Raw genomic sequence first — 288,358 nt, forward strand, 5'->3', positions numbered from 1 at the left:
TATTTTCCATAGTAATTATTGTCAGATGAAAGATCAGATTGAAATGATGCACGGTCCAGAAAACTGGTGTTTCAAGAAAAGAATTTTAGTCAAAGCTTTGCAAGGGAATTGAAGTGGATGAAAAGTGTGTGTCAGAATCCCTTAGATAACTGTGAGGAAGTTTCCAACAAATGGATATTCTGGCTAGATGGCAGGTTATAGCTTAATAGAGTTATGCATTTCAGAGGCAGAGAGGGACCACTGTGTTCCTTTTGCTTATGACTTCCTGCATAACATAACTGCAAACTTTGGAATCAATCTCATGTGTAGGAAGTTAGGAAAGGTAGGTAAGTGACCAGCATGGTTCAACCAGGATCCTCTGGTCAAACTGAAGAGCAAGAAAATGCACAGGCAGTAGAAGAAGGGACAGGTAACCTGGAAGGAGTATATGGATGCTTCTAGGCTGTGTAGGGATGGGGTCAGGAAGGCCAAAGCCCAACAGGAACTGGACTTGGCAAGGGGAGCAAAAAATAAGAAGAGCTTCTATAGACATATCAACTGGAAGAGGAAAGACCAGGAAGGCATACCCTCCTCTCTAGTGTGCAACACAGACAGGCTAGTAACAGTGGACAAGGAGAAGACAGGTATTTAACAGTTTTTTTCCCCCTCAGTCTTCACTGGCAACTGCTCTATGCGCAGCCCTTGACAAATGGTTTGGAAGGTGGGAACTGAGGGAGCAACGTCCATCCTGCTGTAAGCGACAATCAGGATCATGACCACCAGAGGAACGTGAATGTCTGTAAATCTATGGATCCCCAGTGAGATGCATTCCAGAGTCCTGAAGAAATTGGCTGATGTAGTCACCAAGACTACATCATAAAAAAAATCATGGCAGCCAGGGGAAGTCCCTGATGACTGGAAAAAAGACAGTGTCAAGAAGGTTAAAAAGGATGACCCGGGTAACCATTGATCCGTCAGTCTCACCTCTGTGCTGGGAAAGATCCTGAAAGCTATGCACCTTTACAGCCTTAAACTTTCACACTTCTGACTACAGACATACTGACAGAATAGAAAGATAAAAAAGATGCACACATGAACACTATCCAGTATTTTCCAGAGTTGAAAGAAGAAAGTATAATGCAAGGAATGGTCCACATGCTCTGTTTTTGGCATGCTTAAATAATGTCCTTATTACACACATTTTTTCCATGGAATTTGTCTTTCTAAGACTCTGGCAATATAGAAAAAGAAGGAAAAAAAATATAGGTATTTTTAATTAACTTCTGTACTGAATTTCTAAATAAAGTGATAAACCAGTTCATTGTTTACTGTTATTTCCCTTTCCTTACTCTTCAATATCCAGGCTTTCATTGCAAAGCTTGTGAGAGCCCACATGTAAAAGCAATTCCACCTTAATAAACATCTATGCCTGGTATTATTAAAGGCAGGACTTTTTTTTTTTTTTTTTTTTTTTTTTTTAAGAAAATCATACAGTCTTAAAACAAAGCAATGAAGAAACCAGTACATTTCTAATGCATTACTTTGAGCCATTGTTAAATGCCTTGTTAAATGAAAGATACATACTTTGTCAAGTTGACACTGTTCATTTCAAATGTCTCCTTATTAGACAGTATCACCTGCCGGTAATGGGAATTTAGATTAAATGCCTTATTTACTGAAAAAATGAACCTTGTGCCGTGAGAAATCTTTGTTCTCTCCGTATACTTAAAGACAGCAGCTGAGTCACAGTCATTTGACTACACAATATAGCATTTCTAGTATGTTAACATTGCACACTGTTGTATCTGATAACTTAATTGGCAGTGTTCAATTCCTTGAGATAAATTTTTTCTTTCATTTCAATTTTCCCTCATAGGAAAGTTCTTTTTTGCCTCCTGTACAGACTTCTACTAAGGAAAAATGGTAAAGATAGTTTATTACTGCATCACTGTACCTTGTTTTTCAGTGTCAGCTGACACTGAAAATTGACTTTTGCCAAGAACATTATGAGTGATATTTCTCTTCCAGTCTGCAAGCAAGGTCTTCCTACCTTGGCTATATGCTATAAGAATATGGTTAAGACAAGTGGGTTAAAATATTTATTCTGCATTTGTTTTGTCTGGAAAATACCTAATGCAATCAGAAAATAAAACCTGCCGGTGATAAGCCCTTACCTGGCAAGTCTAGTCCTCAGCATGTCTTTGGGGAAGGAAGGCAATTAAGAGAGAGGGATTTGAATGATTTGAATCTCAGAATACCCAAGGAAAAGCTTTCAAAAAGGTGTATGAGAAACTGAAGGTCCACACTTGAATTACAAGCTAAGAATGTAGTGTATAGCCCAGGATAGTTTAATTCCTTTGTTGTAAGGGAAGACCCAGTCATAGAATAGCTCAGGTTGAAAAAGACCTTAATGATCATCAAGCCCTACCACAACCTAACCATACTATCCTAACTCTAACAACCTTCCACTAAATCACATCCGTGAGCACCACATCCAAACGGTTTTTAAACACATCCAGAGATGGTGACTCAACCATGTCTCTGGGGAGCCTATTCCAGTGTTTTACCACCCTTTCTGTAAAGAAGTTTTTCCTGATATCCAACCTGAACCTCCCTTGGTGCAACTTGAGGCCATTTCCCTTCATCCTGCCACCTGTTACCAGTGAGAAGAGACCAGCCCCACTCTAGCTGTAAGCGCCTTAAATATATTGGAAGAGAGCAATAAGGTCCCCCCTCAGCCTCCTCTTCCCCACAGTATACAGCCAGTTCCTTCAGTCTTTACTCACAGGGCATATTCTATAAGCCCTTCACCAGCTTTGTTGCCCTTCTTTGGAGCTGCTACAGCACCTCAATATCCTTTCTATACTGAGGTGTCCAAAAGTAAATACAATACTTGAGGTGGGGCTTCACTATCACCAAGTGCAGAGGCAGGATTACTTCCCTCATCCTGCTCACCACACCATTCCTGATATTCCAGTCATATAAATGCTGTAAAGAAGCTCCTTATGGGAAGAAGTAGTAAATATTGACATGCATCTGAATGTCCCTGTTTGTGGATGCCCAGAAACTAGAAATTAACAAGTCCAAACTCACACTGCATGCAGGTCTCCCTACAGGAAAGCCCTTGTTTATGTAAATACCCAATTCTGACAATTTGCAAGCAGCTGCTAACCACAAGAGTTTTAAGTGCCACAGTGCTATTTTGATTACTAATCTCTGCTTTGTCCCTGCCTCTCTGTGGATGTGCTGTAAATTATTACAATTTGTTGTGATGGACAGCTTTAGAATAGCATCCATTAACACTGCTATAGATTAGAGACCCTCCTAATGTCTATTAATAACCCTTGCAGGTGATGGCAATGATGGAGGGGAGGGACACTATCATTTATCCACTGTGACTGGAAATTAAACGAGCTGAGTTCTGAATAGTTACTCCTTTTCCCCCCCACTCCTTTTTTCCTCTTTTCTGGATGTAATGTTGAGATGTGGAGTAAGACTGTCATGCTAAAATGACTATGATAGAGTCCTGCAATGTTTTGCAATACTAATTTTTTTTTTTTTTTTTTTTAAACATAGCACTTTGCAGGCATGGAGTTTCATATGTGCTCAAAGCAGATCTTTAGTACTTTCTTTCAAATGCTGAAAAAGGGCAAGTTAGCATTTTAAAAGGTAGCAAGAGGCTTATTATGCAGTGGGTGGCAACTGGGCAAATGGCAGAAGAAACAGCCTCTGTGACCCTGCTGACCCCTGTAAGCTGCAGAAATCAATGGAATAATCAAACCAATTAAGGGATACCAAGGAGTTTAGGGAGGCTGAGAATGGAACTAAGGAATGCAGTCATTGATTTGTTGTCACAAAGCAATTCCAAATAATAGATTTATAATTCTATCGTTCGCCACATGGTTCTTTCTCTTCTATAAACCAACTAAATGGAAGTCCCTCTTCTGATGCAGGTGTCTTATGTAGTTATCCCTGAGAAAGGTGCTTTTGTCCTCCTTGCTATTTAAAATACCAAAGATTCATTGAGACAAAAAATGAATGAGTGAAAATTGTTTATGGCTCAGTAGGTGAAAGCATAATTCCATAATTCTCACTGCATCTGTGGGATGGAGGAGATGTAAATGAGAAAAAAAAAAAAAAGAAACAACACCTGAAAGTGCTCTTCCTGTTATACTAACATTAAATACCTTAGGCAGTAGTCTGTTGAAAGATGTTCCAGTCCTGAACACACAAAGGTGAGCAGCAGACCCTGGCTCTAGCATCAACATGATGTCACCTTCCTTCAGCTACCCTGGCCTACTGTCCTATCACAGGGCTCATTCTCTTACACATATCCAAAGGTGTTTCCACTCTGAACCAGAGATAGTAGTCTGCAGCAAAGCAGGTGCAACATTTTCAGGACAACAGTACAAGGCCAAATACTTGCCAAGGGTACGGGTCTAACATCTACTGCAGGCACACAGGTATGGGGCTGTCCCCTTCTCAGCATGCTCAAACAGGCCTAGCTGCATTCACACAGCAGAATTTTACTCTCCTAAATGATGCTGTTACATAGATACACTCTTGACACATCTTGTGTCAAGATCTTGTCTACCTTGGTTTCATGGGTATTATAAGAGTAACACATTTTCTGTCAGGGTGACCCAGACGTTACACAACACAGCTGCATTTCATCTTAGTTCGCTTTAAAAACATGTCTAGGTTTAGGAGAAGCAGCCAAATTCCATGCCTTAACATGGAGTTTCATAAAAAACTGTCTGAGCTGCTGGTGAAGATCCTGAAGTCTCTCAAAAACACATAAAAATTCTGTCTCAATGGTCTAGGAAATGTTTAGAATTAATTTGTGTATGAGCAACGGGAAGTTCTGAAGATGGTTTGGTTTAGTTAATCTTGGCCAACACTTTAACAATAAGGCACAATTACAAATTACTAGAAGCAGTCATTATACTTCGGTGTTGTTCTCTTTAGCAGAGGAACAGCTACTTTAGAACAGATATAGCTGACAACTGGAAGAGGAGCAAGCACCCGAGCATGGAGCACTATACCACTTAGACGTTCAGTCAGCTGAGATACATTTCTCTCCTGCTCTGTGTGATTTATTTAACTGTGCGACTTCCCAGAAGTCAGACATAAAATTCCAAAGCATTTTTTCTTGACAAAATTCTTCTTAAGTAATTTATTTACCATTTACTAAAATACAACCATTCATTGTTCCATTTGTTGAACACAGTGAAACTGCACAGCTGATAGTAAGGCAGAAGCTAAGTGGCAGTGTCATTACATTGAATTTGGGAAGCAATTTGTTCGCATGGAAGACCTTCATTGTTCAATTCTGACTGTGACATCAGGCTAAAGAGACTCGACAGGGAGGCTCTGAGCTTTGTATTTTGCAAAGTTCCTGTTCAGAATATGCTAGCACAACAAAAGAGCTAACATGGATGCCACATATTAGACAGATCCACAGAGCCCTCTTGCAGCAGTTAGCATCATCCTGTTTGTAAAAAGACAAATAGATTTGGTCTTTCATGACACACAAGTGAACTAACGAAAGTAAAATATCCCATATTCTCTAAAGATATGGAAAACATTAAAGATGCCTCTTGAAAGTAAATACCTTGAAACATGGGGTTATGTCTTGTTAAAACAGTTCAGGGTTACAACTTCATTCAGTGATACTATATAAAAATCTATAAGCACAGCATATTCCCAGGAATGAACTATTTACAACTTCCTACTAGATACTAATAATAGTATGCATTTTCTTCCAATTAAAATGGTAACAGCTGTTAATTTAAAACTATCTTGACAGAAGATGGGGTTCCATATTAGTTAATAATATTTTCCATTTGCCTTTCACCCATTTATATGCCACCACTTAGAGCTGATGGAGCATGACACTGCCAGATGTGCTCACAGAACAGCAAGGAGGACACAACACCAGCAATAGCTGTGCATCCACTCACTGGCTGCACTACATGTCCAGGATGGAGAGGAAGAAGGAGAGCAGCTGTTTGCTGCCCAGCAGAGTCTTATGTTGTAAAGCCTTAGGCATAGCATCCTGCTCATTGGGAGGGCCTTTGTCAGGAGTTGCTCCCTCAGGTGTACTGTGAACTTTTAAAGGCACAGCTTCTTAATTGACAAAAAGATTTCAATCTTTATTTACACGTATTATTAGAATAATTGTCCTGGGTGAGATTATTAAATTTCACACAGCACAGTACAAGATTTTTGAGAGAGCAGAAGACAGACACTTCCCCTTTCCTCTCCCAAAAAATGGCTATATGATTGGCAAACCTGTTAAATAAGACTGAGGGTTTTTTTTAAAACCAGAAGGTGACATACAGTTGACTCACTCGTTGTGTTTACTTCTTCTTGAGTATGAAATTGGCATCTGCTTTACATTAGAGATACATTTTGACACTGTGCCCACACCTGTGTCTCAAAGCATGGCAGCAGCACCTGAATACTATTTTCTTGATTTTGCACATTGCTTTGTTGTGTGCATCCAGCCAGGTGGATGCCTGCTGGCAAATAAGCTAGGAAACAGAGAAAGGCAATAACAGACATTGCTACTTCAAAACAGTTTAGGATCACTCACAAAAAACAGAGATCACAACCTGGTAATAAAGAAAGAATTGCTTACCCCCCTTGCAGGTATCAGAACTCACCAAACACTCCAAAGGAAAGGCTCTCCAAGAAAAGAACCATCTCTTGTGGTGGCCAGTCCTTAAATGAGGTTAGGGAGCCTGGCTCCATCCCTTCCGGTCACACCAGTGAATTCCTTCCACCTGTGCTCCCAGGGCTGCTACCTCCCTTCACCAGGTGCTCAATCACTGGTCCAGGCCATGACTCAACAGTTCCCATACGCTATCATCACCTGCAGAGCTGTGCATCACGTCTGCGTGCAGTGCCTTTGGGAAGGAACTAACTTCTCAAAGTAATTAGAACTGAGTGATTTCTGAGGTGCCTTCTAGCCTAAGCCATTCTATGACTCTAAGCTTTCTCCTTTCTCCCCAAAAGCCTCTCGTGTTGCATGTGGCACAGGCCATGCAGAGGAGTGGATGCGGCACCTCACCGAGGCAGCTCCCAGCAGTGCAGCACTAGCTGGCTGCTGCAGGGATATAGAGGTGAGCAGCGGAAGCTTGGCAAACTGAACACATGTGAAACCAGGCTTTTTTTTTTACATAGGGAAAGCAACAAGCCATGGGAACAAATTGTTACAGATGAAGTATCCTTGCTGCCACCACCTGAAAGTGTAAACAAAAATTGGGTTTATTTTGAAGTCTCCGCCCTGCTTCCTCCACCTATCGTGAGTGTTATGACTGGGTAGTGCAGTTATAATGATGTGGGGATCTTTGTCCTTTGCAATAGCCACAGTCACACACAGGGAAGCGCAGCAGCCTCTTGTGGCCCTTACAGAATACTTATCTGTCAACACCATGACACCAGTGTGGGTACACAGGGCTGCCACTTGTTCATCCAGCACCATTTTTCCTGACTTGTGCAAATAACCACATCTGTGGCATTAGGAAGAGCAGCAAAGCAGTGGCACAGGTGGGGGCAAAGCAACAGTACTGGGTCCAGACATCCACAGTGCCCACAGCAGGGGGTGAAGCACCTGAGCTGTGCCCACAGGAGCTGCTTGGCTTCACCCGAAGGCGAGTCAGTTTGCATGCACTCACAGTATGTGATAAGTGGTGACGGTTTGCTTAAATAGTGCTGATTAGAACCACAGTGATGATATGGATATGTGCCTGCTAACATGGCATAAAATGGTCTTGTCAAGGAGAACTTTTGCTTATTATAGTGATCTGCTCTGAGTCCTTAAGAGAAGGAAACCTCACACTTTGAAGTTCCTGGGCCAATAATGTAACACCTCAATATGGAGTTGGGACTAATCAGTCTTGACAAGGTAGCAGGATCTAAATATTAAGAAGTGCGACACATGTAATTTTGGATCTCAAGGACATATGGTTTAAGTCACATGTACAAAGAAAAGTATTTACATCAGAAAAAGTAGATGAAACATATGGAGCATCATTTCTAACCCAAGAGCAAACAGTCCCTATTAGCAGTTCTTGTCTTCTCTCTACCAAGATTAATATTAGACTTCATTTATTTTCCAAGTGACATTATTATTCAGTAAATAGAATATGAATCCAAGAAACAAAAATGGTTCAGTTCCTGGCAAACTTTTTTCTCATCGTGCTCAGTAATCACAATTATAATGATTTTATTCATAGTCACGTTAAATTTTTCCCTATGGTAAAATTAGAGGCAATGAGAAATGAATGATCTGTTCCCTAAATGTGAAACTAAAAGCAATACATCTTGCTCCAACATTAAACAACCGTATTTATGCTTCAGATAGCCAATGACTGAATCAAAAATGACTATTCTGATGAACCCTGGCATTCAGCTCTTCCTTTTCTTCTTGTTTAATAGCAGAACAAAATGTCAGTGTAATAAATTAAAACATCAAGGTCTATATCTACGAAGACCCCAGAATGTCAGAAGGATTGCTACTAAATTGCTATATACAAAGTCATCAATGTCATCTGAGAGGTCAGGATCCAAGAATCAAATATGACACTGAACAGACAGATATGTGTCCTGTTTTATTCTAAACAGGGCCATCATCTTTTTATATTTCTACCAGAACAAGGGGGACAAGATTTAAGACTATGATGAACTTGTGCTTAATCAGACACACAAGTGGAAGCACTTGGAGCTTGAGGTTAGCGAGAAAATTGTAAACAGACAAACCGAAAGCTAACTGCTGGTTCACTATTGCCTGGTGAAAGGTCTAGTGGGCAGTACCAGGTCATGGTTGGATTCGATGATCTTTAAGGTCTTTCCAACCTGAGTGATTCTGTGATTCTATGAATCTATGATTCTATGATCTCTTGATAAATTTTTGACACTTTGACTCAAACCTGGAAAACTGGAGCTAAGATAGGCTGCAGTGACTCAGATAAAAATCCTGCAACCTTGGAAGATGTGTGACTGATGTGCTGAGAGATGAGTGAGTGATGCATTTGTAAAATTGCAGCAATTGTTTTATATTTCCTTGGCATTAGTTGAGGGTCATTCTTCTGGGTTTATACCTGTCAGCTACAGCAGAGTGAGGAAATTTCAGGGAAGAAAACCTAATAAATCTGCTAAGCTTTTATGAATGTTAAGGGCTCTGTAATGACAGTGACAGCATTTACCTGAGGAATCTGAATTATTCTGGAGAAATGTTCACATGGAATTTATGGTTATTATGGTCAGCAACTCACCAAACCTAAAACATGTAAGATTGCACTTGAATAATATCTATTGCTTTAATCAGTGCTATGCCGTGTTCAAGGCTAAGCTCATGGAGAAGGAATGCCCCATCAGTATTATGAAATGAACATTAGTTATTTCCTTATAATTAATGTGTACGCAGCAAGAGCATGTGTAACACTACATGGGTTCCTGTAGTACAGTTATAAAGGAAGGAGTCTACTGTAACCTGTGCAACCTACTGTAGGGAACCTGCTTTGGCAGGGGGGTTGGACTCGATGATCTCTGGAGGTCCCTTCCAACCCCTACAATTCTGTGATTCTGTGATTACAATTCTGTGATTCTGTGATACTGGAGACCAAAGCAGTATAGCTAGACGTGCTACACTGTGTTTGCCTCACCAATACTACACCTACTATAATATGTTGAATTTTCCACAAGTTTTGTCAGTGAAGTCCTTTCTGGGATCTTCTTTTGTAAGATTGGGAAAACTGATGGTGATTCCCTGGAGTGGTGTGAGACAGGCAGAATCACTGAGATGGCACAGAGATTCTCACCCCACACTTGTGTCAGTGCCTGCACTTGACAAAAACAGCTCCTACAATGTAGATCTGAGAAACCTGATCTTGATTCAGTTGCTCTGAAATGTGTGAGGCTAGGAAAACACGCTTAGCCTATAGCAGCTGAAATGCCTTAGGTAGGCCACAGGAAATCAGAGACCAAAACCATCAAAACCTACTGGATTCTGAACAGTACTGAAAAAGTAATCATTTGGTTACTCATTACTCTGTTGCCTGAAAATAAACATAAGCAAATAGTGACATCTATTTCTTTTTTCATTTGTCTGTTTTGTTTTCAGCTGATGAAACTTCAGGAATCCATGTCTGTCTAGTTTATGCTGAATTATTTACTTTTTATTTCCAGTGGCTGAAGGAATGTGAGCAATATTGAAGCCACATTCCCAAAAATAGAGGAGTTAGTCTTCTACTTCAACAAATAACACTGGAGAAGCAGCATGTTTAAAAGAAATAAAAGGGCTTAACTTATTTTCATGCTTATATATGCATATGCATGTGGAGAATGTCTAAGAGTTTATATATACCTGGCATGACTGCAGAACACCAGATATTTGAATGGAAAAATATGTCCTCTTTCCATGCCATGAATTTACCTCTTGAACTATGAGTGGAAGAACATTAAGATTTACAGAGTTATTATAACTGACAGCTTAAATTTCATAGGGATATGCATTTTAATTGATAACCATAAAGACAGTGCAGTAAAGGTTATCTTACAACTATATTTGGAAATCGTTTTCATAACATCGCTTAATTCCTCTAGAAGTTATCTCTAACAAAAGAAACTCTTTGCTGAGACTATTAAATAGGCTTTAACTGAAAGTGACCCTATTTTGTCTTTCTGTGTCCTTATCTTTCATGTGATCCAGCAAGAATGGGAACTCAATTACTCCCCAGAGGTCCTTTTATATCATACAACTTGGGTGAATTTTCTATTCCCAGATTGACTAGCCCAAGCATATTGCCCTTGCTAGGACAAACTGAAACCCCTGCTCAAACAAAAGGGGGTGTGTAATGGTATCCTCCAGCAGTTGACTACAAAGAATTTTAACATAACATAATGCTGATATTTTTTCCCCTGGTTTTGGAAAACTGAGATTTTGTGGCAGAGGTACATTGACAGTGAAAAAAAACCAAAACAATATTGTACTGTCACTTATTACAAATGAGAGAGACTCATTTTCAACAAGAAAATGGAAGAAAAATAATGTGGTTTTTGTCTTGCAAGACTGGCTCTCGTCTCTGCCCATGCCACAGGCAAGAGCCAGCCTCCATCCATCAGTAGAGCAGTTTGCCTCCTTGCACACAACTCCAGGCACCTACAGTCTGAATGATGGCATTGCGAGAAACAGCAATATTTATAACATCTTCCTAGGCTGTGGAAGAGCATCAGCATTTCAGGCAAACATAACATCCTAGAAAGCTATTTGATTGGCAGCTTGCGCGTCGCTTTCTGCATTTACACTCCTCACTTATTAAAAGATGTCAGCTGTCCATAGGCAACATAGGCAACTTTAGTTTTTCACCTCATATCTTCTGAATGGTTTTCCATCCCACCAATGTTCTGTCAAAATGATTTATTCATGTGGGGCATCAGCAGCCAGACTGCATTGTTGGACCTTTTTCTCCTCTATTCTAAGGAGGACGGGAGGTTTGTACTACTTTCTGACACTATATTTTTTAATTTTTCAGTATGACAGTTACTGCATTCATTAACTATCATATCAAATTGCTAACAAAGAACAAATGAGTGTGAAGAAATGTATCTGTACCATGCATGAAAGGAAAAATGTTTGAATTGCTTTCAGAAAGCAGAAGATGCAAAATGAGAACAAAGAGCTAGTGGACTTCAGATGAAATATATTGTGGGCTTGAAGGAAATCAGTTGAGATTGTGTTTTCCATGGTGTACAGTAAAGCTGTGTAACTCTCTGCTGCAGAGTTGCTGTGGCTTCTAAGTGCTCACATAGGATCAAGGAGACAAATTATTGGAAGAAGAGTCTGTTGAGAGGTATTAGTTATGAAGTTATTGTTTCTAGCTCAATAAGTGTATGAAGTACAAAATCTTGGAGGCTAGAAAAACATATTGAGCAACAAATACACTTGTCTGCATTTTTTAATAATATTTCAATACAGATATAAGGAAAGAATTGAAAAAGTGATGAACTGACAAATCTCTTAAGTGCAGCAATGGATCTCATGGTGTTTGGTATCATACTAGTGTCTATCTGGGCAATATATATATCTCTATACACTTCCATATGTTTTGCCCAACTGCAGTAGGCTTGAATATTTTGACTTAGACTGAGAAAAAAAAAACAAAAAACAGGAGCTTTCTGTGGAGAAAGCTGGAAAAGGTGTGTAATATGAGATCATAGAATCATTAAGGTTGGAAAAGACGACTTAGATCACCTATTCCAACCCCAACCCACCCCCTCCATGCACATCAGCCGCATTCCTCAGTGCCACATCCACACATTTCTTGAACACCTCCAGGGACAGTAACTCCACCACTTCCACGGGCAGCCTGTGCCAATGTATCACCACTCTTTCTGAGAAGGAATTTTTCCTGATTGTGCTCACGTTGATTTACCAGATAGGATACATAAAATTTTTTGCTCATCTAAGATTGCCAAATTAAATGATTGATGGCCTTTATGCTACTATTTGCAGAATGTATGCTGGGACTTGGTTGTCCTTCTGTTATTTCTTAGGATTGGTTCAGATTAATCAGAAAGCTCCTGAAACCTTTACATTGCATTAAAGAGATCATGCAAGTTCATCAGCACCTTTAGTCCAAGTTTTCCAACTGCATAACAAGTATATATCCTTCCACTTTCTCCTCCGGGAACTGCACTTTCACTGAGCTCAGCACATGGAGGCTGAAAAGTTCAGCAAAGTAGAGATGAGTTAAGGGAAGAAAGAGAAGAAATAAAACTCAAGATCTGCTAAGTGACAATTTTAGGAGCAATAACCTTCCTTTGTTCAGCAGTTAGAGTGGCAACCCTGGTGAAAATACATCTGACTGTAAAGATGAACTTCCACACTGCAAAATCTATTGTACAGAAAGAAAGAAGGTGCTACGCTAAGCTGTCTGGGGTAAATATATGTGTTTTAGATAAGAGTAAGAAACAGGAGTTTTCCCAGGGCTGCTATTTTTACCATTCATTTGGCACTACACACTGTGTGATATATTTAGTGCATATCTCATATCACAAACATAGTGGTTCGAAAACCCTACAGAAATCATACTAAACCCCAAAGTGCTTTTCCTTTAAATAAATTTCTTCCTCTCCAAGTCATTTTCTCTTTTGCTTTAAAGGTTTGTGTTTGAATACAGCTTTCTACTTCAGAAACCAGGCAGTGAGAAAACTGCACTTCTGTGAAATCCTAATCAAGATTTAGAAGAGCTTGTTGCTATGGCAATAACTGTGTCATTGCATGTTCAATGACTTGTGCAGACTTAAAGCCCAGGCTAAAGAAAAATCCCTCTGGTCTGAGTAAAATATATCAACAGAGCAAATCGATGGAGTAAATTGCATCAGTGATACATTAATCATGAAATTTTAGTCTTTATTAATAATGCTTTTGTTGGCTCTTGTACCTGCAGGCACAGTGATCACCTTCCCCCAGGCAGGGAACTGCAGCAGGGAAAGGTATTGCTTGCACCTCAGTGCCCAAAGCAAGCTTCATGTTTTGCTGTGTGTGCTTGATTGGGGTGGTTGTATCTGTTCTCACTTAGCAGTGCTGACACCATGAGTCCGGAAAGCATGACTCAGCTCTGCAAAAATTATGGATTTTCAGAGACAGAAGACAGCCTGCCTTCTGGAGTGTGTGTGCATGCAGGTTCTGCAGATAGTGATGCCAGTTCCGGTGTGTCCCCACAAACTCTCAACCCCACAGAAATCCTATGGCAGTTCATTCTGCATCCCAAATTAATCCAGACACACTGTCCAAGTATCACTTCTTTCCCATTGAAGGTAAAGGTGCTGCAGCCTACATCATCAGCCAGCCTGTCCAACAAGCACCCCAAAACCAGTTTTGTCCTTTCAACTTAGCCACATCCCAACTGTTTTCTTCATTTTGGCCATCTAATATTAACTGAATACCTAATTCACTTGAACTGAGGCAAAATAATCACACTACTGCAAGAATTGTCTATAATGTCAATATCATCTATTTCCAACCCCCCTGCTATAGGCAGGGACACCTCCCTCTAGACCAGGTTGCACAAAGCCCCATCCAGTCTAGCCTTGAATGCCTCCAGGGAGGATTCAAGCATCCACAGCCTCTCTGGGCAACCTGTTCCAGTGTCTCACCACCCCCACAGTAAAGAATTTATTCCTAATATCAGTCTAAATCTACCCTCTTCCAGTTTGAAGCCATTTCTCCTTGTTCTGTCGCTATGTGTCTTTATAAAATGTTCCTCTCCAGTTTTCCTGTAGTTTCCCTTTAGGTACTGGAAGGCCACTGTAAGGTTTCCTTAGAGCTTTCTCTTCTCCAGGCTGAAGAGTCCCAACTCTCTCAGCCTGTCCTTGTAGGGAAGGTGCTCCAGCCCTCTGATCATATTCGGGGCCTTCCTCTGTACCTACTCCAACAGGTCAATGTCGTTCTTGTGTTGTTTTATAATTTTGGGTTATCGGTATTCCACATCATAACATTATGTAGTGCACTGGGAGTTAAAGAGTTAATGCTCCAGTTCCAGGTAACTGTCCCAGAAGAGAAGTAGCACTACATACCTCAGAGGGCTTTGCATTCAGAGGGAGATAAAATCCCTGGCAAAGTCACAGGACCAGGCTCTCCTCCCTGCTGCTCGACCCAACTGCACATCTTGCCTCAGCTTTAGAGTAAGGCCTTCAGTTTTCGGACACTCTCATTTTATTTGATTTATTAGCTCCAAATCGAATTATACCGTATTATATTGTATTATAGTGTGTTATCTTGCATTCCGATATCTTATTTAGTAAATTGATTTGTTTCTCCTCACATCATTGATTGCTGCTATTAATTTTTGGGGCTCATGTCTCTACCCTTTTTCCCTTACCCCCTATTGCAGAGGCGCAGACCTGCGGGTCCCTCCACTCCACTAGTCACAGAACCGGGCCAAATCAGCCCATAAACCATTGGCAGGGGGCCCCAGAAGTGGATGCAGTACTCCAGGTGGGATCACAAGAGCAGAGTAGAGGGGCAGAATGACCTCCTTCTAACCTGCTGGTCTCACTTCTCTTGATACAGTTGGTCTTCTGGGCTACAAGCACAGGTGAGCAGATGTTCATCCTTTCTGGGGGTGTTCAGAAATATATGGAGATTGTGGTTATGCCAGTAACTAAATTCTTCACAGAGATAGCTTTATAGAACTTTGACATGCTTGTTTGACATGGCTTGTGTTCATTTATGGGTCAACTGCGGGGACAACATGCAAATCTTGGTTTTCTGGTTACCCTGTACCTTGATGTCTGGTTTTAGATCTGCATAATCCTCTGGTTGCTCCAAAGACTTCCTGCAAAGCCATGTCTCTCTAATTTTGGAGCAGTACGTGGCACTTGATGCACATCCTGGAAAATCCCATACTATACAGGATGCTTAAGTCCAGTGTCAGCAGGTGGATCTTGAGAGTCTTTGGCCTGCATACTATGAATGCACAGTTTAACACCAAGCTTATCCAGCTTGTAAGCCATCTCACGCCGACACTGAAACTGCAGTGAAACTACTTTTAAATAGGAACAAAATTGTCAGGTATCTCAACTGCAGTTCTGTGCCTTTTAATTTAACCTGCTGTGGCCTCAGGAGAAAAAAGAAAGAAACAGGAGAGTTAAGTCCAGTGTTGGTAGAAGGACATGCTCTAAAAGCCTGATCATCCAGATGGAACAGATAAATCTGTTACTCTTTCTCTAAATATCAACACTGCATAATTAGCAGCTGCTAAAATAATGGAAGCCAATTGGAGAAAAACATGGTATGTTCTACATTCATTTATTAAATACCTTATGTTTCCAAACAGAGCTTTCTATATTTGCTGCAAAACTACATAGCTTCTACACAACTGAGCAAAGATGACAGCTCTGAAATGAGCTATTACTATTTCCATCAGGAAGATATGGGGAACTAGTCTATGTCTTTGAGGCAAAAATATATATTCATCAAATGGAAAACCTTTAAAAGCAGCACTATCTAAGATATCAGCATCCCGTCTCCCTTGGAGACAGCTAAACCCCACATTTATCTAAATTATCTTGGTAATATGACAGAGTGATTGCTCACTAATGGTCAGTAACAGTTTTCTTTGTCATTTTCCTAGTCATTACCTCCTCAGAATGAACTCCAGAATAAACTGCTGATGCATCGTGACTGGAATACAAAGCATGCTGTTACAACGGAGACAATTTCTATTAAACTCAAAACCTGTACATTGGACTTCTGACATTTTCATTTATGAAAAATAATACCCCTTTATTACAAACCATGATAAACTTTGATACATTTTATGCTTAAAAATGAAGGAAGGCAATATTTATTCTGCACAGATGTCTTCTGCATTTTTCCTTTTCTCCCCACTACTACTATACAAGAGCTGTGCTCACTCTGTTCAAAGAAGACTACTTTTGTACACAGTGCATTTCATGGCCCATTCAGCTGCATGTTTTAATTTGGATGTTTAAACCTATTTGCCCTTTTTTCAGGAGCTAGAGAGAGTCACTGATTACACAGTCAGCCTGAATCGCATTTTCCCTGCTGTGCCTGAGAAAAGCCCTCACAGAGGGCTCACACATGGCAGCTGATTATTGACGCCTTTTGGTTCTCTTAAAAAGCGGAGATTTTCAGTACTGACTTCCACTGTCTTTATTTCTAATTAAAAGGGACTGAAATTCATGTAGAGAGGGAGGAAATGAAAAACTCCAACAAAAGTAGCAAAGGAAACGATGTGTTTATGGTGACAAACTGCCTAAGAAACATCAGCCTAAGAAATAAGGTTTAATTAATCTGGTGCCCATAGATGGAGGATGGTATCTTCACCAGGGTCACATCAGACTGATGCAAACTTCTCACCTATGAGGACAGGCTGAGAGAACTGGGGCCCAGATTTAGATTGGACATAAATAAAAAAGTTGGTTTTGTTTGTTTGTTTTATTTGTTTGATTTTTACTATCAGACACTGGCACAGGTTGCCTAGAGAGACGGATGTACAGGTGTCCCTTGTTCATTGCAGGGGAGTTGAATTTTTAAGGCCTCTCCCAACTCAAACAATTCTGTGATTCTAGGGGAGGAACACAGCATAACTCCAAAGAAAGAGGGGCCTGCCTGGAAAGGCTGATATTTCTAAGTCATCAGAACATAAGGACTGGAAGAATTAGATCAAATTTATGTTTTTCTTAAGGCAGGCCATCAAAACATGTATTTTCACCTGGCCAAGGTTTTGGCTTGCTTGTAGCATCGGATGGATGCAGAAAGTTTGTTGACAGCAGCTTTCAGGCAGAACTTTCCAAGTCATACATCTATATTCTTCCTTTTTTTTTTTTTTTTTTTTTTTTTAGTAAGGAGACAAAAAGACATGAAGTGGAATTTTGACCACGATTAAACTTTTTGATTCCAAATTGCATTATACTTATTACTTTCCCTGAAACACAGTGTTAAAGATTTGCATATTTATGTACATGGAAAAAGTAGACCTCCTTGGCAGGAAATGCATTTACCTGAGAAGACAATGGAGGATTGGCACAGAAATGAAACATTTTTTCCTGCCAAAATGTTGGTGCATCATGGCTTGTCATGTCCTTGAGGGCTAAGAAACAAAACAGTGCATCTGTTCCACACACTGAGTGGTGCAGGAGGTGAGGGCTGGTAAATCCTTCCAGACCATGTGGCCCGTGGGCTCGGGGAGTTAAGCCTTCAGTATTTATAGTAAGAATCCCCACTACATCCATGCTTTAGTATGGATTTCATTGTTATCTATTATTTTGAAAATACATTAATTTCTAAATTTACTAGAAGCAGAGCAAGAAACCTACCAAGAATATGAGAGTGCAAGACCCAACAGGCCAAGCCAGATGAAAGCTCAGAGCAGCTCATTATCGCAGTCCCAGTGCCCAGCATTGTATGGGTATCTACATTTGGCATCTGGTGGCAGCAATTGAATACCAGAGTTAAATTATGCATCTTGTGTCAAATTGCTTCATTCTTTCAGACTTGCTTGAAACGTCATTTAATGCCCTTTATTGCTGCATGGTGAGAAACTATCTTTAATTTTTCACTTTCTCTTTACTTTTCTATAATAGAGTGTATTTTCTCTCTCCCAAGTCAAGATTTTAAATCTGATATTATATGGAATGTATTCCCTTAGACAAGGTTTGAATATTAAATGACTGATTTGCAAATCAAGCAACTTAATGAAATGTTTTAAAGTAAAGCTAATGTGCCTAAGAAGAATAATTATTTGAAGGTGGAGATCAGTTTAGATAACACAGAAATGAGTCAAATTATTTTCACCATTTAGTTTTGCTCTTGAAACAAATTCAAACACTCAAAGATCTGAAAATATATAAATTGCTATAAACAAGCAGTGCAAATCTCAGCAGGAACCACCTAAACAAGTGTGAGAGAGGTGAGAGAAGGCACGAAGGGACGAGAAGTTTAAGTAGCATAGAAAATTCTCTCCCCAAAATAATTTGAATGCAATAAGAAGTTAAGCTATTCTATAACTTATTTCCAACTACAATTATTTTTCTCCATGTTGCCAGTCAATTCTCTTGACAAAGACCCCAGTCCTTCTAATGGCTTGAATCTTGTTCTTGCACAAACTGAAAATCTGCACTTAAATGTAACAGTGTTAGGATGAGATATAAGAAAACTTTGCTAAATCTATTGAATAGAATACTGTCAATGGCTAATTAATAAGGAAAATCATGTAATTCTCCAAATTGAACGAGTCTCTCTGCCCTTTATCATCTCAGAACATAGCAGAACTTATCATTGTGATAGTTCATCACAGCGTGCAATGGACAGATATTTGACACTGAAGGAGAGTTTAATCTGTGCTGGAGCAATCTCAGACCCAAGCTTCATAGAATCATAAAATCATAGAATCAGGTAGGAAAAGACCCATAAGATCATTCATCAAGTCTTACCAGGGCTGTCCCATGGTAAAAGAAACAGTAATATCGCAAAGGGACTGTTCTGTCCCAATACAACAGAGGAAGAGAAAGTTAGTAAAAAACACTGTGGGCCATATCACAGTGGGCAAGAAAAAACAGGGAACTGAGGCCACAAATGGCAAGGTAGGAGTGAGCAGAAGTGTGGATCTTCGGCACAGTGCAAGTAAGAAGGAGCATGGAGGGTGATGGGAGTCATCCAGTGAATGGATTTGTGGTCAGAAGACCACTGAATATATAAATCTGTTGCTTAATGTATTGGGAATACACCCAGGTATTATAGGATTTTTTTGCACTGGGATTCACTGGAGCCAAGTTGATATCACAGTTAATGCTCGTGACCGAAAATGTCAAAGATGTTTTTCTAAACTAAGGGAAGAACCATCCAGACCATATAGACTTACAGGGAGGAGGGCAAGGAAGGATTAAAGCACTTGAATTCTCCCATTAGCTCTGCTTCATGTACCATATCCCAGGGTAGTGGCAGAGTAATGCTACAAAGCATTTCCATCCCCCCAGCAGCTTCCTCCACCCTGGGCATGCCTGTGGTTTGGGAGCAGGCTGCACAAGGGACTTGAACTCAGGAGCCAGAGGCTGGGCCACCCCGGAATGTCGCCTCTACAAGTGTTCACCACCAATCACATCCTGGGTGCATCTTGTACCAGGCTGGCCCCTGGAGTGGACAAAGGATATCTTAATTTTCAGTGTCACACATAGGGGTGTATTTGCATGGAAAATAAATTTTGATATATTTGGAAGCAAGTGAGAGGCCTTTTTTTGACCTTAAATGACATGAACAATTCTCTAATCCTCTCAGAAGCAACCTTGTCACACTGCACTGACAATTCAGGGGAACTCCAAATCAGGGGGCATATGATTAGCATTAAATCGAAAAGCATTTTAATCCTGCTTCAGGATTAAAAGGGTGCTGTGAAGCAAAGTAGTGCTCCTGTCTGCCTCTGAATGAAATGTTTCATTCAGTAAAAGCAGGAAGTTATAGGGAAGAAATGCTTGCACATTGGATTGGAGAAAAGTGTGGTTTCCAGCTTTTATGCATCTATCTGTTGACTTCAGGAAGGTTGCTCCAGATCCTCATCAGCATTGCTGTAAGCAGAATCTGGTCTGCAACACTCAGACCTCACTCAGTTATGGCTTATCTGCAGCTCCCTAATAGAGAGGCTTACAAATAAGTGGCTCAGCTCAGTAAAAGCCATTTTATAAGCTGCCTGCTAGAATACAAAGCTTCCTTCTTTGATTAAAAGGTACTAGATTTACAAGAAGACAGCAGTCGTAGCCTCCTGTCAGCTAATGAGAGCACACTGTTTAATTAGTGTAGAGAAGCAAATGGGAAAATATAGTTTGAGTCAAAAGTACTTGGATACAGCTGAAACGTGATTTCAGATATTTTTAAATAACTCACCACATCCTGGACCTAGAGACACAAAGTGAGCCTCCTCTTTCTCTTGAACCAGCATAAGTGCTCTGAAGGTGACTATTTTTTAAGTCAGGACTAAGGGATCATGAGGCAATGAAGCTTCTAGGTTATGTGACGCAGAAAAGTGGCTGAAGTTCCTAAATCCAGGCCAAAGACTGAAAATTCACTGAGGTATTACTGTCCTCCTGCTACTTTTTCATTATTTTATCTGTTTAATTGGGTCTTGAACCAAGACTGGACAGGCATTTTCCTTTACAATCCATCTGCACAATATCTCTAATGCACTTAATGATAAGAAATGAAATCCAGAGTATTGTGCTAAGACACATGTTATACATTTATTCTCCCATCCAAATTCCATAGTTTGTTACAAATTTCCATCTAGTTGGTAGTATGCTTATGAAAGATGATAATTCAACATCTTACAGTGGAAGAGGAAGAAAAATCAAAGGGAAACGTGAAGCTTCAGCATCTTTATTACAAGATAATTATTATTTTCAAGACATTTCACTAACACATTACTTGCTATGGTTTCTTGCATTTAAGAATAAACATCTTCACCAGCGCATGATGCAAATGTGCTGCATGAGGAACCCAATGCTATGGTAACTGAACAGTATGCCTGCATGAGCTGCATTGATGTGAGGGGAGTGAAGCATTGGCTTTTCTCCCATCAAGTGCCATGGGAAGAACCTCCATGATTTCCAGGGCCATGTGAAATTGCTCCCTTTTCTGTTATATCAATTCAGGATAGCCTTTCTCCAGATAATTTCTCTTCAGGGTAAAATATTAAAATGCTGTACAAACTCTATATGTTGCATTGTCTTCTTTGAAAGGACATCTTCTTTTGTTCAAGGTTAAGTGCCCAGATTGCTACTTCTGCTTCAATTATATCTTAGCTTTCCTTTAATTCCTATTATTATTAAGTCCTATTATCTTGCTTTGCAAATAGTCCATAAACGGTAAGGCACTAAACACACATGCCAAAGATTGAATCTGAAAAACACACACATGCTGGCCTGTGTTTACCAAATGTGGATTTCTGACTGATTTCAAATTCCATACTGGGTGTATAAGGGCAGGCAGCAACTTCTGAAAGTTAAGTTTCAGTCATCACTACTTATTTCTGCAAATGAAAGCAGCTGACTTCTTGTGTGGAAGTGCTGGTGGGATCAGGGGCCACTGGTGACTGAGAACAGATATCTCCAGAACAGACTCCAAATCCTTAAGGAGATTGCCTGACTTGAACTTTAAATCTCTTCATTTATTTCTCAAGCTGCAGGTGCTTTCAGATCGTGGGACACTTTTACTGAAAACAAAAAAACCAACAAAGTTGCTAGTTTTAAATTAATTGCAAATTCAACGTCACAGCTAATAGTGCTTAATGTCATAACTCAATGGATCATAGCAGAGATAGGAAGGATCTCACACAGCATACGTGTGAGGTAGGCTTAGCCTCTGCTTAAGAATGTAGGTTGGTCACTGAGTCCCCAAAATTTTAGAGGAGACTTTGTCAACTTTGTGACTTCTGCATCCCCATCCCACTGCACCACCTGCTCGGGGATGTCTGAGGGACCACAGGGCTGCGTCCTGCCCCATGCAGAGGGGATCACCACTTCCAGGTGACCTCCTGTAGGGAAGGTGAAGCTCTTCTCTGTGCTGATGTGGCCTCACAGCTAGCAGTGTGTGCAGCTTTGGGCATGGCACTATGTGGAAGATGTAAAGCTATTAAAGAGCAACGAAAGGAGGGCTGTGAAGATGGCGAAAGGTCTGAAGGCCAGGATGTGTGAGGAGCAGCTGAGGTGCCTGGCTGTGCTCAGCCCAGAGCAGAGGAGCTGAGGGGAGGCCTGATGGCGGCTGCAGCTCCTCACAGGGAGCGGAGGGCAGCGCTGAGCTCTGCTGTGTGTGACAGCGACAGGGCTGAGGGAACGGCATGGAGCTGTGTGAGGGGAGGGCAGCTGGGCTCAGGGAATGGTTCTGCACCACAGGGCGGTGGGCACGGAACGGGCTGCACAGGGCTGTGGGCACGGCCCTGAGTGCTGGAGTTCGAGGAGCATTTGGACACCACTCTCAGGCATTGGGTTTGGGTGGTACTGTGTGGAGTCAGGGGTTGGAACTGATAATCCTTGTGGGTTCCTTTCAACCTGGGATGTTCTATGATCCTGTGAACTCTATCTCCCTCATCTTATAAAAGCAGTAAGCCCACCAGAACAAGGTGGTGAGGTGGCTTTTCTTTTGCTTGTGGTCCCTGCATGGGGACCTGTAGCCATCTGGCCCAAGGGGGAGGATGTCTGAGTCCATCCCGCTGCCTGAGGCAGTCACCTGAGACCTGGTCTGTGCTCTGTTTTTGCTCTACTTTCATTCACAGTCCCACTGCAGCCTAGGAAGCTGGAGGCAGAGGCTCAACAGTGGCGAGCAGGAGATAAAGTACAAATTTAATAATTGTTTTGACACACCTTGTTAAAAAAAGACACAAACAAATGTACAGCTTAATGATTTTAAAATAACTGAAGAGCAGGCCATCTTTTGCCAGATGACGTAATCATTGTGGTGTTCATTTTTACCTGTTAAATTACAATGTCAAATGAAAACCGCAAATAAAACTACTGCCTTTCTGAAACTAAAGTTATAAATATTGAATAGATGTACTTCAGTGAAAATCAAGCACATAAAAACATCTCTAGCATAATATTATAGACAGTTAAGAAATTGAATTAACTTTTTCTTTCAGAGAAGTTCTATAAAGAAAAGTAATCCCTTTTCTGTTTGCAGACTGATACTTGCAAGGTTCTGACTAGGCCTCCGTGCAACGTCAGTGCTAGATTGTCAAGGCAGCATTTTCCTCAGACATGAAACATGGCTCAAGTGCAAGGGTTTACACAATAAATCAACAACACAGCAAGTAACAGCATGGAAATACATTATAAAAATGGGAAGCTTCTCACGTAACTTCCCTTGAATCCTTTTGGTTTTGTTACAGATTAAAATTTCAGCTCAAAGACTCTCTCTGGTGGGACTTTTCATTTATTAAAACTGAGCAAATACAAGGAGTATAGCAAGAAGTATGCCTGTGTAAAGATAAGCATATTCTTGGGCATCTTAAAGATTTTTTGTAATACTTTTTCAGCACTCAAAACCCTCAAGTGACTGATGGATTTTCTTAAGAATAGCCAGCATGAATTAAAGAACAAGCAGTGCTCTGCTGCAAGGATTTTAATCTGTAGGAATGCTCAGCATGACAGGAGGACAGTCAGCTGTTTTCCCAGAATGTTTTCTTCAAGACAGAAAAATTAATTCCAGAGTGACTGTAATGTTCCTAACAACGTCATTAGCCTGAAGATCTCACTGTATAAAGCAGGACAGCTCATCTCTCCTCTCTGATCCCCAGTAGTGGGAATACAAGAAAAACTTTTCAGAGCAGAGGCTGTGGAGCAAGATAAACAGCATGAGAACCAAGGATGCCTCTAGAAGAAGAAAGAACGTCTCACAGCTCTGATTGAATAAGCGCCTGTGTGAACGCTTGAAGAGCGTTTTGTAGAACGCTCTGTAGACATGTAAAGGTGGATGGAAAAGTTGTAGGGGTGGATGGGAAAGCTAGAAAAAAAAAAACTTGTGAAAGTATATAACTGATGTGAGAACGTGTAATAAACAATTTGGATCATTCACATCTGAGTCCATGCATCAGACACCGCACCAGTGTCATCCACCAATCCACCACAGAGCATATTTCTGGTTATGCAAGAAAATGTCTGCCACTTAAAAATATAAATGGTCAGTGAGGTAAAGCAGAATTGCATGGTGGTATTGTCCCCCAATGTAGATGGTTAACTTTAGCTGTACAGAGAGTAGCTGAATTATTTAAATGAATTAATTCCTCAGAAATTCCCCATGAAAAGCTTGTGCTTTTACAACATCGATGAATAACTTTCTTAAAAGATCTCCAAAAAAATTAAAGCCAAGCTAAGAGGGTATCGTGTGGTTCAAAACTGATCAAGCACTTCAGTTAAGAGACATGGTCTTCAAAAAACTCTTTTCAAACCCATAAAATCATTCAGAATTAATTAAGAAGAATAATTGAAAATTGAACCATGCAGAATGGGAAAAGGTCATGTCAAAAAAATAAACAACATGAACATGACACTGAATAAGATAGTAAGAGATGTTGTAGACTAACAACTAAGAAGTCTCATAAGGAAAACAGCCTTGGTGTTTGAGTGCTTGAGAGAGTACTGCAGAGGAGCATGTCCTCTTCATGGAAGTTTGTGCCAGCCCTCTCCTGCTGCCATGAGAGGAAGAAATACCACAGGGCTGAATGGTTGTTGAGAAAGGGATGGAACAGGCCATAGGAGACCTCTGCTGCTTTACGGACTTGTGCATTGAACATCTTTTGTTATTTCAGTCATGTCGATTAAGTAACTTTTCCTGCTAGAGGTACTTGGGATTTTCACCCCTTCCTATGTTTATGACCAGGTGTTTCCCCTGGTGTTCAGGACTCCCTTTGCTCTTCCCTCCCTCCCCTTCGTCTCTCTGGCAGAGCTCAGGCAGCCATCCATCCCTCTCCTGCTCAGAGCAGGCATTGTGGAGAGGAGCACAGCACTACAAAAATTCTCTTCGGAAAGGAGCAGCTGAGAGCAAGTTCCCATCATTTGATTGTGTGTCTGATGTACTGATCTGAAAATGAACCCTTGCAGCCTGTGGGATGTGACAGCCCAATTACAGCCCCCCTCCTTGCTCCTGCCTGCTGCATCCTCACACATAAGTAGTGCACAGCCTCAGAGGCTGCCTGCACTGAGCAGACCAGGCAGTAAACCCTGCCTATGCTCCAGCATGTGAAATGAGCAGATGCTGAAAAATGGAGATAGATCTTTGTGTAGCATGTAATGGTTCAGTGCAAATAGTGGTCTAGACAACAGCTTAAGACAAATCAGAACCTGTACTAAGGCTCATCATGCTCCAATAACTGCTGCAATCTACATGGAAACGCTTGCGCTGAACAAAGAAAACCTGTGCTCCTGAGGGAAAATATACTTAAGAGTAAATTCTTATTAAGTGATAATTATCTGTTGATGAAAGGTTAAGCCAGTTGGCAACTGAAGGGTACATGCTAGGGAAAGAACACCATAATGTTTTCTGATAGATCCAGAGCTTACGCTGTCATTGTTCAGGGTAAGCAGCAGAAAATACTGCAGTTTTGCTCTTTCCCTATTAAGCACATTCACTTTTTAATTTGTTGTTAAGAGCACGACCCTAGTCCTAAAGAGGAAATGAAAAGCAGGTTTCTCAGAGAATAAAGACAATGAAACAAAAAAAGAGAAAGAAACCAACAAGAGAAGAGCATCACATAGGCACAGATAGCTCTCAGAGACACCCTGGAAAGAAGGGTATTCATAGCTCACTGTAGCTTCATGCCTGACAGAAGACAATTTGAACGCAATGCATTTTGACCATTTCACTCCCAAAAACAGAGCATGCACTGCATCTGTTTGGAGGTGAGATGAAAGGCTAAAATCACTGCATGCTGGCTTCTGCTGTTAGCTAGTGCCTCTTCACGTGCTCACAGAGACAGACCTGCGGATCTCCCAGCCCTCATCCCTCACTCGGCTTTCCAGCCATCAGCAAGAGGCAGTGGGAAGGAAACGGCTTCCAGAGAGTGAGTGAGTACAGTGATTTCAGCAGGAAAGGTTGAACAATTGTCAGTGGGAAGGAAATGAATTGGGATCTAAATCTAACTAACTAAGCAACCTAGGTTACTGGCACTGTAAATTGGGTTAAAATTAAGTCCTACAAAGGAAATCAATGGGAAGCGATAAGAAAGGAAGTCAAAATGACAGCAGAATGAATTGGAACCCTCTGAGAGCTGCCTCAGGAGAATACGTCGGAAGGAGAATAGGAAATTGTCAGACAATCCAAATCCAAATGATAAGGGAAAAAAGCAAAGAGAAATTGGAAGGGGTTTGAGAGAAAGTCAAAGAAATTATTTATTTGAGACAGGTATGTCAGCTTGCAAAACAGAACATGAGGGAAAAAAATAAAAGGAAGAGACAATTCTAATGTCTAAAAGCACGTGAAATGAAGTGTCTGAGAATAATTTTTATGCCACGCATTTGTTTACATGGAATTAGGCTACTATTGACACACAGATGTTGCATTTCAGAAAAGAAAAAGAAAAAAAAAATAGTTTCCCCTTTTCTCTTTTCCAGGCAGGAGGCAGCAGGCTGTCTGGGGAGGGCTCTGCCTCCCTCGGCCACCCCGTGGTGCCACTGGATGTCAGTGTTGGTTCATGAAAGGCAAAATCTTGCTGGCAGCTCTCTGACAGATGATGCTTAGTAAATAAACACCTACATATTTATATCCCCTTCCGCACAACGATAGAAATTACAGAAAAACTGGGCAAACCCCTGCCTCCCACTGGCATTTTGATGAATATTTTGCAGTCATTGCATTTCTGGGCCCTATTGAGGCATCTGTTCCATAAAAGACTGCTTTCTGCAATGGCAGATGTACAGTGGGGGGCAGAGCTGCAATAATGCCTTTGATTATATTATTTGCTTCTATTTGCATCACATCCTGAAAAATACTGCGAGTAACTGAGGGCAGCGGTGCTCATAAGCAGTGTGGTCAGCTGTAGTCCATCTGCAGCCACTGCAGAGCCCATGTGGAATCACATGGAGGTGTCTGCACTAGCAATGATAGAGTGTGCAGAGATTACTCCTCAGGCAGGCACCTCCTGTACTAAAAAATGCTGAGAATCCTCTGGTCCCATTTCTTACAAATTATCACACATCATTCTCTTTAAAGTCAGTGGAGAAGAACAGGCAATTCCTGGAAGGAAATTCATCCCTTAAAGACAACCTGTAGCACATAGGTAGGTTAAGTCTTATAGGTGGCAGTTTTTCCCCAATGATTCTGCAGGACCCCTTGGTGATCAGCTGAAGGGCAGAACGTCAGATGAGAAGAATGCCACTTCTTGATCCTTATGCAGGTACCTCTGCAGTTGGTCTTCTTGGAAGCAGCATATAGATCTTTCCTATGCAAACCTCTCTCTATTCTTAGATGTCTTTGAGCCAGATTTCTCCATACTTCCCCAGTACTGAATGCATCAGAAAAGGCAGGTGATGCCCACCACCAGCTGCCCATGTTAGCTTCTGCTAACAGCCTCCAGACAGTGGATGGTGAGAGAGCACAATAGTTCCCATTGAAAATGGACCAGGGGCTGATCTGATGAACATGGCATTCCCATGTCCAGCAAGGTTTTCACCACTACTCAATTACCAGCGCTGCAGCACACGTGACTAATATTTCCTGTTGGTGGCAGTTACATAAAATCCAGCTGCAGCATTATCCCCAAAGGCTTACCTCATGTACTGAGGACAAAGGAGATGTTCTCACTTACAACACAGCATGTAATATAATGCTCAGAAAGCGGTCCTCTATTTACATGAAGGTAGGCTGATTTTGTTAGCTGTCCCCAGTCTGTGACCTGTATTTATTTCTAGCAATGCTTTTCTTTTTATTTAAACAAAACAACAACAACAAATACTAGCCACTGGTATGTTTATTCATGGCTCCCACACTCTGCTTGCACAGTCACTAATTTGCTTCAGCACCCAGTATTAGTGGCCTAACCTCCTAACCTAACACAAATGGTCTGTGCAATGAGGCAGCAGCTGCAAACTTCTGTAGAAGCACAGTGTCAGATCCATCACTTCTTAGGTAGTAAAGCAATGCTGAACAGCATAAATAGGAAGAGGCAATTCAGATTGTTGTCTGAGTCACTTCATGGAAGAGAACTACAAGAAAAGATGAATTTTGAGAATTAAAACCTCTAGGTGAAATAATGCTAGTTGTACAGAATGAATATAAACACTTTTCAGCTCCTGCTGTTTTCAACAGTGCTATTTTCATTTTCTATCCATAAATAAAGGATTGTAGAAGGTCTGGTATGGGACAGCCATCATTTAACATGGCACAGATAAGCATACAAAGTTAGTTTCAAGGAGTCAGAACTCAAAGCCATTTCCAAACTTAAGGTTTACAGTTCCCTCCCAACCTGCCCTGTTCATGGGCATTTCCAAATGGCTAGAGACCATTGTGCTGCCTGCTGGCGTGCCTGACTGGCACAGCTGTGTGTACAAAGTCAACCAAAGTGCAGAACAGTCAGCGAGATGCTGCCAGGTGTGGGGCAGGACAGAATTACAGACCTCTACCTCTGTGCTGCAGTGGTTGCACCTGGACCTCAGCAAAGTCACTCACTTGTGGGACTGCTCCGAGCAGCAGGCAAGGCTAAAAATGTCTGCTTCTTCATATATAAGCCTTTATAAGCATTTTTTCCCCCTGAAATTTGCTCCCTTTATTCACATTACCCAAACTGCGACTGGTGATTTACAGAAGGTAGGTATAGGTATATATCCATATATATCTATCTGTAGATTTAGATGGGCATGTTCATGGAAAATTTTGCGCGTATTCATCCTGGGCTACTTCACAGCACACGTCTCACTGGGGCTGAGGAGAATGCACCAAGCTTATGCTCATGGCCTGGGTACCCAGGGATCACCACAACAGGGAGGTGAAAAACATTTTTATTCATGCTGCACGGCACATCAAGGCTTGGAGAGCAGCACAGCCTGCCCGGTGCCACGTGTTGGGAGCTATCTGTGGAGGCAGCGGCACCCTGATAACAGCATCACTGTGCAGCATCCCTTCTGACAGCTTTCTGCATTTGCTCTTATCTCCACAATTTAAACATATGCAAATTGAACTCGACTGGTAGCCACTAAATAGGTGTTTCTTGACAAGAATATCTGCTCTCTGGGGTCTCCACCTCTCTTGCGTTTGCAAACTGCATGAGATGCTGTGTAAGTCATCCTCCAAAATGTGCTGACACTGATATGAATATCAGGAAGAAAGTTCCCAGCCTTCCCCGCTTTTTCTATTTAATCTTTTTTTTCATGATTTCAGGCTTTAGCTTTTACATTTCTAAAGCAATTAATTTTTTGGCCGCCATGTAGGATCAACAGGTGTGGGATGACTGGCAGGGCCCTGATACACACCATCTGGTTGCTGCTGATAAGGTAATCCTGCATCCGAGGGGCAATGTTGGCAGTGAGCTGAGGCAGCGCCTCATCTATTTGCAGGGAAGAGAGGCCCTGCAGCAAGCATTGCTATTCCAGGGGAACAAGTGGGCACAGGCAGTGCTTTTGCAGGCACAGTGAGATGATTCTGTTCATGACTACTCCCCTTGCAAGCAATGACGCAGCAGGCACAGTTGTACCCCTTCTCAGATAATGAAAGAAAAAAAAGCTTTTTGTGCATAACTTGCCTCCCAAATTAAACCCTGGTGGCCAAAGCCGCCACCAAGCCTTATGCAGAGCTCTGAGCTTGAAGTTGTAGACACCCCACATGTGGCCCCCCAGCAGGCAGGGCCTGTGGTCACAGTGGCCACGACACCAGCCAGGCTGAGCAGGTCAGAAGGAGGAAGCCACTGCCATGCACTGCGTTGCCCCCACTGGTGGGCACAGGAGCAATGCTGGCTGGCAGGACACTGCTGGCACAGTGGTTGTGACTGTTCACATCACAGTTCTAATGTGTGTCTACCCGCCGCAGTTATTTCCCCGACACGTGCATGTTGTGAGCTGCAGCATGACTGGAGGGCATCCTGCAGCACCTCTCACACCAAGGGTGCTGGAGAGTAGGCAGCATTCTTCCAGAAATAATTTTGTGTGTGCGCGTGGCATAGAGAATGAAGCTTTCTCTCTTTTATACTTCGAGCAGCTGCTGGTGCAAGAGACAGCACCATCTGCTGGTGAGATAAACAAAGGAATTCCAGCGAAGAAAAGTGAAGGTTATCAGGTAAAAAAAAAAACAAAAACCTGACTGTACACAGCTGATTCTCCTCTCAGAGAGAACTTCGTGCCTGGTGTCCCCACTCTAAGGTCCCGAAGGACGTCTGGGCACAGAGACGAGGCTTCAAGTCCTCATTTAAGATGCAGGTGCCCCTGCCAACGCTTCTATAACTGAGTGCTTGGAGACACAAAGTGGCTCTTCCTCCATTTGTCTGCCTTCACCTCTGTGCCCCACTGTCTTCAGCCCCTACACTGTCTGCTGCCACTGAACCTGTGCTCACTCTCGGCACACAGCTAGTGCAGCCCTGTTTGCAACAAGACAGGCATGTAAGCAAGGAAGGAATAAGCATCATAACGACATAAACAAGTGTATGTGAGTACCACACATGTGGCTTTTAAACAAGCACCGGGCAAGCAGGTGATGGGAGAGATGTGCATGCTCTCATCCCATCACAGACTGAAGGGATATGGCCATCATTCCAGTTTCTTCTATAGCTGGGTAACTTCACTGTCATTAATAAATGAAAACAGAGGATCCCTGGAAGCAAGATTCACATAAAAGCTCTGCTTCAGGCCTTACAGCTGTGCCACATGGTGCTATAGGGTAGTTTGTCAAAATGAATAATGAAACAAAGAAGGAAAACCCTAAATAGTGATTAACGAAGGGCAGTCCATATCTTTACCACTGCTTTCAATTCAGACTTTAATAATTTAAACTTCACTACTCATCCTCCCGATTTTGGCAACTGCTTGTCGCAGCCTACACACTACCTCCAAGCTAGCAGCATGGCTTATCTTCACAATTAAGCACTCAGTATAGCAACAAATTTTCAATTTGATGTGAATCACTCAGCTGCTAAATCAAACAGTGTTTCACTAAACAAACCAGTTTCCTCCTTACCTCCTATGATGATAATAATGACTTGGGAAACTGCCTTGAGATTTCTTTGGTATAATTTGCTGGTGTTTTCTGACACACTCATTCTCATAAATATAATCAGTTCTGTGCTGGAAATGGGGTACAGCAGTACACAAACAGGTGATGATAGTTACCTTAGAAACATAGACAACCCACCTCAAAGTCAGTCACTGAAAAAACAAAATAACTTCCTAAGAGTACAGTGCAATGTAAAGCTACAACTGAGTCGGCTTCAAGCATCACAAGTGCCTGTGTATACAGAATCACAATACAGACAGATGTTTTTAGAAATAACCCATTGTCTTCAGCTTATTGTAGTCAAGATGGTGTTTGGTGACAAAAGGGTGCCTAGGAATTTCATCTCCGCATTCAAGAATTTAGTACAGGGAAGAACAGTGCTGAGATAAAAGCTGGAGAGTGCAGTTCTAGGGAAAGCTGGGTTCCTAAAACACGCATTGTTATTTCACACAGCTGACCTTTCACAGATGATGGATTTGGAATCTTGAACACAGGCAGTTCCTTACACTGATAGCACTGTCACGTTGTGTTCACAAGTCATTTAAGTTTGTAGCAAAAATAAGTATGTAGTGCCTCTTTGGATGTATAGCTTTTTAATGCTTTCTTCTCTGCTCTAGAAACTCTGGTCTAGAAGAGCTCTGCCAAGCCCAGCAGTGGGCACGGCTCTTTCTCAGATGTAGGTGAGAACACACAGGAACACTCTTACTTCCAAGTCACAGCTACAGAACGAGAAATCAGCCCCGGCAGAGGTTAAATTAGCAGTCCTCAGCCATTTTCACTCTCTCTGGCTGAACAGGTCCAGTCAGAAAACAAGTCACTTTCTTCCCCAATCCTACCTCTGGTGCACTTCATTATCCCTTGGCATGAGCTCTTTTCCTCTCCTATAGAGAACCTAAGACTCACAAGCAGCTTCTCATGCCCACATAGCAGTTGGCATCACGCGAGTTCTGCGACTTTTGCACATCACAAAAGGAACACGGCAATTTGAAAAACAGGGCCCAGAAGTCATACAAGAGTCAAGATGCCATAGTCACAATGGCCTCCTGAACTCAGGTAACACATGAATTTAATAATTGTATTTAATTAGTTTAATTAGATTTTTCATTGTCCAACATCATTTTGTTTCAATTTTGAAATCACTTTGATTTGAGCAATGATTTCCAAGAGTAAAAATCTCACTTCACCAAAGAAGTAAGTTGAAATGAACAAGAGAGTATTTAGCATTAGGTATGGGCCATTGCCTGCCTGAATGAACAGATGAACCCAAGTAAATAGGTAGGAGAGAGCCACTTACTAACACAATTTCACATTTTCAATCAATGCAGCTAGGGTGGAACAAAATGAAGTCGCTCAATTTTGACAGTAGTGCCAAGAGAAATAGGCTTTATGCTCTGCGTTCTCTTTAATAATTGCCTTTGTCCAGCTCAGGAACTACATGCAGTATAGTGAATGCTTTTACCTGCAAGTAGAGCTGCTGATCTGTAAAAAATAATTATCATCATAATCAAATTCCAGCAAGGAAAAAACAATGGTTAAATAACTTTATGGTTTTTTTTTTTCCCCTCATAGAAAGGAGACAGGTTTCAGAATAGATTGTATTTGCCAAAGAAGAGGCAACTATTTTAAAGAGAACACAAATGGATTACGAACCTCTCTTGTTTTGATTGTGTACATCTATGAAGTCTGGTTTTGTAAACCTTCACTTGTACAACTGACTTCACCTGCATCCCTCTGGCAGCAGAGGCTTTCCCACCCAAGTTCTTTATGGTTTGCCAGCACAAAGCTGGAAACAAAGCTGCTTCCAGACTATCTCATTAACAAGCTTAAGTTAGAACCAACCTGTTCCCTTTACAATGAATGCAAGATGGGTACTTTAAATTTTATATCTATAGATTGTTTCTGTGCCACATTTTCATAAAAGCAGTCTCTTCTGAAAGCTGAAATGATCTCATACTCCACAACTCCAACATCTGGAAGACACGCAGTGCATTCACAAAGCTCATGGAAAAGATAGGTCACGCAGCTCAGGGTATGTTCATGCCATTGTGCTGCCATAAGGAAACAGCTCCAGGCATTTCAAAGAGAACGGAGAGCTACAGTTCCCTCCAACCTCTTGAGGGGGAGCTAAACAGTATTAACAGTAGATTTCATACAACTCTCTTCAAAATTAGTTCAAAATTAGTTCAGAAGCTGTAGGTGGTGGGGTCTCCTCTTTACTGGGAGCTCCATACATTTAAAAGTTTGAGTTCCCATGCCAATACTGCTGCACAGCACAGCCTGTATGTGTGAGGAGCACACACTGTTCCAGAAGCCACAAGGGATGGAGCAGGATGTTCAGGCACTCATTGAAAGCACTCCTGAGAGCCAAGAAAACTCTCTGCCTTTGCTTGCATCCCACTGCTGGTATTCACTTACCATAAATTCCCACCAGGATAATTTCAGGGGCATACAGACCTCCCTGCACAGATATGGCTGTAAGTAAATAGCAGGCCTAATGCAAGTTAAGTCTTCAAAGTATTCCTCTGATGTTTCTTAGCAGAATAGTGGGTCAGACCTTCCAGCTAAAGCATTCATGGAGGTTGACTTTTATTACAGTGTAATACAGCAACACACCACGCTCACCCAGCCTACTGCATGTACAGTGAGGGGGGGGATTTTCCACTGTTACCAATTAGAGATGCAGAAGGCGAAGGTGGGAGCTCCACTTGTTTGCCCACGTGCCTCAAAACACACTTAAGTGGCATTTTGAACGTTAGAAATCCATTCAGCTGACACACCAACAACATACGTATCAGATAGAATGATGGCAGCAGGGCTTCTCTATACACCACTGACCAGAAGGAAGTTTCCAGAAGTGAGAGGCTGTTACAGATGGTGCTACAGCTGGAAAGATTATTGTGGTGAAAATGGGAAAAGAAACAAACAGGGAAGGAATGCTCACCTGCATCTGAAGATCTAGGTTTGCAGCAAAGACTCCCCAAAGAAGGGATCTCCAGAAAGAGATCCTTCCTCAGAGCAGTCACCCCTTGAATGACAGGGGTGCAGGAGGGGTGGAGCCTGAACTGCCTTCACCTGTGCTCCCACAGCTGACTCAGTCCTTACCTCAGGTGATCAATCAGTGGTTCAGGCTATGACTCAATAGTTCCCATACAGAGGACAAGCTGGTCTGCCATTGCAAAGTACCTGGCTTCAGCAATCAGCCTCTGGGAAGCTCCTATGGGAGCTGCTAGGTCACCGCAGATCAAATCCCCAAATTCTCTAAACAAAAGCTGGTATTTCACCACAGGTGTCTGTACCAAATATGTATTAAATGAACAGGTAGTTAGGATAAGTGATTCATAGTGAAGTGTCTGAGAGCAGTCAGGTTGATGAGCAGAGGTTGATGAGGACACACGTTCAGGGCACTGGAAATGGTATGGTAGCTTAAAATGAAAAATTTTCAAACTGCTTTGCAGGGTTTAAGTTCTTATCCGTGTAGAACAGCATTTTTTCTCAGTCTGAAAAGGTATGACAGCATGTGGTTTCTTATGTGGTATCCTGCCTTTACACCATCAACTCTCAGAAGTTTTTCAGGTTTCTTTTAATCTTTTGTGTTCCTCTAAAATCTCAGTTACTGGGAATAACAGGCAAACTCAACAGTTTTGTTTATGCTTCATTTAACAAAATCTTGCCCAAAAATAATTTTGAAAATTATCAAGTGCAACATTTAGCGCTATTTTTTCATAGTCTTAGAAAATTAATTCCTTATTTTCCACTTATTGACTTTCTAAACATCATTTTGATGCTTCAGAAAGGTCTCAAATGCTCAGATGCTGACTTCTGTGCCAAGTACAAGCTTCATACACTGGGTGGCACACACAGCCCTTTGCAAGCACTCTGCCTGGCTAGCTTGTTCTGAACATTTGGGATACCGTTAACAACTTTAATCACCCTGCAGTTAATTAGCCAAAAGTTCTGCTCATTTCAAAGACCTTCTTTAAATCTATTCAGTACCCAGATGTAGCAAGTAAACTTGAGAGTACCCACAAGCACACCAGTAACTGTCAGTTTTTGTTCTTATCGAGAGCAAAAGGAAATCTCCTGTAAGTCAGGACAGCCAGAAGCTGGGAGGAAATAGACCACCTACTATAAACTTGTAGTTAATTAACTATAACGATCAAATGGGATTAGTTAATATAAGCAATAAGCAATACTGTAAAAAATAGCAATGTAGCAAGTACAGCACTGATTCAGAGGTCAGGCAGACTCAAGCAGGTTGACCTGTATGTAGATCAAAACCAGAGCAAGCTAAGATACGCTGGCATGATTTTATTTCTCCTTTTCAAACCACAACATTTTCTCAATATGCTGATTTTGACCCCCACTTTGTTTAGGAGGCTTGAAAGATGCAGAGCTGCAGGGCAGTTTTGATCTCATCCCTGAGGGACAAAGTATTTTGGCACTCTCTAGACTGCTGTGAAATGGATGTGATGTGATGTGCTGTAGCTGTACCTCTGTGCTAGCCAGACACAATTTATCAGCAATTTCATGTGCTCAGGAATCCAAACACATACCTATAATCTGACATGTCTGCTGTGATTTATCTTCAGCCAAAGAGCAAACAGGTAAACAATATCAGGATACTGAAAGGGCAGCCAGCAAGGGCGGCATTTATGCACCTAGATGGCATAATACAGGAAGAAAACAAAAGAACACCACAAATCTGTATTTTAGAGCTGTAAGGGACTTATGCTCACAGCTGGCACATTTTTAGATCTTGAATTGCTTGTATTAAATACTCATGGGAATAAGCAAATTGGTGCTTACAGCATATAGTTTACACTGTCACCATGCCACATGTCCTAGAACATTTAATCACCTGCTTTTCACTTGTACAGAGATGCATCATTTTTAGAAGCAAACGTTTAAGGTGAAGTATTTGTGTTTTAGGCACTGCAGGGAAATGCAAAGCTGTCAACACAAAAATCTAACTAGGCTGACTCCATCTTGCTGCTAGCAAAGAAAATATTTCAGAGATTAAATGGAATTTTCTATCTCTGGGACTTATTTTAAAAGATGTAGCAACTAGCACAAGTACAGTATACTTTGAGTTCCAAATACATCATCCCTCAGGGCTCCCTCTCAGTCCCACTAGCCCCGTGCAGCTTTTCTGAACACAGCCTTGTTTGTTGAGCACTCGGTGCCAGTGTATTTTGCAGCTGGGATCGCTTGCACTCAGCTGGCAACAGTGATCTGGCCACACTGGCATCTCTTCAAACGGGCAATGTGCCTTGGTCTCCTTTTTCAGTGCAGTACTTCAGTGAAGAAACAAATTGCAGTTTTGCCACGTGAGTGCAGGAGCATGGCCAAAGCCAGCAAAGAACTCAAGCCATTTTTTTCTGACCATTGTGCACCAACTGAAAGTAGGTTAGCATGAACTGCAAAGCACTCATGTGATATACTATGATATCTCAGTGACAGGTGAGACCACACGTATCCTTTGCAATGGAGAAAGCAGTTGATGTTGTCCTCAGTGCAGAAATAAACTGCATTTATTGATTTTTGGTTTGAAGGAAAATAAGGGAGCATTATAGCTGAAAAGCAGTTTCTCCATCCTTTAGAAGGGCAGTCAGACAGGCTGTTCTCGTATTCTCTCCTAAATTCAAATGCAGTTCTAGTTTAGTTGGATGTCAGTGGTTTGGTTGGCCACATGGGACTTTGGTGGTTTGGGACTCAGTGTGACATTAATACAGATACCCGGATATACGTGAGCACACTATGCAAGCAGCATGATAGGTGATAGAGTCAAGTTGTCAGTGAAGTGTAGAGTGGGACTGAAGCCATCAGCCAGCTGGTTCCTCTGGTAGCATGAGCTGCATTGCTCTCAGGCTCCTCAGGCCGTACTGCCCACAGCCATGTGTATCGTTTGTGTCTGTGGTTGTGGGACAGTCAGGTACCTCTGCCCTCACCCAGCATGGTACCGCTGAAGTCAATGGAGCCCAGAGATGAGTGCATCCACACTTCTCAGGCCTGAATACCAGCCCGGACCTCTCTCCCTCTTGGAAGCATCACAGGGTCTGGCTGTCACCACGGCACTCTGGGCCATCACTGCTAATCACCTCTTTCACACTTCAAGTACAGTCAGTGAGGACTTCAGTCATTGCATTAGATGAACATAGACTTCCTGCTTGGAGGAGATGGCATGTGAGCCCAAATGCAGTGATCTTTGTACAGTGTATGTGTACATAATAAGCTGAGTGGCTTTCACACTTAACTAAGCAAGCCTTCTGCTGAAAAGAAGTTCAATGGAATTGTTTCAAGCACCCAACACAGAAAATGCTTCCTAAGCAGAAATTAATTAATTTTCAGACCTGTAATGAACTTTGCCATCTACAGTGGAGCTTTCCCAGAGAGTCACCTCCCTGCATCCTGGCTTTTATAGAATATTATATTTTGTGAGGAGCTCTCAAAAGCAAAGTAATTACCATAATTTTCTGTTTCCCTGATGTTTGTTTAGCTCTTTTGTCAGAAACCAACTGGCAGTAAAATGGCCTGGGCTCAATTTCTAAGTATTCCAAAAGAAAACACTTGATTGACACCAGCTCTAGCCTCCATCTGGTAGTCTGGGAAACCTGCAGTACACTATCTGTGAGCTCCTGACAGAGCACGGCTGCTCACTTGCCAGCAAAGGGCTCTGCTGGGAGCACAGCTGGACTGGAAGTGTGTTTGCTGAGCTACAATCCACTGCGTGCTCCTCACCACTGGGGCACCACACATGCCACACATTGCCAACAGCATGGATGTAGTTAAGATGGCCAAATACCTATCATGCTTTTAGAGGGACGTACAATACAAGCATTGTTTCCAAAAGGCCCTTATGAGCTGCTCCTGATGGCAGACAGCTTCAAGTACGTATGACATTATAGCAGAGCTGTCTGTCTGGAGCTTTCAGGACAATTTATACTTACTGTCACACTAGGCTAAATGTCTCCTAGCTAGTTTGCTTTATTATTGTTTCAGAAAAGTTGCCTGTACTTCTGAAGAAACAATGTTGGGTTAGCCATGTTGGCTTTTTTAGGATCCCAAACCCATGACCATATGTTCTGTTTTTTTACCACTCTGGAACCTTCAAAACAGTCAGTGTAGAAATATGTGATCTGGCTAACTTCAGCTTCCACACTAAATTTTCAGAGCAAGCAGAAAGTCTAGTGATACTGTCATCAGCTGAGTGCTGGTTTTGGACGAGGCAGTGGCCGATGGAGAATTCTCACTGTGTGCTACAGAAAACCACAGGAGTACAACTTTAGAATGGAAAAGACCACTTTGATAATTCTTGCTGGATGATGGCAGTGGAAATATGAATGATCATCCATAAATAGGCACTGTGGCCATCAGAAATGTATTTTCTGTGTGATCAGTTTGGGCTGGGATGGAGTTAATTTTCTTTGTCACATCTCGTATAGTGCTGTGTTTTGGATCTGTGTCCAAAACTGTGTTGATAACACACCAATATTTCAGCTATTGCTGAGCAGGCCTTGCACAGCAACAAGGCCTTTTTGCTTCTCACACTGCCCCACCATCGAGGAGCTGGGAGGGGACGCAGCCAGGGCAGCTGACCCAACTGGCTGAAAGGATATCCCTTAGTGTATGCCATGCTCAGCTATAAAAGCTGCGGGAAAGGGTAAGTTAGTGTTCGGAATGCTGGCCTTTCATTCCCCAAGGAACGGCTTACACATGATGAAGTTCTCCCTTCCTGGAAATGGCTGAAACTCTATCTACCTGCTGATGAGAATTAATGAATGAATTCCTTGTTTTGCTTTGTTTGTATATGCAGAATTTGCTTTACATGTTAGACTGTATTTCAACTGGTGGATTTTCTCACTTTTACTCTAAATGAGTTTATGAGCTCAATCAATGCATACCGACTTTGCAGAGAGTTCTCTTTTCCTGGGTTTTCTGCAGTAGGCACACAGCAGGAGGGATGCAGTGCAAGCATTGCAGCATGTGGGTTAGTCAGAGAGCGGTGTGGGGAAGGCTGGAGGGGAAAGTGTGGGGTGAGGAGAAAAAAGCCAGGGGAGGTGGGACATGGCACTGCCAGTACTGCCCATGTCGACAGCGTAACTGCCTCTACTGAATGAGCAGCATGAACCACAACGGAGATTATTGCTCTCTTTCACAGAATAATTCAAAATGAAGCAGCGCTGAAGGTGGTTTCTTTTCCCAACAGACACTTCCAGAGAAATCTTTTTAATTTAACTTCTGTTTTCCTTAGCTGTAAACAAACATTTCTGAATCAACAGTGGAGCAGCTTCTCAGTTTATACTCTCTCTTTTTTGACTCACAGCAAAGTCTGCCTCCACTAATCTGCTACCTCTGTGTTTTCCCAAAGAGAGCCACATTAGCCCTGTTAGTGCCAGAAGTTTGCTGCCAACACTTAGATGTCCCCTAGCACTTGGATCACAATAGCAACCCTCATTGCAGAGAGGAGCCTTCAGGAGGGCACAGAGCTTGTGTCTTCCTTAGCGTGTGCTTTAGCTTAGCACTCAGGACAGCTTTCAACAGAAAGGGTGAATTCTGGTCTAAGTTACTCCACTGGGGAACTGGAGTTGTTTTACCAGTAAAATCAGATTTTTGTCATGTAGACTTTAAAAACTGAATAGAACAAAGTCAGTAAAGAATAGTCCTGTACTGCTGCCATTAGTAATGTGGTAACCTCTGTTTGGAAACATTTAGACAAAACTAGCAAATATTCTAGACACATACATACTTTAAGATGTCACCTCATCTAAACTCAGTGGATAAAGACAGGACTTGTCACACGCAGTCATGTCACCTGAGGCAGGTATTTGTGGACAGAAAGACAGTTAACTCCTCACTGCAGATGTTTGGTGTTTTGAGGACCAGCATTAAGGGAGGTGCCACTCAGCTTTCCAATGAGACTCACTCTCTCCTCTCAAACTTTCTTTGCTCACCCACTCATGAGGAATACATTCTCCTCTGAGAAAAGAAATCAGAGTGTGCAATGCAGAGTGTGCAATCTGAATTTTAATTCCTTGGAGAAGCTTTGGGGACAGAAGGGTGTGTGGTAGGTTCACGCATTATGAACTCCATCATTTAAATGGCTTCATTTCCAGCAGCAGGAGACAAAGCTAATGCTCCCCAGGGGAGAAGAAAGGCAGCAGATGTAGTACACAGCTCATTGACATCACTTTATGAGGGTAAAGTCCACCTGTAATGACAGAAGAGTGTATGAGGCAAAAGCTGTTATGACAAAACCATATCAGATGTGGCCAGATTTCACCTTCTAAATTAGAATTTGCTGCTATTGTCTTTGCTTGGCCATTGAAACAGGAAGGGGAAGAAAACGAACATATGGGGGGATGTAATTTTCTTCCAATCCAGATCAGAGACGACTCAAATTTTAAATGAAAACTAAACGTAATTTTTCATTTTCATTTTAAAATAATCTAAATATAGAAGATGTCTCATTACAGAGAGAATGTGTCAGCCTGCAGAGGCAATGGCAGATGCCAGCAGGAGAGCAGTCTCAAACAATGCCCAGCCACCTGTAGAAGATGGAGATAAAAACCCTCTGGCACCTCAGAAGAGCTCTGCCAGAGGTACGTGTGTTCCCCTCATCGAGAAAAACCTCCGCAGCCCGTGCCATCACTGGTAATGTGCTCCTGATCACTGGGACCTGCACTCCTTCCCCACAACGCCACATGAGGCTCTGCCAATGCAGCAGAGAGAGGAGACCTGCACCGGGCAGCCCACCTGGCATTTGCTATCTGGCACATGCTTCCGGAGCACAGGGTGCTTTAGTCATTTCTCACCCTGTGGATCGATGAGGCTGGCTTTAAGGAAACAACTCACAACTCACAGACGTTGCAGGTGCTTGCTCTGGCACATAGCTGCCACTGTCGTGACCTGGGTTTTAGTAGTCATTGAAATCTGTTTTCTCTCAAGTGTTGTTTGGTGTCAGACTTTGTAAGGGTGAAATATCTAGGTAAGAATTTTTTCAGTTTATTCTCACCATGGCCTCTTACTAAACTTCTCAGCTGAATGCCTCTCCAGCAAATCCTTATTTAAACTCATTTTAAAATGTTGTGATCTGCCTTGGCCACATCTTTGAACGCTGGGAACAAAGCAGAGAAACTGCTGAGATCAAGAGCTGTGCTGAGGTTTCCATTCCTATGCTGCAGGTGTGGGTTGTTTATTCCAGCCTCCTGCCACCACCCATTCCACATCTGGGGTCCCTTCCTGACGAAGTGAGCTGCTCAAATACAAGTTTTTGTACACAGCTCTGAAGCTTTAACTGAGTTGCACATAATGTGGGCATTTGTTACACTGCATGACCTTGGGATGTATGTTGATGCTTTTAGATTTCTTTTCATAAATGTCTCCTTGAATAAATACCACACAGCCTTTATTCCAACCACATGCAAGATTTATTCCCGCCTTTTTCTGAGAGCAGTGAGCAGATGCACTCTGTAAGAGGAAAGGGAGGGCAAGATTTAATATGCGTCCTCTTCTGTATATTGAAATCAAATCTAGAAAGCAGTCTATATTTTATTTATCACTGTGTTATCTTCTTTCTAAATTTTATGTGCATGAGAAATGTAAATTCCTTATTTCCTTTGGTATCTTCCTTTCTTTCTATAAGCTAGTGTCTCCTTCACATCATGTTTTATGCCATGAAGCATAACTTGGAGGGGAATTTCCTACAGGGTTAGCTCTTGAACTCTTTATTTTGGGCTCCAGCGCACACTGTGGTAATGGGTTCCACTGTTGTTTTGGCCTTCTTTTTAATTGTAACAAAAAAAGAAAGTCTTCATTTTCCTTGTCATTTTTGTATGGACTTTGCAGGATGAGCCCCAGCTACGCTAAGAAAAGACTTGGATGATCTTGGAGGTCTTTTCCAACCTTGATGATTCTATGACATTTTCTCATTAATTTAGGGCTTACTGTACATTTATAAATTGCATTTTGTACCCTGATTGTCTTCCATCCCTGCTGCACACACAGTCTGTGAATTCTCTGTATTTGAGTTCCAAGTCAGTTACCTGACTTACAAAAAGCACAGGACAAAGGAAGGAAAAGGAAAAGCAAGAATGTCACACCTGAAATATATCAGCTCATAATGACTTTGATGACATGTTTTCATGAGTCATTATCAGCTGATGTATTCCAGGTGTGATGTCCTCACTTTTTCTTTTCCTTCCTTTATTCTGCTCAGATGCTGGTTGTTTTTGCATCTTACCTTGTTGGTGAAGATGATTACTCGGCAGTAGGAAATGTGGTGGTTGTTAGCTTCTACTTGAGACATGTAAAAATCTTTATGTTCCTCTCACTGCCCACAAGCAATAGGATTTCTTGTCTGTTTGCAGGTGTTATCCTGTACATCAAACTTTTTTTTTTGCTAGTATTTACTTGCAGGGACAAGGGCAGAAGCTGTAAATGCTCTGTTTTTTTCCTATGCGATGGACTCTCATAGAAAAGCAGTGCTGGTGTTTATACTTGTGTATTCACTCACCTTGCACCTCTCTCCTATATTATTTTGCAGCCATCACATAAATATAGGCAATTTTTTCCTCCACAGCCATTCACATACTTTTCTTTATGTTGCAATGGGCTTAGAAACCACTTGGGGGAACTTTTTACATTGCAGTTAATTATAGATAAAGGAATTTTGCTGTCGCAAATACCTGCTGATCTGACTAAGCTGCTTTTTTGAACACTGAACACTGTAGAAATCTAGCTGATTTCATTGGGAAATGTCGAGTATTTAGCACTTGAAAATAAAGAACTCTTTAAATTCTCCACTCTAGTTAGAAGATTTGGGATAGTTTGGATTTAAGTTCCTTCAGGAGCATCAAATTGGCATTGAAAGACTTTTATTTTAAAAAGTTTTAACTGTTTACTGATCTCCAAAAGCTGGGGAAATGTTATTTAGCTGCTAAGTAGGATTTTGTAGAGCCATAAGATGACAGTTGTGAACATTTAGATTTTTGCCATGCTAGAAATGGCCCCACAGATATCTGTAGAAATCCAGTAGGACATTTTCCCCTTAGAACTCTTTCATTTAATATACCGTTTGTGCTCTCACAACAGGGTGGGTGGAAATAGCAGCGAGCACCAGGAGCTCACTGCACAGAGCTGCAGGGCCGAGCGGTGGTGGCAGAGGCACAGGAGCAGCACCAGGTGGAGCTCGGCTGCTCTTTTTACCTTGGAAACCTTCCTGTAAAACTCAGCCTCTCTGTGTAAGACCATACATTTTACAAAACACAGTTCTGCGGGAACGTCCTTTGAATTTAATCTTAAATGCCAAACAGTGTTACAATGCTCCACCAACCAGGCCGTATTCCCAAGGTTGAGCTTGCTTCCACCCAACTCTGCCGACCCTGGGCTCAGCCCGGCTGCCAGGCACTCAGCCTATTCCCTCGACCCTGATCCAGTCATGGCATTGCCCTCTAGGTGCTCTCTCCTCTCACTTCCATGCTCCTGCAGCAAGCAGTCTTCCACCCTGAGCTAAAGGTACTGGCATCACAGTATTTCCACACTGTGATTCTTCACACAACACCAAGACATTAATCCAGTGTGCTTCTAAAGGCTCTAAGAAATGAAACACCATCCATTTATGCCCCATTTATGTTTCTTATGTCTCAAACTGCATCTAACCTTTTGCTCTCTACAACAATCTGAAAGGAGTTTGTAGCGAGGTGGACTTCATCCCCTTCTCTCAGGCAATAGTGATAGGATGAGAGGTAATGGCCTTACGTTGCTCCAGAGGAGGTTCAGATTGGATATTAGGAAAAATTTTGCTCAGAAAGAGTGGTGAAACACTGGCAAAGGCTGCCCAGGAAGGTTGTTGAATCATTGTCCCTGGAGGTGTTCAAGAAAAGGGTAGAGGTGGCACTGAGTAACGTGGTCTAGAGATATCACAGGCATGGGCTGATAACTGGACTAGACGGTCTCAGTGTCTTTTCCAACCTTAAAGATTTTATGGTTCTATTATTCTGACTCCAGGAGTAGTTTAACTTAAAAGAACTATCTTTTAAAAACTTCAAAATACCTTTATCTGCAGCAAATAGTTGAAATATCCATTTGTATTCCAGTGAAATCAGTGAAGCTGACATCTATGGCTGAGTGTCAGCCTGCATGGGGCTAGCTGCCTTCCCAAGTTGGATAGCGAGTGGGACTGGGCACAAATCCTGCTCCAAGTCCACCTGCTCCTGCTTGGGCAAGAGCATTTTAGAGAAGCGGAATGAAGCCAGCAGTAAAGCAAAGCAAGGAGCGAACAGGGAGATTCCCAAGACAACAAGTGGTAAACATGAGACCTGCAAGAAAGTTTACTCTTCTAGATGACAAGCAGAGCGCTTAGTAGTCCAAGATATGCATATAAACAGTTATTTGTAAGGCTGCTCAGGGTTGTTGTTATTATTGGATTGTGGCTGTTGTCTTTTGGTTTATTTTGTTTGTTTTATTTTGTTTTAATAAACACAATTTTGGGTTCATTGAATATACCTCAGAGTCTCAAAGCAGAGCTTGTGAGCTTATGCAGCTCCCCTCAGATCAATATCAACACTGGGTCTTGCAGGAGTTTGTACTATAAATGATTGGCTTTGACAATTCAGCTCCATTTCCTGGGGATTTCTCCCCAAGAACAGCAATAGGTTGGAATCCCCCTGGTCTGACTTCACATTGCTAAGTAAGAATGGGAGATCAGAGGCCACTGGAGCCCTACTTTGCCCAGCATCAGCACTTCAGAAGAACTGGCAAGCAAACCCTCAGCTTCTGGCTGGGACATCTTGGGAACTTGGGGATTTATCGTCCTTTAAATGTTTGAGTTGTAGCAAACATCATATGTATTATGACAAAGTTTTAAATAGAGATTGAAATGATCATTTTTTTTCGTCTTGTTGTGGGAGTATGCGTTTTCCTTGCCTCCCGGTCTAGAGGCGTAGGGTTGCCTGGTTACTCTGACTCAGAAGCTCTGTGAGGTGTCTCTTGATGAAGGAGCAGATACAATTTGGCAATTAGAGAAGCTTGATTTGTCATCTAAATGTAGAAATCCTTAGGAAAATATAACCATTTGAAGAGCAGTTGTACAGAAACAGCAGTGAGAAACCCTTAGAACATGCCCATACTGAGCATTACTGTTTCATTTATTCAAGATGCAGGAAGGTCATTAATAATTTATGCAATAATAGGGTGTTTGTTTCAGTGTTCAATTAATAGAATCCTGTTCATAGCATATATGAATTGCAAATGTGATCAGAAAAAACATTTCTGTTGAAGAATTTCCCCACAGACAAGTACTATAAAAAGGCTCCATTCAGCTGGCAGCCTCTTCATCTCAGGCTGCAGCTAAAGGACCATCATGTGAGGACCAACCATTGCAGCAAGCTAAGAAACATCTTACATGCCCGAGTGTGTGTGCACATACTTATTTGCACATGTTTTTTATCTGTGCACATGTGTAAATGTGTGCAGATGTTCTCATGACCATACACTTGTGCTGATACGGGAGATCTGTGATGGTAGAGATGGTATCATTTTGCAAAATATTTCATTTAGAACTGAAGCCATGTTGTTTTGACACTTGTTTCATAGACATCCTATCATTGTTTGCGTGCTGATGAAAAATGCAAACAGTCTGAGAGCATGGATGGGCATTTAATCTTCAGGAAAGTGGGGGATGTTTGTGGAAAAGTGTGATCTGTGGACAGATTAAGCTTAGAGGTTCAGGGAGCAGAAAGGCTCTGCCAGAGCAAACTCTGAAAGGTCAACATTTGATTTAATGAACTTAACCTTCAAGAAAACAAACCTTTTTCAGGTTGGATATTCCCTTAGGCTCACTTGATTCAGCTAGAAATAAATGCAGAGCAAACAAGATGAAAAAGTCTCATTTTGTAGATTTTGCCTTGTTTTTATTAAATGCAACCAACTCATTTTGTATAGCCTAGGATTTAATGTGGCTACCCAGTATAGTACCTAGTTGGCATAAGGTAAACACATGGGATTTTGATAGTTCCTTTATAGTCACAGTATTCTGCTGCTGTGCCATACATCACCAAGGACTGAATGATCACCTAGAAGGTGTGCACCAGCTGTGCTTCACAGACTCACTCTGGATACTGTCCGTTTGAAATGGGCAATTGCCTTATGCACTTCCATGCAGCTGGGATTTCCCACTTCTTACAGCCTGGGTTTTCAACTCTTGAAATGCAGTGGCTTTAAGTAGGAAGCAGTAAACTATATGTGTTTCTCCTTTTGTTATTAAAAAGCATAGCTCAGGAAAAATATATCACTCAGCCTTCTTTCTGGTAGTATATAACCATCATTTTAAATGTGAGACCGTGAAACTAGAAAGTAGTCATTATATCCAGCATTTTTTTGACAGTATTTCAGCAAAGAAAAATTCTGCCTCTCTGATCCCTCAAGATTTTATTCCTTTTTTTTTTTTTTTTTTTTAACCAGAATTGGATGTACAGTTTATGAAACAAATAATCAGAATAAATAAGAGTTCTCAGCACTGCACAAGGTGAGCCTAATGGGCACATCAGGAATGATACGTCGTTTACTATGGGAAAAGTACATTGAGTTAATTTGCAGCAAATTAGCCCCCTACCCCTAAATGTCCATCAGAATATGAGGAATCAAGAAAACTTCAGGAAGACTCCATACAGCAACACTGACATAGAATCAGAAAAGGCTTTCATATTCAAACCAGAATGCAATAAATCAGCAGAAAGAACAAGACAACACAGTGTGGAGGAGCCTACTTTCCCTGGCTCCGAGGGACAAATGGGTGGACAGACACCTTCCAAACCAAGCTGGTAAATACAGCCATGGCTCTTGGGAGGAACAGTCTGGTGGCAGGCTGCAAAGTTTGTTTCTGTGCTTTCAAATTATTTTTAGTACAATGGAAAGTATTCCCATATTGCTCTTCCTTGCCTAATGAATGATCAAAATTTTCCAGGTCTTTGGATGGAAAAGTGCTGGGTCCAACGTCATTGGCTATGCTCACATGGTGCATTTGTGGCCTCCCAGTGAAGTGGCTTTACTGCAGGCTCAGAGCAAGAATAAATACGTCAGTAAGAGACAGCTGTACGACGTACACAGCCAGGTAGTAAACTACTTGGTTCTGGTCTCACACTCAGCACTCTTTTTCTGCAGACTAATCTATGTCCCAGCACTCTTGTGGCTTCCTATTGAGACCTAGATCAGTTTACCCCTGATTAGTCTCTTCATCACATATCTGGTGCGTAAAACTAATGATATTCTTGGCAAATGAGAAGAATTACAAACAGAAGTGAAGACGGAGATAATCAAGGAGATGGAAGCTTCTAATGGAAAAATGGAGCCTCCCATGGAGAATTCTGCTTAAAATATCTTCCTTTACTAATTGACACAGCCACTGGTGTTGGAGATGCTGTTGTTTTTCACATAACTTTAATAGAGTTTGAGGAACACTTAAACTAGATATTGAATTTGAAATGCTCTTTTATTTTTAAATTTATTTTAAATGGTGTTTTATTTTAAAAGTAGTGTTGGAAAAATAGCAGTTTAGAGACTCTAGAATTTCAGTAACCAACACCAGAAATACCCCAGCTGCATAGGAAAGGACAGGGACAGTAGAGTTTCATATCTTTCAATGGCCTGGACACTCACCCAGGTTATGCTGACTCCTCTGTGAAATAGTGAAGGTTGCCCAGACTCTTATTCCCCAAACACCAGTGCCACTGGAAGAGGAGAAGGAGGCAGGAATTTTCTCACCTGCCTAGTGAGGGCTTTCCAAAATCTGCAGGGGGGCAGGAATGGATATATATGAAGGTTTCTAAGACTGTAACAAAGCACAGGTTTTCGGGTGTTCCAAGCTCCTCTGAAGGATTGAGCACACCCTGCAGTGGATTTTGTTGCGCCTGAAGCTGTGAATGCAGTGACAGCATTCAAACAGAACACCTAGGGACCCCAAGGAACCTTGCTGACAAAAAGCAGGCTGTGTGTATGTGCTTCTGCACATAGGAGTTAGCTGCTCCTCTGCCATGGAAGTATCCTCCTCAGTTATTTTGATATGGCTGCTCCTTCTTTCAGGTCATGCAAAACCCAAGCTTGAACTACTTTTTGATGTTTCATCCTTTGATTTTCATGTTTACATGATCCTCTTTGCAGCTATTTAATTCATATAAACTTGTATAAATGAAAGCTGACTTTCTACCTAATGCAGTTCTTGCATTTAAATAAGGAAACCACAGATGTACATTTCTATCAAACAGCTGTTTCAAATGTTTTTCTAAATTGTAATTTAAGGGCTGTTGAGGGAGAAGGAGAGGGAAGAAATTTGTTTCTGGTTCAACCACAGAGGTGCAAACCATAAGTGAGGCTTACCCTTCATCTTTCTCCCTATCAAAAAATGGTCCTTAGGTGCACCTTAACGCCAGTTTTCCAATTCTGCTGTTGAATTGCTAGCTGTTCTCTAGGACAGACAGAAGTGATGCCATGTAAAGGTCTGGCCTAGCAGGATGTAGCAGCAGTACCTACAGGACAATTTTTTAAAGCTCTTCTGAAAGCAACGTATCAAAGGACAAAAGCTGAGCTGCAGAAGACACTGACCATGCCAGAACAATGGCTCAGGCACCCTGATGTGCTGACATACCTTTCCCTCAGTAAGAACTTCTTTAAATCCTAACATACACCTGGGCAATCAAAGAGATGATAACTCGCCTTAGTTCACCAACATTGCCAATATCTTCAGGCTGCAGTCACTCAACCGAGGTTTTTAAATTAAACTTGAGAAGAAACACGTGAGCAAGCAGTGATGCTCTCCATGGAACAGGCTTTTTATTTTCCAGCTCTCCTTAGTCCTCCCCTAATGGCGACATACTGTGTGTCAGCTCCGAGAACAGATGTCTTGGAGGAGCTCTGCCAGGAGGAAGGAAGTTGGATCGCTGTCGCTAGCAGGGCAGAGCTGAGGTTTCTAAATTATTTTCTCTATGTATTCCCTTATGTGGAAAAAGGATCAGATTTCTTTTAGGTTTAAATTCAGGCTGAATGTGTAAGTTGTCTTGTAACTTCAACGGTTTAGTTATCTTTAGGCTGCTGCTCTATATGATGAATCTTAACAGCTTTTAATAAGGTCTTAGAAACATACTAAATTGCTAGCAACAGTGAAGACTACAGCAGCAATAGCTTAGGCACCTGTAACATGTGCGTACAGACGGCAGAAGAGTGTTGTGCATTTGAAACCTCTACTGTGAATGGAAATGTTAACACCACCAAATCATTCCCTTACTTTGGGAAAAATGCTGGGACAGAAGAAGATTGGATTAGCATTGCCTGTCGGAGTAGAATGGAGTAGATTGACTTCTTTTCCTGTGAAAGAATTTCTAGAGCAGAGCATCTGGGTGTTTCATAGTCTCTTGTCTAAAGGTCTGCTTGCAAAGAGAAGTAGTTCACTCCATAATGACTCACTTTAGCAGATGTAACACAGAAAACCTCCCTGATAGCACTTCATTCTGAGTCACAGTTCTCCAGTGTAGCATTCATTCAATGTACAGGGCCTGACTGTCATCTTACATGATCAAATAAAGCCTGGAGAACTGCAGGAAGAAGAACTGCAGGTGAAGGTATATCCTAATGGATACATCTAATGGATAGCTACTTGTGTAATGGAATACATCAGCAGAACAATAAAGTTAACATGCAGCTCTATTATCCTTCTTTTTGAGCTTTTGTTTGTATTTTTAAAACAACTGCTTCATATGTCAACATCTTTGGGTATCTTCTAGAAGAAAAATCAATGATGGCTGGGTGGGGTGGTGTAAGTGTGCCCATGTGTGCATCCAAATGTATTATATTTGTAGTTATAGAGATATATGTATACACATAAACAATTTTTCCATCTCAGCTACTTTGGCTGGACATTCATGAAAGCATGGTATAAGTCAGAGCTTAAAGACCTGTGGCAGGAGATGAAGCCGAGTGCTGCTGGCCAGGACCGTCTGTGCTCACAGAGGTGTCCTGGCTGCAGCCAGTGCAGTCTCTGTGGGGCAGGAGAGCAGGACCCTGGGAGCGGCCTGGGAGACTGCAGGCAGGCTGTGAAACAACTGGAGGCACAAGGCAGAGCTATGAACAAAGACTTCACTCTCATTATGATGGCTGACCTGTTGAATTAGCACAAGTTTGAGACTCTCCCAAACCTCACTTAGTTAACTGTCTCAAGATCTATTGAGCGTTTAAAGCTTATTCCAGATAAGAAGATTAAAATGGATAATAGTAATTATGGAATATTAGAAATGAAAAGTATATGCCTGGAAGTTATACAACTGAGTTATACTTTAGACAACCGCAAGGTCAATGTCAATGTTTGAATTACTCATCTTCACTCCCTTTATATTCAAGAGAAATTAGTATTTTGAGGTGCAATTCAAGGGGTTTACCAGGAGATTGAATGCATCCCAGGCTCTATCAGATGTATTGACTTCATCTCTGCTTATAAAGGGAACCCAAGGAGAGTTAGCAGATAGAGATATTGGCTCTCAGTCACATGCATACTACTTTGAGTAGCTTTCTAAAGAAAGTTCCTGTTACTTTCCAGGTTCTCTCGATTCTCTCTCATCCTTCCCACACATCTTTCACAGCAGAGTTCTCTCTCTTCTTTCCCTCTTTTTTTCTACCCCCAACAATCAGCAACACCAGAGAACTGGGGCTCTTCTTGGTTCCCAGATAGACATTTGGCCAGAGCATGGTATGAAGAGTGGTGAACCATTGTGATCTTTACCCTACTGCAAGTTCCGCAGAACAGAACTGTTTTGCCTGAGGTCAGCTCCTCAATCAGGAAGTGAGCCCCAAAGGCCCTGTGCTAGATTTCTGAAAAAGAGGAGAGGAGGCTGGACAGCAAAGAACAACCCAACGCTGTGGAGTTGTGTTGAGCTTGGGAAATGCTGTGTCATTACTGTACTCATGGATGAGGGAACAGGAAAAGGAACAGTTCTTAAGCTTTTAAGCAGGGATATCCTTCACACTGATTTTGGAACTAAGAAATCTTTTGAAAGGTCAGCCTCACATGCACTTATGTCTTAGCATGCATTTGATGGGCTAATGATGCCATCAAGGGGAAGTGGAGTCATGGTGCTCAACTACATAGACTTACAGATGCAAAAATTTGCCACGCTGATGACGGCTACGGACTGCAGGACAGAATACAACTTGCACATACAGAGAAATGTAGGGGTATTCATTTCTCAAAGAAAGGGTATGGTATTTAGCTGAGTGGTGCGAAGATTGGCTTCAGCAGCAGGCAGGCCGGCTATGTATCTCGGGAGGTGTGATCACACTGCATATATCACACCTGTGCTATGGCATATAACAGTTTTTGAGGAAGAGAAAGAACTTAAATGGCTAAGTAGACATGCTGATTTAGCTCAGTGATAAGTGACATTTTGGGGGCAGAAAGAAGGGGTGGTTAGATTTCCGAGTGGGCTGGAGTGAGATGTACCATTGCTCCCTACCACTGACGTGGCAACTCATAGCTGTGCCTCATGGCTGCACAGCCATTGTTCTGCTCTCTGTCCCTGCTTTCATGGAGTATCTTGCAAGCCTCACTTCATATAAAATAGGACCTGCAGCAGCATTAGCATTACAATCAATGCATTTTGTGGATATCCATTTTCACTGTCATACAGACTTCAGAACTTGGCAAATTGCAGACTCCAAATACATCACATCCACATTTAACAGTTTCCAGTGCTGGAATAATTCTGTGCTACCCAGCACGTAATGCCTATGATTAACAGACTAATAGTCACTTCACTGTACATGTGTATTTTACCTGATAGTGATACTACACTGCCACACTTAATTTCTGTAATTTAAGGTATTCTTTCAATATTTAAAAACTGTATCAGTTTCAAATGAAATTACAATCCATATATTAATTTAGTCACTTTAAGCTTCAAGTCCCTTTATACAACATTTTTTCAATTACATTCTCACTCAATATATGGAGCACTTACTCATAAAATAGAATGAGTTAGTCAGATGTAGGGTTTTCAAGGTCACTATATTGTTAATAAAACTTGTTAACTGACACAGTCATTACTCATAAAGCTGAGTAAATGTAGTGATTAAGCCACTCATAGTTCCTCACTCCTCACATCCTGCCTTCTAAAGAAGGAATTTTTATTTTGGGGCCTAATTTAAACCTACTTAAGTCAGTGCAAAAACTCCCTGTGGCTTCCTTGGACTTTGTATGAAAGTGCCAATAAAAACCAGAACGACTCTCACGAAAGGAGCAGACAACAAGTTGGTCGCTTGGCCAGACTCTGAAGTATCAGCTCCTGGAACAGTTCACAGCTGTAATGCTCACCTCCTCTCAGAGGAACAGATGGAGCTTGACCGAGCTCGAGGTGGAACTGTAATTACATTTTAGTCCTTCAGATACCTCTGCTGTAGGAAGCATGGAATTTTCCCTGCAGCAGAAAGCAGGATTGAGATCATTCACACTTGTTGGTGGGCTGGTCATCTCCCAGTGGTGAGCTGTCATTCATTTGCTGGGTGCAAGGGACAAAATGAGAGTCTGCATGCAACTATATGAACTGTGCAATAAGTATGATCACAGAGCAAATGAGAGGTAATACAACTTATTGAAATCGCTGCTCGCCTTGCATCTTGCAGGAGAGCAGAACAGATCTGCTTCCTTTAAATGTTGAGGAGTACATTATCTGTGTATGCACTACCACTCTGTACTGAATAGCAATGAACACTAAGTATAAAAGTGAAGTCTGGCCGATGTCTGCTATGCTCCCCTCAGACAGTCACCCATGCTGTAAGATGAGGTATTGGAACAATTCTTGCCAGATGAAAAGATGTGAGGCTGGAAAGACAACGAAGGCACAGTCAGTGCCAATATATACAATCATGGATGAATCACATCCTATGTGGGATACCGCATCTCACCTAGTATGAGACATCTTTGATACTTCCAAAGCTGAACTAGTTATCTTCATCTTCCTTTATGATCCATGAAAAGATGGCAACTTCAGGGGCCTTTTAGATGACCTACCATAGGTATCATCTTTAGTGTGAAACAACCAACACCTTCCATTCTAACAACTAGCTGGAACAAATCCCCATTGGCCAAAGAGAAGATTCACTTATACATAGACTTCCACATGTGAGATTTATAGCACCCAAAGAACCTCCAGGTGGTGCCAGGAAGCAGCAGGAGACCAAGCTGGCAGCACATGTTGCCCCAGCACAGCCCAAATCCCTCCTGGTTCCGAAGCTCTGCAACGTGCCCTCACAGGGAGCAGAGTCTCCCACAGAGACTCAGAGCTCAGGAGTCCTCTACCACAAGATTGTGCACTGCAACCTCACTTAGAAGCAAGGGGCTGTGTGGAGGAGGTGTCCCATTAAAGAGAAAACCTGCTAAAGGAAAACATCCATGGGGTCAGACAAGGTGGCTGCAGGCCCTGGAGCAGAGTGGTTAAATACACTGGAAAGCAGTGGGGAGGGAGGGAGGGACAGCTCAGCCAGAAAGCTGATCTGGTTGGGATCAGCCAGCATAGAGGAGAAGACTTGGTCATCAGAGAGGGCTGGAGAAAACCAAGTGTGTGAACAACCTCAGGCTGTCACACAGTGGTGGGGGAAACAGCAGCACAGCAAAGGGACTCCTCCTGCTGCTGGTCATAATTAGGGAGCATTTAATTCAAAACCCAAAATGCTTGAAGGATAAAAGGTCCTGAAGGTACAACAGAATGGCAGCAGAGGCAGTAGCCTTGAGCATAACGCATTTATTAGCACCACAGCCCCTGCTCCAGCCAGCTGCCCACCAGAACAGCTGTCTCTACAGCCAAGACTGATTCAGCATGGTTTTAAGGAAAGCCAAAGTTTCAGGAGATGGACCAGAAAGAAGCAGCAGTCAGCACACGGAGGTAGAATGCTACTGGCAAGGCAGATACAAAACCAGATCCGTTAAGAATTTGCATTTTATGTAAACAAGCGTGGAGTCTTCTTACATGATGATAGAGGTTATTAGTTGTTATAAAATAGTCGGAATATACACGGCCTTTAGTCAATAAAATTCTTTTGATCTCTATAAATTATTTTGATCTCTTATCTCCTGAATCCATAGAAAAATGCTGAAAAAACCCTGCCTGGAAATAGCCTTAACAAATCTTACACAATATCTTCATTGGCAAACACAGCTAGAAAAGTGACAGATACAGATTTTGTGTGTCAGAGATGCGTTCATATACTCACATGATCATCACCATGCTTTCTCTTTTGCTTTTGTCTCCTTCTGTTCCCACAATCCCAGACTGGAAAGGCTGAAAAGCAAACAAACAACCAAAAAAACCCAACCAAAAACCAAACCAAACAAAAACCAAAAGCAAACAAACAAACAACCCCAGCACTTCTTTATGTACGCACATTTTTGTACACAACCTCAATCCATGTAATAGTATTGGCACTCTTGCCTTCTGGTGCTCACCCCCACAGAGGGGGTGAGGCACATGGGGAGGTCTGGTCAAGCTGCACATGGAGTCTGGAGCAAAATGTGTGTCAGTGGGGAGGAGAGAACTCAGAGCAGAAATCAGGGTCAGGAACAGTGAATGTTTGGGGTGAGGAGGTGGTCTTGGACAACTGAAATGACTTTGAAACTGCAACCATAGGAAAAGCATCAGCGTTTAACAGACAGACGTGCAGGACTTGTGCAGGAAGCAGAGGAAAACTGTAACCCAAAGCTTCCATGTGCACAACAAAGCGTGGAGAAACCAACAGCCATAGAGAAGGAAACCACTGGCAGTATGTGGGAGCTGGGGGTAAATGGCACGTTTGGAAACACCAACATGCCCAGCGCTTCTACATCTGTTTTGCTTCCCACGTCCTACTCTGGAGCAACAGATAAAGCTGAAAAATCCCACTAGAGGTGAACAGCTCAAATTAGCAGAGCAACAGCCGGACACCAAGCATATGAATGTAATTCTAAAGCCCAGGGCACACCTGTGCTGGGAGGTGTCTGGGGCTGTGATAGTGGCTAAATGAGCTCGTTTTGATCCTCTTTGTAAGAGAGGGGGAAGAAGGAAACTCTGGAAGGAGATCAACAGAGAACGCTCAAAGGGAGGATCAGAAGTACTTGAGTTCTTCAGGATCTGCGCTGACTGCACAAACATTGTGGTGGTGACATTAAATATAAATTAACAGGGTCTTCACAGCAGATGTTATCTCCACATTTGCCACAAATTCACTTTCTTCTGAGCACGCCCAGCCCTGTTTACGAAGCCCAGCTGTAGTAGTTAAGGCCGCAAAGAACAGACTTTGATATTATTTCTTTGAACGTACCTGGCTCTGCAGAATGCTGGAATTAAACAGATACACCAAACTGTACCAGATGTACCAGAGACACAAACAGCCAAGACATCCCTGTGACATTTGGATAGTACTTGGAGGAGGAAGGAGGATTTTTAATTCGCTCTTTGTGTGTACATGGCAATGCTGCTGTGGTGCCTGCGATCTGTGGAGGTGTGCATGGGAGCTTCCAGAGGACTTCTAATACTGGTGATAAAGCCCAGTAAGTATTCATCTCCCACGTTTGAACAGCTCAGAGACTACAAAAACTTTAATGCAGGAAAAGGTCAGCTTCTGATTTGTTTGGTTTTCTCTGTTTCACTAAGAACTGCAGATTATAAAGTGACAGTGCCAAGAGGAAATTTCACATAGTACAGAACTGCTGACATTCACCAAGCTTCCATAACCTGCAAACTGATCACCACCTACATTTTTGTCTTTTGTAAATCATTTGGTTGATATTGATATTGATTGCCATTAGGCACTACATAAATTCATTGCAGCACAAAAGGTGAGGAGCAGCACCGTGCCTGTGTTGGCTAGTGCCATCACCAGTATTTGAAGATGATAAGATTTTGGTTTTGTCCTCCTCCCTATCATCTCTCAGAAGCAGTCACGTCATCCCTATGCTGATAATGGAAAATTAAGGCATGGGGAGCCTGGAAGCCAGTGCCTGTGTAAGGAGGAGCCCTTCCCTGGGTGGCTTACCAAGTACTACTCCAGGAGCTCAATGTCTCTGGGTTGTGAGGAGATATTTTGCCAACAAGGCTCTGAGCTGCATGGTGGTCTGTGATGTGAAAATAAAATGGGGTGCTTGGAGAAGGTTGGAAGAGTGCTGCTGTCAGTGCAGGACTTCAGCTTGGGAAAATAACTGAGGAATCAAAGGGAGCTGAGCAGCCAGGAGCAAAACCTGAAAAGAGCTTTAGTTTGCAGCACAATGCTTCTGGCCTCCAGATGAAAAGAAAGCTAAAGCAAGCATAAGCCACGGTGACATTTCTAATGAAAAGTCAAAGCTTTTGTACTACCTGCAAGGTGGCAAAGAGCTGAAGGCAGCCAACCGGTCCCCTGCTGGGCAGACAGACATGAATGGTGCATAGCAGCTCTCAGGGCAAGGAAAGAACATTTCTTTGTTCCTGAGCAGTTTTGTACCCTGAGGATTGCTGACATTGTGCTTCAGTTTCCTTGATGCAAATGTGAGCCAGATCCTGACATAACACAGCTCAGTGCATTTAATGGACTTGTTAAATGAGTCTGTGGTATATTCATCCAAGTCCTGCTGACAAGGCACCTATGGTGTCAAACATGCAACCTCCCCTCCTTTCAGTTCTCATTCCTGGTAGTCCTTAATGCATTCATTCTGGATTCAGCTCACATGTGGTCCCATGAGATGTTCAGAACAGTTTCCCATGCCATGAGTGCACCCAGCTGAGCAGCAGAGCCTGTTTCTGCAGGAGGCTGCACAGGGGCAGGGCCTCGTGCTGACTTTGTGGGTCTCTTTTGCTGTAAGTCTGTAAATTTTGGGCCATTTTGAACAATAAACAAACAAACAAATGTCAGGACAGACTCTTTGTCCTCATGCTGCAGAGAGCAGCAGCCAGGAAAGGCAGCAGCAGCACCACTTGCTGACGGCTGTGTCCTCAGAGGTTTATAAAGTGATTAGGGAGTGATTGCTCATATGCAAACCTTACAGTCCATTTCATTTTGCAAGTAGAATTGTGTTGATTTGTTTGTAGTGGAAAAATGAATCACACCACAGTTCTTCTTCTGTATAAATCAACACGTAGATAAACAGGTTATTTATGTGCACTATGAACAGCGGCTATAAGCATTTAAATGAGCCATATATTCATGTTGGTACACTTGTACATACAATATGTATATCTGTATTATACAGAAGATCATAAATGCATATTTCAAAAATATATGGCTATTTTGGGTACAATGTACTCCTTCCCATACTTTGGGAAAAATGAAAAACTAGGCCCACCCCCTATATTCAGAACCATAAAAAGCAGCAATCTGATGTCAAATGTTCAGTGCCTGATTTGTTTGCATGCTTTCAGCAACTAAAAGAGCTAACATATAAGGAAATGAGTAAAGAAAAGTCACCTGCATGGATGGAAAGGTAAAGTTCAATTTTCCAAGTTTTAAAGAACAAGAAGATTGAATACCACAACACAATGAAGGCCTCAGCAAGGGAAACAACCAATTATTACCCAATATCTTTTATTAAATTCACAGCATGCTAAAGCTCATTTTCGAGTTGGTTAAATTAGCTCTTTTAGAACTGGAAAAAATTGCTCTGACCTATAAAAAAATACTATTTTACTTATTAAAAAAAAGAAAAAGGAAGTGTTCAGCTTGAAATTACAGCTCTGCAGATTTGCTCAAAAGCAACAGCCATGAGCATAGAATTTAAGGAAAGAAGCTGCTTACTTTCAGAAGACCTCAGGGATGCAGGGATCTCCAGCAGGGTAGCCTTGCATCCACTGCGAACCCTTGAAGGAGGTCAGGGAAGGCATGGAGCCAGGATCCACCCCTTCTGGTCACTCAGGAGCACTGCATGCACCTCAGCTCCCTGGGCTTGGCCCTTCCTCCCTGCCAGGTGCTCAGTCACTGGTCCAAGCTGTGACTGAGTGTTTCCAACACACTGCCACCTTGCCCTACTGTGAAGAACCCATCTCAGCCTTCTTGATACCCTCCTCAGGGCACTGGCATTGTGCTGGGGGAACCCCCGCCAAACAATCCCATCTGCTCCAGGAAGGGTGGAGACAGCCTTAGTTACCTAGAGTCAAATCCATTTTACAATGAAAGCACAGAAGTCATAGAAAACACAGCTATAAATGACACTTTTCATCAAATTTCAACCAGAATACATGCAAGTACCTGGACTTTCTCATTCCTTCCCACACTGTGCATGTGTGTGTGCATACTCTGTACTGGTCTTATGAGGCCATCTGTCACTAATCCATTTCTGAAGAGTTCCCGAGCCACAACACTTTGGTCATTCTTCACAGAATTACAGAATGTTTGAGGTCCGAAGTTCAGACAGAATCCCATGTTCCAGTTTGTGCCCACTGCCTCGCGTCCTGGCACTGGGCACCACTGTGCTCTTTGCACCTCCCTTCAGGGATTTACACACATTGGTGAGATCCCCTTCAAGCCTCCTTCTGTTCATGCTGAACAGTCCCAACTCTCATCTTCTCCTCACAGGAGATCAGCTTGATGGCCACACTGCACTCTCTCCACTAAGTCCATTTCTCTCTTGTACTCACTTTTAGAAGCCGAGAAGTGTGAGAAGTGGAGCTCAGAAGACCTCTGTTGGTTATGCCATGCTGTGTCTGCAAGACCCCCAGCTTTGGGACGAGCACCATCAAGTGGTTCAGAGGAAAACTTCCAGGCTTCATTTTCCTGATAGATGGAATTCTTACTTGTAAAGGACTTGTGCACAGCTCGTTCACTGAACACACATAATTCCCTTCCTCTCCTCTCCCACTCATGGCCCCAACACTCCTGGATTTCATGACTTAGGACAGTTACAGAAACAGCAATGGTTCAACCCTAGGAAGCAATGAGAAAGTGCCAAAAACTACAAGAACTCCTACATGAATAATGGGACATTAATTAAAAAAGGTCTGATAACTAAAAATAAATTAAGCCTAACTATCTACATTTACACAAAAATAAGAACATATAAAGGGTGTTCTAAAATAAAGGCTCACTTAGCCTCATATCCAGTAGTAGATGATCACGGAAAGAAACCAGGGTGACTACACAATCTTCAACAACCTGCACATTAAGAGTTTTTATCCTGTTTTCAAGCATCTTGATGGATTTCTCTTCCAGGGCCTGCCTAATGCTGTTTGAACTCCTGGTATCCACAGCAACTTGTTAAAATTAGCTTCACAATTACAGCGTATGTGGAGAAAGACTTCATTTGTTTTAAATTGCTGCATGAAGGTCACCACGGGTGTTTTGTAATTCCTGGATGATGAAAACCAGCAAATAGCAGTTTCCTAATCACCTTCAGACCACTTGTAATTGTATGTAGGTCTCATCGCTACCTCAGTCACTCTCCCTTCCACATTAAACAAGCTGCAGTTGGTCTGTTCTGCAGTCACTGTTCACACTGCAGCCGTTCTCTGTCTCTGAACATCTTTACCTTTCTATCTGTTTACATACATATATACACATTAGATGAGGAATCCACGCATGCACACATACAGTACAGGTGGCCTACAGACTTCTACAATGACATCAAGAAATACCATCTATTTCCTAATCTTTTGTGCTCTAGTTGCTATTACTTTCAAGAGAACATAGTGTAGATCCTACAGTTCTCCTCTAAATTGCAGCGACTGAGAAAAGAGAGCTGTTGGCCATGCAATTTCCTTAGCCTGAAATCCTGAACACAGTACATGGTCTAAAGGTTGATGTCAAGGAAACGTGTGGAAACTCCTGAAAATGCTAATGCTGTGATCAGACCATAGATGCTGTAAAGCTCACTTCCAGTTCATGATGCTTTATTAGTTTAGTTTGGATCAGTAATGACTTCAGAAAATTCACAACCCAAAAGGCTGTAGACAGATTTCATATAAATGTGCTTTATTGCAGAGAAGTTACATTATTTACATGCTGCAACACATTACAACATAAATCTATCAAGTATTTCATGGTGGATGCTGTTGGTAGCCAGATAACATTGTTATAAGAATCACGTTATAAAGTGAAGAGACTTACAGCTTTATGTACTCTACAACTTGGAGTAGCTAAAATGTTGAAAGTCAAAAGGCAGTGTTTTCTCAGGCCTGCCTGTTGTCATATGCATGCAAAAGCCTAAGGAGAGCAAATATAAAAGTATTGTCTGGTTTCAGGCCTATGATGCCACCAAAGCTGATGATAGGCGTGTACTGATTTTTATTTTGAAGCATATAATCTTGCATAAATTATACAAGTCTAATAAGGTTGGTATAAATTTATTTATAAACCATGGCTTAGAAATAAAGGAGAAATGCAGCTTGCACATGCATTTAAAAGGACAACCTAGCAAATGTTTGTGACCTTAGTGTTTATTATCTTTTCTCTTAACAGATCTGCTAGAAAACATCTTAATTCTAGAGTCACACTTCTCTTGGCTGAGTAATGACAATGAAACTCCAGAAAAAGACAACTAAGCAATCTAGCCAATATATGCTGGTGGAGAAAAATCTATGAAATACAGAACATTATTTATGTCTAACTTAGTATGTCTTCATTAAGCAATGTTTCTAGCAGCATCATAGTGAAATATAGTAGTCGAGTGAAGTTTGGCCCCTCTTTCTTAAGTGCAAAGAAATCTAAAGTAGCAATTGAATCTGTAGCCCAGATATCAGTTGCTAAAGCTTTGTTGCTTTCTGAAGGAAAGTTCTCCAATTGTACCAGTCAGGATGTATGACTACAACAAGCCTAAAGAACCATAACAGCCATTTTTTAAGAAGTGAAGGAAGGGGTCAGGATGAAAGAAAACCAAACCAAACCAGAATACACAAGCCAGTGCTTTCCCTGGTCAACCAGCCTTTGTTCTGCTGCGGCCAGTGCAGCTGGGCTGAGTTAACCCAACTAAGGAGTGCACTTTGCTTCTGTACTTCCAGTGAGCTTGTCTTCAAAAAGAAAGGAAAAACAAAATGAACAAGGAATCATAGACAGAGTGGTGGCTCAGACACAGCCATACATGAAGGGCTCAGTGCTGCAAGGGACAGCGGTGCCACACGGCTGGGGCAGGTGCCCTATGGATGCTGCACCACGCTCCAAGCAGCAGCCTCCTTGAGGTGAAGGAGGGAGGACAACTGCAGGCACCAGAACTGGCACCTGCTGACCGTCTGTCTCAAAGAGGCAGTGAGGATGTACAAAAGTCTCCTTTCATGACCCTCTTACAGATGTCCACTTCTAATCTCAACGCCTGGCTTCAGCAAAGCACTGCCTTCTGTTTGGAAGGACAATTTGCCGTAAACTGTTCTCCTTCCCCAATCACCTCCTGGTCATTCTGCACGATCTTCTTCCACTCTCAAGTATTGTCACCATGCTCAACAAGTTTGAAGATGTGCATCTATCTGGGGAGCATTAGCGTGCACCTGCAGGACTCCCTGAAAGCGTTCCCAGGATGGATTTCTTCCCACGCAGGGAAGTGTACAGGGAACTGTTCCAGCTGATCAAATCCCACTGAAGTTGTTCTGTGAATGCCTGGATGGGGAAGGGGGAAGTTGGGCATGTAGATTCTGAATTCAATCCTTTTACAAAATAAGTAGCAAGCTGGATTTGGGCTGCACATGGAACACCACTGGCACTGTGTGGGCAAAACATGTGCACAGATGGCCAAATCAGAGTCCTGGCAAGAAGACGTGTGTTGAAGGCAGAGGCCAGATCTAGGCCGTAACTGCACCCTAGAAAAGAGGGTTGGGAGAGGCAGGACTGCCCAGGGGGCACGTCCCCATGGTGGAACAAAGCACCATCCCACCTTGCCAGGCTGGTTGTGGCAGTTTGGCCACCATAACCTGGAGCTCACAAGCTCTGAGTCTTGACAGAATTTATGAGTGAGGCCAATGTGTTCAGACAGCACCGAGACCTGAGCTGACTCGTCTCCAGCTGGCTCAGCATCTGCATTTTCCAGGTTTGGGCTCAGCAGAGGCAGTAGGAAGATCTGTCCTAGCTGTTAGTGTAGACATGCCCATATTCTTCTGTCTTTTTCAAAGGACAAAAAATGTCCTCTTCATGCCTAGCTCATCTAAGTCCCTCCAATCATCACATTTTATCTTAAGCCACTTTTTCTATGATGCCACAAAAATCAGTTTATACTACATACGTGTATGTGCATGTGTGTATTAGATATGACAAGTTAAATATATATTAAACATATATAAATATCTATTTTATATATATTATATATATATATTAAACAACCATTCTATTCAATCATCCTCATTCATCTTCCAGCGAATCCCATCACTTCTCTCAGATTGCACAAGTTCTTTAGGACTGAACTGTCTTTATTTTGGAGTACTCCTTGTACAGCCAATTCCACTGAACAGCACTTCACTGGTACTAAATTTAGATGGGTGAGGGTGGAACCTAATTTTTATTATTAGCGGTACACAGATTCTCCGTGATACCTCTTAGGCCCTGGTGCTGTACCATGAGTGTTTTTGCACCAAGACTCATAGTTGTAAATGGGCCATAACTGAATTAAGCCAAATGCAGGACGACGGCTTTAGCCATTACTGAAAATGAGCGCTATATTAAAACAGTAACTGTTTCCATACATGTATGTGTAAATTAAAACAAAAGCATTTGGAGAGTGGGAGAGAGATGCTCATCATTTTTATTCCTACTATCTCTTGCCACTGCCAATATAGGGAAGAGTAATATTTCGGACTTCTCTCCTGACTTGTGTATCTCCAAAGGCCAGTTTCTGGAGGTTTGCCAACAGAGATGGACAGTAAACTGTTGTTGTTAGCTAGCTGATAAATTTCCCAGAGTTGTCCAGTTTTAGTAAATCAGGTCATCATTTCTGGGGTATATTCGCTGTCATTCTTGCCTGTCTCATGTAGTAGGATATGCCCAGTATGAAATACTGAACAACATCACCCTCACGGATGTTTAGAGTTGGTATTCTGGTTTCTTAAACTATATTTTCCAATTTGTAACAAACAACAGATAAGTTGTCCTAAGACTTACCAGAATATGCAGCTAAGACGACTGGATTTCCACTATTAGCAAAGTCTATGAGCATTAATAGGGAAGTGCATAACAAGTAACTTGCTGTGTATAAAACCCCTGAATAATACAGTATCAAACTATAAATTTAAATAACAGAGAGTAAAACAAAAAGTTCACTATATAAATCACAGGAAAAAAAAAAAATTCCCAAACCCCAACGGAATTTCCCAATGAGAGTTACTGGCTTCCACAGCCAGTGAACAATTACTGTAATTCTATATATAAACAAAAAGTCTATAGCAGGTATTTTAAGTTGCAATAAGAAAAAAGTATCGCAGATTGCATAAATGTGTTGTGTCACATAATATCAAAGGTATTTGCAAAAATTATACAATCTGGAATGCTTTAATATGAGACACAACAATGTACTTAAACACACAGTAATAAGAAAATGAGAGCAACCATTATATAAAATGTGTTTTTGGGATGCATTGAGTTAGCAGTGCTATTGAGATTAAATACGCAAAGTGAAAAGTCGTCATTTTGAGAGCTGCTCACTGATACTCCTTTCTGCCATCAGGACATTTTCTACGCCCTACTTCTGTTGGATCCTTAAAGTCCCAAGGGCAAGTTAAAGCCAGCTGTGACATTCAGAATTAATTCTGTTAAGATTTACAGTGTGCGTTTGTTACCAACTTTTGGGGTTTTGTTTATTTTTCTTTTAAAGGAGAAGTGATTTCAGAAAGGCAAGTTTCTTTCAATGACACAGTAAAATCCTTGGAGCAGGGACCACATTCTGGGCACTGCTAATCACATTGTTGGCACTCAACAAATAAATAATAACAATAATAATAATAATTTGTTTTGCTTAATTCCTACTTGTTGTGCTGATTCCTTTTAAGTGATGCTCCTTAGGAATTTTCAGATCCTTTTGGCCTAAGTTCCTTTTGTCTTTCCTGTTGTCTTTCTTCTCAGTGTTGCTACTTTCCTCAGTCCAAAAGCCTCTTATTTTCGAGGTGTTGCTGTTTTATTTGCACTTATAGCAGAGGTGTTTGATAAAGCTACACTTCTTTCTGCATTTGGTAAATCTGGTGTGTCAAACTCCCAAGGGCAGACTTCAGCTCGAGATGCTAAAGGTTGCTGCGAGTAACCACTTGGCTTACGGGAGTCAGAAATCACATTTCCCTCAGATGAGGCAATTTTCTTTTGTTCCACCAATTTATTGACGTTTTCTGCTGCTTTCTGGGGCAGCTCCTCGTGCTCCCCCCCACAAACATTTGGTGCATATCTGTTAACGTTCTCGCGATTCAGCCCAGGGGAGCCCTGAGATTTGGAACTCAACTGTTTTTTATCACTTTCAAAAATGTGCTGCTCTTGCACCTCCCGAGTGCCCGCCTCCAACTTCTGTGGGCTCTGCTGATTCGACTGTTGACAGCCCTCAGGCATCTTCTGCTTATGATGAGATTTCCCCTTTGGCTGGGAAGGGTGATTTTTCTCCGCTTCTGAGGAAGCAATTGACACATGTTTTTGAATCTTAGAGTCAGAAGGCACAGGACCAGGAGTTTGGTCATATATCTCCCAAGGACAAACTTCTCCTATGTCGAAAGTGTCCTTGTGCAGAGTCTTACCTGGGCCTGTGTCTGGATTTGCAGGTGTTTGACTAACCCTTTGCTGCTTCATAATGCCAGACTTATGGGTTTTCTTTGTCTCCTCAGACTGAGTAGAGTTCTTCCGGTGAGAATCCTTGTGCTCCCCTTTATCGGTGGCCGAGTGCTTTTTGCTGCCTTCCTTCCCTTTCTGCTGAGATTTCTGAGATTTAGCGCTTTCTTCTAGACTTTGTGTTTTACCCGTAAGTCCCAGAGTCTTTTCCTTGGCACTAGCAATAACACTGAGGGATTTCTGTAACACAGATGTTCTTGGATGCAGAGGCTTCTTATCTGCACTTAAGTTATGCGCACTTAGTGATTTGCACACCAAAGGGACCGATTCAGTGGACACAGCTTCACCTTTTTCAGTCTTTTTGGTTAAACTGTTACCAGTGAAGGAATCCAGAATTGAATTCTCAGCAGCTGTAACTTCTGTGCTTTCTGCAGTTACGCTATTAGACTCTCCTGTTTGATCCCTGACGTGATCGTAAGTGCTGTGGGACTTCTTTAATGAGAAGACTCTGTTTTTCAAGGTCTCTTCTTTTGGCTTTGCAGAACTTGTGGAATCTTGTGGGGGTTTTTTCAGCGTAGCCGTGCTTTTCACAGCATTGTGCTCCATCAGGTCCTTCTCGTCCCTGGAGCACTGCCTAGTGACTGTCTCTGGGATTTCTGTAATGCGCCTCATTATCGAGCGCCCCAAGCCCTTTTTAGAGCACCTTTTTTTCTGGAGATGCGGGTTATTAGCAATCATCTTTTTCCTTTTATAGATTTCAAGCTGGGCATACAGTTTCTTCAACTCATCCTGTAAAGCAAAGTAAATAGCAAAAATAGTATGAACAGAACAAAGCCAAACAACCACCCCTAAAAATGACATTAATCTTATCCCACTTTCCTTACTAATTCTTGAATATGCCATTTCTCCAGTTTTTTTCCACCTTAAGACTAAGTTCAGCCCTAGTGCACAAACCAGTTACCCTCCATGGCTGCATATCAGACACCATGCACAACCAATACACATTCATACAATACTGTGGTGTTAGTTTTCCTATTGACTCTTCCTGCTATTCTGTGTTCTGGAACTGTAAGTCAGACAAGTTCCAGGCAGAAATGTCCTTTTATCACATAAGAAGGCAATAGCACAGCTTTCTATTTCTTATGTTTATCAAAATGATATGTTATGTATCTATGTACAAACAACTAATCACAGTGACACCAAATGCTGCTTGTGCTCCAAAGAAACTACGTAAACTGATTAATGGCTTTTGCTGTGGAAGTTTCTTCCTCCTCAGCCTCCAGTATGACTTTTACTACAACTATTTTTTCCTTACGCTGGTCAATTCTTTCCAAGATATTTCACATGACCAGAATCCACAGTCACTGAGAGACTTAACTGACTTGTTTCATTTGGTATCTGCAAAAAAAAATCAAACTGATTCAGAATTTACCAATGTGAAAGAAATGCTTTTGAAAATAGAATCATAGAATCATAGAATCACAAGGTTGGAAAGGACATACAAGATCACCTAGTCCAAAATAAATGATATTTAGTTATATATACCCGAATATCTTCAGGATCCAAACTATGCTCGCTCCATGCTGAATTGATACTGCTGTTCAGATAGGATCCAGATCGGCCCATATCAAGTTCATCTTCATAAGCTTCTGTAGCTATATCATCTCTTGGGTTATTGCTTGAATGTGAAAACTGCAGTAAGCATTCAGAACAAAGATGTTGCCATTAGTGCACAACAGAAGTTTACAATAGTTTTCATTATACAGTTGATCACAATGGATTTAGTACGATTTTCTAAACTCAGTACCTATAGGCATCACTGGTGTAACTACTGTCCTGGAGAAAATCAGTACTGCATGGAAGAACTCATATTAATGGTGGATTAACCACTAAGGGTTCTGAAATCTGCATTAGAAAAGTCCTTTGTACTTATTCTGCCACTTATTTGTGCCTTTTTACACTGCATTCACTTTAAGCTTATATGACAAATTTACGGGAATACTCTTTCAGTACTGCCAACTAGGCTGCTATAACCATACAACTACATTCCATATTCCATGCAGTCAGATAATCCTGCAGAAAGTAATTCTCCCATTTCGGATCCCGATCCTGAATATGAATAGACAGAGTGGCAAAAAAAAAAAATGTTATTAAGAACTGGAAAGAGAGGTTGTGTGAGCTATTTTTTTATTCATATGGATTCATTCATCTGTGATTCTATTGCCCATGTAGTTATCTCGCCTCAGGACTTTATGAATTGAACAGAACCTTGTGAATCTTCTCTTCATTCCCTGAATTCTTTGGGGTACTGGAAGGAAAGCCTGTACAGTGTTACACGGATAATGAACTAAAAATGGAAACCCTGATCCTTAGTTATGAGTCAGTTTCAGAAAGGTTAACAAATTTTCTAGGCTAGTCTGGAAAGGCATCTCTGAACACATGTAATGATGGATAAAATGGATAAAAAATAGAAAATAAAACTATTACTACAGACTAGTAGAGTCATTAAAAAAATAGGGCTGTGCAGTATTCAGGCCAGATCAGTGCGTCCTCTGGTTATGCATGTTTAATATATCTATTTTTGAGAGTTTGTCAGCAAATCAGGAAAGGACAGAAACATTAACTTGAACTTTCTAGCATTATTCCTTTTCTGCAACTTTCACCTTCACTGTTACCTTTGATTCTTGACTTTCTGATTAATGTTACAAGTCATTTCAAGAGCCATTATAAAGCCACTTGTTTTGCTGGAGTACTGTACAAGAAGAAAGCTATATTCAAATCCTACAGACTCGTGCAAGAAGCAGGTGGAGCTGACTGGCATTTTATCATTCCATTCTGAAAGCTGTGCAGTGGTGCCCAAAGCTCATTCTGTTCTCTTCCTTGCATCCTGTCATTTGCATCTTCTTGTGTCCTGCGCACATTCATCTTCTCACCCTGCTGCTGGCACTGTAGCATGGACAGTTTCTTCATGGTATGCAGGACTGGTATGTCCCCATGCTGCAGCCATGGGAAGGAGCCTGCAGTGGGGCAGGAGGGCTGGGGGAGCTGCTGCCTGCGGGGACCCGTGTGGAGCAGTGCCTGAAGGGTGGCTCCATGGTACAGAGCTGTGTTGGAGCAGTGCCTGGAGAGCTGAAGCCAGTGGGGAGCCCATGTGGGACCAGTTCAGGAAGGATGGCATCTTGTGGGAGGGACCCCATGTGGGGCAGGGGCAGAGTGAGGGCAGAGTGACCATGAAGGAGTGGCAAGACCAAGTGTTATAGACTAATTACAGCCCCCTTTCCCTGATCCTCTGTGCTGATCCTGGGGAAGAAACAGAGGATGGATGGAGGGCAGATGTATTTAGTTTACTTTCAGTTTCTCATCGCTCTGCACTAGTAATAAGTTAATCTTTCTATGCTGTCTATTTTACCCATGATGACAATTTGTGAATGATTTCCCTGTCCTTATCTCAAGCCTTGAGCACTTTATCATCCTATTTTCTCCCCTTTTTCCTTTGAGGAGGGGAAGTGACAGAGCTGTGTGATGGAGCTCATCTGCCCATTAGGGTGAAATAATCACACAGTGACAATTGCTGGGTTTAGGTCCCAGTCACTCCATCTCATAGCCTGTTTAACCTCATCATCCCACTTTTATTTAATGGTCCATGCTAGTCTTTCTAGGCCTTCACACAAACTCAGGTAACACTGCCAGTGGCCCAGTCGAGCAAATACTTGAAGTAGGGATCACTAGGCAAGATCTTTTCCTTCCTGCATGAATCAAATCCATTTATGTGTTTTGTTTAAATTGAAAATAAAAGTCCTTTGAATCTATGGAATTTTAAAAATCGGAAGAAAGAATCTTTCAAAATGTGTAAGAGTTTATAAAAGAAAAAAAATCAGATACACTTCTAGGCATTAGACAAATTTTACATCTTCCTTTTCTACCAGTTGCTTGCTAATTTTATACAGAATTGCTTCTGCATGACAAACTTATCTTCCTGGTCTTGACAAAAAAAGAACACAATACCTTAGGGATCAGTAGTAGCCCAACAGTGACTGTCACAGTCAAGTGCGTGTGTGCAAAGAACAGCATCAGCATCCAGTCAGACTGAAGTCTTGAAGCAAGAATGAATCTGAAAAAAGAATTGCATTGCAATTCACTGTCTTTTCTCCAGTGCATTCTATTAAACATTTTGAATGTTCCTTAGGTTTCTTTTCACTGAAAGACCAAGCACAACTGGTTTTGTTTTGCAGTGACTTCATACAGACTAAACTATTCACATGCTATTCACAGACTATTCTATTCACATGCTTTACCTATGTACCACAGATTCAAAACAATTCAGGAAAAAAACACACAGAAACAACAACACAAGCCAAAACAAAGTATAAAAGTAACAACAGGTCTTAAAGGACATTGCTTATTCCAGTGTTCTCACTCTACATAGCTGGAGTTTTTTCAGATAGTGTAAATAGCCTTTGGCATGAACTGAGTTACGGCAGTTTGCATAAAGGATGTGAACTGCTGGTTTTAGGTTAAGTAAGAACACGTACTATGATACTTTGCAGTGCACTTTGTAAATAGAGGATGTCCAGAGATTGCAGCTACAGGGTGCGGCTGATAAGCCAACAAAAAGAGAACAGCACTGACCTGCATTTCAGTGGGGAACAAAGAAATGGTGTTGATTTCAGGACCGCTTATGGTCCAAGAGCCCTGCAAACACTAGGAAATGGCTGGCTGAACTTTAAAAACGAAGCAGTTCCTGCTGAGCTTTCTAAAAGAGTAGAGCAAGCACTGCAGTTAGAGCAGCTTGGCTTTTCTGCTTTAGTGACTCCCAAAGATATAAAAGGTAAGCAGTACAATGGATGAATGGATCTATCACTGGCTTGTAATCTGCAAGTTTGTATAAATCATTCACATCAAAATGAGATTTGCAGCTTACCCAAGATCACAGATGCACATTTTGCAGAAGCTTTTGTTAACAGAAACAGTCTGGCATGAAACATAGGCTGTAGCAAAAAGCTACTGATAGTGCCATGATGGATGCAGGGCATCATCTGAAATACAGTCAAACTTCACAGGTAATTAAGAGAGTGCTGTAGGCCCTTGAGAGAGCAGAACTTGCAAGGCCAGCAGTCCTGATGTAACTGTATTGACAACAGTCTATAAAGCTTTGCTTACCTTGGTTATGATATCAGAAATACCAGATTTGAATACAAATGTAGCAAAATTGGGACCAACAGTAGTGAGAAAGTAACAAAAGAGTGGGTTATTTATGAGGGAGAAGACAAGGACAGAAAAGGGCTAAGGCAGATGGGTTAAGAAGTATCACAGAAAATCAGAAAGAAGAGGCAGTAAGATGTGCTAGTGGCATGTAAGCAAGTTGTTACTAACAGAGCTCTGTACCTGATCATTGCGGAGACAGAGTTTCTATTTAAATGAAATTTTTCCATCAAAATTTTTCTCAATCATACAAGAGAAAGTGCAGAAAAGTAATACTATGCTGATCAGAAGGTAATGAAGAACCCTCTGTTTCTGGAATGGGAATCACATTAAAGAACAACCATGAACAATTCAAGGTTGTATTTGGTGCTCACGTTAATCTTCTGTGAGCTTCAGGAATTTTCAGGCTGGATGGCTGCAACATAATAGTGGGTGTACTTCAAGAATCCAGTGCTATCGACTTCATGACAATTCAGATATACCATATAAATCATATGATGATTTCATCAAATATAAAAACATCTTACACTGCAGCTCCTTCAGTTACATGTAGAACTTGGCAGAGAAAACAGAAGCAAGAAAAAGTGCATGTAAAGAAAAGTGAACTTGAGACCGGGTTAAGACTTGTGCGTATGGATATGTACATCATCTCAGGAGGGACTCTATTTTCAGTGCATTTTGTTCGTTCCTATCTACAAAAAATGCATGGTGTTTCTTCAGCAAATCAGCATGTGGCAGAAAGGAAAGCAATACTAAATGTACATTTTTTTAAAAAAAGAAGGAAGAACAAAATCAGCAGACCCTAGGGTGAAGGAACAGATAATGGGGAAGATCAAGTCCTTCAGTGCCTTCTTCGCTGAACTGCATTACGTTTGTTCTAAAAGAAGGCGTAGACAGAAGAAATCTCTTCAGAATTCTTTGCTTCGTTAAGATCAGGCAGTGTAGGAACATTTCAAAACAATGAAAAAAGTTTGTAAATCTGCTACTGAAAACAAGCAAACCACTGCCCTGATTAGAAATGCCAGCAGGACCAGGCCTGTGTAAGAGAGAGGAGTCTCTCCTTTTCTCATATTCCTAGCGCCTTCCAAGAAAAATCCTCAGGGTTGGATGATTACTTCCATCCTACTGTTAAAAGAAACTTGCACCCCACAAAATACTTCTCCTAATGCACTGAGCTGTATCTTCTACCATGAATCAAAGTATGGTTTAAGAACATTAATTACTGGGGGAAAATTTTGACTGAAAGGCTACCATACGAGCTGTAGATGATTCAAAAGTACCATATTAGTAGCAAGCAATTAAAAAGTACTCTAACTGTGTAACTGAGTTTTACGCCTACCCTATCAGGAATGACAAGAAAAACATTTCAACCAAATACAAATTTTTAAAACAATTTTTCATATGTTTGTGTTAGGGAGTAAACAAGGAGATTTTGAATGTCCATGGATGGCAAGATATGGGGTTAGGAGAAGATTAAGGAAAGAAAAAGTTGCAAGCCTGAGAATGGCAGTGAACTTTACAACCATGGCAGGGAAAGAGTGCACCCAGCAGGAACAGAGATGAAAGATTTCTTTTCTTTCTTTTGCTGGTCTTTACTCAGAGAAAAATGCTGCAACACAGAAGAAAACATAAAGAAGGCACAGAGAAATGTGAGCTCCAATACAGACCTAGAAAGTGAGAGGCGTATTTGAAGATTGTCAGTGGAGTGGTGTAAAAAAATAAATCAGAGTAGATAAGGTCTGTCAGGAGGCAAAGATAAGTGCAAGAATGTAACAAGAAAGTCATAAGAATCTCCTGGTGCATGAGCTGAAATTCATGCTGTCTTGCTATTCCAAATTCCTTAGTAGGAGGTGCTCTGACGGAAAGGCAGATAATTTTCATACACTCTGGCAATGACCCTTATTTGCTTGTTTTAAAATATTTAAAATATGATTTAAAATACAAAAAGATTTAAAATATGAAACATTGAGCTCATTATAAGCTTTCAAAGAAATACATGCCTTATATTACTGTTACAGCATAACAATTTTTAAGTCAGCATATAAAGCACTATGCCTCATGCACAAACCAGTGCAATTATCTCAACATACAGCTGCACTTTGCCAATCTGTTACACACCAGGACACATTCATATAAACCAACATTCTTACCTGCTGCTTTTCTAGGGATACAAACCAGTGAGTGGTGTGTAAGTGATACAAGACTGACAATATTTCTCGTACCTCTAGTTTATCACATGTACTGAACTTTGTTCAAAGGACACATTAGCTAGCAATATGGAAAAAAAAACCACCCCTAAATATATTATTAACAACCTGATCAGATACATTCTTGAATTCTATGGGAACAGTTTTAAGTTTAGTAATTAATTAATATATTAATATATATTAATAAATATTTATGAGACTTTTCCTTAAGTATCCTACTCCATTTACCCATTTTATGTTGCACGATATGAAACCTGAAAGATAAATAGCTAATTACTAGATCCACATATCACTTGCCTAATTGTATGGAATATAGCAGAGATAATGAGCTCATTGTGAACTGCAACAGCCATATAACGCGGCTCATGAAATGCTGATGGGACTGTCCGCACTGCATAGCAGAGATAAACACCCCACAAGAGGAATAAAAATTCAGCTGTGAGAAGAACAAGAAGAAATAATTTGCAATTAGTTTTATAGATGAAAAAGGAAGGAAATCTGAAGTACTACAGTATCTTCTGCACGTGTGAGTATCTATACAAAGACAGTATAGACATATAAATGTATATATCTACACACATAGGCGTTCAAACTCTTTCAGATACTGTTACTGTACATCTGGTTTTAATTTTAAACACCACTTTTTCTCCATATCAGGAATCTTTGCACTTGTAGTGCAAAGATTTTCAATATAGAAACTATTAAGGCAATATCAAATAATTTCTTCCTTGAGACAATGTCTAATAATTGCTTGCTCATTTTTCAAATTGGTACTACAGAAGCTTGACATTACTTAAAATAACAAATATGATTACTTGTAGCTTTGGTTTTTGTTGGAGAGGCAGCTACTGGTGCTGCTAAAGACTTCAAGTCTTTAAGTCAACATTTTCATTTCAAAGGTTTGTAACTCAGATAAAACAATCTATTTCGGGTTTAAAAATTTCCACTGTTCATGACAGTTAATTTTGCTGGTGCCCATAATATTATGAGTCACTTCTGAGGGCCTCACATAATTATAACAAATGACGTGTCTCTCTCTGTTAGAAGAAAAATGAATAAAGGAAGAAAAGGCCAGCATCAGCTTAGACTATGTTGTTAGATCTAAGTCATCTGCATCCACCAGTCCTGTGGCGGCAGGTTCCTGTAGACGCTCTGCTGTGATATCATTTTGCTTTTGACACAACTGAAATCACGTCACAGCCACCTTGAAAAGCCTCCCCTTGAAGGACAAAAACACGTAGCAGGAATACAGCTGGCACCTTTGTGCCGTGCCTTGCACTCTGGGCTGACGTGGCTGTAAGTGGTTTAGCCTGAGCAGTAAGGTGAGGTTCTGTAAGAGATCCCTGCAATTCCTGGGCCAGCATCAGAAATTGAGTGTAATCCCACTGTTACTCACACACTGTTCTTGGCTTGTTGAACTTTTGTAACTAATCCACTAACCGCTGTGTTCTGTGCAAGGGTTAGGACTAAAGTCATCTATGCTCAGCCAGTGGTCTTCTTGCTGCCTATGAGCTGCCAGCCAGCTTTGCAGTGCAAGGCATCACATCCTAACATGGCAAGATGCCATGCTTCTCCATAGAATTGAAAGCACTCTGATGACTACCCTGAATAGCTGGATCTCAGACATCTGGGTAGGTGAGTTGAACCCTGCCTCAGCCTCTCATCTCTGAATTGAATCCAGTCAGCTGTCTGCACTAAAGGAAAATTCCACGTTCAGCTTTTTGTTGGTTTCTGAAATTCTGTACTTTGTCACCTTGCCTTAAATTACTACTTGTTATATATATAGAAATAAATTAAAAATATAGCAAGATGCAATGTAATGGGCAATCAGTCATTTATCATACTTCTTTTTGTAAATACATGTTATTGTACTGTAACAGAACAGGTGATTGGTGACTGGCCTGTATGGGAGCGATCAGCCAATCGTTATTGGTTTTGGTTTCAAATCTTCTAATATCTTCTATAGATAGAAGCCATGCTATCACTGAATTCCATGTATTATTCTAGTTCATTAAAAACACCTACACTGGAATTCCCTATCAAGCCATCTTGCACCTTAAATCTTCTCTGAACAAGCTGAATATGGATTTTGCTTCAATAAGACATCAGGTTCCTTTACAAATATTATCAGTTTCGTTTTCTCTAAGTACACTTATCTTGCTTATGCAGCGTCATGGCACTGAAATGTATTGCTCTTCAAAGTAATGAAATGTATTGCTGTAATTGCTCTGTATTGATTTAAGAAGAAACTGAAAAGGAGAAAATGCATTCACAGAATGCTAAAGCCAAATTACTGTATTTTACTGTCCTATATTCAATAGAAACCCTTATTTCAGATGGCATTCCCCAGAACATTCCACATGGTCTGTTTCCTCTCATTTTGCCTTTTATTCAAAGTGTACCACAGTATAAATAAATAAGGGAATAAAGAAATTATCAGTAGAGCTGCACAGTTAATGTAAAAAACTAATTATGAAATAACAGGCATATATTCCCAAAGAACATGGCTCATTTTTCTCCCTCTTCTACAACCAAAGCGAGAAGGTCTCTTACTGGTAGAAATGATCAGTTACCAGTGCTAACAGAAGTTGAAAGTTGGAAAATGTTGGGCTTTTAATGGCATGAAAATACATGTAGAAAACTATATGTGCTGAAAGTATTCACAAAGTAAGAAGTCTGGGTCAAATTTTGCTTATTTTTACTATTAAAACAAGATCTGATGTAACTCTGAAGATTTACGAGAATATATATATATATTTATCCAGACTGAAAAAGAATTTCAAGATAACAGAAATGAAAGTGAATAAGTTGCATACAAATAGTAAAGAGAATTACAATGAACTTCAGAAAGTAGGAATGAATGATCCTTGGATCTGATTAATTCTGCAGATTTCATAGTTTTCAGTTTCATGATCATACACAGAGTCCCTAAGACAAGAGGAGGGTATTTCAAAGCAATAATATACTGGAGTACAATAGCAGTTTGCATTGTTTAATGAATAATGCTTTTATAAAAGCTTTATAGTTAGAGCAGAGTGGGCATTCTTGTATGTAGAAAATAATTAGTGAGACATTTGGTATGTAACACAAATGGGAAATAGCTTTAAAAACACAAGGTAAAACAACAGAGTTCCTATGGTTGCCAAAATCAACACAACAATAATTTTGTTAGTGATAACAAGCAAAACATATTAATTGAAAAACAATTTATTATCAAAACCACTAATTACACAGCTTAAATGTATCATGTAAAAGTTGAGCTTGAGGGGGAAAATTGTATTCACATAATTAGATACATACTGCTAGAGCATTTTGTAATGAAAATCTGAAGATACAAAAATTTGCTCTATTATTTTCCTTCATAGTCTCTCTGATCTCTCAACATAAAACAAGCCAGTATAATTATATACTTGTTATAGATGACACAGCTAAGGTAGCTAACTTTAAGTTGATAGCTGGATAGATAGATGGATAGTGAAACATGTAAGAGCAAGACTCCTAAGCATAATTTACCTCTGAGGTCTTTGTCTAGTTTTGCTCTTTGCACATTAGTGACTGTCTTGCACACAATCTCTATAATGAACAAAATCTGGTTTGCTCAATAATATTTCACTCCGAGCCTGGTGTTGGAAGAGTAACTTGAAAAGTAAAGGGCTGTATTATGATAATGCAAACCTGTCAAGACCAAATTCAAAGTCCAAAATACATAATCTTAGTCCTTCAAATATGATTCATCATAAGGCTTAAAAATTACTTATTACTTTTTACTTATTAAGCACAAGAAGTGTCTTCTTTTCCGCTTCTGGAAAATGATGGGAATTCCTACTTGAGTGACCTGCCTGACAGGAAATGTGAAGTAAAAAAAATATTTAAAAACTTGCAGTAGCTATTTTATAACTGTCCAAACCAGGCATTCAGATGGATGCAAATCTCTGACTGACAAACGACTAAGAAAAGAAATGACTGCTTTAGAGACACAGAAGGTGAAATGTAAACACAATGTGGCCTCAATATGCCATGTGCATAAGTTAATTAATCTTTAAATATGTAACCTGCCTGGTTATATATATATTTTAGTGTTTAAAAATATGATCATTCCTTTTGTCTGTAATGCCCATGGTGTTAGAAAACGGAACATTTTGGAACACTTAGCTTCATTAGCCACCACACTGGACTAGCCTATACTCTATTACAACTAGGGGCAGTCCATGCCTGTCCTCTTGGGATCTACCTGGGCCACTGGTCATACTCTGCACCTTCTGAGAATGAGCGACAGTGATATATCCACAGTATGTGATACATATCTGCTGTGTAGAGAAAGATACACTCAGATTGGTCTTCTTGACTCAAACTTCCTGAAGATCTGAGATAGCATATTTGCTAGGATTTGCTAAACAAGCAGTTATCTGTACTGTCAACTATTCTTTCATATTTAAAACCAGTACAAGGCACATCTGTGTCCAGAGATAGCCATGGAATCATAGGATTACAGAACACTGGAAGGGACATTAAAGATCATCCAGTTCCAACCTTCCTGCATAGGCAGGGACACCTTCCACCACACAATGCTGCCCAGGCCCCCATCCAACCTGACCTTGAACACCAGGCATCCACAAGTGTCTGGGCAGACTGTTCCAGAGCCTCTGTGACATTTCTGAGCCTTGAACTTTCAGGCCTCACTTAGACGATGCAGAACCTGCTGCTGACTCACACCTGCCTGCCCAGCCCCAACATGAGTGAGTTCCAGCATCCATGTCCTTGCTCACTGCTCACTGAAGCCAGTACTTCAGCTGACTGCATGGAGCGGTGGAATGAGCAAAAATCATACAAGGAAACATGGAAAATCAAGAAATGTGAAACTCAATTTTTGAGGCCTTAGGAAAGTCCTTCATCCTTACTTTTAGAGCTTTGGCATCTCTAAAGCTTGAACAGCACAAAAATTAAAACACCACGTATCCAGTTTTAAATTGCTTTCCTGTGTGTTATAATCTTCACTTAACTATACCATTTCCTGGGAGACCAGACTCATTTAATGCATGTGACAGAGCAATTGCAGAGATAAATCAAGGTTGATTAATAAAGAAAGCCGTATAATTTATTGCAAACAACATTTTAGATGCTTAGTGAATAAGGCAAAAGACTGCAGGAGGAAAAAATGGTCTTGAGCACATGCAAGAGAACTGGATTCTAACTTCGTGCCTCAGATCTCCTCTACAAATGCAAAAGTCGAGCCATGTTTCACAGACACAATCTCAGAAAATGTTCTTGCTAGTTGGAGACCAATCTAGAATTTTTTTTTGTTGCAGTTTGTAGCAGAACTGAGCACACGGCTGTATTCCTGGCCAGTGAGACAATATATAACACATTTTACATAGATATGACGAGTTCTGTGACTGAGCCAAAAGCATTGCAAAATGGACACCCAAATTAGACTGACCATGTAATCCTAATCTACTGTGCCTCAGCACTAGCTGTGCAAAGTAGGGACAATGCCACCTTGTCACTTCAATACGGCAGTGGAAATAAATATAACCATATTTGTGAACAGCTTAGATCCTGAACTATGAGTTTGCTTCTTGCCATGGCCTAGAAGGGAAACTGAGTTATTTTAGGTTGATATTCAACTCTCCCATCGTGCCAGAAATGACCTCCTCTTGGTGCCTCTTCAGGAGAACATGGCTGTGGGCAGCGGGAGGGAGCTCTCCTGCGCTGGCAGCCACATCACATGCTAACTGCTGCTCAAATGTTACCTGCAAAAAGAAGACAGCCTTCATGGTTTGAAACCAATTTTCATGACTCTGTATGATGTTCCATATCCAACCATGTTGGTTTTGCTCAAGAAGCAGTACCACAGGACAAGAAATACTTCGCATGCTTTCATCATGTGTTTAAGAAGGGAGAACCTTTTACAAGTTTGACTTTAACTAAGTGCATTTGGCATTCTGAACTTTGCACTACTCACAAAGCAATATTGTTCCACAGCTAGAACATTTTTTTCCCTCACATTCTGAATACAAACCATAATTCTCAGTACAGTAATGGACTGCTCTATGGCTCTTCCATCCACTTCCTCACTCAGCTTTCAGGAGCTGCATACACCACTCTTAAACAGAAAAAAAAATAAACATGTCCTGCTCTTTCACAGCCAGCCAGTGTGTTCTCCTTCTGTCTCCACTGCATTCAATCACCCAGCTGGAGAGATGTGCCATGTCACAGTAGATTTTTTCTTACGCTGAATGGGTTGTTCTATATTTCAGCAAATTGCAGTTGCATATATGGGTTTTCAGTGCTGAATTATTCCTAGCAAATTATAAATTAGCAGAGATTTATCTTTATCTCTGATTATATCTCAGAATTATTTTAATGTGCCAAGCACAGCAATAAAGACTTACGTGTGGAAAAAGAACTAATGGTGCCAAATCCTGACATATCTTCACTACCAGAATTCACATGCTTTGTGGCTGTGCGTGGCTGAAAGAAGAGTAGGGGTCCATAGGCTGCTGTAGCACAGCAGGCTCCATCCCCTGAGCTGCCATGACTGCCTTGAAAGCCCACTTGGGCAAGTGCCAGGCACATGCTGACCCCACAGCCTGTGAATCACATGGTTTGAGGAAAATGAGAGATGCTTTTTGCTGGCAATGGAGACATGTCCACTGACTTGAGCATGACCTGTCCTTCTGTAAGAGTCTCTCTGCATGAAATGTATGACTGACAGCCTCCGGGATCTCCCCTCATTTCTGCACTTTCCCCATCTCTTAATCTTTATTTTCTTCATTCCTTCATATTATTGCTTCTTCTATAGAAGATGTGCTGACCTTGCTCATTCCTTCCCTTGCTATTAAAGCCAGTTGACCTGTGCCCCATCACCCTCTTTTGAGTGGAAGAGGAATAGCAAGCTGAGTGTGGGACTGCTTCTCTCACATCTTAAAGAGGATGCAAGCATATGCCAACAGTATACAAAACAGTTGAAGGACAGGAAAGATTTGAAGCTGTACAAAAAATGGATTCTGCTGCCAACAAGAGGAAGTCAGCATCTCTCAGCCTCTCCCGACCTCCTCCTCCCACAGATGGCTTGCAGAAGAATCTGAATACAAAATTTACTGATGCACAAACATGTGGTTGAGACAACCTGTTACTGATTTCCTTAGGAGAAGGTTTGTACAAAAGGTTATTGGCTTTCACTTGTGATGAGGCAGGTATAAAGAACAGTGAAGCAACTGCAAGAGGCAATGCAACTTGAACTGCTCAAACCAAGGTTTCCAACTACTTCTGAGAAAGAGAAACTGAACAATGTTGACTGCTCATTGTAAAAGAAGAAAGAAAAACAGAACACACTACTTTTGGGGGAAAAAAAAATCTCCATCACCCCTAAGCATGCTTTATTTTAAATTAAACTGACAGAAGCAGTTAATCTGAGATGAATGAATTGCCCCATTTCATTTAGTCTCATAGAGGAGCCATCACTTGTCTTTGGTGCTCTTCCCTACACTTTAAGATTTACTGTGTCTTAGAGATGGGGAACTTAGATTGCACACAGAATTGGTGATGCAGACTGTGAAAGAGGTGTACATGGCAGGAAGAGCAGTGATTAACAATCAGAAAAAAAGCCAGTCTTGTTGTGAAAGCTGAGGAAGGCTTGTTTGTAAAACCGGATCCACTTCTTATTTCTGCTCGAAACACTTTTGACAGTCCTGGTTGTATCACTTAGAGTAAACTTTTCACAAGCAATCACTATTTTCACATGAAAACTGAAGCCAGATTTCGTCGGTGTTGAATTCTAACAATTACCTTCTGGCTGGGCTTTCTACATGGAGAAGGCTATAAACACTGCTCAAAAGAATTAGTTCCCAGATGTCTCAAGAGATGGCTTTTGTTGACAATTTTTGGCACTGATCTTTGTACATTCATACTAAGGAGAACGTGGCTTAAGAATGCCCATTTGGAAATTAACAATTCTTCTTTCACGGAATACTCTGAACAAAGTACCCCAAATATGGCATAGGGACACATCAAATGGGTGTAACAAAAAGAAATAATAACCACTCATTCATGGAATGCAGCTGAGGGCCTGTACAAAACTTAATAAGGGGTCTCTGTGAGGCTGTGTCACAATGCCCTGACTCAGAACTTTAAGGGAACCCTTAATTCCCAATCTGTCAGAGCCGTCCTGGCAATTCATATCCTCTTCAGATGCGAAGATTATATAGGTTAAATATTAGCAAATGAACATTGGGAGGAAACCCTTTTGGGAATGCAGACTAATAATATTCTTCACAGTATTCTTCTTTGTTCCTTTTCCTGGCTGAGGGCATTCAGTAATTATGACAGAGTTGTGTGTTTGTAATTCCCTTGATATCCAGAACCCCAAACCTGAACTCCCAATTAGTGCAGCTGAGCCAGAGGAGCACAGCTCCTGCCAGCTGGGAATCACACTTGTGCTGGGAAAAACACCTAGCTGCATTTGTTTAAAACCTGCCTTTAACTTCTAGTTTAAGTAAAATGCCAGAACACAGACACAGGGTACACATGGTGATTTTTAAAAACAAGAGCTTAAATGCTATCCACATTGGGTAAAACCCTGGCCCTAACAACAGGATCCTCCATGCACCAAGATTTCACATCTGCTTTTTACTGGTGTTTGCACATGCATGTTTACCTCTCTGCCTATCTTTCTCTCCTGCCAGGGGTTCTGCACATTAAACTTCTTATTTTTTCTTTTAGTGGGAAGTTTTTTTTTGAGTAGTGTGCTCACATCTCTTTCACTTAGATGATTCTTCCGACCATGTAAAGAATAATAGTTTGATTTGAGACACCACAAGCAAGTTTTTCAGCTATTTTTTTCTAATTTGAAATCAGAAATCAGGCTGTGGTAAGTAGAGCTACAGGATTTATTCAAGCCATAACAGAAAGGATGAGCCTTTCAAGGCCCTCAGGACTTTTTCTAAAATCTCAGGTTCTGATCCATGCCATGGCTTGCTTAGGAGACAGATGCCACAACTCCGACAGCGGTGCACAAACACAAAGGAAATTAAAGAATCTAGGAAAGTGCCAATTAAAATACCCACAAGTATCCAACGTCAAGGAAAATACATACTAACTTACATTACACTACACTGATAAGCATTTATTGAAGGCTAATTTCTTCATCAGCATATCACAGAGTAAAAAGGCAGTGTTAAAAATGGTGACAACCTTTATGTCTAAGTCCCTACTTCTCTTGCAGAGCACCCTCTCAAACCTAATGAAAATGTAACTATAAAACATTCACTGCAATAAAAGTCTCTGGAGATAGAGCCTAAGTAGAATGATTAGTATGGAAAATGCTTCATAAATCCTAACTCCAGTAATCTCTGATAGCATAAAGGCTTCATCTCATTATGACTTTCTAACAGAGCCTTGTTAATTCTCAATTCGCTAATCTGTGACCTTGAAAATTCCCTCCCTACGCTGCAGTGAGACATTGCCAGCAGAGTGAAAAACAGTGAGGCACTGGAGCACTGGCTACAGGTGACAGAATATATTACAAAATATTCACTAGCTTTCTATAAAGTCCTGTGCCTGGCTAAATCAAATGAAATAACAACTCTTTCACAAATTATCATCCTGCATTTTCATTTTGCCACGTTAAATCAAATATCATAATCTATCACATAATTTGCAGCACAAAATCTTTCAGAAGGCAAGTTAACTGCAAGAATGAAAGGGATTCTGCATTATGTGTATTTCTCCTGACAGCTCTTTGATATCAATTATCTGGTTTTGGAACTAAGTCCTCCTGGCTGTAAGCTTTTCAGACTCTCTTAACAATAAACACCTTCAAGTGCACATAGATAGATAAATATACACACAGGTTAGTACAGGCTTGCAGCTGTACAAATCCTGGTATCACTCACAGAATCACAGAATGGCCAGGGTTGGAAGGGACCTCAAGGATCATGAATCTCCAACCCCCTGCCACATGCAGGGCCACCAACCTCCCCCTTTAATACCAGACCAGGCTGCCCAGGGCCCCATCCAACGTGGCCTTGAACACCTCCAGGGACGGGGCATCCACAACCTCCCTGAGCAGCCTGTTCCAGCACCTCACCACTCTCTCTGTGAAGAATTTCCCCCTGACATTCCCCCTAAATCTTCCCTCCCTCAACTTAAAACCATTTCCCCTTGTCCTGCTGTTATCTACCCTTTCAAAGTTGATTCCCCTTCTGTTTCTAGGCTCCCTTTAGGTATTGAAAGGCTGCAATGAGGTCACCCCGCAGCCTTCTTTTCTCCAGCCTGAACAAGCCCAGCTCCCTCAGCCTGTCTTCGTAGGGGAGGTGCTCCAGCCCTTTGATCATCTCTGTGGCTCTCCTCTGGACCCTCTCCAACAGCTCCCCGTCTTTCTTGTGCTGGGGGCTCCAGACCTGGACGCAGTGCTCCAGATGGGGCCTCACAAGAGCAGAGTAGAGGGGGACAATCACCTCCCTGTCCCTGCTGGCCACCCCTCTTCTGATGGAGCCCAGGATACCATTTGCTTTCTGACCACAAGGGCACACTGCTGGCTCACGTTAAGTTTTTCATCTATCAAGACCCGCAGGTCCTTCTCTGCAGGGCTGCTCTCAAGGACTGCTCCTTCCAGTCTGTATGGATGCCTGGGATTCCTCTGGCCCATGTGCAAAACCACTCATGACTCCATAGTTTACTGAAGACTTGCACAAAAGTTTACAAGGTAGTTTGAATGCAAAGGCAAAAGGCCAGAACAAACAAAATTACAACCAATTGTATTTAGGCTTGTGAGTCAGCTTTGTCTCTACTATGCTTAAGTGCATCTTGAAAAGGAAAAAAAAAACAACATTAAAAACTCCTCTAGATGTAAATTTGTCATAAAAAACAATCTTCGCTTTTTCCAACACGTCATTTAGTATCAAAAGGGTCATATTTAGCCATTAAAATCTGAGCTGTTATTCAGTTCACTGCCACAGTTGTAAGATGAACGGAATAAACACATTTGTTTGCCATTATGCAACGACTACTGGCATCAAAGTTTTAATAATCCTATCCTGTATTACCAACTGTGAAACGCAGTAAAATTTTCATCCAAAATGGATCAGTGAAGATGACATCACATTCCGCACTCAATTCTCATTTGTTATTAATTTTACATCATCTCTGGTGATATTACTGTTGTATTATGATAAAACAGAGTTCTGTTTTCTTAGTACACCCTTCCAAAAGGACCCAGATACAACACATTTCAAGTAGTACTTGTTTATACTTCTGTGTTGTTTGTTTACCCATGAGAATATCCACAAATGAGGAACATTGTACCTGAGAGATCTTACACGAAGGAGGGAAGAGCAGAGCACAGCACAGGGACTAGAGGGGACCAAGTAGCTTAGAGCTGTGGAAAGTTCTTGGTGAAGCTGGAAGCACTGGTTTGTCCTTTAAAATGTTATGTTACAGTGCATTGGCATTCTGTACACCACTCTCAGAGAAAATACTCCAAATACCACTGGCTGTTTCTACCCATCTTGCCTTCACTCCCATGTGAAGTGCAGCCCGTTACCTTGCCTTTATTTTCAGGAGCAGGTCTCTGTCAACAGCATGTCCATGGGGAAGGAGGGAAAGGGCAGAAAGCTAAGTACTTAGTTAAAATTTCAAACGTTTATGTATTTGAGAGTGCGGATGGCACACCTGTGCTGTACTGGAACCAAGGGCTCTAGGTGCAGATGCACTGAAGTTGTCCAGTGATTGGGATGAAGAACCTTTCACCATATAACTGCACCCTGGCATAGGGAACTCGCTGTGTGTTATAAAATGAAGGAAACAAAAATGTGTTATTTTTTTCCTCGGTATGACAGAACTGAACTCTGCAGCATGGCATTTTTTAGCTCCTGCCTATCCCAAGCACTGACAGAATATCTAGAAAATGTGTGAAGTTGAAAAGTTTGGTATACATTTCTTATTCCCATTGCTTTCGTATTAAAGTATGTGCAATTTTCTATGAAAGAGTGTTCTTGCAAGTTCTCTCCCTCCTCATACAACAGATCTATCCAGTTCTGTGGGGCAGAAATGCAAAGCCCACCATAGTTATTCCTACCATAATTTCTCACTGTACTAGTTAGATACATTCATCAATAAGAAAAAAAAAAACATTTCTGGAGAACCAATCACCTTGTTACTGTCATCTTAGTTACAAACCTTTGAAAGTCATAAAATTCTCAGTATATTTTAGTTGTTTTACTTCTCAGCCCATTTAAAAACATATAAACCAACATTTCATTCTCTTACATGTTTTTCTAATGATGTTATGCAGCCTGATAAAGCTCTAAGATATTCTAAAAGGAAAAGAAATATAAAGAAAAAGCAACTAAGCCTTATTTTAAACATTAGAAGAAAGACTAGAAAATGAACATACCAACAGCCATCATGTAATCCCAGCGGTCCATGAGGCACATATTGAAGATCAGGTGGTCAGATGTTTGCCCTTGGCCAATTAGAGGAATGTTTCTCTCCAAATTTTGGGTTATTGCAGAAGTCCAGCCAACAAGAAACCAAAACACTACCAGGAGAATTACAGCCAGCATCCTCATCACTCGCCCACCTGTCATATATGGAATACGCTGAGCGGTTCTGGACAGGAATACCTTCAAAACCCTAAAAAATTTGGACAGGGTAGAATTAAAAAGAGCACTAACCATGTTGTAGGAATTACATTTTCACTTTATTTCACTGTTAGGCTATTTAAAAAAAAAATAAAAATCAACATTCCTTCCCTTGACAGCATGCACAAGAGTAAAATCTGAAACATTATTACTTTCATATTCATCTTATTTAAATGGAGCTGATTGCTGCCCAGAGAGTGCTACACAGCACTAATAGGAAACACGAGCTATACTTATGGTAGGGACACGTATTGACATGCTGTGTTGTCAGGCTGTTTTGTACCTTTCAGCTCCCAGTGGAAGACTTGTGACTTCAGAAAAGAGAAGGTCACATCCACAAAACAGCAACCATGTGTGCAAGATTTTATTTCCTTACAATGCTGTCTGTCAGCTCAACTCCAGTCAGGCTGTTCCCCCATTGGATATTCTTCCCATAGAGCTTGCTGATTCTGAGGCAACAGTCTGCTCCTTGTAGAAGTAATCATAAAAGGTACTTTCAAGATGAAGGGTTAGACTTTCTCAATTATTTTGTACTCAAAACCACTGTAGCTCTGGATTCCGAAGCATGAGCATAGGCACTGAATATTCATATGGGACTAATTATCACTGAGGAACTTGATTTTTTTTAAGATAATTGAGTTTATAAAAGCCCATGCCAGATCTCCAACATTTACAGCGTACCAAGCACCTAAACCACCTCCCAAGTCATCTCATGGACAGGCCAGGAAAAAAAAGGAAAAAAAAAAATCACACTCTGGACTAATATTTATGTCTCAAAGGAGGCAAAAGCAAGTGGCATTACCTCTCAAACAAATAATAGTGTAGAACCTTTTAAGGCAAAAGCGCAAAATCTTTTCCCTATCCATAAAAATGATTCATCCTTTGACTACAAACACAGCCTTCACACTGTGCGTTGGGTGAAGTCAGACAGCTGAATGTGTTCAACATTATTCAGCTGTTTCCCTCCCAACAGTCACTCCATAGGGAGTCACAGTTTTTGATCTTTCCGTGTTTGATAGATGTTCTCCTCTCCCTTTACAGATGCTAAGTGCTTTATGTCTGAAGCAGCTTCCCAAAGCCTTCAGGAAGGATAGGCAGGAAATTCCACAGATGCAAGGCAGACAATTTCTCTCTTCCTTCATCAGCTACAGCACTTTTGTTCCAGGCAGTGTCAGTAAATCCTCCTTTTTTAGAGCACCAGAGCTTAATATGAACAAAGGCTTTCCTCCACATTGTAAACACTGACCAATACTCAGCTTCTTGGAAGGAGAAATGCAGACTCTTTTTGAAATGAAATCAGTCAAGAACTTTTTACAGCTAGAGTTTGCCATTTGACTAAAAGGGCTCCACCAGAATCTGAGGTCCAGAGCAGTAATTCCCTCATCTTCCCATGGTGATTTTAACCCAAATGCACACTGCTCCCCTTTCACCACAAGCAGGTGCACAGCTTCAGTCTCCTCTGTGCATTAATGACCATGTATCACCGATGTGTATCAGGGCAGAGACATGTCCCCAGGAGCTCCTATCGGGGGCAGGCTGTGCTTGAGCATCATTTTCCTTCCTGTACCTCTGACTCAGACACCATCTGAGTTCACCATAAAAACTACTCTGCAGCAATATGAGACCAAACTGCCTAGGAAACGTATTGTCTGATGATGTGTTCTCCAACAATACAATACTTAAATCCGCCCCCCCCCCCCCCCCCCCCCCCCTTTTTTTTTTTTTGGACTACTCTATGTCCATAAGTTGGGTTGAAAAAGCCATTGAGCAGATGAGAGAGACTTCTCGTAAGGAGGTAAGACATGGAGTTTATAGGCTATATTCGTATTACAGAATCACAGAATGGCCAGGGTTGGAAGGGACCTCAAGGATCATGAATCTCCAACCCCCTGCCACATGCAGGGCCACAAACCTCCCCCTTTAATACTAGACCAGGCTGCCAGGGCCCCATCCAGTCTGGCCTTGAACACCTCCAGGGACGGGGCATCCACAACCTCTCTGGGCAGCCTGTGCCAGCACCTCACCGCTCTCTCTGTAAAGAATTTCCCCAACATCCAACCTAAATCTTCCCTCCCTCAACTTAGAATCATAGAATCATAGAATCACCAAGGTTGGAAAAGACCTAAAAGATCATCCAGTCCAACCGTTCACCTATTCCCAATACTTAAAACTTAAACCATTAACTTAAACCATAATTAAACTTAAACCATTAACAAAACTTAAACCATACTTAAACTTAAAACCATTTCCCCTTGGCCTGCAATTGTCAACCCTTTCAAAGAGTTGACTCCCCTCCTCTTTGTAGGCTCCCTTTAGGTACTGAAAGGCTGCAAACCACAGCCTTCTTTTCTCCAGCCTGAACAAGCCCAGCTCCCTCAGCCTGTCTTTGTAAGGTGCTCCAGTCCCCAGATCATCTTCTCCTCTGGACCCTCTCCAACAGCTCCCTGTCTTTCTTGTACGTGGGCTCCACACCTGGACACAGTACTCCAGATGGGGTCTCACAAGAGCAGAGTAGAGGGGGACAATCACCTCCATGCCCCTGCTGGCCACTCCTCTTCTGATGGAGCCCAGGATACCATTTGCTTTCCGAGCCGCAAGGGCACACTGCTGGCTCATGTTAAGTTTTTCATCCATCAGGACCCGCAGGTCCTTCTCTGCAGGGCTGCTCTCAAGGACTGCTCCTTCCAGTCTGTATGGATGCCTGGGATTCCTCTGGCCCAAGTGCAAAACTCTGCACTTTGCCATATTGAAGCCCATCAGGTTCACCTGGGCCCACCTTTCTAGCCTGTGGAGGTCCCTCTGAATGGTATCCCTTCCTTCTACTGTGTCAACCGCACCACTCAGCTTGGTGTTGTCAGCAAACTTGCTGAGGGTGCACTCAATTCCATCATCGATGTCATTGATAAAGATGTTAAAGAGCACCAGTCCCAAGACAGACCCCTGGGGGATGCCACTTGATACGGCCTCCACCTGGAGATAGAACCATTGATGACCACCTTCTGTCTGCGGCCCTTCAACCGTTTTCTTATCTATCGAGTGGTCCACCCATCAAATCCACATCCCTCCAATTTGGAGATAAGGATGTGGTGGGGGACCATGTCAAAGGCCATGCTCAATCCAGGTAAATGAGATCAGTCGCCTTTCCCTTGTCCACCAATGCTGTCACTCCATCATAGAAGGCCACCAGGTTGGTCAAGCATGACCTCCCCCTGGTGAAGTCGTGCTGGCTGTCTCAGATCATACGCCCATTCCTCATGTGATCAAGCATGTTATCCAGGAGGATCTGTTCCATGCTCTTCCCAGGCACAGAGGTGAGACTCAACGGCCTGTAGTTCCCGGGGTCCTCCTTGCTCCCTTTCTTGTAAATGGGAGTGATGCGACCCTCTCTCCAGTCATCCGGGACCTCACCTGACAGCCACGACATTTCAAATATGATGGAGAGCGGCTCGGCAACCTCAGCCAGCTCCTTCAGAACCTGGGATGCACGCCATCCGGCCCCATAGAATTATACACATTCAGACTCATGAGGCGATCTCAGACCTGCTCTGTCCTCACAGTGGGGGGGGATTTACCACCCCAGTCTCCACCTAGAGGTTTGGGGGTGCGGGGGCTCAGGGACATGAGAAGTACTAGAATATAAATAGATATTTATAAATATATATATAAATATAAAAATATAAATAAAATATATATTTTTAAAAAAATTAAAAACTACTTTAAAAATTAACTACGCTCTGATTTGTCCCTGGCACTGATGCAGGCAGAAAACAGCCCACATCCTTACCATTACCCCTCAGCTCAGGGTGACTGCACGCAGTCTGCCCACTGCAGCAGCCTGTACCAGCTCCTGAATCACACTAGAAAACCAAGCTGGTTTAGCAGGGCCATGGGCAGGCCAGGTACCGCTGGAACAATTCAGCAGGACAGATGATGGAGTTACAGCACCCAGGTAACATTCTCCTATGCTACTTAATTTATGAATATAAATGCATTCTGGGATTCAAACTTTGGAACAAATTAATGTTTAAATACAAACATCAAGTAAAGGAATACCAGCTGAAAAAAAACTCCTTTTCCTGTCCTGTCTGCCCCCAAAATGCCAAGTAGTGAGAAGCTTAGAGAACTGTTTGAGAGGTACAGCCTCTGATCTAAGGCAAAAGAGGAAACCCAGCTAAAAACATTCAGCATATGCAGTGCACTTTTATGCACTGTTCTTGGATAATCCAACCACCATTTTCAGTGAAACATTTCCAGCTCTTTTTACAGGCATATCAGACACCGTAATGTGCTCTACCTGCTTTGTTGGAAGACACTATAAGCTGCCTTCAAGCAAAGATCTGATCTACAGACAGCATTAAAGCTGGTTTGTAATAGCTATCCTTTTAACAGAGTAAACAAAGGACTCATAAGAATGAGTGAAACATCCAGAGACCACAAAGCAGATAACTCCCAACTTCGCTGCCTTCACCACCAAGTCTGAGGAAATAAGCTATTTGGCCTAAAGGTCTGTTGTATTTTTTTTTTTTTTTTTTTTTTTTTTGCCCCAGATCCACATAGATAGACAAGGTGAGGACTTGGTTGCAAACTTGGTTGGAGAGCTGAAAGCGCAGGGCAGCCCAGCAGACAGAAGAAATACTGATGTGAAGTGGAGGTGAGGAGTCTGCTGCTGTCAAGGCTGTCAAGGCTGGGATTATCAGTCTGGGAACTGCAAGCAAAGCCATGGCTGCTGCTGTACAAGTTGTATCTTTAAATGAAACTCATAATCTTAGAAAATAAGTAAGATCATACTAAATTTTCATGTAGTAATTTCAATAATCTGCCCTGGGAACAGGAAGCATGGCTCCCAAACTATTAGCTGCATATGCAGTAGGCACAACAGGTGAAGGATCCAGCTTTGACAGCAATGACCTGGCATGGGTTGTTTGCTTTTTATTTCTAGCATCTGTCATTTTGTGGCTTTACTGAGTCATCCTGTCAAACTGTTCTGTTCCACACTGATGATTTTTATTGTGATATGAAAGCTACATCAGAAAGATAAGGGGTCAAGAGCTCTTATGAATTATATTGACTTCCTATAGGGGAAGGATTAAGTCTTATCTGCTTTTTCAGGAGTAACAGTGAACATGAGATTAGTTACTTAGAACTGGTATACCAATGTGATTCTACTGAAAGCAGTGAAGAGGTACCTATGGCCCACATACAGTATCTTGCAAAAAGAGAGCTCACATCTCACATTTGACACATATGCACACACACATATACTGAGTGCAGACTTTATGCACCAGGAAAGATGCCTAAAGACCCAAGTTAGATGCATTCATACCACCAGTTACTGCCTCTAGGCTCTAAAGAATGAAATCCAACTGATAGAAATGAGCAGCTTTCTACACCATACCTTGGCTGAAAGTCTCCAAATCACTCACTGACTGCTTCCCATGTGATTCCATAAAACTTTATAACAAAATAGGCCTGAAGTCCAGCACAGAATAAGATGAATAAAATTCACTCAATGAAATCAGAATAATTTTTTTGCTTTACTGAATCTGATCATTTACAATCTCAGCAAACCTAGGTTAAGACCTGCATCATATACATCACAGCCTGGCCAGTAAAAGGTACAACAATTAGGAAACGAAGTTTGGTAATTCCTTGAACGCATGAATACTTCACAGAGTTCCCATCCTATATAGTTAATAAATATTTGAGGATATCCTGATGGTACACTAACAAATGACTGAGCAGTAGCTTTGGGTACTGAATGACTGGGAAACAGTGATATTCTAACAAATTATATTTACTTTCAAAATTGCCATTTTGAAGGTATAGTTTCATTCATACTTTCTGCAGAGTTTTGAAGTTTTTTTTTCTTCTTCTTCTATTACAGGAAGATAACGTAGTATAAAAATACCTCGGATGTATGGCTAGAAATCTAGGCTGTGAAGATGAGTTAAAATCTATTTTATTTTGGTATATGTTAAAAGTTAGCTATCATTCATAAGCAAAGACACGTGGGTCAAGACAATGATAGTTCAGTACTTTCCTAGATTAAATTTTACCTGTATTGCACCATGCCTTCAAAAATATGAATACTCATACTGCATGAAGGAAGACTGGGCAAAATGCATTATATGACACTGAAATGTTGTAAAGGTAGTTCTCCAGTGCTTTGATGAAAGCCCTAGCTCTGCATCAACGTGTAAGGAACAAAGTGGGCTGTTCTAATTTCCAACAGTTTGACCAAAATGAGGAGGTTCAGAAATTTGGGAGGGAACTCATGAATAGCTCAAGGGAAGGCTCGGGTTATTAGAAGGCAAAAATAATCCAAGAGTTTCTCACTACAATCAGAACCACTCACTCATTCCCATGAGTAGCACTGGCCTCTCAGTATCATGCATTTTCAATAGCATGGAAAGATTCTAAAAAACACAACTTGCTTTAATAAAAATATATTGACTTGAAGTAGATTCTTTCTGTCTATCTGTGGGCAAGTCTGGAATGAGCAATCTGAATGATCTGTTGTTTCTTTAAATGTAGCTTAGATTCTATCATTTTTCATGCCATACACGTACTTTGTTTTCTTCTTTTATCTCCCACCTGAGAAAAGCTCAATCTCCTAGTGGAATACAGATCAAAGGGCTTTCTGTGTGCAGCTGATCCAAAGGACAGGAGCTAAAGTCCTTTGGCAAATCAGCTTGGCCTCGCCTTTCCCCTGAGCCTGTCCACTCCACAGCTCATTGCCTAGCTGCATGCATCCGTTCTGTTTGGCTGCCAGTCATCGAGCCTGTGCGTGTGTGTTGCTTTTTGAAGGGTTTTTGTTCACATCACCATACTCTCCAGATGGGTCTCATCAGATGTGACAATTCCTCAACTGGATTTACCCATCCTGGCAGTGTGCCAATGGATGCTCCAACTAGAGAGGAGCTGGGAAGCAAGAAGGCTCAGCTGGGGCCTTGCCATGTCACATAACTAGGCCTTGGTGATGCAGACCAAGTCTCTTTCTTTATGAAATCCTCATCTGCTTTGTGCTAATTATCTCTTCTAATAAATTTACTGCACTAATGCCTTCTTGAATCCTGCTGAGATTAGTAGAACTATGGAGTGCCAGTAAAGCACCTGGCGTATGGGCCAAGCCTGGCCTGTGCAGAGCTCCTGTGATGGTCACGTCACTGTGATGGTGACCAGGCTTGGTGCCTTGCAAAGTGCCTTCAGTCTGACCGCAGACACAGGCCTGTGTCTGACATAGCTGCCTCCCGTCTGCCAGCTATTATGCCAGCTGTTACTTTTGGGCACTAAAGTCAGTAGCTCACAAACACAGAATCTGGTGGGAGATTCCTAAATTTCTGAAATTCCCGTGGCGCTAGGATAGGCATAATGCTACCTTTTCTTAAATCCATAATGAAATGGTTAACATAACCATTTCAATACTACGCTAAATAATTACATCCCTCTCTTGCTAAAAATGAGGTCAGCTCCTCCAATGCTTTTCTCCACAAGCAAACCAATCTTGCTGAGCTCTTCATTCAAATTGGAGGTGATCTGGTGACAGAAATCTGAATTCATTGATTGTTAAAGCTCCTGCAGCTAGACTTCAGTCTGAAGATTGTAAATTCTTCAGGCTATACAAGCTCTGGATAAACTAATTTGCTGCTTAAAAAATCATCAGGTGATTACTAACTTTCAGTAAATCTTAAAGCCATTCAGTACCTTACCCCTATCAAAGACTTTCAGAATAGGCCACACAGAAGATCAAGGTTACTATTTTTCAGGAAGCTTACAGTGTGAAAACAGATTTAAGCACTGCCTGTAGGCAATCCTCTCCTACAACAGGTCAAAACATTTTCAGGACTTTAATTACAAAGTTTGCTTCACAGAGTGCTGTGGAGTTAAACTTACAAAGCCAGCTCCCCTCCTGGTCTGCCCCACAACGTTTCCTTTAATAAGGGCTGATGAGTTAAAGCAGTGGGGAGGACAAATCCTCCAGTGCTGCTCCACAAAGGCATTCTCCCCTGCTGAAAACATTCACAGACAATTGTAGCAATCTTTCTGAATGTCAGAGCCGTTTTCTAGTGATCAACAGTAAGATAGCTGGTCAAAACCTTATGCCAAAGCTTCTCAAAATGGCGCACTACCAATAGCAAAGTCTTGCTATGGATAAAATCCAAATCCAGACCAAAGTTAATTTGAGGAAGGTTATATACCTTGATCCATAAAGATCTTTCCTTTCTATTTTACTATTTCACTGGCAAGCACTGTACTTCTGATCCGAGAACGGTAAGCTGAATTTAGAAAACACAGTACCTTTCCCACATTTTGAAGGTGGCCACAAAACCAAAATATCTCCTTCCTTTTAAGCTAAATACAGTAGATATACTTTTTCCAGTCTTATTTAACTAGTTGCCTTGGTTGTTTTTTTTTCCATTAAAGAAAAAAAATCAGTCACCTTGGCTGGTTAAAGTTTTCCTTTTGCCTTTTTGCAAAAGATTCCTGTAGAAAAGGTGCATGCAGCTCAGGGCTGGAGCTGACAGTGGGTCTAACCGTATTGCTGGAGGAGATTCAAGAGAAATATTTTTTAAAATAAACTCATTCTGTAAGGTGAAAAGCTGGCAATAGCAAACCCAGGATCAAGTTTGCTTTGCCTGGCTTTATCATGAAGTATATTACCTTCAAAAAAAGTGCAGAGAAAAGAGAGAGACCAGGAGAAGAGCTGCATCTGTGGAGTGCCCACTAAAGCACCGTGCGCAGCATAATTTGGCACTGAATTTGAAAGCACTTGTTTCCCTTTCTGCTATGAAATGATGTTAATAGGCACCACTTAAAGATGACAATCCATTATTGAAGATGCAGGAAGCAAACATCAGGAACTGAAAGGACAGGAACTTCTCCCATCTTTATACACATCACCATTTTCATGTCCTGTTATCTTTTGGAATTTGTTTTTTCCTTTCACGTTCCTTTTCTTTAAATGTTTTAGGGCTAGAAGCTTCTGTTGACTGGCCAAGCAAGCCATTTCAACATTGGATGGCCAGGAGTACATCTACCTTTATACAGCCAAATAAAGCCATAAAACTATACACTTTTTTTTCTTACCATGTCATGCTCCCAGTCTTATTGCTCCATGGCAGATTGCACACAGCCATATTTTCCAAAGATGAAGAGTTACTTATTTCCAGCTAATGTTAATGAGGTTGACATGAGTAGAACTTCCAAGATTCATGCTTTTCCCACAAATTAGTACCGTTAACATCTGGAAAAATCTCTTTTTCTACTAGCCTACATAAGTTCTGTGGAGTTCTATGTTGGCACTCAGTTAAGTAATCATGAACAAGAACGATCCAAGAAAGCATTTCTTTTCAACCACAGTGAGAACACTGTGAGTGAGGAATGACAACACAATAAAAGGCCCACTCTTTGTTGTCTCTGCAGTCATTTACAGGCATTCATAACCACAGCAGACAGCCAGTTTCAAATTAAAGAATTTGTCCCAATATATTTTATTGTACTCCTTTACAAGTAAGAATGAGCAATCATATCCACTGGACACAATTTCCCTCTCAAATTCACATAGCGGGATTATTATACGATGTATTGGTGACAGGGATTAATCCAATGTGATACAGAAATGGCTGAGGAGGGTGTTGGTCAAAAACTGCCAAAAGAAACATAACTGTAATATTCAACTAAAATATTTGTTGAGAGTTTTGTGCTCACTTTAGTAAAATCAATGTTAACCACTTTATAATATGACTGACAGGCAGTGCTGTTTTATATTAACTGTGTTGAAAATGAAGCTGTTTATCAGCACTGTGTTCTCCTTCCACTTATGGAGAAAGTATTAACTTTATCTTGTGATCCATGCATGCAGGTATCATGGCCAACACCTTCATGTGTATTTGAAAGGAAAGTTTATTCTTCATCTTGTCTGTGAAAGATAAGATTCAAAACCACACTCACAACGGATTAAATCAGGAACTTGTCACAGGATACAGCAGTGTCACCACCAGTGGAAACTGAGACCATAACCAACGCTAATTTCTTTGGATAAAATTTCCACATTATAAATTATATTGTTACTAAAAACAGTTTCTGCAAGTAGATTACATTGTAGGGAATGAAAATGCTGGAAACGTTACAAAAGCCCATCAGGTCTCTGCTCAAGTCGATCAATTCAGAGAATGCCAAAATAGCTGAGGTATAAAAGGAGAGATTTAGAAATTACCTAATCCAGCCAATAAATCAATCTCATGACCAAAGAAGCATCAACTATAGCAGGTTACTGAGGACTTTGTACAGCTGGGTTTGGAGTTACTTGCATATGCTAAGTATCTACAGCAAGGAGAGGAAGAGCCCAGCTGTTGGCATAGAGGAGTAGTGATTTTATGTACAATAAAAAGCACAACATGCGAGTTAAATGTCAAGCACTCCCAGAGCAGCTTCAAATGCTATTCTCAGGATCAGAGGAGACACTTAAGATCTAGGAAAAACACCAGATATAGATCTGCTTCAATATAAAGGTGTAGATATTCGGCATTAAGGGCTGAAGTACCTGCAGCTCTTCCCTTCATCTGGCAGTCTTCTTATTTTATATTTGTAAGTCTTCCAGTCTCAAGAGCAGCAATGAAACACGGTCCCAAGCCTTAATCATTTCAAAACTCCTATCTTTTCTTCTAAATGTAGATGATTTAGGGGGCAAACAGACATTAGTTGGTAGCCAAGCTGCTTGTCACACATACTCCCTGCCATACCTACCAACTTATTTTTGTTCCCCTCTTAGCATTCACTAAGAACATGAGAAAAAAGGAAATTCCACAGTAAAGACAAACAGACTGAAATAGAATTGTTTAGACCTAACCTCATTCACACTCCAGTATTTGAAAACCTCCTCCTGGTGGAAGAACAGTAACACAGTGACTACATAAGAAAATGAACAACAGCATGATTGCAGCTTTTCAGCAGAAAGAAAACAAAAAGTCCAAAGTAAAAAACAGAAGAATGACAAGAATGCACTTCTATTTTAGTAGTACTAAAATAGAGGAACAAATTACTAAAAAAACACCCAACAAATAAAAAGTCCCAGCTATATAAAATATATATCTGATAAACTGTTGAAGAAGGATAGATTCTTCAGCTCTGACTAGTCTCAGATTGGCTTGTGCAAGCATCAGTACAAAGCAGTGCAGAGTATCCCAGTAATTTTCTGCATGCTATTTTTGTTTGAACCCAGCATGCTACTGTCTGCCACTGCTGTGATTTGCGACCAGTTACATTGACACTCTTCAGGAGATAAGACTGCTACGTTTGTTCTTCTTCCAGTGTTTCATACAAAATACGACAATTAAAAGTAAATTCAAAGAATTTCTGGAATCGCTGTGTCATGTCAGCATTATCTGAATTTTTTTTTTTTCCTCCATAGATTTCTATGTTCTTCTCCCAGGTAAATACTCACTGGACTATGCTTACTCTCAACTCTATGTAAGCATGGGTAGCAATCAGAAAAAGAATGCTAATTGGGTTAATCACAAGCACTTCTAAGGAAGCTACAGTTTCTTGGAAACTAATTTCTGAATGTCTGTCTGAATTTAACATTTACAGAAACAATGAAATATTTTTAATACCTTGAGAAATACATGCTGTGCGCTACCTCCCGCACTCAAGAAACTCAATTCTTGCCTCCCTTGCACTGAATGATACCATACCTGTAGGAATTGCCTCAGCAGCCAGGGTTGTTGGTTGTTTCCTGAAGTAAACAGCATTAACAATGTCCTTAAAAATGCCTGCCAATGACCTTAATGAGAGCTTATGGGTCAGGATCTGCAGGACCACCAATGTGGGTAACACTGTGGTGGGTATCTGCTACAGACTTTCATGATTAGGAGGAAGTAGATGAGGCCTCATCAGACTACTGATGGAAGCCTTTTGCTTCTGTGCCCTGGTCGTCACGGGATCTTCAGTAACCTGCTGGAAGCGCTACACGTTAGGGCACAGCTAATGCAACATATCCCTGGAACACAGTGATGATAACTTCTTACAAGTGATAGAGGAGCTATGGAAGGGAGCCACTCTGCTGGACATCATACGTACAAAGAACTGCTGGGACCACGAAGATCAAAGACAAATTTTGCTGAAAAGATCATGGGTGGCAAAGTTCAGGATCGTGAGAAGGGAACAAAACGTCAAGCTCCTCCAAGATCAGGGACATATCCATGTATGGGAAAAAAAAAAAAATCAAGCAAAGGTGGCAAAAAGGCTATGAAGATAAACAAGAAGCTCCTGACTAAGCTTGGGAAAAGAAAGCGTACAGGAAGCAGAAGGTCACCCACGCGACCCAAGAGAAATAAAAAGATACTGTTTGATCATGGAACAATGGGATTAGGGAAAGCCAAAATACATCTGGGGTTGAGTCTGGCAAGGCACATGATGGGCAACAAGAAAGACTTGTGAAGACTTAGCAGCAGCAAAAAGAGAACCAGGGAAAAATGTAGGCTTGCTGCTAAATGGGACAGGGATCTGGCTGTAAACAATATATAAAGGATGAAATATTCAACATCTTTGTGTCAGCAGCAGGACTTGCTTTGAGGAATCCTAGGTGCCAAAGACCAGTGGAAAAGCCCATAGAAAATAAGATTTAACGTCAACAGAGAAGAATCAGGTTAGGGAACATTTAAATGATTTGGATATACACGATACATGACAGAGTCATGGGAACATGCAAGGGATTTGACAGGATGTCACCACTGTCATTGCAAGGCCATTCTCTTTAAAGGTGGTGGTGACTGGGGGAGATACCTAAGTACTGGAGAAAGTAAATGCCAGTCCATCCTCCAAGAAAAGCGAGGAGGAACCTGGGAAGATCTCCTGTTCTATGATTCTGTAACTTTTGGGTAGAAATGTGTAAATAGGTTGAAGAAACTCAGTACTCCATAATATTTCTTAGTAACATTTCTGCAACAAGCTTTTTATTTAGACATTAAGATTCAATATGTTTTAACGTGAAGGAGGGAAGATTTAGATTGGATGTTAGGGGGAAGTTCTTTACTAGGAGAGTGGTTAGGCCCTGGAACGGGCTGCCCAGGGAGGTTGTGGATGCCCCGTCCTTGGACGTGTTCAAGGCCAGGTTGGATGGGGTCCTGGGCAACCTGATCTGAATGTGTATGTTTGGTGGCCCTGCCAGGCAGGGGGGTTGGAACTACATGATCCTTGGGGTCCCTTCCAACCCGGGTGATTCTGTGATTCTGTGTAACGTGATTCTGTGTAACGTGTTCACATTAGAAGCACTTTTGTATAACTTATTCTATGAACTTCAGAGCTTTGACTGAATCACAAATCATTATCACAAATTCTGCTCTTGGGCCAGTTAAAGTATAACTTTTCACTTCTGTTTTCAAAATTTGTTTCTGGGACAACACTGTCAATCAATCAAATAAAGAGGGTAATGCAATACTCACATTCCCCTTCAAGGAATGTATATGTATAAAACAATGCAACATACAAATTCAATAAATATGAATTAAAAAATATTTTCATTATTCATCATTCTAAAACAATGTTAAAATTTGAATTTAAAAAGTCACCTGCAAGAAAAATTAACACTCATCTTCTATGCTTCCTCTTAGATGGCACAGAAAGAACTAGCACCATGACAAGCTGGATGCTGTAAAGAGTTGCTTTGTATTTACCATAAGATAATGGAAAAAAAGGGACAAAAGCAGAAATTATCATAAACTACTAAATCCTGACAGGCACAGGGAGATGGCCTGGAGGCTGATTCTCTTGTGTGCTGCAGCACAGCATTCCGTTTTTCCTGTTCATTACCTTAACCTGTCTATTGACTTCCACAGCACTATGGAAGTGAGCCAAAGGTGATGCTTAAGGTTTGGGTTAGAAATTACTTGGAGACATTCTTCCTTGTACTGACTTGCTTTTGATGAAAATATTCTCTCCTACAACTTCTCTCTGCTGTTGCTTTCACTGAGAAATGAGACTGGTCCCTAGCTAGTAGATCTTTCATATGTATACCAAAATACAAATTTCAGATTGTAGTTTAAAGCACTCTGCTTAGTGAATGTTTGCTAGCACTCTTTTAATACTGAAAACAAAGAATTAAAACGTTCAGAGTATTTCACTCAAAAGGGAGACAACAAGTTTTCTGATATTCAGATAGCATGGAAACGAATTTCAATTAGACGTTAAAGCGCTCCAATTTGCAAGGACCATTGAAAAGCCATTTAACAGTATCTGCTGTGAATCACTAACACGGAGGCTGCATTGCAACAGACCATTTAAATCACGGTCAAAGGCCGAGTAGCCAAAGGTTCCAAGCTAATGCAGAAAAGCCAAAATAACACGGTTATTTTAAGATAAACTGAATTAAAATTATTATTCTGTTCTGAAGGAGCATTGTGCAAGACAGAGGACAGCTAATCTGCATTAAAAAAAAAAAAATCAGGAAGACAGACAAGTTGAATTCCTACCAAATAGGTAAAACACACTGAGATTTTCACATGAAATCAAACGTAAAAATATGATCCTTGCAGTCCTAAGTAATCATTGTACAGCAATGAGACCTTACTGACAAGAAAACAAGTAAAAAATACAACAAGCTCTAATCTCAGTAAAACCTGTGAAGATGAAGCAAGCAGGAAGAGTCGCAGCATTCAGGTCACATATACATGAAACAAGCATTGGTAGCCATGCTGCCTTTTGTTTTCTTTTTAAAGAAAAGTTATTTAAATAGAAATATCAAATGCTCCTAATAAATGCCACAGCAATGTCTTTGTTTCACAGCCAAGTAACTCAAGAAATGAACAGGGAAAAATAAAGAAGAATTGATAAGATGCTTTCTTACTAATAGTCAGACACTGATCCAAAGTCAGACTTGGATCCACAACAGTGGAAAAAGAGCTAATCACAAAAGAAACAGATCTGGACTTCTGAATACAGCAAACAGCTTAAATGTTCTTCATACTGTATGAATAAGATAACACAAATGAGCACAGTCTGAGCAGAGAGACAAAAGAGAACAGAAAACATTTTTCTAAAAATAGTCTTGGGATACATAATTCAGTTTCTGTATTTTGTCTGACAAGTCTTGCAAATGACATTGATGGTTGTGACTTTGCATGGTAATGCAGATGCATGATGACAGACCTGAAGTTTTCCAGGGCAGGGCATGATGCCAGTTCTTCCTATATCCAACTGTGCTCAAGCTGCATCCAGCCTGCAACAAGCTAGGAAACAGCTAAGCCCAAGTGCTTCTTGCTTTCTGAGAAGGCAGGTACAAAATCTGTCTCCCTAATTTTGATTTTCAGTACCTTTCAGGTCACCCAGTTATACTATGCACAACAATCCAATACTCATTTTACATTTCTGGGACCCAACCATAGGGTATGCATTTGAGATCTGGAATAAATACTAGTGTTTGAGTTTGAAGGATGATGGAGAAGGCTCCAGGGAGATCTGATAGTGACATTCTGGGCAAGGTGTAAGTGAGTACCAGAATGCCAGGTAAAAGAAGTAGCGAGCCCAAGAACAAAGTTCAATGAACAGTATAAACAGACGGTGGCCATCACTGCATTTCCCCCAGTGCAAATGACAAAAGGATAAGAAAAGACTGACACAGAATGGCGAACAAGGATTCTGCGCCTCATCTCTTGTCCACATCAGTGATATGGATGTGAATGCAAATCTCAATGAAGAATGCAATAAACTGTGTTTTTCCACAGGGCTTCTGGCCCTGAGGGATTAGAATGAAAAATGTCAGAACCAGTCACCAAGAAAAGGTGAAACATCTTACTAAGTGGGGACTCTGCTCAGGGACACTGAGGCACACACTTGCTGCTCAGATAATCTCTCTAGAAAGATTTGCTGCCTGCAGGAGACCCACTTTCAAGGCATCATGAAGAGACTAGCAGCTATGTTAAAGCCAGAGGACTACTAGACCATGCATGTTGATGCTGGATGGGATGCAACCAACCAAGAGGGGTAAGAATATAGTGGGCAACTGGATTTGATGGAGCAAGGGAATGTTCTGCTGAGAAATAGAGAAGAGCCAAGGAACACTGTCAGTTTAGGAAGGAGCAGGGGAAATCCTCAGATTCATCCCAGAAGAATTTGGGAGGGCTCCTCCAAAAAGGTCATGCTCATCCTTCCAAAGACAGTAAACTCAGTTTTTTAGGTTAGATGTTAGACAGAAATTCTTTATTCAGAGGGTGGTGAGGCACTGGCACAGGCTGCCCAAAAAAAGCCGTGGATGCCCAAGGTGTGGAGGTGCTCAAGGCCAGGTTGGATGGGGCCTTGGGCAGCCTGATCTAGAGGTTGGCAACCTTGCCTGTGGCAGGGGCTTGGAACTAGATGATCTCTAATGTCCCTTCTGACCTAAGCCATTCTATGATTCTATGGTAAATTGAATGGAGCACCGGTCAGTGTTTCTGAGGAAGGCCACTGGCAGTTTCTTTACAAAAGAGCGAGTCGCAAATAAAAGAAAGTTTTACAAAATAACATCCTTACAAACTCCTAAATTTTAATATATTCAAACGGTAACATGCTCAATGTCTCATTTTTATAGGTGTAATAGGATTTTATTCATCAGAGGGCGATATGAGTCAATCGTCACCAGAAGCCATGAATTGCTATTTCTAAAGAGAGCTTGACAGCACCTAGAAGGTTCTCAGAGTAATATATAAGCATTTTTCTCAAATAGAAATGCGTGATTTGCAAACCAAATAAAAGCTTGGAAGAGATTTGGTCACTGTAGCCATATTCTCCGAAGCATTTGAAAAAGTACAGAGAAGCAAAGTCCAGAGCTGGATTATGTTAATCCGATTTAAAAGAAAAAGGTCTGTCCACTCTAAGATAAAAGGCAGACTTATTGCTGAGGAAAGATCCTGCACAAAGTAATTAAGGTTGTTACTAAGAGATACGGGGACAGTATAACTCCAGCCCTTTTATCAATTTTGAGGCTCTCAGCACTACATGGAGTCTTGCAAATAAGAGAGTGATTTCTGAGGTACAAGAGAAATAGGTCAGAAGGAATATAGTGGTTATTTAGAGAGTAGCAGAAACCATGAGAGCTAGGAAACACGTGGTTTAATAAAAAATATTAAATATAAAGTTCAATACACAATTTCATAAGGGAAGTATGAACAGTGGCATGAAAAAGAAGTTTAAAAAAAAAAAGAAAAAGCAGCTTGTCACATAGGCCAAAGCTACAAAGACAAGTCAGGCAGAAAAAAACCAGATCACCTGCAAAAAAAGTGGATGTACATTTGTTTGCAGCAAATAAAAAAAATTAAAAAAAATTAAAAATTAAAAAAAAGGAACTGTTAGATATTCAGCCTTATTTCAGTGAGGCAAGTAATTCCACATTTACACATATCAACTTGCTTTTTTAACAGCCCTGGTAAAGTACCATGTGCCTTTAGACACTGGTTCTTATTTGAAGCTGTGTATTTATGCAGTTTGAACTGAAGAATGATTCCAGACACGATGCCAATTTGCATTATTCACAACTGAACAGTAGAAAATGATGCTAAAGTAATGCTGAAAATCACATCAGAAAAGACTCCAAGCAACAGGGCAGCACCAATGAATCCCTGACTGCCAACATCCAATGTTTTTGCAGAATAAAACACTGAAAACAAACACACCTGTAATATTGAAAACTGATGCTAGAGAGTCCTAGCAGATATATAAAATGATAGTTAAGGAAAATCAAAAAGCCTAGAAAGATGTGTGGTTGCATGACTGGCTGGCACTTAGTAACAGCTCTGCAAAAAGATGCTGGGAGGCAAAGTCTGCAGAAAGCAGGGCTTCCCCACCAGCAGCTCTGCATTCACATGAAGCTGTAACCTCCCAGAGGCACCTCTAGAAGGAACAGGAGGCATCTCCCTGAAACGTCAGTAAGGGGGAGAGAGGATCTTTTGCTCAAGACCTCATAAAAATAAGACGCTGCTATTGCAGAGGATCAGAACATGGCTCAACAGAACTACTGCACCACTATCAGAACACAACAGTACTGATGGCCAGGGAGACACCCAGAGCCACTGAGTAACACACCACTACTAACTTGACTTCACTCCCACTTTAGAATTAGGCACTCAAAAGTCTGCACTGATTATTGACAGCTAGTACTTTTAGATTTGGCTAGAAACATAGACTGCAGCTTGAACCATGTAGAAGTAATTGCAAATACACAGGCTCACACTGTGCACATAAGGGGTAGAACTCAAGTCAAGAAAATACAAAACACAGCTGACTGATGTTGTGGCATTAAGACACGTAAAACAGGATAGTGCACAGCACCATAATAACCTGCAATAGTAAGAATATTATTTTCTAATACAAATATTTTGTGTTAACTTTTAATTTTAAATACTATGGATTAGGTCTGAAAGCAATAGCTTATGCTTGAAACTGAACTAATAAATAATGAAGCTCTTCAGAATCTACTGTTTATTCCTGAACTTACAGAATCATAGAATCCTAAAATGGTTTGGGTTGAAAGGAACCTTAAAGATGATGGGCAGGAATACTTCATCAGATCAGGCTGCTCATGGCTCTATCCAACCTGGCTTTGAACAACACCAGGGATGGGGCATTCACAGCTTCTGTGGGCTGCCAAAGCAGCGCTGTCTTGATCTTCCCAGTTCAGATCATGGATCTTATTCACAGAATCTGAGGTTCTTAGACAACCCTGTCTCTCTCTCAGAGAAGTATATATGTAAATAACTCATATATAATAAATCTGTGGTAACTCAACAATGTGCAAACTACTGCAATGCTGATAAGCCTCACCCTGTACAGTCATATATCACAGAGCTTAAGTTAAGATAGCTATCTAAATTACCATCCAGTAGTTGAGTAGCCATTAATTTCAGTTACTTGCTTAATCATCCTCTACTGCAAAGAGAAACAGGTTAATTTAAGTCACTTCTATTCTTGTGGCTTGGCAATTAGGTCATTCTCAGTCAGCTGCCATGGCATACCTCCACAGATCCAGTCATTACATCCAAGAAGGGTAGCACAGTGTTTTATGTCACCAATGGTTTCTTACTACCGGTCAAGTAAAGACTCATTTTTTCAAGAGCTTACTAGCTATTTTTGGCCTTCATAATAAGCCAGAAAAAGCAAATCATACTTCAGGATATTTAGTCCAGACACCAGTTTTCCCAGTATTAAATATCTGCATTAAGGTGTAATCAGGACTAATTTCAAAGGAGCTGATATATCTCATTAAACAGTACCACTGTAAATATATCCTTTCAGTTTACAAGTGTGCTTAATTTTGAAACTGATCCACAATAATATGGATGGTATAATTCATATTGTGTGTTTAAAAAAAAAAAAAAAAAGGCCAATATGGAACTAAAGCTAAATTATAAAGCTTGATACATTGTATTGCACAGATATTTATATTTTTCTATACAAAGTCCAATAATTTGTAGTCATACTTAAGTATACCTTCCATCTATCTACTGCATACCTCCCTACTGTAAAATGAATTCTCTAGTGGTAATCTTTGAAACTAAAATTCGTGATGTTAATTAGTCCCTAAGCATAATTTCTTTTGAGTGCATTCAAATGCATCTCTTTGACTTAGCCCAAGACAATGAAAATTACTTTTGTTATAGTTGGTGTTACAGGTGGAAGGATTACCGTGGTGAAAGCAAACAGGGAAGGAATGCTCACCTGTATCCAGAGATCTAGGTTTGCAAGAAAGACTCCACAAGGAAGCCTCCCCAGGAGCAGTCACCCCTTACATGGGGTGTAGGTCACACAGCTGAATCGCCTTCACCTTTGCTCCCATGGCAGTCCATTCCTCAGGTGATCAATCAGTGGTTCAGGCCGTGACTCAACAGTTCCCATACAACTTTTCATTACTATCCCTTCTCAAACAAAATCTACCATTTCATCAAGCCTTGTGTTATCCACAAATTTTATGAGTAATCATTTTGTGTTTGGTTCTTCATTGCTACTGAAAATGCTGAATAGTATCAGGCTTACTTCTTGATAAGATATGAGCCCACTAGAAGCACTCCCATGCAGTCATGATTTTTCACTGATGATCAATGTCTGTTATCTGAAAATCTCTCCTTCTACTTAGCTGTGATCAGCCCATGTGTAGAGTGTGAGTCACACACTTAACTCCCTCTTCACAATCCTCCACAAATAGCCTGTAATTCAGGCATGCAGCGTAATGCCTGGCTTCTCTTTTATGCCATAATCCTACCCAGCAGACAGCTGGGCAGCATCTACCTTCTTTTACTGACAAATTCTGTCTATCTCACAGAAATTAAAAAACAGCCTGTAGAACTAATTCACATGTATCACAAATGTAGAAGCCCACCTGGAACAAGGAGGTTGCTGTATTACACATCAGCACAAAGTTTTGCCACCTGATGGGATTCTGTACTTAGCTGCATTTCAGCCTCATCTTTGAAGCCCTCCTGATAACATGGGATTTGCAAAACCTGACATTTCTCCTATTATCCACTATGGTGCTGTTGTATGCACCATTATGAGATCTAAAAGGTCTCCTGATACTTGTGGATCACTGCAGAGGGCCTTACCACCCACTGTTTTTCTTCTAAAAAGGACAGCAATATAATTTTAATATTACAAAACTGGATACTTTCTTCACTTTCTCTTGGAACTTTCCTAGTCAAACGGTCTACTGAGATAAAGCAGAATGTGAGCTACACTAAAGCAATTTAAAAAAAGCAGACCAGGGAACAACACAGCTGTATTTACAATATATTTATATAAATTAAATATTAATAAGAATATGTTGAAATATTTTTAAGATTACAGTACTCTATTAAATTATATATTTTAGAATTATAGAAGACCCCGAGTTGGAAAGTACCCACTAGCATCACTGAGTCCAACCCGTGGCTCCAGCTAGGACTGCCAGAATCCAAACGCAACGTCCAATAGCGGTGCACAAACATGAACTCCGGCACTCAGGGCCGTGCCCACAGCCCTGTGCAGCCCGTTCCATGCCTGAACACCCTCTGGTGCAGAACCATGGGCTGAGCACAGCCAGGCACCTCAGCTGCTCCTCACACATCTTGTCCTCCAGACCCTTCACCATCTCCTTTGGATGCTCTCTAATAGTTTTATGTCCTTATATTGCTGGGCCAGACTGCACCCAGTGCTGGAGCTGAGGCCGCACAGAGCAGAGCAGACAGCCCCTCCCTCACCCCCTGGCAGTGCTGGGCCTGGTGCACCCCAGGGCACGGTTGGCCCTTTGGCTGCCAGGGCACACTGCTGGCTCACATTCAACTTACTCTAAGCCAGAGCCCCCAAGATCCCTTTAGTGGTCTGCTCCCCAGACTAATATGCGCCAGTCTGAACATACAGACAGCCCCATTGCATGTACAGAATCTGGCACTTGTTCTTCTTAACTGTCATGCACTTGGTGATTGCTCACTAATTTGTAAAGATCTCTGTGCAAGTCCTCTCTACTCCCAAGGGATTCTACAGCTCCCGATTTAGCATCACACGTGAACTAACATAATTTACCTTCAAATCCCTTATCAAAGTCATTGATGAAAACATTAAAGAGAACTGGCACTAACATGGAGCCCTGCAGAACCTCACTAGTGACTAGCTGTCAGCCTGATGTAATCCTATTTACTAAAACTCTTTGAGACCAACTCGTCAGCCAGTCATTCACACAATAAATTCTGGTTTTGTCCTGCTGTATGCTGAACATTTTTGTCCAAAAGGAGATTGTGAGAAACAGTAACAAAATCTTTCTGAAATCCCAAAAGACTCAACATCAATTGGTTTCCCTTGTTGAATTTCCCTTGGGTATCTTTGTCATAAAAAGAGATCAAGTCAATTAAACAAGACTTTCCCCTTGCAAACTCACATTGGCTGTGACTGCACTGCCTTTCAGTTATTTTTCACAGCATCATAGAATGGCTTATGTTGAAAGGGACCTTAAAGATCATCCACTTCAACCTTCTGCCATGGGCAGGGCTGCCAACCACTAGATCAGGCTGCCCAGGATCCCAGTACCGATTTTTTTTTTTCAATGTCTCCCAGAATAATTTTCTCCATACTTTCACTTGGCACTGAAATTAGACTGACAGGCCTGCAATCACTTCTCTCTTGGGACATTTGTCAGCTTCTACTTGAATGGGACCTCTCCAGATTCTCAAGACTGTTGAAAAATAACAGAGAGTGGTAACATCAGCCAGCTCTCTGAGCACCCTGGGATGAATCCCTTTGAGTGCCATAGACTTATATATATCCAGCTGGAGATGCAAATTTTGATTCGGAGCACAAAATTTTGGGTTGGCTGGGAGTTTAATGTTACCACAGTGCCAGCTGTCAAACTGAATGTTCTGGTGGTCCCAGAGCCTATAATCAGTGCTGAAAACAAAGGCAAAGAAGGCATTAAACATCTCTGCTTTTTTGGCATCCCTACTGGTGAAGTGACCAGCATCATCAAGTAATGGACTCCTGTGTCACCTCTCAGACTCCCAAGTACAGGAATGATTTTGCACTGTGGAATGACCTCAGGGCTGGGAAGAAGCTCAGGCACACGACTGTTCAGGGCAGGCTGCAGGCACAATGCTAAGCAAAGAAGGCTGAGGAGGGATAAAAAGAAACAGAGGTGCCCCCTCCTCATGCTGCAGGGAAGTAATGAGGGATCACACAATTGTAGAAACACCAAGGTTGGAAAAGACCCCCAGGGTCATCCAGTCCAACTGTCCACCTATCACCAATATTGCTCCACTAAATCATGACCCTAAGTACAACCTTTCTTGAATGTCTCCAGGGATGGTGACTAAACCACCTCCCTAGACAGCCCATTCAAGCACCTGACAACTCTTTCAGTGAAAAATTTTTTCCTCATATCCAACCTGAACCTCCCAAGGCACAACCTGAAGCCATTCCATCCAGTCCTACAACTAAATGTGATGGGAAAAGCCGCAGCTCCTGGTACCCAGCAGTTGCTATGGATGGCAGTTGTTGGCGCAGGACGGTGCTGCCTCTTGTTGAATGTTTTGCTTCAACATAATGTTTGTTAGTCCCACTTCTGTGCTGAGCTCCATCAAGATTAATTGTGCTCTGAGCATCCTCATAACAGCTATGATACATTTTATTCTTTTATATATATGATAGTAGATACTGTATTCAGAAATATGAAACAGAACCATTATGCTATCTAGTTAAGGCTAGTTATTGCTTTAGAATGGCAAGGATACAAAAAGAACTAAATAGGATTTTAATAATGCAGATTTTATGGGGAAAAAAAAGCTACAATAAAATGGAGTATGACCATTATTCAATCTAGAAGCGCTACCAAAATGAGAATTGCATTTTGAATGTGCATCATACAAGAAAATTACATGGAATTACTTAACTCTTAAGCTCTGTTTTTATTTATACCATAAAATAATAAACTAGTAAAAGTTTGCAGAAGGCAACAGAAATGAATTATGCTCAGGAAATGAATGAATTAGATTAAGACACAATAATAAGAAAACAGATTTTTCCCTGACCAGCCTAATTAGTGAAACTTAGTTTCTTATGAACTGCATGCATATAGATCTTTTGCAGCACGTCCAATTCCCTTTCTTTCTTCCTAGACTGCGTCTCATAGCCTTTCATTTGCTCTGCCTCTGCCTCTGCCTTTCATTCGCTCTGCCTCTGCCTTTAAAGGCCCCTCTTCTCTCCTGCTTTCCCTAACAGCCAAGCAAGAGGCAGAGCACATGAGCTGCCAGCCAGCATGGGGCACACCACCACAGGTATCTGCTGATCCTGTGCCTTTCACCTTTCTGCCCTGTGGGATTGTTCACAACTCTGTTTTCTGCTCCAACAACATTTTTCACGAAGCTTTGTAGGACTTCATGCATATAAAATCTGCTTCTCTGATCTCTTTGGCTGAATTTGGCCAGTTTCAAAATGAACTGAAAGATAAAGCAAATCTCTTTTCCCTTTGCACCTGATGCAGCAGTTGGTGAGATGCTGCTTAGAAGTTGTCTGCATCACACACACCAACTGACAAACTCATTCTAGCAACACCACTTTTTTTTCTTTTTTTTTTTTTCTCAGACAGATGTCTTCCACAGGACTAGAACTATCTCTTCTCATAAAAAAGAAATATCAGTGACATGAGCTACAAATAATGCAAGTGGCATAAGAGTCCATACACACAGAATCATAGAATTATAGAATGGATTGGGCTAGAAGACGCTTTTAAGATCATCTAGTTCCAGTTCCCCTACTATATGCTGGGACATTTCCCACTAGAACAGGCTGTTCAAAGCCCCATCCAGCCTGGCATTGAACACTTCCACAGAAAGGGCATCCACAGCCTCTCTGAAACAGGGCAACCTGTTCCAGTGTCTCACCACCCTCACAGTGAAGAATTTCTTCCTAATGTCTAGCCTAAATCTACCCTCTTCCAGTTTAAAACCATTTCCCCTTGTCCTGTCGCTACATGCCCTTATAAAAAGTCCCTGCTCAGATTTCCCATAGGACCCCTCAGGTACTGGAAGGCTACCATAAAGTTCCCCAGCACCTACCTCTTTTCCAGGCTGAAGAGCCCCAGCTCTCTCAGCCTGTCCCTGTCAGGGAAGTGCTCCAGCCCTCTAATCATCTTTGTGGCTCTTCTCTGGACCTGCTCCAATGGCTTGATGTCCTTGTGTTGGGAGCCCCAGAAATGCGTGCAGTACTCAAGGTGGGGTCTGATGAAAGCAGAGTAGAGGGGCAGAATGACCTCCCTTGACCTGCTGGTCACACTTCTCTTCATGCAGACCAGGACACAGTTGGTCTTCTGGGCTGCAACTGCACACTGTTGGCTCATGTTGAGTCTTTCATCAACTAACATCCCCAAATTCTTCTCTTTGAGGCTGCTCTTAAGCCATTCTCTGCCCAGCCTATATTTATGCTGGGAATTGCCCCAGTCCAGGTGCAGGACCTTGCACTTGGCCTTGTTGAACTTCATGAGGGCGGCATGGGCCCATCTCTCAAGCCTGTCCAGGTCCTACTGGATGGCATCCTTTCTCTCTAGCATGTCAGCTGCACCACTCACCCTGGTGTCACCTGCACACTTGCTGAGGATGCACTCAATTCCACTGTCCATGTTGCCTACAAGGATGCTAAACAGCACTGGTCCCTGAGGAATGCTACTGGTCTCCACTTGTACACTGAGCCATTGACCACAACTCTCTGAGTGTGATCATCCAGCCAATTCCTTATCCATTTTTCTCCAGTTTGGTGACCAGGATGTCATGTATGCATGCCAGTCTCAAGTGCTTCACACAAGTCCAGGTAGATGATGTCAGTTGGTCTTCCTTTACACATATTTTTCATGCTCTGCTTTATTTCTTTTTTAAATACAGGTGGGTAGGTATGTATGACAACAAACTGTATGCAGAAATAATACTGGAAGAAGACAAAAATGTTTGGTGTCATAGATATAATTTTTTTATTATTATTAAGCCAAATACATGATAAATACAAAAACTACCTGATGCCTTTCCTTTTTCCCCTAGTCTCCTTTTTAACTAAAATCAGGAGGAAGGTAATGAAGCTAACAATGAGGTGATAGTAGGGCAGGAAGGCTCTTTTTTAATCCTGATAGATTCAGCAGTGCTGCTGTCTGTGGCATTCAAAGCAGCACCATAATTTGTGATAACCTGTGCATAAACAAATTAAACAGGCAGAAGAGGGAGCTATGTCTGCAATAGAGCTGAAGCAGCATAGAGCTCCAGCAGCCGACAGCAAAAGGTTTATGTCTAGCAGTCCTTCTGCCAAGCACTGGCAAATTTTGGAAGCTTCTTGAGTTAATTTCTTTTGGAAGAGAAATTGGTAGTACAAAACAGGTATCTTTGCAGTGCACAATGGTTATTTTCAAGTCCTGTTGCCCTTTTTCCTGAAGAGAGAATGATAACAAGAAGTGCTCATGCAACTTTGTTCATCCAAGGCTTCAGACCAAGTGTCTCTCCCCTCTCCAGAAAAATGCCTCCATCTGCCTCCCTCCAGGGATCTGCACAATTTGTGTGCCAGCCTCCGCACTCAGTGTCTCCCTGCAAGAGTGACTGATGGCGGCTTCCTGTCTGAACACACAACCCCTCGCTTCTGCTGCTGGTGACAGTGAATGAGATCAGGCACATCAGGCCTTCAAAGAGGATGCATGGAAGGTGTAGAAATATGGAGTTTTGTTTGCTTTATTAGCAGTTAAGGTTAATAAGGAGACTGAGATTACATCTTTACTATGTAACTGCACAAAACTAACAAGAGTACTTGCCTGTTTTAATCCAAACTCAATTCCTATAAAAAACCATCTCAGCCAAGACAGGAGTATTTCAAAGTTTATGAGTCTTGTGGGGTAAAATCTAACCCAGGCTGCAGCCTGACCATTTTTGGGAGGATGAAACAGAAAATCACTCATTTGCTGACAGTTCCACAAATCACTCAGAAAGAGAGGCAAATGAATTCTTCTTCCAGGGACTGACGGAGATTTATAGCAAGTTTCAGAGCAAAGTACCATGGAATATATCCTGTAACACACACTCATGGTAATCACAGGAAGTTTGTTCCAGGATGATTGGTCTTTAAAGAGGAGTTCACAGTGACGTGTGGCTTGGATTTCTTGGGTGATGCTGTAATTTATTTCATGGGAATATAATAAAGGAGGATAGCTGTTTACTATATTTGGATTTACAAAATGCAGAGGTGTATAAATATAACAAAGACCAAGCTTCTCAGTTGCTCACATACACTTTTCCAGCGAAGAGAAATACAAGATGTTAGAATGGTTACAGCAGGTCCCTACAGCACAACTAGCTCTACAAATCAGTTAAACCACCCTTCTGCTCCCCTGCAAACAAGCCTACACATTCCAGCTGCCACAGTACCTTCTGTACCTTTCTGCACTATATTCCTAACAACCACTCCTAGATGGGATCAGTATCATCTAGAGGGGGAGGTGATCCTCCCCCTCTACTCTGCCCTGGTAAGACCTCATCTGGAGTACTGCATCCAGTTCTGGGCTCCCCAGTACAAAAAAGACAGGGATCTCTTGGAAAGAGTCCAGCGGAGGGCCACGAAGATGGTGAAGGGCCTGGAGCATCTCTCCTATGAGGAAAGGCTGAGTGAACTGGGTCTGTTCAGCCTTGAGAAAAGGAGACTGAGAGGGGACCTGATCCAGGTCTATAAATATCTAAGGTGTGGGGGGCAGAATGGCGAGGCCGGACTCTTTTCAGTGGTGAGTGGAGACAGGACAAGGGGAAACGGCTGGAAACTGCAGCATAGGAAGTTCTGCACAAATATGCGCAAGAACTTCTTTACAGTGAGGTGACGGAGCACTGGAACAGGCTGCCCAGGGAGGTGGTGGAGTCTCCTTCTCTGGAGATGTTCAAGACCTGCCTGGATGCCTACCTGTGCGACCTGCTGTAGGGAACCTGCTTTGGCAGGGGGGTTGGACTCGATGATCTCTGGAGGTCCCTTCCAACCCCTACAATTCTGTGATTCTGTGACCTGTATATTCCTTCCCTCACCTCACTGCAAGAGGATGCTACAACATGTCATCTTCCTCCTTTTCTTTCCTGTTCTCACAGTCAATGCACATCTCCTCCCGAGTGCTTCAGAAGAAGTAAACTGACAGCTTTTTCGGCTTCTCTGCTAACATGAGCTTCCCCTTCTGTAAGACACTGAACCATTGACACCTGACATGCAGTGCTGCCCACCACCCACACTCTTGTCTATCCATCCATTCATGCCTTCAAAGGTCTGTAGGAGGTGTCACCACTCGCACAGATGGGTTGGAAGACATCTTAGCACAGCATTTTAATCAATTACGGAATTGTATCACAGAGTCAACATCTTCTTATATATATGAAATGGAGGCTGCCCTGAACTGGAGATTCCATTCCTAGCCTTGAAACTGATAGCCTAAAGGATGTACAGTCTGTAACCAATCATTTCCCTGAAATGTCCGTAAGCTGTCATATGTGTGTACACATGAACATCACATATGTGCATGCATGTCTGTCTGTATTTACCTACAGTTTTCTTCCATTCTTATGCTTTAAACCAGAATTAAGGGTTCTGTATTAACTCTGAAACCAAAATGGTTGAAGCTTATATATTAAAAATATAGAGACGGGAACTATAAAATGCAGGGCTTGAGAAGGGACAAGGAGAGTCTTCAGTCAGAGAAATATACTGAAAGATGCAAAATCAGCAGGTCTTTTAAACCCAAATGGTTAAACTTGAAACATCATTACTTCTTGAAAGAATGTTGAGGAAAGTACTGAGACTTCTGTACACTGCTCTACAGTTAGCTTTCTTAAGTTAAGCTCATTTCCTTACCTCCAGCCTCCCACCTCCATAAACATCAGCTCATTATTTTAGAAATGTACAGTGAACAAGAAGGAGGCAATTTGAGATGAGGTGCTTTAGAAATTGACTGTGATGGCTGTTTAAAGAATAAATCAGTACATGACTCCTGTCTTCTTTTTCTATTCCTTAAGCATCTGCTGTTGGATATTTTTCTGATTTTTCCTTGATGTCTGAACCTAATAAAACCTCAAAGCTCTCCTCAGCAAGAAGGGAGCAAAAGGAAAAGAAAGCCACAAAGAGAGCAAGAGTTTCAAGTGCCTCCTACCTGGCTTTCGATAACCTTCACGCTCCATTGCTATTCAAAGCACCTCATTTGTTGAGAAATACAGCTTTAGACTTTCTAGTTATTACTAATAACTGCATTTACACACCATTGATATTTCCATTAAATTCAGAAAAATCATCAGTTCATTACTAGCATCCAATTCTTCCCCCAGGCAAGACACAGGCTACAGACACAGGAGGGAATCAGGGCCTGTCATGAGTATCTGTGGTGTCTGTAATTAGCCATTTTCCAGCCCTGCAATGACTGGATTAAACTAGATCTGCCAAAAATTTCTACTAAATTTCTACTACTATCATATTCCTCTTAATTAGCATAATTCTTGCAAATATATACAATAAAACATTTTTCGAACATGACTCGGTCTTTTGCAAGGCACACTCCCTGACTGAAACATTTAGTACTAAAAAAACCCACCAGACAGTATCATGAATGTAGGAAAAGAATGATCATGAATCCTCAGTGGAAAACAAAGATAAATTCATAGAGAAAGTAATTCTAGATTAATAAAATGAAATATTTATTTCATTTATTTCACTTCATTTATATGCATTTAATGTAGAAATATAGAATAAATCTGAGACAAATGATCTTGGAAGGTCATCCAGTGATAAAAGCAGGGTTGACACTGAATTTAAAGCTGGTTACTCAGCACTTCATCAAGCTGGGCCCTAAAATTTCCGAGTATCAAGATTCGCAACCTCACTGGCACAAGCTCCACTGCTTAATTACCTTGATGGTGAAAAAAGCTTTCCTGACATAAAGTTGACCATGATGACAATTCATACATGACATAGAATCCATTTATAATTGTCTTTTCTTATCCCAACATACATCATTGCAAAGAGCACAGTTCCATCTTCTCAGTAAGCAACTTGTAGGTGCTAAATAGCTGCTTTTAGATTCTTTCAAAGTTTTCTCCTCTCCTTCAGCTTCTCCTTGCTCCAAGTCCTGATCATCCTGGCCACCCTTCACTAAACTCATTTGAGTTCAATGATGCCTTGGAAGAGTCCAAAACTAAAAACAGTGTTGTGGAGATGGTCTAAGGCATGCCAAGCAAAGGAGAAAATCAGTTTCCTCAACCTACTGGCTGGGCTCCTCTCATAGAGCCGTTAGTCTTCATTGTATTGCATTGATCAAGGATGATCTTGGGCTTACTCAATCTTTGTCTTGTTTGCTGAGCCTATTATCACAGGTGTCACCTAACACTAAAAAGCTGAATGAGTAAACCAGAAGTGCAAGATTTTCTGCTGAGTTTTCCAACCTATTCTCACTTCATACGAGCTGAAGACCAACTCCTCTGTCAAGACACTGCTTCTTCACACCATACACACAATCTGTTAGGGTAGCAGAACTGTGATAATAATGGGAGTCCTTCATCCTTCATAGTCTTATGCTGTTTCTTGTATATGTGAACTACCGATAATGAGTCAACCAAACAAAATCACCAGTTCTGTCATATCTTTACTATAGTGTTCTAATTGTTAATCTTTTTGCATAAAAAATTGTTCATCATATGAATTTCAATGAGACAATGAGGCCAGACATAGATATAGCCAGAGTTTAACAGCCAAAGTGAATACTTGTAACCAAACACAAACGTAAGAAGCTCTACTTCAATGGGAAAGTGGGTTTCTCCACCTAAAATGTGACAAACCAATTGTGCAACGTGAACTAGATATTTTCAGTTCTCATTCATTTTATAAGCGTAATATTGAACCTTCCTTATCTAACATGCCTACTCTAATGAAACTAATGCAAAAAGAGAAGCAAGCTTACTTCATCCAAGGTGTTTAAGTATCAACATAAGCATATTGCATTTCTCTTCTATAAAAAATAGTTACAAAAATATTTACAGAATATTTCAGTAGTTTTTTTCCACTGAAGCTGAAAGAGAGAAAAGCATTAGGATTTTGTCCAGAAAAGCTTCTCTTTCTAAAGGGACTGCAAAAATGGAATTTGAAGATAAGTCTCTGAATCTTAATTTCTGAATTGCATTTGAATGCATTGCCAACCCAGTGGAAACTCCCCCAGCATATCCCAGAATTTCCCACGCATTTTTTCTGGCAGGCACTTGATGCTCATGAGCATGCAGCCTGTCTGCTGTGATTGCCTGAAGAGAGCAGCTCTTGACTTGTAAGCCATAAGAAATCAGAGTATATACATACACCATAATGTATTTCACTCAGCATCACTCACTTAGGAACATCAAATATCTCTGCGAACACTTTATATGGAAAGTTAGACACTTTACTTCATCCTACACTCAAGCAGAATATATTCACCTTTGAAAAGTGGTTCTTGCGCAATTTTACAGCTGATGTATACATTCTTCATCAAATCCTGCAGCTCCAGCTCAACACTTCTGAGAAACCCCCTCACTGTGCAACCATCACTTTCTGCATTTATAGTTCTCTACTGCGATTAGTAGTTTATCATTTCAGCAGAAATAACGTGGAGATACATACAGTAGTTTTAAAAATCAGAAACGGCGCTTGTTTACGATATTATTTGCATCTCTTCCATCTAAGTACCCATACAGATTGCACATATTCCCATAGAGATGGAAATTAATAATATGTGAAATACCTGTGCAGCTTGAGCGTCACAGTTCCATAAACTGTAGCAAAGCCCAGAAGACGAACCCATCTTAGGAGAACACAGCGAAATACACTTGGCTCAAAATACAAAATGACAACCTATAGAACAGAAAGATAGAGAGAGCTTCAATACTACTTTAAAGCAAAAGAGAAAAAAAAAAGGAAAAAAAAGTTCGATAAAATGCAGAATAGTTGCAAAACAGGACAGCAGACATATTTCAGTTTGTACTGCTGTATATTTAGATTTTCTAGTAAAGTGACAAGATGATCACACCAACCAGCTGGCACAGTTCTAGGCACCAGCTCCTTTTGAAGAGAGCTGGCAAAAATCCTGTGACAGACTGTGAAGTGACAACACTTTCAAATGCAGTTCCACTGACTTTTCTTAACCGAGTGAAAACAAGTAACTAGAGGTGGTAAGAGAACAGAGAAGGACATTTTCCTTGAGCTATTCCAATAATAGGCAGCTGGGCTAATTCTGGGTTGATGGACTCTATTTACTAGGTTACACTTCAAAGTTCCTCCTTCTAATAAACCAAGCAAAAAGTGAGCTGCTCATTTTTCTTTCTCAATCACTCAAATAAAAAATGATTGCTGCTCTCTGTCCCAAACTCCAGTATCTCAATATCATACTTGACTTTTTTCCCATTCTTCTCTATATGTTTCCACTATGCTACATTAAATCTCTCTATACATCTCCATTTTCTGAAAAAAAATATAATTTTTGCTCACTTACAGATTTCTCCAATTGCAACACAGAAAGATCCAACTGATTGAATTATTTCTGTTTCACATTCTTCTGGTTCCTGCTGGATGCTCCTGCTTTTCCCTCAGTGCTCCAGTCACTCATTCCTTTTTCCAAACTTATTGCTGCTTTCTTCTGAAGTATTTCACTAATTTCTGGATCACTTTTTTTGTCTGTTTTCTTATTTTTGTTTGTTTTTTTTGCTTCTGTTTTTTGTTTTCCTTCTCTCTGTCTGCCAGGCTGCTGTCTACCTGCTCCTGAGGCTCCTCCTGGACCCACTTCTATTCTTCTTTCAGTGCTGCTCTGGATGTCTTCCAGATAAAAGATCTTTCAGCTGTGCCTGGAACTTACGTCTGTGCAAACATGACACTGTCTGTTCACTATTCTCCCCTCAACTCATTTCAATGTTACAGAAGCTTTCAATGTAGTAATTCAAGAGATGGGTAAAAAGATCTGTCACACTTTGAGGCTGAATTCTCAGCCTCACTGCTGAAAATCTCATGTAACGCAACTGTAGTGTCTGGATGTGACCCAAAAGCTCTAGAGCTGTTTCTTACCTGGAAGAAGACATTGGAGATACAGATGGCCTTCCTCCTTACCTACCTAGTACCATACCTGAGAATGTCAGTAACATAACACTAGTTCTTCAGGCACTGTACACATAAGAGCATTTTATCAAGTAAAATGCCACAGAAATCTAACACAGGGCTGCTCAAACGGTGGGCTGAGGCACAGTCTGAATGAGAGCACATTTCTGCTGGTTCCAGCAGATGTTGCACCTTGTGGGATGATCCCATGTTCCTCTCCATTATCCGAGCCTCATCAGGGGCTTGCTGGCCCAGGTTGTGCACAGCCTTCCCCACCTGCAGACCTTGCTTGGTCCAGCAAAGCTAGAACCAGTGTATCCTGCCCGTCCAATTAGAGCCTGGTAAAACAACTCTGCACCAGAGTACAAATCGAGCAATCTTGATCTAGGGAAAGAAAGCACTGAAATTTCTTAGGCCATCTGCCACAGCTTCATTTAGAGTCAGTACATTGTAGCACTAGAGGCAGTATTGCGCCTACTGACAGCCACATTATATTATTTTCCTAAGTAAATTCTTTTCTGTGTGGGAATTCAAACCCAGAATACTGGCCAAAAGCGCAGGACGATGTCCTTTGGGTGACACAGACACGCTTAGGAAAGTGGGGGCAAAAATGGCAGACATGGGTTGAGAGAGAGCTTAGAAGACGCTGCTGTGCTTTGCAGCAGTGTTGGTTTGTTTGTCTGCCTGTTTCTTCTTACAGCAGAATCAAGTTATTTCTTTAAAAATTATGGCTTGTTGAATCAAATCAGTGTACAGAATTTCATCTATGCTTTTCACTGCTACTGAACATGTTTCAAAGCAGATACTTTCTGGGAATCTGACAAACACTGTGTGCAGCAAAGGGCTCACTTCTCCTTGGTAGATCAGATGGAAAAATAAAATGCACCTGGACATCCATGAAGACGGCCTGTGTAAACAGAGCATCCAGCAAGAAGTTGCTCAGAAACACCTGAATTTTAGTAATGACTTTGAATATAAACAGAGCAAAGTCCATATCATTAACCTCCCCTCCGAGGTTTGCCAGGGGGTAGAAACCATTCCAATTCATCTTTGAATGTTCAAAACTAGAAAAATAATGTCCAAAAGTACAGGCAAAATACTCATTTCAAAGTTGATTTGAAAGCAGAAATTTTCAGGTGGTTGAAATGGAAAGGTCTGAACACTTTCCAGGCACACAATTTTCTGAACAAGGGCAACAGCTCTCTGCCATGAAATCTGACACAGCAACTTTATCTGCAGTTGCCTATTGAAATATTAACTGCCTGCGTCTAGAAAACCTCATCGATTTGCAGCGAACCATTTGTCTGAGCAGCTGAGACTTTTGGCTAGCTATCAACCAAGAAAGCACTGCTTCAAATGCAGCCCAGTGGCAGCTGGCATGTGGCAGCCTGCTACGAAGGATGCAGAGGCAAACTGTTGGTAAAAAATGCTCTCATTTCTTCATTTCAGTGTCGACACCTCAGTGCTACTCCTTTGCCCAGTGATCAGGTACTTAAGGAAGCTGTCAAAGTCTTGGTCCAAGCCTGACAAAAGACCTGAGCCTTCTGAAAATTTCTCCCCGTGTTTATATGGAGGACAGTAGTTGCAATGCTCTTCCATGCTGTCAACATCCATTTCTGCCTACTCTTATGTATGTTACATGTGGTTTGCCATGGACCAAGGCTTTAAACAGCAAGAATTAGTGCACCTACTGTTTTTGCTTGCTTAGGCTTTCCAGAAGGCTATTCTAAGAATATGTCATTCCCATTTCCAACCGGGGTCACTTCGATGTTCAACTGACTACTGTCAGCATTAAGTCTCCTACAGTCACAGTAAAATGTAGGGGCAAAATTTGTAAATTGAATAATCTTTAATCAGAGCCAAGGGGCTAAAATGGAAGCCCAGTACACCAAAAACCATGCTCACATTTTTTATTTTAGTGGAATCACATTCTTTTAAATGTGTTTCATAAAACGTGTGGCTGCTGTTCTCTTATGCTTTGGTCCTTCCAGCTAAAGCAAACAAATAAATGTAACACAGAAAAGACTTGGTTTTATTTCATACCAGCCTCTCCTACCTTCTGATAACCAAAACTCCCATTCTGAAATGTTCTTTCCAGAGACAAGCCTTCCCTATACTGACAACAATATCCAACAACAGCCTGATGAGCTCCAAGCTAGAAGTATAGGATGAGCTCAGGATTCACCCACATATGCATGCTGCTATCAACAGCAGAGAAAATCCCTCTGCAGTTCTAACAGACTACTCTGCCCACTGAAAATCTGACAGTAAATCGTTTTCCCTTTTTGCCTTTATAATGTATTAGACTATGACAGCAGCATAAATCCCACCAAAAAAAAAAAAAAAAAAAAAAGCATAGTGATTTTTGCCATAGCTGCCACAAAACCTACTTATGACACGTAAGGAAATGTGACATCCTCTGTTTCACCAGCTCCTGAAGTCTACTTAAATAGTACATACCAGTCACTGTTCATTAAGGAACAAAGGTTTGGGGAAAGGTATTTGGAAACCAAAAGAGTAGTCAGACAGTGCTTGATAATGTACTAGTTACTGCAGCTGAATGTGAGGCTTCATAAAGCCACGTGGCCCAGGAGGAATTTGGGCAAATGCACTTATATGTTTGCTTTAAACCTCCACATCTTTTGAGCCATTATTACCCTTGCCAGAACACTGTCTCAGTAGCCATGCTACCACTTGTAGAGTTGATAGATGAAAAGATTTTGTAAGGTCACCAGGTAATAGTCAAGTTAGACCTTAGACCTGGAGAGTTACAGACATGGAAGAGAGCCTTAGCTTGCTGACACAGCTCTTGAGCTGTGCCCAGCAATTGAGCTGGCATGATGAACAGGCACATACAGTGTCTAAAATCAACGGCTAAAATTCTTACAGGCACCCCACCCAATATAATACATTTCTGTTATCAGGACAGACAGGTCAATAACAGTGCTAAGAGAATCTATATGGAACAGCTTAATGTTCAAAAGCATGACACGGTCCTTACAGAAAAAAAAGGAGGAAATGCTTGAGTTTTATAGCTTTGATGTTATTCTCTTGAAAGAAATACAGGATCTTTGCTTAGCCCATTATGAGAAAATTAATTTTGCCTTCATCTAGGGCACCAGATCCAGGTGAAAATATTTTAACAGTTCCCCAAGCTGCATTGACTGGGATTTAGTTTGCCTAAATCAGGCATATAACTTCTGCCTAAATTGTAGATGACAAGTAAATCAGCTTGACTAATGCACAAGTACCACAGATAACACATGGATAAAAGTTTGAGAAGTTCAGGACTTAGTTTCCTGGTCATAATCTTGGCTGAAAGGCTTCAAATGCACACCTCTACAGACTAGAAAATTACTTACATATTTATTTTAGAAAAGCTGCTTCACTATACGTCAATTAGTAAACTACGTTAGGAGGACTGAGGCTATTTAAGAGAAGTTGCTTCTTACTCCAGTTCATAAGGCATGAAAGCATTAGAAAGTATCGTGGACAGATCAAAAGTCATTTTTCTTTGCAGTCATCAAATTTCTCGAATATGCAATATTCTTTCTTCAGTACAATACTTCTAAAGATTGGAAGTAACAGAACAAGTATATTTAAAAATACGAGGTAGTGGCAGCGCTACAAAGCCTAAATCTAGACATTAAACATTTTGAGTAAGCCCTCAGCTCAAAAACCCCAGAGAGGACAGTTAGTCCTTCAGCTCTTCTTTTCTCCACCATATCAGATACATGGAAATGAGTTATCCATGTTGGATATATAGAAATGAGATACAGAGCTTTGAACATGTGCAAAAGCATCACCCAGTTATGGATCCAAGGTGAAAGTCACCTACTTCAGAAAAATGCTGGAAAAGTATTATTTTTTTTCTCATTTTCCAATAACCAAATCATTCGTACAGTTGTGTACAGCTAAGCCAAAAATCTGTACAGGAAAACTATGTACTTGTTAAAAATCTAACTTCAGAATTTGCTGTAAGTACCCAGTACAGTTCAATACAGGATGTGACACAGACATTTAAGATAATACCCTCTGGGCTAATTCAATTAACAAGCATCTAAGAGAAACTCTGTGAGATCTATCTGATCTGTTTCACTGCCCAGCACCATCTGCCCTAGCCTGACTGCAGTAGCCTATTTCAGGCTGTCCCTAGGCAGTTCTGCCCCAAAATGAGCCAGCAGATGCTCCATCCAAGTGCTCTTTCCGGCTCTCCCAACTCCTTCCACCCCCTCTCCCAGCCTTGGACACACAGCTCCTATTCTTAGGATCCTGCCGTGCCTTTGAGATGGGCACACTGTGTTCTTCTGCCGTATCTGAATGTTTTTTTCTAATATAAAATAACCTCCACATAACCTACTATATCAAGTTACCTATTAATGCTTCAGTTCTAATACCAAGAAGGGCTTCACTGCAAGTGACACTGTTTGCAATGTTTGATAGGCTTGCCATCCAAACTCAGAGCAGTCTGGTACTATGCTTTCTAGAAAAGGGACCAAACCACTTGTATGTGGGCACACTGCCATTGCTAACAGATGGGCATGAATGAAGGCATTCAAAAGCCTGTGCACACTATGGGCATCACATACCACTGTTCAAACCATGATTCACTGCTCAGCATCTGCTTAAGTACTGGGGAATGCACAACTTGCTATCCAATCCTGTACTACCAACAAATACTTCTGGTGCAATTACACAAGGCAGTTTAGCAGTATGATAACAGCTGTACGTATTCTTAGACCCATTATGTAAGTGCACTTCCTTCCAACTCTATTCCATTTTTTAAACCACACGTACTTCTGAAGCCATCACATTTTACTCCAAAAGGTCTACAGACACACAGTATGATAATACACTCATCCTTGCAAATCTCACAGTTTTAAAGCAGAATTGTTCTGCTTCATTAGCTCAATATCTCTATTAAGCACATGGTTGCTGAAAACAAGAAAACACAATAACCACTCAGGCTTTATTCTGAATTGGAATGCAATCAATTCCTCAGTACAGAGTGTTGCAAACTCTCTGCTTCTGGGTTAATGCACTTCAGAGAAGCTGCACATCAAAGCCAAAATCCTTATGGCCGTATAAGATGTTTCGGTTTTCATAAAAAAATGTTCTTCCTAGCTGCCTACAGACAGTCCAGCTTGAAACTGCCTGCTGAAATCCTCTTTTTCCCTGCTGCTATACTTTCAAATGTAGGTATGTTTTGTTTCCCATTTTCTGTCTCAAAACGTATACTAAACCTCTGGCTGCATTTCAGCAGAGACATGTCTTGCCTGTAAAATCTTCTGGAAATCCATGATGCAGTACAAATGCATAGCCACCAGCACAAGTGTAAAATGCAACAGACTTCTAGAACTTGAGTCATCAAAATGCTACGCCATCACTAGGTTTTATTATACTTCGAATTCATCTTCATTAGGCAGGAACAGAAGATCTCTAAAGCTTTTTATGGAACATATTTTTTACAGTGGAGCTCATTTAGCTTCCTGAGAGATTTATCTAGTGATTACATAAACTAAACCTTCAAGCTAATTCTGGTTTGACACAAGACTGCATACTTAGAACGCCTTCTTACAGAGATATCTTCAAGTAGTTTTCCTCTTTTTTTCCCTGTTTGGAAGCCAAATCTAAGCTAACACTGGACAGGACACCTCTGAATAGCTTATTTTGAGAAAAATTAATGGTCACGTGAACATCAAGATGCTGTTTATCTTTTCTTCAATTGGAAGAGAAAAAGTGATATATCACAGATGCTACCAGATCTGAAGATATCTATTTATAAGTAATCTGAACACACAGCCTCAAAATGCATTTATTTGTCATAAATTCTAGTCTCTATCAAGATTTCTTAATGTTCTAGCTTCATTGCTTCTATTTTTGTTTGCCTAATGAACAATATTTTATGTTCAAGTTATAAAAAGTTAATGTCTTGGAAGAGATGTCTTTGTACTGTAAACAGATTTCTTTACCAAAGATGAAGTATTATGCATGACAAGGCCCAAAGAGTAAGAAGGGCATTCTAACAGTTCATTTTCCTAATAAACACTTCCTTAGCTTATGAGAGACATAAAGTGATGTGGTGGCTGAATCAGTTAAAAATGTTAAGAGCTGCAAGATTCTCCCAAGGTGAATACTTGGTCAGCAGTAGGAAGGCAATACAAGGAAAGATAACACACCCAGTTACTGGGGAAAGAAAAGCCTAACACTGAGGACTACCAAAAAGTTTAGGCTCCTGAAGTGGGCAGGGTTGTGATCCATTTTAGGAAATGGGTGGAAACAAAAATAATCCTGAAACTAAGCTAAAGCAGGAGAGAGATTGTCTTGCAAGAATTCTCTATATCTATTCTTGATTAGAAAAAGATGCTTAGCTTTTCAGTGAAATACAATAAACTTCTCAAATATACAGAGAAACTTCAATGGCACTGGCTTGATGAGAACCAAGAACTTGCTCATTCAGCAAGTGCAGTCTCTCAGCCTAAGGGGCTACACAAACCAAGCTGTTGAAAGTGACAAATCACGTTTGTTGGGGCAAATATTTGCCCAGAAGAGATGCCTTCCTAGCAAGTGTGAGCTACTGGATTACATGCCATCCAGTACAAGACAGGGAGAAGGTCTGAAGCTCAGAAGTTCCCTTGGGACCGTGACAGGATGAAATACAATGAATAAAATAACAAATACAGAAATATGACTGGAAAAAACAATCTATACAATAGTTGTAGTCACATCTCAGTTTGAGAGAGAAGAGGAAATAAAGACTGAAATGTATACCACTCTTTCCTCATTCTTATTCAAATGTATTTCTATTCTAGCACCACTACAAAGCTAGGGAAGAAAATACACACAGATTACTCCAAAAGTAATGCCTCCTATTAATTTCCACAGACACTTTAATAGATATGAAATGCTCAATAAAAATATTTGATGAACAAGTTCCCAGCTGCAAAACTCCGTTTTTCAAAACCACCATTTTTGCCAGAAACGATGAAGAGTCCACATGCCACACGTGTGTGGAGTGTGCCAGTTTTTAATCTGTATTTGGTATGTAGCTATCCCTCATAATCACTTACATTGGCTTGCCTTAATGTTCAGTAGTACAGTTATCCCAGCAGACACCTGAACAGCCTCAGAAGTCAGACCCTGAAGGCATGACAGCTGGTTGATCACAGAAGTTCAGAGGCTGAGCTGGCCAGATGGGGGCATGGCCAGAGGTCAGAAATTTCCACTGAGATCAACACATAACCAGTGAAGGTTTAAAATCCATTCAAATGAGATTTTTAAAAACAGAAACAACAACTTTGTCTGAAAACATAAAGTGCTCCAGAACATATTTTGCTAACCGTGCACTGGGGAAAATGTTTTTCATTATTTCTGTAGGTTATCAGCTTCAGCCCCTCAGAACAAAATTAATGTATTGTACCTTAATGCATTGTAACCAAGCTGATTTTCAGGTACTCAGGAACTTGCCAGGAATTTATAAGCTTCAGATATCACTAAAAAGAAACAATCCAAATAAGTATCTGGTTTTCTGCCTTCAGAAGGAGATGTATGGGTTAAGAGCAGTGTAGAGCACTTCCAAGTTCTGCACTCCTTTATTCAATGTTTTTCCTACTTGAGATTCATACACAGAGATCTTGGATTACTTTCCAGTCAAATACTGAAATATATGTGAAAAAGTGGGTTTCCTGCTCAAACAAAGGGTCAGGTTTTAAGCTCAGATTATTAAACATACTTTGTTGGCAGCAACACAAAAAGCAAAAGTGAGCATGTGGGACTGTTATAAGGGAAATGATAAGCAGGTAGGAGCAGTGGCTCCAGCCATGTTCACCCTAAGGACAAGAGAAGAAGCACAAGCGAAGTGTAGAGGAGAAACCCAAATCCTTTGGCATTCAATACCTCTATGTTCATGCTTTTGTGTTACATTAAAAAAATATATAATTCAAAGTAAGTAAGAGTAATTTCATCAGAATGCTATATCGAGGCAAAAGGTATGTATACATAGGCACATTTCAAAATTTGTTCACATTGGTTCAGAATTACAGAAGTTGAAAATCAAAGGAAGTTCTAAAGTCAAAACAATCTTCTAACCAAAGTGCTTGCTTCGTCCACCATTTAATTTCTGCAATCCAACAATTTCTTTCATCTCTTTACATGGGTTAGGGATAGTGGTCAACGATGTCCCAGTTTACCTACTTCACAGGAGAAAAAATGGAAAATGTATTGGCTGCACTGCTGCAATCTTAACAAAGGTCTGCTCACCCCAGCAGCAGAAAGAGAATCATCTCCAGGAGCTGAAATGTTTCAAACGAAAAAGACAGACCTCTTTTCAGCACTGTCCTTCCCAAATACCTGACACATTGTAACAGCAGTGTTAAGTGTACACTAGCTTCATTTTATGAATAAAGACATGCACAATGCAATACAGTATTTTAGTAGAAACAAGGAAAATCTACTGATTAATTTTAAGACTCTGTGATTTGAAAAAGGAACTTTTAAAAACCACAATGGTATGGGAGTGTCTGTATTCAAATAAATCTTGCAGGAACTGCAGCTATCTCTGGATATAACAAACTAAATTATTCAGAGCAACTTGCCAAGTATGCTCAGTGCAAGGCACAGGTCATGGAGCAGACTTACACAGACTTTTGCATTTTATTACGATAGGGCTGAAATCCCTACAAATCTACCATGCGTGAGGGTTTGCTGTCAGTATTTTCAAGTAGTGACTTCTATCTCGGGAAAACAAAACAAACACGCATCTACTGAAAGTTCCAGAATACCTCATCTCCTACAAGACTGGTTCTAATTTCATCTCAATCTAGTAAGTTGGCAAAGCATTTAATATTAAGATTTTGAGAAAAAAACATTACTGGATTATTTTTTTTTTCCCCTAGGAATGCCACTTTACTGATTGCATGGCAAGATCACAAGCCAGCAGAGGAATTTTATTGACACAAACTTTTAACATCTTGACTTGGAAAAGATAATAGGGAGATAGCAGGTCTTTGAAATATCCTGTTAAACCACAGCAAAGAGTAGGTCTGGCTGTTACCCTGTGCAGTAAGGTTTTTGTCAGTATCTATTTTGCCAATGAGTAATTTAGAAAAGACCTCTCCACAGAATACCAGCCTGACATCTGAATCCAGCCAGTGCTGATTAGTTTATTGCAGCCATCACTGTTAGAACTATGGACTTTCATTTTCAGTTTATGTATCTGCAGCAACAGCAGCAGTGAGGACAGGCCGAAGGCTGCAATGTGACAAACCACTGGAGGAAACGGTGGGAACACTCCTCTTCACGTTCCCACATTGAGAGCAGATGCCCTTCTGGGATATCTGTTCTAGATGAACTGAAGCAGTTGGCTTCAATAGAGAAGTGGGTAAATTGTGAAAATGAGTGACATGCAGCAGGTTGGATGACACTATCTATGATCTCACCAACCTTAAATCCACATCAGCCATGTTAAATAAATTATGTCATAAAAATACTGTGTAATTAACAAAGTTCAGAAGAAACCAGATGCAAACTCAAGAGAAACAGAAAAGAAATGCTATTTTTGTTTCACTGACATTATTACAGTTCACTCTTCAGGTGACTCCTAGGTGCTAGCTAGCATCCACAGAAGGAACACTGGGGGAAAAAAATGCACAAATTTTAGCCTTTTGTTGTTGCTGTTGTTGTTTTCACTATTCTACTTTAACGTTTATTATTATGTACTTCAAACTGTTGGTCTCAAAAGAAGCAAAGACCTTTGGAAGAATCTAGCTTAGGAAATAAACAGGCCTATAGCATAAGATATGTTTTGTGTATTCTAAAGTAACCATCAGGGAATGTAGAAACAGAAATATGATGACAATGAAGGCTAACACAGATACAGGGCTCCTGAGGAGTACGTTCCGAATGGACAAACTCCAGTTCCACTACTGAAGGAAAATGCAGAAATCTAAAACTGAAAAGAAATAATCTCAGACAAGCCATGCTGAATCCAACCTGTCAAGAAGCTCTCCAGAGCATTGTGCGAGCAATATACCTGGACAAACTCAGAGAAGCCTGAGAAGAATTCTTCCTTATTGATCTCAGGAGGAATATTTCTTTAATAGAAGAAGACAACACACTCAACTCTTAAACAGCAGTCTTCAAAAACTTCAATATATATAGATGGCAACTAACTACGAGAGCAACAAATCAGAAGGGAAATCTCCCCTAGGAAATGCTGCACAAAAGTGGAAAGTGGTAGAGATGGATCTCAGAACTTACATTCAGGAAACTGTGTGGACATGAAAAACTTTAATGAGTCTTTGGAGGTCACTGACCAGCTGGTGAGAAGTTTGAACTACGTATATAATGGTGTAGGAACGATGGGAGTCAGATAAAAGGGCAGTTGCAAACTCTGAAATCATTGGCTTGGGAAAAATAAAGGTGATAAATCTTCCTCTTCTGGAAAACAGTTTCATTATACCTCTACGATTTGTACTGCTGCTCATCACCTGAAAAATCAATAGCAGTAAAATCCCTAAGGGATAATAGGCACATCTCATCTTTCAAACACAGCATCTGCTAACCTTTGCATGGATTCTGTTTTCCGTAAAACTGTACTGGCAAAAGCACAAGTAAACATATTGATGAATTCTTAATTGTCTCACATGTGCAATTTTTTTTTCAAAAAGAACTGCTCAACCACAAAAATATTTGAGAAGTAAGGCTGCATGCATTTTATGGGCATATCTTTGTTCTACAGCATCTTTTATAGTTGTGTTTAAAAGCTTTAGTCCTCCTCGTGATATGATATGATGCCTTTTCAGGTCTTCCAGATTTGAACTCAGAAACTGAGAGCAGAATTAGCACTTGCAGTTGCTTTTGCTGAAATATGCTTCTGTCTAACTCCAGGTTTGTGATTTTGCGTTTAAAATTGCATTTTATTTCAAAGATGTAAAACATCTGTAGATAAACAAATTGTGTATAAGCAAAAGAAAGTCAGAGGATCCAATTTTCCATTATTTTAAAAATTTAGCAGGATTAGGAACAGAAACATATCTGTCTTGAATGTAACAACAGACAGGTTTCTCAGGAAAGTCCTTTATAGCTCGGGCTGTCAATCTGTAACATAACCAAGTTCAAGCTGTGTTTTTCCAGTGAAATCTCTCTTGTTTGGTACTCCATGGTTATGTACCAATCATTGTGACGTTCTATTCAGTTCTTCAATAATTTTGTGAATGACCTTGTGCATAGATGGTTAGTAATGTTTGGGTATTTCCATGCACAGCACGTATTGCTCTGAATCATCATTCTCTCATCTGCTTGTTGCTGACCGTCTGCTTTTAAGTTCAGTTTAGGTATTTGCAATACCTGAATATTTGAGAGTCTGTAACTGATCTGCTGTCACAAAACCACCGTAAGGAAGAAAAGTGTTACAGCTATTTTACAGGTAGGCAATAACAGCACTTGTATTTAAAATAACATTGAGGTGTGTGTTGCACAACATACTCCTGTCTGATCACCCAAATCAGAAATCTGGCTAACGTGGCCTGGTGTTGCCATTTGGTTGCCCCTGGCAGAGAAGCTGAAAAGTTCAAAATGGGAAAGAGAAATAGAGGGTCTGGTTATATCCCAGCTCTCACCTGTAGCCAAGATGACACTGGATCGTGAACTCAGACCTAGGAATCCAGAAATGCTCCACAGTTCTATACCTGATTTGTCACCATCGCAAGTAGGTGAGATAGGAAAAGGATGTAGATATCTAACCAGCAGTAAATGATCCAATATGCAGAGGTTATGATCACTTCCTCAGTTGCCATGTAAACCTGGATACACCTAAAGTCTCCTACATTTTGTTGGGTTATATGTGCTTATCCCTGTCAATAACTAAAGGAAATTACACGTTCAGTGGAGCAGGTATTAGAATATAGGTCTCCCTTTTCTCTACGTAAGTAGCCTAACCAATGTGTAAAATATCTTCCTAATAGACTGTAGAGTTAGATTAATATTTATACTGTGCCTACTACTGCTTAATGAAGGAATGTGAAATGGAGCAATGGCAGCACAAGAGTCTGAAACACTTCTCACGCTTCAGCTTCTTTATGCCACAGTGCTAAAGCTTTCTCCAAGGCGGTACATGTTGGTATTTCCTAACACAGTGAGGGGAACTGAAACTGAGTGTCACATCAAGAATGCATCTCTGGCTCTGAGCACTCAACTGCTTAATGTCAAGTGAACCCAGGGCTTATTTGCCCTCAAGGCACCAAAATTAGGCACTGCAATATGGAATTGCAGTGCCTAATAACAGGTCCTGAAAAAATTTCCTCTGATCAGAAATGAAGCTATGTTAAGAAAAAACTGTCTGCTGGTGGCCCATCAACATGATCCGTTCAGCCATCTCTGGTCTCCTCCCTTCTGAGATAGTTGTCAAAACAGCTGAAACCCGTACCCGCAAGGTTCCTTCCTGTTGCTGCAGCTGTGCAAATAAAGCATTACCAATAGTAGTCGTGCAGGACAAGCTCTCTCATTTGCAGTCCTGACACATCTCACTTGCACGTGCCACAAAATGAGCTCATTAGCACATCAACAAAAACAGCAGAATGAGAATTTCTTCAAACGTTCCAATCCTTTCCAAACACAGGGGGAATCCTCCAAACATTTCAGTGATTTATCAGAGAATAGGCCCACCTTCTACCACAGGAGACATATTGTGCTGCGTTTTGTTGCTAGACAGTCCTCTGCCTTTAATGATTATTGATTTATATAAACTTTCTCCGTCCTCCCTGCTGAGCTGCTTGGGATGTTGAAAAAACAACTGAACAATAAAAATAGCATAAAAGCAGAAGGACAAAACATTTAAGAGCAAAATAACCAGCAGAACTAAGAACGAGACAGTAAACAGAAACCAAAATAGAATAACTTCAGGGGGTCAGAGAGAAAGACAGCATTTAAACAGAAATCAGAGTGGTAAAATAGACACAGACAGCAAGAAGATAACATATGCAGGTAGTGAGACCCCACCTGAGACTGGCTAGAGTAAACTCTTAAGCCCCACAATTACACAAAGTGCCAAGAATAATCAAAGGCCATGACCTCTTTTTTCTTCAAGGATCCAGAGCACTCACTATATATATCACAACTATTTATGATTTAAAACAAACTCATCCAGGCAAATTTTGACAGGATTGTTTGTGACATGTCTGAGATAATAAAGCATTACCTCAGACTAAGGAAATGAACCTAGCAGACAACAATGCATCGCAGTGCAATATTTCAGACACTGTACACAAGACACACATGGAGAAAAAACAAACATTTCTTTGAATCTGCTTAGTGACCACAAAATCTGCTATGGACTCCTGACTAATAGAGCACTCAGTGAACAGAGTGGTTTCAGCTTTCTTTTCTCCTGTTTCTTAATGTATTTCTCAATCAGATGAAATGAAATCCTACTTGAATTTAGCTCAAGGTTGCAATTTATTTTTTTTTCATTTGTTGAAAATAGCATGGAATGACTTTTCCCAAATTGACTCTCTTCTCTGTAAGTCTTTCACCATCAACTTGCTTGCTAGTCTCATCTGATCAGTATCTGCACTCGAACCCACTGTCTGTGTTGCCTACGAAGATGTTCCACAGCACCTGTCCCTGCACTGATACTGAAGGAACACCACTCATCACCAGTCTCCACTTGGACACTGAGCTATTGACTGCAACTCTCTAAGTGTGAGTGTCACCATCCAGCCAATTCCTTATCCAGGGAGTAGTCTCAGAGAGTGCAATCACACATAAACAATAATACTTGTTAATTTCAGTATGAAAATCTGATTAGTTATCTATTATGAAATTAACTTCTCATCTCTAAGTTCATCACCTCTGATATCTGCTATATACACTGCAGAGTCAAAACAGAAATGAGTACCTCTCACGACTGCAGCATTTGATAACAAAAGGCTTTTGATGTTGTCGAGTTGCACAGTTACTTGGCATGTGAGAAAAACCTAATGTAGTAGAGGTTTCTTTTCCAGATGTAGCTATACTGATGGCACTTATCCTAAATTGAGAAGCTGTGCATGAGAAAAGAAGCATTCTGTATTTTTTGTGTTATTCCAACAACCAACAGCAGTAACACAAAGTCAGCTCAGATGGGGGTCAAACCAGATCAAGTATCTTCCTGTGAACCTAGTAGTGTTTCACATCTTTTGGTTCCAGAAAAGTTACAAAAAGAGCAGCTAAAAATCTAGTTTAGACTTTTTTAATACTCTTGCTGACAAAAACCTGAAGATCTGGAAGTGTTTCTGCAATGAACTTCATACACACCACAAAATAGATCCTCAACTGGTTGCAAAACGTTCTCAAACAGTATCAGAAGCATGCTGCTGCCTTACTGGAACTCAGCTGTTATGGTAGAAGAGGCTATGGTTTCTTACCTTGTTACTCTTTCACAATGCACAGGGATTTCAGCACGTCCAAGAAACACACTGTTCACAGGTACTCCAAATAACTACCTAGCTGTATTTTGCTTTTTGCTTACTGCCTTTCTCATTAACCAATCTCACACAGGATGTACAGAGTAGGGACTTCCTACTGTCTGCAATACATCAGAGGAAAAAAGACAAGAAACTGATAGTCTTATCTGCCAAGGGAGCTAAAACATCTGAAGGAAAACATTAATTTCAAGATTTACACAATGCTGTTGCTCACAAAACCTTGCTAATCTAGTATGTGACTGAACTCCTTACAGCACTACTTCTCATCCATTCTACTCCATCCAACTTCTCACTGTGTATGTTGGATGCAGCTCAATAGAAATTAGTGGAGAAGTTCTGACACACAATCCTCATGGAGCTGGAATCTACCTTTTCTCTGTTATTATTTTTATGGTTTAATCTTTTCAAGCCTAAATCAAATATTCTCAGATCTCTCTGAAAGTATACCTATCTTCTGTAGCAGTATAATCACATACTACTGTACTCTTGAAAAGATGAGAAATTTATCTTTAAATATTTGTCCTTCCCTACATCTTTAATAAAATATTGTAAAATACTTTCATTGTTATTCTTAGTAACAGTCGTTTGTAATGCAATTCTTATTCATTGATCAGGACCCTGCTGTGCAGGGCACAGCTAAGCCAAACATCCCTGTACCAAAGAGTTCATAATTTAAATATGAGAAACCACACATCAATATAAAGGAAGAACAAAGAAAGAATAAAAAATTTATCTTTTACAGTTATGTAAGTGGAGGTCCAGGAAAGGAGAAGAAAGTTTGCAAGGATTAGTGAGAAATAACTTTATGCAAGCAAAGAAGTAGCACAAAATGTACAAGCTGTGGTTTTCCAGGTACCTTCTACAACATGTAATTGTGATGCTGAAAGAAAAGTCAGTACTGCATCAAGGTACAAGGTGTCACTTCTATCTTATTTTCATTTCTGTACTGTTTAGTTGCTCAATTCTGGATTAATTTTCCTACTGCTGTGTTAGACTATTGTGTTTTAACTCTTAAAGGCAAAGTTGCCTATTCTGTTTTCTCACTGTCATCCTTTCCTTTATTACATTGCTTTAACTAATTGAACAATATGCAGTAAGGCTTCACTTCAGGCTTTAGCACCCTGGCTTATTTAACAATTAACATCAAGTAATAATGAAACTTGTGTATGATTGAAATAATTTAATATAAACTTGATAAAAGATACACTGTGAGAGAACTGGGTAAAAGTGTTATTTTATTCCACTTGCAATTTTGTGTGTGATAAATTAGTCTCATTTTATCCTCTTATTTTTTATGTTCTTTTTTCCATATATATTACCTTGGAATTGGTTTAAACATTTTGCCTTTGAAATTCTTCTGTTTGTTTCTGATAACTTTGATTGAATTGACCTTTTTCTCTCTTTGCTTCTTTTCTCCCCCCAAAACATGTAAATCTTACGGAACTACATCATGTCACTACAAGAAGTCCACAATGGATTCAGATTTCAAAGAGATTAGTATGCTGTATATTGGCTCTGAAGGAAAGAACATTCCTTAATAGCTTCCTCAAAACTTGCATATATTTGCAGATCCGTGCTTGGTCCCATATATGAAGAGGATCGAGAAATCAAATAGTTTTGTTTGCAGAAAATTCTATTGTGTTTTTTTTTTCTATGGGGTCCTAATACACAGTGGCTTGAAAGGATTCAGGATTGTGTCATGTAGCATCAGGCTGTTTCTTAGAACAACTAATTCTCTTTTTTTATGAACATTTTTTTTTCTACCCTCAGTTCTAATGTTAGTTCTAAAAACAGAATTCCAACCTCTCCCTTCTTGGTGTGGTATAGATTTAGGCCCAGGAGCTATGCTTTTCACTGTTCCATTCTCATAAATTGATCTGTTCAGTTTAATGATGAACCTTACCCTAACTCCTGCCTTTCATTTTTTTTTTTAAATGGCAAAGATTACTATATCATTCTCAGTAATAGCTGGAGGAAATAAAGCTTATTTTCTGCACTAGTACTTTCTGATTGGGTTGGATTACTCTATAGCATACCTTATATTTTACATTTTAAACTTGTCTCTGTCCTTGTAAGCATTTATATTAATTTCCAGTTCTCTACAAGTTAAAAACTAATTTATTATTTACATCAGGTGATAAATGGTTTTGGTGCATTGATTTTAATTCTACTGATCTCTTACCCTAGAGTTTATAAGTGAGATGTTTAATTACAGTGCTACACTGTAGTGAAAGCTTTCCACTACCACCATTATAATTCTGTAATATTTTTTTCTGTAGAAAGATTTCACTAGTTATCAAATTATTTTGCCTGAGTACTGGATACTGCTTAACAGTATCTGGCAGTTGATATTAAAAACTGTTACATCATTGTCTGTATCTTCAAGATTCTCAGCAGGAAGAATGACTGAATAAGGGCAGTCTCCGTTCTTGATGGATGGAATCTCCCTTCTTACCAATCTCTTCAGAAAATCATCAACTTCTCTCTTGCTTTACCATAATGCACTGAATTTCTCAATTCTCCTAATCCTTAACTATTAATTGTCCTGTATGAGGTGACAAACTCAGAGTATGGCTAGAAGATACATAATCCTTCATACATTGAAGAAGAGGGACCTAGGAGAAAAACGAGTAAAGATGCACATTTCTGCTACTGCAATATTCTGTAATACTGTGAACACCTTTCAAGATGGAGATGCTGCTTTTCCCTATTCCTTTGCCTTATGCTGACCCAGAGTACACTGTCAAGTGATATGCAGTGAGATAGGTAAAATGCTGTCTTTTATCACTCAGTTGTACACACTGCATTAGTCTGTGTCTTAATTTTAATATCACAATCTCATGTTCCAATCCAAGGCATGCCCCCACTCCCCTGGGCGTGAGTTTATAACTCCACTCAGTTTCACATAAGATAGTTTGGCACTACTAGATTATCTAAGTAAAGTCCTCCTTACACCTGAAATGCTTCTGCTTTCATTTTCCTTTGGGTTCTTGTTCATGCAGATCACAGCACCTCTGAACTTAACAAACAGGCAAGAGCAGAGTCTAGCTTCCATGTAATGCAGAAGGTTCAGCACAATTTAATGCACTTTTACTTGACCACAGCTGTTACTCCTTAGATCTTATGCATGAAAGCATGAATAAACAATAAGAAAAGACATTTTGTAGAAAAATATAAAAAAGTATGAACAGGTACCAGGCTTCCACTGAAAAGACACTGAAAGACACTCTGGTAAGTGAAAAAGAATGACTGAAATTTATGTCCCACCAACATGCAGTCTCTCAGGTGCTAAACTAATTAGTGAAGGTAAATCACTAATAGACGTCAGGACTGTGTCCTGTTGAGAATATATCTAATGTTGACTACAACCTTCAGTATTTTCCTTTCTGGTGCAGTTCAATCCCAGTACCTCTGTAATATGAAAAACTCATTTTCAGTTTTACAGTTCAATAAAAATGTGGTATATCATTTTTATTAGCTTTTCGGTAAATGTTCTGCCACGTTTATATTTTGAACTAATTACATGAGAACCTTTATTTGCGTATTGATTTTTCATATGCTTAAGTCACTAAAGTAAAATTTGAGCATCTTAAACTAAACATTGTACATATTGATGCAGTGTACTTGCCAGTGGTGAGTGTGGTCATCAAGATACATTTGTCTGAGATAAATGTTCCTATCATTTCTAGCCTATACTCTACTGAGATCCATCAATAAAATAAAGGGCATAAAATCCATCAATAAAATAAAGGGCACAACACTGCAATAATATTTTTTCCTGTTTGCTATTCTAATTCAAAAGAAGCAAGGAACCAAGGGATGACTTTCACTAATTAGGTTTTTATTTTCCAGGTATTCTTCAGAATTTTTTGTGCTTGCTTATGGCACAGTGGTCTCCCACCCAAGTGCTAGCCAAACTCCCTAATGCATTCACTTTGGAGAGCAACGCAGCAGATTTTCAACCTGTGCATATGGTTATATAGGCTAATACCAGCTAAAAAAGCCATGGGTAAATATTGTACATAATTTTTCACAGTCATGTCTTTGTAATACTACTCTGAAGTGAAGACATTAACTTAGGAAATTTCTATATATGCAACTTACTATATTCATGTGAATGACTGTGGCATTATGAATAAAGAAGAAAGGCCATACTCCCCTGATCACAGGAATTATTCCAGTGAATAAAGGACTGACAAGATTGAATCACTGCAATCCAGCAGTGCAAGACAGTCATTTAAAATACAAAGGTTAAAGAAAACCCAGTTGGTTCAGGTCACCAACTTCTGTCCTTTTCTCTCTGGATCTCAACCCTTTGCATGCACACAAACACTTGGCTATTCAGTGAACCTAGACTCTGACAAATGTGTCCTTCAAACTCAGTTCTCAAAAAAGCTTTCAAGGTAGTGAAAATAACACTTCCCTCCTGCAATCCTGTACCGCACTTCTGGATCTGTGGGAATTGAAGCCTATGTTTCCTCTTGGTACCACAACCAGTACAATTATGAGCACAAGAGTTTACGATAGGAAAGAATAGTAATGCCAGTACCTCTGCCTTCACTGACCTACTATAGTCCGTCATTTATAATGCCCACTGTATCTTCCAATGACATCTCATATTTTACCACACAATTCAAAAGTTACAACCACATGAATTTACTATAAGGCTGAATGCTGCCTGGTGAGGAAATCCATACTTGGATGTTTTTAACACCTATTTGTATAAAGCCCTTTAAAACTTTGTCTGGGCTTACTGCTGATCCTGCTTTGAGGAGGACATTGGACTACAGCCCTCTTGAAGTCTCCTCCAGTCTGAGGTATTCTGTGAACATAGCACGTAGACAAACCCAAAAATACACAACACTCTCCCCACTAAATTCCATCTATATAGCTTCCTAGCTGCATGGTGTCATAGCTCTACTGGGTTTCTAATACATGAAACAATTGTTATTTACAAGGAAAGACCAATCTAATCAGGGTCATGAGACATATAGTTGCAACTAATCTCAGTTTTAAATGTGAATAATCATATATTCAACCATTTCTAGTTATTTCCTTGATAGTAGCTACTAGATATTTTAGGATAGTTATATCGACTTGTAACAACAGAATCACAAAGAACTATTACTGTTTTTGCGCTACTCAAAATATATTTATTCAAAAATCAAAAAATGTTAAATGTTAAAAAGTAAAGAGTCATAAGCATTTCCTTAGTGAGATGCAGGGCAAGAATACAAGTGTTCTTGGTGCGCATGGGTTTTCTGTAATCTGAAGCAAAAGCTTGTAACATGGAGACTGTACCAGCTCAGTCTGGGCTGCTGCAGTCAAAGTCAGCTAGCTCCCAAAAAAGCTACCACATGTCAACCTCAAGTGTATTTGTCTAACAATGACACTGACTGAAAAAGACAATGTTGCATAAGTCTCTGGTTGGTTCCCCAACTTCTCTGCCCAAACAAGACAATTTATATATAAAATCCTGGCAATCTGACCTTTAAAATCTACCTTTTCTTCTGGCTGGACATATAACCTGCTATAATCTAAATAGAAGGAAGAACAGGAAGAACTTTTTCCAGAATACTGTGGAAATCTGTGATGATTATCTCAGAGGTGAGCTGTCCTTGGTCTCCACTGGCATGAATACTCCTCTACACAGGCCTGTTCTTAGGCTAATGTGAAACAACAAGAAAATGGCGTTCATCATTAAGAGTTTTAAAAACTACTTTACGAGTAAAGAGCATGTAGCTATATACTGAAAAATAATCAAGCTAAAACACCTGGTGCATGACAGGGGGCACAAAGTCTGAGATTCACTCCAGCACATCAGTACATGCACTGCTAAATGTGTTGGAAAAAGCCATGTCTTTCAGTTGGCCTCAGTGAAAATCAACATATAAACAGTCACTGAGCTCTTGCAATGTGCCACTTCTAGGCATACTTGAGGGACAAATGCATAAAAGCATCACACATTATTCCATTTTCACATTCATTAATGCCAAAATCTAAGTTCTCGTGTGACCTTGTTGCTCTACTCAGGGCTATGACTAATGGAGCTACCACAACGTTCAAGGCTCACCTCTCCTGTTCTAACATATATATGGAAGACTGAAGGGAAAAAAGCCCAGACCATATCTATGTTCTGCTACACCCTACTTTTTATTTGGTCTCATAGGCCTAAAAGCTAGATCTCTCTATCTTGAGTGTGAAACAAAGAATAAAACAGTCCCTGAAACAGATCTTAACACCTACTCAATGCAACAAGATGTCTGAGCACAATGAGATTATTCCAGGTTACACTACTGAACTGCTTAATGAATGTTAGCAACTCAATGCACTGCAGCTATTTCTATAAACTGAGAATAATACTGCTTTGCTATAATTAGAAGTTTGGAAAACCAATGGCAGCTGGAAATAGAAAGAATTTAGATGTTTTGAGCCAAAAGATGAGAAGATTGAAGGGAAAAATCCCAATAGCTTTTAAAATGATGCTCCACAGCCTCTCCACTAATCCATCTTACAGTGTAACTAATTCTACTATTATAAAACTGCCTCGCTGTGTAACATAATTTTCACTTTATTTTAACCCTCTTCCCTGCTATATCAAGAGCATGGAGAAGAAATTATTCTCTGCCCCTTTCGCATCACAGTACTCACTAATTTTTATCACTGACTCTAGAAATTATCATAATACTGCATGAATTTTAGAGTGCATCCTGGAGTTTCAGTTAAAGTACACTAGTAGTATGGAAAATGTTTAATATATCAGATAATCCACCCAGTACCCCAGGATACATTTACCATCAACAGAGCCCAGAGCGTGAATCACCTCGTGTTCAGGTTGAAATCTAAAATGGGTTGTAAAATGCCCAATATCTCATCAATAATTATTTGGTAAACATTGATGACTTCTTCAGGTTTGCATACACACATAAGAAACAAAGAATCATAGCATAATTTAGGTTGCAAGGGACTTCCAGAAGTCACCTAGTCTAAACCCCTACTCCAAGCAGGTCTAATGAGGTAAGGCTGCCCACGTCTGTGACTATTCCAAGGTAGGAGACTCCAAAGCTGATGTCAGCAACCTGCTCTGATAAATAAAATCTTTCATGGTATCTAAACAGAATTTCCTGTTTTCCAAACGTTTTCTAAAATCAGCTGAGATCTCAACCCCAATGGAATTAATCAGCTACTCTATTACAATGTTTGTACTCTATTATGTGTTTGATGAAGGTCTTCGCAACATGAAAAGTCTTCAATCCTGCATCAATGCAAGATGTGTTACAGTACAAGCAAGAAAGGAAGTTAGTAAAGGTCTAAAGCATGTCCAACCTTTTGGCTTGCCTGGGCTGCACTGACTGCACTCTTGGGCTGCATATACATAGGTTGCATCAAAAGTAACGCCTCCTATTTATTTTCATAGAAGCTATAACAGATATGAAAAGCACAGTAACTCTGATAGAGCAAGTTATCAGCTATAAAATACTATTTTTCAGCATACACACCACCATTAGCTACGGTTTTTGGCCAGTGATAAACAAGAGCCTGCAAGCCATGCTTGTCAAAACCTGCACCAGCAGAGGTAACCCATGGTCACTGTTGCCATTGCTGGAACACACCACCTCACTGTGCTCACATACACTCGTTGGTCTCCATCAGTGTTCAGCAAGTGTCAAGGAATGTCTATGGGTGCCATTTTTTCTGCATGGAGGAATTAAATTCTATATCTTTGCTTCATCTGCACTTCCGTGTCAGATATCGTTCTGTCAGACTGCCTCTCTGCTGCTATCTGTCATACAGCAACAAGTTTAACAGCATATGTGTTGGAAGGTTCCACCTCTACTACCATACCACTAACATCTGCTTCTGACAATGTAGGCCAACATAATAAAAGAGGAGGCATTACTTTCAAAGCAGCCTTCCTAAAATATATACTATAGTTAATGTATATAAATAACAAAACTTATTTAAAAACAGGAGAAAACAGGAGAAAACACATGAAATGAGAGGCTCAGAAACGACAGCTGCCCAGCAATTGCTGTGTAAAAACTATGCATTTTTAATAGACAAAGCTCCTCTGCCTTGTTATAATTCAGGAGAAATCTGTGTGTTGTTATCAATATAGCAGAATTTGAAAAATAAATTTTGGTGGAGATCATCATTAGCATTTTCTGTTTGTTAGAAGGGTATTATAACAGCTGTTTTTCTCCCCAAAGGCAGCTGGCTGGTGATATTATTTTTCAATTAATGGCACTACACTATGAATAGATTACAGCATGTAGACATGAAAACAATGACAATTAGTTGAAGAAATTAAGCAATGCAACAAAGTAGGTTTTGGTTTCCATTTAATTGGAGGGTAGGGAAAGTCATAGATGCAATAAAGCTTTTCTGGACACAGCAGAATTGGTATGCTGAAGGCTCTCAGAACAATCCAAGGCAGACTGGGTGAATAAATACAATAAAAGCCAGAGCTGGGAAAGCACAGGGAGTGGAAAGTAAAGATGCAAAAGACTTGAGCAGTGTTGAGAAAGTCTAAGGAGAATTTTTAATTTTTAAATCAGAATGTAATATTGCACTGAATCCTTAAATAGATTGTATAGATCTATTTTTCAACTTTTAGAGATGAATTTCTGTCATTTTATTCTTATAACACCATAGATGCACTGAGGCAAGCTTTGTAATCTGCACTTAGTTGAGCGTGAAAGTTAACTTTTTCAGTTTTGCCTTCCAAAATACAGTAGAAGAAGAGATGATACAAATGGGAAAAAATATTTTAAAGAAGATCACCATACTGCAGTGCTGTCTGGCCCAAAATGATGAACTTCACTTCCTATTTTAAATTGCATTTCATCATAGCTGCAGAATATTTATCTGAATCTGCCTAATTAAGTTGTTACATTAGAACAGAATAGTTGAATTGGAAAGAACCTCCAAAGATCACTGAGTCCAACTTCAGGGCTGACCAAAAGCTGAAGCATATTATTGAAGGCATTATCCAGATGTCTCTTGATCAATGACAGGCAAGGGACATCAACCACCTCTGGAAAGCCTGTTGCAGAGTTTGACCATCATCAGGATAAAGCAATTCTCCCAGTGTCCAATCTAACTCTCCATGGTGCAATTTTGTGCCATTCCCACCATGCCACTGGTCATCAGGAGTAGAAGCTGGCACTTCTTTCTGCTTCCCTTCCTCAGACTGCTGCAGAGAGCAGGAAGGTTGCCTCCTGACCTCCTCTTTCTCCAGTGAAAGAAGTAGCCTCATCCCCTTCCCACAAGACATGCCTTCCAGCCCTGTTACCAGCTTTGGTGCCCTCTTCTCAATGCTTTCAAGCATTTTAATGTGGTTGTAATATCATAGAGTCCAGAACTGCACACAATACTCTAGGCCACACTGATGCTAAATAATAGCAAGATAGTCACCTATTTTGACCAGCTGGTCATGCTCTGAACATTGCACCCCAACATGCAGTTTGTTCCTTTTCTGCCAGGGCACACTGCTGGCCCACGCTGAATCAGATTGTCTCAAAGCATGTTTTCCTCTATCATAAGATCAATTCACATAGCTAAAAAACTCTGTGTGCACACAATTATGTTTTTAAACAACATCACAGAGAAACAGAATACTCCCAAACAAGCACAAACAAAACTCAGTTTAGAGCTCAAGTTTTCTTTCCCATTCTATCTTGCTCTGTTCTGTGCTCCTCTTCCGAACAAGAAGTAGGTAAGAACATTTAGTATACACATACAGCAAAATGTCAAGAGTTCTCATTTCAAGGACCCACACCCCATAATTCACAGCTTGTGGTAATGCAGTTTTTTATTCCTTAAAGATGATATAACGAACCTCTATGGCTATGTTATATATATGTTCTTACACCGTACACACCTACTGTTACACTTTCTTGCCCTGGATCATAAAGTCATGGAAACTCCCACAGTGAATTGAGGACCTGTGATATTGCAACCCTGGTGTTTCTACATTAGCTCCAATTTTCTTTGTTTTTACTGAATATATTCTTGAAGATGGTGAAATAGATTAATTTCCACCAGATTATTTATATGAGCTTCATTCCCACACTAAGTCCCTCCACTTAAACCTTTAAATTAAAATGAAAAAATTTAGGAATAATCACCCGATAAGTAATTACCCATGTATGAAAAAGAACCCACCAAATAGTGTGGGAACACAAAACTGCTGTTACAGGGAAGTCAGGTGTATCCTTTGCTTTTCAGCATCTAACAGAATGTGTCCTCGGAGAACATTTTTATATCATATGAGATGTAGAGAGGGACAAAGTCCCACCAGGTATCTATATCCCAACTGGGAGGCAGGATTATCAGGATTTTTCAAGAGAATGGTTTTCCTCATAAGTGTCCAATCATCATTTTGTACTTGCTGTACATCTTACATTCTCCATGTAAGTGAAAAAAGGAGGAAATGTTTAAACATGAGTGAAAAGCTGTGGGACGCTTCAATCTGCTAATTCCCCCACCCAGCTCCGTTGTCTTCCCTCTGCATTTAAAGCTCATGGACAGCCGTCTCTTGCACCTAACAGTATCCTTTCTCTTCAAGTCGGCTGCTGGTAGAGAACTCTTTCTTTACTACCAGTACCTAAGCATCCCTGACACTGAGCTCCGAAAGATGGTCAGTCACCAAAGGACATTTGCTCTTTCTGGAATACAAAAGTTTGAGTTCAAAACAAGAACTGGGAAAGATGCTGAAGAATCGGTCACTGGTGAGCATACTGTAGACATAGCACAATACGAGACATGGCAAGGCTCTTGAACTGAAGCCAACATCGTACAAATGCTGGCTGGTTATGATAAAGCCTCTGCCTTGAGAAGACACTATGTGGCTCCTGATTCTCTAGAAAAGCAAGCTGGGGCTGCCATGAAAAGGAAATTCCTCACTTTTTGCTCTGTGGTATGAATTTCTGTGCACACTTTACATACCCTGCACAACTTTCTCTGAGCAGAGCATAGAGAGGTATCTTCTTTCTGCAAAAAACACTGCAAAATTTCCAAGTAAACATACTGAAATATTTCTTAAGCTGGAGATGGAGAATTCCTATGAAGACAATAAAACATTCAAGCATTCTTAAGAATATTTACAGAACATGGCAAATTTTATTAATCATATTAGGCTAGTCATTACAGTAACAGTTTTGATAATCACTTTTGTCACCAACATGATTCAAGCATTTTCTTAAATTGCTGACAAATACAAATACATAACTTTTCAAAAAAGATGCAATTTGGCTTACCGGAAAGTATAGAAGAAGTGATCCAAAAAGAATGGTTTCCAACAGCACCAGACCTGAAGCTCTTATACTCTAGAAAACAAAACAAACAAACAAAAATACAGAATATTAGAAAATTCCTATTCAACACATTACATGGACACATTTTGAAACTGCTAAAATGGCTCTCAGATGTGAGAAACTACAAATCATGGGAATAACAGATATGAATTAAACGGCACATTTTTTTCTGTACTATTTAAATGTTAAGAAGTCCTCTAACGCTCTGACCTACCTATTTAATATTAATGATTCAGCTTTCACAGTATGTATGAATAATCTACAATTTTATTGAATACAGATTGTGCTCTTAGATTGAAAGCACCTTCATCTTTCCTGGAATTTTATACAAAGATGTATATATTCAGTCATTAACTTGTCAGGATTATAAAATATAGTGCCATTTCCTCACTGATTCTAATGCAGTCTCCATCATAGTTTTATTCCATTTTAAAATTAAAAAATCAATTCTTTTCCTTAATATAAAGTTTGCTCCATTGATGATTTATGTATGGTGCATCTGTACCTTATCTAAAAGACAAAACATCGACACCGCTTTCCATTTCTTTCCTTCCTCTGAGACAGTGTTTCATCCATTATTTTGGACTAAGGCATTGCTCTCCTAACTGCAAGCAATGCAGTCAGGACAGCAAAAGAGGCTTTGCCAAAAATCTTTTGAAAAATCCCCTTATTTCACATCATAAAATCCTCTCATGGACTGGAATCAATGGTCTGTGGTAATCACTCTAATGAGTTTGGATGAGAGAAGTTTATCTTTCATTAGTAAGGCAATCATTAAAAAAACGATCTCTGTCTGAATGGATTTACAGATGCATTTTTGGTCCCACAGGGTACAGTTTCTACTTGCAAAAATGGTGGAATTTTATAGATGGATCTTTTCAGTGTAACCTGATTTCATATTTCAGCATTAACTTTTTTGACTGGTCAGTGTCTTTTGACTTTTACAGGTCTGACATATCAAATGTATGACAAAAGATCAGGAGAAAATTCTCAGAAACCCTTACTAATATTAGACAGTTATACCAGCAACAGTGATATTTAGCAGGGAAGGTCATCTAACACCGGCACGTTGGCACAGACACCAGTGGTCTGATCTCCCACCTTGCTGAGAGTTAAATTTGGGTCAAGTACCAGAAAGTGAGGAACATTTTAAGCCAGTTCCTTTCAGAATACAGCTCAGCTGTAATCCTCCCATGGAATAGGTTCTTTTTCTGAAGGTACTCTGTCATATCATCCATGCCCATGATCTAGGGTGCTGATGTTTGTGCTCTGTATGAAGTTAGCACTGAATTGTGTTTGCACACTGCATTAGGAAACAGCTTATGAAAAGCACACTGAAATGTTTATTTTTAGAAGACTTAGAAACACAACACAGACTAAAGATTTAAAGTTCTTCTGACTTGCACATATATTCAGTGCTCAGGATAAAAAAGAAAAGAGACCACAGAGATTTTTGTATCCCCTCTGAGTAACAGTGCCTTGTTCTGTTTTCCTAATTTCTGATGCAAATGATTCCCCTCTGCGTCAGAGGGGAATAATTCCTAGTTCAGTCAACCTCATTTCCCGCTCTTTATTCCCCACTATTAGAAAGTTCTGCCTAATGTCTCTTATACTTCCTGTAGTGCATCTTTAATTCACTATTTCTAGTTCTGTCAGCCATGGGCATACAAGTTATTTCCTTTTTTTTCACAGGCATTATTCATGCATTTGAGATGTATTATGGATTCTCTTTTCTGGATTTTTCCAATTCTTTGATTTTTCTGTGTAGGTCTTTACCTCGAACTTTCACATTGTGAGTTTCACAGTAAGGATTACAAAACTATTCTGTTACCTCACTCTAAAATTACACCCTGCACCTGAGACCTAAATACTTCTAGCAAAATTTTATTTGAAGGTACGTGCTTCCATGAAATGTTTCTTTAGAAAGCAAAGCAAAACAAAGAGAAGCACTACCAAATAGCTGAACTACTATAATTGTATCTCCCAACAAGGTGCAATGCCTGCCATAGCAATTACTGAAATGTGAAAACCAATCCACAAGCAGAGTTCATGCGTGCACTTTCATCACTGGGCTCCTGTAATTCAAGGCATTTGCTACAAAAACCAAAACTGAAGTCTGTTTTCTTTTCCCTTCTCAATGAATATATTATGATATTGGATAATCTGTAAGCAAAATCCCAAATGCAAAGAGCTAGACAGTGGGAAACTGAAATGCCAATGTCAGGTTTTTTAGGCTCACATATTTCAACTGTTCAATGACATACCAAATTAATTCAACTCAGTTAGAACTCCATGGAATTTGGATACATGGGGAGCCTCAGCCACAAGTCTCCTAATGGGAAAATGGTCCAGCACTCCCATACTGCATTTCTCCACATGGAAGCACTGTCCTGCCTTATTTCATCTACTGGGATGTTCCACAGACATACACAAAGCACATATATCATCAGATAAAAAATGCCCCAAACAAAACACACTGATTCGCAAGACATTAAGTTGTTATAAGCATCTCAAAACAGTAAACAAAGAGCTGAAGGGAATATACTGTCTTTTATGGCTGATGTAGTAAAATTGCTTATGTATTCCATAATATGTATTCTCATTTATGTATTCAGATGCACTCAACTTATTCAGATGGCAAAATAAAAATCAATACATCTATACGACTTTTCAAGATTGCTTTCTGCAGACACTTCTGATACAACAGCAAAAAGCTGGAAGTGAATGTTCAGGTGTCAGTTATGAAGCCATTAAATAAAATATTTTCAGGTTATTTAATTAAGAATGACTCATTTTACAGCTTGAATGTTTGTGGCGAATGAATCATGCACACTGCTATAGCACGTAGAACAGAAATTGCATATATTTTTATAAACTATAAATGATATTATGGTTAGCTGGCATTTCTAATTAATGTGCAACTTCAGCATGAGCAAGACATAAAACTTCTGTGCAGCACACAAGAAAAAAAGATTAGAAAGTTTAGAAAAGATTAAAATTTGCCCCCAGTAACTTTGCAAACACTGGCACCAAAGGCACGGCTATAGGCAGCACCACAAATACTTGTTTCTATAGGACTCTAAAACATACATAGCAGCAAGTATGGTCACACAAGTCATGGAAAAAAACTTTAAAGGAAGCAAATTAAAGAATGGAACACTAAATGGCATTCCATAGCCTCCACCATTCGCTCTCCACCTATGCCATCTGCACAATTAAAAACCTCCCAGACTTCAGGGCACTTTAGGACAAAGTCCAGTGGAATTTTCTTCCACTGGCATGTAACATCAGCTTCATTTCTTTTTCTCTTCCTTATCAGTTGCTTGTTTGTTTGTTTGTTTTGCTTTGCATTTGCCTTGTTGGCATTTATTTTGCTGTTTGTTTGTTATTGTATTTTTATTTATTTCTCTGGCTGTCCACCTTCTGTACAGTTTGCTTATTTGCTGTTTAGCTTGTTTGCTCATTTCCCATGTTTACTTATTTGCATCAGAAAATTTGTCCTTTCTGTTTTTTCCCCATCTCAAAGGTTGCATATTGCTGACACATAAGTTACACTGAAATATATTTTACTTCTAACATCATAGAAATTTTTATACTTACTATCAGTGATTTTCCACATTCTTCACATTTGTTTGCTTTTTAATTGAGATATTCATGATTAAAAAAAAAAAAGATGTTATTTTAAGTCTTATTTTAAGAATGAGGTTGACTGAACTAGGAATTATCTGCAATCCGGCCTTCATCCAGCAACAGTGAAAACAAGAAGGATGCAATTAAAATAGTATGGCATGCATTATGATAAAGGTGAAAACTAGGTAAGTATTGGCTTCTTTTTCATCGTGAGATGGAGTTTCTTGGAGAGCAACTACCATCCTCAATTTCTGCAATGAACAATGACATAATTCCAGCAAATCTAATGCAAGTTCTCAACCATGTGAGAAGTGTAAGCAAACTGGCATCAATTGTTTCATGTGAAGCTATCAAAAGAACCAGCTGGAAAAATGCAAGACTGTGTTAAGTACCTGTTAGTAAATTCTAGCCAGTAACAAAGTAGTGTGAGGACATACAGGCCCCTGGTTGGTCGGCTTCTTAACTTCTGAATCACTATGTCATGTTAGATCTACACAGAAAAACACTACGCACAGTAATATGTTTTGCATCTGCAGGTTAAATGCTCCAAGAGGCGTCTGCAGAAAATCTGACTGTAAGTGTGACTTGGGCAGTAGCGCAGGCTCAGAACTGACGACATACCCTCATTACACAACCCCTGCAGGATGGATTGGCTCTCCAGCTCCAAGAGGACAAGACAAGAAGTGTTGCCAGTTCTTGAGCTCAGGGATGTAGCTATGAACAGCTGAAATGCTACTGACCATTTGCCCCTCAGTGTCTACTCAGAATTACATGACTGATGATTTAAAGTAGTTAAAAAGTTAAAAATATTCACAAAAGCAAGATACACTCCAGGTCATGAACAGCTCAGAGGTTAGTTATCACCCCTATGTGAGATTCAGGATTTGACTACAACTCTGCAACCCAGGCTGCTCAGTCATGCCAAGTGATGTCACACCACACGACATAGCATGTTTCTTGTATAAACAAGTTCAAGAGTAGCTGCAATGAAACTGTCTTTGTAGACAATGAGTCAAGGTCACTCCATGGCAGGTACTTTCAGCTGGTCTATCAAGATGCTGCAATAGAGCGGAGACAGAGCCTAGGTCAAGGGCAGGAATAGCAAAGTCATGTTGCTGAGGTCTAAGCCAGTGAGAAGGGGGCCCTCCTGGGTTGGGGGGGAGTCCAAACACAAGGATAGTCAGAGACATTTCACCATTCTGAATTGGAAAGACCAGGATTAAAGGCTGGCACACTACTTCTGTTCTCCTGTGAAGCAAACATAGCTGTCTTTCTGGAGCAGTTCTTTTACAGAAAGCTTTACTCACTGCTTATTACAAAAACATAGATACTTGTAAGCTTTCTCACGTATCTTTTTCTCATTAATAAAAACAAACCAAAAATGTTGTTACAGAAAACAAACCATTCATCAGTTTTGTGGTGTTCTGTGAAGCAATCAGGAATGCAGTCCAGCTGAGACAGAAGGATCCCAACAGTACCCTTTAGTACAGAGTAACTCACAGAACTAATCGAAGCCAGCAGGACCAGGGCTACAACATGCTTTGAGAACTGAAGACTTGCACAGAAAAAGAAAGCATGAAAGAGAAAGAGCACGCTCAAGTGGAATATATAAGATTCTTTTCATACACTTTTAGTAAAATAACGGGTAAAATCCCAACACGTTATGGAAATATACAGCAGATCATGACCACTCAGTGCACAAAAAAATAACATGACTGAGGTTCAACTACTTCAGTGGCACGCAGATGATTAGCATGTAGATCATTCTGATTCCGTTATGAGTGTGACATCTATAGCTTTATAGGCTATAGCGTGTTTCCCCAAAGTTCAGAACTGGACTCAGTGTTCTAGGAGCAGTCCCACAGAACAGAGAGGAGTTAACAAACTTTATTTCGCCTCCTGGCTGTGCTTCTGCTTTCTGGTATATGGTTTTCCTGAACTGTGAGGAGAGCTCACCACTGGCTCGTATTCCACTGGAACTGCCTACTATTTTTCAGCCAGCCTACTTCTCCAGATAAAGACTTGGAGACAAACATATGAACATGGATTTCTTAAGAAAATGATAACAAGACAAGGCATAGATCACCACCAATCGCACTTTAAGACTGGGTTTCAGCAATGTTTTCTAGCTGATTGCTGCTTCCAATCTTGGATCTGAAGGAGCCAGAACTGTATTGTTTGAAGCAATAAAGATGGAGTTTTGCTCTCTGTTCCAAGTAGGATCTGCATCTGCCTGATAAAGAAACTGACCAAAACAGAGGGAGGAAAACTGAAGTGATAACTATAAAGGCTGGGGAGCAAGTACATATTCTAACTCACTGGAGACATCATTAGATAGTAGCATGAAAGGCAGATCACATTTAGATCACAACACTTCGAATGCAGTGTTTCAGTGCTACTGCACTTTTTGGTTTGCTCCCAAATCTTTCTCTAATGTAGGAAGTAACTATTCCTCAATTCCATGTACACTATTGCAAGTCTACCTCTTAACTTAGAAATTTACTGCAGATGGTGAAACTAATGAGCCGGTGGGTACCTCCTAGTCAGCACGGATATTCCCAGAACTCCCTTCTGTTTCTCCCCTACCAATATGCTTTAGCAGAGTACGTTTTCCTGAACAAAGCTGCAAAAACCATTATTTTTTTAGTCAAGGGCTGCTCTATGCCTTTGAATTTGCTCAGTCTTCAGTCTATGTAGAGAACGTCAGTAATGTTTGAGATAAATAATAATTCCCTATCTCCAGATCTCAGAAAGTGACACAATTTCTACAGCAATTCACATTACTAAAGTCCTTTGTGCCTCTTGGGTATTGCTAGAGGGTCATAAACAAATGCTTAACAATTATTGGCACAAGGAAATAAAAAACCAACCAAACAAAAAAGCATAACTGGCCAAGTTGCATCAAGTGTAACAAAGCAAAAAGCTAAAATGATGGATAAAAAGGAATAAAATACACTGCATTACAATTCTTGGCAGAGTAAGTAATGCAGAAAATGCAGCAGCCACAATTAGCACTGGATTTCTAAATGTCAGGGTACAAAGTCAGTCAAAGTAAGCAGGAAAGTAAACCATTGTTTTTTATTTCCTTTGTGATAAATTCAAGGAATGATTAGAACTGCTACTCAGTAAAAGGGAATTTTCAATTGCCTTAACAAGTCTAACTTCATTATCGCTGACTGTCTTACAAAATTCAAGCAACTCATTCACAAGTAGCTGCAGAAAATGCTTTTCACTTCAAGGTAGAAATGGTTGCATCTCTTTTGGAGATTTCTTTGCAAAATATTCAGTGTGAAATTCCATGCCCTCAGCCTCTTTACAAACTGACAGACACTTTTAATGACAATTGTTCTCTTTGAGAAATAATCTCCTAATTGAATATGGATTGCAGATACAGTAAATATCACAGCAAAGGCCAAATTTCCAAAGATAGGCCCACAGTTACATTTTTCCACTTAAGCTGTATTGGCAAGTTGTCAGAATCTTCTGGCATTTGCAGTTTTGTGCAATATTCCTAAATTAAATAAATACAATCCTCATGTTTTTTTCACTACACTTTAAAAAATACTTATGCAGAGGTCATTTTTTTTTTCCTATTGCTAGTTACAGCTGAACCCAAATAGAACATAATTATTAAATTTACTTTTTACTTAGAAGAAAAAAAAAAACAACAAGAAAAGCAAAAGGTCAAGCAGCCATCAATCAGAAACCAATTTCATTAAAAGTGCACAAGATGTCAGGCAACCAAGAAATCCCCAAATACTTTATTTTCCAATTCATGTGGTCCTTGTTCCTTTCTGTTATATGAGTAATGAAATCTGCTATGATATATCATGATGGAGAGAAATTGTTCTGATTTTGAAGCATAAAATCTGCTGCATGTAAGTGGCAGTACACCATCTACAGTACAGATAACTTGAAAAAGTATTATCATTGGAAAATAACTTTTAAAGTGAAAATAATTAATGTCCCTCAGACATCTTTGTTATAAGACCAGGAATTCCTTCAGCTAAAATCAGCATAACTTGGTCTCATCAAAGTATAATGCATCTGCAGAAAAAGAAAAATCAGTGAAGAGGTAAATAATGTTCATGTTCTGTTTCAGTTTATTCACATCCTTAGTAATTTAAAAGTTGAAAATGTAAGATAATGATCATCAAAGTCCTGGATCACTAAACAGCCTGCATTAAATTAATTCAAAAATGAAGATAAAGGAAGACAAAACGACATCATGCTCTTCAAGAATATGATTCACATTATTATTGATATAAATGTGACACATTGATATAGCATTGATACAGCAAGAGACCAATAGAATATATAAAAATCTGATGGATTAAAACTCTGTATTACACTAGCAGGAGGTAAGGCTCAGTGTGCATGTTCACCTAATTCAGTTTACAAGTAGTGTTGGAACACATAAATTGTGTTTCAGCTTTTTTACTCAACATGGCATTGCCTATTACAGGCGACACTACCGCAGCTCACTAAAAAGTCAGTATAAATTGTAGCTCAATCACGGGAAGAAATAGTTTATGGCAAATGACAGGAGAAAAAACACCGTTTGCAAGGCTCAAAGCTCTTAATATCTTTGAGGAAACAAACTGAGAATGATGTAATAAAAGTTAAAATAAATTGAATAAAGAGAAAAAAAGCTCATTATTCACATGACTGAGAAGGCAAATGGACTGTAGATGAAGATCATTATACTAATTTCAAATTAAATTAAATTAAATTAAAAAAAAACCAAAAACCTCACAATTCTGAAGGCTTTAAATCCAATGCCAGTTTATTTTACTTACTTTCCCTTTATGAGAACCAAATGACCAAACCGCTCCAAACTTACAGCGTATGACTGGATTTGAGAAATGCAGACCTCCCAAATGGTGACATTTTTCATCTCTTCAAAATTTATTATAGTAAAAGACCTCTTACTAAAAAGCTGAGATTAGGGGTTATATATTTTCATGAAAATAAAAGCACACTTACCCTTAAAGGAAAAACTGCTGCATGTATACAGGTGGGTTAGGGGTCCCTTCCAACCCAAGCAATTCTATCATTCTATAATTCTATATAGTTTCATTATTCTTCCTGCCACTGTGTGGCAGAAAGACTCAGCCTCAAGTCAGCCTTAAGTTACTGTAGGCTCTGCACGAGAAGGTAAGAAAGACTGTCTTTCCTCCACAATATTAGAGTTTAGCTAATGGACAACAGATGGGAAAGGACAGATGGGAAGAACAACGGAGCGACAAGGCAACAGTACTTATTGTAATGAGCAGCCAGTATTCCTTGCCTATCAGTGCTCCAATCATAGTACCATACTTTGTAAGGCCCTGAATCTGAACACATGACGTGGAGAGCAGCGGATGCTCTCATGAAGCCCCTGCCAGGCATGGGTAAAGTATGAGGGATAAAGGAGAAGTGTTTGAAAAATGTGGCAAGATGATGATGGAGGATGGTTTCAGCATTTCCGCATCAAATAAAGGGCAAGAGTAGAGAGGGAAAAACTCATGGGGGATCTTGAAAGCAGAAAGCTCATGTACGCTGCCCACAGAGTTATACAATGAGGAAAATGCAAAGCAGCAGGACAGAAACTTGCTTGTAGCATCATAATGAACAGATATAAGCAGGCCATGACTGCATTTGCCAAGACCAATTGAAAGGACACTGCAGTAGCTAAGACACAAGAAAGCAAGCTGAGGCAAGGATCTGAGCTCTGTGGGCTGACAAAAGACACATACATACACGGGAACTCTGAAAGACCTCAGTTAAGACCTAGACATAGCTGGAGACAAAGTGAGTCCAGCAAGATGCTGGATAACAAGGGGGTTGCTACAGTAACTAAGGAAGCAGTACCTGGGACATCTTTGAGGGAACTGGGAGGAAATCAAGGTTTCTTTTCAATTATCCTGATACTGATGAGAAGTTGTCAGAAGAAAACATAAAAATTTTATTCCAGATAGAGGGAAGGAATAGGAGAAGCAGAAAGTAATCTGTGTTCACAACACAAAGTCCTAAAGAAAAGTCACTGCTTGAGATCTCTGAACATTTTGCTTTTACATAAAGTAATGATGAACAGAATAAAGAACAGGCATGTGTTTTAATCTGAATGATCTGTGGTGACTGCAGTTAAATATAGTCTCCAAACCTCTGCCCTCTCTATCAGCCAAAGGCACGGATGCTCAGGAAATCCCTTACAGAATCTTCTTCCAGAGACAAAAACCTCATGAAGTCTGTAATTGCCACTGCTAAACTAGAAAGACTAGCAGGTTGAAAAGTCCCTCCCCTACAAGATGAGCTCATACTTGGAATAGTTCTTCTGAGCCTACACTATGGTGGTTCTAACAAAAAGAAGTCCTAGCTCAGACAAAAGTCTGCTCTTGGAAAGGAGGCATGCCAGAGTCTTTGTACATGTCACTAGGGACTTTGCTATTGCTACTGATTGAACAAGAAACGTTCACAGCAGCATATAACTCCAAGACAAATAGCAGGATAAATAAATAATGTCACAGATACTCTGCTGACACAACAGGAAGTCTACTCCCAACAAATCCATAAATGTCTGTTCACAAGTCCAAATGAAATTTCAGGTAAATGCAACTACCCTGAGATTATTCCATCAAAGAATCAGTGGCGAAAGCTTATCCTTGTGTGACAGTCCATCCAGTTTACTCAGCTTCCCTGAGAGGGACACATATGCAAGAGTCATCAAGAACCAAAGACAGATGAACAAAAGACCTAGCAATTTCCTCCGTCTAGTTTAATTTCTAGCTCCAAAACTGCTTTGGTGACATAATCTTATGATATAATTTTTGTTGTTGCTGGGAAATACATTCTGAAATCCAAGGATTAAATTATAGTTATTTTACATTTACTTTAAAAGTGAAATTGTTACATAATACAATTAAACTTAGATTAGCATTCAAGGCTACCACAGCCTTGTCTCCCTCCCCATCTTCCCAGCCAGCATGCTGCTGTGGAAGTGCTCTTAACAGCTCCATTCACTTTAACAGTGGATATCAATGATATCAATGCTGCAGAGCTTTGTGGAACATTAGTGGAACAGAAAGCAACAAGGATTCTCAGACTGCAAGGTTCTGAACAGTAAGACATTAAGTCTAAGAAGCTATAGGTCAGGGATCACTCAGAAAACCAAAGTGGAGCAAATGTGTCATACTCTACTGCCAATTCCTGCCATTTCAAAGGCAGCATACAGCCCTATAATCTTTCCATGCATTCTGGATGGCCCCTGAGATGTACTATTCACCTTGTCGAGACAAAAACTGGCTTAATATGAAGATATAAAGAGAAGATTGTGGGTTTTGGATCATTAGAGCTTTTTTTTTTTTTTAAAATAAAAAAAGTATTTTTCAAGATCTGCCTTGTCTGTTAGAGTTGACCCTGCCTGCAGTGACAGGACAAGGGGCAACAGGCAAAAACTGCAACACAGGAAGCTCTGTACAAACATGAGAAAAAGTTCTTTACGGTGAAGATGACAAAGCACCAGAATATGCTGCCCAGAGAGCTTGTGGAGTCTCCTTCTCTGGAGATACTCAAAACCTACCTGGATGCATTTCTGAACTGCCTGGACATGCTCCTACTGTAAGGAACCTGCTTTAGCAGAGGGGCTGAACTTCATAATCCCCAGAGGTCCCGTCCATCGCCTACAATTCTAATTTTGTGGTGAGCCTTGCTCTTTCTCATTATCTTTTCCTTAGAAGAAAGGACTGGAAATAATCAATACTTTTTATATAAAGATCTTCATTTTCTTCACACGTCAGTGTGACCTGGAGCCTTCTGTGCATGAAGTGGAAATAGGTGCATTTTTCTATTCACAAACACTTAATTCCCCTAAACCATGTATTAGAATGCAAATAGATGCAGATTTGAAACCTTTGTCCTTTTGAAGTGAATGACACAACAGAGGGCAATAACAACTGCCGCAGCCATGCCTCCCAACATTCACTGTCTGTGGGAGCTCCAGCAGGCAGTACATCATTTCTGATTTTCAACTAACACAGGCTAACACAGGCTAGCAGCCTGCACACTTATCTTTTCAATATGGCATTCTGCAATAATTTATGTGAGAGTTAAAAAAGGTACAGCATCCCTACAGGCATATCTTAACTATGCAGAAAAATAGGAAAGGACATTTTATGATTTCTGTTTTATGAATAAAGGATATGAGAATTCCACTAAAAGCCATAGCTATTTTGAAAATAACATCATCAATGCCTTTAAAGCTGAATACTCAAGACTACAATGAACTTCCCTGAGAAATCACAAGAAAGTACGTATTCACTCGAAGATGTGATAAAGAAAAAATGCACAGAGCCTGTATGTGCTGAGAACTGTCAGGTATGCCCACCAGCACAGTATGCAAAGGCAGCTGCTCCAACTGCAGAACATCTTTTCCCTCTATCAAGTTTCCACTTGAGCGGAAATGTCAGAAATTGGTGTCTAGGGAGAAAAAAGCAGAATGTTCACCAAAGATGAAAGGCATCCAGGCAAAAGCACTTCAAGATGCCACTGCAGAGTTAAAAAAGAGGAAAGACTGGTTGATTTACATTAGAGAAAAAGGTATGTTTGCAAAGCCAGCATGCTTTAATATTTAAAGATGTATCACACATCAATAGCTTGTGATTATCTCACTCTGAATTACTGCATCCTATCATAATTGCAGTAAGGGGGAAAAGAAATTCTTGATTTCTCAGGAAGGGGAATTACAGCATTCATTTATATGTTCTCTTTCCATCTATGTGGCATTTCATGCAGTGTTTAAAAGGGCGTTGTTTAAGGCCTATCTTCATGGTTTTTAAATCATATTTAGCAGAACATTTAAATGGATTTACACTGGAGGAAAAATAGGAATGAGAAAGCAGTAATATGAAATCTAGTCCTCCTGAACTCCAATCACTGGAAATTGGAATAAAAACAAAGCGTAAAAATGACATAATGGACATTCAGTTGCTGTCATTTGCCACAGCTCCCCCAAGAGAGATAAAATTATCGAAGCTTGTTGATTATTAGCAGTGTGGTCTTGTTAACTGCAAGTTTTCATTTGATCAGCACTCCATCTATGCTGCACATTTTTTTCTCCTCCCATTAAAAGTGCTTTTTTAAAATTTATTCTTTCAGTCCACATAAATGGGAAACAAAAAATAATTCAATAAAAAGTGTTTTAATTATATATTTATATTATTTGGGAGCAGTCATGGTTTTGAATGGGGCAGAGTCCTTCATTTCAATGTGACCTACAGCTGTCCTGTATCATTAATGCCACATAAAAATATCATTCCAAACTGCTGTTTCGAATAATCTCTTCTAAACAATTTCATATTACTTGTAAGATCCAAAACCAGTCTTTCCAAATGTGCTGGCTGCAGCAATTTTAACAGGCCCACTTACATGTTAGGAATGTAGAAAGAACAAAACTAGAAAAGGTCTCCTCCCGAATGCCCACGGTTCCCCTATCCACACAGAAACCAGCAGCACAGCAGCGAATGGCAAGGACAGATTATGGCAGCTTGTCTTCAGTGCGTCTTCTCCGAGGCATTTCTGAATGAGAGTTGGCAGCAAAGACCCAGTGTGAGCCAAGGCCAGTGAGTGTAACACTCTCCTTCAAGTCCAGGGCTGAAGCAGCAGTTACTCTCTGCCACTCCAGGACTGAGGTCAGCCTCTGTTTTCTTTTCCAGCAGAGGTTCTTACCAGTTTTAAAGGCAACGATGATTCCTCACAGCAGCTGTATTTACCTCATAGCTCCGTGTTTGAATGGGCATGCCACTATGCGAAGGTCAGTTATTTTCTTTCAGATACTTCTTTCAGATACTTTCAAAGACAGTTTGACAGCTGATGAACACTTTTTTCTTCTTTCTCTAGTCCAGTACATTTGGAAGAACTTGATCATGAGGAAGCTGGCTTCCTCTCCAAGGCTTTAGTAGATCTTTAGCCCTTGAAAAACTACTCTAACCTTGAAATAGAAGAATTTCTTAACCATTTTGTTTCTTCCTTGTGCTGTCTAGCTCTGCTGCCCTCACATTGTGTTTTATCAGTACTGCAGATGGTTACTCCCTTCTCGAGCTCCCCTCTAGTTCACATAACTCTATTCACATTGATGAATTTTCCTATTTTGTTGATAATTTTTCTTTTAAAATCACTGTTCAGCTTCTCAGATTTGAGAATTTTTGTTTTAACATCAGCAATTTCTGTCCTTGCTTATCCAGCTATTTTTGTTAGGTTAGCCTTATACATTTTAGACCTAATTTTAGTAGCAATCTTTGCATTATCCAGTCAATAACAACAGCATAGCACACAACATTTGCTACTGCTCATCTTGAGTTGATTTTTTTTTATTAGTTGTTAAAACTTGGAGAACGTTTTATACCTCTGCACACAGCCACGTAGATCTGAGTCCACAGAGCTGAAATGTTCTGCAAGATGCCCTCAGTCTATCAAAGCCTTTTGAAAATCAAAGAAATAAGGGGAGCCTATTAGCTTATACACTCCTCTCCAATTGCTAGCACACTCTTCTAATCTATCCAAAGTAATGAATGCCTCAGTTGAGCCTGATCCTTGTTCTGCATCCACTGTCACTTTACGTCCCTTCGTATCATCTTGCAGACTCCTCAGTGTCTCCCCAGCTGTGGCATTCAGCAAGATCATCCTGTTGCGGCACTCAGATAACAGTTCAGTGTTCCCACTGTTGAGGAAAAATCTCTTTCTCCCATGCTCCATTGCACAAATCCCTCAGTGTCATTAAGCTGCTGTTGTCAGGTGCCACCAGCATTTCTGATGGGATTTGATCAGTCTTCATCACCTGGGAGTTTTTCAGCTTCTTACAACTTGTGTTAATGTCATAACCAGGCTTTTCAGCTTTCACTACTGTTTGCCATTGTGGTTGTCTAGAATCGTTAAAGATTTCTCTGAAGTGATCTGCATATTTGCTCTCCTTTCTGTATTAGCTGTGAATGTTATCCTCATTTTTGGCTTTGTTTGGCACATTTCTTCCATTTACTCCCCTGCTGAAATGCTTTGTCTTTTCCCACTATAGCAGCAGCATCTGCTTTATCTCTTATATTTTTCATGTTTCTCTGTCTTTCACAACAATATGCTTTTCATTAGTGGTTTAGTTTCTGCTATTCCCTTTGTGCCTTCATTCATTTTTTCTTTTTTTTTTTTTCTTTATTTTCAACCACTTTGGAGTTCTCCCTCTTGGCTTTTCTCTCTGCGAAGGGACACATTTTCTACTTGTTCTTTTTTCCATTTATGAGTCTTGCAGTTTAGTAACATTGCTGCTGGGCTAATCTCAGTGCTGCTGAGTCAGTTTCACCCGTATCTGACAAAGCCTCAAATGAATTCTTCAGCACCAATCTGAGTTTTCTCCCAGTATTTTACTGTAGTTCCATTTTGTACTGTTTGCCAGTTCTGGCTAACACTTCAAGTCACTAATTTCACTTATAGGTTGGCAATACAAGATTTTGGTCAGTGCTGCCAGTGATAGATTGCCATACCTATGCCTTGGACAAGTGCCTTAAATCTTAATTTGTCTACTTCATTTTGCCATCTACCAAACACAACCGTGCAAATTTATTTCTGTAACTACAACGATTTCAAGATTAGAAATGAAGTCTAATTTGACAACTCTTTTTTTGACAAAATAAAAGGCTTTCTAACTCAGAGTACAGTGTCCCATCTCAGGGCATGGCTTGTACTGCATTACTAAATATGGAGAACAGCAGAAGGTCCTTCCTGCTCTGTCCTCCCATTTAAGCAGTACGGATTTCCAGAACCAGATGTTTCACCAAACCCACTGTTATTAAATAACCAACACGATTCCTGCTAAACTCTTTCTGGACTGATTTCTACTTTGGAGTCCATTATGCTCTGTGCCAATGGGTGGCATAAAGCAATTGTAAGTTGTGTAAAAGGTCCACTTTACTTTTTTTTAACCTCTTGAAAGATCTGTTGAACTCCTTGTAGTTATATCTTAGACAGAACAGTGACTATATGCTTACACGTCACCATCGCCCCACCTTAAATGATTCTAAACCACATCTGCTGCACTGTTTTTTCCTCTGTCCTCTCTCATAGCTACAAGTGCAGCTCACCAAGCCCCTTGAGATCATCATTTTTAAGAGCTTTTGTCAGTGGACCTGGGAAAAAGTACTCTCATCTTTAATAACAATCCACCTTCACAGAGTTATAAATACATTCAAAAGGAAATCACATTCTCACAGAAGTCTACATCCCACACTTACTCATGAATCTAATAGCTCCATTCTTTATCAACATTTCTATTAATTTCTCAGTGTGCAAGTTGGACCTACTGGTCTGTAGCTCTCACTATCATTACTGGCAGTCTCTTTAAGAGCAGATGTCACATTTCCTATCTTGCATTCCTCCTCTGCTACTATTACTGTATGCAGTGCCTTATTCCACAGTAAATATTTCAGTAGTTTTGTAGAGGAGTTTTTTTGGAAGTCTAAGGAAAACTACCTGTGTGACCTATAGTAGAGTATTAGCTTTAGCAGGCAGGTTGGACTTGATGGTCTTTCGAGGTCCCTTCCAACCCCTGCAGTTCTGTGATTCTGTGACAATTCAGAAAACCTTTAAGAAGACTTTGAAGCTCTTTCAGCACTGGCTGACTTCTAGAAGCTGGTCACCATTATGCTGATTTGTACCATTCATTTTGTCAAGATCCTCCAGTCACAGAACCATTTTGATTGTAGATCATAATTTTTACACCCTCGGTCACTAATAAAGATCATGTCAGAATGAAAACTGTATCGTCATATTCTGTCAGTAATGCTTTGGAAGTAATTGTTGAAATCATCAAGCACTATTCTCAGTGCTGTGATCTTTGGGAATGGAACAACAGATGTTTTACCAACAGCTGATCCTTTAGTAACCGTTTTAGACCTAGCATATATGTTCTTGATGAAACAAAGATGATGATTTCCCCTTCTTTCTGGGGAAAAACGGTAGTAAATATTCTGTTTTATGCCTGATTCACCTGTTCAAACGTCATGATAAATCTTTCAGGGTAACAAGTATTCTTTAAAAAAAAAAAAAAAAGTAGGCTTATTTTTTTTGTAACTACTGAAAAGTTCTTTAGAAACAAGGAAAGGTGTGCATATGTTTCTTGGTTTATGTTGGTACTAAATGTTCAGAGATCCTGTCTGGTTCTTTACTCATATATTACTTTGGAGGAATGGCTGATTGCCACAGAACTAAAAAAGTACCTTTCTTAATCAGTAGATTTTGTGAAAAAGATTTCTGTGTGTGCTTACTAAATATTTTTTAAAAGTAGTGAACATGTGCAGGAAACCACATCTAAATACTCATCTGAAAAGGCTGGATGTTGTGTTGAGGGACATGGTTTAGTGGGAGCTACTGGGAACAGGTGAACGGTTGGACTGGATGATCTTGAAGGTCTTTTCCAACCTTGGTGATTCTATGATTCTATGATTCTAAGAGCAAGAACATGTCTAATTTCATTCATAAATTTCTTATAAAACAATCGATACATCATTGAGAAAACAAATCAAGGCAAACTTACAGGAGCTGAAGATGAAGTAATCTACTGTTTTCATGTTGCAGAACTAGAGAGAAAAGTCTTACTCACAAGGAACACTTCCTTCTTCATGATGTTTGTTTTACACAGCCAATAAAAGCAAGTAACATTACCATGAGGACTAAAATGTCTTAGAATTGGAGATAGATTCTACTGCTAAGTTAACATTAGGCAACTAAATAACTGCCTACAAACACTTTTCATAATGAAAAGCTTTATAAATACAGTTAAGTTAGTAATTTGAATCATTTGATTCATTGATTCATTCATTAAATGCAAAGACTGTCAGAATCAGAGAAAAGAGCAGAAAAAAAGAAGAATGTCACTGTTCATTCTGTGATTTCCTGCCAGGATATTAAAGTCTTTCAAAATGAACCACACATTTGTAACACAGACAGTGCAGGATTAGGAAGACTGTGGGATCAAGTGTTCCAAAAACCAAAATGGAAATGCTTATCTAGTTATGGAAAATGGATGCTATTAATTTCAACAATACAGCATATTGTGTGCACGCCTACGTCTTCCAAATGTAGGTAGTGAACATGTGCCAGCTTCCATTCATTTCTTCTTCGTAAATTGAAAGTTTCATAGAATATTCTGCATTTACTGAGGCAACAGTGAGATTGCATGAGATATTACATATAAATATATTTTGAGTGAGATAAAAGCAGAAAGTTCATTAGACTAGTAGATACTACAGAAGTGTAACATCAACAGTTTACAGATTCTCCTTAATATATCCATACTTTAGAAAAAAAACACTACACAATCAAGTTTAAACTCCCTTGGACCTAGAATTATTTAGAGATTTCTCTTGGGTGCAATTACTGTGCAGCTAGTGTCACAAATATATTGAAACCAGACATCCTTCCCAGCAGTGGTAAAGCAGGCAGACACTTTCAGCATGCAGTGACTACAAATCCCATGAACCTCTTGGTACTTGCATTATTGGTCTGACTTTCAAAAATGACTTCAAACATGATAGGTTTCCTTGATATTTAATGACCATCTATAAACATATGGAGACATCACTGGGAGATAACTGCTCAGCATTTTTTCAAAAATCACATTTAATTTCCTCCGTGCTTGAAGCAAAGCAGTCCTGTTTGGAAATCTCATCTTCTGAGAAACAGTTGTAACAGTTGTAATCCTTACCCAAGAAGACTGTCCTCCAAATGGGAAGCTGTACACCTAACATAAATGATGAGCCTGTACCACACAGTGATCAGGAAGATTAAAGCAAAACAAGGCTGCTTACCTTTGCTTTGCGAAAATGGTAGACTACCAGCATGCTTATGAAGTCCAGCAGCATACAGAGCGTTTGGAATGAGATGATAGCAAGCCGTAAGTACTTGTCCTCCTGTGCATAGCAGGGAGTATCATCTTTACAATTAGAACATCCTTCCCTGCAGGGCAGGCAGGTGTAGACTTCCTCTGACAAGTCCCCTCCAGAAAAGCGATTGTCTGCATCCTTTCCTGAAAATATGAAGTGGGGAAGGGGAGGCAACTTTAATTGTACAGCATGGGCAGCTCATTCATACAGGAGGAAAACAGTTCCCTGCTTACTCCTCTTGCCTCCCTGTTTTCCTCTTTAAAGTAGTTTGACAGGGCTGCTTTTCTCATTCACCTCCTTTGTCATATTTAGGAAACACAGATCAATTCAGACAGGGGGGAGAGTGGGTTTATTAAATGCATTTCCATTGTATCTAAGATGGGCAAAATTTGCAGAGGACATTCTTTGAAGGATACTTGCAAATGGGAGAAAATTACATCAAAGATTTAGGAACAAGGACAGAATTTTACACAGGCACATGAAAAACAGATCCATTAACTACCTAATGTTTACAGTACAAGCTCTGATCCTATTTGAGATTGTTTCTGAATTTCATAAAGACACTCTCTAGTGAAATATTAGCTTCAAATCAAACAAAACCACTCAATTAACATTTATTCAGCAAACTGATGTACAATTGCAATATTCTGTGCCCAGATAAAAACAAGCATATTTACACTATATAAATGTATAAATGCATAATTTTCCACAGTTCACAGAAACACACTAGAAAACCTTGAAGTCCAACTGGCAATTTAATATCCTGTCTGTGAAAATCAATTGCTCCTGAGCTGACATCTGACCCATCAAAGCACACCCACCAACAGAGCATACAAGAGCAATCCTGCTCTTTCTGATCTGTAAAAACTTGCCCATAAAACCCCAGGAAACTGATAGAAGAAAAGGGTGAAGGAAAGGGGAAAAAAAAACAAAATAATGTTAAATAAGAAAGCAATGAGAATTTGCTGAAAATTCTTAACATAAACAAGACAAGTTTTGGAGCTTCAAAGAATGTGGCTGAGAGAATCATAGAATATGGCTGAAGGCAAATAAAATGTTTTGCACAAGGGTAGAGAATTGTTCTCACATTTTTGATCAAAACTCTCCTCCTCCAGCAGTGAAAGCAGTAAATCCCAAATTATCTAGTCTTAATTCAAGAGACAGAATATGTCAGTGACATTTCACATATACACAGTGGTGTATGAAACTCTCTTCAGACTTCTAACTTCAAACATTTGAAATTGAAGGTTATCTGCAAGGGTAATTACTTCTTCTTTTCCCAAACGTATGTGTGAGGAACACACATCTGCTGCCAGGCAAAGCTTCAGAAGGGCACAAAGCAGCCATATACCCCAGTCTGGCTGTTTGGTGTGCTGTTCCAGCAGCCCTGTCCTCCTTGCTTTTAGAGGAAGATTCTTCTCTCGCAAATCCTGCAGTGAGAACAGGCTGATATTTATTTTTATGAAGACAGTGGATTTCTCTTTGGAGAAGCTGAACTGGAAAGCTCTCCTGGGACTGGAGACATAGCACTGTTAGACACATCAAGTCCCATACTCAGACACAAGAGGTGTACAAGCACCTTTTTCTGAGCAGATTCCATATTCAATACAGCAAGAGCTGAGGGGAATCTCTGCAATACGTTGCCAAAGTATTGTTAAAGAATGCAATTTTAGGTTGAATAAAACACCACAATTCTACCAGGGATATTCCAATGCAAAAGTGGTTAACCTGTGAGGCAGAGAACTAAGTGCTTTGGAGGTGACTGCAATGAAAATGTTAAAAGGTATGTATTCACAAATTAATTTACCTATAGTAATACTGCTTCCTCAAAGTGAGCCATTAGGAAAAAGTACATAATCATGTACTCAAGCAATTATGGGTTAATGCAACTCGTATAATTTTTCACATATCTTTTTCTAAAATCAGTTTCCAATGAGATTGAGTCACAAACCCTATGTGAATATGGCTTGAAAACCTGTTATGGTCATAAATTTTATGTTCTTTATTTCTTAAAAGTTCAACCTTGAAAGCTGATCAAAAAAGACACCAGAAATACAGCAATAACTCTATGCCCTGTTGGTCCTCATTAACCAATGCAGTGGTAAAAGTGAGGTTTTACATATTTTGGCACTGCCAGTTCTGAAGCCCAAACTCAGCTTTGGAAAGAAAACAGCTCTCCTACCTGACTTCCTCTTTGGTAAAAGAATGGTACAAATTTCAACCCCTGCTCCATACACAGTTCTGGAACCTGCAGCCTGAGATGCGCAACCTCCCAGGGAGCAGCAAAACTGTACTCTTTAAGTTAGAAAAACAGAATCTTTCCTACTGCGGACACTGTTTATGCAACATTGCATCTGACTGTTCAGGTATCCAGCTGAGTTTGCTGAGGAGGTAGACAAGTAATCTTTGAAGCCTGCCTGCTGAGCAAACTGCACAGCCTGTCAAACATCCCTGCAAAGCCATTTTGTACTGCTGGTTCAGACTCAGCCCAAACACTCATCTGGACCTAAAGAAAACCTTGTTTAAAACTTAAAGCTCTGTCACTTCAGGCACAACGTACAACTGCAGTTAAACATATTTTTTTGCAGAGTCCCAACATCACTAAGGAATGCTTCCATTTCAAGATACAACACACTGAATTCAATTTTTCACTTCATGGAATTACAAAAGTAATCAGCTTTCCTATCTATTTACCTATTCACATCTTATCTTGTGACCTGCAAAACTCTCCGGCCTCTTGATTCTAATCTTCCAGGAATATTTTCTAAACCATTAACATTTCTACTCAGTTTCGTCTCTCTTATCAGACCTCACCAACCTAATTCCACACAAAGACCGTCAGGTCAGACAGTTTCTGTCAAAATTACTGGTAGTATTCATGTCTAGTATCCGTGCATTAGTATCAGTTTGAATCTCCAAATATATCATTCAGCCATTTTAACCATTTTTCTTTTCACAGAATGCAGCTGGATGACAGGGCTAAGTTCCCTTGAACCAGTTTTTTCTGCCATTACTCCACAGTTACTTCCACAAGCAGTCTTACTGCTCACATTCTGAAATCATCTATAGGCAAACACAGCTGCATCTAGTTGAATTAAAAGCAGTTCTTTATTAATGACCTTTCCTAACCTCTTGCACACGGTAACTCACAGCAACACATGGCCAAATCAAAGAAGTCCCAGATCATCTAAATCTCAGACCTTAAATATCAGCAAACAGTTCTGTGAGAAAATTTCAGCATAAGATACTGAAAAGCAAAATTTCTTGCCTAGGTTAGCCTTGTAGGCTCCTCCATCTATCACATACAGACAAAAGCAGTTATTTGCCTGAAGAGTTAATGCCTCCATCTAAACACAAGCTTCCAAAGCAGCAGGACTACCCTCCAGGGGAGCCATGCTCTCCCTACTGACTACAGTGGAAACCAAGATGACTAACACATGTCATGCATCTGCACTTTATACAGCCCATATAAGATAAAAATCCCATTCCTTATGATCAGTGCCTTATTATTTTTGTGCATTTTTTGGCATTTGGTATGATAAAAAACTAAGAATGATTTTTCTTATATGCTCATTTGAAGAGTTAAATCCCAATTCTATCATAACTCACTGCACCGCAGGAGCAACCAAGCATCATTCTCACTACTAAAAGATTCATACAGATCCAAGAAAAAAAAACACTATCACAAGGGTGACTTTCTACAACATTCCACAATATGAAAAGAGAAACAAATGCTCATCAGGTAAATTTCTGAATAAACACCGTGCTATTTATGCAACATATATTTACAGGAGATCGAATATAGGCTGTTAGGGGTGAGATAGCATGGCCAATTCATACCCAAACCAGATTAGATCAATAAAAATGGGTCATCGTCTGACACAGAATGAATACATTTCTGGGACTCATGACTGCAAATAAACATGAAATTTGAAAGCTTTCCTTATGTTAAAAAGCGACCTGCCTTTCACCTAAAATCACCAACACTTTTTAAGTAAGAAAGCAGAACTTGCAGAAGGAACTTAGAAACGTTCTTTGCAGCTCTTGAGCTCACATGACATAATATATTTAACCCAATTATCAGGTACACTGTAACACATGACAAAGAATCTGGGGAGTGGGGATTCATTAGCAAAGTAGGAGGCAAAGCAGGATGCCCCATTACACCTTCAAGCAATACCTTTACACTTGTGACTGCAGTATGAACTGTACTAGTGTAACTGCAACAATTTTAGCACAGCAATTATATCTTGGTAGTCGTAATTTCATATGATGAAAGTAACAGACAGCACCTTTAGTGATGCTTGTTTACATGTTTTCCTTGAGTATCAACTCAGTTCTGTTCCCTTACTTCCCTGAGCTCAGTTTAAGTATCTGTGCTTTCCAGAAAGCATAGGCTGCATGTCTTCCATACCAAACCACCAGCCAGACTCTCAGAGATGACCCATCTCTAATTCCCCATTTGTAAGAATTAGAGCTTGAATGTGCTCCTTTGGATTCTCCTTTGAACATGAAATAAAATTAAAACAATTAAAGCACTTACAAAGCCAGAGACCAGAGCATTCCAGTTTACCCTAACAAAGGAGAAAATTGCTAGATTAAATTCCTCAGTACTTTTGCCTGAACACAGATGCCAGAAATCTTTACTTCCCTATAGCAAAACTTCTTTTCATATTTTTAAATTTATTTACAAATCAAATATTCTTAAAGTGGGTATGTTTTACAGGATCCTCAAGAGTATCACCAATGACAAATCAAAGAGCTAGAACTCCTTAAGTGATTATATAATCCAAGAGTTGCAACACTGGGATTTCACTGTATAACCCTGACTAGGATAAAAAGGAGCCCTCTATTATTAATGCTCTCTCTGCTTTTGCACTTACTCTGAAAGCTGTTCACTGAAAAGATGTTGGGGTGATAGAATCCCTCCTTGCAAATACATTTGTAGGCTCCAAGCACAAATCCAAGACCTTTAATCGGCAAGCACTGTGAGAAAAGAAAAAAGAAAAGTAATGCAAATGATCATACAGTGATATACTCAGATGTACATTCAAGCATAAGAAAAACATTACAAGATACAGTGAGCAGACTTCAAAGAGATGCTCCTACCAGTCTTACAGTATTTTCTCCGTGACTTTTCCCATGGCTATATGTCAACTGCACTTTTTTTCCTTGCACTTAACTACTAGCAAACAGCAGTTTTAAAACGTTTCCCATGACAGTTCAAATAAGTGCCTAATCTAAGTTCCGTCCATGTGAAGCAGGACATGGTCACCAGGCTACATCCATGGTACAGTTGAGCACAGGCCTATAATTAAGTCCCAGTCCCAAATTCCACCTCAAACATATACTGAACCAGTCTCTGGAAAGCAGGGTACACATGCATCCCAAGCAGTGCCTGCAGAGCACAGTTCTGAGCACACTAAGATGCAACTGTCCTGGTCTCCAAACCCTCTCCAGCAGAGCAGAGGGGGTTCAGAGCGCTGGGGCCACCTCACACAGGATGAAAGAGTGTGGATGTCTGTGGCCCACCTATTGATCTTCTGCAGGCAGCAAGATATGCTGGGATCAGGGCAGACCCCCTGACTGGCAACCATAAATTGGTGGAGATTTACGAAGTCGTAACAAAGACAGCAACGGGTTAAACAAAATGCCCCTGGCCCAAACCTGATCAAGGTCAATGACAGCAAACAGGTGAGAGTGGGAGCCACACACTTCTGAGCTCTCTTGCCCCTTTTCAAGGAAATAACATATGAAACAAGTTTTACTTTAACTCAGATTCATTTTTGCTAATTCCAACATGAAGACCAACACAGCAAACTTATGACAGTAACAGAACATCTACTGTCAGATCATTTCCACACAAGAAATAGGCTGTGACCCGCACAGAGGAAAGGGTTTGGCAGTAACGAAAGCAGAAATGCTGGTAAAATGATTTCTCCCCAGTAATGCATATATCATTTACCAGATCAAAGTAAGCTATCATGCTAGATACCCATCCCATCAGTACAGGTACCAACACACAGGTACCAATTTGCTGCTGTGAACAGGAAGTACACAATCATATTTCCTCAAGGAAAAACTGAACGATCTAAGTAAAGTACCTTCTGCCCTCTCAATTCTGCCTGCAGTTTCACTTTTTTGCATCTGACTGTGACTTCAGGGTATGTTTAAATCTCTGCCTGCCTGCGGCTGGGAGGAAGGAGCTGAAGGCAGGGCTGAGTAAAAGAAGATCTGAGTTTCAAAAATCAAAGGCAAACTAAGAGAGTACTTAAAGAAAAGTCAAATATTTATCTTGAATTTCGGCTTTGTGATATAATCCTGCCCAACAATGCGAAAGCCACCTGGCTTTTCTTACCCTCAAGTGGGCAGAGCCATCTCTTTCCAGATGCACAGTGCTGAGCACAGCACATCAGTGGAGACCGGTGGGTGCTACTGGGAAACAAGTCAGCAGGAAACCAGCATGCACAAACACCAAAAATTCATTCAGCCTTTGTAAACATGAAAGCAGGAAAAAAAAGCAAAGAGAAGGCCCAAATCATTTTTCTTCTCACTTCATCTACTGCAGAAAAGAGACTGTTGACAAGGGAGGGCTGGAGAAATCAAAATGCATAAATCCAATGACAACAAAGCCGCTTTTCGCCAAGCACAAAAGCAGCAGCTAAAGAAGGAAAAAGAATGCGCGAATTCTGTCATCTCTAGCACCTTTCAGACATTGAGCTTCAGGAAATGTATTTTGAGGGGGAAATTCTGTTCTTGCTTTCTGGTTTCTTCCTTTATAACATGGAGGTACACGTTGCTGCAGATAATGCATTTTCTTTCTGAAGCCAACAAAGAAAAGAGCAAGCTTCAGCACAGCACCCCGAGGACCACAGCCACAATACATTCTCACTGCACAAAATCTTCACATAAAAATGTGTCACAAACTCATGAATCTGCTCTGTATTAAAATGAACGCTTTTTACTGATGATCCTTTTACATACATCCAATATTCATACCAACAGCAGTTCATAACTTTTATGTTTTATTGTTCCTAACCAGTACAGAACTTGAAAATGAACCAAATATTTCAAAAGCTGCTATCTTTTTTGATGTAAGATATTATCCTTGTTTCCAGTTCTTGGCAGCTGTAGAGTATAACTTAAGAACTATTGGTCAAAATCTACTTCTTGCAGTCCAAATAATCCCATGAAAGGCATAAAAGACATCAGAAAATCAGTCTGTGGAAAGGAAAGGATGAAAGAAAGCAAGCCTGGATCCCTCCAGAAAGCAGTAACAGTTTCACACTGTACTCAGAGACTACTAACACTGAATGAAAATAGAAGCATTTACATTTTATTTGTTGTGTTTTGTTTTGCTGTTGTTGTGTTGATTTTTATTTTTTTTTTTTAAAGAAATTGCAGCAGCAAGGCAGGGAAGAATATGGAATATCATGTGACCAAAAAGGGGAACAGTCTTTTTGACAGCGATTTACAAGTTATTAAATATTATGGAGATCTTAGTCCTCCTCAGGTTCTGCAGGGTATTAGGGGAAGAAAAAAATAAAACACTAAAAATGCACCCAGCGTTGGCTGCCTTAACTTTGAATATTTCAAATTTTTCAAAGCACAAAAGCAGCTTTCAAAATCTGTATTTCTGCATGCATACATGATAACGATGACTGCCTCACCTAAAGTCAACTGCTTGTTCAAAGAGTGGAGTAAGAGTAAAGTAAAGACACAACAGAAGAAGTGTAACAGAAACATTACAAATCAAACCACATTTCCTTGCAGTGGCATACAGCAGCACAGGTGCAATTTCTGGAAGATCCTGTGTCAGTAAGGGTTGATTTGTGCCCGCTGAGAGTGCAGGGGCTCCTTTCTTACTGCTTACTGCAATGTCAGGCACACACACTCACATGGGGAAAGAAACATGAGAAGATAGAGTAAAATTCCATTCACTGAAGTCAGTAACGGTTTTATCACTGAAAAGGATTTAACTACTATATTTGCTCACCTCATTTACCCACCATGAGCAAGATTTCATTTTGAAATGTTTTTGCAGATGTCCACAGCATCCTTGGCCTTGTGTACACACTGGGAGCCAGCAGCTTGCCTCTGGGCAAATAATACCTCTATTCAATCTAAATAATTGCCTCTGGGCAAAAGCTTCTTCTCTTCAAATGCATTTTATTTCAAAAGGAAATGATAGAGCTGGTCAATCCATATCCTGCACTTTAGGGTTACCTGGTAGGCTCTCATAACTTTTATCCTCTCTCCCAAGTGCATCATTGCACTTGGATCTTTTTTTCCAATAAAATTCAAATTTGAGAATGAGTTTCCCAGCAATTACGTACTTACTATAATGATGGTGGATTGCTTAAACCCTGAGTCAGACAAAGCAATAGCTGATCTGATTCAGCTTGCAGCAAAGGCAGGCATCAGAAGAATATTTGTCACAGGTGAGTAACTGATGTACAGGTAAGTTTGAAGCTTTGCTAAAAACTCCATGCTGCTTCTTAACACCATTTCTCATAAATCTGATTTTGTTTAGCTATAGCACCACAGTAAGTAGTGATAGCAAGGAGTCACAGCTCATTCACACTAGTAATTAGAAACATGTGATCATGAAAGATATTATTAATCTTAGCTGTAAGCCAAAACATTCTTGAAACAGAAAAGCTATTAGCAACATGTATTTTATTGGGATACTCTGGCTACTAATGATAAATCACAAGCAGAAATATTAATGTCAAATCAGGCACAGTGCTAGCAGGAATCACAGAATCATTAAGGTTGGAAAGACCACTAAGATCATCTAGTCCAACCGCCAACCCAAGCCAGTGACCGCTCAGAGCAACATCTACTCTTACTGGAAGCCACACGCTGAATGCTCCAGCTTGCAGAGTTTCTAATTCCCTCTTTCTGCAGTGGGTAGCAGCACAGTCACCCGGCTGTGTGCCTGAGGAACTTCAAGGAACTTGCTTAGAAGAGAGGAAAGCCAAGTGTCACAGTGTTTGGGTGCAGGTTTCTTGGTGTGAGAGCTCTGCATTAGAAAACTCATCTTCAGCTATTGTCATATGTATGGAAAACCCAACCTCAGCTTACAAATGAAGCTTTCACAGTTCAGATCATGAAAGCACAATAATTATACCAGACAGCCTGGGCACTCAAAGGTTCAGTAGCAATAACGGTGTGTAAGTCAGATTTTTTGTTAGAGCTGAAAAATACCATACAGGCAGGCTACAATCAGGCTACTTTTAAAGAAAGAAAGAAATCCGTGTATAAAACAGATTGGAATTGTTACCATTAACCTGAATACCACTTTATAACATACTAAACTTTGCTTCTGATGAATGTGCAAACTCCACTGCGATTACAGGGGAACATGTTAACAGCCACCCAAGGGACCTATTATTGTAAAGCCATTAAATTATGTGGTCTGACTAGTTTGAAGGCATTCTGTGAGGGCCAGCTTTCACTTACATTGATGACAAATTAAGACATTTTTACTTTTAGCGTGGGTTAAACAGCACTAAGAATAAAGTCTTATTCACTTACTCACGGTCTTATCTGCATTAGAAAGAATTATCTTAACACTGAATCTTTTCTCCTACTGTGAGGACAATTTTGTATTTTACACATAAGCAATACTGGAAATGCCAAACCTTATCTGCAGACCTTCCAGAAGCTGTCAAGGAATACACCAAAATACACACAGGTCCTTTACCTTAGAACTTCTGGTTCTATCAGCAACTTCTGCATTCCTCTGTGACTTGGCAACAAATGTTTCAGAAGTTAGCCTTGGAGATGAGCCATGCAGTCATAAAGAAGAAAGAGAAAGCTTGCGAATAATGCGAAACTGAGAGGCATTTCCAAAATCCTTCGGTGGAGAAAAAGCTGCACTTCTTTCTGATCCCTGTGAAGGGTGGAGTTACAAGGACCAGAGAACTCTGTCTCACCAAGTCACATTCCATTAAGTGATCAACAAATCAGCAGGATTTTGCAATGTCTAAAAAAAATTCCAAACAGCTTCTATATTATTTATTGATGTTAACCATTTTTAATCGAATTTTCACAGTTGTTCTACCTCTGCCCATAAATGCCATTCTATTTCCACTACAATAATACAAATGACTCCATTATGAAATCCGTTTGGTACATTTAAAACCTTATTAAAAACTATTTCTTCACAATTTTAAAAACAGCCATTTGAGTGTTCTTCTAAATACTGATAGGAAACACTAGAATAGTCAGTCTGGGTCAGTAACTCAGTGAGAGAATTGTGCAACGTAAGCAAAGAAAACTCATTCAGAATAGAAAAGAGTAATAGAGGCGCACAGGCATTGCACACAGCTCCTCTGACAGACGGGCATGGCTAAACATCTTGTAGACTGAACAGTTTTTTAGAAAGAGTTAAAATACTGCCAGTGTGGACAGCCTGCTGGCCCAGCTATTTGGAAAGGAAAAGCATTTGTCATAGTTCATCCAAAAGCTAACAAAAGCTACTATAATCAATTGGTAATTTAGATGTTTAATTAAGTTAACACAGATAACATTACTAATCCACACTTTCCAGCCAGCTGCTACATCTATCATTTCTATTGCAGTACCAGCAACTATTACAGCAGTGACTTCTTAACAATAAACATTATTTTTAGGCTGATTCCACACACTGACAAGATGTATGTGGACACACTGGCAAGTAATGTAATGCTTTGTGTGAGTTTTCCCATCTTGTGAAAACTTTTTACCTACCAATTCCAGGCAGTGCACTACTTGGTTCACACAAGCTTCAGAAGAGAAACATACTGGTAGAGAAGAGATAACCTGTCACTGTCTATTAAATGAGTCTGTTTACTTGGTGGTCACTGGTAAAACAAAACACCCAGATAGATTCTGTCCATCAGCAGCAGGCATTTTAAAAGCAAATTTCTTTCATGCAAGAAGACAGCTAAGCCATGCACCAGTCAGAGTAACTGATCAAAACTCAAAATCTTTTTATTAATTTTCATTTATCCTGGATTGCAGCCTCTGTAATTTGACGATGTATCAACTCATCTAAAAAGTTCATCTGGCTTACAGGAGGATAGCATTGGAATTCGAATTCTTCTGCCTGCTCAGCAATAGCTCCCCATATTACAGCCAAGTGCTAAATCCTCAAGGTTGGAATGTCCCTCAGAACTGAAGTTCAGGGCAGTTTAAACTACAACCTTTGGTAACCACAGGTTCTTTTGGACGGCTTTCAATCCCATCACCAGGCTTCCTTCACAGTTTCATACAGGATTCTGTGACAAAGCCATTACTCCTCTTGCCCAGCAATGCAGAGAGCAGTCTGTCAGACTGCTGCTCAAGCACCATCATCAGGGTGATCTGACAGTCGGAAGCAGCATTTTATTAGTGCTGTCAGAAGAAATTTCCTTCAAACTCTCAGCACTTTGACCTTCAAAGCTGAGTGCAGTATACTCAGCTGCTGTAGAGCACAAGTCCTACAGAGATGGTGCTTGTCCTGCTAGCACAAGGAAAACACAGCTCTCAGCATTTGCCAGCTTTACCTGGCTCGGGCAGCCTTTTCTTTAGCATCAGGCAGGGACAAAGGTTTTAAACATGTCTAGGTAAGACATATAGTCATACTTTTGGGTAATAAATAGAAGCAAAAGTCCATAACAAAAATGAATATGAAACAGCAATGTATTTAATAAAAGCATACCAGTCCCATTGCTTAATGCTCCTCTTCCAGGACACAAGAGACAGATCATCCATAAAGATACACCAAGAAATCCTGCTTTTTGCTCTGAATCCTTGCTTTCTGTTCACAGTATTTATGTCCTAATTTTGAGCAGTGCAATAACTCATTTTCCAATAAGTCATTTCTAGTTGAAGGCAAACCTGTGTGTTGATGATCTCACTCCCTATACGCAGCCATTCTATTTTACACACTTTCAAAGTCCCTCCTCTGTTGCTGTGATTCCCTTACCTCAAATTCAGATTCTTACCTTTAATCCAAAACTAATGCAGCCCTGATGACTCATCTCACTCCTCCATTGTCTTCTGTAGTTAAAAGGTTTGGCTGTAGAAGTAAATTCCTTGGAAGGCTCTCTCTAAAAGACTGCTTTTGATATTTAATGATATTTCTCTCTCTGCCCATCACTTTTTTTCCCCTAAGGTTTGCACTTAATCAACAAGGCTATTTCTATACCCAGGTGATTAAAAGCCATTTTTCCTTCATTCCACCAGACTGCTATTTCCTACCCAAGATGAACTCCTCCTTTATACAAAGATATTGATACCGTAGTTAAACATCACAATAGCCAGCCATGAAGATGTTCTCTGAAGCTCACAGTATAACAACTACTATGATACAGTTGGACAAGAGGCATTCTTACTTTAACAGACTAGAGAATAAAGTATCAAATAAATAACATTATTTGAAAAGCATACGAGTGCAAATTTGGAAGCCAATTTTCTCAGAATCATTAAAAATATCTGAAAATTCAGCAAGTTTATCTGCAGTGTAATTATTCCTTCTCAAGAACTTGGTAGTATATAGTGGCAGAAAGGTAACATAAATCGAAGTAGCCTCTAGGCAGAAGAGGTATGTATCTCTCACGTATTCTACTTAATGAAGTTGCCTGAAAACTCGTGAATAACAAGCTGGTGAATAACAAGCAACATGGTGTATGCACTGGAGAAGACGCAAACTGGAATTTCCTCTCTATTATTCAGCATCTGCCAGAAGTTGCTTCACAAAGCACGATGGACTGGATCTCTTCTGACATCATTAAAATTAGAAAGAAAATTGCTTTCTGTTATTAATTATAGATGTGCATGTCTTCTTCCCAGAGCCCTCAGAAATGGTGAAACAGCATCTGGTAGCAGTTCACTGTAGATGTGTAAACCTCAGCAGGCAATAAGATTCTTTGGAAGAGTTTGCCTCAGACTCAACAAAATGTCAAGTTCACTTTTCATCTGACAAAGCAAATGTATTTTATTGGAAGCCACTACAGAAACAGCTCCAAAGACCTGCCAGCCTTAATGTCACACACACACACACACACCAAAAGCCCACTCTCACTCTGCATTACCTCACTTTTTAACTCTTGCTCTGAAATCACTTGAAGAGTCAGCAGCACTAGTCAGTTATCACTGAGAGAAGTTAAGTTGGGACAAATGAAGGCAGCATCAGGTTCAGTCCCAAATTCGTAGGTTCTAGTTGGTAACATATTTCAAAGTTGACAATGGAAAAAGAAAACTATCAGATTAAGAGTGAAAATGTTTGGTTAATAATTTTGGTAGCCTGAAGTTAATGGAATCAGATTTAGTTTCATATTTTGAAATAAACAACGTTCGTGTGTTTTCCTGGGCTAACAGTTCTAGAAGAATGATGGACTATAACGCACATGACTGCTAAGTTTTATGTCATCACAGTTCCCTCTTGGTCCTCCCTATCCTTGTTCTGCTGCACAACAAAAAAGCATCGCCAGGAAGTAGGACTGGTGACTCAGCTCCACAGGAAGATCTCTCATAGCAGCCCCTGCAACAAGGACTCTCCATTCACCTTCCTCCCATTGACAGCACTCAAGAAGCATGAGGCAGATATCCAGCAGTCCAACTTTATCTCTGCAGTTCACACACATCAACCAGTATTTTTTCTAATATCCTAACAGCATAAACTGGACACAGATTGGGTCTTCCAAATTTCTGTTACTTCTACAATTCTATCTCAAACACTGACTTCATTAAAACAAACAGAAAGTTCCTCCTGAAGGTAAACCATATTGAATTGTTTCTGTTTCTAAGTTTTCTTGAGTCTGAGGCAAATTCATTCACATACCGTCATCACTTCATAGTTTTCAGGAAGTTTCTGGGTTCTATATCCAAAAGTTTCGTGGTTTTTAAAATAGTTATAATATTATGTTATTACATTCATTATTACAGAATTACAAAGCTACAGAAATGGACCATGGCAGAAGCTTAGGATGAAACACTACTCCCTCTCTCATCAACCTTCCAGCATGAGAACTCTGTGGAGTCTGTAAGCCTCCAGGTAAAGTCTGAAAGCACCTGATCTGGTTTGAAATGCTCAGTTCATAGGCATCTGAATGGCCACTCCAGGATAAATGCTTCGATGTACTCATAACTCCTTACCATTTTCTCACCAAGAAAATATTTCCTTTGCTTATCTACTGCTTATCTACAGATTTCCTTTTCACTTGTCTTGCAAATGATATTTTTTTTCTTATCTATGGCTTTTCTGAAGTGGGGGGAGGGGGGAAGGAGCTTTCTGTCTTGATCCCACTTGCAGATCCTCAAAGCATCTGAAGATTACATATTTTATACAGCTTTGTACTATAAGAAATGTCTTGGTGAACAAGTGTAAATACCAAGATATTTAGTCAGTATCTTACCCAAAGGAAAACAGGATAAATGAAAAAAGGAAGGGTCCTTGCTCTAACACATCTTGCTGACTATAAAGTATATACTATTAAAGTATCACTGCGACCACCAAGAAGGTTATGCTATAACTCCTTGCTCTCCTTATTATCTCATTTGAGACTGGGATGGTGACTGTAATTGCTCTGACCTGTAAAAATTTCCTGTTGGTGTTGGCAGTGATGCTGGTACTGGCAGAGCAAATTAAAGACACCGAAGTTAATTATATTCAAACACAAGTAAATTTGGGAAATGTATCTGGATGCGCTCAGCATTTGGCTAATTTTCAAACCAGAATCTACTGTAAATGCATAACTTCATTTCCCTAGTGAACCTTTACAGGCTTTTGTTACAACAATTTACTATTTTGTGACAGAAAAGTTCCCTGGGCAGGAACCGAATGTGAAGAAGCAAGCAGGCAATTAAATATCTCCATTTAAAGAATGTAGCTTTCCACGAACAGCTAAGTCAGCTCAAGTGTCCATTCATTCACCTTCAGCTTTCATATGTGAGAAAGAAGGGTAACGCTCATTTGTATACTGCACTGACGATGCATTTTCCCAGCTGTAAGACAGATGATTTAACACAGAAACACTGCTTTCACCTGCTCTCTTTAGCACCATACAAAATTTGACCCTAGTATTCACAGAAATGTTAGTAGCCTGAAAACATAGCGGTACGCTGCAGGCTCCTCGGCCAGATCTGAACCTCATAAATATCTCCTATTCAGATTCCTAAATAAATGCACAGAGTGAAAAAAGAGTTGTCTCTTCTTGTACTAATCTCTTAATAAGGAAAAAAAAAAAGTAAATACTACTGTTAATTCAGAATAATAAATGAATCACATAAGATTAATATTAAAAAAAAATCCAATGCTTAATCACCAAAGAAACATGTTTGTACCTACACTAACAATAGAGATGTAACCATGAAAGTGGATATTTGTTGAGATCACCATCAGCCATAGCTAATACACTTCTTTGCTTGAACACGAAGTTCATCATGCTTTACAGAAGTTATCAGATCTGCTGATGATACTAATAATGCTCTCAAAAATGCTTTTTTGTTTGTTTTATAAAATTCTGTAACATCTTTATGCTGCGATGTGCGATAGCAGTCACTTTGCAACATATCACATCATCACAGAATCACATCTTGATGTTTCTATCTGTATATTTTGATTTAGTATCTCTAGGTTACAAACTGTCAATTTTAAAATGTTTTTCCAGAAAGTAACTGTTGACTTGCTCTGTTCATGTTTTAATGGATCACTTCCAGTTGCTATCCACATTAAGATTCAGATTAAAAGATGGCTTGGGAATGAGAGAATTGTAGCTGTAAGAGTGCAGTAAAAAACTACATGAAGCAAAATCCACCAAAATGTAGATACAGTGCAATACAGCAATGAAATCCGGGGGAGAGAAGGTGAGAAGGAGACTATAGCCAGAAGAGAGCTGACAGAAGGAACATGCTGGGGCTGCAGCCCAGGTTGGTCCCTGGTCTTTCTCACCAAGTTGGTATGTTCCCTCAAAATAACCCAGGTCACTTGAATTAATATTTTTATGAAAACCTCTTGCCATCAAAAGTGTATATAAACTCTACTTATTTTAGTTTCTCTCATCAAATTAACAAGAGAGGTGGATTTCAGTATATTCCAAGGGCCCTGCCCAATACCTTTCTTCCTTGTAATTCCCCAACCTTGTAATCTCCAAATCTGCCAGATTTTTGCCAGATAAAGCCATTTCTCCTCACAAACAATTGTGCTGCTGAACCTTTAACATCAGCTGAAGAAACACATTTGAAAGGCAAACCAGCTTTTAGTGGCACAATGTCAAAAGCAGCTGAAAATACACAGTGGTTCATCAAAAAGGACAATTCTTCAGGAAATGATTAGTGGTTATTTTCAGAATCACAATAACACGCTCTGAGCTGCACAGAACAAAAGATATCTGTGGTCACTGTCACATGAAACTGATTTAACAGGTACTTGAAAGATAAAACGAGAAGGATCCAATTCTATTCTCATTTGCCTCCTTAAATAAACACAGTCCCAGTGAACCCAGTGCTTCCAGTCATCTCCTTGATATTACTGGTATATGGTGCTACAATCAAATTCACTTTGCTTCAATCTGCTTCTATGCTTTAATTTAAACTCATCTTCTCAAATATAAATTAATTTTCTGAGACTACTAAAAAGTTATGAAACCTAAAAAGCATAGATCCACATAGTCTCAAGGGCCACCTATGACACAGAATAAGTAGGGTTGTATTGACACTACTCTGATACAGCCTTTGCTCTTATCATCAATTAGCAAATAACACTTAGCCACGATTCCCCAGGTCCACATCTAATTCAAGCTTTATCAGTGAACAATTTGCTATGTTTAACCCCCAATTTCTCTGGTTTTTTTTTGAATCACAGTTTCTGCAAGCCTCTCTCCTTGCATTTTAGAGTGAACTTGTCTCAAGATGCCAATCAGTTGTCAGAAACTGCTGGATTTCAGTGTCAGAGGGTGAAAAAAGCCCTGAGCTATTCCTTAAGTCAGTAAGTAGTCTATGGGGTCTCCGAGGGAAGACAGGAGTTGTATGATGGTGTGGACTTGAATTACTTTTGCTAAAGACACTGATCATATTTGGTGCCAGAGAGACTATGCACACAGCCTGAACTTCACTGGTAGGACTCACAAAGACAGGATCTTTTCAAGAAAACTGAACAAGTTTGCAATACGTATTGGTAGCATTATTAACCAATTTGTAGCAGTATTAATCAACATAGCTATTATATTGGGGAAGGAAAAAAAACAACAACAACCCTATTTCAAAAAAGCAATTTCATGTCAGAACTTCTGACAGCACGTAGTTCTTTTTGTTAAAAAAAAGCTTTTGGTAAATAAGTCTGCCAACTTTTACACAGCAGGAACCCACATCTATGCTATGAGAATGCCACTATCTCAACAATCATCTAAATCTCCTTATATGCTTGATCCTATCCATTATCGTGTAAGCCTAGGGCACTTTTTAATCCCCTTACCTTTCTCACTAACTGCTTGGTGGATTGTAGATGTCATCTCTCTGAGAGCACAGCCTGGGTTTGCCCTTTCCATCTCCTGCTTGCAGACTGCAGCATCACTCACTGTGCTTCCAGCTCCAAGCTTCTTCCTCAACCTACCCACACCGATGAGAGCCCTGGAACAATCCCTGCTGGGATTCCCTGGGAGGTTTCTGTCTGAGCGACTTGAAAAGGTGCCAATTAAAGCTCTCTCTTCTCTGCCCTGCTTCACATATTCCTTTGTTCCAGTTTTCTTCCTGGTCTAAAGACATATTTCTAAATTTATAGCAGAACTGGAGGAAAGTCACTAAATGTTTCCATCCTGGCACAGTGTTCATGATGTACATGTTGGTAACTTGATCCGTCAGCAGCTCCTTAGCAAGTAAAATCATTAGGACATTATCCCTATTACAGCGTAGGAAGATTTCAATCAGGATGTTTATTGTGAAATTCTGCCCTTCAAAGTAACTTTGTAGGAATTCTATTAAATCTATTTTCCAAATAGATTTACCTCTTTCATAGAGGTAAGAGTCACTTCCACATTAAGACATTCCCATCAGATTTATTTTCTCATCATTTTCTCACATAAAAATATGCATCACAGCTGCTTAAGTCCTACATCTACAACTGAAACAACTTCTTCGCCCATGAGATTCTGCTGGTCTTTATAGCGATCTCTGAATGTGTACCACTGATATTCCTTATAGTTGTGCTGAAATAAGAAACTATCAAAATGAGCAAGGCCATCAAAATAGAGCCCTCAAATAAAGTGCACATAAAAGCTGTTATCCTGTTTGTGGTGACCTCAAGCATTCCTCAGCTTTTTGAAGGATTTTATACAAATAATTAAGCCCTCAAAGCCAACACATTTACAAATCGTTTAGACATAATCAACCTGTCACTTACATATGGCTCAACAAACATGTCACTGGGGAAACCCTACAATGTAATTAATGTTATGTTGAAAGACAACTGAAGAAAAACATTGCAAGCATTTTCATTCAAACCCAAAAGGAATCATCTAGTATGTCAACATTTACTTGGCCAGGAAGATTGATTTTCCCCATTATTATTCTTAACTGTACACACATACCTTTCAAATTTAATTTTACTAAGGATTTTAATAGTGTTTTGGCAGGAAGGCTTTCTATTTTGCAGAACAGGCAAAAGTTTTATCATCAAGAACATCCAAGATTAAACCACATTATCTAATTGCACAGCTACAAGATTTGGTGGTCAGAGAGAAGAGAAAAGAAAGCAAACTCACTGTAATTTTTATGAACCTTCAATGTAGGTCAAATTTAAAACAGAAACAGTAAGTGCCAGTTCCACTCCGTTCATCATGTTTTCTTAAATATACTGTCCAGCCTTTTGAAGGAATCATGGCCTCTGAAAGCCTTATTTTACCATCAGCACTGACAAAATTCATACAGTGAAAAAATTTGCAGTCACGTTCACCAGTTACTGTATATTTCCTCTGCACTGACCACAAAAATATAGCCAAAGATACCTGTCAGCACATCATTTAAAGCACACACCAGTGTTCTGCAAGCAGACCAGCAGACTGGGGCTCCTGGACACAGTGAAGTCTCACCCGCACATCTGAACCCTGCACAGAGTGCTATTAGAGTCTGATTAAATATTAATGGAATGTAGTTGTACAGCATCTGACTGGGGAAAGGCCATTAGCAAATCACAATTTTTCTGCCAAAAAACACCTAGCACAGCACAATGCTGCTTTCTGCCCTATTTAATATGGATTTTAAACAGGTTAGTAAGCAGTCTGAAAGCTTCAGCTCGTCCTAGTGGCAGGGCTCAGTGCCCTCTCTGCTTTTAAACAGACAAAAACCCAGTTACACCACCTGGGAGACATGAGCACTATCCATTTAAAGAGAAGTGAGACACAAGCATTCAGTTTTAACCAGCAGGTCCATTTGAGGACCTTCCCCACAGCCTCACGGTGCCTCACGCATTCTCTTGGCAGGCCACGGCTTGTGCCATGATGCCGTGCACCTGAGGCCTCATGCTATGCTGATCTCAAAACCTGCCTCTCCACTCTGAGAGGAACGTTTCTATCCCCACTGACTAGATTCTCACTAGAGTTCCGTCTGTACTTTAAGCACACACCACAGAACATTTATTTGGTCATTTTTGCAAACAACACCCTTCACATGTCCCCAGAGCAAAGTTGTCCTAATGCAGTTGCACAGCCTTTTCTCGTTATGCCATGTGTTGGATACATTGCCAACATCTGAACTCCACCACCAAGAGCAGAGGTCTAGGGCCTCAGAGGTAAAATGGAGATCACTTGGATTTTGCTAGCTTACAGAGATCATACAAGGTTGAAGGAAAGCTCTAGCACTTTCATGGATGGGCTGAGCAAGTCCTTTGTAACTATTATTTGCAAAATAAGAACTGTTCAGGTGGTATTTCAAGTACTTAAACACCTGAATCCACTCTACTGAAAGACCCTGGTGAGGAGAGGGAGAGTTTAAATTCCAGTTTAGAAAGCTTAAATTCCATATTTTACAACAACAACTTGCAGAACGTCTCCCACTTGACACAAAAACACAGGAGTCCCTACACCTGAGCATCACAGCTTCTCTTCCTTCCCTCGCATAGAAGAAAGTGAACCTGTGATGAACCTTCCCACAAAAAAGGGGCAGCCCTGGGCTTGCACCCTGCATCACCAGAAGATGCTCCAGCACTCAATGCTGTGCCAGGAGAGCACAGTCTCTCTCAGTCTCTGACAAAACAGTGTAACAGCACACCAGCAGAGATGCTGATGTCTAAGCATCTCTTTTAGCTCAGCTCTCCGAACATGCCTTGGAAAAAGCTACACCCTCTAACTACCAGGCTCCTGACCCATCCACATTTCCATGACTCACAGCGATAATTCACTTAAACGATTCATTATCTGACAATAGTGGGGTCACTGTCACAGACAGTCAGGTGTAAAATTTACTTCTTGTCTTCTCACACTCAAACTCTCAACTTTTTTTCCACAGATCTCTCCTGCTGAAGGTGCCCTCTATGTTTTCACATTTCATTAGAGTGCTCACGTTTTAAATGTGTTTTAAACTCATAGGAGCACTGGATGCCAAACAAGAGATCCTTGCCCAAGGAATGTACAACTCAAAGAGGCAAGGGTGAGCTGCTGCCCCATGCACACAGATGGCTCATATACAGCTGTCTGTATATGAGAAGCCTATGTAATCAAAAAGGATAGCAACCCAGGAACAGCTTTACATCAGCTGAAGAAGCTGGGCATCCTCCCCCAGGATGCTCCAGCTCCCTACAATCCTGTGCAACATCCACCAGTTTTTGCAGACACTTCCTCTCTAATGACTTATATTACCCTGCTTCCAGTACTTTCATGCTTACAGAATGCTGGTAGCCTCCAAGGTGATTAGAAATGAGGCATGCAAACCGGTAGAGCACCATTACATCAACAGCTCCCCAGGGCTCTGAGAAGTGTTTCTCCCACCTGGTACCTGGGAGAAGCAGCACTGCAAACAGTACTGTGTGCCAAAGTACGAAATTAGACTTAGTGAAATTATGCTCCCAAGTTCTACCACTTCACTCATGCTATGTCTGCAGTTTCATTGCATGTGAAATTTCTCCAACTTCATTGATTTCTTCATCAAATTTTTGAGTAATTGAACAAGCAGAGTCAGAAATTTTTGCTTTAGTTGATGCTTCCGTGATAAATAAGTCATGCTTAATGCTGAGAGAGAAGGAAGAAAACAGATTTCCTCTTCCTAAGCTTTATCAGTGTAGGATTAGCCTATTAAGAAATGAAAGCCAAGGAGCATTGCACTACACAGACTGGATTCAAGCACTCTCTAGCAGCAGCCGTCCTGTGAGGGTATAATCTTTATGCACAGATATACTTGATCCTAGCTTACACTTGTAATTATTTGTCATTGCTCATCTCCATAAAAATGAAAGGATTTACATTTTTAAATAACTATTTTGGAATAATAGGCAAGATTTTGATGAGTTTTCAAAAGTATCTTCCAAAATTTATTTAAAAGGCAATTTTAAATGTTCAGGCTGCACTGTCTCAATTGATAGAGCAGAGAAGCTAACAAACCAATATTAATCCCCTTTATTTTACTAATACATTTATACGTTCTGCATATTTCTATATATAGTTACACAGCTTTCAAATTGATAAATGAAGAGGTGCAAGCACTATTGTAACATTACATCTAGGACTCCCATGCCATCTCTCAGGGGTCACAAGGAAGACTACAATACATATTTTCTTCTGTACTATTGAGCTCTTCTGTGTTTTTTCAACTTTCTTCTGCAGTATTTGAGAACAAAATTGATCAAAAGAAGCTCAACAATTAATTCTCACTGCAGTGACTGCAATAAACTTGAGTATGATAGATCTAAAATGGGCTAGTGCTTCAATGCTCAATCTTCTGGCTTTCCACAGTCAGTAGTAATAAATCCTAACTCATTCTTTGAAATCAGAACCAGGCTGCTGATGCAGACAACTCCAGTTTCACCTGGGAGGTAATGAGGTGAAGTCATTGCACAGGAGAGAAGAAAAACCCAGTGAGCTGACACTGCACTATTTAACTCAATGGCTCCCTAGAGAGAAGCATTGACAGCAGGGGTGCAGCTGACAAGTGAAACACTGCTTTGTGTAACACTCCACTATCCATTTGTGCTCCATCAGAATGGCAAATAGCTAAAAGGCCACAGAGGAATACAACTACATCAAAGCAACCTGCACAGGTATACTCTTGGTGGTCAGCAGACAAGAATTCAGCAGGTTTGTGGGTAGGCACAAGGGCTTGTCCCTTGAATTTCACTGGAAATCAGTCTTCTCAATACTGTCTGTCCAGGCTGTGTGGTGTTTTATAATACCGGCAAAACAAAGTCACAGAATCACAGAATCACAGAATCACCCGGGTTGGAAGGGACCCCAAGGATCATGTAGTTCCAACCCCCCTGCCTAGCAGGGCCACCAACATACATATTCAGATCAGGTTGCCCAGGACCCCGTCCAACCTGGCCTTAAACACGTCCAAGGACGGGGCATCCACAACCTCCCTGGGCAGCCCGTTCCAGGGCCTAACCACTCTCCTAGTAAAGAACTTCCCCCTAACATCCAACCTAAATCTTCCCTCCTTCAACTTAAAACCATTTCCCCTAGTCCTGCTGTCGTCAGCCCTTTTGAAGAGTTTACTCCCCTCCTGGGTGTAGGTTCCCTTCAGGTATTGATAGGCTGCAATGAGGTCACCCCGCAGCCTTCTCTTCTCCAGGCTGAACAAGCCCAACTCCCTCAGCCTGTCCTCATAGGGGAGGTGCTCCAGCCCCCTGATCATCTTAGTCGCCCTCCTCTGGACCCTTTCCAAAATCTCAATGTCTTTCTTGTACTGAGGGCTCCACACCTGGACACAGTACTCCAGATGGGGCCTCACAAGAGCCGAGTAGAGAGGGACAATCACCTCCCTGTCCCTGCTGGCCACCCCTCTCCTGATGGAGCCCAGGATCCCATTTGCCTTTTGAGCTGCCAGAGCGCACTGCTGGCTCATATTCAGTCTCTCGTCCATCAGGACCCCCAGGTCCTTCTCTGCCGAGCTGCTCTCAAGGACCACTCCTCCCAGCCTGTACAGGTGCCTGGGGTTCTTCCGGCCCAAATGCAAAACCTTGCACTTTGCCGTGTTGAACCTCATCAGGTTCACCCGAGCCCAGCCCTCCAGCCTGTCGAGGTCCCTCTGAATGGCATCCCTTCCTTCCACCGTATCAACCGCACCACTCAGCTTGGTGTCGTCAGCAAACTTGCTGAGGGTGCACTCAATTCCCTCATCGATGTCATTAATAAAGATGTTAAAGAGCACCGGTCCCAAGACAGACCCTTGGGGGACACCACTTGTTACCGGCCTCCACCTGGACATAGAGCCATTGACCACCACCCTCTGTCTGCGGCCTTTCAACCAATTGCTTATCCATCGGGTCGTCCACCCATCAAATCCACTTCCCTCCAGTTTGGAGATGAGGATGTGGTGGGGGACCATGTCAAAGGCCTTGCTCAGGTCCAGGTAAATGACATCAGTCGCCTTCCCTTCGTCCACCAATGCCGTCACTCCATCATAGAAGGCCACAAGATTAGTTAGGCATGACCTTCCTTTGGTGAAGCCGTGCTGGCTGTCTCGGATCACATGCTCATTCTTTATGTGACCGAGCATGTTGTCCAGGAGGATCTGTTCCATGATCTTCCCAGGCACGGAGGTGAGACTCACCGGCCTGTAGTTCCCCGGGTCCTCCCTGCTCCCCTTCTTGTATATGGGAGTGACGTGACCCTTCCTCCAGTCGTCCGGGACCTCACCTGACAGCCACGACTTCTCAAATATGATGGAGAGCGGCTCGGCAACCACCTCGGCCAGCTCCTTCAGGACCCTGGGATGCACGCCATCCGGCCCCATAGACTTGTATTCATTCAGTCTAAGGAGGCACTCTCGGACTTGCTCTGCCCTTACAGTGGGGAGGGATTTATCTCCTCGGTCCCCACCTAGAGGTTTGGGGATGCAGGGTTCAGGGACGTGAAAAAGACTAGAATCCTGGCCACCAGTGAAGACCGAGGTGAAGAACTCATTCAGCACCTCGGCTTTCTCTTCATCTGTTGAAGCCAGTTCTCCTTTTAAATTTACCAAAGTAGGTACGCCCGTTTTGGCCTGTCTCTTCTGGGCAATGTACCTGTAGAAGGTTTTCTTATTGTTTTTCACGTCCCTTGCCAAGTTCAGTTCTGCCTGCGCCTTGGCTTCCCTGATCCCACGTCTGCAAGTCCGGACGGCATTCCTGTACTCTTCCCAGGTGACACAGCCTTGTTTCCAGAGCTTGTACACCCCTTTCTTCGCCCTCAGTTCTCTCAGCAGGTCCTTGCTGAGCCATGCCGGTTTCCTACCTCGCCTGCCCACTTTCTTATTCAGAGGAATGGAGACCTCTTGTGCTTCCAGGAGGGCCTCTTTGAAGAGCCGCCAGCTCTCCTCAACATCCATGTCTTTGAGGGCAGCGCGCCAGGGGATCTTGGCCAGCAATCCATTGAGTAGCTTGAAGTCTGCTCTTCTGAAGTTCAGTGTCCTGGTCCTGCTCTTTGCCAGGCCCACATCGCTTGAGATCACAAACTCAACCAGGGCGTGGTCGCTGGAGCCCAGGCAGCCTCCAACCTTGACGCCTTTGATGATCTCCTCAGCGTTGGTGAGCAGCAGGTCCAGCAACGCTTCACCTCTGGTCGGTCTGTCCAATACCTGAACCAGAAAGCTATCATCAATGGATTCCAAGAGCCTTCTGGAGCTCTTGCAGCTCGCCGTGTGGTTTTCCCAGCAGAAGCAAAAGTCCTTGTTTTTAATCCTAGACTACTTAAAGGGTGGCTGATAACAGCATTCAGCATTTATAAATCTCTTCTTACTACTCTGGAGTGCCTTTTTCACTATCTAAATATAAACTTAAGAAATCTGTAGACAGTGCAATGAAGGAAGTCTGGGTTTTGGGGGGTAATTTTTGCAGATATATCCTGTATTTCATTAAATGATTTTGTATGGTTGGGAACATTTAAAACATCCAACCTCGTGTAAAACAGATGAAGTCATTCCACAGTCTTTCACCCCATGGAAAGCTTTCTCTTGTCTCTGCTCCTCTCTTTTCACAAAATGTGCTGAAATATATTTATGACCTCTATCCCACTGTCATAGTGTCCAATTAGCTCAAAAGTTCCTGCATGAGAGATGACCTGACAGTCACACAACAGAGTCACAAATACTTCTCCGTAAGAAACCAGACTAAAATTACAATAGAAATATATCCAACAGTAACTGCATTTCCCTCATTCTAGTTTTTGTGCTTGTTACCAACAATCTGCAAGACTGTCACTCTTAAACCTTCATTGCTAGTCTTCAGAACATTTCCAGCAGACACACTGCATCAAAGCACTGGGGTCTCGCAGGGTGCTCACAAATTTGCCACTGATTGTAAGTAGAAACCATAAAAAAAATCATTCTTTGCCTTAGAATGGTTTATCTCTACCATAGCTTCCACCTACCTACAGGCACTGACACAGCTGCCAATAGGTTAATCTAGTTACAGCTGTACAAAAGAATGGCTTTTGCTTCCAGCACCAATATCTGAGCCAAGTAGAACAGACCTGTGCTGGGATATTAGCATGCTAATGGCCACTGCAAACCTTCAACAGCGGAGGGAAGAAAGTCGGCTCCTCCTGACTGCCAGTGTCCTTTGAGAGGAGGGAGAATTGCCCATCTGGCTTGATGCAAGGAAGTCACCAGCACAGGAGCAATTGATCCATCATCTGCCACATTTGTAAGCTTGATAGCAAGCTGCACACCTGAATCTGCATCACTCCAGTTAGTGAATCACTGGAAAATTCCTCCCAGCTGGGGGTTGCTGGACTGCATTGAGACAGACATCATTAATCAGACTGTCCCCAATCTTAATCACACTATGGATACTAATAAGAGGATGGAATACAGAGAACTACTTACAAAAAATAATGCACTTCTTAATCTAGTTTAAATTCTAAGTGCATTAGGTTTAAAAGCAAACATATAGCAAGGAACCTATACTGTTTCCCCACATATCAGGAACATGTCTTCACCGTCTTCTCTTGGCTGTCCCATAAGCATTGGAACAATAGCTGGAGGAGAGTTCTTCACGATATGGGAGAAAGTCTAGGATGCAAGAAACACTTATTTTTTTACTCTTAGTACATCTCAGGAGTTTATTAGATTTATTATCAGATGTGTTCTCTAAAAAGGAGCTTCACTGTGAAAACAGAAATAGCAAGAAAATGCAGGAATTGAACTGTCAATTGACTACGCATATATGCTTAGACCTCTGTTTGAATTTAAGATTTGCTTTTTGTGCTCTGGGAAATTCTAATAACACTCTAATACAATTTTTAATGAACAGATATGTATTTACACTTTCAGTTAAATTAAGGAAGAGTTTTTTGTCTTGGAATTACATGATTTTTCATTTCATTTCTCAGAGGATGTGAACTGAATGCAAGCAGCACTGATTTTCTTTCCAAGTGACCTTATTTAGAAGGCTTTCAGTCTTACATTCCTTCTTCATTTACAATTGTTCACTTGAAAAACTCACTTATCTAGAAAATAATAAAGTGTTTGTATTAGAATCATTGTATTGCTTTCATATACAAGACAGCATGCTTTCTTCAGCTACTAAGCTGTCATTCCTTATATGTATTATCTTTAGTTATAAGAATTGTTTTAAACCACGGTCTGTGCATTTTGGTATCTTTTCATCATAGTTTTCACTTAATACTCTGGAATGATTAAGAGTTTCGATGAATCTCCTCTCATCCAAATTCCTTAGTACAGGTTTTTTTTTGTTTGTTTGTTTGTTTTTACTTTTATGGCTTGATTTTGTCCAATATATAATCAGCCAAACAGTTCACTAACAGAAATAATAGTGAAAACAATGAAAATCGAATTAAGAAATGAGAATATATAAAAACTAGACATTCATTACACAAATAAGCATATTATCTGTTCCATGCACCATAAGGAAACCAAGGTTCAGCTCCTGCAATTCAAACAGTTTGTGGCAGCAATAACAAGGATATCACTCCTTGAAAATTCTCAGAGCCTGCTCTTCTGCCAGTTTAACAGACCATGCAGCCAAAGCTCACCCACAGACAGAATGGACCAAATTCTACCAACTGCATGATTAGGCTGTCAAGAACGGCATTAGGTAGATAAACCATTTTGTATTTGTTGGCAAGGACCTTGGATAAAAAGGGATCAGTGTTTCCAACTCCAGTAGCAGTAATAAATAACAAAAGGGGTTTCTGTTAAGTTTTCCCGGTAGAAATACACAATTTGTCAGTGAAGCCAGGTGACTGCTTCCCTGTAAGTAACCGATCCCACAGTGAGGAAACCTGACTTTCTCTTCAGAAAACAGACAAATAACCTTGATTCATATTAATTCTGGGAAATGGCCTACAGAGAGATTCACGTCTGTCCACTGCTATTGACATGAACAAAATGGAATAGAATTAGGAGTTGCACTTAGAATACTATTAGGAGAAGACTATGGAAGGACAAGTTATCAGTGGTCTCTACATCCCCACTTCTTGAGGAAGAGAGATCTTGTCATATTTTGAATCTTTGCTCACACTTCACTTGGAGAAGAGCCTGTCCAAATACAATATATTCTTATTAGGCCATATTTCAAAAACAAACCACAACAACAACACAGTGTAAAGACTAAGCAGACACTTACTCCAAGTTCAGATCATCTCTGCTGCAGTTTCAGACTAATGGGAAGGAACAACAATATGGAGTGTGGTTTCATCCCAGGCATTACCATGCAGTGGCTGCTAAGGCCTGCCTGCCTGCTCCCAACCACATACAATACTACATATATACTTGCCTGTAAATTGATACAACTGATTGTTCCATTTCACAAATCGCATCCAGCTTTATGCTTGCACCATTTCCAACAAAAACAGTGACCTTCTTTTCATTTATGCCTGAACTCGGCACAAGACTTTCAGGGATGACTGATCCAACATTTGAAAGCCAGCAGCTGTGAGTCAGAGCCTGCTTGAAGCCACAAGACAAGATCCTTGAACACCCACGTGAGCCTCTCCCCTGACCCCTTGTCTCCAGCACATTGACCCTCTGAAGCTTCATGAATTCCCCTTTCCCTCAAAAAAATTATTTTTGTATTTTTTTATTCCCTTCATTTTAGCTCCTCTATCCATGGCAACATGGATATGTCAAGCACTGAATGAGAATTCAAATCTAAGCATGTAGAAACTGCATTCAAAAAACATAGGCCTAAACCTTTCCATCCCCCAGCATCTCATCAACATAAACCTCCAGATCTTCCAGTTCTCCCCAGCCTTGTCTAAGTGGGGGTCATTTACATGTTCAACATTCAACCGTAACCATTTGTTGTCATATCTTGCAGAAATTTCCATTTACTGCTCCTCTACATTAGACAAGTAACACAACTTTCTGCAGAACTGACAAGCAGAAGAAATGGAGATGACCTAAAGAGAAGTGCTGTGGGGCTACAGCTGCACAGGAGGTATGACGGCAGAAACGGAGACTCTCAGCTTAGCTATGCTGTGCTAAAGACTTTCAGAGAAAGATTTCAAAGCTGTTGTAACTTTCATCGGGGATGAGGACAAACTGTCCCAGCCAGTTTTCTATGCATATTACCTGCAAGTATCATGACTACCTCCACTAAGCTTTCACAAACATTTACAGGAATGAATCTCTGGAACAAAGGATGTGCCAAACTACCCCTGTTCGGAGCATGAGGTAACAGAGGGCTGAAGATCAGCAGCAAACTTACCACCCACATCAGCATGCCTTGCTCAAGAGAGCTCATGTTCTCACATAGCTGCACATAACCAAGTTTATCAAAACAATGAAATTTTCATGTGTCTGTCACAAATGGTATTGAAAAACAAAGCAATCTGGATATTTTTTTTTTCTCATTTACTCTTTCCTTCTCCTCAGGGGCTGTCATATCTGTAGTTGCACCACTGCTTTCACAGAAACTTCAGCACTTCCTTTTTCTGCTATCACTACCTAGATACAGATTGCTGTCAGAAGAAAAAAAATACAAATAAGATGAATGGCCCTGCCTAATAACTTTGCTTCACACTCCCTACACTAAATCTTTGACTGTGAGGTTTTCACCATCTCAAGCACAAATTTCAATCCTTCACCAAAGCAGTATAGCCATTTCTCAGAATAAGAAAAATGTCATGTCTGTTGAAAAAAATTGCTGCTTTTCTTTAAAAGTCCCTAGTTTTTCAACCTTCACCCCTGAAATTCATTTATGTGAGACTTCTACAGCATTGCTTTATCTGATACCAGAAGTACGGAGAGGCGCTCAGGTAGGCTCAGCAAACACTGATAGAAACAGGAGACCCAGCCTATCACTGTAGGCTGTACAGCTGTTGCCCCACCTCCCCATTCAAGGCCCTGGCTGGGTCTCAGGCGGGACACAGGCTGCTTCCTGACAGCCCACTGCCTGGATAACCCTCGTTTCACTTGCTGCAGCAGCTGAGCAGTGCACTGAAAATGAGGTAGAGCTTTACAGGGCACACAAGAGGATTTTGTGATTCAGATAACTGTGTTATCTGTTTCCATCCCTGCACAGACTGCAAAGGGATGTGCAGTCAATCTGGTAGATGTGACCCCACAAAGCCCTTTCTCCAAATCAACATGAGCTCACCCTGCCTGTGAGACAATCCGAGATCATGTACTGTGTTAGCACAAAGCCCAAATTAATACATCCTGCATAGCAAAGCTGGCACTCCCACAGCACATAGGTGCCTGAAGTCGATGCAGTGCAGTATTTACTAAAGAGAAGCAAGATGCGTGTTTTTTTCTACAGTTCCAGAGGCCAGAGCAAGCTTTACTGCACACCCACCGAGAACCGAAACATCCTGCATGCTTCATCTACATCCTGTGTGGAGGTCACCTCTGTCCCTGCCTGCTGCCCTTGCTGATGGACAATAACCACTGCACTACTTTCTATGTGTCTGTATTGCAATAAAAATACCCCCTGTATATCTGCATGGCCTAGCAAAAAACAAGGTGTGTTGCCCACGTAAGTTTCACTAGCATGTCTACTGTCTGTCTTATTTTTAAACAGGCAACAACTGCATTTCATTTTAGCATACATTTCCCTTCGTTCTCATTCAAGGGAAAAGCTACTGTCACAGAGGTTGACAGAAACAGAATAAAGGAGGCTATTTCTTAGGAATCCTGTGAAATTCACAGCATTCAGAGTTAACAAAAATAGGAACCAGCCGATGAACATTTCATATAATTTAGCCCAAGAAATCAGAAGTGAGTGCTGGGGGTTTGTATGCTCTGAATGACTCCAACAACCTTAGAATAAAGCTCTGTATAGAGTTTGATGATCAGATGACACAGATCGAGGTGACAAGAAGCAAGTGTTCTCAAACACCCGAGCTGTCATTTTTCTTCCCATTCATGTGATCTGCGACCCTTGGCTGCAGTGATCATACACTTCAGCTTCTCTTTTATCCAAAGACATCCTTGAGAAGGTCACAATGGGTGATGTGCTATTGCTTAGATATAGCCTCCTTCTCCTTTTGCATGGCGATTCTCTGAAATACTCATAAAATATGCATGTCTCAAGCTTCTTTGTGGCACTGACTATTGTGCCAGTTAAATGAAGGAAAGTAGTGCAACAGCAATTTTAAAGGGCCACTGTCAGCTGGTTTGAGGCCTTAAGAACTGACTCAAGTTCAGCATGACTCTGGAGGGGTGGGATATTACCCAACCCCAATAACCACAGAAATACATGCTGCAACAATTACTTTAAACTTCAAATCAGAATAATTTTAACTCCTTCAAATTATCTTTCATAGCTATCAAGCTCCTTTCCAGACGAGAGTGCGCTAAAGAATTAAAGCAGCTGAGCTGTTCTGCCCTGCTCAACTCTGTAACTCCGTAACATCAAAATTATGTATTTTTGTTAAATTACTCTAAAAGTTCCACTATTTTTGCAAAAACATCACTAAACGTCTTTGTCCACGTCACCATGGCTGTCTTCTTAAAGACAAGCTCTAATGCAGTATAACACCACAGGGTTCAAGCACGTGGTTAATTATGAAAACTTTCTAGTTTCAGTGACAAAGCTTTCAGAGAAGGCAACCCCAGCATTCAGCCTCACAGGATCCAGGGCCTCAGCCCTCTCAGGAACACATCCAAAAATGGCACATTGACTTCAGCCTTAGCACTTCTTCCATTACTACAATTGATAACCCATCTACACATCCCAGGCAGAAAATACAGAATTTGAGTCATACGATGCTAAATGCTCTAAACTTATTCACAACCTCCCTGAGCAAGAGCTAACAAGGCATCTGCACTCTTCTAACTGCTTTGAACTGCAGAAGGCACATACCCTGGACCATACTGTCCCCATGCACAGTGTGCAGGCATCACGTAAATCCCAAGGAAGAGAATTATCCATAAGGCACTCAACTCTACACATGTGAACAGAAATGAAGGGTGGGAGGAGGTGGGGAGCAGTCCTCAGCCAAGTAGCTGAGGCACCATCAGAATGGAAGATTCACTGTACAAGACTAAGAACCTAATGTGATTACAGCCCTGTACACAATACAGTAACAGTGCTGAGAGCAGTTGGAGAAAAGCAAGCCTCCTCCCTCATCAGTGTCCTCCCTGACCAGGTGAGTACTGGATAATGCTTACTCCAAACCTTTTCTCCTGTCCCCTCCATCTCCAATCACTTATTATGCAGTGGCATTAACTAGAATAGAAATTAGTGTCTCAGCTAAGAACAGCACTATCCTGGTGGCATGTTATCCCTCTGTTTCAGCAGATTTATATTTACTCAGAAAAAGAAATACTGGAAAACAGGGTCCCCTTCATCCTGCGCAAGAGCTTTAATTACTAAGTCATTAAAAAGTAAGATTACCTGCAGCAGCACTTCCTCCAGCTGTGTTTTAAATTGAAAGAGTGAGGGATGATGAGTTCAACAGGAAAACAAAAAAAAAGGCCCACATGTTTTTCTGTAAAGGCAGGACTCAGCAGTGTGTAAAGAAACCTCTCTTACACCTTAGGAGACTTGTCACATGTCCTGCAATGGGCCAGCAGCAGAGAGGAGATTTGAATCAAATCAATCTCCTAACCCAGCGCCCTTTCTGCTGCATCTTCCTAGCTTCAGCACTCAGTGCTGGAGCTCAGCCATTTGCAATGCTCCAGCTTTTGCTTAGTGCTGAGGCCCTTCTGGAGTTGTCTTTTTGGATAACAATCCAAGAACATACACACATACCATTCCTTCCCTGCCAGTTTGATTTCTCCATGCCCTCTGAAGAAAAGGACAAAGTAAAAGCAAAATGGGGGAAGATTCTGAGCCCACCCACCTGGGCCTCCAGGGCACCATTCCACAGTGCCTGTCTACAGTCAATTGATAAAAGCAAAACCGTTTTTGCTGTTGTCGCTTTCCTCCTTTTTTAGAAGGAAAAAGACAGCTCACTAAAATATGAGCATCTAATCTTGCAATTCACATACCATGCAATCACTATCCAGTTTCTCAGGCTTTTGTTACAGCTGCTAACATCCTCCCTACACTCCTGGAGGGGCAAAAAGGCTTCTTATTTTCAGACATCAGCTCATCAGCCTTTCAAAGACTTCTGACACAGCTAACTGGCAAAGAGTTTCTCCTGGATTGTTGTCCAAGGAACTTGGCAGCCACATGAATGGCATCTGCTAATGCCAGCTGAATAATCTATAATTTATCACAATCATCTTCCACCTTCCCCTGTCCCTCAAAAGGAGACACTCAAACTAACCCTCACTTGCTTAAAGATTTTCCCTCTCTTTTATAACCTCTCTCTAATGTCTACTTACAACTGTGTGGCTCAGAACATTTTCTCAGTGTACAGAAGATAACACACTGATAGATTGTAGGATAGTCTTAATGCCAGAAAATTTGGAGTGACTCATCTTTGTGAAAGCAAGCCATGTGAGTCACAGCCATGATGACTCAGAAGCCGGAGGAGAAGGCACCTTTCTGGGAGAAAGAATCAAAATCGTCCTACTTTCTCAAACACGTAACTCACAGAGTAGCTTTCCATAAGGGTAGATTTTTGTGGGGGAAGAGAGGAGGAATTACATCATCAAAAAAAGAAGGGACAACATGTAAATGAATAGCTCAAAAGAAAACCACCACTCACACTGTGAGTCACCATATTTTTATTATCAAGCATCCTATTTAATAAATAACATCATTCTTCTCTTGTTCTGGCAAATTAAAGTGTGCTACGCTTTTTGCTAAATTGCTTGATTGCCTGACTTCATTGACCATTCAATAATGACTTCAGCCACCTAATCAAGAGTGACCACAAGGAAAATAAAACTGAAAAGACCCACAATTTATGAAAGCCGTCAGCAGAAGTGGACAAATATGACACACTGAATGATGTGTGGCAATGTTTTTGGATGTAAACATTTGGTGGTAGAAGAAACAACACAACAGATCATTTGAAACAGTATGAACTTATAATTTTACATGTCAATTTTAACTGCTAAGGAATTGTTCATAAATCTAGATTAGTAAGCACTCAAATGTGATGGCAGAAGATCTGCATATTTGCATCTATGGATCAAATGTGGTACAGGCTATATGAGCCATAAGGCAAAGCAGCTACAGAAGTGAGAAAATGCACTTAATAGAAAAAATTGTTGACCACAGAGATGGATAATTTGGAAAAGTCCACCTAGTTAACTGTCCTGATCCACCACATTTCAGCTACCTTGCCTCCTCCAGCACCAAGGGAGGTGGCTCAGCACAGTTCCTCATGCCCACGACCTCAGCACCAGGACAGGATGGCACTGTGCCAAAGCTGAGGGCACACTGAACCACATTTCACAGCTGCTCAGAGTTCATTTTGTTGCCTGATTAAGGCACTCCACTCCCTCGTGCTTTTTATCTTTCTTCTGTATGTTCTTAAAAAACTCTCCAAGTAGTCTCCCCTGTGATCTCACCTTTAAAGCTCCTACTTCCCCTTTCTAAACACTATAAAGATGGCCCCGTTCATTTTTTTCACTGCTGCGAATGGGATCTGCAGTACTGTTGAGTAAAGAGCCTTTGAGTGCTTCTACCATTAGAATCACTTTCTTCAGGTTTCAGCCCTTCTTGCCATATTTGGCTTTAGAAGTTTGATTTTCCTTCCTTAGATTAACCATGACGCTTGTGACTGTTCTGGCCACAACCTCGAAGCATCACTGTTCCATTAAACAGAGTATTTATCATTCATATTTACATAACTGATATATTTATAGATTCTCTTCAACCTGCTTTCCATTTCTCTGAAATTCTTGTTATGCTTTTACTCCCTATTTTTGTCATAGAATTAAGAAGTAATGCAGCTTACCTTAAAACCTCAGCAAAAAGGTTTATGCTCATGTGTTTTGTTCAGGCAGACTAGAAGCATGCAAATGAGTTCAGTCCACTTGAACTCCTGAGGCCTCCTGCAGTCTGAATTACTCTATGACTCAACCAAATCAACAGTTACATCAACTTAAATAAAGAGCAAGTTCTCGTTATCCCCACCATAACTTGGGTGTTTGCCTGATACTGAAAAGCACATCCATAATTCACAGGCCACTACCCAAAAAGAGCTGCTTTAAAAGACTTTAGCGTCCGTATGTTCTCAAGGAGAGGACGCATCAGAGAAGGGAGAACAAGCAGGTTCCACAGATGTCCCTCCAAAACCCCACCTACTGTAGATCATTCTATTACTCAGCCTGTGGCCAAGGCCACTGCAGCTCCAGGGACATTCTGCCTCTGCCATATCTGGGCCACTCCACTCACAGGCAGCTCTCCACAACCAGCTGGCTTTACACTAAAACTTAAGGCACAAGCACTGCAGGTGCCATTCCTGTCCCTGATCCTTTCTCTGTCCCATGGCAGGGGTGTCCGATAGCAGAGATAGCCATGCTTAAAGCTACTGCATGAAGTTCTGCCAGCAGACATCTGCCAGAATGTAGAATTTCCCTTGATTAGAAGTCAGATACACTGTCTTCCCATAGATGCATGCAGTGCAACGCTCTCCTCCTGCACTTCTATTATTACTGCCAAAGTATTTATAGAGCTTGGCAACATTTCCCACAGTGACCAGTTCTTGTACATATTTCAACTACAGGATGTCTCAGCTTGGTTCACCTGAGAAGGCCTGATAATGAGAGCTAAGTGCCAGCTCCCTCAAAAATCAGGTCACACTAAGGAGGCTCAGGTTGCCCATTGCCCTCCCCCCCATTCTAGTGTTTGACCTGGCTCTCCCTCTCCACCCTGCCAGGTCAGAGCTGCAGCAGCTGTGAATCAGCAAAATTCCCGCTGGCTAACAGAAATGTTAGAACCATCTCCTGCTTGGTTTTCTGCTTCAGATGTTACAGACATATTGCCCTTCAGTTTTCTCTTCGCTTTCCCATATTTTTTTCTCACCTCTCGGAAACAGATTGAGGTCACACTGCAGAGTACTTATCTTGAAGCAGCAAGTAGAGGCAGCTTAGAAGAAAAAGCATACAACAGAAGTTCAAGCCAAGCCAATCAGATCTGCTACCCTACATAGGTGATGATACGGGGATGGCTACTTTTTTGATGTATACTGTCACGGTCAGTGATTTGGGGATTGCTTTCAGAAAGAAGCAATTGATGAGACACACAAATACCCCTGACATAACTCTATATTAATAAAAAATCCAACTTCCTGAGGCACAGGAGGAGGTGAGCAGCAACTGTCAGAGGTATGCTTATGCTGCAGAACACGGCACAGCCTGGGGATACCAGCTCCGCTCCAATTTGCAGCAGCACACCATGCAAGTTTGCATGTTAACACCTCCATACTCCTTAAATCCTTTAACCCTAACCCTCATTCCTTATGCTCAAAGTCCAAGAAAATGTTAAAGGAGCAGACTGCAATCCAGCTGCTCCCCACCAGCACTGGAAGTCACGTTGAGGTGCTCCAAGACAGCAAGGTAGCTTCCCAAGTCAAAATGCATCTCCTAAATTGGACTTACCTTCATATTTAGGCATTTCCAGCAACCTGCTGCTATTAGGTAGCTTGCTTTGAAAGTACTGTCTCATATTTATTTCCATGCAAATAACAACTGACACAAACAGCACAATAACACTATATGACAGAGAAAATTCTCAGCTCAGTCATGAGCTATGCATTTTTGCCAGTGATGAATGTCAGCCTGCATGCCGTGCTCATAAAACTGCACCAGCACGAAAGACCCACTGCCATCACTGCTGAAACGTTCAAGAGTCAATGAATGTCACGGGTGCATTTTTTTCTGCATGGAGGAATTCAGTTCCATACCTTAGCTTCATGTGCACTTCCATGTCAGATGTACATCCACGTCTGACGTGGAACAACAGAACAGGATAGGAGGCATTACTTTCAAAGCAGCCCTTGTATTACCCAAAATGATTTACATAAGAGTTCAGGCACTACTGCAGCGTAAGAGTGGATGTGGGAACATAGTCACTGTAGCTTAGCATATTTACACTTTAGGAACACGTTCCTTGGCAGTACAAACTCCCTAAGTTACTACTTCAGTGGTCCCAAGAATGAGGTGACGGGGCAGGCGCGGGCCATCTGTACCCCAGCCCAGGCATTGCTGCCTGTCTGCCTCTGCCCACACAGCTCTGCTCTTTCTTCAGCTCCTGTCATTCCCTCTGGGGAGAACCACTCAGAGATGCTGAGTGAACGGTGAAAATGCCTACTGTCCCCTGCACCTTCAGAAGCAGCAGCTGTTAAGATCCTGAATTACATCAATGACAAAAATGGACATTAATGCACAGTAGTGTTAATTCCTTTAGAGTTCAAAGCCACAGTAAGACCAAGACACTTAAAGGAGACTCCAGGCACAGCCCAAATCAGAAGGCATAATGAGCAGACTACGTCTAGATCTAAGGTCTTGATACTATTTGACATTTAATTACTTCAGAACTTAACTCACAAAGGCTATATATTTTAATTATAAAGCTATTTATAGCCTTGATAAGAGGATAAAACTAAGTCCCTTCTGCCTATCCCTGGCTGCTGAGCAAATGGACGTTAAAGATTGCCTGGCATTCAGCAACCAGGATAACCCTACTTACTTTTCCAAAGCAATTTTGCCCTCAGCACTAATTTCACATGTGCTGACTTCATGCATACCATTATGCTCACATAAAACAAATCCAGGGATGACTGTGTTCACCTTAAGGTACGAGGGGGTATAATGTCACATTGGAAATAAAAAGCTAACTGTTCAGTTTTCAATGGTTAAAAATACATCTCAGAAGTGTTGTCACTACAACAGTTGTATGCATAGTATATCTATAAACTTAAATGTCTGTTCAGATCTAAAGAAGATTCAAAGGCATACTTTTCACAAAATGCTGTTTACTAGAACAGTAAAGACGCAGAAGGTTATATGGTGCTTTTTCGTGTGCATGCAGCCAGCTGAAATATAATGAATACTTATTTGGAAAAAAGGAGCCGCATACTAGGATTTACCTTTCAGCATCGCAGGCACAGGGCTGCGCCTCAGCTGCAAGGACCCAGGGAAGCCAGCAGTATTGCAATTTCAGACATTGTCTCCATAAAAACACTTGTACAGCTTAATTCTGACAGAGCAGTTGGCCATACCTTCCTGCACTAATAGAGCTATTCTACATACCCTCCCATCATATACCAGTTCCACAATTCCCAGTTTAAAATATACATTCATTTTGCAGTCTTAAATTCTCACTTTTGTGGCAAGAAATAACATCATCTTCCCTATCCAAGAGTTTGGCAAATAGAGCTTCAAGAAACACCCTGAGCAGAAAGCACAAGTTTCAGAACATTTGGATGGGGCTGCTTAAATAAATGTTGAGGGCATCTGTTCTGAAAACTGAACCAGTCTTTGTGGGCTTACATGAGTAATGCACTAAAAATGGATCATAAGCAGCCAAATTCTGTTCTCAATCAAATTTAAACAACACCTCTGATTTCAGCACTACTAACCTAATTACCTTGGCTGATCTGCATCCCTTCTACCCGTTGGCAAAGCAGCTACAACATTCACTGCACAAGGTGCCTTCTGAGCTGAAATTTTCTCCTTGCATTGTCTCTTCACTAGTGGTTTTACTTCCTGCTAGTCTTCTGCCTGCTGTTATTTAGTCATTTCACTTCACACATTTTTCATCAAGTTGAGAATCACAGTCTGAAAAAAGCGCACAAGGCACAAGGCCCAAGTGGAGGAAGACTGGCATTAGCATACATTTAATCCACTCCAATCACACCATTGCTCAGTGTAACAGAGGAATACTGCCAGTCTCAGCCATGAGTAACAAGGTAGAAGAGATTACCATAGGAACTAGGGAATTTCTCATTGATTAGTCTTTAATTTTGGATTGCAGGTTTCTCTCAAAGATGTATGGGAGTTCAGCTGTAATTTATCAGATCTGACGGCTTTTACTTATGTACTAGAAAGATGAATTTCCTCCACAGCAGGAATTACTGAGTGACATTTTGTGCTCTGAATTATGCAGGCGATCAGAGCAGTTATTTGCATCTTCTCTACGTGGCCTTGAAGTCAGTGAGTCATGGCTGAGGCTACAGATTCTAATTTGATGTGGTCAAGACTTTTCAAATGAATTTTTGACTTTACAGACCAGCCTCTGCCTGAAAGAATTACAGGGCAGGGAGCACATTTCATCAGGTTATCAGTTCCCAATTGATTTCAACTCCTAGTATTCTTTGATAGGAACAGTTTTAATCCAAGTCCAGAATTTCATATACGCACAAAGCCACAGTCCTAACACATAATTGATTTTAGATTCTGGCTAGAAAAAGAACAACAACAAAATCCACCTGTATTTTTTTCAATAACACCAACACATTAATTCCTATCACTTTTAACATTTAGTGATCTTGAAACAGAGATCAAGAAAATAATAACTGTGTTCTTTTTATGTATTCGAATACTTCAAAGAATAAAAATTACAGAGTAAGACTGTGAATTCAAAATTCCACAGCTGCTCACTAAAAATCACTCATGTCAGGAAAAGTTCACAGCTCACAGGCCATCATCAACAAAAACATCCCCCATTGCAATACTCAATTGTCAAATGGCAGGGAGCATTTTATTTTATTTCTGGCAAGCAGCATAATATCAGACAATAGAATCACATAATTTCACTTTTACAACATTCTTACTTTCCTTTTCCCTCATTTCAATTTCAATATGATATTAGCAACCAATAATTCAAGAGCAGCTAGAAATAGAAACCAGATCCTTGCACCATCCAAGAATAGCTAAGCAGCCATTTCAAAGGTTATGAGGCATTAACCCTCTCCTTCAGCTTAATAAGACAGGAAGTATTATTTACAGGATCCTTTGCTCATACCTGAAAGGGGAGGAGAGAGGCAAGATTAGAAGCAGACAGTAATAGGTCCTACCTCCCAATTCACAGTAAATAAATATTTTGGCAAAGGCATAAATGATAAAAGGCTATCTATGAATTTCTAATCATTATTTATACACTTTTGCTAAGCTCTATTACTATTAATCTCTTTCAGTAGCACCACCATAAAGCATCCTTCAACAAAATGAAATGTATTCCTTGTCTCATTGCTTTTCACACCACAGTAACCAGCATAATGAGAAAATACCACTGAAACTAAATTTGACCAGAGGAAGTATTCAAAGACCAAACTCAACCCATCTGTGAGCAACACACTCCAGTGATAGCAAGAGGGGATAAACGTGAGGCTCTATTTTGGCCTGATCTAGAGCAAATAATAAGTCTGTTGAATTCAATTAAGATGTGCTTGCTTTCTGTCTCATTCCAGAGGATTCTCCAAACCGAGATAAGATCAGAAACTTCTAAAAATTCTCACAGAAACGACAGAGAAGTTTTATCAAACTTCCAGTGACACCAGTGGTTCTGACACACCAGGTCTGAAATCTCTTGTGATTTGGTACCTACACAAAGATTTCTCAAAAAGACAACAATTTTTCATTTTAACACCTGGACTTCAGCACTCTCATTCTGTTCTGTCTAAAACAGCATTCGGAATTTTGCAGTTCTACAACCCAGTCCAAGCTTTTGTAAGAAACCACGCTCAAGTCTTTTTTCTAATCCAATGCTACCGGAGAACCCAGACCACTTTGTCCATACAAGAGCAAGGATTTGTCACCACTTTTACATTACTGCAAAGACCACAGAAAGTCTTATGGTCTCTTAACCAGTTTCTTCCAAAGAAACTACCAAAAATGATTCAGAATGTTGCAGATTGAGAATATGGACGTTAACTGGTGGTATTTTATGCTGCACTGTTTGAGAGCGTGTCAAGATCTCACACACTTTGAGATAACATACATTAGAATAACATAGCATATAAGTTATCACAAGTGGCAGGTTTCATGAGCTGGTAATAATCAGTCTGGCTAATGAATTTCCTTGGTGTGCTGGGGGTTTTTCCCTCCCTGTTCCCACGCTGAAGAAACTGATGAAGAGCCACACCACTACACAGAAAGGCTGCAGCAGCAGCTGTTGTGTTTGCGGGAGAGATAAAAATCCAAGATGGATTCACCCAACTTGTTCTCAGACTCAGCTTCTGTTCTGTCTTTCATTTCTGGGCACAACTTTCACTAATCTGAGTCCTGCAGTAACACCTTATGTTTAAACTAACATGACCAGCTGAGCCAATGCCACAGCCCAGTGTCTGGCTGGCTGCAAGCACACCTGTGAGAAGCAAAACCTGGAAAGGGAACTTGCTAATTGCACAAACCTGTGCATGAGTTAAAAATGAAAAATGATGATACTATTGTACTGACAAGGTTGAGTAAGCAGTTAAAAGTGACAAAGCTAAGAGTAGGGTGCTTTCAATTACACTGACCTTGCTACATGTGTGGGTTTAAATGAAAATAACTATATAAGGAATCAGCTTTCAAATTATCTGCAAACTATAATAATGTGAAACAGCTGAAGAACTATGAATGTTAGCTGGCCAGAACACATAAAGGAAGAGATAAAGGAGTAAATTTTGCACCTTTTTGCACTGTGCACAGATACACGTGCTGTGTGAAAACCTTAATGAAAAAAGTAGCAAATACATGACACTGGGATGTGCACCGGGCAGAAGGGGAAGCTGTGGCTCACATTGCCATACAGCTGAACTGCACTGGGCTGGCCGAGGTACTGCATGAGCAAGCATTAACTCTGCTGCTGAACCACATCCATGATCCTGATATCGCAGAGGATGGAAGAGAAAAGCAAGCTCACACCTTGCAGTGGAAAACCATACCATGCACCATTACTGCTCAGCTCCACACAAGGTAATGACCCTCCCCCCCTTGGTAGCAGATTGACCTGCTCAGGACAAACAGAGTGAAGCAACTAGTTCTTCTAAACAATATGCTAAAAATGCAGAGAAAACAAGAAACTGTTCATCACCTCAGTTATTCTCCCTGGAAAACCAGGACTGTGTGACAAGCATCTCTGTTTCCAGTAGCACACGTCCAGGCCAAGCAGGCCAGCACAGCAGGTAGCATCAGAAACCATTCCTGTGCCTGAGAGACAATATCAACTGTCTGCAGCAGAACCTAGGGAGCCAACAGCCATCCACAACTAAAAGATAATCAAATATAAAGTTGACTTAGCAAAAAAAAAAAAAAAAGAAAAACAACCACTCTCAGCAACTGGATAGAGTTTGTGTCTCTGCATATTCTTCTGGGAGCTGTAAATTGTGTAGATTTCTAATTCTAAGACAGTTCTTTATAATTTTTCAGCTTCTAGAAGGTCACCATGCAGCTATGTATATCTGCCCTGAAAGATGCTCTTAAGAGAATCTCTTGGAAAAAAAATCCATAGTTTTAGGACTCAGTAACATACAGTAAGAGGCATTTTTTGAACATACGTAGCTTCCATGACATTCTCTATCAAGGAATGTCAGTGCTCAGCTATTCAACACGTGGAAGACTCCATTCTTATGCTGTCATCTGCTTATTCTATTTGGTATCTTCCTTCCCATAATGTCATTAGAACGAATAAAGAAAGTACCTCAGGTACAAAGTCACAGCTTGGGGGGAAAGAATGAAAATGAAGTCAGAGACAGGCCCTGACCTCCTTGTATGCAATAACAAATCAGTGCTGGACGAGAAGGTCACTAAGGGATGGTGTGCTAGCACTCTAAAAAACCAGTTAAAGAAGGCCATTAAAGCTGGCTGCTGTGACTGCTGACAGAGTAGGGATTGCAGGGCTGAGGAATTCACTGCCCCAAGTGCACAAGTGTCATAGCTGGTGAAGACTCTGGGAGTAATTCAGGCATGTTTGGGAGGAATAGGAGGGAACCCCAAATAGGGCAGAACTCCTCATATTCAAGGGAGTTATGTGTACATTGCAACATGTATTTACATCCAGTCCTTGAACAAGACTGCTGGGTAAGTGTTTAAAGAATCCTCCTGAATGAAACACGTACAGTGTATTTCCTCAGAAAGTTCCTGTGTGTGCATCACTCCTATGAAGATGGCAGGTTATTACATAAATACACAACGATCAAAAAGCACGGACTTAGAAGTTACATTAATACTGAGCTGAAGGTAATAGGGGAAACAGCCAGCTTACAACAACAGAAAAACATTACATGTTTTGTCGCCACAGGTGATCAACAGTTATAATGGCACATAATCCATTGCATCCTGAAAGAATACAAAGCGAGCAGAACCAGAGAGCCTGAGGAAGGTACATCTCCATCCAGCACAGCCAGTAACAGAACGCACTTCAGACTCAGTGGAAGATGGCAGCAGATCACAGGCATCCATCCACACTGCAACAAGGAGCACGGTCTGGCTCTGCACTTCTTGGACACTAACACAAAAACCCCAGCACACACTTAGTCCATAATGTACAGAGCTATTTAAAATTAAGAAGAAAAAAAGCAACACTTGACTTTAAAGTGACATTCAGCCACTTTGAACAGTAATGCTTTAATTCTGCTGCACAATGTATTTTACTTCTTAATGATTTTGCATTGTTGTATTAATTGAGGAAGGGATAAATAGCCTATTTCATTAACCTTTCTTCGGACAATTGCTTCTCCAAATCAAAATGCAAAACTTCAGCTATGTTACAGACATACACATGCACACCGAGGCACAACTTTTTGACACCCACTATTTTAAAGCCAGACCTCGGACAAAATTAACCACATTCTCAATATGATTTTCAGTGCTGCATCCATTCAATAAATAAATAAAACAGAAACCATACCAGATTGTTCACACTAATACAAACAGCAACACATTTACTACAGTATCCAAGACCCCTGATTTCCCCCTCACACACCATCCCACTTGGCCATTATTATTGAGCACATCACTGGTACATGTCATGTTTTGGCTGGGAGAGAGTCAGTTTTCTTTGTAGAGGCTCATATGATGCTGTGGTTTGGATTTTTGATTTAAACAGTGGTGACACCATACCCATGTTTTAGTTGGTGCAGAGCAGCACTCACACTGAGCCCAGGACTGTTCTGCTTCTCATGCAGCCCTGCCAGTGAGGGGCTGGGGGTACACAGAGAGCTGGGAGGGGACAGAACCAGGATAGCTGAGCCACACTGACCAAAGGGAGTCTCATGCCAAATGGAACAATAAATTGGGGTAAAGGAGAAGGAAGAGGAAACGTTGGGAGCATTTGTCTTCCCAATAAACCATTGGGAGTGATGGGCTTTACTTTCCAGGAAGTGGCTGAACATCTGCCCACTGTCTGAGAGCAGTGAATAGTTCCTTGGTTTGCTCTGACATGCATGCAGCTTTTGCTTTACCTGGCAAGCTCTCCTTATCCCAGGAGTTCATGCATTTTACCTTCTCAATTCTCATCCCCATACCCCATTCCTGAAGAGAGTGAGCGAGGGGCTGCATGGTGCTGAGCTGCCGGCCAGGTTAACTCATAACAGTGCACTTAATCATGAAATGCAATTTAACACTCAAATAAGAAATAATAACAGTAATTAAACATTCATAACTAGAAAAATATCAGACATTCCCTTCTGATTTCTCCACTGTTTAGGTTTGGTCTCAGCACTGTTTGCTTCTTTTAGTAACTGATTCAATTTGAGAACACTGCTTGCTGACAAATTACACATTCTGCTTTTTAAACATCACCCAGTGCATTCTGGTGGTGTTTACAATACCAGACATGTCTGTTCCAAGTACTGTTTCCACCGACTTTTTTTAAACTAGAAATATCATTATCTGAAAATCCTATTATAAAAACAGTGCTGAAGTATTCTCCTTTATATTGCAAGTTCTTTTAAACAATAAAGATCCACTCATTGCCGTAAGCTGACCCAGTGCACTACAATGGCCCTACTAAGTGACCTTCAAAGGGTCAAAGTGGGTTTCTTCAATGCCTACAGCTATCCCCAAGCCACTGGCTCAGGCTATGGACATCACCATAGGCATGCCTTCAAGGGCAAGGGCAGCAAGCTTTTAGCCTTACTTCTTATAATAGGATGCAGTGTATCAAACAACACTCTGAATAATAGTAGACATCGAGGAAACTGCTGCTAATTGCAGCCAAAACTCCAGAATCATAGAATATCCCAAGTTGAAAGAGACTCACAAGCACCACTGAGTAAAAGTTTGGTTCCTCACAGGACCACCAAAAATTCAAACCATACTTGCTGAGTGCTGTCCATAGTATCACAGAATATCTTAAGTTGGAAGGGACTACAGGACTCTACAGTTCCTGGCCTCCAAAAACAAACAACCCAGTGAAACCAACTGGTCAGCATAGGAAAAGCACGGAAAAGAAAGACACGGGAAGGCCTCTTCTCAGATGGGATGCAAGTGTGCAGCCAAGTCCAAATGAGAACAGAATGGAAGCCCTTTAGCCCTTGTAGCTCTGCTGTTGGTGGAGAAAGCAGCAGGTGCTTATGGACCTGTGTTTTCACATCAGACACAACACAAGTCAAGTGAAAGAGAAATTGAGGGGAAAAGTGTATGAGCATGAGAAGCTGAACACAGTGGGATTCTCCAGCCTGGAAAAGAGATGCCTCATGAGAGGTATGATTGAAATCAATAAAATGAGGGCCATGGAGAAGGAGAGCAGGGAGGAACAATTCACAGTTAGAGGCTGAAAAAGACTTTTTTTTGGTCATAAAACATAGTTGACCTCTGGAATTTTTGTCATGGCATGTTATACCCCAGTCTAAATGGACTTGAAAGTAAACAGACTTCCTACTGGAGTCTGAGACGTCCAAAAGCCACTGAAACACAGATTTATAGCCCCACTTGGAATACCACAAACAGTAACACTTCTTCTCCCTGGCAGAGAAAAAAATGTGCTAGAGAGATCTTTTAGATAACATACATCTTACTGTATTATGTCTTGTAGGTTCACTAAACTTAATCAATATTACTCCTAAACAGTTCACAAAATTTGCAGCACATCTACTACATATAACAACAAAAGAAATGAAGAATCTTTTGAAGATAATACAATATGACACTTTAATTATTCCTTAAACATCATCACAAGCTATACCATATGCTAAGCAGTAGCAAGAAGTTGAGACAATTTACCCATATCAAGTTAGCACTTGCTTCTGATCAACCCCTTAGAGTTTTGTGCGCACAGGCTCTCATGGTGAAATCAGCTAGTAACCACAGTAAGTCAGTGCTTTTGTTTTCAAGATAACATCAATTACAGCAAGATTTCTCTTGAAGACCAGAAGCAAAACTTCACATGACAAAAGGTCTTTCATTCGTTCTACAGAATTATCTAGCTTTTGTTATGTCAGTGAGAGCCTAAGTAGATCATATTGTTTTTTCCAAAGCTTTGAAATTTGTCTATCAAAATCCATTAGCACAGCAGTAGACATTCCAACGCTCCTACTAGAAGCCATTACCCAGCAAGAAATAACACAACTGTTCAGACACAAGCAAAAAAAAAAAAAAAAGAGCAAAAATTAGAAATGTGCAAAGACAAGAGCAAGCTGAAAATATCACTGAGTACGTTTCCAAATATAACTGAAACCCATTCATAGGGAGCACATCAAACTCCCAACAAAAGCTGATGCTTGCTCTATATGTGCAATGGTCACCAACTTGAAACAACAACATTATATACGATCAGAGTAAATTCTCAAGATGTCTGAAAAAGCTGATAACGCTTTTGAACATCACATAATTGCTGATTTTTATGCTAATAAAAGAAGATAGACTTCTCCCAAACCAACAGCCCCACACCAGCAAAAAGAACAGCCCGAACTGTACATAGTCTTTGCTTCAAGTTTACTATAGGATTTACTTTGAGCCACTAAGACTGCATTCTGCTAATACATAATTATAATCTCAGAGAAGAGAGAGGACCATTTTACTTTGCAGTTAAGTTCTCAAAGGCAGAAGCGGGAGGTCAGCAGAAACTGGCCAGCATCCTCAGCACAACAGAGATCCAACTACCCTATTTTGAAGAGTACTGGGTTCAGATACTTAAAAGGTTGACTCAAATATGTGCTCCTAACCTTGTGAATTGTTCCACTTCATGAATGGCTCAAACAGACGGGAGCTTTAACCTGTTACTCTGATCTCCATGCTTGAAAGTACAGACCACATAAAAACAGAGATGCTGCCCAGCAGTGCCTGGCAGGTGAGACTAAACACAGAAGCAAAGGGCTGTGAGACAGGCTGCAGAGCAGACAGGAGAAACAGCTCAGCCTGGCTGTGATACTCATCTCCTTAACTGGCCGTTCATTTGGCTGGGCCTTACTTCTACATAGGTAACCCAAAATTAAGTTCTGTAACTAAAAAGAGAACACAGAACATGAGATAATCAGTTTTATTAAAAAAAAAAAAAGTATACTGACTAGTAAAGGCTAGTCTTTAGCAACAATTCAAGCCTTCAGTGAGTAACCTTAGGAATTTTCAATAGGAATATACAGATATTTCTTTTGTTTTAAAATACTTTTTTTTTCTTTTCTGCTTGAGATTTTTTGTAAAAGTTTTTATTTACATGCTGTATGGCCATCCAGAGTGTGCAGCAGGGACCTGCTTTCTGCCAGGCTCCACAACTCAATGCAGTGATCACTCAAGACTCAAATCAATTCTTACAGCAGCAGCTGAAGTGAGTGCTGGAAGCATTGGAGCATCTCAGGCCCTGAGAAAACAGGACAAAAACACACTGACCGTTCCTATTAAGATGTCAGAATGTTATGTTCTTAGCACTGCCTCCTGCCTCAACTGGAGAAGTCTAGACACAATGCGTAGCTACTATAATAGTGGGGCTTCATCTGCACCCCAGCTACTTGTGCTGGTAACACAATGCTGACACCACACAGGAAAGAGCTTACAGTGCATGTCCAACAGGCTACACCCTTGTGACCTTATGCAAAAATTTCTCACTTATATGAAAACAACAGAATTTTATCCAAAATGTTAACACAAAATGCCACAGATCTTGATAACAAAAAGTATCAACTCTTAAGAAGAAATATAAAGTCTGGGTAAGATTACTTGAGTCTTCTGAAACGTAAGCTAAAAACAGGCCTAGGCAGATAATTCAGATACTATGTGGAAGATGCTTTATTTCAATGAAATCTGTTGCTGCCACCAAAAACCAAAAGTATAAGAACTTAAGGGAAAACAGCATTCACTTTGAAAGAAAAGCAGAGGCATTTTCTGGCTTCACAAGAAAGATGAGACAGGACATTCCTGAGGCCACAAGAGAAACACAGTTACCTGTCTTAGTGTCCAAATTTCAGAAAAGATATGGACAAATAAATGCAAAAAGTCAAAAACAGCTACCAGAATTAATTAAAAGTCAGGAAATACAGACAGATACTCCCCTACCAGATGGACTTCCAGTACTGGTTGCCTTTTAATCCAACAAAATGGCCTGTCTAGCTTCAATTGTAAGAAGCTGGAGTTACACGACCTCATAAGGGAAGGCAGTTTTTTATTTTTGCCAGTTAAACTATCAAACTTTTGGAACGGCCTGCAATCAGCCCAGATCATGTTAAGAAATTCAGCCAGATCAAATGCTTCTATATAAACACTGCTGAAATTGAATGAGAAACTACAAGCATGCTGGAGAGACAAATGAAACTTTGCAGCTGGAATTATGAAAAGACAAAAGTTCCTCCAAGGCTCAGTTGACAAAGCTACTTGAAAGCATTTCTGATTTCAGTGTATCAGGGCAATCCCACTGTTTTCAATTAGCTTCCTCAAAACTCACATCAATACGATTGACATTAAGCCCTGACACAGCGACTCTGATTAACACACCAAAAGTTACAACATCCAGTTCAAACTGAAGTAAATGTATTTGGAACTTTATAATGAAAACGGACACCAGGGCTTGCTGTAGTTGTTGAATGTTGCCTTTAAAGTGTGTTCTCCTTCCTCTAAAGCTATTAGTTTATTATGCCAACTACTATTTCCAGTGGCACGTTTTTAAGTTCTGACGTAGCAGACCTATCAGTGATAGACCAGTGTAAAAGATCATGGTTAGTTCAAAAAACTCCACTAGGAAAGCATCCCATGAAAACACTGAAGCATCAGAAATCTGCAAGTAGAATTCACTTCAAATCTCCAATTCATGTTGTTTTTCATTTCAGTGACAGACAGAAATACACCACTTGCAAATATTTCACATTTCAAATTCTCAACAGCAACAGAAAAGCTAAATAAAAATACCAATGCATACAAAATTTACTAAAAATACTTCCTATTTCACCATGAGCTACATTCAGTTTACCATTTTGGTAAAGATATCAACCATTTTTTCAAAAGCCTTGTTCCACTTAGAAGTATACCTTTGTTCTTCCTGCGAGCTAGGACATACTGGTCATCTGAAAGGCTAGAAGGAAAGACAACCTCTGAGTTCAAGACAAGGAAAAAATATCACATGTTAGGGTAGAGAAATTGCATCACCTTTGAATTCAACAGTGATGAAGCACATCCTGAGATGTGTGTTTCTGGCATATATGCTTTATGAAGAAACTTTGGTACTCTAGAGTAAATTGAAGAGAAAAAAAAATCCATAAAAATGAGCTAAATTCCAGCCAGCGTGCTTTAAAGGAAGACTTCTTCATGATTATAAAAAAAATCAAGTCATTCAGAATGAAAAACATTTTCATAAAGAATACAAATTTTATTTGATTGCCACCTAAACACCTCCCAGGGAAGAAGTTAATCAACAGCAAAGGAGATTATTAGATATATGGCATGACAAAGATTAAATTTACGTGATATCTATGAATCAGTGTACGACATTTATGATGAAAAACAAACTGAAGGTAAAAAAATAAGAGATGTATTTTCACAAGAATAATTATCATGGGGCCATCACATTTGAAAAATAAAAACAAGATGGGATCTCCTTCTTTAAGTCATGGTCTTGTGGTCTACCAATTTGTGTAGGAGTTAATAGATACCTCTACAGCTGTGCTGCACAAGGGCCTCATCTTCTGATTTCTCTGCTTGGGAAACTACTGCACAGAATTGTTTCATAAAAGCAACAACAAATTAGGGGGTACTCTAAACAATAAGGAAAAACTGGAAGGACTCTTGCTGAGTTCATAATGTCTGCAACTGCTGCATGACTTTTCATTCTACAGTTAGTCATACACCTGTTGCCTTTAATTTTTGTTCTTGGTTGTTTTTTTTTCCACCTTGAAATACTTAGTCTTGGCATTCTGCAAAGGCAAAGCATTGTGAAAGACTAACTGTAGTCTGTTACAATGCTAATATCATCATCATGAAGGCTTTCCTAAAAGCAAGAGAAAAAATCTGAAATAAAAGTAACAGCGGGCTGAAAGAGTTTGGCTGTTCCTTGTGCCAAGAGGGGTGACAGAATTCCTTATGTTTTTTTAAGCTAAGTGTTCATTTAAGCTAAAACCATGACTTTGCTTTTAATATTTATTGTAGCTTGGATTATTTTGGAGTAACTCAACACCTATAATAATTTTCTTAAGAAATAAAAAATGATTTAGCATCACTATTCATTAAAAAAGATTTTAAATGCCCAGAAAACATCCTTAAAACTATGCAACTTCATTTAATCTTCTGAAGCCTTAATGAAAGAATGTGTCCTTATTCATTGGGAAGCCAATTGATCGTAATCAGAACAAGCTGTGAATGCAGAGAAGGTGATGGGTCTTATGCATGCTAACCACACAGTAAACATTCCTCCTTCCCTTTTGAGCTGGGATCCTACTGGAACCAGCCAATCCCATAGCTTGCCAAACAAACTAGAGACTACTGAGATAGAGATTAAAGGTGGAAGAACAAAAAAAATTTGAAAATATCTCCTAATAATTTCTCACTGAATAAATATGCTTGCTTTAAAATACACCTTGGAGTAAGTGACAAAGAAATGAGGATTCCTACATCAAATAGCACTTAACTCTTACATCAAATAGCACTTTTTTCCCCAGCATTGCTTCACTATATGTAGAAGCAGAGTGGGGTAACAAGAACTTTTTTTAGAGAATGCAATGGGAATGGTCCTGTTTCATTAAACTTGCATTCATCATGCCTCTAACAACAGAGTTCTGATAAAAACATCATTTTCTTTTTCATAGGAAAAAAAAGATTTCCCCATTTCTACTTACCACTCTTACGGACCTATGCAATGATATTCATCAACAAGAAGATTCTAGTATTTCTGTCTGGTCTATTAAAACTAATGATCAGTTCTACTGCTGGCAATTGCTGACAGGTTAAAAAAAAAAAAAACAAATTTTACTTAGTAGGGAAATTACCATTTTCATACAAGAACAGAGAATGAAGACACTCAGTAGATAACAAATGAGATCCATAGGCTCAACCCATCTGTTGGATTTTCCCGAACCTGTGTTATCCTTTCCTGCCATGCAATGAACCCCACACGCACGCTGTTTTCTTTGTCTGGGGTCTCTTACCAAACTCACTAGGCAACATAGTGGTCTTGGCATTCCTGTACACCTTTATCAGTCTTCAGATAAAAGCGGCTTGCTTTCTGTTTCCCAAATTGGTGAGCTCTCTTGTGTTCAAATTAACTGGACAAATTTAGGATGGCACTCACTTAGCCACTGCATTTTTACCTGTAACTTTTGTAGCAACACACAAAACTTCAGAAGAAGGACCTCCTTGAGTACCTCAAAGACCAGGTAACTTAGTTTCAACTGAGTACTTACATTCTTCTTTCTGAATTCAGTTATTTGTATCTATATGAAATACAAACAGTCAGATTTTGGACCCAATTTTGTCTTGTAAAAAGAAGCATGAACATTAATTTTGAGATCACAATTTGAGTTTGTACAGCTAGAAGTAAAAACATCTGTTAAAAATAACAAATACAGAAGTTAGGCAGTAGCTGCAAGTATGAAACAGAAAAGGGAGAAAATCCTGAGTCGTTCTGAGACTTCTGTGGGAAGTAAACCTTACATGTGACAGTTACTAGAGCAATGCCTTAGGTCAGAAATGCTCAAAAATGCAAGGCTCAGTGATGATCTGACAGTCTGCATTCAGAAGCAGTTCCTTCAGCTTTATACAAGAGGTAAAATATGCCTAAGTAAGAAAAATAGTGTAACCCTTTATTAACTTGCCAGTAGTAACCTTTAATAATCTTAAGCATTTACACTGCTCCTAGAGGGTAAGGCATGAAACAAGCAGAAAGATACACTCCCTTCCACACAACATTTCAGTCGGACTCTCTTAAAACACCTAGTTCTCAAGTAAGAATATCTGTCTTCCCACCCAGGCACACAATTAGGTAAAAGCAAAACCACTTACCAACAGAAAAATAATTCTCAAATATGACATACACTTCTGGAGTTTCCAATTTTAGAACTAGGTCCAGCCTTTCCATTTTGGGCAAACTGGGCACCCTGACCTGGCTTTCCCACAAACCAGCACTGGCAAGAACATTGTTATTGAAAAAGGCAAAGAAAACAACAACAAAAACTACTGAATGCAAGATTAAGCATTTTTTTTTTCCTTCTTCATTAAATGGAAGGAAATAGATCATATACAAAATGCATGAGCTGGGAGCGACACAGATGAATAATGCATCCCCTACTTGTTTGCATAATAGTGTTATTTGATCTGCCTTCTCAGGCAGAGCAAAAGTAAGAAGTAATGGTTTTCCCACCTGCTTCCAGAAAGACCTGAGCATCTAATGCCCTACTGAAGGCCAAAGGTTTCTACACAATGTCGCTGGAAAGTCTGGAAAGAAAACTCTCTAACTCCAATGTGGTGTTAGAAAGCAGGCAATCTTTTAATACACAATATGTACAAGGCAACTTGGTCAGCCAAGCATTCTCTGAGTTCAGGTGCTACATTTATATAGTTAAGACATATACATTAAATACATTTCTAGAAATTTTATATATATTCATTCTTTCTCCAAGGACTCATTAATATATGTTCTGTCCTTCGAGCATGAGTGACTTGGTCCTCTTAAGACTCTGCACCTCATCCCCTTCATTCCACGTTCAGCTTCTTCACAGTGACCCTTGCCAGATTTTCAGCCATATTTCCCCAACTTTGCAAGTTTCCATTGCTTGTTATGCCATACTGAGCAACTTTTTATCTTGGTACACGATAGCTCAAAAAAGTTCATATGAAACCCAGGAAAAGTCCTTGCACCTGCTGGATACAAAGCTCCCAGTATGTAATACATAGATAAGAAGTGACTGCAGTGGCATCAGTGAAACAAGGATGTGATTGTACGAAATAAGACTGCTAGGCCTTACATTCCAAGCAAGGTAAACTGGAAAATTTCATGGAACTAGCACACATCAATTCCTTCTGCTAAAGTAATACACTGGTGTTTAAATTCATATGTATTGATCTCTATTGCTAAACCAGTCTATATCACTAGCTAACTTCTAGCAGCTGTGGGGACATCTTGGCATTATTATTTTCTTTCTGAATAATCTATAACTAACACTAAAACCACGGATTTTTCTGTAAAAGGAAATTTTATATAAATATAAATTTAGTGTCTAAAGTATTAGTAGTTCCAACTGATGTTTCAACTGCTTCCTAGATAGCATTCCACTAACTAAAAATGGTTCACTTACCCCGAATAAAATCAGTTCAATTAGTAGTCCTCAATTTCTCTGTGTTTACTTATTTGGTATTTAATAAAATGTCTTCCTCCACCACCTGATTTATTTAGTTAATATCCCCACCATGCTCTCTCAAATAATTACATCCTCAAGTAATAAGCTTCTGTTATTTATCTTTCATTACACTTACTTTTTTTATAAGGTAAGAGCCCCACTGATCTCTTTCCTTCATTACTTCTCATGCCTGAGAGCATTTTTTTTTAATCAATCTAATATTGTTGTAATTTTTAAATTCTAAGAGGAAAAAAATAACCAAACTAGGATGTAATTATTATAGCCTAAAAGACATTTATTTATTTATTTTATGAAGCAACAGTGTGGTCAATAGCTCATGGCACCTCTGTAAGAATTCACTTAGGTTACTGAAAAATAGGGCATAAATACTTCTTTCATATCAGACATAAGCGTATGCAGACAAACACAACCCATTTTTAAAACTGCTGCCTTCACACAACTAACATTATGACTTTCAAAGACAGAGGTTGACAAAGTAGCTCAACAGTTGTTATTTTTATGTATTTTCATTATAAGCCATAAAGAGTTCATTTTCAAGCTTCCTACCAGTACCCATGGCTGCCTAACTGACAAGGTGAAACAGGTAATTCAAAATTGCCCAGCCAGGTCTAATCCCATCCCATCACTGTTAATTACTAATCACTACCCTAACAACTTGCTTTGTTAGGGATAATCTGATTCATAACAAAACACTTTAAAAAATCACTGGGGTACCACATGCTTTTCCCAGCCCGGCATGTTTTCACTATCATCCCCTTCCCTTGAGCACTTCACTGCAACGTCTTCAAGCGTGACTTACCTTGAGGACATGGTAAAAACATGTCTGCATTCTTACTATCTGCTATGTAGGACCAACCCATCACACATTTTTCCAAGTACTTTTTTTTCTTTTTTTTTTTGAAGTTGCCTTCTAAAGAACTAGAGCAACTCTGGCATACATGCTATCAAACTGCAGAACATATCCACTTTGACATCTCTTCTGAAGAAGCTACTTCAGAGATCATTACTGTGTAGATCAGATTGTGGGCTGCCTCAAAATTTTAGACTACTAGATCTGAAATATCAGTTAATGACATTTTGACAGAAACAAGGAAAAACACTACAATTTTTTGTGAGAAAAGGCAATATAAACAATTCTATTTTAAGGGAGCATTGGGAAATATTCACTTGGGACTCTATGCTGGAAATAGCTTCAGATGTTTTGACAAAGCACCATCCCTCCAGCATCTTTGTATTTCGGTAACAGATTCTTGCATTCAGTCTCCTAAGATCTATGTCAGTGTTGGCTTAGGGTAGAACTTACTTCATACAACTAGAGGGAAAAGGAAATAGAAACAGCTGATCTGAACCTGAACTTCTCCCTTACCCTTACTTTTTCCACCTGCCACGTTTTGGGTCAAATCTGCAAAATGTAAGTTGCTTGTTTTAGCCTGTTTTTCTAAAAACCCATTGTCAACTGCATAAAGATTGTCTAAGGATGTTGTTATCAAGGCTCCACGTTTCTGGCATCTATTTTAAAAGAGTCACTTGCTTCACGTCTGTAGCTTTTCCTCTGAAAAAGCCAAACAGTCTCAGGCAAGCATCCAAAATCTCACTGTTGTTTTCCTTCTCACAGACTATTTTCAGGGAGAGAGAAATGTGACCCACACAGCGCTTCTCCCCACCATGCTTGCAGACTTCAGCAGGTCTACAAATTGTTCACTAATCTCTCCCCACAAGATGGGATGTGGCAAATACACACAAGATTGATTCTGGAATCAAGCTGTAGCAGAAATATTTCAGAAGGCGTAAGGAAAATTAAATTGACCAGAGACCCCACTGGAAATCTTCTACTGATCTTCACTACAGAGTCCAGCTCAATAGGAATTAGGCGGTTAATTGTCCACTGAGGTAACAAGTCTGATAAATATGCATGAAGAAAAAAAGAAGTGTACTATACATTTATTTTTGTTCTGCTGGGTTAAGAACAGTCTTCACAGATGCGAGCAGAACTGGTTCAAAATAGACACAATCTGCTACTGCGGCAAGCCAGGTGCTGCTATTTCTGCATACATACCTCTCACAGGAGATTCACATCACTCATAGAAAGTTGTTTTTCATGTGCATCAGTCAAGCTGTTATTGCTAAAAACTTCACAAATGTAACTGACTGAAACTGAAGCAGAAAGTTTGCTAACAGGGTTAGTCTAGAAAATCGCACTGCACTGTTGTGTAATTGTCTAGGTTTGAAAGACTCAGCTAATTTAGTTTACAAAAGACATCAAAGAAGAGACGACAATTTACTGCACTTCAAAAACTCCAGCAATTGAAGTAGTAACAGGATCAAAGGTACGCACAATTAAATGATTCAGCACTTCTGTGACTTGTGACTTGGATGTATTTCCAAACCAAAGGGGAGCATCAGATAATACAGTCTGGCCAACTACACAGCACAGACCACAATGCCTCAAATGAAACGCCTCTGTCATGGGCCCAGGAGTACTGGAAGGACTAGCATAGAGCTTCCAGAAAGGTTCTGCCTCTGTAAGCCAGAGAGCAGGCAGATGGGATTTGGATTTGGCTTTCCTGCTCGGCAGTGCAATTATCACCACTCTACGATGCCTCTACACTCATGGCCATAAGGGTAAAACAATATGTAGCTGTCTGTCTCTTGGGCCTTGCTGCCCCAATACTGACACATTTTCACAACTGCCCCATTTTTTTACTAGAGGTACTAAAAAGCAAGAGAACAAAATTAATAGGAAGGGGCCCTAAAAGAGATCAGAGGTACAGCTAGAGGAACTCTGTAGTATTTCCTTCACGTAGAGGTAGAAAGCAAAGCCAGAGGTAAGGCAAGGGAGCTACACACAGATAGCTTTATCTGTCTGTACTTGTGTGCTTCCCAAGTGCAAGAATACAACCTGAAACACCAGGCTAAACAGTGAATCCCATTTAAATTAAGACTGCAGAACTGCAAATTCATACAGTTGTTTGGAGTTTGTTTTGTTTTTTCAAAAGAGGAAGTTGGTGTGCGATTTACAAGCAGGGGTAAATAGGTAATGAGGTAGAGGGTCTGACTGAAGCAATGCTATAACTAGGTCAAAAGGCAAAAATAATCAGTAACATCCAAGATGACCATACAGCCCCGTGGTCGCACTGTACCGTGTACTGGGCAGTCATGATTTCACCTCCAATCAAATTTCTAATGAAAAAATACTTAAAATTTTACTACAGTGGTGGCTATCAATGCAAAGCCTCTTTTAAGAGATAATTTCAAAAGTAAGAGGAAACACTACCAGTAAGTGATGATTTTATCCCACAAAATAGAAGATTCATCCTTCCCAAAAGAGAGGAAGCCAGAAAGACTTATTTTGAACTGCACAGAGGTTCCAGAAGAAAGACTTAATATCTGCCAGAAACTGATCTGACCTCAACTATTTGGATCTCATCTGCAGAGCTATGCTTACTGAGGGAACACATATTGCACTAATGGTGAAATGGAACACAATAGTATCAGAAAAGGTGAAAGGGAGATTGACCCACTGAATGGTGAGTTGAGTAGCTGTCACTGCAAGAGAGAAAAGAATTTCCTATTTGCTTCCATTCTCCCTCCAAGATCTAAATGCCTCATCAAAGGACGCTCCCCCCCCCCAAAAAAAACGAAAAAAACCCTGAGCTCCAGCACAGAACAAGGCACCACAGTGTTCTGAGGTTCAGTGCAACAGGTCAGCTGCTTTGCCCATCCTCACAAAAATCACAGATTATCATCTCTGTTCTTTAGTATTAAACAAGGATTAAAATCCTATTAATGAGAACTGTTTCTACGTTGCAAACTGAAATAAGCACTTCTAACATAAATCTATTATTATAAAACCATAGTTATTAATTTAGAGGCTCCACAGCTCTATAAACATGCATCTGTAACCCCAAAATTATTTGAAACTCAAAGCAGAAATAATAGGAAAAAATCCCAAATACTGCTCTTGTAGAAGTTTCTGACTTTTAAGGGAACTAAAAGGAGGGGAATAAGAGCATCTGAGAATATGTCTGCCCTTATATTTGCAATGGTCAAGGGAGTTTGCATCACTGCAGAAAGTGTTGAGTCTGGTTAGTCTTGCTATGGTATCTATTCAGCTGTGTATATATTTATTCTTTTCAAGTTCTCTTATTCCATCCCTTCTTTCACTGGGAAGCTGAGGCTTGTAGTCTAGATTAAGGGGAACCATCTGCAGCCACAGCATCCCACTGACACGCATGGTGCTTCACATAAACCCTAACTTCCCTTTATTTCATGCACCTATGGAACTCATTTATTGTGCTACGTTTTATATTCATACACTCTTATATGGAATTAACTCAGGAGCTATGGAAAATTCAGTGAAGAGTTGATTTCAAAGTCAGCACATGAACTATTCCGGATGTCCCAACAGTCTCACCATCTCACAGCATGACAACAAAAAAAAACAACATAAAAATAGGGGGCATGCTCTAAAATGTGGTGCAACAAAATAGAAAGATGCAAAGCAGGGCTTCTTATAATCACGTAGCCAACAAAAAATATTTTTAAATTACACTGGTGACAAAAATGACTTAACCATATCATTTTTATTGAGCAATAGAAAGCTAGAATAATTCACTAATATAGTATTGCAGGCACCTCAATCACCTTTGGAAAGAGAAACACCTCCAAAACATGCATTAAACCTGTAAAAATAATTCCTCTTTAAGTGGAAAAGTAATACTTTATTAACACTGCTTTCCATAATTACAGACTCTAGCAGTATAGTGGCCCCTTAGAAAGCAATCATCATTATGGAATCCTATCCTATGGGAAAACCCGAACTTCAGAACTGAGGCTCATTCTAGTGAAAGAAAACACATAAGTCTTGGAGTTTTTGAATTATATACTCTGAAAGATTCATATTGAGACAGTCGCAGCATTTCATTCAGCCATTCATTTCAAGCAAGTGTCCTTTCAGCTATCCTCAGAAGAATTCAGTGTAGCTGAACTGCCAAGAAATGCCTTCTTCAGGCACTATAACATGGTACTCACTTTGAGTATCTCTGGAACATGAATTCAGGAGTTTAAGCTCTACAGGCAGCTGTTCAGGTAATAGCATGCACAACAGGGTCCTGGTCCACAGCTGCCACTACTGGTTTAATACCAACTGAAACAGTTACTACAATTCATTTCAGCCAGAAACGCATGATTTCTCAATGTACAGTATTAACCAAGCTGTGCTGAAATTTTTGTTTTTCTAAAATTCTGTAGAGTTTAGTATGCACTATACAGTTCAGATTTTGGAAAATATGATTAACATTGGGGTAAGTCAATTTATCACATTTAAAACCAGTTTGTGCTACATTTTGTACATTAAGAAATATGAACACGTAAGCTCTCACAGGACATCATAAGACAAGTTCTGGAGCGCCTCTTATTTGACTTTCTTTCATTAGCATAGACAAGCTGTTCTGTCTATGCTGAAAAACATAACTATACACAACAGGATTAGAAGAATGGCCTCAAGTTTCACTAGAGGAGATTCAGGTTGGATGTTAGGAAGTACTACTCCAAGAGAGTGGTCAGGAACTGGAAAGGACTGGCAGGCAGGTGGTGGTGTCACTGTGACTAGATGTGTCCAAGGAACATTTAGATGTTTAGATTTGAATGTTTAGATTTGTACTGAGGGATGTGGTTTAGTGGGAAATACTGGCAATAAGTGGATGGCTGGACCAGGTGATCTTACAGGTCTTTTCCAACCTTGGTGATTCTGTTATTAGATAGATATGACCAGTGACAGAACTGGGCAGATGGTATTAAAAGCTTTTAAACCTTTCAAGAGGAAAAAAAAGGTATATATTTAGGTGTGGTTTTGACCAGTTGATGGATTTCTAGACTTACACAACATGTCATTACCAAGAGGTTTCCATCAGAATACAACAAGATCTTCTCAAAATGCAGAAGTAAAAGTCTTTGTGTTTCAGCTTGTAGCCTCTTGTCCTGTCATTGAATACTTCTGCAAAGAGCCTGGCTGCATCCACCTTTCCAACAACAGATACTTGTGCGCATGGATGAGACCGCCTCTGAACTTCACACAACACATACTCCAAGCCCTTAAGCATCTCTAAGGCCCTTCACTAGATTCTCTCCAGTACCTCCACGACTCTTACACCAGGAAGGGCAGAGCCAGACAGCCCAGCACTCCAGATGAAGTCTCACCAGTGTTGAACGGAAGGACCAACCCCCTACACCTGCTGGCAGCACTGTTCCTGTCACAGATGAGTAGCTGTTGACTATCTGCCACAAGTGCACATTGCTAGGTCATGGCCATCTTGGTGGCCACCAGAAGCTCTGAGGCCAATCTAGTTAGCTTTATTTTCCAGTATAGGAGTAAGACCACAACTGTTTTAGATGAAAGTTACAGAACTTTATCCAAATTAGAACACGCTATACCACTCCTCGAATATTACTTTCCTCACCAACTGCATGTGGAGACAAAAAAATTTAAGAGTGAGTAGATGGCACTGATGGAGAAAAAAGGCAGCTACTATACACTGACAGAGTAACACCCCTTCAGCAAACTGTACTGTATATTTCATATTACTAAATAGAATTTGATTTCCCTGTGAATAACAACTCTGGTAAATCTAGAGACAAAGTTTTACAGCAGAGGAATTCTAACAGTGCAATATTAGAAATAAGAGATTGGCTCATTTGTCTCTACAGAAAATATCTACTTTTCCTCACTATCTAAGTAAAGGAAGAATCAAAGACAGTAAATATTTTATCTTCAACATTTTATACACTTAAGATGTTGAGAAGCTTTTTCTTTCACTACTTACTGTAGAAAGAAAAATAAAACTCTTCCAAAGAATGAGCAGTAATAACTTGAAGATATTACAGTAATGAACTAGTCAGAACAAAAAACAAATTTTTAAAAATACAGATTAAAAATCAAACACTCTGCACTGCTCTGTTGTGATCAGTGCTTAGCATACGCATGATCTGAAACAAGATAGGATGGCAAAGCAATGAAAAGGAACAAAAAGAAAAAGCAATATTAAGTAGGTTAGTAAAGACTGCAAAATTTCTAGGAGAAAAACCCCTGCTCGGTGAATGGATGACCTGATAGCTATCAATTTGCAGTACTGGAAAATGCAGACAAGGACAAATCTCATGGACAAAAGCATAGGCAAATAAAAAAAGAAAACAGTTCTTTATTTGCAGGAAGACATTGAGGGGAAAAAAAAAATGTTACCTTCTACCAGAAGTCACCAAACAAAAGTGATGGTATATCAATATCCAGAGCTATAAAACTGTGTTCCAAAAATAAAACAAGATGAGCTTCCATTAAATTGCTATGGCTCAGTACATTGCTTTGAATATGAGGATTCAGCAGCTATTCTCTTTAGTTTTTCATCTTGGGATCTCTTATGTTTTCAATCTAATTTTAATTTGTTATAGGAAAAAAAGGAATGAACTTTCTCCTCAAGACTAAATTAAACTTGTCTCTTGTGCAGGTAACTTGCAGTATAAATAAGCAGGAGAAACAGTTGGTACATTTAATAAAAGCTTTAAGATAAGGCAGACAATCCTTTTCCATCGGTTTAATCAGAGCATTACATATTCTTTCTCTAGTCTATTTTTTCCTTCCAACAGAAATAACTCACTGTAGAATACTTGCATAAGCTGAACTTCTGCATTTTCACAACTGAAAAGCCTTCTGCAGTATATGGACTAAGAAAATAGATGAGTACACAAGTAATGAACAGAGCTTGAATGGTTCACACATAGTTGGCATCCTTTGCAACAAGTAGTGCAGCAGTAGTGCATTTCAATAAAGAAGCTGTGTCATTTACTCTTCGTTGGCCGGAGCAGTATAAGAAGTACAGATCACTAAGTACATTGTGAACTTGTTCAGACAGGTTTATGAAAAATATCAGGATGTTTACTTATCCTGGAGACATCTGAAGTGTGGAGTGGATGCAATGCCATGCACCCCAAAATCCCCCTCTGAAGGTGACCCACACTGGACCATGGCTGGAGAACAACATGACTCTCATTCGACTCACTCAGAACATTTTTGAAGAAACTAAACTGGGGAGAGTAATTTGCACACCTGGAAATCACATGTCAATTTGAGTCAGAACACCCATTAATTAAAGAACATTTTGCCCATGTCCAAGCTATAAAATAATGGGTAATCTCACAGGATATGAGAGTACTTGCATGTCTACCAAGACAGGCATATCAAACTTCATATGGGAGGGACCAGATGCTTTGATTCCAAAGTATCACATTTATTTAATTATGCTTAATACTCATATTTTTCAGATACTGCACAGTCTTCCAAATGTACTGGTAACAAATGAAATCCCTGAATGAAGTTCTGCTTTGTTTATGCCTAGATTTGACAAAGCTGCTGTCAATTTTGCATCTGGGAAAGGTAATTCACAGCCACCCTTCCAAAGGAGAACAGCCCAGCCAGTCCCCAAGCTCCCTCCTGTAAGGTTTATTGTGGTTATGGATAGACTTGAACTTGCTGGGACAAGAAACTGAAGGTCAGTTTTTCAGTCCGTCTCCAAGGAAGAGCTATTTTCTGCACTCACTCTTCATCTGCAAGTTGCCCTTTGCTCCTGCCAGGCATGTTTTGTGGATACTCCCTCAGCTAAATAGATGTCTGTCTAGATCTCTTTCCCTCCCAAACAAAAAGGGAGAACTTATTTCCTCACCTTCTGCTGTTACACAGCCTTTTCCTCATTGGAGTAAGTGTGCTGTGAAGAACACATCCGTAAAACCCGAGCTAACGTCTGTTATTTTTGGGTTATGGGAGCAGAGAACACTCCTACCCCAGCCCCTTGAACCACCTAATCTCACAGAACCGCACTTCCCCATACGGTTTGGTGTTTTGATTGTTTTGGGGTTTTTGTTTTTTGGTTTTTTTTTTTTTATTGTCGTGATCCCCCACACCCTCAAAGTTCAATCATTTCACTTTAAGGACGAAAAATTCACAGTGAAAACAACAGAAACAAAGGCTAAAATATCCTAAATGCTAGCTACTGCTCCCTCCCTAGAAGGGAGCTCTAATCTTTTTTTTCCTCCATAATTTTGCTTTTGTCACTTAAATATAATATTCACATGACATGGACAAACACATTGTCAAGACCTCTATGAGTGCATGTCAAGGTTCTGCAAATCAAGCAAGGGCAACTTCTTTTCACTTATAAGAACAACTGCAAGGATTGGCTGGATCACCAGTTCAGCTCGTCAGCACTGCCCAATATTATAATGTCACACCCAGCAGAGAAAGTTCTGAAAGACTTTGGAATAGATCTGAAAAAATTACCAGTAATCGATGCTGCCTGTGATCACCTATCACCTGCAAAAGGAAACATACCCATGCTATTTTTCTTTGTCAGACAGCATCTCTCAACCAGCCATCTATGGGTTTTCCACTTTCTACCTCCGGGGAAAAGGAAAACAATAGCAAATAGAACCAACGTGGAGGAATTTAAATGCTCAAGCTAGCACTAAGATGAAAGCAAGTGTTACAAAAGTTTCCTTTAGAAAAAAAATGCTGAAAATTGAGATTGACTCCTGTAAACAGAATCATTTAAGGGATTTTTTTTTCCCCTGAAAAGGCTACGATAGCCGTAGCTAAGCAACCTGCCTGCTCTTTATACTGGAAGTTAGTTTTCATAGCACCTTGTTTATCACTGAAAGCTCTGACAAATGCCTACCTTACTTAGCACAATCCTAGCTGGAAGAATACCAGATTAGGTCTGCTATACTTTTGTGAATGGATCTTTCCCATGAACACACCTAACGCAAAGTTATTTTTAAAATAGCATCTGAAATGCTCTTGTGTACAGCATGCTCTTCGAATACACTGAGTTGTGTGAGCAGCCAGTCAGACAAAACCTTCCTGCTTTTGGATCCAGAACTGCTCAGGTTTTTTGTGCTTTTTTTTTTTTCCCCTCCTTTATTTGCATGTTAAATAGAACTGTTCACCTTCCTATCTTATTTCTTTCTCTTTCAGCCTAGGATTTTAGTAATTATAATCTATCACTAAAGATCCTGTTTTCTTCCAAAGGGAAATATACCCTTATGTCCTCTGCCCTGATTCGGGTACATCTCTTGCGATAACTTGAATGCAATCTGTAGTTCCAAGGATGATTACCTACATACTAAAAATTAACTGTATTTTGTAAATTCTGCTCATTGTAAGATTGTATTGCCAACACACAACATTATTTTCATGTTCTTCTCTTTCTGACTGCATTTTTTCCCCTCCAATAGACATGCAAATATGAAGAAAACAAACAGTGACACTTCACATGACCCACCAGGCTATGACTGGATGCTAACCTCCCATCACACGACGCAGGTGCACTAAATAGCCTTTATCTGTTTGACAAGGACACCAGAAAGCATGTTTAGAAAAAACAGAGAAAGCACTGCTGTTTTTCCTCTCCCAACTTCCTAACCTTCCCCATCTTCCTCAGTTGGTTGACTGTAATACTATGTTCACTGTAATAAGGTGCAGTGGGCCCCAGTGTTTACACTACCTCAAGATGAAATAATGAGCCAAACTCGTCATACGTTTCCTTTCTCAATTGGTTGTGCATCAAATAAATACTCAGCGAAGGTCCATGTGTCTTCCTACACAGACAGCAACACAGCCTTTTTGTTTACTCTGCCTCTCTCATTTCCTCTAGATATTTTTGCACACTGTCATTTGTGGAATACTGTTAAACCCAAAGGGATGTCAGCTGAGCCTGCCTCACAGTGCAAGCTGTTGGCAGTCTCATTAAGGACAGTGAACAGTGTGGAAGCCACTGCAGTTTTCAGACCGATGCTGCTGGCTGGGAGTGTTCAGGCCAGCTCAATGCACAATGCTAGCTCATTTCTTCAGACATTTCCCTGCCTTGATTTTATTGTCAGTGTCTCAACAAGGACTCTAATGTCATTACTTAAAGCACCAGTAGTTGCTGCCAGCATTTATGGTGAAATAACCTAATCTATTAAAAGGAAAAATATTAAATGTTTTAAACACTAAAAATGCATTCTTTCTTACTGCTCCAGCCAGCCTCGCCTGTACAATGAAATCACTTTGTATTTGTTATCAGGAAGCTGTCTTTTCCCTTCTTGTTAATTTCAAAATTACCTGTAACGTTCTGTATTCTGCCCAACACATTTCAATTATTTCCAGTCCTATAAATAATACCCACCTCGTTTACTGCAGCCCCACAGAGCCCAAATTACCTGTGTATTTTTTCCCCATGTATGGTTTCTCTGTATGCTTATAGTTTTAGACAGGGAAGAGCAGATTTGTATCCCTAAAAAACTGAGCTCTCTGCCTTAGATTTAACGACATTGTCATTAAATGGAACAGGTACCTTGGCAGTAAACACTTTCAGCACCAAATGGCAATTTCACTAAGGCAAAGGCTTACCAAAGAGTCTGTGGAAAGACAATGTAGCTCTGAATGCTCAAGTCATTAACAAAACTGAAAAGCAGCAGCAAGGTCTAACAACTTAAATCGCTTTTCCCTTCCTTACTCTGCTTGAGAATGACTTTGTAACTGGGGACAAATCATTCTGACACCAGCAGGTATTTCTGTATTTTCCTCAAAAGAGAAAATGAAAGATGGGGAACAACATTTTATTAGTAAGTCAAGCTAGGTGGAAAGCATTACTGCACTATTACATGATATACCCTTATTCCACAGAGTAGATTTGTAAATAAAGAAGCCCCCTCCTGAAGTGGTGACCACAGAGGAAAAGAAGATTCTAAGGCTGTTTCTAGCAACTGCCCATCTCCAGGGTCATTGATGCCTTCTCTTCAGACACAGTAAGGAAAAGCACTACCAGGTGGCAAGCTACATTTCGGGGGATGTTAGTATCACCTTCTGTACATCATTAGACCTTTGTTGATTTAGTACTCAAAAAAATCAAGAACAGATAAGAGGTTTCTGTTCTACAGATAAGTTGAAAAGCCATTTACGCAGTAGCACTCTTCTCCATCCATGTATGTCATTAGCACCTTGAGCTGTGAGCATTAGCTCATCCCATTTATACAGCATCACTCATTAAAGAATTCCTGTTCTCAAGAGCAACACTGCATATCTCTACTTTGGTAGACAGACAATGGGATTTGAGACTGAATCTGCATTTAAGTATCTACATCTAGGAGTTGTTAGATGTCTGAGCTGTGTTACTATAACAAAATCTAGCTAGTAAAATTGGTGAAGCCTGTTGGAGCAGCTAAAGACATGCATACCTCTTGCATAGAAGAAGCAGAAACAGAACTTTCGCCTGAGAACATATTTTATTTCCTTTTTGCATCACAGGAACTCATTTTTGGACTACAGCACTGCAGTAAGTTACTAAAACAAAACATGCATCTTTCCAGTATGAAAAACAAAACATTCTTTGTAACACCAGCCCAAAAACCAAGTATGAAGAACTGACCTGTAATGCACACTTTGCATTTTATGATTAAAAACTATTTCACAAGGCAGCTAGGAAACATCCAGAATGCTCTCAGCAGGAGAGTGAAGCTCAGAATTCAGACGAAGCTCTGGATTAAAGCTTTAGGACCTTCCCTCTTTTAGCGGACCATGCTACCCACATCAGTTTCTAATGCACAGTAAGCTCAAATCACAGAAGCAGCCTGGACTCTAACCTTCCATAATCCTGAAGGTCATCTTTAGAACAATTTCCTTTGCACTCAGTTTCCTACATTACACTCCACTTCTCACGTGCAAAGAGAGGAAGATGCATTTCCCCTCCTTCTTCAACTAATTATTTCAGAGGGAACAGATTCTGTATTCTTCTCAGGATATAGACTTAAAGATTTAGATTTCAAAGAGAAATGTAATTGTGAAATTACCTCCGGTACGCTTATATTCAGATTCTGTTTTGCTTAAGAACACACAACATGATTCAGAACCCATTACAGCAAACAACAGGCTCTGAACCATTTCAAAGGGGCATTAGAACTGGCTTCTGATCCTTCTCCGTTATCTCCATTTTCCTTAGATGTTCTTCTTTAACCTTAACTGCCACACACACGCTCCCCACCCCAGATTTTCTTCTTAGTTGCAGGAAGAAATACAATTTACCATCTCAACCCCCTGCTGAGGTTTCTATTCATAAGAAATTAGGAAAAGGAGGAGCACTTGTCAAAATACCTAGGTACATTTCAGAAAATAGAATATTAAAAAGCAAAGTTTACTAAGATATCACAGGAAGTTACATCTTCTAAGAAGAAATGAGATATTGAACAAGTGTTACCTTGAATTCAGAAGGCAAAATTTGACAAAGCAAAAAAAAAAATCCCATTTGAATTTAGTCTTTAAACTAAGACTTAGTTGAGTCTTAGTTCTTATTGGTTCTTATTGCATATATAGTTTAAGAAAAAAAGAATTCCAGTGAAAGATAAGAAGGATATTTACAATAATTCGGAGATTTTCATGCTCAGATAAGGTTAACAGATGAATTCCTCAGATAGAAGTCTTTTCCTAAATTCAGATTTGGTTTTGATAAATGAGCATTTTATGACCAGGCAACTCCTAGCTTCTGCTAAAAGACTTCCAGCTTTTTAATTAAGCTTCCTGAAAATGCAGAAATACATGAGGCACATGTATCTCATAGATAGCAAACTTGCACCTTCGAAAACAATGTTACATGTAATAATCAAATAAAGTCACTGCATTTATTTTGTTTTGAAGTTCCATTAAATACATAGATCATTCAGTCTGGCTCCCTCTGTCAATGTATCGTATGATTGGCCAGACACAGGCTGAGGAGAAAGGGGAAGCAGGAAGGAATTGAACATAAACATTTAATTAGCTCTGTAAAAATACTGACATTTCTATTAAAGAACAATTATGACATCCAATTCTGTTATTCTTGTTCCATTCTTCCAAAGACCAAGCCACTTTGAATAAACACCACCAGCATCTCAGTTACTTTTACTGCACTTCACAAGGTTGACCACTCAGAAGTAAAAATGAAATAGGCTTTTAATGTATAAATGTAAAATAGTTTGAGTCAGATGAAGAATTTCATAAATCATTTCACTGTCCCTATAAGCAGATGTTTCTGTACAATAACTTACCTTGTTTTATTTAGTATCAATATTCCTGAAATGCAAGCATTTTTAAAACTCTTAAAACTCCGTGACAGCATCTTGAACGAAAAGATCTCTGCAGCTTATAAAACACAAAGTCTTTAAAATCATAGCATTTTTACTACAAAAACAATTCACAGTGGAAAGACTTAACTGAAGGGTAGCTCAGTTCCCTACAAACATACCTCAGAGTTGTTGAGATGACACCTGTGTGTTCCTGAGAACCACCCCTCACTCGAGCACTGGTCGATATCCACCTTCTGCAGATTTATGTCGACTTTAACAACACCTCTGGAAAAGAGAAAACAGCCTTGAACACAGTGACTACATCAATATGTTAAACTTCTTTACGATGCTATAACCTGCAAGGCAGAACTGCATTTTTCTTCTAAATACAGAATTTGATGAAGTGTCTAAAAAGAGAAATGAGGAGTTCCACGTTCCCAAAGCCAAGCCTGCAGACAGATTCTTATGTTAGACCTTACTGAGATGCATTACAAGAACTCTAAATCTCATGCACACAATAGATGCAAGGTGACAGGTATGAGTAAGTTATCCACTCCAATAATTTAATGCCCTTCACATTTTACAATGCAGCAAAGAACTAAAATAAATACAGTGGATGACCTACACTTCTGTCTCAGACATCGCCAGCCTACCCCAGAAGCACACTGAGCATCAGGACCAGGTAGTACCCAGCACCGGGCAAGACTGCCATGCCAATTTTGCTCCAGGGAATGCTATTTGCCAAAATAATTGTGCAAGAAGTCTTTTCTGTACTCTACCCATATGTACACCAACTCTCCAGTGACTTCATATGCAAGAAACAAGAATTAAATCAGGGCCACTCACATTCTCCTTGCTTAACCACCACCATGACTGCATACACTAGTACCACCTTCTCCCCCACAGAAAAGCCTTATATTTCCACCCTTGCCAATTCCAGAAAGCTACAGCCATCCGCAGATTACTTTTGCTCCAATATATCCCACTTCTGATGGGACAGACGATGCATATGACTTTGTCCATTTCCCCTTGCCTTGGGGACTGCATGTGGCATTGTCCTCATGTTTGCACGTTCCAGAGGTAACATGTTTGCACGTCCCAAGTGGTCCCCACCTCAGAGAAGGGCCCATGCACCTCCGCAGCCCCATCACAATCCTGGAAAAGGCTGCTTTGCTGGTGCCCCTGCAGCCCAGAGACATGCATCCTACAACGGTCTGAACTATTTCAGTCACCTCGTTCACCTCAAAGCACCTTGCTTCCTTTTGCCAAAGCAGTGCATATGTAAGAAATGTAATAACAACGTTACAGAGCCATTTATTTGAGGAGTCACTTCGGAACAAAATCATAACAAGCATAAAATAAAACCAGGACAACACTGCTCCCTCATATCTGGCAGCAGCATTGCCAAGTGCAAAGTGTCCATAATAGTGTATCTGGACATTCATCTTCAGACATGCTGTACAGTCAATGGAGACACAGAGGATCATTACGTGACCTGTTTAAGACTCAGGAAAATACATACCTAAAGGAAGCTAGCACAGATGCTCTTTATCCCCCTTCTCTCTGCCTCCTTCTGAGAACAAATAATTTCTGAGAGTATCCAGTATCACTAAACAAAAGCATTGGTTCTGACAAACTCAGCTTGAAATGGTACATGCCATATTTCTGGAAATTTACAGCTTTGTTCATTTCTTACACTTGTTTTGGACATGAGTCTGTCCAGGAACTGCTGGAATTAGTCTTCCCCCACAGTCAGTCACTCCTCCCATGCTGCAGGTGACCAATGACCTCAAGGGAAAAGCAGCCACACTGTACACCTTAGTGCTCTGCACTATATTTCTGTCAGTGCATTACCACCTTATTTAACACAGTAACAGGGCATCTGCCCCACAGGGCATAAATGAACAGGTGCAACTTGTTTCTCAGCAGGTCACACGCAGATCCCACCACGTAGGTTTCTGATTTATTCTGGACCTTCTTGAGTACAAACACTAATGTGTGGGCTGGGAACAGGACCTGCTCCACAAGTTAATGAATTCTTTGTGGCTCCATAGTGAGATCTTGACTGCAGTCAGAAGGACTGGGGTTAAAGCAGCTCCTTGCCTTCTTAAGTTCACATTATGGAAAGACACTTTGACAAGTGTCTCAAGCATTCTGACTGCTCTAAAGAAGCCAGCTGACAGTTTATGTGGAAAGGAAAAAAGTGAAGATTCACAACAGCCTCATCTGAGACTCCCTGAATACCATACAGAAGATCTGTTTCCTTTACAGGAAATGTACTCATGTACATTTTGTTTTTAAATGATAGAAGAAACTTTCCCTCTACAAACACAAGAGGAGATACAAAAATGAAAGCTATGAGTAAACTGATCACTGCTAGAACAGAAGTAGTTACAAAGCACTCTCTCCACCCAGCAAGAGTTTGCTACCTGGTAAACCTGGCCTTTTCCATGTCCTCTAACCAAGGGGTTGAGCAGCAGGCCCACCTCTCCTCTGAACCCAGTTTTGTTGCTAATGCACTTATATGAGAAGCAGCCAAGATTTTTTGTCTCTTGCCAGATTAAACTCCAGCAGGGCTTAGGTTTCCCCAAGCCCATCCCTGTCCTTGTATTATTAGGGTTACCTGACCATGCTTTCACCACTTGTGCACTTCCATTTTACGTTTCAGTTTTGTCCATGCAGGCTAGAAAGTTACCAACATCCTTCTTCCAGGAGGACAAAGTATTCTAACTTGAACGAAAATATTTTTCATTTGAATTTCTGTGCAAAACCTGCTTACAAGAACACTTGCCTTTCAACAAGCTCATGTTCATGATCTCAATGCAAACATTTGTCTTCCTACCTATTCTTCTCATCTTCTGTTCTTGTGGCACAACCTGAACTTCTGATACAGATCTGCAATTATTTTTGAGTTTTAAGAATCTGTCATGAAAATCTACAGGAAAGAAGGGCAGTCCAGAAGTAGGACTATAAAAGACTCTCTCATGAATGTCATTAGGCTTCCCATTTTCTTAACACAACACATCAGTCCTTTCTCACAGTACTTCTGCAATGTTTGTTTCACAGTGACCTCACAGTTCTGCTGAGATAGCAGCAGGGTATTACAACAACTTGATGCATAATGCTTTCAAAAGCAAAAGGTTTAAAGTTTGTGTGGCATTTACAGAAGGCACCATGATAGCACAGACATACTGCTTTCATTGGGGATGCTTTGCCATTTTAAAACATCTCAGACTCATACCCCACCATTATTACCCAGAGTACATCAGTATGTACATGATGATACATTTCTGAAATTCATCTGTGATTAATACAGGAGCTGGAACAACCTGGTTAGCCACCCACATTTCCAGTTATTTTTTGATTCAGCATTTGGAAAACTGAACATATGGAAGAACACATCCTCCCAGTATGCATACAGATCTAAGAACTACCTCTAACTGCTACATTTATTGAACTAAATGGAAATAATTGTAGCTCTGCTACTTCAATAGAAGCGATCCAGACAAATGTCAACAGTACAGCAGTAGACTCATCTTGTCAGCCTAACACATTCACCCATACTGACAATGCTGCTGGCTGAACCCAAGCCACAGTACTAAGTTCATAATATTACTGGTAGTTGTGGACCATCTGCCAAGTAAGTATATTTGGTTAATCTCCTTACAACTCTAAATATTTGTTTTCTGCCACAATTTTACAGCCCTTACACAAAGACAAAGATTACAAGTTCATGTTTAACGTTTTGGACAACTACAGATGGAAAGAATTAGTTGAATTGTACATAACAGATAATCATTGAAGGATGATGTCATCAAGGATTTTGTCGGATCAGAGGTTTGATTTAAGAGGCTTTTGTGTCTGTCTTAATTTCCAGTACCACTGTTTGTCAGCATTCTGTTTGCCTCAAAATCCATACCAGAAATTGATTTAAGCTTATTTCCCCAACCTAGCAGCTATCTTGATAGTTTATGCAGTTATAATATTTCAATGTAACATGTTGTACAATGCGGACGTACAGAGGAAATTTCACCCATACTGTCACATCACAGATGACCAGAAGGAACATCTTCCTGCTCTCCCAATCCAGCTTAAGCCAGGACTGCACAAAACAGCCTGCCAACATTTAAACAGTGATAAACAGTATCTTTGTCCTCTAGATCTTCAGAAGATTTTGGCACAGAGGCCACTACAGCTCAGCTAAGCAGGCATTCAAACTTTGTCTCCTAGATTTGCTCCCTTATTGCTGTAAGAACTATAAGCAAACAAGACAACTCTATGACCAAGATCTGTGTAACAGTGTAGCCAGTTCTGCTAATATGCTCTATGTACAAAGGATACTAAGTCTACTAATTGTAGAAACCTTCTGAAATACAGAAATAAAGGAGAATATATAAAGCAGTTCATTTAATGCTATATACTGGGGAGAAAAATCACTCCAAGTCAAAATGCCTTTCAAAAGCACCAGAAAAGCATATGTAATTTGTCATCAAATGAGATAACACTAAAACCTTTATAAGCATGAATCCTGCATGCCTCAGTAGAATTAAAATCTCTTCACCATTTGTTGCATTTAACTAGGGGGAAAATATTTAAATATTATATATATATATATATATCACCACTGAGGGCTTATGCAGCCAAACAAATGCCCCAGGGCCACATCAAATGCCACATCGGCACAATCCAGGTACCTGGTGCATCATCATGTGTTGAAGCAGACGACTCATATTTAAACGTTCTTCTAAATTCTATCATATCCATTCATCTCCACACGTCGTCGTTCAAAAATCTTCCCCAGCACAGAACCAGGAGATGAGACAGGTGAATTTTCACACAGCAGGTGGTGATGCACTGGAACAGGTTGCCCATGGAGGTTGTGGATGCCCCATCCCTGAAGGCATTCAAGGCCAGGCTGGATGTGGCTCTGGGCAGCCTGGGCTGCTGGTTGGCAGCCCTGCACATAGCAGAGGGACTGCAGGTAGATGGTCACTGTGGTCCTCTTGAATCCCAGCCATTCTGGGATTCTCTGCAGACGTCCTAAACCTGCAGATGTTCAAATAGCTCACACTACTTGACACTTGAGTCTACTCCAAAATGTCTTCAGCTGTCCATCCAAAAAACTCCTGCTGTCCAATTCACAACAGCTGACATGTGGCTACAAGTTTCACTGGTGATCAACAGCTTTCTGCATGTTCAAAGTTACTTTTGAAAGTTAAGATTTAAGATTATACATCACTAAGGTGCCCCTAAAACTCATTACCTTCACAATGTGACAACCAGATTCAGAATACTAGGATACACATATAACTTAATTCTGATCGGGCACTTATTACTGATTTCTTAATAGGACAGACAGACTCACCCAATTCCTTAGCCATAGCACAACTACTGCTTCTCATCCCACTTTCACCAAAGAATCAGCTTTCACTAAAAATAAACTGAAAAGATACAGCAGTGAGGACACATGAATTAGGATCGACCTGCAAAGAAAATCCCCATAGGCCATTTGTTACAGTACTAACAAGGGTTGAATGCTTAAAGCTGAATCCTCTGTTGCCAGCAGAATTATACAGGATTTAAAAATCAAGCCTCCAGATTTATGGCATGCAGTGCTGCCTGAGCACTTGGACTTCCCTGCGTTTTAGTTGAAGAACTTCCCAGATACTTGGAGGGGTGCTGAGAATTTTGCTAGAAGATAAGTTCTGTGACTAAGCACAACTTCATACAGGAATGAGGAAGTGTCAGCAATGGTAGGATATCACTTACACTGGATTCTTCATATGAAACAGGTCTTGGAACTAAGTTCAGGCTGTTCAGTAAGAAACTGACATTTCTGAAACATTCCTACTTCTGCCCATGGGGTCAACAAGAGGTAGAGAGAAAAAGCCTGAAGGAAAAGTACCACAAATGATATAAGAAAGAGCTTAGACACTTTGAATTTTAAGGATCCTGTAGAGGAAAGATGGCCTTAGCACAAGCACTCTTCTGACTCTGCAGATTTAAAGTCAGTACAAGAATTTTAAAACTAAAAAGCCAAAGCCAGTTATCAGAAAAGGAACACCGAGCAAAAACTTGAGCAGAAGATGTGATGGAAACCAAGAAGCATTTTAGGATCTTCTAGTATCTCAGAAGGCATCCTGATGTGAAATCTGTGAGGCTAGTGAGCACCAGGATGTAGGAAGAGCTCAGAGTTAAGACAGCATTTGCAGAAAGCAATCTTTTTTTTTTTTTTTAAATCCCTGCACACTTTAGAGCCAACAAAGCTCCTACTTCTTCACTCTGGAGAGCACTGATATGGCAGAAGGCTGGGGATGTTCTTCCTGCTTTGTTCAACAGGTTCCAAACAAAAGTAGGTGAATCCAAACAAGCTTAGCAAGCAATAAAGAAAACAGTGTGCACAGAACTATACCTGACCAACAGTGAGAAACTGAACACAGAGGGTTTCCAAAGTGTCTTTGAAACACACAAGAATCATGGATCTCCAAGTAAATGTCACGTAGCAAAAACAGAAAAGAATCATTTCTCTTCATGTTCTCAAAACTATTTAATGAATAAATAATAAATAAATAAATAATAATAAATAAACCAAAGTCACATATACCACAGAAGACAAAATTAAAAACTAAAATCATGGAGATCAGATTAATCCACACTTATTAATACTTGTTCAGATACACAGATTGAAAAGATTGTACTGCTTATTAGTAAATGGGATATAACCAAGATATGAGAACTCAGCATTTCCACCATTTTCTTACTGCCTCCTAAGTGCCTGCCAGAAGGACTAACCCAACACACCCATATCCTCGTTCTTATCTTTGGGAACACTTCTCAATCTCAGTTCAGATTCATGAACGGACAGAATAAGAGGCGACAACCCCAGAGTTGCATCTCAGATGCAGGAACTGCAACATGCCTATTCCCTTCAAAAGAACTCCGAGAGCCTGCTGTGCTGGAAGCCATACTCCAGGAGGATAGAGGAGGTCAAGAACAAAAGATAGGAAATAGCAGTTTGACCTAAAAAGCTAGCTGCTCTTATTCCAACTTACTGCACTACTGACAACAGTTACATAGCACACAGCATGTATTCCAATCCTCTCCCAGTCAGATTTAGCTTCTTTCTTACAAGGCCCACTGCTGAAGTAAAAAAAGGCTGAATCATGTTTCTAATAAGACTACTCTATTCCTTGTTCCTTTTCTTTCATTGTCTAGATTTTGTTCTCACCCATGACCTGATATGAAAGTCACAAGCATCACAGACCGCTTTGAGAACACTTAAATACTGGGAGGTTCTATTAAAAGAAATAAATCATTGAGTAGGCATTTCTTGGCTCTCACCTCTTTTCAAGAATAGAAATCCAAAATGTTCAGTTCAAGGAAATAAATTATTCCTTTTCATGTTTAAAACCTGTTCTAAATCCACCCACATCTTCAATCATGTTATATGGGCCAGGGGACATTGTGGAACAAAACATCAGCTTCACCACTTTAAAATATTTTCAAGATTGTATAATAATGTACGCTGTCACAAAGATTTAGTGAGCCTCCTTAAACAGTTACAACAAATTGTTTTCCCAGTTCAATACAGAGACTACACTGGAAAGATTAAACTTCTTAAAGCATCCCCTTAAAGTCACAACTTAATCTTATTTAAAAACAAAACTACATGTTCTGGCACTCTTTAAACCCACTGTTATGGTTATTTTACCAATCAATTTAACACCTATGAAATACACAGTATATTCCCTAAGAAATTACTTATTTGTCATAATGCTTCTACCTCCCTAGTAGAATGTGCCTTCAATAACTAAGCACCCCATTATGGGATAACACAAGAATGGTCTGAGTTACTTCTAATAGTACAGTGGAAGACACTGTATTGTGCTGCGTTTAGGGAAGAAATAACTAACAGAACTGCACACAAAATACCAATATTTGCACCAAGGCTTGCCTTCTAATTAATCTAAAGAAAAAGAACTGTCAGAAAGAGGATGTACTCAGCTACAGCAGTTGATTGAGCGAAACTTCAGAATGAAGGTATCCAGAGATACTCCAGAGCAAAACTCTTCAAAGAGCATGACAAACTTCAGCTTGCCAACTATATTCCTTTCTGCCAAAGCACCCATCATTCCACAGCATCCTCCCAGCAGTCCTTCAGAGACTGACTGCAAAAACTGACCTGGATTTGGTGAAATATGGCAACACGGCCTTGCTAGAACATGGAGAAGGAAAAGCATCCCTGTATCCTAGAGATATTCTGACCTCCTACAGGAAAGTAAGCAGTGACCACTTCCCAAAGTGATGACATACTACATCACAACATTAAAGAAAAAGAGAGCAGCACACAAGAGAACAATCTGAACTGCAGAAGCAATAGCTCATTCATCAGAGATTGGGAAAACTGATGTCACTGCACAATGCTAAAACACTGCACAGAAATGTGACTAACCATACTCAAGAAATATTGGAACTATTCTTGAGAGTAGGGACCATGGCAACAGAGAGCTTTGTGACAGGAGACCAGAGAAGGCAGGTTTGTTTAGCCTGGTAAACAAAGGTGAAGAAGGACCTGCTGCCTATAAATAGGTCAGGCAGAAAACATCAGCCGAGAGCTATTTCAGACAGAAGGCTGTTTTGGAACAGAAACAAATGGACGAAGGCTGACTGAATGAATTTAGATCAGAAATCAGAAGAAGCTATCCAACCATTCAGGCCAGTGAAGTGGAGAGCTAAGAGGGAAAACTACCTACTTAAGATGAAGCTGAGTCACCTGATTACATTAAGTGGGCTTGTGAGGCAGAAGATTGGACCCTGTGATCCAGGAAGGTTTTAAAGGAAAAAAGCTCGTGCACCTAGTAGTGGACTACCTGCACACTTCCTTTCCAGATCAAGAAGTAATCCTCTCCACAGCCCTACCAGACTGCTGCAGCAATGAAGACCTCCCATTTCCCCCACAGGGGACAAGTAAGGACTTTTAGCTAGTGGAATTTATTCACAACATGAAGCTTTTCACACCCCTCCACTTTGCAGGACTGCAGAGAGACCAGCTGGATCACTGCAAGCTGCAATGTGGTTCCATATCATTGTACAGTACGAAGCAGCAGAGAAGGGTCACTGATGGATGACAAATACTAGCATGTTCCATCCTCTGCAGTACCAGAGCTGTAGGGCAATTAAATACATTAGATAGCAAATTCTAACTGCAAATTAGATCAGCTCAGAGTTTTGAGGAAAGGAGAAGGAAAAAGCTAACACCAGATTACTTTCATGTAGCAGCAAGAAGATTCCCAGGGATTGAATCTGTAGTATAAGCTGATGGGAACGTTGCCTCCCTGCTTTTAGGCAGATCTCTGATCAGTGAGCGCGGACAACAGCAAGTCCTGCTAAGCAGCAGGGCAGAGTCACCACTGTCAGCTTAGTGCTGGGCTGATGCGGTCCCACAAGCCTCAGACACTGGCAAAATTAACGAGCCTTTGCTTTCTCTGCTTCATCTTAATGTGGGCCTACAGATCAAACTTTTGCAAGGCAAATTAAGAGATCACATTCCCTCCTCCTTGGCCTTCATTTCACATAGTTTGGCTTCCACCGTGTGTGAAAGATTAATAGCAAGTGTTTACAAGAGCCTTGCCTGTGACAGCCACATCCTCTGACAGAAAGCACTACCTGACACTTCAATAGTGATGCTTGACTGTGACTGTACTTTCCAGAAGTCATTAACAACACTACTGCAGAAGTAGCATTTGAGGAACAAAACCAGAGATAATTATTAGTCTTGCCTTTATTACACTTGCCACTGCAACACCATACAATGCATCCATCTGCTACAGCAATAGAAGCAGGGGCAGTGGCTTTTCCTTCTATAGTCTGAGAAGACTTTTCTGCAGAGAAAATTGTACTCATGAATTTCTTACGCTGATGTACTATGCCATAAACCAAATGCCAGCCAAGAAGGGAGTACATAAACTGTTAGTTTCAAAGGGGCATGCACTAAACTACCATGATGCACTAAACTACCATGGACGATCTCACACCAGACTGTTAAATGGAAGGAGCATGTAAACTGAGCCATGAAGGGTTCCTAACAGATGGTTCAGAGATATTTTGCTGAACCAATGCAGCTTTTGAAGAAGATGGAGAGTAATATATGCTGCTTCTAACCATATGGCCTTAAATAGGAATTTAAAGCTAAACCATTGTGTCACTTGGACAGATGGCGAGGGGAAATAAGGCTCATTTCAAGAGGGACATTATAGCAATTAGTACTAGCATTCTAATAGCTAAGTTTCAGCTTTTTATTTCACATGCTTAGACTTCAAGCCATTTATTCTCTCAGGAACACACAGAAGCTGTATGTCTATTAAGTACCAAAAACATTTGCACAAATATTAAGATGTTTCACAAGTCTTGGAAGAAGCATATTTCAGATTTACTATCTCCTATGTTGCAAAGTTACTTTCTCAAAACATAAGCTTACTAAAAAGACACCTAGTGTGTAACATACTCCAAACCAGAAGCACGGGAATCACCATTTACCTTTGCCAGATTAAGTATGCATGTTCTTTTTCACCTGCTTCCTTACAAAGCCACCTAAAAACACACCGAGCCATTTTCTCAGAACTGCATATCAACTCACCTCTGGATTTGATACAAGAAAAAAAAAATTGTTAGTCCTAACTATTCAGCAACAACACAGGAGTTCAACCTTGTAGCATACTCCACTTCAAGGTCTCCTAAACACCAAGAGCTTCTCCAAGCTTCAACATGTTTAATGAATGTCTTTCAAAGTATCTGAACTACAACAAATTATTTCTTTAATTGAGGTCAATTCCACGTGGTCAACAGAGGCCAGAAAGCTCAGGAAGCAAGGCAGTGCCCTGCACCCAGGAGGACCTCTACTGGTGGCCTTGGTTGGCCAGAGCCGCTCTCAGGTGGACCCAGCATGTTGTGTGCTCTGCGCATAAGAACTACCAGCACAGCAGGAACCTGCACCACCAAGATGACTCCCAGCACAAGCGCTTGGCACACAGCCGAAATTGAGATCTGGGCTCTGCTGATTAACAAACCTCTCTAAAGTTGACAGCAAGGCTTTGTTCAGCTTTATGTCAAGATCTAATTCCTCAGATAACTGAGGATAACAACCAGCAGCTGCAACCCCATCTCCAGTCTAAACATTCACTGTTACATCAACTATCCCCCAGTAAGAGAATATCTGCCAACACTAGCTTTTGCCAGCACCCTTAAATTGTTTAAGGATCTCAGACTACAAGTAGTACCCTGAACTCATCTGGAGCACTGCTGAGGTCCAGCAGAGCTCTGCAATACAACTCTTCTTTGATCTTGCAAGGAATTCAGCAAATACACTACAGACAAGGAGCCCCAGAAGTGTGAAAATTCCAGAGCAACAGGTAAGCCACAGAGAAATAACCACCCATCCTTTATTCAACAGCTAACTTTCATGTCTAAGAACACAGGACTGCATTCACACGTATTTGACCCTAGTGAATTTCGATTGACAAGAAAAAAAAAACAAGTGTTCACATACACAGCTGTATGGCAATCCAAGTGTGGGAAAAACCTCTTCCACAGCCAACAGCACAGTGGAAATCTTCATTGGCTACTGAACCACTGCACAAAGCAAAAATCTGTGCTCTCCTTACTCCCTAAGGAAAGAAAGCTGCTTCAGGGCAATGGGTGTTCCAACAGAATTACATATAAAATCCATTACATGCATGGTAGTACTATAACCCGATATCCCATAACCCACAGGTTGCTCTCTTCAGTCACATCTTTTTGCTCTTACAACAAGGCAAAAACACAAGCCTCCCTATGTCCTCCTCTCTGCTAGTCACAGCCCAGTGGCAAGCTGCTAGAGATAACAGCAATAGAAAATACATAAGTCTCCACATATGCCAGGCATCATCTATACAGCTTTGTAATGAGGTGGGAGTTCTAAAAACAACGCCCCCAAAAGCTTCTTAACTGCCAGTTTAGGCTGTAATCACATGCACTGAGAAAACCGCAGTTCCAAACGCTTATTTACCTACAAGCATATTGACCGCTGACCAGGCTTGAGCACCCCACAGTGGATGTGCTCTGAAGACCAGAAAATGCAGTGTCTCAACTGGTTAAAATCACAGCTGGCATTGAGCTAGTTTTCATTATGCAGCAGAGTAAGAAATAACAGCTCAGTAAACATATTTCTCTCACAGAGAAATAACCTGCAACCCACAATGCCTGCCATTCTGTCCACTCCAGAAGCATCACTAACATAACCCACGTACACACTTGTTTTAGTGAGAATCGCTGAAGAAAATGCTGTTTTACAGACTGAGATAAAATACTACCGAGCAACAGCTCCCTAAGGCACATGAAGGTGACGCTCAACAGGAAGGCCTGGGCTTGCACTGCGGTGTGACAGAGCATGTGGAAAGGGTTACAAGCTCACCCCAAAGGCACATCACAACCATCCCAAGTAAGGGCAACACTGAGTACCCACCATGCCCCCTCCTATACAGAACACCAGAGGAGCCCTCCTCATACCTGAATTCGGGGACGAGGTTTGGTTGCAGTCCATAGAAAGCTGCTGAGAGAGTCACCAGCCAGCCGGGTTTGTAATTCCCGTTCTCACACTCCAGGTAAGGAGAGGACCATCTGATGTGGTTCTTATCAGCTGTGAAGCCCTCTCGCCTCTTCCAGCTGTTCTCCAAAGTTTTGGAGCCCGTGTTCAAGACCTTCCTGTGCTGATGCGGCCTCCACTTGCGCTTCAGGCCCTGGAACCACTCCGTCTCCAGGGATCCGTTAGCCAGGCGGTGAGCGGAGGAGGACAGGTCCTGCAGGTGGATCTGGTTCTCGTGCCTGCTGGCCTGGAGGAACACCTGGGGGGCAGAGAAGGGCTCCGTGCTGAAGGTGATGGCTGCCCTGGAGATGTTGGGATCCCCTTCCAGGAGGCTCCTGATCAGCGCCCGGTACCACTCCAGGTCCTCCTGCAAGTTCTGTTCCCGCGACTTATTGCTCTGCAGGATCATGTTGAGGAAGTTAGTGGCGTGCGTGAGGGTGTCCAGGGCGCCGTGCAGGGACGGGTGCGAGACGAAGCGCGACTTGCCGGCCAGACTGGCCAGCTCGTAGCGCCCGGAGCAGTTGGCCCTCCGCAGCTCCCGAGAATCACCGGTGTAGAGGAACGAGGCCACGTCCTGGGGCACCTCATCGGCGAGCCGCTGCGCCAAGATGGTGCTCTCCGGAGAGCGGCTCCGCGGGGCCGGGGGCGGATCGCGACTCTTGATGTGGTTGTAGATGGGCTGCCTGACTCCCGGCGCCCGCCCTCGGCCGGCCGCGGCTCCGAGCCCGCGTTGGGCCAGGAGCAGGAGGAGAAGGAGCCGGAGCGATGCCATGTCCCCGGCGTTCTCGGTCGCGCAGGCACGGCGGAATCGCTCAAGCCGGGCTTCGCGCAGGCAGCCGCGGCGCGGCGGCGACCGAGCGGCCCCCGGCCCCGAGTCACCTGTGGCGGCACCGGGAGCGGCGGCGGCAACCGCGGCGGCAACCCCGCCCGCTCCCGCCGCGGCCCCGCGCTCACTGAGGTGCTGCCCAGCGGAGCGCGCAGGGGCGGCGGCGCCCGCGCCCGGCGCAGCGGCGGGTCCCCCCGCGCCGCCCCGCCGCCGCCCGAGCCCCGCCGCTCCGCATCCTTCGGGCGCCGCTGCCGGACTGCCCCCTCGCCGCAAGGAGCGCACGGCTCTCTCCGCCGCCGCTTACGGAAAGCCGCTCACCGCCACAGCCGGCGCCTCACCGCCGACCCTTATAGGTGTACGGCGAGTAGTTGCCGCCCTGTGTGGCCGCCTGGGCTGTCAGTCAGCCGGCAGCCATTCACGGGGCAGGAGGACGGAGCTGAGGGAGGCGGCGCCACCGCCAAGAGGCGTCGAGGAACCTCGCCTCACCTGCTGCCGGCGGAGCGCGGCGCAGCACGGCGCGGGGCGGGGCGGGGCGGGGCGGGACTCCATAGGGAGCCGCCCGCCCGAGGGACGAGGGTCGAAGGCCGGAGCCGCGCTGCGGGGCCGCGCGGGGAGTGTGGTAGCGACACCTGCCGGCCGGACGCGGAGCAGCCTTGTGGTGGCGGGCAGCGGCCGTTAGGCTGAGGCGGGCACGGGGCGGTCGAAGCGTCGGCGCTGCGGAGGTACGGGAGAAGCCTGTATTTAAACCCGTGTTTAAGTTTGCATTTGTTCTAATGCGAAGTTATTGCCCCGCCTGGTACTTTTGGATCGGATGTCCGTGAGGAGGCCGTCAGCAAAGGGTGGATTTTAGATGGTGTGCAATTAACTACATTCTGGCTAGATCTAAAACTCCCTTTTGCAATTGCAGAGTGAGGAACAGAGGAGTAGTAAAGAGATCCTTCCCCCTCTCCCACACACACATGTGCATGCACATCCTATAAAGAGCAGATCTCAGCGCTGCAGAATGTGATCTAATTTTAAACCCCTGACAAGATACATTTGCTGCTTTAAAACATGCTCTTATTTTAGAATTATTTGAAACTATTCTTAAAGGAATAGCCTAACAGCTAAGGGTTGAATAACTTTGCAGTCCACATTTTTCTTGCACACAGTAGATATTCTCTGTTAAACATTAATATACATGTAATGAACGTCCCCTCAGTGAACAGCCTATGAGGTTATTTAGAAACCAATACACTGAGCAGCTCAGATGCTGCTATTTACAGTTTAGCACAGCGCAGGGAATCTGTGCCTCAAAGTCTGCACTGAACAAATACCTGAGGATGCATTGTTTGCTGGGCTAAGTGAGAAATGGGGCTTTTGGAAGGAATAGCTGTCAGGGCTGAGCTAAGCTAACATGGAATCAGTTACTTGGTAAGGTATCAGTGACAATACAAATGAACAAGCACTTTTTTCACAGTGGGCCTGTGCAGGTTCCCTTACTGCTACAGACAGTCCAGAGGGTCAGCTGCTGGCTGGGTGCACTTCCCTCCCGGATCCTGACCACTAACACCTGCCTGAATGGCACCATGCCTGTGGAATGGCCATCTTCCTGTACTCTCTCAAAAATCAAGCATTCTTCTAAAGTACTCACAGAGTAAATTCCTTTATTTCCTCATCTCATTGGAGTCCTCTCAAATACCCTTCTCCAGAAGTACTCACCTCTCCCGCACCCCCTTTTCCTTCGCTGACAGCCCCCAAGAAGCTCTTGTTCCCAGCACAAACCTTTGCCAGGAGCCTGCAGCCGAATGGGCCGTGGCACAACTCCAGCTGCTGCAAGCTTCTCTCTATTCTGGGGCATCTGGTGTCAGAAGGCTCTGGCTTTCCTGTTCCACTGGTGTGTGCTGTGTTTGCGCTCTCTGCTATCAAGATATGAGGAGAGATGGGAGATTTACTGAAGAACTTCCTTGCTGAGGGTGCCAGGGCAACTGGTGCTGTTTCTGCATCAAGGTCAGAAGAGTTGTTTTTGTCCCCCAAGGCTTCTTCCTGCAGTCACAAACAGCTTCGACATCCAGCCGAACCCACAACAAGATACAGATTTCCCATAATTGCAAACATGCATCTACTTACAGCTCTGTAAAACCTGTGTTGTGGTACCCAAAGCCTGCCACTCACTAACCACATCCAGGGGACTGCAGTGGAACTGCTTCAGCCCATCCGCCAGCAGGGATACAGCAGGATCTGATTGCTGTTCTGCACATCTGAGTTGTTTGAACCATCGTGGTTGTTCCAAGCACAAAGCCAGTACATGAAGGATCTCGACTGACTGCATTACCTATTGAGCCAGAATCTCCATGTAGATATTGCATGAGCTCAACCTCAGTCTAATTACAGTGCAGAAAAAAATAGCAGTGCAAAATGTTAGCAGTTTTTAACAGATTAGAGTAAATGTAACCTACTTTCTTCAAATACAGCCTACATGCAAGATCTTGGTTTATCTGAACTATTAGAAGTGCTCGTGCCAGAATTATTCCATTTTTGGAATAATGGAATTCTCTTGTATATGTGAAATTTATTTAAAGACTCATTTATTAATTTCTGTCCTAAGCTAATCAGGTGATATACAGAGTAAAAGCACTAATTAAGTGCTGAAACTTTGAGAGTAATTTGTTGTATCTCTCTCAGACAGAAACAAAATATTTATTAATATAATTAATTACAGTATTCAAAAATTTGTAATGTAAACTGAATCAAAGAAGGAAACCCATGTTTTCTCACTGAGCGAAAGGCTATAGAGTAAGTTCCACAGCTGCATGTTCTCTTTGGCCTTTCGTCTGGCCACTTATATTGGCCAGTAAATATCAGTACACCCCAAAACAGGAGGATCCCATACTCTTCCTCCCACATGATAGAAGGGAATGGCAGAGGGAGCTGGAGGTGGGGAATGCAGATTGATGAGGCAGAGATGGGAGTCCTGTTGATGTTGTAACATACAGTGCAGAGTGCACTGGGGCTGGGAGTGATGCTAGGTTTATTGCTGCAGAGGGCAAGAGTGAGAGTGAATGGAAATCTCTTGGAGACCTGGCTTCATTAGCTCTCCTGTTTTCAACCACAAATGAATTAAAACCACTGCAGAAATATTTCAGAGGAAAAAAAAAAAAAAAAAGGAAAAAAGAAAAAAAAGAAGCCAAAATTCAGAATGTAAGAGCTGATATTTAGATACTGATGAAATAAGCAGCAAGCGTTTAGCTGTCAGTTAAGGTTCACCTGTAGTGAGAAGTTCAAACCCAGTGGTGTTTCCTTAGAAATACTGGATTAGAAGAAGTCCAAAGAGGTTTCCCAGTGCAGCCCTCCCATGCTGGGGCTGGACAGTGCTGCAAGACCATCTCTGCCAGGAGCTGACCTACCTTGTCTCAAAAACACTTGCAGCCAGGTAGCCTCCACAGACAGGGACCCTAACTACTTTGCCCCAGTCTTCATCACATTAGCACTAACTATGTAGACTATATCTTTCTTTGGTTCTTCCCTTTCTTCTTCTCACCATTAGATGGTGTCTGTCTGCAGAAGACCACCTTGACTTACTCTCTTTTTTTCTTTCTGATAGACTAAATAATTCAATTTTCCTAATACTATGACTTCTAAAACTCTCATTGGTCCTGCTGTTCTCTTCTTGTCTCCATTTTGTTAGCCTGTTTCTCTAGGTGTCCCTTGTGCATCTCCTGCAGGCTGCACAAAATTCTCTGTTAGTACGTTGAGGTGTGCCTGCTCTTTCACCCTCACTGCAGTACTGACCAGTATATGAATTTGTAATCCAGTGTAATCCTCATAACCTTTCAAAACATTTTGCTTCCTTTCTATAAATTGTCTGTTCTCATTTGAGGATTTGATCTCTCCTTCCCCTGGGTAGTACTTGGCACTTATCTTTGTTGAATTTTATCTTACTGATTTTTCAAGATTATCTTCAATTCCAAACTTTTTCTTCAGAATGCTTTTAACTATCTTATTGTTTCTTGTAGGTTTTTTGTTTTGTTTTGTTTGCTCATTTCATGAGCCTGTATTTCATAGTTATTGTTATTTTACAGTTGGTCTTGATGATCTTAGAGGTCTTTTCCAGGCTTAATAATTCCTGGTTCTACTATTATCCACTTTGTTCATGAACATGTTCATGATATGTTTAATAGATTTTAGCCAAGGTCAGATCCCTTCAGGAACCTGCTTGAAACATCCTCCCAATTTGATAGTACACAACTGATTGCTTACATTTTGAATGACTTCAGGGGCAACTGCTTCTTCACTTCATGACTCACTTGCACAATATTTCCCTAGCTTACTTATGAGAGCCACATGCCAAGTTGCTGAGATAGATTTACTAGCCATGAGGCCAGTTATGAGTCCAAGAAGAAAATTCGGTTTGCATTGTATGGATTTTTCTTGATAATCCCTCATTAACTAATTTCAATCAATTAATTATTTTTAGTCCGTGACTATAAAGTAGCTTAATATTTTTTTCCTGAACCCTTTTGAAAATCTTTGAGCTCCACTCTGTGTCATTCCTCTCTTTTCTTTCTCTTAAAATATGCAATACAGTGTTTTTCCCAACTTTGGAATCCTCTTCCCATGCCCTTGAAATGCAAAGTGATAGTGTATGCTTGAAGGGTCCCATCTTATCTCCAACAGATAGTGTTATTCTAGAGTAGAAGAAAATTGTCTGTCAGACAACAAATTCATGGCTTTGGCTCCTAATTGTTTGTGGAGAACTTGTGTCTGATATGCAGATGTATCTAATAGGCAGACACAGACTGCATTTTAAATAAACACTACTCCAAAAGTTCCTAAGCTTGTTTGCATTCAGGAAAAGGTACAGGGGTGCCGAAGTTCAGGTTGCAAACACAAACTATTCTGCTTGCACTTTAAAGAGATTATTTTAATGTTGGGAAACACTGTTCACATAATGCCCAGGGCTGTTGGTACCTGCACAGTGTTTGGCAAGGATGCAGAGTGTGATGCTCTTACACTACTGAGAGGAAAAAAACAGCACAGAACACACACCCAGAGCAGTCAGGTCCGTGAACCAGTCTGCATGAAGTTCTTTGTTTTAAATTAGAATAAAGAAAAATCAGAAATGTCTTTGCCAATAAAGGCCCAGTGCAGAGCATGGAGTAAATGACTACTGAAGCACCTGGACTGCTTTCACAGAAGAAATCCCACATCTCCAAACACCATTTCCAGTCTAAATGTTGCGCTATGTAAGGACAACGAATGTTCAACAGCCCCAGTAATAATGATAGAAGGCTCAGCACCACGTTCAGGAGATGTTGGTCTTTCAGTCACAGCACCAAAAGCATGAAAGCCACTTCCCATCCACAGTCTGTCAGCAGAACGCAGAGCTGAGTTCAAATCCTCTGCTGTCCCCAGGAGAGCAGGAACAGCGTGGGGCAGAAGTGCTTGCTCTCTGGTGCATCTGGCTTGGCTGCAGGAAGAACAGGGCACTTTACTACAGCCTCCCATTCAGATTAATGGACGTCTGCTTACTCAAGGTATAGCTGGAGGTGTTGGTAACAGCAGCCAGTGAGCAGCACACAAGGACAGGAGAGGGATGGTGGCTGCCCTCAACAAGGCTCCAACAGTGCACCGTGGGAAGGCAGCTCAGCAACAGACAGGCTGCTGCTCAGAGCCAGGACAGAGCAGGCAAGAAATTAATAAAGGCTAATTGAACTGAGATGGGATAAAGGAGAAATCAACTGAAAGGCAAAGCTTAAAATAATTAAAAGTATTGGGAAAATAAAATCTTGGTAGAACATGTTATATTGAGTAACTCAGCTTCCCATGAGCACCTTACCTTTAGTAATGAATCAGAGGAATGCAGCAAACACCCTAATCAGTATGGTGGTGTTTAATAGCTTCATATACATCCTTCAGAACTAACTAGGAAGAATAATCTACTGGATAATAGCACAGACACAGTGACGTTCTATGTTCTCTTATGACAAGCATAACATCCATAGTATTTCCAGTAATTCCTCAGCAAAACAAATTCTTTTATGTAGCAAGGAATGATGAAAGCAGGCTATCCTGCCCAAGTCTTGCCCTTCTATCCTAACCCAGGGTGCTGGATAAATGCTGATAAAATTCTTATTTTATTCCTTCTTTTCTCTGTACTTAGGGTTTGCAGCACTGCAAACTTTTCCAAACTTTCCCAGGTGTGACTCACAGCATGCTGGCACAGTGCTGCTTGGGATTTAGCCGTATGTCTGGATTCAGTATCTTTCCTACCAGCTAATCAGCCAAAAACTTTTTTTCAAATACATTTTGAAACTAAAATCATCTCACATTTGCTTTCAGCTACATAAGACAGAACAAATTGTCATCTGATGCAGATTTGAATATCTCTACTGAAGCCAGTGAAATTATATGGATTTATATAGATAAGTATTTGCCCACTCGCCTGCCATACAGAAGGCAAAATCTAGAATTCCTATTAAAATGTTTCAAAAACCTACGTCTTGTTACATTTTGTGCTAGGAATATGAAGATGTCAGCTAATGTCAGCTAATGAAAATAAACTTCAAAGAGAAGAATCATCTGAATTAATTGGGAGCTAAATCATCACTGCAGCTAAGTTCTGTTAGGAAATGGTTGCTTTACTCTGTGCTGTGAGGTGGGATCAGCCTTTTAGCAGCTATTGGACACATCTTTCCATGGCTTTCTTCTTGAATAAGCAACAAATTGCAGAAACTGCTGCTCATAAACCTTGAGATCCAAGGCAGCCCTCATTTCCACACTAATAAAGTATTCAAAATAAACTTTAAGGTACTGTTATTTGTTGGGTTTTTTTTTTCTTTTTTCTCTTTGACAGACAGATTTCTCTTGTGTTTCAACAGTGAATTAAAACTAGAGGTGAGGTGTGTTTGAAACTCAGACTCCTGTTAGCAGTAAGTGAGGGAGAAATATTGGTGTTAGCAATAAATAAGGAGAAAGAAGAGGAGCCAAGGAAACCCAGTTGTTCTGTATTTTAACATAATTTTGAGATTTTTTTTATAATGGTTTGTAAAAACTCCCTGGCTCTGGTTGGCTGTATGTCAGCTGAACAACAGCCTGGAGGAGAAAAATAATGTGCTGGAAGGCAGCGCAGTGAAAATTTCTTCAGCCAATCCAGTATTCCCCTGGAATCCTCATCAAAATGAATGTCAGCTGAAGAGCAGAAGAAAATTCCTGTAAATTTCTGTAAAACTGGAGGCACTGGAGTCTACATTTGAGCTGAGTAAGGAGGGCACTCAGGAGGAAGTGCTTGTTCCCCACCGACTCCACAGATTGCTGGCATCCAGAAAGGTTGGAATCTAAGGCTGATGGGGTAGAGGAAGGATTTAACCATTATTTTCAAGAGGAAACCTTGAAATATTTCAGAAAAACGTTTCAATTTAGCTTCTCCAGAACGAGCAATGATTTCCCTTGAGAAATAGAAGAACTACTTCACAGAAATATGAAGGAAGGATAACTGGTTTTTGCTTAAGTAACCTCATTCTGCAGCTTGTCTCCCTAGGAAATACTGTAGTCAGTGGTTCATTTTTGCACTGATTATCTCAGCTCCTTTTCTAAGATAATTCAAATACTAAAGGAAAAAGCCAAAGTTTGTGAGTTATATGTTAGCTTCAAAGGCATTTTGCTGATACACAGTTTTCAGCTGATGTTGTTATCTGCCTGATACAAATCATATTTGGGGTATGGATGAAATCCCACGCATCCAGGTGCTGAGCATGGCATGTTCTCCCACAGACACAAGTGTGCGTGCTGAGCCACCGAGCAGGAGGAGCTCCCAGCAGTGGTATCAGGTAGCCAGGAAGGTGAGATAGCTCCATAGGAATCAATATGCTTTTTGGTCCCCACTCTGCTCCAAAAAGAGAATTATAAACCCTCCTAAACCGGTTACAATCACCTCTCTCCTGACTCAGCTGCACAGGATGCCTAAATGCGAGAACGCCGTGTCAGCGCATTCACTTCCAAGGCTGTAAGTAATGGGGCACGGTGACTGCAGCAGAGCAGGTAAAGGGGTTTGCAAGAGGAATTGCAAAACACTTGTATCTAAATTCCATCTTCCTTTTCAATTAGACACATGGGGTGAAATCTATCTGTGCTGCAACCCATAGTAAAACACCCACAGATTTTGGCAGGGTTGGTGTTTTAGCACATTGGCAAAAAGACTCACTATCAAGTTCTGCGCTGGACTGGACTGGTGTTGTCCCTTGCAAATATGTGATGAGAGAGTGTGGAAATGATGGATAATGTAACTCTCAACACCAGAAGTCCCAAATCCCACACCCTGTCCTTGCTTGGTGCATGCTGCATGGAGTGAAGCAGCAGTGGGGCAATGCTGTAAAAGCAGCTCAGATGCACCCACCTCACACTGCTGAACAGGGCTTGTAGAAATAGGCACCTTCACATCTAACTACGTCGGGGACAATTCAGGTCAGTGTCTTTTTTGATTACTTGTGAGACAATGCCTTCTAATTTTACTCTTCTGTGCCTAGAAGATACATAACCTTCAGCTTTGCTCTCAGCATCCATTATTTGAGGCCAATATTTTCAGCAAGTGTAAGCAAACTACGCATCACTGATTCACTTCAGTTATAAATAATTTTGGAATGTGAAACTCAGGCTCCTTGGTCCCGAGCAATTCACAGCATTTGACTATATATTTTTTTCCTGACAAACTTCCCAGAGTTGCATTAAAAGATTCAGAGCATCCGTTGAAAAGCAGGAGGTGGATAACCCAAAACTTCCCAGCCACCTCACCCTGTCGGTTTTGCTATTTATACTGCCCTCCTGTGAATGTGTTACTGCTGCCCTGTGCACTGTTCTGAGGTGTCTTCCACAAAACCTACAGACTTCAACATCCCAAATGAGCACAGCACAGATCGAACATACAGAAGCTGGGATGCAGCCTGCACTTTAGATGGCTGTGTGTGGGAGTGCGTGCATGCGTGTCTATTTGTGTGGGTGTATCAGCATTCACTGCTTACATTGTGCTCCCGCTGTACAAATGACTCGGAGTGGTTTATTTTAATTCCAAATGGCAAGGTTAGTTCATCTTACAAGATGGCAGTTTAACACATTGGGAGGAGGAGGGAGGAGAGATTCTTCCTGAGATCTGCAGCGTCTGGGATGCTCAGTGACAGATCAGAATCCTGGTGGCCATTCTGATGAAGAAGTGGATGTGCTCAGTGAGCCAACAAGAAGCGGTGTGGGAAATCAAACATGAGACCCGATCATTATTTCCCCTTCCAGCCGTTCCGTCTGAAGTTCTGTGATTTCTTTTAAGGCAGAAATATTGCACTTAAAGGAGTTTAATGTTTTTTGTTTTTTTTTCTTTAATTAAATATGCTCAATTAGTTTGTGAAGAAATGTTGCTCTGTAAAAATCAGCTGCGATCCTTGGTAAGCTCATTCTTTCCCTAAAGCTAAAATCAGCTTTCCTAGCTTTCTCCCTAACTCTGAAAAAAACACATTCTGTAACTTTGGCATTTTAATTTCCACAAAGGCTGTACAGAAACAATCACAACATACAATGACTGAAGAATGAAGGCAAGCTGGGTTCAGGGCTGCATTACACTATAAATGGGGAGAGGTAGAAAGTGTGTCTTCAGAGCCTGAGTGGTATAGGTTATGCAAACAGCAGTAACTCACCAAAATAAGAAGTCATCTGCCTGTAGCTGGCTGGTGTCCCACCACCTCTGTGATTGAAGGCAGGAAGAGTTTCCTTTCCCTACCTCTGTCTGAATGAAAAAGATCACATTTTGTGTTGACGAACCTTTGGGTAGAATTTCCCATCCCCTGCTTTATACCTATCCCTCCACTTTCCCCTCTACCATCGCACCCCTGTGTTTTCCTGGATGTACACACACTCAGGCCCAGGCTCTGTGCCCTATGATGCTGACCCACTCGTTTTCCTCTTGTACTCCACCCCACTATCACATCCACAGTTTTAATCCAGAAAGACCCCATTGCCCATCTCTGCCGGTCTCACAGTAGCTCTTGGATATAGCCTGCAGGATATAACAAAGGTTTTGGTGCTGGGAGGCAATGGTGCATATTATGACTCGACCTCATTGATGCTTCTATTTTCCCATCCTCTCCATAAGGTGTGTAGCTGATGGCCAGCTATGCTGTGCTCCACCACTGTTCTCTGAGCTGCAGATGTTCACCTGTCACTTTGCTCTAAGCTATCAGATGTGATAGATTCCTATTGCAAACAGAAGGTAGACTCCACGTTTGGCAAACTGGAATCATACCAAGTCTATTTTCATTTCTGCTACCCAGGAATATGCATTATGCATATATTTTACATTTATGCCAGTTGGACTCAACTCTGCATCCTCTTGTTAGCTGAAATGATTACCTTTGGCTTTGGCAGTGGCATGATGATACTGTATTTACCTGAATAAAGTTTTAACTCATGACCCCACTCAGCAGCTAAACAGGCCATATTCTGCATTGAGATGCTTTATTTTCAGCAAGTATGAGTAAAGTGGCACAGTCCTATCAATAGTGATGGTAGAGCATCACCATTCCCTGGATATCTGGGAGGGCAACAGCTGGTCCTGGGCACCAGCACCCAGCCCCAGCTCCTCGTGTGGGCCCTGTACCTCTCAGCCAGCCTATCCATGGTGCTTCTGGGGCGCTAATGCTAACGGGGGGCAATTCCCAGTTGGCCTGTGGGCACGGCCACCCTGTTGGCTGGTCTGAGAGCATTAAGCACTGTGGGTGAAAGCTGCAGCAGATGGCCATCCTCCCTGGGACATAGCGCTCTTCCACCTTTGCCATCTCCCCTCTCCTTTCTCCTCCTGGTTCTGGTGGGAGCAGCCTGGTAATAGCATTTTCCATTGTGAAGTGATAATTTCTGGTAGTGAAGGTTTTAAATCCCATCATTCTTCCTTCTTGCTTGCTCGTTTTCCTCTTTGCTATCTTTTCCACAGACTTCCTTTCCCTGTCATTTCATATTACACATCTTCAGAACTCACCAGCACCCAGCCTTTCTCTCTGGAGCTTTATATGCTTTTTTTCTTTTTCATAAGCAGCGGTCACTCTTCATCTTCCCAGGAACTATTCATCTCTGTGCAGCACCTGTCATCTTCTGTGCCACAGCTTCTCCTGTAACATCTGGTCTGCATTTGAATAGTCTACACTTCAGCTGGGCTTCCTGGTTCCTTTCAGAGCTCTCCTCACATCATTTTTAATCTTCTCTGTATTGCTTCTCCCTTCCTTTTTATCCCAGAGGCAAAAGGGCCCTGTTAGCTTGCTGCCTCATAGGAAATATTCTTTCAACATCAAAGGATTTCAGACTGCAAACACTGTTAAAATGAGTGCACCATTCTCTAGATCCTGGTGAGCTAAAGCACTGAAACAGGTTTATGTCCCAGAATTTTTATTCATCCTTGGGTTTAGTGCCAATCAATTTTGTCTAGCCCTGAGGCTACAGTGCTCAGTTCAGCAATTTTTCCATGTCTGTACCTGTATGTCTGTTTTGAAAATCGTTATTTCTCTAAATCCTTGCCCTGCTGCTCTCACTTTTGCCACTCAAATGCACATTGAAAGTATACCTGATATTCCTGGGTTAAATAATTTCTCACCATTCCTTAGTGACTGAGCTTCCCAAGCAACCCAATTCCTGACCCATGGCCCTGTACTTTGTCCCTTGCAGTGTCTGCCTGTTTTTCTTGTAGATATGAAGAACAGTTCCATTTGTGGATACCATTTAGATTTTGCACTTATCCACTTACAGCCTTCCCTTCTCTGGTTTGGGCTACCACAAATTCTTTTTTTTTTTTTGAGTCCGATTTTCTAGATATCTGATGGCTCTTATGTTCCCTTCCCAGGTCTCTCAGGGTCTCTCTCCCCACCAGATTACTCACACTAAAATGCCAACCCTCCTTCCATGCACAGAAATGTTTGGTTCTCCACTTGTCACCTCAATCCCCACTGAGGTTGATACTTACATTCTTCTGTATTGGAGAGGAAGTCCCGGTGCTCGGCTCTGTGCTTCATATGCCGTCTAAACACATGTGCAAATGCTTCTTAATTCAGATAGACTCATATAGAAGCATTTGAAGCAATTCTAGAAGCATTTGAAGTAATTCTGATATCATGTAGGACAATCTTGCTTTATTCCTCTGTCATCCTTGCACCAGGAGGTCTGTTGCTTTTATATCAGTTCTCAATAATTCTTCCCTTCATTTTCTTCATTGTATCTTTGAGCTGAGGTTACATTGGTTCACTGTTAGTTCCTCTGCTTAGCTGGATTTTACTTCTGAGAAGCTCATTTCATTTTCACTGGCTGTTTTCTTTCTCCCTGCAATAGCAGGGGTTAGTTACAGAGTTTATGCTATTCATTAGTATCTCATTTCTGGAATATCTCAAAGACATTAAGGGAGCAAACATACAAAGTTCAGGGGTGTATTTCTATTTGAAATAACAGAACTGTATAAATCCGCCTACAGCCAGTGACCTTTTAGGGTCTGCAGCATTAGATCACGCCAAAAGAACTGACAGAGGAAAATTGTGTTAGGAAAAAATAATATCTGGGAACTCAGGTGTAATGTTTGCAAGACAAGATTTTGTAGCAGTTATTTTACCCTTTGATTTGTTCACACCCTTTTCATCTGTCCTCAGGCTGAAGTCTTCAAAATTCCTGATTAAAAAAAAATGCCATTTGGGCAGATTTTGTCTCTAACCCGATGTTGGCTGCCTGTGCTAGCCTTTGCTGAGAGTCCTGTGACAAAGGTTACAGCTCATGTTAAGCCTGCAGTTTCCTTACAGCTTCAAGGATCTTGACAGAACTGCAGGAGATGAGGATGCCCCAAAGGCCAACACAGCCTGCTGAATCGTCCCTTGTGAGACCTGGCTGTGAGGGATGGGTAGGGCCTGTCAGGGTAGGTATTCATCCACAGACAGATGCTCAGACACAAACAGAGGGTGTTAAACTCACAGTGTGAACCTTTGCTCTAATGTTTATCATAAATTTCATCAAAGGGTCTTTTCTTAATAAAACTAGTTTAGACATTAATCTGAAGGAACTATAAATGCTTAAATACCATTTGTATGGTGAGAGAGAAATCCAAGGAAGGAAGCAACGGCTGTTCTTTCACCCAAGATTCCTTCAACTCCAGCTTCAGTCCAGGTCCTGCTCTGAAGTCACTCAAACTTAAATAAATGTTTCCAAAATGTATCTGGTCCCCTTCTTTTGGCAGTTCCAATTGTTATATTTATACAAACCATCAATGCTGAGATCAGCACCCAGAATTTGTTGTGTTCTTTTTTCAGCTGAGAACACTTAGTCTTGATGGGAGTGTTGCAATAACTGAGCCCCACGGCATCCCTGCTGCCACTCTGAGCCATTTTTCCTTTTCATTACCAAGAGAGTGGTGAGGTGCTGGCACAGGCTGCCCAGAGAGGTTGTGGATGCCCTGTCCCTGAAGGTGTTCAAGGCCAGATTGGATGGGGCCCTGGCAGCCTGGTCTAGTATTAAATGTGCAGGTTGGTGGCCCTGTCTGTAGCAGGGGGGTAGAAGCTCGATGATCCTTGAGGTTCCTTCTATGGACCCTTCTATAGCCATTCTATGATTCTATGATTCTTTGGGGCTTTTCTTTGAAGAAGTCTGCAATATTTCTCACCTTGTATCAATATTTCAGGTTAAGCTCTGCCAGAAGGCAACAGAACTCATATCAGTTACCCCACCCAGCCTCAAAACTCATGCAGAACATCACCCCCCTACATCCAGGCCACAGTGACCTCTAAAATGCCTCTGTTCCATGTCTGACATTGGCTTTTACAGGCTTTGGGGCCTGGAAACAGGAATATTTCATAAAATAACCTTTATCTGTTGAAAGTTTGTGCACTTTAGAGCTGTCCATTGAGCTTTAAGAGATAAGATGCTTGAGTGTGTGCATGGGATTTTACTCCTCCTAAGCAGAATCCTCGTTATATCTTCTTGTGGAAGCAGGTTTTAAATGAAAATAGGGCAAAAAAAAAAACCCCAAGATTCTTTTCACTTCAGCCAATACCCTGAGGCCTTTGATGGTACGAGGCCTCTGGTCACACTTAATCCTTACAGGTAGGCTAAAAATATGGCTTTTAGTTTGCTCCTTATTTAGAGTTAGTAACCTTGATGGCTATGGAGACCTTTCCCTAGGGCTCTTAGCAACGGAGTGATCATTAAATTCAAACACGGCCCAGCATAGGGAGTGGGCCAAGCTGAAACCTTTGGGTGAGTCAACAGGGGCTCCTGATGTGGGTGCATCACCCCGAGCACCGTGCCCAGAGGTGCGGGCATGCCGGGCCCCGGGGCAGCGCCCACCCTGACACCCACCTGGGCTGGGCTGTAGGGAATGGAAACAACGTTAGGGGGAGCTCCGCCACCTCGTCCAGTTCTTCAAGAAGGAGCGTTTGTGCCACTGGCTCCAGTTCTAGGAGAAATCGACGTTTTTCCTATTAGATATCAGGCTGCTGTGCCGGGATAACGGGTTTTGCATGTCATAGGATCCGCATGGGTACGGGTATTGCCTCACCACAACGAATGGCAGATAGTGAATCCCACTCAGAGACAGTAACCAGTTATCAACAAGGATTTTAGCATTTCTGACAAAAAATCAGAAATGTCACAGAGTTTTAACTGCAGAGTTTACATCCCTCGGACTGATTTGCTAATGAGATCAATAATTGGTAGCCATGACACCTTCCTGCTTCCAGGTTGTCTAATAAAATGTTCCAGAAAGTTGCCTGCAGTTTGGAGGGTGCATGACCAAAAAGGTTTCCTGCAGTAATTATCCCAGAGAACTTATTATTTTCATGTGTGCTCTAATGTGCATAAAGTGTTCATAAATAGTCATTAAAGAATAAATGGAGGAAAAGTAAAATGAGATTTCTAATTCAAAAGAGATGGAATGAGTTTGAGTTACAGACCATACATCACAGAATCATACAATTGGAGAATGACTGGGTTTGAAGGGAACTTCAATCCCATCCATCCCCACCCCCTACCATGGGCTGCCCCCATCAGCTGAGGCTGCCAAGGGCCCCATCCAACCCAGCCTAGAGCTCCTCCAGGGTTGGGGCACCCACAGCTCTCTGAGGAGCAGCGCCAATGCCTCACCGCTCTCTGAGTGAAGAATTTCTCCCAACCTAAATCTCTCCTCTTTTAGCTTAAAAGCATTCCCCCTTATCCTATCATTATCAGACTGTGCAAAAAGTCAGTCTTCCCCCTTCAAGTACTGGAAGGAAAACAAGTTGCCCTTCTTAGTGCAATCACTTCCTGCGCCCTGCTAGCCACCCTTCTCTTGATGCAGTCCAGTACTCCATTAGCCTTTCAGGCCACAAGCACACACTGTTGACTCCTGACCAGCTCTTCATCCACCAGGACCCCCAGGTTCTTCTCTGCAGGGCTGCTTTCAGTGAGTTCCTCCCCCAGTCTGTAGTCATATCTGAAACAGGGAAGTGGCGTGGCAAAGATGGGTGCAGAGAGGCTGGAAGAGACAGAGAAGTCTCCAGCCAGCACAGGTTTGTGAAAGGCAGGTCGTGCTGGACCAACCTCATCTCCTTCTATGACTGGGTGACTAGTCTGGTAGATGAGGGAAGGGCTGTTGATGTAGTCTTCCTAGACTTCAGCAAAGTCTTTGACACGGTCCCTCACAGGCTTCTTCTGGGGAAACTGGCTGCCCGTGGTCTGAACAGATAGACACTTCTTTGGGTAAGGAACTGGCTAGAGGGCCGTGCCCAGCGGGTCGTAGTGAATGGAGTGAAGTCCAGCTGGCGACCCGTTTCAAGTGGTGTCCCCCAGGGGTCGGTACTGGGGCCCATCCTGTTAAATATCTTTACTGATGACCTAGATGAGGGGATTGAGTGCACCCTCAGCAAGTTTGCTGATGACACCAAGCTGGGAGGTGGTGTCGATCTGCCTGAGGGTAGGGCGGCCCTTCAGAGGGATTTAGACAGGCTGAACCACTGGGCTGAGGTGAATGGGATGAGGTTTAACAAGGCCAAGTGTCGAGTCCTGCACTTTGGGCACAACAACCCCATGCAGCGTTATAGGCTTGGGGATGAGTGGCTGGATGAGTGTGAAGAAGAGAAGGACCTGGGGGTGTTGGTTGATGCTCGGCTGAACATGAGCCAACAGTGTGCCCAGGTGGCCAAGAGAGCCAACGGCATCCTGGCCTGCATTAGAAATAGTGTGGCCAGCAGGAGCAGGGAGGTGATCATCCCCCTGTACTCAGCACTGGTGAGGCCGCACCTTGAGTACTGTGTTCAGTTTTGGGCCCCTCACTACAGGAAAGATGTTGAGGTCCTGGAACGTGTCCAGAGAAGGGCAACGAAACTGGTGAGGGGTCTGGAGCACAGGGCTGATGAGGAGCGGCTGAGGGAGCTGGAATTGTTGAGTCTGGAGAAGAGGAGGCTCAGGGGAGACCTCACTGCACTCTACAACCTCCTGAAGGGAGGCTGTGGTGAAGAGGGATTTGACCTCTTCTCCCAGGCAACGAGCAGGACACGGGGTAATGGCTGCAAGTTGTATCAGAGGAGGTTTAGGTTGGACATAAGGAAGAACTTTTTCTCTCAGAGTGGTCAGGCACTGGAATGGCTGCCCAGGGAGGTGGTGGAGTCGTCGTCCCTGGCGGTGTTCAAAAGGCGTCTGGACGACGTGCTGCGTGATGTGGTTTAGTGCTGGTGGAGGCAATGGTGAGGAGGAGGCGGTTGGACTGGATGATCTTGTAGGTCGTTTCCAACCTTGTGAGTCTATGATTCTATGATTCTAAGTCTACCAGAGTGGTTACTGTTCTCATTATTGGTTTTGGTGCTGCGACACAAAGATCAATGCTAGGCTTATTTCAACATGAAAAATTAAATACTTTGTACTGAATGGTCTCGTATCCATGTTGAAATGCTCCCTGCTGTTTCTCTGAAAGCAGTGGCAGTGGTCACAGGGAAGTCCACTGTTGTACTTTGAAGCAATTTTTTGAGCACCTATGACAAAAGGACAAGTTTTTGTGTTCAGGTTCTGTGTGTGCCATCTGCTCAGAGGAGACATGCAGGCTTCCAGGAGGCTGCCAGCTGGCTGACCATTCCTCTTGTTTCAGATAAACAGCCAGCATGTTGCAGTAAATGCCAAAAGATCAAACTCCTCTGCTTTTCGCTTTCTGTAATTCTCACTGGGGAAAGTGCAAGCTTGCTTTCTTTTGGCAATATTACATATTTCCAGCAAGATGAATTTTCACTTCACTTTGTTATTATCTCATGAAAGTAGCCCACACAGAGTAAATAATATTCATTATTAGAGTATTGTATTTTGAATTTTAGGAGTCATTAGCTCTCTGAAACAGGCTGAAGAATGAGCTCACCTAATTATCTGTTTCTGTGCCTCTACCTGAACCAGTCTGAGGATATTCCCATGGATGAAGTCATTTTAAAGAGAGTTGTTTCTTCCTAATATGTTTCATTTATAAAGAGTGAGGAATTCAGGCATTTCTAGGGTGAAGCACAAACACTGCACTACTTTAGCTTGTCTAGGTTCAGGAGAGTGATGAATACAGTCATAGAATACCAGAATCCCAGAATCATAGAATTGGTTGGTTTGGAAAGAATATCCACTAAATTAGGCACCAGATCAGGCTGTCCAGGGCCCCAACCAACCTGGCCTTGAACACCTCCAGGGACGAGGCACCCACAACCTCTCTAGGCAGCCTCACCACCTTCTCAGCAAAACCTAATATGTCTCCCTTATTTTAGTTTAAAACCATTCTTCCTTGTCCTATCCCTATCTACCTGTGTTAAAATTTGATTTAGCCAAAACCATACTATCAACACTGGGTGTCTTCAGGAGGTACGATCTCACTTTTATGTCCTGGAGGATGCTCATCCTCCCAAGGATGTTAGTATTTGAAGGGAGCAGGATGGGGCAGTCTGTTACTTTTTAATCTGAAGTTACTTTTGTAATCTGAAGGCAACACATACCTGAACCACTTCACTCCCAGTAGGGATGCAACACTACCACACCATAGACATTCAGTTTCTGTCTCAACATCTTCTGAATAAAGTCACCAGGGATATCAAAGTTGCTGGAATACCTGGAATACCTGGTCACCCCTATTTGTTTTTTTTAATGTCAGTGAGAATATGCAAGCAGACAAATTATTGTCATTAGAGGAAATTCCAGAGCATCAGCTATTGTCTGATAACTGCTCATCAGAATGCTCTTCCTTACAGGGCATGTGAGGTCACTTTCCCCTTCTTCGCCCAGTCGCAGTTCCCTTGATCTGGAGATGTACACACGGAAAACTATCATGCAGCAGAAAGCTGGAAGCTCCCATTTTTGGCACTTTCTTCCATATTCTTCTTTGCATCTTGCACAAAAGAACGTGCCTTTTTCTTAAATGGCAATTATTTTTTGAGTCACACACTATATTAAGAAGCTCCTTTGTACGACCTCAAGAGTAAGTACCAGGTTTATGTCAAAAGATTCAAAGGTTTTGGGAAAGACAAAAGGGAAGTGGAGAGAGAATCACACCAAACATGATTACACAAGTTTTCTTCGGGAGATCTGGATAAAAATATCCATAGCAACAGTCTGATCCTCCAGACAAACATTCAGGTCAGTAACTTTTCATGAACATATTCTCTTATCACCTTAGTAAGCTTGTGTAAAATTATTCACATGCATAAACATTTATAGGATCAGTCCAAGGGTCATTTCACATCACTCAGTATTTTTAGCCTGTCTTTTTCTTTGGTGGCATGCATTATTCACACATCAAGAAGCTAAATCAAAAGTACAGTGGTATTTTACTGGTTTTAAATCCTTTGGCTTAAAACCACAGGACCGCTTCCTTCCAGGAGGACGTGTCATTACAAAAGTTCTGGCATTTCTTTCCTCCACCCACCCAGCCAAAAAAAATGTAAAGAATTTCAGATTTTCCTCATTTCCTTCTGGGACAGAGTAATCATGTGAGTGTACAGGGGAGATTCCTAGCAGTTAATTTACTGGCAATACCCATAGCCTGTGCAATGAAGTAGGAAGGAAATGTAGTTTGTTTCAATGGCTGTTTCTATTGTAAGAAATGTTTCACATGCAGAAATGTTCCTTGTGGCCATGAAAGTGCATCCTTGTATTACTAAAAACAGATTAGGAAATTACATGCAGAAACGTAAAAAAAAAAAGAAAGAAAGAAATCCCAGAATAGCATAAAGAATGAAGAAAACAAGTGAAGGAAATTCCAAATGAAGGTGGGAACCGCATCAGGCAGCAGCATAACAAATGTAGCGTGCATAAATAAACCAAGGCATAATAAAAGGTAGATTGACTGAAGTGCATTCTGCACAACTCATATCCTGCTGCATTACTTTTTGTCATTAATTACCCCATCTACATCAAAATAATATCAATCAGCCAATTGGAAGCACTTCTTAATGAGCAAGATTTCATACTCTGGGGTCAAGTTCCTTTTCCTTCATTTGTCTTCATTAGCAGCATCTCTCAAGGCTCTCCTGAAATAGAAGGCAGTGAATTTGTCAGCAAGCTCTTTAAATTCTCTCTGAATAATGTTTAAAAATAAAACAGCAAGATTAGCCAAAGAAGTATTAGAATGAAATGGAAGTTGTTATTGTTATTAGATATTACTGAAACTATGTGTCTTACCTCCCTAATTATTTTCACCATCTGTATTATTTTCTCTGGCACTTTTGCGCTGAAGGATACGAAAATACCTTAAAAGTTACAGCTGGGTCTGTAAGGTATAAACCACACCATCATTCCTTCCCTCATTACTCATACTCAGTACATTGCAACCATGGTGTCCCATCACAATGCCTTGTCCCCTCTTTCTACCCCAGGTAAGCTGGTTTTCTCTTTTTTCTTCCCAAGGACAAGGCAGGAAAATCAATTACCAGTGGTATACCATGGCATCTACTAAAGAAAGAAAGGAGACTGATGCAGCCATGGAACAGCCACACAAGTGTCCTGGTTCTCCACAACCCTCCCAGGGACTTCCCATCTCTTCTAACCTGGCTGCCCTTGCAGAAGACTCCATATTCCTTAAAAAATAGCTATGAACAGAAGGTATGGAGGCAAACTGAATGCACAATGTTATTGCATTCATTCATTCTGGAAACCTCTTTGGCTTCCTCTTCTGAGAGCTGCTGGGGAAAGGAGAGTGCAGCCTCTCAGAGAGTCCTTCTTTATTAGTAGCTTGAAAGTTATGCTCTTGACTCACAGCTGGGAAACTATAACATAGCCTAATATTCCTTGGAAATTTTTTCATCAGAACCAGCTATTTGGAATGGTTAACTTAATGGAGAAATTGCTCCTCTTTGAGACAGCATATACAAAGTGTTAAAGACATGTTCCTAATGCAATGAGATGTTTCTATTTTGTTGTTATTCCATGGGGAGGCTGAAAGAGCAACAAGAAGATCCTGATAAATCTTAGATGATTTTCTTTGCACTTCTTTGCACGCATGATGGCACTTCTGCCTGTCAGTTCTCTGCACTGGGTCTGGCTGGGATGGAGTTCACTTCCCCCACAGCAGCCCTGTGGTGCTGTGCTCTGCTCTTGTAGCTGGAATGGCACAAGATACTGCACCAATGTTTTGTCTATTGCTGAGCAGTGCTGGCACAGCATCAAGGCTCTCTCCAACACTCCCAGTGCCAGGAGGCTGTGGGTGGGCAAGAGCTATGGAGGGGACATCACCAAGGCAGCCGATCTAAACCAACCTGAGGGATATTCCATACTCTGAGGAATGCACACTATGCAGTAAAAGCTGGTAAAGGGGAATGTTATTAAAACATCTGTCCTCCTATTCAACTGCTATGTGTATTGAGGTTCCGCTTCCCAAGATGTGGCAGAGCATTTCTTGCAGATGAGAAGTACAGAATAACTGTTTTCTCTCTGCTTCCACACAGTCTTTGCTCATTTTTCTCTCTCTCTTCCCTCCTTCAACATCCTCCCCCAACCCTCACCCCTTATTTAAATGGTGCTTATTTCAAACCCTGAGCCTTTCTTTTTTCCATCCTATTTTTCCCCTTCTTCCTTTGAGGGGGAGGTGTGAGAACCCATCGGTGTGAAACCACCATGCACCCCAAGCTGTTGCCCATGGCTTGGTCATCTCTCTCACCAGGAGCAGGCCATGTGCAGGAAGGTGTGCCCTGCCCAATAGCAGCAACATGGATCTGAGCTCCTGCACACACTGGGCCCATTGCCGCTCTGCTGCTTTCACAGTATCCCCCTTCGGCATTGCTGGCTGTCCTCAGATGTGACAAGCTCTATAGCCTGTATGTTGATTACAGTTCTTCAGCGCTTTCAGGTGCTTCATAAACATTGGCAAGGAAGAAATAAAAATAAAGCTGTAGCTCCAACTCGCATCCTAATGGACATAAACTCTAACACTGGAAGGCTTCAGGTATAATCATGATGTCTGTTACGCGTTCCATGGCTCAACCACTTCTGCTAAGCAAAATCTCCCAAGGATCTTGTGTGCCAGGGCAAGGAGGTGCTGACCATGTTTGGCGACAGGACACAGCATCCACAGCACCAGGTGCAGGGGAAGGAAAGCCCCTGAAGGAACTGGGATGACAGCAAAGCCGCGGGTGCACAGCCCTACCTGGAAGCTTCACCTCCCGGCCCAGCAGGGCAGAAAGGGTTGGTTTGCTCTTTGTTAGTTCGTCAGAAGACTTAGCTAATGGTGCTGAGTGGATCTCTTGCAAACCAAATAGAAAAGTTATTCTTCATTTTATTATCATTTTCCTAGAAAAAGATCAAGAGAATTCAATGTCAGGTTTTAGACAGAAAATTATTCCTGCAGGAAAACAGATGCTGAGCTACAAAACTAGACCCTGAAGATTAGGGCAGATCTTCATGAAGTAGGCTGGGACTTCTTTTAAAGAACTCTTCTAATAGTAATTTGGACGATTAGCTCATCTCTGATATATCTAGATCTCAGGGGATACCCCGTAAAAGAAGAAAAACACTCTAGCCTGTGGTTGGCCCCACAAAAGAAGCCAAATCAGCAACATTGTGAAGGCCACTAATGAGACAGCTATTATTGTTATTGATTTTCTGTGGAACATTGTCAGATTGTGTTGCCAAGCCAGATAAAAGGGATATAAGATTGAGTTTTATGTCTTACGCCAAATGTTCATCTACCTTGTCAGTCATTTATACGGGTGGAATGATGATAAGTGATCTTTTGGGAACCTGTCCACGAGCAATTTATGAATTCCAATTAAAAACTTCTATTATAAACTCTCAGTATGCAATAGCAACTGCATATTAAATTGCAAACTTCATTTTATGAGGATAATCTGCCTCGCTGTCATTTCTCCCCTTTTCTGGGGAGTAGATGATGATAAAAGACAAACCTGAGGATTTGTCACAAGCTGTGTGCTTCCCACTCAAATGAATACCTTCTTCAGCAGACAAGGTCACCAGGGGAAGAAAGCTAACTAGTGACAGCATAACTTCCCCTGGTGAAGACTTTAAGTACTGGGTGCTGTTGATCAAGGTTACGTTTCAGGCAATAGTGATATCCCAAAGCCCCCAAATTGTCAAGTCTTATTACTGTATCTGTACAAATGAAGCAGTGATGTGCTTAAAAGTGTGACAGGTAAGCTGCTTGATGTGATGCCTGTTTGTGCTCCCTCTAATTGCTTACAGAGGTCTAGACAAGACAACTGTGGTACTCTTGAGCAGAGCAAGAGCACTAGGAAATACCTATGGGGGAAGACATACATGTCTACATGAGAAGACATACATGGACTGCACATATTGCTGTACACACTTTCTGAATAATCTTAACTCTTACTGTGGCAACATTAAATGCCTTTAGACAAACTAGAAATACTGTAAAACAGAGAAGGTTAAATGTTACCACAAGTCTCTTTCCAATTTCAACTATACTTATGAGAGCTGATAGGAAATAAAGTAACAGGAAAGGACTGTAGGCAAGGAGTGAGAGATGATCCATGATGTGCCTATCTGTGGGATAAACAGAAAAAAATCTGGACTGCAAACAGCAAGAAGGTGTATCTGCTGGCCTTAAAAGATAGGGATCATTTCTTAATAGAGATAAGATAATAAAAGAAGAGCTCAAACTCTATCTGAGCTCATGTTCAAGGGAAGATTTCTAAATGTAGATAGCTTGGGGGCTTCCATAGAGCTCAGGTAAATTTAAATAAGAGAGAACTGGCCTCCTTATCACTGAGTGATCTTTCAGGCAGGATTGAGAGCTTTCTGCTATAATTCCCACTCTTGTATCTATTATCAAAAGTTTACTACTGAAGTCTTATAGAAAGTCTTTCACCTTAGCAGAATTGCTTTGTCCTTTTTCTGTACCTTTTATCATGTGCTCAAGATTAAATGCAAAATTTCTTTCAGACAACAACAGTAAGTGCATCACTTTTTTGCAGCACACTCTCTGGGCTTCCTTCCTGACAGCTCTGGTTTACAGGTCAACAGCTGCTAATGAGAGGACCCTGCTTGGTACATGCTTAGCATATGGGTAAAACAATTAAACCATTAGAAAATTGCATCATGGGAGTAGGAAAGCTGATAGAAGAACGTGTTGTGCAAAGTATAGGAAAGCAATTTAACCGTATGAAGGATGATCACAGGTCTCTGGTCTCTGAGAACAGTTATCAGGTCAGTATCTGGATCGGACATCCAGAAGACTTCTTGACAGTGTGGGAACCTCTGATGGGTGCAGAAAGTCGGGACATTGTTCCTGCATGCACTGGGAGGTGTTGCATTAAGCATATGAATTGGGTGAATCCAAGCTTGGGAGACAAAAGCATAAACATATTATTTTATTATTATATTATTATACAGAAATCCTTATGATTATTAGGCAATCTGAGGCTGGTTTCTGTCAGTGTTGGGGCCGATTTAAACTCTTCACAAGATCGGCTGATTCATTGAGTCAACAGAAACATCGATCAGCAGGAACCAGCATGCCATGAATATTCAGGAGGCCCTAAAGTAAAATTGCTCTAATAAATGACACCACTCCTTCATTAAGTGCGGAAGTGTTCCATTGACAACGGCTGCACAAGCGGCTGCCACCCAGCCTCTGTGCATGGCAGCGTCTGTTCACTGCTCTGCTTAGGGCATACACTGAAAACACCCAAAAAAATAGACAGGATTTTTGTCATTACTTGTCCCAAGAGAAAGCAATAACTAACCTTAGGAAAAGTGAAAATGAGCTGCTTGAAGATATAAAATGGATAATCCTGCTATTTTTCCCCACTACCCAGGTTTGCCATTGTGCCATCCCACTGTATCTTTACCTTGCCTGCTCCTGGCTCCAGGTATCCATGCTGGGCTCTGCTGGTGAGTGACCTTATGTGTACCCAGCCCTCAATCAGCCTGATCAGATGCAGCTAGTTTGGCATATTCCTGCACACAGAGAAACCTAATTGGATTCACAACACCAGTATTTGCATACACAAGCATCACCCGTGATGAAGTCGAGTTGTTCTTGTATAACTGTCCCCATTTTGTGCCTGGGCGTCAGACACCTACAGGGCTGATAGAAAATTTTTGTTGGCAGAGGGACTGCTGCTTTCTGCTGCCGTTTCTCTGACAAACATTATCACATCAGCCATGAGCCTTAGCTACCTGTCACCGTGGTGACACAGATCTGTTTGCCATTAAAAAGGAAAATCACCCTAAATTTATGGACAAATATGAGCTAAAAAGGTATTGTTTTAGCACCTTCATATCCTAACTAAATTCTGAGAAAAGCAAACATACATTTTCCCCCAGGGTTTTTGTCCTGTTTTAATACATGACATGAGAAGCTGAGAGAGCCGTTTCATGTACGGCTTCAGCCAGCAGCACATCATCAAGCCAAATTTCATGTCATCAGATATTCACAACTTTTGGCATCGTAAAGAAAATTACAAGCTCTGTAGCATAAACAAGATGGTGTATTCTGAATTAGGAGACTTTTGGGACTGGAGAAAATATTCTGGTTTCTAAAAGATTTCTTTGCATTTTTTCTGTTTTTCTTCTTCTGGAAGACATACGTGGAGGAGGACACCCTTAGGAAATGGCTGTTAATTTCAGCACCTGGCAATGTTATCATCCTCAGTGGATGTCCCCGACAAGGTCAGTTCTGTTGATAGAAGAAGAAACAGAACATTTCTAAAACTGAAACTGCAAGCACTTCTAGACCAAGAATTTGTTTTAAAAACAAGACTGTTACTATACTATTTTTACTTTTGGTTGGTAACGTACGTATTTTGTAAGCTAATACATGTCTCTCTCGAAAGTTATCAACCAGGGAGATGCAGTCTTTTATCACATAAGGGTTCTAGCTAAAAGGACGGCAGATCACAGATAAGGAAAAAAATGAAGTCATGAATGCCTGTGTGAATACTACAGATAATGAAAACAACAGAGCAGCCACTCATCCTGCAGAGAGCTCGCTGCCTTGCTAAGCTGCATCCCCTGCGGCCCCGCGGGGCTCTGCTGATCATTAGAGAGAAGCAATCCTGGAGAGGCTCTGCTGTGACAGCCACACCAACCGCGCACTGAGGATCCTTTCCAGGGATGAGTGTGCTTGTGACAACCTCCGTGATAAGTGCAAAGCAGCCCCTATTCTCAGCCTCATTACAAATAGAACTTGTCATGGGGAAATAATGGGAAAGGTGGTGAGATACTGTCAAACGCCTGTCAAGGCAAAAGGCAAATGTCATCTCCCAGACAATGATGCTGTATTAAACATGCACTCTAACAGAGTGTGTTACGCAAAGGAGGTACAAGATGGACAGTTTGGCAGAAATACAGGTGCTTTGGACAGGCAGATAACTGCCAGATTTCCTGGAGGGCAGGTATTTTACTAATTGATAGGAAATTCCAGTGAAGAAGCCCATAGAGCACAGACCTAGCTCAAAATCCTGTTTGGCTGAAAAGACCTGCACAGAAATGCAGGGTGACATTGTGACTTCTGTGAGGAGGGGTTTTGAGCAAGTCTGTTCCTTCTTCCTGCAGATATGTCAGGTTCAAAGGGAGAAGGAACAGAGTGATGTTCTCACATTCCCATGCAGAACACCTCTTCTGATCAGCCCAGTTCAGCACAGCCCTAGCACTGGATTGTGTATTTGTGAAGCATGTTCAATACCTTCTCAAGAAACCACAGAATCATCAAGTTATAGAATGGTTTGAGTTGGAAGGGACACTTAAAGGTCACCCAGTCCAACTCCCCAGCAATGAACAGGGATACCTTCAACTACATCAGATGCTCAGAGACCAGTCCAGCCAAATCTTGGGTGTCTCCAACGATGGAATATCCACCACCTCTCTGGGCAACCTGTGCCAGTACCACACCACTCTTGGGTAAAAGACTTCTGCCTTATACCCAATCTAAATCTCTTTTAGTTTGAAAACATTTCCCCTCATTCTATCATTGTTCTCATCGCCACAGAAGAGCAGCCATGGCATAGTCAAATTTGGAAAGAATGTGAGAAACCACATTGAAACCTTAAAGGAAGTGCTTCATAACATGAAATCCAACCATGCTATTCTTCAAAACCTATTCTGGGATTCCCACAGACAAGAAGCATCACACCCAAGCCAGGCGTTCAGAGCCTGCTTCAAAGCTCTTGGACTCAGAACCGGATCATCCATCGGTCAGGGGAAGCACTGAGCTCCAGTTATTTGCCAAAATAAAATGTGTCAGACATCATCAGAAAAGTATGGGGTGGGGGTAGGGGAAAGGAGCAGTTGTTAGTCATTACCTCTGAAAAATAAGCAGCTTTGAAGAATAGAAGCACAATTTCACTGTGGAGATAGTGGAGCTGGCACTTCCGAAGCAGGCAGCCTGCCCTCTGCTCTGCTGCAGGCAGCTGGGCTCAGTACAGCCTTCCCACAGCCCCATCATTCCCAGAGAATTCACACTGCAGTGATAAAGAAGCTGTAAGAGCTGCCGCCTCCTCTCTCCCAGATAAGGATGACTAATGGCTCACTCAGCAGGGCCCTCTGTATGGGAAGAGCCACTCTTAAAGGCTCACCATTACTAAGTCTGACTGAAGAAAATAATGTTTCCTGGGGCCTGATGGCCCAAGATGAATCAATTAATCCTCATCAATTGCATTCAAAGCAGTGGACTGTTGAAGGTCACCATGGCTCTGCACGTTTTATGCAGTGTGAGCCAGTGGGCAGCCATGGTTTTTAGATGGATCCCCACTCACTGACACATGTGAAATCCCAGCCTGACTTGCTTTCAAGAAATACAATCATGGAATCATAGAATCATGAAGGTTGGAAAAGACCTCTCAGATCGTCTGGTCCAACCATTTACCAATGTTGTCCACTAAACCATGTTCCTTAGTATCACATCTACACGTTCCTTAAGGACCACCAGGGACAGTGACTCCACCACCTCCCTGGGCAGCCTGTTCCAGTACCCGACCACTCTTTTGGAGTTTTTCCTAATAACCAACCTGAATCTCCCATGGTGCAACTTGAGGCCATTCCCTCTCATTCTATTGCTATTACCTGCGAGAAGAGGCCAACCCCCACCTTGCCACAACCTCCTTTCAGACAGCTGTAGAGAGCAATAAGGCTTCCCCTGAGCCTCCTCTCCTCCAGAGCACTGGGCCCACTGAGCCCTGCTCTGCTGAGCACAAGCAGAAAGGAGCCAGCACCGCATTCCCAGTGCAACACAAAGGAAAACAGCATTTTATATCATTTCCAATGAATCAGGGTAACAGATATTTTCCTCCATGACTACAGGTGTATAAAGATTACACGCAGAACTGAAGCAACACTTAACTGCTGACACATTGTAAATGTTATTAATTAAATAATAATCATCCTGAAGATCACAGGAAGAGACAAAAAGGCGAATCTTGGGATGCTGTGAGAGAAGGATACTTTTATATAAGAGCTCTGGGTAAGTTTTAAAAAGCTATCTTGTGAGACTGCATTTTTTCCATAATCTGTCTGGCTCCAAGTGAAAGCAATATCAAGGATTAAGCCAACAGTAATTTTTAAAAAAGTATACTAAGATAAAAACCTCATGAAATGGCATTTTCTTCTTGCAATGTATGTCCTCTCCTACTTTACCCAGACATATATCTCACAAAAAATAAAAAATAAATAAAACTGATAGCCCCACAAAGCCAACGCTACAAGAGGAGCACTGCAGAGTCCATCTGCTCTTTGCATCATTGGAAAAAATAAACGCTGCCTTCTGATTCTCAGCTACTGATGCACACACAGCGCAGGAAAGCAGCCCAGCTTTCAAACACATGGGTTCAGTTTGTAGCGTCTGTGGTGAAAAAAATGTTTTCTTTTGTAAGCCAAGCAAATAGTCTCTGATGTTTATTAAAAGATAGCAAGCAGCCCCTCAATATATTGCTGCAGTTATGCTTCCAGTGCTGCTTGTTTACAGACCAGGAGGAAAAGGAGAGACTGGCAGTGAAATGCAAAACCTCGCGGGCGCCCACTTCCAGCCAGATCAGGTAGCTCTGTAATGGGCTGTATAAATCCAGCTGGTAACATCACCCACCTCTGGAGACAGGATACACTCCCATGAGAAAAATGATGACCAAAACTGTGGTCTGACTTACCAGAGGCAGACAGCCCTCCGTTCTGTGGTTCTGTGATGCTTGTGGGTCCCCTCCAACTCAGGGTATTCTATAATTTTGTGATTGTATCTGTTAACCCGCTGTCACTGAGTCAGTAAAACTCCCCAGGCACAGTCTTACTTCAGGATCACAGTCTTCTTTTCTTAACTATAACACTAAGCACTAGAAATCAAAAAGCTCTTGTCACTTCAGAGGTAGAATTTTCCCATGGGGATTTATATCCATTCATAGAATCATAGAATTGAGTTGGAAGGAACCCTTAAAAGTCACCTAGTCCAACTCCCCTGCATGAACAGGGACACCTACAGCTCAGAGCCCAGTCCAGTCTGACCATCCACCACCTCTCTGAGCAACCTGTTCCAGTGCCTCTCCACCCTTATTGTAAAATATTTCTCCCTTATATCCAATCTAAACCTCCCTTCTTTTAGTTTGAAACCATTTCCCCTTGAACTATCAGAACAGACCCTGCTAAAGAGTCTGTCCTCTTCTTTCCTATATCCTCCCTGTAGATACGGAAAAGCTGCTATCAATTGTTCACATGTGCTTACATATACTGCAGTTAATAATGGTAATGGATAAATCTCATCAGTGTGAAAGTATGTTGGAGACAAAAAAGCTTGGGAATAGAGGGGATAAGTGGAAAAAGAGAGAAGGAGCAGGAGACAGAGGAGTGCTCTGTTTCACTCTTGCTTTGACAAAAAAAATCTTGGCACTACATCTTTAAAGTAAGGTTTTCAGTGATCAGACACCACTCTCACATGTGCTTTGTCAGTTCCAGGAAAGCTGATGAGACACTCTTTCTGAGAAAGCAGGTGGCCACTCTGCATCAAGCTCTTTGAAATCACCTAATGAGATCATTTCATCCAGGAGACGACTGAAGAGCCCACGCTGCATGGCAGAGCAGTCTGAGAACGAAGGGCATTCAAGGTTTTGAAACCACGTCCTTCCTCATCTTGACATGATTGAATCACTGACGAGACGGCGCCAGGCAGGCACTTGACAGCTCTGAAGACAAAGTGACCGGTCTGTCGGTCACTGGTCAGTGAGTGAAGCGCAGGGCACTCTTGGGGAAAAAGCAGTGAGCCTTCTTTCCACCCTTGTCTGATCCGTGACAGATAGAAACTAGCTTTCACTGCTGTGTTTGGCAGGAGAGAAATTCAATTTAGTGTAAGGTAGGAAATATGGAAAGCTCTCATGAATGCTGTTGGCTGCAAGCATGTGGCAGGGAACTGGGCCATGCTGCTCCTGTCCACGGGGAGCAATCACTGCCCCATGGAAGCACACAAACAAAGCAAAGATCTCACACTTCATTATTTTAAAGTTTATATAATGTCATGCAGCAAACATTCTCTCTCTCTCTCCAGTGTGTCAGGAGAGCTGTTCCTCCAGCCACTGATCTTCACCCTGGCAGGATTTCTGAATATCATGCAAGTGCAAGGCACCTTTTGGACTTGTAGGAAAGCAACAAAGACTCAAAGCCTTTTCCTCATTCTTCACCTCCCACCCAGAAATGAAGGGCGCCATTGCTGGTAAAATAACCTCAAATTCAGGTGCTGGATTCACAGCCCTTCCTTCAGATCAGCCTTTGGCCAGGAAATTGGTGCCTGCTGCTGCTAGCCATTTGCAGATGCTGTGTGCCATAAGCAATGCTCTCTGCAGAGCCCCTTTCCTCCCAGTTTCACAGCATGATTTGGGGCATGGAAAACCACTTTCTGCACACACATACTCATTCAGGTGCAGAGAAGTTTGTGGTGGAAGTGCGTTTATAAGGCACCGTGGGGGAACTCGAAAGGCAAGAGCCTGGCTTTTGAGCAATGAACTCCCACTGAGCTACAAACAATCAGATAAAACAGAATAAATACAAACTGTCTAACAGTTTAGGTTGCTGCACTGCAATGAGATACTGATTTATTTTGTTTTGATGAGGATGATGCTTTTCCTTGTTATACAGATAGTATAGGATTTACATTTGTTTAAGAACAAGCATGTCTAGAAATGCTGAATGCTTGGAATTGTGTTACTCAAGGTAGAGTTAGCAGCTCAAGAGCAGAGAACAGAGACAAGAGAAGACAGCCATGTCACTAAGTTATGCCCCTTGCTGTCACACAGCCCAGATGGTGCCATCCCCTCCAGATGCTGGTTTCTTTCTTGGCTAAATAGCAAAGCATTTGCTCTGTGAATAATTTGGAGGGCTTATAGCAAAACCTCAGCATCTACCTGCTACACATGCCAGATTGTGGGCTGGCCCCATCCTTTCAGTGTCTGTATCTTTTCTTCCCCAGTGTTCCCCCATCTGCAGGCAGCCGCTGGACTCATCCTGCAGCTGAGCCAGTTGATGACAGCCCCTTTCCAGAAGCAGTATTTTCTTCTACAAATTGTGCTATGTTTAAAAGAGATTTGAACAAATATTTCCTTAGCGTACTTTGAACATCACTGCATATTACCCCAGTATGATGAAATAATGGCATGGCTCTGTTTAGATTGGGCTTTTCCCTCGTGGGATGCTCATTCACATCCTCTGTGTAGAAACCTTCCCAATTAAAATCACAGTGTAAAGCTTTTTGAAGCTTCCTTCCCTTAGAGGACAGCAAGAAGGTAAAGACCTGAGCCATCCCTTACCTGGGAGATTAATCCACTGTAGCATGTAGGCAGTCGCAAACCAGGCATCCTTCCTTGGCAGCCTTGGTAGGCACTAGTGTGGACACAAGATTTTGTTCCCACTCTGCAAAGCTTCCCTGAACAGCTCAAGGACATGCTTTAAATCCCTTTCTCCAGCACCTTATTTTGTAGTCCATAAATAGCTCCTCTCCAAAAACTATGCTGAAAGCCCAAAGTCATGAGCAAGGAGTAGAACTATTTTAGTGCATAAGCATTTTATTGTAGCTGTGGAGGCCAAAAGCTCCAGAGCTCTATTCAGCTTTAAACAAAGTTAATAATAATAAAAGCATGCAAAAAAAATGCTATTTCATTCCCAAGATTCCCATAAAACTGGTCTGTCTTCATTCAGCCATCAAAAATATACCTACAGAGCACAAAGGGTTTTGAGTAAAGCAAGGATGAGCTGAGCCACAGCAGCTCTGCATGCTTTTATAAGTTAGTCTGGAGATCACAGCCAGGGATTTCATATTCAGATACCTAAATATAGAGTTGTACATACTCATCATGCCTGAATTTTCAGGGGCTTTTATGTTCAGTGCTGGAATACAATCAACGACTTCTAAAAAAAAAAAAAAAAAAAAAAAAAAGTCCCCTTGGTGATGTCTAATTTTGGGTATCCAAAAGTAAATGTGTTTCAGAGCACAGTTATAAGAAAATAAATCTCAATATTTCCGTATCTGTCATTTCATGGGATGGCCTGGTTCCTTGTGTATAAAAGCAAGACCTGATCTTTCTTAACTAATATTATGTAATATTTATAAATACTGTAGCAAGGCATGCCAATAGCAACCAATTTATCACATTCTGTTCATTCAGAACCTCCTCATATTAACACAAAGTCAATTTCCCGACTTTAAGGCAAAGTTTTTCCTTTCAGAGATAGAGGAAGGACTCAGTGAGTTTCCCTCCTTTGGCTGCACTCTTCTAAAGAGAAAGAAAAACGCTTTGCTTCCCGAAGACTTTTCAACTGCTCCAGCATGTATGTATTTGTATTGACAGCCTCTCTCAGTCCAAGCCATGCATCAGCTACTGGGGTGCACTTCTCTGCACATGCCTGTGCAATTCTGTTCTTCAACAATGTGCAACTGATTAGCGTTAACAGCAGTAATTTGAAGTCATTAGACAATAATCCATAGATCATAGCAGAACAGTATATCTGTCATCAGCTTGCTGCTTGGATCCAAAAACGCTGGCTGCTCTTTTTATCCTGCTCAGTCCGACCCCTCTGCAACATAGCTACCAAACTCAGCCCCTAACCTAGCCAAACTCTGATATGTTTTTACCCTTCCACATAGGAGTGCTTCTTTTAAATAACGCAACCTGTGTGACTGGCTCTGCCTCTTGATTCTCCCTTGATAGAACACTCATTATTTTAAGATGAAGCTGCATCCCTCAAGTTCTTTGCCAATTTCAGGCAATCGGATTTTCAGCTTGATCTGTAATTCATGATGATTTGACCAATTACTCAAATGCAAACACGATGACATTTTTCTTCCTTCTGTAATGCCTGGATCTAGCTATTTCCAGACATCTCACTACTTTTTTCTAATCATGCCCTCATACGATTCAGGAAATGAAAACAGGCATGAGCTATGTGAGATATGACCCCTAAAGATCTGAGGAAGACCTTCAGATGGCACCATGGCACTTCTCCAGTTGAAGATTAACATGTAAACTACTTCTGCCTCCTCTTCCTGAACATTATCTCATGATACCCATACCTAAGATGCAAATAATGACCCAAACTTGCTTATAAAACAGCATTAGGAAGACAGATTTTAAAAAAAAAAAAAAAAAAAAAACACATTTTTTCCCTCTTTTGGGATACAAGAGAGGCTCACTTTTAGTGGGAACATGGCTCCAGAACAGCAGCCACAGAAGACCAGGCTTCCAGACATGGGGCCCAGCTCTAGGGGCAGAGAAAGAAATGCTGGCAGCCATTTGACAGTCAGCTCAGAAAAGGGACTCCCTCCAGGCTGACATGGAAGTGATGAGTAAAGAAAGTATCTTTGCTGTAGAAATATTAATAGCTCATTTGCAAATTTTTAGCCAAATCTATTCACTTCAAAAGCTCAGCTTGGGGACTGAGAAATTTTTCAACAAAACATTAGTCTCAATTAAGCAAATGTAACCAAGATAAATGAGCTCAAAAAAAAAAAGATAATACTGGTGAGGTCATTAAATCCATAAAGCAAAGATGCTGAAACTTGGAAAGCATGCCAAAACAACCCAAGGCAGGTTCAGGAAGGGATAGACAGGCTCTCCCAGGCCAGGGATGCTGAGCAGCCAGATGCTGCTGACACAGACGGTCAACACCCAGGGCAGCCCACAGCAAGCACTGTGCACTAAGGTGGGAAGGAATTTTAATGAGCAATTTCAGTCTCATATGTGCTATGAAAAAAGCACCTGGCACCATTCCCGATGTCAACAAAAAGGAGTGCCCTCCAGGCTAGAGGCTTGGTTGCAGCATCCTCAAGAGAGGATGAAAAGAGACCATAGAGCAGTTTCATGCTTTCTTTCTTTGATCCTCATGTACTAATAGTAACTTGCGAGCATAAGGGCTCTGCTGAATCAAAAAGAGCAGGCTGAAGAATAAAATCACAAAGTAAGATTTTAAATTAAAACTAAAATAAAACATCAAAATAATTTTAACTGATTTTTAGACATTAATCCAGAGTTTTATGAGTATCTGTAGCACTTCATATACTCTTAGGAAAACAGTAACACATTTAGCCAATCATTTAACCTGCAGAAGCCTCTTTTCTGATGTCTTCAGAAAGACCAGCACTCCAGCCTCTCAAATGGGTCAGATGCACAGCAGCAAGCAACACCATGGCGTGGCAGTTCTCCCCCCAAACCACAGTGGAGGCACCGATGTGTGCACTGAGGGCAGAATGAGCAATATACTCTGGAGGCACCACAGGCCTCACAGAGCTCAGCTGCCTGCTGGCAGCACCCGCAGTGTGCCATTAGCCTGCTAAAGGAGCTGGTGCAGGATAACAGAAGCAAGCCCCTGAGCCAAGTGGGCTGTGGCAGTGTGTTGGCGCCATTGCCATTTGGGCTACAGATGTGGGTCGCTACCCTGGTTTCAGCTGAGACAGTCGATTTTCTTCACGGTATCTGCTATGATGCTATGCTTCAGCTTTAGGAGAAAAAGAACACTAATAACACACTGATGTTTTAATTGTTGCTGAGCAGGGCTGCTTGCCATGTTAAAACATGACAAATACAAGGGGCAGGCAACATATCTGAGCGCCCACAGGCTGGCAGCCACGTGCAGGCCACTCCTGAGGCCTGGCCATGCAGGAGGCTGCCTCTGGGCCTCTGAGGCCTCGTGCTGCTGCACAGTGTGAGCCTGGTCCCCTCGTGACAGCAATTTTGCAGATGAGCCGCAGAGCCAGGGAAAGCCGCTTTGCCCCAGCCGTTATCACTACACTATATTAAAGGGACTGATTTCCCACCACAGGGCTGCTTGTTTTCGTCTGATCATTTTATTTCTAACCAGTCTTCTATAGCATCCTTCAAGAAATCCAAGGATTGCCCACAGTAGCGATGTAGGCACACACAGTTCTCACATCCAGCTGAAGACAGTCCCGTTCAGTGGCAGAGGGCTCTGTGCAGTGCTGAATGTGCCACTCCGCACTCTCAAAGGGCTCTGCTCTCAGTGTGCAGCGGTTCTGAGCCAGCAGGAGCACCATCAGAAAGTTGGACAGGCACCAACACCCTCACAGACCACCCTTCCAGAATAAGCAGGAACAGGAGCACTTGATCACATCAATCAAATCTTCCCAAAAGAAAAACTCATTTTCTCCCCCCTCACAAACCTGTGACATTTGTCTACCTACTCACAGAGGGTCTCATATTTTTGAGAACACAGGGTAAATCATTCCCAGAAAAGATTTTAAGCTACTGGATTTTCCCTGCTTTCCTCTAGGCCAATTCAAAAATCTTCAGTATGTTCCACATCAGTAGCTTCTTTCAGGTTTTCCACTTACAAAAATCAAAAAGGTGGAACTCGACCTAGGCAGACTGTTTCTGTTATTTATCTGTGCCTTTTCATGCAAACATAACCAAGTGTTTAGTGGGAAGCCATTCCTGGTAGCTCTGAACACAAGCTGCTGCTGCTGCCCCAGACAGGCAGGAAGAATTGCTGGGGAAGAATTCAGCACAGGGCTTTTCTTTACCACCTCTGCACTGACTGCTTTGCTGCTGCCAAACAGAAAAGGGAGGCACAAATTGATATCTAACTGCTCCCACTAACAAGGATTTGCACAAGAGTTTCCTCATGCTCAGGCTCATCAAGGCCTGACCTGTAGCTCTGTACCAGAGGGATAGGCAATCTAAAACCACCCTGCATGAGCCCTTGCAGGCAGATAGGAACCTGCTGGCTCAGCGAGTGGTGGGGAAGAATTGCAGGCATACCTGGAAGGCCCCTTAGGCCATGGTGTTTCCAGTGAAAAGTAAGGGACAAGCGGAAAAAGGACTCCATGCTCTCCTCTGTGGTTTATCCTCACCACGGGGCTGTCAGGTCACACTGAATTCACCTTTGAAGCTTTAGCCCTAGAGCTTAGCTCAAATCATTCTTTGGTGGGTTCTAATAAAGTAATCCTTAAGAGACGCCCTCAGAAAGAGACCCTTTTACATATGGATGCTCAGGGCAAATCTCCCACATCTCTGGCTAAAATCTCACAGCAAATGACATTTTCTGAGGGGCAAGGTACCAAAAAGAGATGGGGCTTTTTCCTATCAACCCACTTCAGACCTACAACTACCATGATCATGGTACAGCTGCCCCATTTTAATGGCACTACAACTGTTTTAATCACTTTAAAATACATTTCTGCCTGGAATTGCCCACATGGAAGATAAACTCTGAAAGTGTCACTAAGACCCAGAGAGGTTATTATCTGTGATGTGTAATTAAATACTATATTATAAAGGGTACATAAAGTAAAGTTGAACTGAGGGGGTTTAGGAAGTTTATGACTTGATTATCTCCTCACAGCTGAATATTTGACCTTGAAACTGTAGCATTTCTTTACCAGAGTTTCCACATGTAATATTAATAGGAAACTTCAGTGGCTTCAGTCACTTGTCAAGGATCCCCAGTGACCATATCCCTTGTTGTCTTTCTGCTTTATTACATGTGGCAAGCATGAGAGAGATGAAAAGAGTGAATGAGAATTTGATTGCTTTGAAAAGAAAGATGTACGTCTCCTGTACAAATTTCATGTTCAAATTCATAGGGAATCACTTCCTAGGGTATTTGGCTCTTAACCCAAAAAAGACAATAATGGAAGTGTTAAGGAGAAATGTCATAGATAATTATTTTAAAGTTAATAAATATGTAATTAATTTCCAGTCTCAGGCAGGATGAGACAGGACACAATGGGACGGAGCCATGCTGGGGAAGAGGGCTCAGCCCTGTGATTGCTGCAACAGCCATGAGGGGCCCCAGTTCCAGTGTAGGTGATATTAGTAGGGTGACACTATTTCTGCAGCCACAACAGTCACGATACATGACACATGGCCTCTCCTGGACCAAAGTCAGCCTTGGAACCTTCAGGTTTCTGAAAGACTTGGTAAATTACAAGCAAATCTTTCTGTGCTTGCTGCGTGCTTTTAGAGAAAAATGGAAAGTGCATTCACAGCTGCACTGCCTCCAATCCTCCCAGCCTTCTAACACCTTCTTGTATAAGCCATGGACATCTGCTTTGCATAACTACTCCAACTCCTGGACCTCAACAACTTCCAGCACAAAGGCATGCAGACTACCATCAATGACAAGAGGTGGGTTTCTGGAAACTCCCCTCTGCTGGGGATCACTAGTTTTGTTCCAAAGCAATGAGTTCTCCCCTCTGCCTGATGACTCAAGGTGTTTCAGTTGGAAAAGATGCATTGAAAACCTCAGCAAACAGAAAGTGAGCAATAATTTCATAATAATAAAATTAACCAGCATTTGCAAAAATACTTGCCTCATTTATACATTAATTACAAGGCAAAAACTGCTCTGGAATTATCACTTCTTGTAGGGTACTGCCTTAACTTCATAGATATGAGAACAAAGCAGCTATTTTTGTTATCATCAAAGAAAACCTCATACATCCTTCAACCCATCCGTATTTCAGAGCCCACTTGAAGCAGGGCAGCAGCTGTGGCTGCTCCTCACAGTCAGCTGGAAACAAGGATGATGAATTGCGTGTTTGCCTGCCTGTCTCCCCCCTCCTCCAAAAGCCAATCTCTTGGACAAGGCTTGATGCTAACAGAAATGCACAGGACCACCTGCTCTCCCTGGGCTACATTATGTGATCTCTGAGCCCAGATGCAGCTGAACATTTAGCAAATCTGACTTCAGAGGAGGCAGCTAAGGCCAGCAGGGTGTCATGGAGCAGGCTGTGGAAGAGGGTCATTTATTTCCCAGTTGCCAGACTGCTGCAGGTCTTTTCAAAATGTGCCTTTTGCCTTTCTGCTTACCAAACATCAAAGATTAAATGCTGCTATACACTACCCGGCAACCCCTCTGGCTCAGACCAATTTGCTTAGAGGAGCTTGGGAAGCAGCAGCCACAGCAGGGAAGGTGCTGGCAGTGTGACTAGGAAGCCTCTGGCTTCTTCGCAAAGCTGCCCTTCTCTAGGCTCCAGAGTGATTCAATCAAGCTGGCAGGTCAGTTCACAGGACAGATTTTCCCAACTATGCCTAAATTCTGTTCACACTTAGCAGTTTTGGAGACCTCTCACCCACTGTCACACCAACGCTTTGCAGTTGGTGTTCACGGGTTGCTGTTGCTGAATGGCTGCAGAAGGAAAAATCACCCAGGAACCAAGTTCATAGGCCAAACTAAGTCACATCTCTGTAATAAACAATTTTTCAACACAACTGCCTAATTTCTTCCCAAATAAAAGAAAATGTCCATTTTACAGCTGCCTCTTGTTTCCTGCTTTGTACCTAATTATCAGCCCAGTGAGCCAACTCTCCACTTACTCCATTACTCTGCATCACAAACACTGCACTCTGATCTGAAATATTGCCAAGTGCTCTGAAAATCTATTGCACACCCCTTCTACACCATAACATTAATGTAGGGGGTTGTTTGAGGATATTAATGAGTTATGACCTTTCTTCCTACTACTGTACTTTCCTGCCTTCTGCCCTTGCCTCAAAGTTGGCTTCCCGTCACTTGTTTATTCCTCCCTTGAGTTAAGAACACATTGAACTAATTTATTCATCATTTTAATTACAAATTCACATCTCTAGTCTTCCCAAATGCTTGTACTTTCCAATCATTAAGGTTTTCTTTCAAATAACAGAAAGTAGCAAGCACTGCTCCTGCAACCAAAGTTATAGCTGCAAACTACATAGTCATTACATCCTGTAATAAAAAACATACAAGGATTTGTCTGATTGAAACTGGTGAATAAAATGTAACTTTCAGCATGTGTCAGAATGGATAACCTAAGCAAACGCAGAGAAAACTCTGCTATGAACTTGGTTCTCAGAAGGGTCTCAGGAGCAGCTAAATTGCCAAACATTTAGTTCGTGCACCTTCATTTAAAAACAAAAGCAAGTTCTGAATGTGGATGGAACCAATTTCTACTTGCAGTCCAGCTTAAATCAACCAGGCATTCCCTTTTAGTCTTACATCCTCACACTTGGGTATGAGATGCAGCAGTAAGAGGCTGGTGGCAAGAGGCAAAACACTGGCAGGAGCCAACTTGTCAATACAGACAGGGTGAGATAGGGACAGACAGCATCTTGAGCTTGGCCAGAGGAGCCACATACATCTCTCCCCTGCCCAGCCCCAGTCAGACCCAGCAGAGCTTCAACAAGGCTTTGCTGCACCCTGATGAATCTAGGAGTAGACACTGTACATGCACACATCAGGACTGAAAAGGCCACATGACACTCCTGAAATGAGATGCCTTCTTTAATCAGAGGACACAAAGGCAGCTGAGAAGCTACTTCTGCCATATTTGAAGCACGGTATTCCTGCACACAACTGCCATGCTAGGCCCAGCAGCCTGGATGATCCAGGCATCACAAAACAAAGCTATTTTAGGGGGCATTTGCATAAGCCACAATGCAGAAGGGTTTCTTGCCCTTAGTGATGGCACACTTCTGCATCCTCACATCAAGGCTGGGAATTTAGCTTACTCCCTCAGACCCGAAGCAAGCAGGGTACAGGGCAGCAGGATCAGGACTGCAGGCCAAAGCTGAGTGCACCCTGCAGTTAGGATTTGAGGTATTTTGTTAGGTAGATAAGAGCAGAGGAGGGAAGGTAACAGGAGGCAACTTTAGTGCAAGGCTGGTTGTAGAGGCTGCATTCAGGAGAGAATAGATGAGGTGAGGAACAGCACATAAAAAACATGGAAAAGGGGGAAAGAAAAAAAAAGCATAGGAGGTAGTGTATAGTCAATGAATATAAAAATGCTATAGCTATGAAATAAACAAGAGAGCTTAGCAGAGCAGATTGTAATAACAAAAAGAGAAGAGACAGAAAGCTTACCTGCATCCTGTGCTCACTGCAGAACTCCAGAGGAGGGATCTCCAGAAGAGCTCCTTCCCCACTGGCAGTCAGCTCTTAAATGGGCCTTAGGAGAGGTGCAGCCAGGCTCCACCCTTCCGGCAGCACAGGAGAATTGCCTTCACCTGTGCTCCCATGGCTGACTCAGTGCTCGCCTCAGGTGATCAATCAGAGGTTCAGGCCGTCATTCAGTTGTTCCCATACAGGTGGTTTCTGCTGCTTTGTAGTAGTATTGCAGCCTGGACATTCCATCTCAGTCTTGTAAAAACACTCATGTAGATCAGCACAAATCCTCATGGTTTGTCTAATCTGAGCAATGACACACATGTCCGTCAAGCAGCACAAAACCCAATAGGCAGTAGCCACTCCTCACACAGGATGCCATCAAGAAAGTGACCAGAGCTGCATCCGCTCTTTCATTCTGCAGCAAAGCACCACCGAGGCCAGTGGCAGGACTCTGCCAAGCCTACGTACTGGCCCCAGGGTACCATCCTGGCAGACCTCAGAGGCTGTGGAGTGCTACTGTGGTGGGGGGACTGCGATAGCAGGAAACTGAGCAAACTGAGCACGGTACACCTGGCTGAGGCCCGGGAAGAGCTGGACCAATGTTCCTCTCACTTCTGTAGCTGCTGTTTCGAGCCCTGTCACCTGAGGCCTAGTGCCCAACCCCACCTGAGCCTGCAGACTGCCCAGTACTGCAAGGATGCACTGATCTTCTCTGTATGAAATAAACTGAAATGTATGCCCTGTATATGCGTATATGCTACATATATTATGCATATGTACAATTTTTCTCACATTGTCTGTCTCTCAAAACTGAACAAAGCACCCCAGAAACCTTCACCATCAGGAAAAATTCTTACAGCGTCACACAGACTGACAAAGTATAATGCTCATCCCATGTTAAACACCGTATCTGAGGTTCAGAAATTTTTTCCATGCTTTCTTCTTCCTCTACCTCAGAATTATTGCCAAATAGGAAAGGAAGAGGGGAAAGGAAAAAAAAAAAAAAAGAAAAAAAAAAAAGCTGCTGTTTCCCTGGTACCTGGCTTAGTCACAGCAGGAATTTACACAAATGTCTTTAGAAAACCACAGCTCCACTTCTTGAGCATGATTTTCAGACTGGAGGTGGCCTGTGTTAGAGTCATGGTCCTGTCTAAATCAATTGTTCAAGGGTCACAATTCCAGTCTTGGGCTTTTACACATCATCAGCCACATTGTGTCCAGCTTCTGACTATTCACTGACTAGGTCTAATTTCTGCTGCTTTCCTTCCCTTTTTGCCTGCTGTATGTTGAAGTCTGATTTAAAAAATAGCTCTTCTCTTTTGTGTCATTCACTTATGAAATCAGGGAGGAGGAGGGCAGAAACAGAATAAAGCAGTCCCTAACCAATTTGAACTAAAAGAAAGGCTGCAAAAATTATCACTTTCGAGCTTCCTGAGAAAGATAACAGCTTATCAATTACCAGCATGTTTCTACACACATATACACTTCTTCTGCCCTTAGGTCAAGTTACAAGAATAAAACTATATCTTCTGGTTTTCCTTTTCACTGAAAATTGTTACATTCAGGACTGATGGGAATTTGTGAAGCCCCGCTGTCTGATGGCCGTCAGAAGTAGAGTTAATAACAACACAGTTCTCAGAACTTCAGTATGAACATTTCAAAGGACACCTGGTTATAGGAGAGGAATAAAACTCGACCTACAGTCCAAGCAGGCAGCCTCAAAGAAACTTACCTGTGCTGACCACAGAATTCCAGAGAATTACAAGATATGTGTTTATTTTAAACAATATGATTCTGGTATTTTGTATTGTAATAGGGACTTAAGTTTACTCTACGAAGATTGATTTTGAATTCTTTATGGAAAAGGACTTGAACATTTTAATTTTTTTAATGCTAAGATGGTGAAAAGTTTAAATGCATTGCACAGACATGTGCCCTGCAAACAAAAAAAAAAAGATCTAGGTGGTCTCAGTGACGTTCCAAACACTGCTATGTATCTTATTTCTTATTTCTTCTCCACATTCATCTCCTTATCCTGTAAAAACAGATCTACAAAACACATCATCACTACCAGCATCTTCTGCAGCTGTCAAAATAGGGGAAAGAAAATTAGAAAAGAAAAAAAAATGAAAGGAGATGTAGTGTCTACAGTAGGGAAATTAGGAACGTGGGACTGGGCAAAATTGTCTCTGGGCAACTCAAGGCCATCACATAATTAACTTGCTTTCATGAACTGATCAAAAAACAAATTAAGGTGACTGCTCATCAGGGGAGAGTTAAGGGACACTGGGGATTAGAAATGCCCATTTCTGCCTTCTTGGCCCTTACCACATGGATGCTGTAGCCATAGGGCACAATAACTTGTCAGATTCTCAGCTGTACCATTACTTCCAGGATGTTACATCTATACACAATTTGATCTATGATTCAGATCATGCAGTTAGTACAGCGAACAAAATCTCATCACAAATGATGTGGCTTTTGCAGCCCCTGACCTGACCAAAAACTTATCCATAAGCAATTACCACCAGGGGAGGAAGCAGACCCACTCTAAGCTTGGCACAACAAGCCAACTGCTCACAGAAGGCAAATTTCATTTTGGATGGAATTAAGAAAAGAAACATAGTTTGTATTTCTTCATTTCCCACTGTCAGCTGTCAGCTGTGCCTTGCGGAAATGAGTAACAATTTACCATGCCGGGCACTAGAGATCTTAGTAGCCTATGAAGTAGTTTTCATCGAGCCTTCCTGGTGGTTCTGCACAGTGCTCGAAGGTCACTTGGCACTTGAGATCGTCTGGCTCAGCTCCGCCGTTCTGCTCATGAAAAAGATGTTAGCTGCATATTAGGTGCAAATCATCTTTAGTAAAGTAAAAGTAATGCAGCAGATAATTGTGTCTGTTTTCTGTTCAGATACGTTTGAGAGGGAAGGGACCTGTGCTTATAGCCATCTCCTTTCACTACATAAAAGAATAAGAAAACGAAGAGCTTTACCACCAATGATGAAGGGGCAGGAGGAAAACAGATTCAGATTTGAAAGCTGATTTGAACAGCTGAAAAATGTAACAACTTTTTGCTTTTTATAAAAGAACACGAGGGCTGCCTTTCAGCATCCAGTGTAAATTCAGACAATTCAACACACTGCTTTGATCACAAATAAAATGCAATGGTAGGAATGCTTACAACCACAGTTTGGAAGTTTATTACGGTGTCTGATAATTTTCCAAAACCTCTGCATATTTCTAGATTTCTGAGAGTGAGGAAAATTGCAGAGTGACAGAGCAGCCGATGTTATCACCTTGTGAAAGCACATCCCGCGTTGCATAACAACCCTTTGTACACTGCCTATTTCAAAACCTCACGGAAGAACCTTACAAACTTAACTTCTGCTCGGTACACAAACCTGGGCGTCTCCTGGAGATACGCAAGTCACTTTTTTTGGAGTGTATTTATTCCAGCAAGATTTCTTATAAAAAAATGTAATCCAAAATGATAAATCATTCCGAACAATAAAATCACTTGCAAGAACAAACACAGCTTCTATTGGTAACTGTTCATGCCTGCCCTGGGCATGCTTGTTACGTATGCTAAGTGACAATGCTTGTGGCTACCATTCCCAATATCGTATCTTCCTTTTCCCAATTTACACTTATTCAAAGCAATGCTTATTCAACAATAGTTGCATAAGATGCATTTCAAGTGTTCATTATCAACCTCTCAAAAACAATAAACCACATCAAATTAGCCACTGACGTGCTTTGTACTAGCAAAGCAATTTGCAGATCCTTCACAAAATATTAGCACAATTACTTGACAGCATCACGGCCACTCTTTCTGACATTGCTGCACACAAGGGCTTGGTCACATGAACTCACAGTTGCTCTCATGTAAGGGAGAGATCTTTGGGCAAAAAAACAAGCTCATTTGCATTAATTTCCCCTCATTTCTGGGAAGTGGAGCACACATTCATCTGATTGAACATCAGGAGACATCACAGAGGCAATGTTAGCAATAGCTGGGACCACAGGTTTCCACTGGCGATGTCCATCACTCCCTGCTGACTGTGCCATTGGTTCAACTGACCCGTTCCACTTGCTAAGCTGCCAGCATTTCCACTCACTGACTGCCTTCAGGATAGGCCCCCTCCATCAGTCACTGAGAGCAGAGAATGTTGCTTTCCGTACTATTTTTGATTTTCCTCTTTAACAACCTTCTCTGTAGGACATGCTGCTTCTCAGTGGAGCCCTCTCCACATCTAACCAGTGCTATGCCAAGTTACTAAAAAGAAAATTCAGTCCATAATTTAGCTTGAAAGATAATGGCAACAAATCAGTATTACAAATAATTTACTTTCCCATTAACATCGATTTCATAATTACAATATATAAGTTTCTTCCTATTGCCTTTTCCACATCTTTGAAATAGCCATTTTCACTTCACCACACTTACTGAGAATTTGCAGCAAGCAGGAGATGTTCAGCACTCCCAACGATAATGGCAGCCAACATCAGATATGACAAGCTCACGCAGTGTGCTGCTGCAGTCTGCATGCCTCATTCTCCGACTAGCAGGTAGGTTCTACCACCCTGCCAACTCTGAAAGGGTTTTTTTCTGGCTGACCGTTGCCTTTGGTGAACAATATTCCATATTCTATTTTGTATGGCCACCATGGAGAGATGATCGAAGTGTAACAGCATGCTCTGAGGAACAGCTGCTGAATGTCAAAGCAGTACCTGCTCACTTTGCAAAGCCTGTCATCAGTGTCAGCAACACAGCAGCCACTGCTCTGTCCTCTCAGCGGCATTAACTGATCAAAACTCAAACCAGAAGGGCTGAGACATCAGCAGGGGTGGCACGTGCAGCAGAAGGATCAGCAGACAATGTACACAAGCATTAGAAAAGATATTCTAAGGCCACAAAAGCTTCTCTACCAAAATGCTACCAAGACAAATAAATTTAGTCTATTACAGCTGTTTCTGTTGTGTTGAAATAGACTTGAGAAAAATTCCCCACATTGCACTGGATCCCAGTTTAAGCATGAACTCACTGTAATGTCTTTTTACCAAACCAAAGCATCCAGGGGACTAGCTAGAATGGAAATATAAATCAGTACTCAGCTCAGGTCTGACCTTGCAGTCAGCAAAAAATAACCACAGTAAAACGAGAACTGTAGAAAAAGAAGTGTTAAGGGGTGTAATAAGCATGTCCCTATGCTTTGTGAAACCTAGTGCATTTGCATTGGTTTAGGAGTTTGTATTCTGCTCCTTTCATGCTTGCATTTAAGGAGAAGGAATAACAGAGTGTTTGCTTTCAGCGTGCTAAGATAACAAGAAAGTGAAAAAGATACAAAGCCTGAAAGAAAGCAGGGTTGTGTGGGCTCTGTTATCAGCCTGAACAACAGGCGTTTGAAAAGATGCTGTTTGGTCATTTCAATATTAAGCTATGAGACAAACTGCTTATACTATTCATTTTCCCCATGAATACTGTAATCTGCTCTTCCTTATCCCAAAACTCCCTACAAACCCTATATTGTACATGACAGTCTAAAATATGAGCAAGTGAGTATTGCATAAGAGATGATGGCATTATTTATGTTCTTAAATTAAATATTAAAGAATTATTATTTAGCTGTTTGCATTTAAGCAAAATTGATTCAACATTTACAATATGTGAAGCTATGAATTAATGCAGTGTTTCTGACAAGAACCATCACGTATTCCTGCGGATGCCACGTATCAGTGAACATGGAAGTTTCCTACTTAAATGAGTTTTAGTCAGTTTCTATTAATAAGGTTTTCCAAAACTGAGAACAAAAAAGGTTCATATGACATTACAAACACTTCTGACAGCCTTTCATTCAGTGCCCTTCTGAAGCTGCCAGAAGCTCTCCCTAGCAAACTTCTGTTAGGAATGCCATCTCGTGGTTAAAAGCTGTATATAATGACTCCAGGTAAACATGACTCCATTTTCATTGCAAAACACCATTTATGCAGAAATGAGCTATTCCTACATGACCTTTCAAACTGTACAGTTTATTAACAA

The 288,358-nt window shown here is 41.0% G+C and overlaps 1 protein-coding gene and 1 long non-coding RNA gene across 2 annotated transcripts; both read right to left on the minus strand.

Moving 5' to 3' along the window:
- Positions 1-59,813: 59,813 nt before the first annotated feature.
- Positions 59,814-242,599, minus strand: GPR158 (G protein-coupled receptor 158). Its single transcript, XM_048950958.1, has 11 exons — positions 241,634-242,599; positions 229,270-229,375; positions 166,697-166,799; positions 161,739-161,956; positions 143,224-143,292; positions 116,158-116,267; positions 84,677-84,915; positions 72,580-72,718; positions 68,879-68,984; positions 66,419-66,565; positions 59,814-65,662 (listed from the first exon to the last, which is right to left on the minus strand). Exons 1-11 carry the CDS (start codon positions 242,479-242,481, stop codon positions 64,220-64,222), a joined length of 3,528 nt encoding a protein of 1,175 aa, XP_048806915.1. The 5' UTR covers positions 242,482-242,599; the 3' UTR covers positions 59,814-64,219.
- Positions 242,600-266,418: 23,819 nt separating this feature from the next.
- On the minus strand, positions 266,419-282,352 carry LOC125695915 (uncharacterized). Its single transcript, XR_007378098.1, has 3 exons — positions 282,295-282,352; positions 271,116-271,295; positions 266,419-267,655 (listed from the first exon to the last, which is right to left on the minus strand). It is a non-coding gene; the product is annotated as an uncharacterized LOC125695915 (long non-coding RNA).
- Between the last annotated feature and the right edge of the window lie 6,006 nt (positions 282,353-288,358).

This window comes from Lagopus muta, chromosome 7, assembly GCF_023343835.1.
Source record: "Lagopus muta isolate bLagMut1 chromosome 7, bLagMut1 primary, whole genome shotgun sequence".
NCBI lineage: Eukaryota > Metazoa > Chordata > Aves > Galliformes > Phasianidae > Lagopus > Lagopus muta.

What these genes read in the sequence shown, in the direction of transcription:
- GPR158 (XM_048950958.1), bottom strand. Translation starts at nt 242,481, where the DNA reads ATGGCATCGCTCCGGCTCCTTCTCCTCCTGCTCCTGGCCCAACGCGGG. An exon ending in CACTTCTTCTATACTTTCCG is followed by an intron (nt 116,268 to 143,223) that starts GTAAGCCAAATT and finishes TCTGTTCTATAG; the next exon opens with GTTGTCATTTTGTATTTTGA. An exon ending in TGGATCCTGAAGATATTCGG is followed by an intron (nt 65,663 to 66,418) that starts GTATATATAACT and finishes TTTGCTTTACAG; the next exon opens with GATGAGTTGAAGAAACTGTA.